At 42.3% G+C, this 288358-nt stretch overlaps 6 protein-coding genes and 2 long non-coding RNA genes across 18 annotated transcripts; 4 read left to right on the top strand and 4 right to left on the bottom strand.

Moving 5' to 3' along the window:
- Positions 1-49116: 49116 nt before the first annotated feature.
- Positions 49117-59887, top strand: LOC105490328 (general transcription factor IIIA). Its single transcript, XM_071081513.1, has 9 exons — positions 49117-49703; positions 51863-51963; positions 54524-54620; positions 55504-55592; positions 57712-57785; positions 58351-58431; positions 59011-59240; positions 59337-59396; positions 59632-59887. The coding sequence occupies exons 1-9, from the start codon at positions 49299-49301 to the stop codon at positions 59794-59796; spliced, it is 1302 nt and encodes a 433-aa protein (XP_070937614.1). The 5' UTR covers positions 49117-49298; the 3' UTR covers positions 59797-59887.
- Positions 59466-75423, bottom strand: LOC105490212 (mitochondrial translational initiation factor 3). 10 transcript variants are annotated; one of them, XM_071081514.1, is made up of 5 exons: positions 75194-75423; positions 68881-68948; positions 64120-64580; positions 61273-61454; positions 59466-60092 (listed from the first exon to the last, which is right to left on the bottom strand). In XM_071081514.1, the coding sequence occupies exons 3-5, from the start codon at positions 64577-64579 to the stop codon at positions 59874-59876; spliced, it is 861 nt and encodes a 286-aa protein (XP_070937615.1). In that variant the 5' UTR covers position 64580; positions 68881-68948; positions 75194-75423; the 3' UTR covers positions 59466-59873. The 10 variants fall into 10 exon arrangements, with proteins under 10 accessions (XP_070937615.1, XP_024651292.2, XP_024651293.2 ...); XM_024795524.2 differs by lacking the exon at positions 75194-75423 and adding an exon at positions 74976-75087; XM_024795525.2 differs by lacking the exon at positions 75194-75423 and adding an exon at positions 74601-74740.
- LOC139359146 (collagen alpha-2(I) chain-like) lies at positions 74768-78964 on the top strand. Its single transcript, XM_071081515.1, has 2 exons — positions 74768-74887; positions 75419-78964. The coding sequence occupies exons 1-2, from the start codon at positions 74786-74788 to the stop codon at positions 75665-75667; spliced, it is 351 nt and encodes a 116-aa protein (XP_070937616.1). The 5' UTR covers positions 74768-74785; the 3' UTR covers positions 75668-78964.
- Positions 78965-84484: 5520 nt separating this feature from the next.
- On the bottom strand, positions 84485-87882 carry LOC105490209 (uncharacterized). Its single transcript, XR_011614941.1, has 3 exons — positions 87358-87882; positions 86341-86550; positions 84485-85192 (listed from the first exon to the last, which is right to left on the bottom strand). It is a non-coding gene; the product is annotated as an uncharacterized lncRNA (long non-coding RNA).
- Positions 87883-88149: 267 nt separating this feature from the next.
- On the bottom strand, positions 88150-95023 carry LOC139359240 (uncharacterized). The gene is made up of 4 exons (XR_011615178.1): positions 94740-95023; positions 94134-94276; positions 88786-88853; positions 88150-88684 (listed from the first exon to the last, which is right to left on the bottom strand). It is a non-coding gene; the product is annotated as an uncharacterized lncRNA (long non-coding RNA).
- A 51346-nt stretch (positions 95024-146369) lies between these two features.
- LOC105490208 (ligand of numb-protein X 2) lies at positions 146370-222679 on the bottom strand. 2 transcript variants are annotated; one of them, XM_011755610.3, is made up of 10 exons: positions 222545-222679; positions 183758-184264; positions 170460-170707; positions 168758-168957; positions 163468-163836; positions 160901-161044; positions 156960-157137; positions 154007-154238; positions 150795-150953; positions 146370-148952 (listed from the first exon to the last, which is right to left on the bottom strand). In XM_011755610.3, exons 2-10 carry the CDS (start codon positions 184162-184164, stop codon positions 148817-148819), a joined length of 2073 nt encoding a protein of 690 aa, XP_011753912.2. In that variant the 5' UTR covers positions 184165-184264; positions 222545-222679; the 3' UTR covers positions 146370-148816. The 2 variants fall into 2 exon arrangements, with proteins under 2 accessions (XP_011753912.2, XP_011753913.2); XM_011755611.2 differs by lacking the exon at positions 222545-222679 and adding an exon at positions 192171-192321 and having other exon boundaries at positions 146377-148952.
- A 1347-nt stretch (positions 222680-224026) lies between these two features.
- LOC105490206 (DNA-directed RNA polymerases I and III subunit RPAC2) lies at positions 224027-225593 on the top strand. The gene is made up of 2 exons (XM_011755607.2): positions 224027-224159; positions 225019-225593. The coding sequence occupies exons 1-2, from the start codon at positions 224134-224136 to the stop codon at positions 225392-225394; spliced, it is 402 nt and encodes a 133-aa protein (XP_011753909.1). The 5' UTR covers positions 224027-224133; the 3' UTR covers positions 225395-225593.
- Positions 224028-269674, top strand: LOC105490207 (RNA polymerase I and III subunit D). Its single transcript, XM_011755608.2, has 3 exons — positions 224028-224159; positions 251051-251125; positions 267953-269674. The coding sequence occupies exons 1-3, from the start codon at positions 224134-224136 to the stop codon at positions 268218-268220; spliced, it is 369 nt and encodes a 122-aa protein (XP_011753910.1). The 5' UTR covers positions 224028-224133; the 3' UTR covers positions 268221-269674.
- Positions 269675-288358: the final 18684 nt, after the last annotated feature.

Genomic DNA, 288358 nt, shown 5'->3' with positions numbered 1-288358 from the left:
GCATTGCCTGCTGTGCAGACGAGCCGCATCTGTGGATTCCTCCTTAGTCGGACCAAGTTGCCATCTTTCCCTTGGCTCCGAAGGTGTCCCATGAGCTGCCACGCCTACTCTAGGAATGCCCAGCAAAGTCCTGACTTGGCAACGGGGACCAGAGAAGGAGACTTTGACACATCTCCGGTGACTCTTCTGGAAAGGAGTGGAAGATCTGCCGGTGAGCGATAGACATGTCACACCCCGGTTCCGAAACCCAGCCCCAGACATTCTGGTGCCAAGAAGTGTCACTTCCTGGCAAAGGTAAAGGGAGGGTCAGTTTCTCCCTGCTGTTCCTGATTCCATCAGCTCTTGTCCCACAGAGCAAACACGTGCCCAGCCTCTGCAGCGACAACCAGGTGTTCTCCTGGACTCACCCTGGCCCAGACCCGCTCGGTGGAGCTGGCATCTGCCGTGAGCCTCCCATTTTATTTGATGGTTTCCATTTAGTAGGTATTGGTAGATGCAGCCAGTCCTTTGAGGAATTATTATACTCATAAAGTGCAGAGAAAATGGTACAGCCCCACCTACTTCTCAGTTTTCTGAGGCTCAGGAATCAGCACTTTCTTTTCCTGATTTCGCTCTAGGCTTTCCTCACTCCCGCAATGAGCAGTAGGGGTCACCGTGTAACCACAGAGCGACTCCACGAGGCTCCAGAAATCTAACTCCACCTACCTCCAGCCTGGACCAGAACACCTGGATGAAACGGCTGTCTCACCACATCTTCACAAAGTCAGGGGACGCATTTAGCAGGATCTTTTCTGATTGAAATGATCAATGGCTATGGGTGGTTTCCTGGGTATTTAGAATTGGACAACGGCCCTGGCTGCCCCTCACAACCCCTACCACCTCTCCCCACCAGGGGGCTTCACTCTTTTCCGCTTGGATTCTCTTTACATCCTCCACCGGTCCCCCACTCCACTCACCCATCCCCCAGTAGATTCCCTCCACTCTCTCCATTTCCCTTCTTGTTTCCCAGCTGGCCTACGATCTAGCCATTAAGACTTCGGGGAGAAACATATGAAAATCAGCACAGCCAACCAACTCCACTGCCTTGAAACTGCTTCTGCGTCTGTCGGCCCGACTGCTTTCCACAGTGTGGCAAATCCCGGCGTTCAACAAATATTGTGGACCACCACTACACTAGAACCACCAAAGAAATATGATCAAGGCTGCAAGAAGCACTGCACTGAGGATCCACTGCTAATGAATTTGGAAAATTTAAAAGTCACAGGCTGGGCACGGTGGCTCAAGGCCGGGAATGGTGGCTCACGCCTATAGTCCCAGAACTTTGGGAGGCCAAGGCGGGTGGATCACGAGGTCAGGAGTTCGAGACCAGCCTGGCCAATATGGTGAAACCCTGTCTCTACTAAAAATACAAAAATTAGCTGAGGATGGTGGCACGTGCCTGTAATCCCAGCTACTCAGGAGGCTGAGCCGGGAGAATCGCTTGAACCTGGGAGATTGCAGTGAGCTGAGATCGAGTCACTGCACTCCAGCCTGGGCGACAGAGCATGATTCTGTCTCAAAAAACAAAACAAACAAACAAAAAACCCACGCACTGAAACCATTTTCTAGTGTCCAGTTCTGTAGTATTAGGTAGATTCCCGCTGTTGTGCAACCATCACCACCATCCATTTCCAGGACTCTGTTCACTCTGTGGAATGGAAACTCTGTAGCCATGAAACGACTCCCCATTCTTCAGTCCCTGGCAACCACCACTCTACTTTCCATCCCTATGAATGTAACTACTCTAAGTATTAAATGAGCCAAACTCATCAGCAGTCAATCTTCAATGCCCTGACTGCTTCATGCAGCTTTGATCATATTTCTTCAGTGACTCCAGCACAGTGGTGGTCCACGATATTTGTTGAATGCCAGGGATTTGCCACACTGTGCCAGGCAGTCAGGTTGACAGGTGCAGAAGCAGTTTCAATGCAGTGGAGTTGGTGGGCTGTGCTGATTTTGCTGTGTTTCTCCCCAAAGCCTTACTACCTTGTGCGAGTGGAATAATACACTTATTTGTCCTTTTCTGACTGGCTTGCGTCACTTAGCATACAGGTTCTTCATATTTTAGCACGTATCGGAATTTCCTTCCCTTTTCAGGCTGAATAATATTCCATTGTATGGATATTCCACATGTTTATTCATTCATCCACTGATGGACGCTTAAGTTGCTTTCACCTTTTCACTGTTGTGAATAATGCTGCTATACACATGGGTGCACAAACATCTATTCGAGTCTGTGCTTTCAGTTCTTTTGAGTGTATACCTCAAAGTGGAATTGCTGGATCACATGGTAATTTTAAGTTTAATTTTTTGAAGAATCATCATACCATTTTCCACAGTGGCTATACCATTTTACATTCACACCAGTAATGCACAAGTGTTCCAATTTTAACAGCTCCTCAGCAACACTGTTATTTTCTGTTTTTGGATAATAGATAGCCATTCTAATGGGCGAAGTAGTTCCTTCATTTTGTGATTTCATCCTTTTCGGTTTCCTCTTTGTATGTCAATGGTTTTGTAATATCATCTTCTATAGAATGTCAATTCAGTATTTCTTCTAGCACAATGGTTGGGATTTAGAAACACGTGACTTCACACAGACATATTTACCATGTATAGCACTACTATAGACTTCTGTCCTACAAACTCAGAAATCCTGATAAACACTTGATTCTCATAAAAAATAAAAATAGTCCAGGCACGGTGACTCACACCTGTAATCCCAGCACTTTGGGAGGCTTAGGTGGGAGGATCTCTTGAGCCCAGGAGTTTAAAACCAGCCTGGACAACATAGTGAGACCTTATTTCTACAAAAAAAAAAAAATTAAAAAATTACCTGGGCATGGTGGCACATGCCTATAGTCCCAGCTACTCAGCAGGCTGAGACAGGAGGATTACTGGAGCCAAGGAGGTCAAGGCTGCAATGAGCTGTGATCAAGACACTGCACTCCAGCCTGGGCAACAGAGTGAGACCATGTCTCAAAGTAAAAAAAATGATTAAATAAATCAAAATACGATGCATTCGATTTATAATCATTGCATTATTGAGTATATCCCTGAGGGAGAAACCTTCTGTTTAGGCCCAGCGTCATTAAGGACTGGCTTCTCCACTAAAAATTTTATGCCTGTGATTAGAAGAATGTTGTACCTTGTGCCTTGATGCTGGGAATAGTGTGCAGGGGGAGCAAGCACATTCTGGAACCCATTCTTATAGCAGAACAGCTGGCGACAACGGTACACAGAAGTGGCTGCAAACCACACAGATACGTCTCACTAACCCAAATTATGTGTATCCCTATTCAACTTTCTCTTAGCAAGATCCTAAAAATGCCTGTGCCCATTCCAATGCCACCCAATACTACGGGCAATGTATGTGTTTTTTTACTTATTGACCTGTGGCTGTTCTTTATATATTACAAATATAAGTCCTTTATCATTTTTATGTATTACAAATATAGTGTTGAACTGTGTGGCTTGCCTTTTCACTCTTTTTTTCTTTTGAGATGAAGTTTTGCTCTTGTTGCCCAGGCTGGAGTGCAGTGGCACAATCTCGGCTCACTGCAACCTCCGCCTCGCGGGTTCAAGTGATTCTTCCACCTCAGCCTCCCGAGTAGCTGGGATTACAGATGCCTGCTACCATGCTCAGCTAATTTTTTTGTATTTTTAGTAGAGACGGGATTTCACCATGTTGACCAGGCTGGTCTCAAACTCCTGACCTCAGGCAATCCACCCGCCTCGGCCTCCCAAAGTGCTGGGATTACAGGCGTGAGCCTCTGCACCTAGCCTGCCTTTTCACTCTCTTAATTGTGTTTTTGATGAACAAAATTTCTTAATGTTAATATAGTTCAACCTATCTATTTTTTTTATGGTGAGGGATTTCAGCGTCCTGTTTTCTAAGAAGAGTTTTCTCTACCTCAGGACCAGGAAGATATTTTCCTGTTTTCTTCTAGAAACTTTATACATTTACCTTTCATATTTAGATGACCAATCCATCTGCAACTGACTTTTTTGTATATGGTATGAGATGGGGTCAAAATTTATTTTAAAAAAAGAAATAGAGAGCCAATTGCCCTAATACCAGTTATGAAGACCATTATTTCCTCTGTCCTCTGAGCTTCAAGTTTTGGCAAAAATCCAGTTTTGTCAATGTGTGTGTGGATTTATTTCTGGACTCTTTGGGTTTTTGTTTGTTTTTGTTTTTGTTTTTTGTTTTTTGAGACAGAATCTGGCTGCACACCCAGGCTGGAATGCAGTGGTGTGACGGTGGCGCACAGCAGCCTTGACCTGTGCTCAAGTGAGTCTCCCATCTCAGCCTCCCAAGTAGCTAGGACTTACAGGCACATGCCACCACGCCTGCATTTTTTTTTTTTTTTTTTTTTTTTTTTTTTTTGTAGAGACAGGGTTTCGTCATGTTGCCCAGGCTGATCTTGAATTCCCAGGCTCAAATTATCTCCCTGCCTCAACCTCCCAAAGTGCTAGGATTACAGGCATGAGCCACTGTAACTGACCTGTTATTTTTCTATCTTTACATCAATACCTCTTGGTCTTAATTACTGTATGTTTATAATAAGTCTTGATTTCCAGTAATATAAAAACTTCAATTGCAATCTTCTTGATGAATGTCTTACCTATTCTTGGGCTTTTGTATTTCCATATATATTTTGGAAACAGGTTGTCAATTTCTTTAAAAAAAAAAAAAGCTGGCATTTTTATTTGGATTATATTGAATCTGTAGTTCAGTTTGGAAAATAAGTAATTTAACTTTTCTAAGTCCTACATTTCTCTTCTGAAAAAAAAAAAGAAAAAAATGCTCACTGAGCAATTTTTAAACTGGAAAAAATCACTGTAGAAATGCTGGATTTGTATTATAAAGCGAGAAGGAACACAGGCAAGGACTGGGGCAAAGTCAGCCTATGGTGGATTTCCAGAAGGTCGAAGTGACTCTGGAAACTGGTTGCTCTCCAGCGGCACTGGCCGAGGCTGCTGGAGTACGGGCTGTCAGGCTGCAGCTGGTTAAGAGTCAGGCTGGCTTCTAACTCACAGGCTCGGGTGCAGGAAGAAGAGGTCGTGGCTTTTTCCTGCACCGTTGTTCCCATCCCACCTCCAGGGGGCGCCACATTCCTTCTGATGATTGTGTGTTTGCCTTCCCGCAACTTTTTCTTTGTAGACTGCAAACTGCAGAGCAGTCACATTACCTTTATTTTTCAAATGTGTCCACTGTGTGTCAGGCCCAGCTCTGCATGGATTCACTTCCTCTCTTATTCTGTACAGAATGGCACACTTGGAGAGAGGACCAGACGTGCCAGTGGGGAAAGGGCATCAAGACAGTCCCTCGTGAACCCCCACTGCCTCTACGACCCCCCTTCTGTTCCCTGGAGCATGTCCTGAGCCGACCTAAGGCCATTTGTGTGTTTATGTGACCAGGGCATAAAGGGGACACAACCGTCTTTCTCTGGAGTCAGCCCATTTAGGAAATGCGAGGGTCTGACACATCCTCTCTCCACACTGCCGGCCTCAGCCTTCCAGTCCCAGTGGTTTCTTTCAGAGCTTTCACGGCAGTCCCCTGAACAAATACTTTTTTCCCAAGAGGCGTCCCCAGGCTGAAACAAGGGGAAGTAAATGTGACCCCACTGTACTGCCTCCCACAAGTCATTCTGCCTCCTTCATCCTGTCCTGGTCTTTGTCCTGTCCTGGTCTTCAGGGAGCCCCTGGGAGGGAAACCTGTGTCTGCAGTGGCCAGTGTCTAGCAGAGGTGGTGCCTCTATCCAAAGCCACGGCCCACTCTCCTGAGTGCTGAGTGAGCGCCAAACAAACCTTGGAGAACCTTCCTGTTTTCAGGTGCCCCAGGATCCCTGAGCACTGCTGCCCATCTAGCCTCCTGGAGGAAGCCCAGTCGGGGGCGGGTGGGGGAGGGGCAGTAGGGGAGTTAGCACCCTCTTGAGAAAAGCAGCAGCCAGGCAGCAAAGGAGAGAAGGATGCTGGATGTAGTCTGCTCAGCCCAGGTGCCTGGGGAGGGTCCTCAGTGTGTGCAGCGGAGTCTGGATGTCCCTGCAATGGGGCAGAGCCCCACACTGGGCAGGGCAGTGCTGGCTTGGTGAGGAGTCCTACCTGCCTCCACTGTTCCCTGAGTGCTGAGGGGCGTGTGGGCTTTGCCAGGATGGCTGAAGGAACAGAACAGGCCCTGTGGTGCACTTCTTTATCCCACTGGACCCGGCCCCTATGAGGCAGTGTGGCAGGTGAACCCCCTGAGGACACCCTCAGACCCCCTTCTCGTTTCTAGGGGCAGGAGACGTGCTGCAGCCTGACCCCAGGAACACTGGGATTCCTACCTGTCCTATCCCCCCTCCTGTCAGGGCAGCCAGCCCCAGCTGAGGGGAACCAGATGTGAGAGCCGGAAGCGCACCCTCACCCTCCCTTCCCAGCAGCTGGCTAGAAGGCCTCTCTTAAAAGGCCCGGGTACCTGGCCGTGGGGGGTGGGGAGGAAGGAAGGGAGTGGGAGAGAATTAGACAAAGGAAGCTCACCATAAAACCAGCAGCAGGTCTGTAATCACGAGAGCCCTTTGTTTAGAGCCGGTTTAAACAAGTTGTGATCCTTTGGAAGGGGAGGCCATAAACCGAGGGGGGAAATAAAAGTGTTTACAGCAAGGGAGACCCAGGTGCCGGGGGATTCGTTTGGCCAGGATCAATGTGGGAGCGGGGCCGGTGCGGCCTGGCCTGGCCTGGGCTTGGAGAATGGGCTTCCTCTTAGTACCGGACGGCTCCAACATCACAGACTCCAACCCGACGAGGGGCGGCCCTCCCCACCCACACCGGCGGTCGAGGGGCAATCTCACATTCCAACCTGGGGACATGGGGCAGGGAGCCCGGGTCTGCACCGTCAAGAGATGAATTGCCTGGGGCTGCAGAGCTTACAGTCAGCTTCTCTGCTTGTCTACAATTCCTTCAGAATAGACCTGAGGGAGTTACACTAATAAGAGGGTGTAATAAGAGGGTGTGAGGACAGTTGTTCCTCACAGACACACCTCTTAGTCCCCACTTATCAGGCTGCGAAAGCTAGGGTTACAGCTCGAGGGAGTAATCTGGTTATATCTGACATGTCCCCAGCCCTGAGCCCCCCACACCTACCACCATTTCTGTCCTCTGCTCTGTTTAGCAACGCTGAATACATAAACGTCACACAGTCAGTCATTCCGTAAGTTTAATGAGCACCTCTGGTAGGGCAGACAACCAGGACGGGGCGACAGAGGTACAGGACACAGACTCTGTCCTGAAAGTAGGGCAGTGTGGGGATGACTAGCAATAACATTCTCAGGACATGTCAGCTGGCATATACTCATGTTTTTAACATAATACTCATGTTTTAATGCTCCCCAAGAATATATGTGTCAGTGCAACGTGATACCTTTGGAGAATGGCAGTACCAAGTAAAGCTAACATGGTCCTTGGAAGAATATCGTGCTGATGTCCTCCCCACGTAATTTGTTGTTTGTGCTCATCAGGAAAGCCTGCCAGACTTTTCTGCAAAAATTCACACTAGGTCACACCCATACTAATAAGGAAAATGAATAGTCAGAGGCACAAGATGGATCAGGTCCCTCTTGCCCCTTAAGACATTTGTGTGGCTCTTTAGCTTGCAACATTTGTGGAAGTGGGGCAACTATGTGAGGGCCTCTTAAAGAGAAAAGTCCCCGTGAAAATGTCCCTTCTGACATTCATGTATTCAATTCTTGGATCAGCCTGGCCAGTTAAAGAGGTGAGCTTTGTTCTGTAATACTCAATATGTTTTCTTCATTAGAACAGTTCAAGGCCGGGCGCGGTGGCTCAAGCCTGTAATCCCAGTACTTTGGGAGGCCGAGGCGGGTGGATCACGAAGTCAGGAGATCGAGACCATCCTGGCTAACATGGTGAAACCCCGTCTCTACTAAAAATACAAAAAACTAGCCGGGCGTGGTGGCGGGCGCCTGTAGTCCCAGCTACTCAGGAGGCTGAGGCAGGAGAATGGCGTAAACCCGGGAGGCGGAGCTTGCAGTGAGCCGAGATCGCGCCACTGCACTCCAGCCTGGGTGACACAGCGAGACTCCGTCTCAAAAAAAAAAAAAAAAAAAAAAGAACAGTTCAGAAAATAAGCGGAGATGCCAGCAGTTTTATCTTTAAAATGACTTCATTTCTTATAAATTGATTTCAAATACATTCTAGTCTAAGCCTGGCCACTCTGGTGACCTCCCTAGGACCATTTCCTTATTTGTAAAATAAGCATATTTATAATCTCTGCATTCCTGCTTAGTTAACAACAAGAGCAACAACAACAAAACCCAGATAAGATTCTAAGTAGCAAAGTGGCCTGATCAGTTGCGCTGGTGGGAATCACATTCCTAATCACACAGTTAGGAAGCAGTTTGCGCCCTCCAGCATTTGGTAATATATATACCGTTTACTGGTGGGAGAGGCACTGGCCGCTCTGTCTCTTTCAGTGACTGATGCAAACTCTCTACTCTCCCAAAGCTCAGCTCCCTGGGGGAGAAGTCTGGAGACTGTGCACTGTGCACTGTGAGGTCCAAAAGGTGGCAGCAGACTTTATCTCTGATGGCTGGCATCTTGCTGCCTTTGCTGAACCGGTTCCTGTGGGCCTCCCCATTGCTCTAAGGCAGGAGTGTGTGTCCTTCAACTGTGGTGCTCAGCCACTGCACCAGGCGCCTCTCAGATGCATAGCTGCTGGAGGAGGACCAACCCTTGACACGGGGGTGCTGGAAAGGGAAGAGGGTGGTCCCTTTAAACGATACAGAAGCGGGGAAGGGAAGTGCTGGGTAGAGGAGGGCGTGGTCCCTGGCTAAGGCTCCACCCCATGGACCTGGGTGAGGACAGGCGTTTCTGTTACATTTCCCAAGACCACCCTGGCCGACCTGCCACGCCCTCATCCTGGGCCTATAAAAACCCGCGATGCCAGCAGGCAGACACACAAGCAGCTGGACGTGGAGAGAAACACATCGATGAAAGAAAACAAGCGGCTGGACATCGAGAGACATCAAGGGGAGCATGCTGGCAGAAGAGCACTGGACAGATGCCGGCAGGCCGCAGGCCCTTGACCGGCGGACGGAGGCGGAGTTTGGACTGGGCAGTCTGAGGAGAGCCTGGGCAGTCTGAGGAGAGCCTGGACCGCCAAGTGGCCCAACTCCATAAGGAAAACCATCTCCCTTCTGGCTCCTCCCTTTGACGAGAGCTACTTTTACTCAATAAAACCTTGCACTCATTCTCCAGGCTCACGTGTGATCCAGTTCTTCCAGTACACCAAGGCAGGAAACCCCGGGATACAGAAATACAGAAATATGGAAGGGCATCTAACTGAGCTAACACAAGCTGCCTGCAGACAGCTAAACTTTTACAAGAGCACCGTGTAACACATGCCCACGGAGGCGTTAGGAGCTGTCAACATTCACCCCTAGGCACTGCTGTGGGGTTGGAGCCTCACAACCTGCCCGTCTTCTAGAGGTTTGAGCAGCTGGGCACTGAAAAGGCGAGCCGCACCCTCCATCGCACGCTCTGCCAGGGGGACAGGGGAACTTTTCCGTTTCAGCATCAGGAGAGTCAGCTCAGCCAGCTCGGAAGATCCTGAGAGAAGCGAGTACACGGAGATCGTGCTCTTGCGTCCTGAAGGATCTGTTTGGTGAGAGGAGAAAACAGTGCAGAGAAAAGGCATGAACTTTCAAATCCGAGTCAGTTTTGAATCCCATCTCTGCAACTTAGTAATTGGACAATTTATTTAACATCTCTATACCTCAGTTTTCTCATCTGCAAAATGGGGATAATAAGTACCACCTCCCAGGATCTTGTTATGAGGATTACATGAGATGATGTCTATAAAACTTCCCGGCGTTATGAGTCCCTCCCTACCTCCCTCCCTTCCTCCCTTCCTCCCTTCTTCTCTCCCTTTCTTCCTTTTTCCCTCCTCCCTTTCTTCCTGTGAAACAAAATTTAGCATCACTCCCCACATATTCTGAAAAATGAAATATAACAAAAATACTAAACCCTATAGATGAGCCCTTCCTGTGTATGAAACATTTCAAATTCCTTCATCAAAAGGAATGCAGTTTCACTGTCCCTATACATGGAATAGTGTTGGGGTGGTACTTCCGGTTCATGCACTGGAACAGACAATGGAGGTATAAAAATGAATGGAATGATCGATCGTTAAGCACAATGCAAAGGAACACAGAAGCAGATAATTTCAAAGGCATGATGGATTTTGGGGGAAGACGGTGGAGTGCCCTGCCTGACTTGGAGTAGGAGCTGGGAGAATGGGGTTCTGGTGTTACTCTTCCGGAGAAAGTGATGTCTTTTGTAGAAAACAAATTTCTGAACTTTCAAGATATGTCAACTAAGTATCAACAAAATTGATTTAGAAATGATGAGTGGTGGATTCAATAGGAATAAGGATTTGCTCTGTATAAGGTCTCCTGACAAACAGCTCCTGGGTGTCTACTCGTGAAACTGCACAGTTGTGCAGATACAATGTATAAAAATGAATAAGAAATGACCCGGGCAGGGCGCGGTGGCTCACGCCTGTAATCCCAGCACTTTGGGAGGCCAAGGCAGGCGGATCACGAGGTCAGGAGATGGAGACCATCCTGGCGAACACTGTGAAACCCCATCTCTACTAAAAATACAACAAATTAGCCGGGCGTTGTGGCGGGCACCTGTAGTCCCAGCTACTCGGGAGGCTGAGGCAGGAGAATGGTGTGAACCCGGGAGGCGGAGCTTGCAGTGAGCCGAGATCGCGCCACCCCACCCCAGCCTGGGCAACTGAGTGAGACTCTGTCTCAAAAAAAAAAAAAAAAAAAAAGAAAGAAAGAAAGAAAGAAAGAAAGAAATGACCCGTTCTCCAAGGAGCTTGCATTCTAATAAGCAAGTAAAAAACACTATGATCAGCATAGCTGATTCTTTGCTAGAAGTGCATAAAAAGTATATTGAAACTGAGTGGCTTCTCATTTGTAAAGTTCTAGTTTTCAGCCACTACATTACTTTAGGGGCCACTCTTTGCAGGTCTGTGTTCCTTTCTTGGCCCTGCATGTAGGTGGTTGGAACCTCAGAATTTGCTCTTGGCTGGGCAGCAACAGCCTATCTCTTTGTAAAGCGTTTTGCAGTAACGCTTATCAGAGAAGTGAGGCACTCATCTTACAGAATTCGCTGGGGAGTGGGTCCAGGCCAGGCAGTGCTGGGGAGGACTTTAGATAGGGCAAAGGAGATGCAGGATCAGAGGCATCTGGTCAAGTTGGCCACCTCCCCCGACTTCTGCATGCTGATTTCTTTTCTTAAGCCTCCTCCCAGAGTCCCAGCCTGATGGTGCTTGAGAGGTGGGCTCCAGATGGAAAGAGGGAAAGGAAACCCAATATTTAGTGAGCATCTATTGCAAGCCAGGCACGATCCATTGAATGGTGACATGGGTTCTGGAGATGGGCACGGTCCCTCTTACAGTTTGGGGAGCTAGGGCTTGGAGAAACCTGTCCCAGGACCCAGTGAGCCTCGGAGCCAAGCCTGAGCTCCACCTGTGCACTCCACAGTCTTTGCACACCTGTGCTTCCTAAACCAGAACACTGCTACTCCTCACTATATGTGCTTAGTGGGGAGCTGGCAGATGAGCGCCAAATCTCAGTTACTTTCTCTTCATTACGGCACATGATATAAACTTCAGTTTTAAACTCTGTCAGATGTGAACATATCACGGAGTAGAACGCAACCTGTATGTGTGTGTTAAGGGTCAAGAGATCGAGGCCATCTGGGCCAACATGGTGAAACCCCATCTCAACTAAAAATGCAAAAATTAGCTGGGCGTGGTGGCGCTCGTCTGTAGTCCCAGTTACTCGGGAGGTTGAGGCAGGAGAATTGCTTGAACCCGGAAGGCGGAGGTTGCAGCGAATCGAGATCATGCCACTGTACTCCACCCTGGCGACAGAGTGAGACTCTGTCTCAAAAATAAAATAAAATAAAATAAAACAAAACATGATATTCAAAGACATTTGAAGTTTATTATCAGTCTGTACCCCGTTGTGCCCTTCCCTGCACCCAAAGTACCTGCATCATTCCATCTCCCTGGGAACTCTGAGTCAGAGCCCATTGATTCAGACTGCCTTGTATATCACAGGATATGCACACATCTGCCGTGATTCACATGGAAAGTGCTTTGATTGAGTGCTGAATGCTGTGATGAGCATGAGAATACAACAGGGATTCAGAGGGCCAGAGGTCTGGAGGGCTGGCAAAGCCAGGGGAGCACCTCTCAGGAGAGGCGGGTGTGGCTGGGTGCAGAGGAGGGGTGACATTCTGAGAACCCTGAATCCTGGAGGTGGTACTCTGGTGTGTAGTGTGTGGACGCCGGGAGGCTGGACAGTAAGGAGGACTGCTGGGGAGGAAATGAACTGCTAATGGCAAGATGGGGATCCATTTGTTAAAGGACATCAGTCTTGGGTTTGCTATGAGACTTTTGCTTGTGGGTTCGTGACACTTTGTGGTGCTGGAAGCAGGAGGTGGGCTGTCAGCACAGGAGAGACTGGAGGGAGGAGGCGGCTGGAAGTCTACAGACTTCTTTTTATTTATTTAATTATTCATTTTTGAGACAGGGTCTTGCTCTGTCACCCAGGCTGGAGTGCAGTGAAGTGATCACAGCTGATTGCAGCCTCGAAATCCTGGGTTCAAGCGATCGTCCCATCTCAGCCTCCTGAGTAGCTGGGACTACAGGTGCATGGCACTAAGCCCAGCTAATTTTTTTTGTATTTTTGGTAGAGACAGGGCCTTACTATGTTGCCCAGGCTGGTCTCAAACTCCAAGGCTCAAAGGATCCTCCTGCCTTGGCCTCCCCAAAGTGCTGAGATTACAGGCATAAGCCATCACGCCTGGCCTGCTTTTTCAATTTAGCCTAAATTCTGTGGCAGGCCATCTACTTGCTTCATTTTAGTCCCTAAGTCTCGTGCGATTGGTAACTGGCAGCACCACCAGTGTGCAAAGGGCTGAGGAGCTGGGGAGGAGGCGAGGGGTGAGGACTGCACCAGGTGCTAATGTCCACTTCCTGTGGCCTCTGACTGGCAGCTCCCCTCTGGCTCAGCTGTGTGTGGCCGTAGGAGGCTGCAGAGGGGTGGGCAGGCTGGGGCGCCCAGAGCCCACAGTCCGGTGCTCGAGTCTTTGAGACGCTACACAGCAACTTTTCTGAGTCTGATTTTCTGAAAACGTGTAATGTGCATGCTCCAGCTGCAGAAACATCAGCAACGACCCCCCTTCCCCCCCCCTTTTTTTTTTTTTTAAAGGGATAGAAAATAAAAGAAAAGGGATGTTCCCTTTCTGTGGGGTGGCTTGGAAATAGAGCTCAGAGCTATGGTCTCTTAAGATACATTAACAAACAGATGCTGGCGCATCTGAGCAGAAGAGTTCTGATTTCACTTTGGGTTCTCAGTGACACATTCTAAGGAGAAACAGACGCAGAGAGGAACAGGCAGAGGCACACAGCAGATGCTACACAGGCCTCGGGTTTGTGGAAAAGATGCCTGAACGCTGCTCTGTTGTGGGTACGTGCCCTGAGCCCTCCTCGCACAGACCAGGAGTCAGGGTGAGAGGCACAGGGAAGCAGGGAGAGAGAGAGAGGAGGGGAGCATGGGAAGCATGGGACAGGGAGAGGGAAGGTTTAGAGAGGGGGAAGGGAGAGTTGTAGGCGGGAATGGGTGGGATGCAGAGAGAGAAAGTGCAGCTAAAAACAAAAATTGTCCTCTTGCATCTCTTTATTCTCCAGGCAAGTTTGACCTACTTTGTCTCCTCTGTCATCTGCTTTGGTATCTAAATAAGGCTTCCCAGCCACTGAGTTCAGATTACTATCCAGTTATTTGAAGATCTGTTATCTCCTGACAGGGAGATGCTAACTGTCTTCCCATTCTTCACACCCTGCCACACCTCACAGCCCTTGGCCCTCTCCTTTGCTTAACATACACTCATCTGTGTGAGGGCCAGGGACTTGCTGGGTGGCCAGGGAGCCTGCTGTCTCCAACCCACAGAGGCCTATGGACCGTCCTGTTCCTGTTCCCAACCTCGTAGGCCCCAGCAATTACTACTGCCTGCCTTGCTGGAGTTATGGAGAGGCTGGATAGTCTTCAACAGAGAGCATAGTATAATGACCTCCATGGACCCATCCCCAACTCCAGTGCTCAGCTCATGGCCAAGTTTGTTTCCCCACCCCTACTCTTTTGAAATACATTTTATTGGCCGGGCGCGGTGGCTCAAGCCTGTAATCCCAGCACTTTGGGAGGCTGAGACGGGTGGATCACGAGGTCAGGAGATCGAGACCATCCTGGCTAACACGGTGAAACCCCGTCTCTACTAAAAAAATACAAAAAACTAGCCGGGCGAGGTGGCGGGCGCCTGTAGTCCCAGCTACTCGGGAGGCTGAGGCAGGAGAATGGCGTGAACCCGGGAGGCGGAGCTTGCAGTGAGCTGAGATCCGGCCACTGCACTCCAGCCTGGGCGACAGAGCGAGACTCCGTCTCAAAAAAAAAAAAAAAAAAAAAAAGAAATACATTTTATTCAAAATATATTTTATTATTAATTATATCCCATATAGCTCATCACTGATAAATATTTTGATAAGTATTTCTAAATGCTAAAACTCTAAAAAATATAACCACAGTATTATCTCATCTAAAACATTAACAATAACCCCTCAATATCATTCAGTTATCCAGTCAATGTTCACATTTCTTTAATTGTCTATTGCTTATTAATTATTTTAAAGTTTCCTTGTTTGAATTGGGATCCATGGAAGGTCTGTGCATTGGGATATGTCTCTTGACTATCTTTTATTCTGTGTAGATACCCGCCCCCCCCACCCCTCAGAAACTGAATTGTTTCCCCTGTAGACTGCCTATAGGATAAGATTTGCTGCTGAAATTCCTCTAGGGGTCTTTAATGGGTGCTCTGTTCCTTGTATTCCCAGAACTAGAGGCTTGGTCAGGTGTGTGTCTGCAAGATTGCTTCATGGGTGGTGTGTGTCCTTACTGGGAAGTACACAATGACTATTTGTCTCCCCTCGTGTAATGTTACTAGCTATTGTCGGGCATTGCCTAGGGCCATTCATTTATTTGGATTGCAAAATGATGATATTCTAATTCTTTCTTTTCTTTTCTTTTGAGACAAAATCTCACTCTGTCGCCCAGGCTGGAGTGCAGTGGTGCCATCTCCACTCACTGTAACCTTCAAGCAATTCTTGTGCCTCAGCCTCCCAAGTGGCTGGGATTACAGGCACCCACTACCAGGCCCGGCTAATTTTTGTATTTTCAGTAGAGACAGGGTTTCACTATGATGGCCAGACAGGTCTTGAACTCCTAACCTCAAGTGATCTGCCCATCTCAGCCTCCCACGGTGCTGGGATTACAAGCACGAGCCACCACATCCGGCCTTCTAATTCTAGCAATCCTTCTTTATCTATTAGCAATGCTGTATATTATAAAGCAAAGCTTCCCTCATCAACTCTTTGGTTACCCTGAGGTCCAGATCTTATAGAAAATAAAGGACAAATGCCTGATTTTTTCCCCTTGATTTACCAGTTCAAAAATAAAGATTTGATTCCTTAAAATCATCCAAAGGTACCAGATAAGCTGCTGTCATGTTGTGGTGGTGTTTATATTACTGTGAACTTGGGGACTTAAACATATTTGACCTGTTTCAATCCACTGTAATTTTCATCCTTATTAAAAATGTTTGGCCGGGCATGGTGACACACGCCTGTAATCCCAGCACTTTGGGAGGCCGAGGCGGGCAGATCATTTGAGATCAGGAGTTTGAGACCAGCCTGACCAACATGGTGAAACCCTGTCTCTAATAAAAATGCAAAAATTAGCCGGGTGTGGTGGCATGCGCCTGTAATCCAAGCTACTCAAGAGGCTGAGGCTGGAGAATCGCTTGAACCCAGGAGGCGGAGGTAGCAGTGAGCCGAGATAGCACCACTGCACTCCAGCCTGGGCGACAGAGCGAGACTCCATCTCAAAAAAAAATGTTTACATTGTCTTCTTTGGCCTTTTCAAGCTTGGCTCCAAGTCTTGTTTTTTTTTTTCTGTTTTTTGTTTTTGTTTTTTTGAGATGGAGTCTTGCTCTGTCACCAGGCTGGAGTGCAGTGGTGCAGTGGCACAATCTTGACTAACTGCAACCTCCACCTTCTGGGTTCAAGCAATTCTCCTGCCTCAGCCTCCCCAGTAGCTAATCTACTGTAGCGCCACCACGCCCTGGTAATTTTTGTATTTTTTTAGCAGAGATGAGGTTCCACCATGCTGTGTCAGGATGGCTTGGCTCCAAGTCTTTTGGTGCCACCGGAATAGCCTTGAGAGCTTGCTTGCTTTCTGGTGTGAGAAAATATGGTACTTTTTCTGCCCCAGACATGCAATGGGCTGTTTCTCCAAGGACTCCTGGTTGTGTTTCATGGGAAATGCTGTGTAGGGATCATGATCTGGGTACCGGGAGTGTTAATGATCCCCAGGGGGATCATGGTTTCTAGGCCTTTTCTGTGAACACATGTAGAAAATATGTGTACTTTATTAAAGATAGAACTCCCCATAAAGTATTATTTTGATACTTCAGCGTAAACCCAGTATTACAAGGACTGTACTTCATCAATCTTACACCCTATCTCCTTACAACCATAGAGAAAAGTTCTCAGAGACGCGAGCACAATTACTCATTTGATTTGCTCCACAAATACACAGACAACAGTCTCAGAACAACAATATCAATGTGCCCATCAGCAACATGACTGAAAACCAGGGAAGGCTCTGCTTGTAGCTCTTTTTGTCCTTAGGGTTAGATCGAGACCATCCTGGCCAACATGGTGAAACTCTTCTCTGCTAAAAATACAAAAATACTGAATTTAATTTTAAATACTAAAATTAGCCAGGCGTGGTGGGGTGCACCTGTAATCCTAGCTATTCAGGAGGCTGAGGCAGGAGAATTGCTTCAACCTGGGAGGCAGAGGTTGCAGTGAGCCGAGATGGTGCCACTGCACTCCAGCCTGGTGACAGAGTGAGACTCTGCCTCAAAAAAGAAAAAAAAAAAGATATTAAGAAAATGTAGATGCTTTAACTAATATATTTGTTATAAATCAAGACTAAGCACTTAGCTTAAGTAAAATAAATATTCAACAGGTAATCCATTGCAGTCTACCTGATTTCAGGACTTATTAAGTAGTCACAATTATCAAGAGTAGGTGGTATCGGTGGAGGGATAGACATCCAGATCAATGGAACAAAATAGAGAACCCAAAGATAGACTCATATGAATATGCACAACTAATTTTTGAAAAAGATGCAGTGGAGGAAGGAAGGATCCCCTTTTCAAAAAGAACCTAACCTGATCCTCACACCTTAATACAAAAATTAACTTTAAATGAGTGACATACAGAAATGTAAAATGTAGAACCGTGAAATTTTTAGAATGGCTAAAATTAAAAACAGTGACAAAATCAGACATGGTAGCTCATACCTGTAACCCCAGAACTGTGGGAGGCTGAGACGGGAAGATGACTTTAGTCTAGCGGTTTGCGACCAGCCTGGGCAACACAGCGAGACCCCATCTCTACAAAAAAAAGAAAAGTACAAAAATTAGCTGGCCATAGTGGCCGGTGCCTATAGTCCCGGCTACTCAGGAGGCTGAGATTGGAGAATTGCTTGAGTCCAGGAGTTTGAGGCTGCAGTAAGCTGTGATTTCACCACTGCGCTTCAGCCTGGGCAACAAGAGAGACTGTCTCAAAAAATAAATTAACGAACTAACTAACTAAATGAATGAATAAATGTGGCAGCACCAAATGCTGGCAAACATGCAGAGGAGCTGGATCACTTACACACTGCTGAGGGCATGTAAAACGATGCCACCAGTGTAGGAAACATTTTGGCAGTTTCTTTAAAAACTAAATATGCAATTACTGCATGATCCAGCAATTGCACTCCTGGACATTTATCCCAGAACAAGGAAGATTTATGTCCACAGAAAAACTGGTACACAAATGTTTATAGCAGCTTTGTTCTTAATAACAAAAATTTGCAACCAACATTGATGCCCTTCAGTGGGCGAATGTGTGAGGTTGTGGAACATCTAGACCATGGAATAACAGCAACAAAAAGGAATAGACAGTGAACACACACAACAACGTGCATGAGTCTTCTGGGAATTGTGCTGACTGAAAGAAACCAATCCTAGAAGGTTATATACTATCGGATTCCACTCACATTACGTTCTTGAAATTATAGAAATGGAGAACAGATTAGTGGTTGCTAGAACTTAAGTAGTGGTGGGGACTGGTGGGAAGTGGTATTAATAAAAAGGGCTGCTTTTGGTAAACAACTTAGCTTGCCTATTTGTCATTTTCCCGACTTCACTGGATTTCTACAGTTTATTCTTTGAACACGTGTGTCTTTGATCAAAGGCTAATTTAAGGCTTTGGTCTTAGAAGGCCTGATGAGCAGACTGAGGAAAATTCCTGTTGTCGTCCAAAGGTTCAGGTCAGCCATAATCGTCACAATTAAGGTCTAGAGCAATGAGCAATATGTACACGTGAACATTTTCATGTGTTTCTGTCTTTAATTAATTTTTTTTTAGAAATGAGGTCTTGGTATGTTTCTCAGGCTGATGTCTTTCTAATGCAAGAGTTCTGATTTTTTTGGTCTTCGGACCTCTTTACACGGCCAAAGAGCTTTTGTTTGTGTGGGTTATACATCTACTCCTATTTACCATGAACAGAGGAACGTAAAAATAATGATTTGAGACTGGCGTGGTGACTCACACCTGTAATCCCAGCACTTTCGGAGGCCGAGGCGGGTGGATCACTTGAGGTCAGGAGTTCGAGACCAGCCTGGGCAACATGGCGAAACCCCGTCTCTATTAAAAGTACAAAAATTAGCTGGGTGTGGTGGCGCACATCTGTAATCCCAGCTACTCAGGAGGCTGAGGCACAAGAATCGCTTGAACCCTGGAGGCCGAGGTTGCAGTGAGCCAAGATTGTGCCACTCCACTGCAGCCTGGGTGATAGTGAGAGAGAAAAATAAAACTGATTTGTTAATTCACTTAAAATAACAGTAGTAAATCCTTTACATGTCAACATACATATTCTTATCAAAAATAATTATAGTTTTCAAAACAAAACATTAAGTGGAAAGAGTAGCATTGCTTTTCATTTTTGCAAATCTCTTTAGTGTCTTGCTTTGTAGTTTGCAAATCCCTTTAACAGCTGGCTCTCACGTCTGTTTCCATTTGTTGTAATAGGCTGTTGAGTTGCAGGATATTAAGAACACCTAGCATCACTAGATACGCTGCTGGGAAAGGGAGAAGCCTGGGGACCTCTGAAAGTGTCTTGGGTCTCCCAGGGATCCTTGGACCACACTTTGAGAATGGCTGATCTAGCGGATTTCCTCAGGTTTGGTTTAATCTTCTTTCCTCTAGGTTGCAGTAGATATGCAAAGCTGGACTTTTTTATTCTAGTCTTTGGGCAATGCGGTCTTTTTAAAAAATTTGGGGAATAGTCAACTGAAAATGGGATAATGAGGGAACACAGCGTCTCCAGAAGGCTTTTCTTCGGAGGAGGCGGTGAAGTTTTTTTTTTTTCTTATAAACAAGACTCTGAAGACAAGGTCTGCCTGCGCTCAGGAGGCTCCAGCGTTTGGCGGGACTGAACAATGCTCTGAAACTAGCCCGGCCGCGGAGGACGCCCAGGTGATCCAGTCCTGGGAAAACGGGGAGTTTTAAGCAGCTGTGTAAAAGTAGCGTCTATCATGGCTTTCCTTTTAACGAGATTAGTCTTGCTTTTCCCCTCCTCTTTATTTCACTGTCTGCGGGCCACCTCTTGGCTCTCATGGTAATGTGATTAGCTGGCCTGTGGCCCACACCGAGACCACTGTCACAAAGATCTCTGCTTACTTGAGTGCACCTCACTCCTGAATGCAACATCTTGTGTTTATAGTCGCAGGGGGTATTGTTAACTCTGGGATTCAAATAGAATGGGATATTTACGACACCCTCCTACCTCCTCCACCACCATAAAAGTTGATTCAGGGAGACATTTAGGGAAGAAATAGACAGAAGACAGATGTGTTGCCTTCCCCAGATGCTGAGGAGCCTCAATTGTTCTGCTTATGTAATGACTTTTTATGGCTGCTTGCAAATGCCTCTTTTGACTTTTAAAAAGGTGCCAAAGTCAAATATAGGTAGTTACTGAGAACGTTTTAGTAATCTCACCGGACACTCCAGCTAGCTCAAAACCCTCCATCAGAGGATATATAATAAGCATACATCCCTTTCCCACTTCATGGATATAACTGTGGTTTCCTCCTGTTTATATTTAAGACTGTGTGTGTAGCTACAAAAAGCGATAGCATCTTACTTGGACAATGAACGTTTTTCCATAAATCCTTAATGGTTCAATAATTGTTTTAAAGGCAATTTATATAATTACAGCAAGAAGAAAATGAAATTAATGGAGATTGGGGACCTCTACTTATTTTCTTTTAATGCAAATCAATACATCCAGTTATCTCTGAAGGACAAATTTGATTTCAGTGATTTTGATAATTTAGGTTAAATTGAACAGGAAAATGTCCAGGACAGTGAGAGTTTTCCTGTCCACAGTGCTGTATTTTCATCGGCTTTTGGCCTCTCACTTTAGAGACGTTCTGCTCAAACACTCTCCCACTAGATGTGATCCCAGCACACGGGTCAGCATTGTGCACCTCAGCCTTGACTTGGGAGGGATGTGTAGGAGGGTACTGGGTGCTCCACAGACCTGCGTCCATCGTTACTTCTCTCCTTCAGAGCCTGCAGCTGAGAAGCAAAGCCATAACTGAGAGAAAAATGGCAAGACGGGGCAGAGTGCTGGAGAACACGCTTCCCAAGAACAGAGATCACTGTCCGCCTGTGAGCCCAGTGCAAATGTCTTCTCACCTTTGAACAGTAATGGTAAATGTTTAACAACTAGCTCTTTGGGGAGAAAAAGAATAAGCCCTGCTTTGTCGTGTTTGCCATTCCTGTGGTGTAAACGTTCCCCCGTGGCTGATTTCAAGCCACCACCGTGACGTTGCTGAACCTGGGGTTGGGAAGAGATGTGGGCACTGGTTCTCTGCATACACTTCTGCTTTTTTCTGCTTAAATCATGGGTTTGATGCCTACACGCTTGTTCTTTCAGGGAGACTGTAAGCATGGTGAAGGCAAAGGGAGTGTCCTCTAGTCCCTGCATCATTCACAGTGCCAGGCACAGTGCCCCAGAATACAAAGTCCCCCATAAATTGTCACTCAATTGCATCACTATACTACTTTTATCGTTGCAGTTGTTAGTATTGTTAGTTAATATTTATTGACTAAAATTTACTTTTGTTTATTTGTTGGTTTTTGAGGCAAGAGTCTCACTCTGTTGCCCAGACTGGAGTGCAGTGGTGCGATCTCTGCTCACCTCAACCTCTGCCTCCTGGGTTCAAGCGATTCTCATGCCTCAGCCACCTGAATAGCTGGGATTACAGGTGTGTGCCATCATGCCAGGGTCATTTTTTTTTTTTTTTTGTATTTTTAATAGAGACAGAGTTTCGCCATGTTGGCCAGGCTGGTGTTGAATTCCTGACCTCAAGTAATCCACCGACCTTGACCTAACAAAGCGTTGGGATTATAGGCTTGAGCCACTGTACCCAGGCTAAAATGTATTCTTATAAGAGCTTCACTTGTATTATTTCATTTGGTGATGACAACATAAGCATGTATTAGAGAGAATTAATATGTTGGTTGAAAGAATTGAAGAGTTGCTATCAGAGTTGTCCTCATTCGATGTCTGGAAACCAGGAAAGAATGTTTATTTATGTTCTCACCTCGTCTCCTTTTGCTCTTCCCTGCTTCCCAGAGCACTTCTTCCTCCCTGTTCTCTTTCCTCTTCCCACCCATTGCTTGTCCTCTGTTTTTAATTTTTGTGTATATACAAATATTTGCAAATAATTCTCAATCATTCGAGTGAAAACATTTTTCTTTATTCCACTTACAATGATCAACATCATCCCCTTGCAAAAACAAATCTTTTGTGTGTTTCCCTTATCAAGTAGTTAGGGGAATCCAAATATCTTCTCAAATCAAACCTTATAACCCTCCTGACGTTGCAGCCCCAGAACGCCAGACAAAGCGTGAGCCAGAAAGGGCAGATGACAGGACCATGTTTTTTTCAGGCCTTTGCCAACCTGTGAAGGTTCTCTGGACAGTGCTCTGAAGGGGACTCGAAGGTTCAGTGACCCAGGAGCCAAGAGACTTGAGTATCATTTCAGCTCAACTACAGAATTACGTAACTTTGGGCAAATCATTTCCCCCATATTCATTCAACATTGGAAAAACTTCCATGTCCTAATTTATGTATCAATCACTTGGGAATAACAACACATTTTCTTATAGGTCTTCTTCCTTTCGTCGAGTTCAAATATATGAGTTTGTGCTTTAAAAGCATGAGGTGCAGCATATGCCCACGTCCACAGAATGTGAGAGCCTCATATTAGATATTGTACACACATTGAGATGAAGTATTATTCTTTGCACTTTAGACAAGAAAGTGTAAAATATATGGCTGATATAGACATATAGGTATTTTACTATACTGATCCAAACTTGTAAAATACTTCTCATTAGCATCGAGAGTATTTATTAAATATCCAGTTTTCACTTTCGTGGTGTGCTGGGCCCAGCAGCAAAGGTGACAGTTTGTCTTTGAGTACAGTGAGGAGCCATGTGGCCAAAAGTGGAAACGCATTTGGCTGAACCTATGACTAATGTCCTAGGAGATGCTGTCAGTGCCAGCTCCTGTAGGTGACTACATTGCCCCACATTTCTGGATAGGGCAAATGTGACAGAAATGTCCAGTTTCTATTAAAGTTTTGTCCTGTGCTTTTGTCAATTTAGGCTGATGTTGCTATAACATCTAACTTTATCCTCAGATATTGAAATTTGGTCAATATATAGATGGGACTATTTAAACAAGATTTTTATTTCAACTACTTTAGTCACCTGCCCATATGTATTTTTGGCATACATCCAGATAATCATTTTCTACTTTGGGTTAAGCACTATTTAGTCAATAACTTGTTGAATGAATGATGTTCTAGATTCACAGCTAGTCTCCTCAAAATGCTGCTGTGAGAGCTGTCATTTTATTCAGGAAGGAGGTCTGGGAAGGGGTCACGTCTCATCCTCCTCATCCACTAGTCTCAGGACTTCCAGTTTTTAAGACAAATGTACTCATTGTGGCCCAACAGGAGACACCTGCCTAAGCTCGTAAAAGAGTCTCGTTCAAACAACCAGTTTTATATTCTTGGGCCATTGGAGAACTCTGCCCCCACCTGGGCTGGTGCAGGGATGAAGGACTGAAGCATATTCCAGATAAAGCATGTTCACATGTCTTGTCTTACTGGGCTTACAGCCTCTCCAGAAACAGGGGAGAAGTGACTGTCCTGTTAGGATACCCATAAAACACACATGGGTAGGGAGGTGCAGAGGAAGCAGACCCCAGAAAGCAGGATTCAGTGAGCCACTGGGAGGTGTAGGCAAATCGCAAAACCCATCAGTCCATTGCTTCCTGCCCCCTGGTCACTACCAAAATGAGTCAAGTTGAGAGCTAGGCTTACTGGAAACAAAGGAACATTTAAAACTCATCAAGGAAGCCCAGCCGGCAAGAAATGCAGAAGCAGCTCAAAAACCAAAATGCATTTCCTATTAAAAGACCTTTTCATTAAAGCAGTTGTGTCAAGGCGCCATCTGGGCACAAAGACACGAATCTATTTGGAAGTACACGAAGGCTATCAGTGTCCACGTTATTCAGACTGTAAGTGATAGTTCCATTCCTGCCAGTGCTGTCTGCATTCTTCCTAAAGCAAACTGGTGGATCTCAAAATGTTGCCGTTTTCCCTGACTTAAAGAAAGGAAGTTAGGCCTCTGCCCACTTTGTTCAGGCTTCTTAAGTCAAGAATTGTTTGTTTGTTTGTTGTTCAACTTATTAAATATTATTGAATAGATGGTGCTTATTTAAATATATTTTTTCTGTAGCGTTTTCCAAAGGGCAGATTTTAGCACTCAAAACTTCAAGATGGCTTCCAAATTTATAAGCATTTTTCTCACAAGGAGATCCCAGATGAGAGCTCCTCTGAGAAAAGAATAGTTTCAAAGTCTATATGAATTGGAACCTGGGACAGGTCAGAAACAGCCTTTAATGGAAGCAGGGCAAGGAAACAGGGCCCATCCACCTCCAGCATCCTCACTCATTCCAACAAAGCAAAAGATGGAGGGAATATTTTGGCTTATTTCTAAATGAATGGATCCTTTTTGAAAGAAATTCAGATCCATTGTCATTAAAAATCAGATAACATGGGCCAGGCACAGTGGCCCATGCCTGTAATCCCAGCATTTTGGGAAGCTGAGGCAGGTGGGTCACCTGAGGTCAGGAGTTTGAGACCAGCCTGGCCAATATGGTAAAACCCCGTCTCTACTAAAAATACAGAAATTACCCAGGTGTTGACAGGTGAAGATAGCTGGACTTCCTGGGTCAAGTGGGGACTTGGAGAACTTTTCTGTCTTACAAAAGGATTGTAAAATGCACCAATCAGCATTCTATAGCTAGGACTGTAAAACACACAAATCAGCGCTCTGTAGCTAGCTAGAGGTTTGTAAAATGCACCAATCAGTGCTCTGTAAAAACGCATCAATCGGTGCTCTTCAGCTAGCTAGAGGTTTGTAAAATAAACCAATCAACACTCTGTAAAATGAACCAATCAGCACTCTGTAAAATGGACCATTCAGCACTCTGTAAAATGGACCAATCAGCACGCTGTAAAATGGGCCAATGAGCAGGATGTGGGCAGGGACAAATAAGGGCATAAAAGCAGGCCAGCCACCTTCAGTCCGTGGCAGCAATCAGTTCTGGGCGTGTTGTTTCTTGTAGAAGCTTTGTTCTTTTGCGCTTCACAATAAATCTTGCTGCTGCTTACTCTTTGGGGCCCCGTCACTTTTAAGATCTGTAACACTTGTTGCGTCCATAGCTTCATTCTTGAAGTCAGCAATATCAGGAACCCACCAGAAGGAAGAAACTCCAACTCTGGACACAGTGTGGTGGTGGATACCTGTAATCCCAGCTATTTGGGAGGCTGAGGCAGGAGAATTGCTTGAGAATTGGTTGAACCCGGGAGGTGGAGATTGCAGTGAGCCAAGATCAAGCCATTGCTCTCCGGCCTGGATGACAGAGCAAGACCCCGTCTCAAAAACAAAAAACATGAAAAGAAAAAACTTTTAAAATTCACATTTGGCCAATAAAAGGACTAATACAGTTACTCACATGGAGGAAAAAAGCATTTTTAGTCATTGGATCGGTATTATAAAATGTGTGAATCATGTATACATGTCCTTGGAAATGTCCTTTGGTATTGCGATTCGAGTTTTATGATCTGCTTATAATTAAAGTTTCCAGTTAAGTTTTTAAGGGAGAGAAAATGAAACACTCCCAAAGCCAACAGCTTGTTTCTCAGGACATAACCCGTGGCAGAGTTTTATGACTGCACTAGGCTTTTAGTCACTGGCTAGCACTTCCTTCCTAATTCTCAAAATGCTTCCAGCACTTCCTCTTTATGGTGGGGCTGGGCTTCCGGCACCTCCAGAAGTGCAGACTTGCCCATCCCATCTTGGCTGTAGACAGACTGCTCGGCCCAGAGCGGGGCACTGGCAGTGGCTGTGACAAGGGGAGTAGGAATGGGAAACACAAGGAAAAAACAGACCTTCCTAAACCACTGCTGCACTCAATGTTGTGCCGAGGCTGGCTGGCATAGGCTGGCGAGCATCTTCACGAATCTGTTATATTTAATAACTTCCCAGTTATTAAATATAGCCACTATGGATAATTAAGTTTTATAAAGGTACGCTGAAATAAGGTGTATAAAAAACAAAGGTAAAAATGCTCAAAGCTCATTACTTCCTAATTTTTTTGCTTCATTGTATTACGGTTTACGTTCTTGAGATTACTTAGGCTACTGAAGGTGTATGGTAGGAATACTATAGAAAGGTGTATTACTGTGACTCTTTCCCCAACTCTGCGGTCAGTGATGCCCGTCAGTAGATTGAAATCGGCCATGGTGGGAATGTTTACCAGAACAAGGGCAAACACCACAAGCCAGGGCTTCATTGTTTAGTTGATTGCCAGAACTTAAGAAAGTGATGGAGAAAATGTTAATGATGCAGATTAAACTTACAACTGTGTAATGTGCATAGCCATTAAATTGCAAATTGCTTAAACATTGAAAATACTTTCTTCTAGCTTTTGAAAATACTATCTGATTTGACAAAACAGTCACATCATTGATAAAGGACTGAAATTTTGACATAGTCTTTGTTATTTCACAATTTTTTGTTGTTGTTGTTTGAGAAGAGATTTGCTCTTATTGCCCAGGCTGGAGTGCAATGGCATGATCTCGGCTCACTGCAACCTCAGCCTCCCAGGTTCAAAGAATTCTCCTGCCTTAGCCTCTCAAGTAGCTGAGATTATGGTTGCCCGCCACCACACCTGGCTTTTTTTTTTTTTTTTTTTTTTTGACTAGTCAAGTGCAGGAGTGAGGAGGAGGAAAGTGTAGAATAAAGAGTTGGATCTGTAACTAACTATGAACCATCAGTTGAGATAACTCACTACTTTCAGACCAGCCACTTTTGTCTTACTCTTAAACAAAATGACAACTAACATTTATGTTGGAACTACACTTGTTCATCAATTGCAACTACAGTTTGGCTATGGATACAAGATTCAACAAAAATCAACTGCAAGCATGTAGTGACAGTCGGTTATATGGGATTTATGATTAAGAGTATTATATATTTAATTGTATATTTATTTGTAAGTTGCACATCGCACATCTGTATCAACATTTATAATAAACATATATTAAACATGCACACACAGACACACTTTTTACCCCTGAAAGCTGGCTGCAAACACCTGTACTAGCACACCACTGCATACACTGGTGTAATGTAATTCCAGACTTCTGGGACTGGAGCCTGCCAAACTTTTTTGACAGCACCCTACTTTGACAAGCCAGAAACCTCATGGCCTACCTCCCTCATTCACTTTCCATATGGCATAGGAAAAGGGATCCCCACATACATCTCGCAGAGTCATAAACATTTTTTATTTAGAAATAGCAGCACGGGTGCTTCGTATTTGAACCCAGTGCGTTTATGTGTTCAAGTGTAGTTACCAGAACAGCATAGGCAGATGCTAGAATATACCATCGCACACTAACCAAACAACCCACAGCGAACTAAGTTGGCAATAAAGACACAAAACCAACTGTAAGTTGTAATTCAAAAGCAAGAAAAAGGCCGGGCGCAGTGGCTTATGCCTGTAATCCCAGCACTTTGGGAGGCCGAGACGGGCGGATCACGAGGTCAGGAGATGGAGACCATCCTGGCTAACACGGTGAAACCCTGTCTCTACTAAAAATACAAAAAAAAAAAAACTAGCCGGGCATGGTGGCGGGCGCCTGTAGTCCCAGCTACTTGGGAGGCTGAGGCAGGAGAATGGCGAGAACCCCGGAGGCGGAGCTTGCAGTGAGGCAAGATCGCGCCACTGCACTCCAGCCTGGGCAACTGAGCAAGACTCTGTCTCAAAAAACAAACAAACAAACAAACAAAAAAAAAAAAAACAAAACAAAAGCAAGAAAAGCAGCAATTGTAAAGCATGACAACCTCAAGACAGCACTAATAGCACAGTGTTCCTCTTCCAAACTCCAGGAATTCCAACTATGTTGCATGTGTGGGTCACAGAGCCTTAAGCCTTGCACAGCATCCAGACCTCTGGGAAGGAACTGAAGTTAAACCCTTGGTAAATGCTAGTTCTGTGCTAGTTTTAGTGTGTGAATAATAAACTGTACCGACTCCTAATGACTCACTCCTTAGGTCACAAATAATGAGGCTTTTATAAAAATGAAAGTAGTGTCTGGTACTGCCTGTCATTGACACAGTAGACATGCAAAAAGAACCTAAGTGGTTGTATCAGTCATCTGCCTAGCAGGAGGCAGGCTGGGCGTTGGGTTAGCAGTACTGGCTCTAGAGAATTCTACCGCATCCCTGATACCTTACACAGAACAGCTGTCTTCCTGGCTTGGGCTTCACTAAGGTCATTTCCAATCACCACCAACCTTGATTTCAACTTTGGAGTCAATGCAATCCTTGTGCTAAATGAGATCCTTGCTGGTAGTTACTGGCACTGTCTAGCATATTTGTGGAAGCATTAACTCCTTGAGATAGTCAGTTAGTTGCTGCTGGAGCTACTAAGCCCACGACAGAATTTCTGCAGTCAGCTCTAGGCAGGCCCACCTCCTGCCACACTACTCTCTAGGCACATGGAGGGGTTTCCCTCACCACCAGTTTACTCCTGGGGCCTAGCTCGGTCTCAGGCAGGGCAGCGCTCGGGAAGATAGCCACACATCACTGCACTCGAGGCTGCCTCTGGTCTGGAAATTGCGGGTCTGCTCCACTGTGTGCTGTAAAGAGCTTATCTTTCTGTTTATTTGTTTCTCCAGATCGAAACAGCATTGGCGGAGGGACAGAGCCAGCACCGGGACTGACCAGGAGCTGCTCCTCCTTCGCCTCCGTTTAGAGTTGATTTGGAGGTTAAAGATTACACTTTTTGAGAAAGGTAGTAAAACATTAATTATGGGTAAAGTTCTTTCTCTCTTGCGCCATAGATTAACTGGCTGATTCTGTTTGCTCTATAAAGTGAACCATATTTGCTAAGGGTAATTTGAAATCAGCAGTGCAAATGGCCCCCTGACTTCCTCCTGCTGTTGGGCACTGTGTTGGGGTGAGCGCTGCAGGGCTCATGGTCATCAGGTCCCCCCAGGGGGACAAATGCCGCATATCTTTTGAGAACCACTGGATTACTGAGGTGTTAGCAGTCCCATGGACTTCTCAGAGCCTGTCCCTCATCAGGAAATGTGCCATCTAAGGCATGCACATCAGTTCACAGTGATGCACAGTAAAACCAAAAGCCAGGGGTCTGATTAACTTGCATCATTGAAGGCTCTGATTTTATTCCCGTCCTGGATGACCTGGGAGCATGCTTCAGATTGTGCATCTAGGGCGTGATGGGTTTATTTGGTCGTCGCTGTCTTCCTCGGGTATAGAGCAGGGTCTGGCATGGAGCAGGCGTTCCGTATTTGCTGAGCGAACACATGGATCGTATGACCTGCTCTACACCTGTTGCTTGCTGCCTCCACGTCACTTACCGTCTCGCTGGGGTGATGTGGGTGTTACACGTGAGACCATGAGACAGCAGGAAAAGACTAGCAGATCCAGGAGCTAAAACATGGGCAAGGCCAGCAGGTCCCGGCAGGAAGTCTGCGGGCTCCGAGGCCCTTGTGGGCACAGCGCTGAGGTTGGGCAGGCGCCTCCGTGTCTGCTGGGCAAAGATCAGGTTGGCACTGGGGGTGGGAGGCTGGACAGGTGTGGAGAAGCAGGAAGCACATTCCAGGTTTCCCTAAGGAAATGGGAAAAACTAGTTGTTTTAAAAAAGGAACTGAATTTTTTTTTTTTTTTTTTTTTTTTTTGAGATGGAGTCTTGCTCTGTCACCAAGGCTGGAGTGCTGTGGTGTGATCTCGGCTCACTGCAACCTCCACTGCCTGGAAAAATTGAACTGAATTCTGTCTTAGCCAACTTCCAGAGCATGGCCAAAGTCATCTGTAGCACAGTGTCCCCATGGACTGGGTCTGGGGCTGTGACTTAGTGCCTGCAAACATTGGCACCAAGCTGAGGCTCTTATGGTTCCATTGTTTGTGGTCTTGAGACTTGGTCTTCATAAACACAGCTCAGCAGAGGCCTCGCTCTTGGGCAGGCCACTGCGAAGTTGCCCAAATCGGTGGAAGCGCCTGGTGAATCCTGACTACTCTCTAAGCAGAGTGAGAAGAAGCCTTAAAAGTCACATTTTTGAAGTGTCTCTTATGAGTGTTAATGACAGGGGCGTCTTGCTGAGCTTATGCAGGAGGCTGTTTGCTTATTTGAGGGCTGAAGTTTATATGCAGACTGGTGGTGCTTGTGTATCACCAGTCATAGCCAAAGCAACTTGAGGAGGCTTTTCACTGTTGTTCAGGCTGTTTATAACAGCTGTGTATCCGCAGGTGACACTACTGCTTGGAGCAGCAGAGGAGCCATGCTTGGGCAGCAGCTGCTTTGCAATCCATGCCCTGAAATTCTGTCCCCTGTGCTGGGTGGGGATGCTCTCTATGGTGCCATTGAACTCAGTGTGTGTTGTTGTGGTTTGCAATGTGCTAAATGGCTCAGATGCAATGATGGATGCTTCCAGGAGAAGCAACATGAGTCCTTGAATTATACAAATTGATATTCCACGGCCTCGCGAAATCATCTCTGCTGAATCAGGTTTCTCCCTGATGTGGAGGGTGTGGCTGCACAGTATTTGATAGCATGAGAGAGCAATCAGACTAATTTCTTATTATGTTCTAACAATATAAAAATCCAAACCACATAATTGAAGCAAATAATAAATCTTTCTGGACCACGATTACCCAACTTGACTGTTTACTTTAATCAAATCACAAAATAATGATCAAATTTGGATTTGATTATGTGCCTATAAAGATAACCAACAAGCAAATGTAAGTAACTGTCAGTCAAAGTCTTCTCAGACAATAGCTCGCATTACAACACGACAATTACATTTTTATCAGGTAGTTAAGTTAATTACCTGTGGTAAATGTGTTAGTGGGACGAGTATAGATTGCTGTAAACATTTGCTGACCACTTTAAAATGCTGCTGGACCATATGGGAGGATTCAAGGGTACAATAGCATGCAGATGTATTTACACCTGCTAATACCATATAAAATCCAATAGTGTTCATGGTGAAACCTGTGTGTCTTTTTTCCACCACAAGATGGCTCTGTGGTGGTTTCTTCTCAGAAACCACATGGGTGGCAGGACAAATTCATGGTTGTGAAATAGCACACACACTCTGGGCAATGGTGTTGTTGAAACTGGGCATTTGGTTTGAACCAGTAACTTCAACCTCCCTTCCTTGCTGAGAAAACCCTCTCCTTCCCACTCTGTCCCCCAACCACCTAGTGCCTTTGACTTTCCTCTATCGAAGGTTAAAACAACATCTGGGGTGGCTGCAGTGGTTCACACCTGTAATCCCAGCCCTCTGGGAGGCAAGTGGATCACCTGAGGTCGGGAGTTTGAGACCAGCCTGGTCAATGTGGCAAAATCCCGTCTCTACTAAAAATATAAAAATGAGCCAGGCGTGGTGGCACGCATCTGTAATCCCAGCTACTCAGGAGGCTGAGGCAGGAGAATCACTTGAATCCAGGAGGCAGCGGTTGCAGTGAGCCAAAATCACACCACTGCACTCCAGCCAGGCGGCAGAGTGAGACCCTATCTCTCAAACAAAATAAAATAAAACCAACAACAAAATACCCAGCATCTGGATCCTTCTGTGTTGGCAGGGACTTTGCCTATTTTGTTCATCACTGTCTTCCCAGTGCTTACAGCAGTGCCTGAAATTGTGTTTAGAAATTTGGGGTGTGCCGGTGGAGGCTGCAGCACCTGTGTGAGTCAGTGTCGATTCCAGGTTGTAGCTACCTCCATTTCAGGGTGCACTGCCCGAAATTCACTCCCTGCATGGAAGGGTGGTCAAGCTTTATATAATTTTAATACACAAATTATTTCCTTTGCCTGTTTATATTAAGATAATTCCCTTCCAAACTCCCCAACCCTGTGCAGTTCAAAACTTACTTCCAGTCGAGAATAAGTCAGCCTTATTCACATTTCTTCACCTACCATTCCCAGGCAGGACCAATTGCTGTCAGTTCTTTTCTCAGGAAGTCTGTGGACTTAGCTTCTTCAAAGTATTTTCTTTTTCTACCTAAAAAAGCCTAAAGCTTTCCACAATAGTTTTACCGCACTTGACTGTTTGCAGTGCTTAGCACGTGTTAACTTATTCAATTCTCTCCATGGCTTCTTGCCTCTGCTCAATCAGTTACCATCCAACTTTTGCTTTCCAGCATCCAAAAATGTTGTTGCTACAGTCTCTTGTCTCTGGTTCATTTGTCCTTCTGGGGTAATATGCTTTTTTGAGAAAGGACCTCACCATTACTTATTTGAGGGTTCAGAGGAAGCAGAAGTAAATGCTCATATTCAATCCAACATCTTTAATAAGGAGCCCAAAGTGAGCCCTTTGCATGTAGTATCATGGACTCATCACAATAATCCTGCACTGTTATTATCCTCATTTCCCAGATGAGGAAACTGAGGTATTGAAAAGTTTAATAACTTGCCAAGACCACACCGTCAGGAAGCGGGACAGAACTAGAATCCAATTCCAGGCAGTCTGACTCCAGCATTTATCATCTTTTCCCTAGAAGAGGGGAGGTGGTAGAAATAGAAAACTGACTGAAGGTCTGTTTAAGAAGTAGTTAGACCCCTAAGCACACTGCACACACATGTATGCATGCATACATACACACAGAGACACACACTGTACCGATTCTCTCCTATTTACCATGTTAGTGAGGGGTGATCTGCCCTAAACAGTATAAGATGGCTGAACACATGACACCCAGCACTGGGCTGATGAGATGACAACAGTTCATCAGTCACACACACTCACAGGCAGGGGAGGAGGACGCCACACACCGTGCAGGGCCACACAGCGGCTGCACTGAAATCAACCAGTAGGGGCTGTGGGAGGAGGCTTTGTAGTAATAGGAGCATGAGGTGCTCCCTGGTTTCCACAGGAGGATGTGATTGGTTTGTTTGAATAATTCCACAGACTGGCAAGAAGGTGAAGCCCGAAGCCCGTTAGGTGGAGGATCAGGTGGAGTGCCGCTGGTGTGGCTGAGAGGGGAACTGGCCCGGTGGGGGAGATTTGTTGCTTGGGGGAGCATATCTGACCAGAGCAGGGAAACTCATAGTCAGGCCTTTGGGGCCCTGTGAGGCCCTAAGACATCACGCAGCACAGGACATTTGAGGTCTTACAACATGCAACAACACACACACAAATGCACTCACTCCTCACTGGGGGCAATTTCCCCTTTCTCTTTCCAGAAGACGCCTGGAGATAGTTATACCCAATGAAGATGTAAAAGCACCGGGTCTCTGGATTGATGGGAATGGTACAGTTGAGGGTACAGAAACTAAGGAGAAGTTTATATAATGAACAGGGCAACCCCCACTCTCTTTCCCCACAACGAGCAGCCAGAAGAACGCAATGTGCGGGGACTTGAGGGCTGTGACCACCCCAAGAGGAAAGCCCTACAGACACCAGGGCTCCCAGTGAAATGGCCCAGCTCTTGGTCATCACTCATGAGTCCAGGGCTTCAATCAGTTTTTATTTAAATATGAGAAAGCAGCCAGGGATCTGTAGGGGAGGGAAAAAGGGCTTCCCTCCACCCTTCAGCTGGGCTACAAATAATTAAATGGACATAAGACAGATTATCAGGACAAAAACCATGGTTAATTATGTGCATATGCACAGCAGTCCCACAATATATGAGACTTGACGGAGGGCCAGACGACCGAAGCTTATATCCTATCCTGAGCTACAGAAAGAAATAGGGCCTTGGGGCTTCTAGCAGGAGATGGCAACAAGGTATGGGAGGAAGAGGGGTGGAAATGCATGGTGAACAAAGTTGTCTTGTGCAGAGAAAAGGTCTTTCAGGTAATAAAAGTTGTCTGGAGCATCCGTCTTTCTGATACAGGTACTTTTTTGTTTTCATTTTTAAAGGAAGTTATGACATTATAAGAGACAGAAGTTTTTGTTTGTTTGTTTATCTGAGACAGGTTCTTGCTCTGTCACTCAGGCTGGAGTGCTGTGACGTGATCATAGCTTACTGCAGCCTCAACCTCCTGGGCTCAAATGATCCTCCCACCTCAGCCTCCTGAGTAGTTGGGACTATAAGTGTGTACCACCACACCAGGCCTGATACAGATACTTCTACTAGATTTTCTTTCTAGATGTTACCTCCATTTACAAAAGGACAGCTTTTCAGAACTACTCCTGTGTCTGCAGTTTCTCAGAATAATCAGTTCAAAACGTGCCAAAGTAGTATATTTTGGGGGGGGGGTATCTTCTAATCCCCTATGTATTTTGGGGTGGTGTGTTCTGAGTTCCAGAAGATCACCAAATAGCTGAAGAATTATCTCATGTAAGACAGGGACCAATATGAAGAGAAGAATGCAAAGTGGAGGAAACAGATCATTTGGGAGTTTCAAATTTCAAAATCACTACTATTAATACCCTCAGATGAGAAGATAGCACATGCATGAAACAGGAACAGGATGCTATGAAAAAGTAACAAGCAGAGATTAAACTTAAAATTTTTTAATTTAAAACATAGCAGAAATTTTAAAACACAAAAATATGATAGAATATTATACAATATTTTAAAAACTTAATAAAAGGGTTAGAAAATAAAGCTGGAGAAATCTCCCAGAAAATAGAGCAAAAAAAAAAGAAAAAAGAAAAAAGAAAAAGAACATTTTCTAATGAAAAGATGAGAACACTAGAGGATTTTTTTTTTTTTTTTTTTTTTGAGACAGAGTCTCGCTCTGTTACCCAGGCTGGAGTGCAGTGGCCGGATCTCAGCTCACTGCAAGCTCCGCCTCCCGGGTTCACGCCATTCTCCTGCCTCAGCCTCCCGAGTAGCTGGGACTACAGGCGCCTGCCACCTCGCCCGGCTAAGTTTTTGTATTTTTAGTAGAGACGGGGTTTCACTGGAACACTAGAGGATTAGAGAGCATCATCCAAGAAGTAATTCAAGAATATATCCTAAAACTACAGATATAGATTTCTAGATCATGAGAACCCACTTTGTACTCAGCTCAATAGATGAAATAGACCACACCGAGACACATCATTGCACATCATTGTGAAATTTCAGAACACTAAGTAGAAGGAGAAGATCCTAAACATTTCTAGAGTGGTCGAGGCAAAACAAAGCCAGTAGAGGCGTATATAAATGATCAGGAGTCAAAATATATTTTGTTTTCAGACTTTCCAGCAGAATGCTGGAAGCTAGGTGGCAATGAAGCAATGCCTTCAAAATCCTGAGGAAAAGATATTTCAAACTTAGAATTCTATAGTCAGTCAAGCAATCAATGAATTATGAGGGTAAGCAGACAAAATACATTTTTATTTTTATTTATTTATTTATTTATTTAGTTTTGAGACAAGACCTCCATCACCAGGCTGGAGTGCAGTGGTGTGATCATGGCTCACTACAGCCTTGACCTCCCAGGCTCAGGCGATCCTCCCTCCTCAGCCTCCCAAGTAACTGGGACTACAGGTGGGTGCCACCACACCCAGGTAATTTTTTTTTTTTTTTTTTTTTGTAGAGAGGGGTTTTGCCATGTTGCCCAGGCTGGTCCCAAACTCCTGGGCTCAAGCAAACTGCCCACCTCGGCCTCCCAAAGTACAGAGATTATAGACATGAGCCACTGTGCCTTACCAAAAGATATTTTTAGATATACCAAGGTTTCCCAAATTTTCTTTCCTGTGTTGACTCCTCTCATCCCCAGGAAGCTACAGAGCATTCCATCAAGACAAAATAGTAAACCAGGAAAGACGAAGACCTGGGATCCGAGAAATAGGAGATGGGCAAAGGGAAGCCCATGGAAAATGAGGAGAGGGGATCCCAGGATGAGGGCTCTGTAGCAGGTTCTGGGAGCTCCCAGTCCACATGGGAATAGGTCAGAAGTGCTCCAGGAGAGGCCAGGCATGGTGGCTCATGCCTGTAATCCAAGCACTTTGAGAGGCTGAGACAGGCGGATCCCTTGAGGTCAGGAGTCTGAGAAGTGCTCCAGGAGAAATTTCTCCCAAAGCTAAAATTAGTCAAATATCTGATGCAACATTGAGCTGCGATTCAGATAAGTTGAATTCGTGATAAATTTATAAGACACAGAAGAACAGATAAACAAACAAAAAAATAATTTTAAACTCTGGGTAAAATAAAACGTCTTGCAAGAAAGAAAGAGAAAACACAGTTTACCACCTACATAGCACTGATGTAATCATATTAGTATAAATACTGAAGACTGGTCTAACTAAAATTATGGCATAATCCCAGCATATGATGTGTAATTGAGAGCATAGACTCTGAAACCATACTGTTTATATTCAAATCTGTATCCATCACCTGCTAGCTGTCTGACTGGGCCATTCACGTAATCACTCGGTGACCCAGTTTCCTTATCTGTAAAACGGGGATCATCACAGAACTTATTATCTAGGGCTTGGGGGAGTATTGAGTGAATTAACACATGTAAAATGCCTAGAACAATGCCTGGAATGTAGTAAGTTCTATATAACAGTAACCTAGTATTCTTTTGTTTTGTTTTTTTGTTTTTTTTTTTTTTTGAGATGGAGTCTCTCTCTGCTGCCCAGGCTGGAGTGCAATGGCGCGATCTCTGCTCACTGCAACCTCTGCCTCCTGGGTTCAAGCGATTCTCCTGCCTCAGCCTCCTGAGTAGCTGGGATTACAGGCGTGAGCCACCTGTAATTTTTGTATTTGTAGCACAGACGGGGTTTCACCATGTTGACCAGGATGGTATTGATCCTCTGACCTTACGATCCACCCGCCTCAGCCTCCCAAAGTGCTAGGATTACAGGCATGAGCCACTGAGCCTGGCCCCTAGTATTGTTTCATAATCATGTTAGGAAAATGGAGAGAAAGAGGTGAGCTGAGGGTAGGGGTGGGGATGGAGGGTGGGAACTTAATTGTCTGTCATATTCCATAGAGGAAAATCAATAGAAATGCCTAAAACTGAAAAATCAGGAAGCAGTACTATAGGAATGTTATTTAGAGATCTGAAGGAACATAGGGGAAAAAAAGCTAAAACAAATGTAGAATGAATGGTTGCTTCCGGAGAACAAGAAACTGAACGGAATCCAGGTGATGATGGCACATTGTTTTCACAATAAGCTTTATAAAATGATTTGACTCTGAGTTCCCCAGAAGCAGACCCAGAGATGGAGATTGGTGTGCAAGTGATTTATTAAGAAAGTGCTCCCAGGGGAAACTGGTAAGGGCAGGAGAAGCACATCCCAGACTGCACCAGACCCTGCTCCAGCTCCAGGCAAGGCTGCTGGGCTTTGTCACTCCCTCCAGCACCTCTGGAGGGCCAGGCACTGAGATGGAGAGGGCCAAGGGCACCAAGGGCCAGAGGTGGAGAGGCTCCTGCACCCCAGGGCACCCAGAAGGCTGGTGACATACCTCTGAGATGTAAGAGGATCTGAGAGGATTTGGGTGATGACCTCGAAATACCTACGAGTCCTAAAATATAGTTCAATATGCTGCAATCTGCATCTCCCAGCCAGACTTTTCCAGATTTGTACATCACATGGGACAGGCAATAAACCCAACTTGTTCAAGCTCAGGGGGTCCCAGAGATCTGTGCTGGTGGGTGCTAATGAGCAGCTTTCCAGGAAGATTTGCTTTGCATTTCCAGGTACCCAACACCTTGTGTGCCTTCAAGCTTGAAGGAGAGGAACGATTATGGGGTAGGGTTCTTTCTCAAACCCCAGATTCATTCCATGGAGACAGTCACTTACTTCTAGGTGGGCATTAATGTGATGAGTGGGCTACACTCTGGAGATTAATTCTTGCTGTTTATTACCACTCCTGTATAATTTATTCAAGTAAAAACAGTAGTGTTTCAGTAAAGTCTATTTTAGAACAATGATAATATTCAGAAAGTATTTTTTTTTTTACAAATACAGACAGCAACAAAAAACTCCTTGTTGCTCAAAATAACTTTGAAAGAGAAAAACTGGCCCTTTAATTTTCTCCAGAGGACTATAACCTAGATTTCTCCCAGTTTTACATGCTTTCATTTATTAAGCAAAATAAACTAAACAGAAGCTTAATTAAAAGGTTGTATGCGATATGAACAAAGCTCACAGGAAATCTCTCTTTACCAATCCTGCTATAAATGAGTGACCTCACACTCTAATGTTTTAAATACTTTTTACCACGAATGTGGCACTGGCCCCAGTTGTCTCAAGACAGCGAGGAGCCGGAAGGTTCTGTGGCACATGCCCTGAGCATCACCTTGGGGCTGGCACAGCATGCCACACGGAGATGCCCAAAAAACATCTGACAGACAGCCGGGCAAGGTGGCTCACGCCCATAATCCCACCACTTTGGGAGGCCGAGGTGGGCAGATCACCTGAGGTCAGGAGTTTGAGACCAGCCTGGCCAACATGGCAAAGCCCCATCTCTACTAAAAATACAAAAAATTAGCTGGGTGTGGTGGTGCGCGCCTGTAATCCCAGCTACTCGGGAGGCTGAGGCAGGAGAATCATTTGAACCTGGGAGGCAGACGTTGCAGTGAGCCAAGATAGTGTCATTGCACTCCAGCCTGAGCCACAGAGCGAGACTCCGTCTCAAAAACACAAAACAAAACTGAAAGAACCAACCTGAAGCCCTTATGTGTGGGTTTACTCCATTGTCACTGCCACCATAAGCAAATGTCTTTCTGTGGCAGTTGCTGAGGAAGGTGAAGTCACGGGTAAGAAAACCACCTGCTTACACGCAGGATTCCTTGTCACAAACGATCCCATGGGAGGACAGGCTCCCTTCCGGAGGATCCTGGCCACCCACCTTTGGGATGCTGGAGGAGGGTACTGAGCTGGAAACAGTCAACAGCTCCAGGACTTAAACTGTGACAAGGAAGACCAACTGAAGGATCTAATTTTTTTTTTTTTTTTTGAGATGGAATCTCACTCTGTCGCCCAGGCTGGAGTGCAGTGACACGATCTCGGCTCACTGCAACCTCCGCCTGCCAGGTTCAAGCAATTCTCCTGCCTCAGCCTCCCAAGTAACTGGGACTACAGGCATGTGTCACCATGCCCGGCTAATTTCTTTCTTTTTTTTTTTTTTTTTTTTGTATTTTTAGTAGAGACGGGGGTTTCACCATGCTGGTCAGGCTGGTCTCGAACTCCTGACCTTGTGATCCACCCGCCTTGGCCTCCCAAAGTGCTGGGATTATAGACATGAGCCACCACCCCCGGCAAGATCTAAAATTTCAAACCATGTTGCTGTCCCCATTCAATCTCAGCTGCCCTAAGTTACTTTCGAAAATTTTTTTTCTTCTGAGTGCCATGGCTCATGCCTGTAGTCCCAGCACTATGGGAGGCTGAGGTGGGAGGATCATTTGAACCCAGGAGTTTGAGGTCAGCCTGAGGAACATAATGTGACCCCATCTCCACAAAAATATTTAAAAGACAACCATGCAGCTGTAGTCCCAGCTACTGGGGAGGCTGAGGCAGGAAGATTGCTTGAATCTGGGAGTTCTAGGCTGCAGGGAGCCATGATCACTACTGTGCTAGAGCCTGTCTTGAAAGAGGGGAGAAGGGAGAGGAGAAAGGAGAGGAAAGGAAAGGAAGGGTGAAAGAAAGATCCTTTTCTACGCACCTCAGGAACAGGAATTCTGAACCTGGGCCCCGAAGTCCATGAAACTGCATGACATATGTTTTGCTTCTGTGTGTATATTCTGGGGAGGCAGCCGTGGGATGGTCCTCCAGTTGTAGTGATAGAGTGGTAAGGGTGTGTGAGGGTGTAAGGGTGTAAGGGTGACTAAGGAAGAGCTTTCGGTGTGCTGTATTTTTTTTCTACATTTGCTAAAGGAAACGCCCACATAATTCAGTGTCTTTAACCCTATCTCCATTGGGGAAGAGAATGACAAAAGGCCTGGAAAGGAGAAGAGCTGAATAGAAACGTATCATCCCAACCCGTTCCAGCTGCAAGCGGATGAGGGGCATGTTCCCTTTTTCGACTCTTTCCTCCCTCTGGACGGGGCGGGGCAGCGCAGTCAGGAGAATTAACAACTGTGCCTACATCTGCTCTAATCCCTATTTTTAGAAGAAGGAACATTTGAGGCCAGCTGTCTTCTCTTCTCCATGGGTAAGAGAGTATTTATAGAAGTCCTGTTGAGATTCTGGGGCAAGTTTGTATCATCACGTCAAGTAGAATAGTGGTTTTCCAGGATATATCCTGCAAGTTCTCAGACAGGACCCCAGATGTCCCAAGGAGAACAGAAACCCTTCCTCTTCTATCCCTTCTCAGTCCAGCCCTGCACCGCAAGAGAGATGGTTCCTATCTCTGAAGCTGGCCCCAGCGACAAGCAAGAAAGGACTGCACCCGCCTGTACTTTCCTCATCTCTTTTGTCTTACATTCCTGTTGAGGTCAACATAGAGGCTGGAATCTCCTCAACATGAACTTTTTTGAGCAAACATGAACAAACCCGTTAGTTTGAAAGTTCCAAGAGGGAGAGAATTTGCCTCAAGTTTTAAGTCTCCCCCTGCAGGGGCTGGAGGCCACCAGGCACCTGGTAGTCTGGGCTGAGAGCCTGGGCTTCCCCGTCCTCTTCAGGAGGTGAGGGGAGACGGATGGATTCTACCCCTAAAGTAAGCCAAGGAGCCATCCAGAAATGGGGTGAAGGCTCCCTAATGGTGACTGCTCACCTCTGCCAGGGGCATCTCTGGTAGCTCAGAGTAAAAAGCTATCAGAGGAAATTAGCGAACACAAGGATCTTGCATGTGCTGTGGATGGAACTGTGCACATTCAAGCACCTGACCCTGTGGGTAATCAGAGAGCAATTAGGCCTCGCTTACTAGATGGAATCTGGCCACCACAGACTGAAATGGATTTGAAGTGGATGGCAGTGATTAAGCCCAGGCCTGTGGCGGTACCCTGCAGGGTCAATTACAGCTGCAGGAAAACGTGATGCTCCAACCAAGTGAGAGGAGGGCTAATTAGAGAAGCCGGGCCGGAATCGCAGATGAGCCCATCATCGAGAAGGCAAGACGGTCCTGTGTCTAAACACCACCCGCTAGATGATTCCAGAGAAGCAAACATCCAAGGGAAGTGGTGGGGAGCATTCAAAAAGCTGACCCTGAGAGAGGGTGAGAAATCTGCTGATGAGTTCAGCTGGGAGCCAGGACAAAGGCACCGGTGACAGCCTGGGGGACCTGTCCTAACTGGGCGATTAGACAGTCAGTGGCTCCTTGAGGCTTCCTCAGAGACTGAGATATAGCAGGAAAGTAGTCTAGAAGTGAGAATCTTTCTTGTTCAATCCAGAGGCAAAGTGGAGAGCACTTTTTAAATCCCTTGTCTTCCAGCTCACCTTGCCAACATAATGGTGCTCATCTACTCGTTCACTGTCTGTCTGGGCCAATATTTGAGAACCTATTGTCAGACACTATTGTCATATGGTGGCACTTTGTCACTGACACGTGTTCCAGCAGATCATAATGATAACAATGCGAAGAGCTAACATTTCCTGAGCAATTCCTCTCTGCTGTGTCTTTTGCTACGTGCTTTACATGTATTTTCTCGTTGAATCCTTACAAACTGGGAGGTAGGTACCATTATCATTGATTGATGAGGCAGACAGAGGTTAACTTGCCAAGACCTCATGGGATGCTTGTAACACCCCTGTGAGTGAGGCAGGCAGGGTCTCCTCCATTCTTTAGAAGAGGTCATGCAGGCTGGATAGAGTCGCCTGAAGTCAGACTCAAGTCATGAATGGCAATTAGGGTCCAATCTGAAGGTCTTTCTACCATGCCGTGTGGCCGGTAAGAGGAGAAACAGAGCATGTGGTCTGCTTCTTTAGTTAAAGGTGTGTTTCTGTGGTGACGTCCTGGTTCCTTGCCTGACCTGCATGGACAGTGGCTCTCACTAACCACCTTGGCTGTGCTGCGTCCATCTGGGAGGAGATAATGTTGGAGATAACAGGAAAATTGGCATACAAGGGACCACCCATTGAAGAATTTTCCAGGACAGTCCACATTTGAGACAGTTTGTGCAGTTATCATCATAACTACACTCATTCTTGTCACGCTGTGTACAGTAAGTCCTCACTTAATGTTGTCAATGGGTTTTTGAAAACCACGACTTCAAAGTGAAATGACGTCCGTTTGATCCTTGCAGAAGGCCATTTCTCTAATGTTGATGGCAAAAAGAAAATGTTTTCATTCAAAGTCATTTACTTTAAGAGTTGCAGTTTCCAAGAACCTACTGACATTATTTTATTTATTTATTTATTTAGAGACAGAATTTCGCTCTGTCGCCCAGGCTGGAGTGCAGTGGCACGATCTCGGCTCACTGCAACCTCCGCCTCCCGGGTTCAAGTGATTCTCCTGCCTCAGCCTCCTGAGTAGCTGGGATTACAGGTGCCCGCCACCACACCCAGCTAATTTTTGTATTTTTAGTAGAGATGGGGTTTCGCCATGTTGGCCAGACTGGTCTTGAACTCCTGACCTCAACTGATCTGCCCACCTCGGCCTCCCAAAGTGCTGGGATTACAGGCATGAGCCACCACGCCTGGCCCCTCTGACATTATTAAGTGAGGACTTACTGTATCTGATTTATGGTTAGGAAGACATTTTGTAAAATGGCTGGATTTTGTGTCAGAGCCCCACGCCCTGCCAGAACCCCCTTTGTTCAAATGCTCCCTCCTCCATGTGACTTCAGAGCCACCAGGCCTAGAGTCATTTTGTGGCATGAAAAGCCTGGACTCTGTGTATTAGTTATGCAGCATAACAAGTTACCCTAAAACGCAGTGGCTGAAACCAAATACACGTTTATTATCTCACAGTTTCTGTGGGCCCAGAATCAAGGTATGGCTTAAATGAATTCTCTTTCAGGGCCTCTCCCAGGATGCAGTGAAGAAATCAGCCAGGTTAGGGTCTCACCTGAAGGTTTGACTGCAGCAGAAGCCAATTCTAAGCTTGCAGGATTGCTGGCAGAATTCAGTTCCTTCTGGGCTCCTGACTGAGGGCCTCTGTTCCTAGTTGGCTGTTACTCAGAGGCCACCATCAATTATTTTCCTTGTAGACTTCTCCAACAGGGTAGCTGGTTAAAGCAAAATGTGGAAGCCAAGAAGGTCAAGGAGGCAAGGAGGAGAGTCTGCTAGCGAGATGCAAGTCTCAACCTTCTGTAATCTAATTGCCAAAAAACAAAAACAAAAAAAGACTACTATTTTTTGATTGCTTACTATGTGCTGGGCTCTGTGTTAAACACCTCGCATGAATTATCTCATATAATTCTCACGACCATGATGTGACATAAATATTATCTCCATTGTACAGAAAACCTGAACTCCAGAGGGATTAAATATCTGTCTCAAGGTCAAATAGTAAATGCCAGAGCCAGGATTCAGTCAAGTCTACCAACCTCCAAAGCCTATGCCTCCAACCACCACCATTGCTGAATTGCCATTTAACCTAAACACTCAAATTTCTTCTACCTGTCCCCTTCTTTTTGGTTCCATGGTCACACCCTGGAGTCCAGACCTCCTACTCTGGTGATGATAATGATGATACTGTCAGGAGAGTAGTGTGCCTTCCTACTCTACGACTCTCTCCTAATCCTATTCTACATCCTTATTTGCTTTAGTACCATATTTATCCTGTCAAGCCCTGACTCAAAAAGTTATCACTACCTCCCTCTTTCTTATCATAGAATCATAGAACGTTAGAGCTGGAAGTATCACATTTATCTTGCCAACCTCTAGCTCAAAAAAGTCTTACCATCTCCCTATTTCCTGTCAAAGAATCAGAATGTCAGAGCCGGAAGGGATCTTGGCTTTCTATTTGATGCAAATTCATTCATAAGTTGGATAGTGGCAAGCGGGGAGGCTAACATGGATTTCCACATGCTATGCCCATGATAAAATCACACTCACTCAGATGGTATAGAAAGAAGGCCCAGTCTTGGCAGACTAATGGGAGAACTGGGGAGATGTGGAACCATTTGGGGGAGAATGGCCCCTGAGCAGGACTCTTTCCACATGACTAGGGGATGGCTGGTTTGCTCTCTGGACACTCCTTTTCTGATGGAATCACAGCTGACTATGGGAACTAGAGGATCAGAGCCTCCCTTCGGTGTCACTGAAGATGGGGACATAAAATCAACAGTGACAGATCATTTCATAAATGCAAGGGTGAGAGAAGGGAAGGAGCCGTGGGTTCATTCAGCTGGGTGGATGGTGGCACTGCTCATGGAGACAGGGAAACCCTGAGGTCAGTGGGGAGAGCAGTTTTGAATATGCTGACGTTGAGATCTGTGAGTCGTAGATTGGGCCTGGAGGCAGTTAGATGAAACAAGAATGGCAAAAAATTGGCTGTTGAAACTGGATAATAGGTCCAAAGGGGTTCTTTGTACTACTCTATTTAAAATTTCTGTGATGATGATGAAAGTGTGAACAGGCAAATTAGAAGATCATGGACTAATCTTTTCAGTGAATTTGGCCATGAAGGGAAGGAGTGAGATCCAGCAATGACTGAGAGGCATAAAAGGGAGTTGTCTGATTAAGAGAAGAGAGAGTAATATAGTTTGAATATTTCTCCCCTCCAAATCTCAGGTTGAAATTTGACCCCCAAATTCAAATTCATAGGGATCAAATTGTTAAAGGTAGGGCCTCACGGGAAGTGTTTGGTTAGTGGGGGCAGATTCCTCATGAATGGCTTGGTGCCATCCCGAGGTAGGCTGTGAATTCAGAAGCAAGTTCAGAGTTCTTGCTCTGTTAGTTCATGCGAGAGCTGGTTTAAGAGAGCCTGGCATCTCCTCTTCTCTCTCTTGCTCCCTTCCTCTTACCATGTGATGTCAGCTCCCCTTCCCTCCCACTATGAGGCCATCAATAGAAGCAGATGCTGGCACCATGCTTCTTGTACAGCCCGCAGAACCATCAGTCAAATAAACCTTTTTTTTTTTTTTTTTTTTTTGTTAATAAACTACCCAGCCTCAGGTATTCCTTTATATCAAAAATAGGCTAAGACAAAGAGACCTGAGCATGTATATTGGCTGAGGGGAAGCACCAGCAAAGAGGGTGTATCAGCTAGCTATTGCCACAAAATTGCTGCATAACAAAACTACCCTAGAGCTATTGGCTTATGGTCATTTATGGTCACAGATCTGTGGATTGGCTGATGGGTCAGCTGATGGGAGGCCAGGCTCAGCTGGGATGGCTCGGCTTTGCCCCCTCACATCTCTCTTCTTCCTGAGACAGACTAATGCAGAAATGTGGTCCTTGTGGCAATGGCAGAGCACAGGGAGCAATACGTGAGGTCTCTTGAGGCCTAGGCTTGGAACCTGCACACTGTCAGTTCCAACTTACAGAACTGAAGCACGTCGTGTGGATGGACTCATAGACAATGGGTGAGAAAATATCTCCAGCCCCCTTTATGGGCAAAACAAAGCCACATGGTAAAGGGTGGCTAGTACATGACATTTACTCGCTTGGGCAGGCACACCATAGTTCTGTTTAAGTTCACCTTCGAGGTTGACCTTCATGACCCACAGTTTTATCACCTCCAGACCGAAGCTCTGGGCCTGGGGGAGAGCTTGAACCCCAGTCGGGCCAAAGGTTCTCTTTCAGGGGTCATTAGCCATGGGGAGTTAAGGGAATAGATTACATAAGGTCTGGGCTGTTTGGGTGGAGTCAAAGCCCTCGGAAAACTACACTCACAGAGGCAGAAACTCAGCCTTATGGATGAAGCTGATCTGCAGAGAAAAGAGTGGAGAGACAGGCAGAGGTGAGGAAAGGCCTGGGCCTGTGAGGACTTGAAACCTGGGAGGATAGGTGGGCAGGAGGGAGGAAAGAGAAGGTCAGGGGAGGGACAGCTGAGCAACACACACGTATGTGCACACAGGACATGAATGCAGCAGTCTAAGAGATGCCTGGAGAGCAAAGGGGGAGCGAGACTAAGGAGAACAGCAGATTCCAATGATGACAGACTGAGACCCAAGCGTTTGCAGACAACTCTCCCACCCTGAGGCCTTTCTGCAGTTGGTCCCATGAGATCCCCTTGTATCCTTAGAATAACTCCCTTTTCATTAGATTAGTTTGAATGGAATTATGTTCCCTGCACACACAAGATTACTTGCTGAAGACATTCATGTACAATCTTTAAGGCTTCGCACAATGAGTTCATAGTTGTTCATTCGACTAACAAATAATAAGGTTATCCCTTCATGTATGCATGTCATCTTGCTATTGAGGACTTGAAAAGAGTATCTTCCAGTCCCTAGCCTTATAGAGGTTAAACCAAGATCAGGGAAATAAGAAATTATGTGCCTGAATAGTTAAAAATAACCCAACACATTTGAGGATTACTATAGAAAGAAAGGGCCACAAAAGTTCAAAGGAAGAGAAGGCAGGTGAGGGTTGTAGTCACCAGGGGAAGCTTATCTAGAGGAGGCAGAACTTGATCTGGGCCTGGAATTGAGCCTCAGGTAGGAAGGGGCCTGGAGGAGGCCTGCACCCTGGGCTTCTGTGTCCCACCTGAGCACTGTTACCTGGTTTGTAGGAATAATTGCAAGCAGGAATAAAAATGCTTTGCAAGTATTAGTCTTGTAAATTTAAACCTATAACGAAACTACCCTAGAGCTATTGGCTCAGGTGTTTTAGGGAGATGACACGGCAGCTATATTATGCAAGAGAGACTAAAGGTAGGAGAGTGTAAAGGCAGGAAAATCTGTTGACAGGCTGTTACAGGTGGACCCACGGCATAGACACTCTCTCATAATGCAGACTCCACCCAAGCAGCCCAGACCTTACGTAATCTATTCCCTTAACTCCCCATGGCTAATGACTCCTGAAAGAGAACCTTCAGCCCAATTGGGGTTCAAGCTCTTCCCCAGGCCCAAATAGCTTCGGGCAAAGAAAAGCCTAGCTTTCTATCCAAGGAAAATGGATAGGACAGGTGCAGGAGCCAGCTAGGGAAGTGCAGATGAGAGAGCAGGTGATACTGTCAGTGGTTTCCAACCCTGAATCAGAGACTCATTTCACTGGTATGGTGGCATCAGCATTTTCAAAAGCTTCCAGGTGGCTAACGTGCAGCCAGGGTTGAGAACCACTGTTGTAAGTTTTCATGACTGGAGACAGAATTATGCCACCATTGACAGAGAGAAAAAGGGCAAAAAGAGGTGTGGCAGATAAAGGCAATGAGATTGACTTACAAAGAATATTGAGTTTAAGGTGACTGCCTGACATTCAAGTAAAACAAAGAAAAAAGAAAAAAACAAAAACCACAAACCCCAGTTGTCATCTAGAAATGTGGGATATTAGAAAAATTAGAAAACCACATTGGGGGCCAGGCACGGTGGCTCACGCCTGTAATTCCAACCCTTTGGGAGGCCAAGGTGGATGGATCCCTTGAGGTCAGGAGTTCAAGACCAGCTTGGCCAACATGGTAAAACCCCGTCTCTACTAAAAATACAAAAATTATCCAGGTGTGGTGGTGTGCTCCTGTAGTCCCAGTTACTCAGGAGGCTGAGGCAGGAGAATCATTTGAGCCCGGGAGGCAGAGCTTGCAGTGAGCTGAGATTGCCGAAATTCCACCACTGCACTTCAACCTGGACAACAGAGCAAGACTTTATCTAAAAAGAAAAAAAAAAAGAAAGAAAAAGAAAAAAAAGAAAAACACATTGGGAAGTAAACTGCAGAGAGAAAGGAGGTGGAGCTGTGGATCACACGGTGAGAAAGAACAAAGAAAAAAGACCAACAGTTGTTGAGTATACAGAATGACCCGGATCCTATTAGCTGCTTTACGTGGAGAGTTGTTGGAAGAGCTGTAGGTTGGTGGTAAATGTGTCTAGCACAGGGGATGGCACCTAAGAAATACAACTATTGGTTAATAGAATCTCATTTAATTTTTAAAATGGCTCTAACTGGTGGGTATTAACAGTCTCAGTCTAGAGATAAGAAAAGAAACTCAAAGAGCCCTTATCCAAAATCCTACAGTTACTAAATTTAGAGTTGGAATTCAATGTCAGGGATTGACGCTGAAAGCCAGAGCTCGCCTGCTATATAATACGTCAGCGCACAGGGCTAAGAATCAAGCTAAAAAGGTGGAAGAACGATTGTCCAAGGAGGCAGGACAAGTCAGGAAGGCAGGGGGAAGCCATGAGTGTGGCCATGCTGCATGGAGTCAGTGGCCAAGAAAGGCCAAAATAAAGGAGGATCTCAGAGATTTACCATGCACCCTGGCCCTGGGCATGAGGCATGGGGAGGAGAAAACCAGAACTCGCGCAAGGGAAACCATTTTTGACTTCCGGAGTTGTAGGAGGGATGGGTGTAGAATTCTCTCATCCATGGAAGGGGGCTGGAGTGGCAAATAAAGAAAGGAACAGGTGGACCGACGACATAGACACTCTCTCACAGCCCCGTTATCTTGAGACGGAGGACGAGATAGGCGTTATCACCTTTCCCACTTTCAAGATGAGGAGACCGAGGCAAAGGAGTGTTCGTGAACTGGAATACTCAGTTCATAAGCGCTGATGTTAAGCCCCGGCTTGTTTCCAGAACTGCGCTGCTGTGCTGGGACCTGTTCATCAGATTCCGACAAGGGCTTAATGATTTGGAATGCAGGATGTGAAAAATACGCATCTGGCGATCATCCCACAAATCATCCTGCCAGTTATCTGTACCCAAGGACATTTTTTAGGCACGTGGTCCTCATAAACTAAGATACTTATATTCATTCAGGCGTCTCAAAAGGGCTTCTCAGGTTTTAATATGCACTGAGTCACCTGGAGATTTGTTTCAAGTAGGTCATCAAGACTCCAGGGCAGTGTTCCCAAATTTTTCCTTTTTTTTCCAACCACCTGGTCAGTTTGCGGGGGGTGGGGAAGGGTAGGATGGGGAGACATCTGTATTTATTCTTTTAGAGGTCCGGGTCTCACTCTGGGCTCAAGCGATTCGCCCTCGTAGCTGGGACTACAGGTGCGCACCACTGTGCCAGGACAGTGGTTCCCAAACTTTTCTGCGAATTGAAATCACCTGGGAAGTTTCCAAAAAATACTAACACCTGTTTCCCACCCACATAAATTGTGATTTAATTGGTCCAAGTATGCTCTAGGCTTCGGAATTTTGTAAAGCTCTCCACGTGCATCTGAGCTTAGGAACCTCTGAGCTGGGGCTTGCAGCAGAAGCACGTAGAGCATGCAAGGAAACGAATCCACAAAGAGGACACATTAGCAATGTGGCAACAGGCTAACAAATTATGTAAGGCTAGTGCTTTCCAGAGTGTACTGGAGGACGGGAAACAAGTCCCATTTAAGCAGTGCCTCGGGATTTGAGTTGCCAGTGAAACGCAATAGCCTTTTGCAAAGGACGCAGAAGCCCCGCCTCTTATCCAGGGCGGGCGGGGCGCGTGGCGCGGGCGGCGGCGGCGCTTTCTGGCGCATGCGCAATCTCCTGGCGCATGCGCAGCCGTGGCGCCGGCGCGGGGCGGGGCCTGGTGCCCCCCTCCCCGACCCCGCGCTCCCGGAAGTGTGCCGGCGTCGCGCGAAGGTTCAGCCTGGAGCAGTGGGCCGGGCGCGCCGGTTCCCGGCACGTGTCTCGGCACATGGCAGCGCGCCTGGCCCGGGGCGTGGAGGCGCCAGCGCCCTGGATCCGCCGGCCGTGGTCGCGGAGTCGGTGTCGTCCCTGACCATCGCTGAAGCGTTCATCGCAGCCGGCGAAAGCTCAGCTCCGACCCCGCCGTGCCCCGCGCTTCCCAGGAGGTTCATCTGCTCCTTCCCCGACTGCAGCGCCAATTACAGCAAGGCCTGGAAGCTTGACGCGCACCTGTGCAAGCACACGGGGGAGGTGAGGGGGGCGAGGCGGCCAACCCTGAACCTAGGGATGGCGGTGGCTCGCCAGTGGGCTCTGCCCAGCGGCCTGGGAAGGGCGCGTGGCCCCCCGGCAGCCACTGCAGTCATGGCCAGGGCCTCAGGCCCCGCTGTGCCGGGCGTTCAGCTTTGACATCCTGGACTTGGGGAAGGAGCTGAGGAAGTAGACAAGAAGTTCTAGGACCTTCGTTCTGCGACCTTGGCTTGGGGCTAAGCAATCATTTCCCCTTCTTTGATCGTGAGTCTCGGCCAGCCAAGTGCCTCTGGTAATCTGCAAATAAGTGCGAGGTTTGAGGGGGCCCACCACTACTAGACACCTGCCAAATACTGGCCCCTGGAGTTGGTACAGAAGATGGGTTACGTGTACCGGGGGTCGTGAAAGCAGCATGTGCTCATTTCTTCATAACTCCACACTGGAGAGAGCAGTGAGCAATACAGGCAAACCCAGGGTTTCTGCTACCATGGGCCTTCGTTCCTGGGTCGAGCCGACCAGAGCATAGGTGGGAATGACTTGCAGTGTTGTGGTCAGGAAAGGCCTCTCTGTGTGAGCCGAATAAGAAGGATCTAGCTATGCAGACATTTGAGTTGGGCAGAGAGAACGCAAAGGGAGCCTGTGGCCCTCGGGGTGGGAGGCAGGTGGGTGTATTTAGGTGCGGAGATCACGATATGAGTTCTGAGAAGTAGGTCTAGTAGGAGTTTGGATTTTATTTTGAGGGCAGGAGAATGTCAGATACCATGATATGACGTGGCAGCCCATGTCACACACAGGTGAGGAAAACGAGGGTCATGGAGGTCAAGGAATCTGCCCATCTTCCCAGTTTTTGGCAGAGCTGGGCTTCACACTGCCTCAGCTTAAGGCTCTTAATTTTAAACCACTGGGCTGCAGTCCATACCTTTGACCCTTGCACCTCCTCTAATTTATGGGCCACCTCCTCCAGGTGTCCTCATGGGCCTCATTCCTTATCCTCTCCAGCACTGGAAGGTGGACGGCTTCCTACTTGAGACCTTCTCTGGTTCTTTTCCTCTTCCTCGTGTGCCCTTTTCATTGGATCCTCTTCTGCCCTCTGCATTTCCACCCCACCCACTCCCTCTTGCAGTCTTATGTAGCCACTGGCATCACTCATAACATCCTTTATGCTTTGCTCCTCTGCCGTTCTTCTTGCCCGTTCTAGTCTCTAAATTCTGGGCTCTGTATTACCAGTAGATCCAAATAAGAGCTTGCCTTTCCTTTTAGACCTGTGTGCTGTATTTTGGATACTGGCACTACCAGTTTCCTTAATACAGGTTGAAAAACTTGGAGTCATCTTTGTTGTCCCAAATCTCTCATGTAGATTAATTTGACAAATGTTTATTGAGCCTACTCCACGCCTGCCACTGCAAGGTTCTGTGGCTCTGCCCCTGGCGATACAGCTCACTGTGTACCTGTTTGCTCGCTTTGCTCCTAGTACTCTTATGGAGGCCTGGGTGCCTCCCTCCTGGACACCTTGGTGGTACGCTTTTCATAGTTAGATGCACCAAACTGGTTATTTGGGCGTGTGTTTGGCTTTTACTGTAGATTCAAAATGAGTCACCCCCTCCCAACCCCTGAATCACAACAGGTGGTTGCATTTAGGGTGTTGAGCTGTTTGCTTCGCCCTGGCACCTGTGAGCTTTTTCAGGTGTGACACACTTTCCTATAGCTGTGCTTGGCATTCTCTTAGCACAGACACTGGGCTTGGCTGGGATGAGACAGGCCTCCCTCATTCCTCTGCCCTAGGCTTGCTTTTTACATGTTAAATCATGCGGCGGTGGGCATCTGTGCAGACAAGCCATGCTAAGAGCCAGGGCATCTTTAAGATGCCCTGTGAAAGCCTGCTGCCAGGTTGGGAGCAGGTTAAAAATGCTATGCCTGCTTATTTTAAATGCTGTTCATAGAACAAAAATCTGTGTAGTGACTTTGTGAGAAGTTGTGGCGTTTATGTTGTGTAACTTCGTGCAGGAACGCTGTGTCTTGCAGCAGGTGCACAGCTCTTATGAGTAGAAACCACCTCTGCATAGGAAACCTATGGCCTTAACACTAGGCAGTTTAAGCTTTTAAATAATACCAGAGTTACTTACTAGTGCAGGAGTGACATGCTTTTTCTTTTTTCCTGCTAGAGACCATTTGTTTGTGACTACGAAGGGTGTGGCAAGGCCTTCATCAGGGATTACCATCTGAGCCGCCACATTCTGACTCACACTGGAGAAAAGCCGTTTGTGTAAGTAGAGACCTGGTTTTAGGCTTTGAAGTGGGCTGTGTTGGGCACTGGTAAGAAGACTGATTGTTAACTCATGAGATCAGGAATGTGAAGCCTGGCAGGGTGCGGTGGCTTATGCGTGTAATCCCAGCACTTTGGGAGGTGGAGATAGGCAGATCACTTGAACCCAGGAGTTTGAGACAAACCTGGGCAACATGGCGAAACCCCATATCTACGAAAGTACAAAAATTAGTCAGGGGTGGTTTGTGGCCTGTAATCTTAGCAGCTAAAATGCTCATGAGTGAGGACAAGTTAAAGTGTATCAACACAATGGGATACCCTACAGCCAGGAAAATGAATGCAGATGCTCTCTGCAAAGCCATGAGAAAATCACCAGGGCACTTTAATTGAAAACCCAACGTGCAGAAGAGTGCTCCGTAGCCTACCTTTATGTGTGTAAAAAAGCTAGGGGGTGGAGGGAGGGGTGAGCAGTGGGTGTTGGGTAGGCAGGAAGCAACTATATTTGTATTTGTTCTTATTTGTAAAGAAGTCTTAAAAGTTACATAACAAAACTAAAAATGTCATCTGTTTTGGCAGCAGTGGGGGGTCCTGGCCAAGTAGGGGGTGGATATGGTAGGAAATGCCATGCAACCAGGAACTACTGGACAGTGACTCTTCCAGCTTGTGCTCTAGCCCAGACCGTGCCCCTCTTTAGCTGTAGATCCCCGTTTCCCACTGCTCGGGACAGCGCTACTTGGCTGTCTGTGTCTTCTTAAATTCCATGTGGTAGGCTGGGTGTGGTGGCGCAAGCCTGTAATCCCATCACTTTGAGAGGCTGAGGAGGGAGGATTGCTTTGAGGCCAAGAGTTCAGGCTAGGCAAGATGGTCAGGTCAATCTCTATTAAAAAAATAAAAAATTCCATGTGGCCCATATTTGTCACAGTCAAACTGAACTCACTTTTCTCTTTGATCTTCTCTCATGGTCTTGTCTGGAGAGGTGGCCTCGCTGTCTGTCCAGTGACCCATAGCAAAGATAAGGCAGCTCCCTGGACTCTCCATTCTTTCTCCCATCCCTTGCAACAGGTGGGTTGCCAGGTCGTGTAACTGACCTGTCAGATCCAGCAGCCACCGTCTTATCTCGGTCCCTTCCTTTGTCTGTAGGCCAGCCCTCTCCCCCAGTGCCCTCCCGCGCGCTTCCCTTAAAGCTGTGCAGTGCTTTCAAGCACGGCCTACATATGAAGTCCAGGTTCCAAGTGTGTCCTACAGTGACCTGTGTGATTTGGCCCTTTTCTGCTTCTCTTGCCCCATTTGCTTGACTTGCAGGCATGAAGTTGTGGTCCAGCTCTGCTAACTAACCAGCCCTCTCTCCAAGTGTGCCGGGGTCTCTCACGCCCATTTGGTTCCTGTCAGGACTCTTCCCCGCCTGTCCTCCTGCCCCACACTCGGTTGGGTTAGATGCCTGTGTCAGGTTTAGAGTGAAGAATGGCAAGAAACCCAGCATAAGAGACGCTTAAACAAGATGGGCTTTTTGTCTTGTGTGACTGAAATGCAGAAATACAGAGGCAGGAGCTCTGGAGCCCCTTCTAACTGGTCTCTGCTATCTTCATCTTGGGTTTCAACCTCACTGTGCTGTTAGGGCCCAGCTGTTGCATAAGCATGCCGCGGGCAGGAAGGAGGAAAGGAGGAAAGGACGTAAGAGGCACGCCCCCCCCCCTTATTTAGAGAGGTGGGCTGGACTTAGCCATGAGCCGCCCTAATTGCAGGGGAGGCCGGAGAGCGCGCTTACTGTTGGCTGCCTGCCCAGCTAACACTCAGCATTCTGTCCCTGCAGTTAGTGGGGGCTTCTAGGGTCTCTCCCATTTGTGGGCCTCTGCGCTGTGCCTCCCATGGTCACTGCTGGCTTGTCTCTGCTTGGCCGTAGGAATGGGACAGTGCCTGCCCTAGGGTTATCAGTGAGTGATGGCTAAGATTGATGCTGGGGAGGGAGTCCTGCTTCATCCCTCAAGCTTTACAAAGGCTCATCACAAGAGGCACAAATTTTCTTTTGGGGAAAAAAAAAAAAAAAAGGCTTTGCAGGGACTTAGATCATTCGAAGCCAAGATGCCAAGATAAGAACTAGAATGGCTTGATAAGCCAGGGAACGTAATGGTTCTGGTTCTGCTCTAAGTATCTGTTTCACCTCTAATGATAAGCCAAGACAAGTTTTATTGAGGCCTTTCTGGAAATGCAGTTTATAATGACATCTCAAGCACCATTAAGGTTGTCAGATTCTAACCTGAGAATAATTTATCTTAAGCATGATTTAGGCCTGGTGTAGGCTTTTGCCCAGTGTGTATAAAAGATGACTGATGTAGTGTGTATGATTTCAGAAGCCTAATGTGAAGAAGCCTCTTGTTACATGATAGTCATCAGGGTGAAAGGTCTATGTGGTATGGCTTAACACTCTGGAATTTGCTAAGACTATTTTATAGTATTACTGTTCTTTGGAATAATTCGCTTTTATAAAGCAGGAGGATATGTGTGTCTTAAAACTTCTTTTCCCTTGGTTTATTAATATTTTGGTTTATACAACTTCTTACAGTTGTGCAGCTAATGGCTGTGGTCAAAAATTCAACACAAAATCAAACTTGAAGAAACATTTTGAACGCAAACATGAAAATCAACAAAAACAATACATAGTAAGTATGATTTTATATGCTTAAATTTATTTATTTATTTATTTATTTTTTTTTTTTTTTTGAGACGGAGTCTCGCTGTGTCTCCCAGGCTGGAGCGCAGTGGCGCGATCTCGGCTCACTGCAAGCTCCGCCTCCCGGGTTCACGCCATTCTCCCGCCTCAGCCTCCCAAGTAGCTGGACTACAGGCGCCCGCCACCACGCCCGGCTAGTTTTTTGTATTTTTAGTAGAGATGGGGTTTCACCATGTTAGCCAGGATGGTCTCGATCTCCTGACCTCGTGATCCACCCACCTCAGCCTCCCAAAGTGCTGGGATTACAGGCTTGAGCCACCGTGCCCGGCCTTAAATTTATTTTTACACTTACTGCCTGTGTTGCTGACATTTTCAGCCAGGTGCGGTGGCTCAAGCCTATAATCATAGCTTGAGGCCAGGAAATTGAGACCAGCCTGGGAAACATAGTGAAATGCTGTCTCTGAAAAAAAACAAAAACAGAAAACAAAACAAAAAATTTTGGGGTAAGAGAGAGATACCCTGTCTCTAAAAAATAAAAGTGAAAAACACAGTTTTCGTCAACCAAATTTTGTGTCAAATGTCTGAATTTACTTAATGCCATCATAATGATAAAGGCTTTATTTTGGAAGCAAACATTGTACAAATTAAAGTGTATTGGGAGACTAGTCCAATGGAAACATTTTTCCTTTTTCAAATGTCATATGGTTCTTCAAATCTTTTTGAGATAAAGCAGAATTTTACAGTAACAAAAAGGGTGAAAGTAACAATTATATAATCTCCAAAATAGTTTTATCTTGAGGATTCTGTTATGAACTGTTGATTTTTTTGACTTTCCATAAGACTAACGAGCCTTTACAATTTAAAATTAACAGTGCAGTTTTGAAGACTGTAGGAAGGCCTTTAAGAAACATCAGCAGCTGAAAATCCATCAGTGCCAGCATACCAGTGAACCTCTGTTCAAGTAGGTACTTCACGTGGCTGAAAATCCCTTGGATTCTAGGTGTGAATAAGATTGGAAATGCAAGGGTAGTGTTGAGCATTGTTTCATGTTTTTTGGCTATTTATATATCTTTTGAGAAATGTCTGTTCATATCCTTTGCCCACTTTTTGATGGATTATTTGTTTCTCTTGCTGATTTGAGTTCTCTGTAGATTCTGGATATACGTTCTTACTGGATGCATAATGTGCCAATATTTTCTCCCACTCTGTGGTTGTCTGTTTACTCTGCTGATTATTTCTTTTGCAGTGCAGAAGCTTTTGAGTTTAATTAGGTCCCATTTATTTCTATTTTTGTTGCATTTGCTGTCAGGGTGTTAGTAAGAATTCTTTGCCTGGGCTGATGTCCAGAGGAGTTTTTTCCAATGTTTTTTCTTGAATTATATTTATGGTTTCAGGTCATAAATTTAATTTGAGCTGATTTTTGTATAAGGTGAGAGATAGGGACCCAGTTTTTCCAGCACCATTTATTGAATAGGGAGTCCTTTCCCCAGTTTGTTTTTATATGCTTTGTTCAAGATCAGCTGGCTGTAAGCATTTGGCTTTATTTCTGGGTTTTCTATTTTGTTCCATTGGTCTAAGTGCCTATTTTTATACCAGTACCACCCTGTTTTGGCAACTGTAGCCTCATAGTATAATCTGAAGTCTAGTCAAAGGAAAAGAAGTCACTATATGAAAAAGATACATGCACACATGTTTATAGCAGCACAGTTCACAACTGCAAACACATGGAGCCAATTTAAGTGCCCACTGACCAATGAGTAAAGAAAATGTGGCGTATATACACCATGGAATACTACACAGCCATAAAAGGGAACGAAATGATGTCTTTTGCAGCAGCTTGGATGGAGCTGGAGGCCATTATTCTCAGTGAAGTCGCTCAGGAATGGAAAACCAAATACCATAGTTTTCACCAAGTGGGTGCTAAGCTATGAGCCCAAAAAGACATAGAGTGATTTAATGCACTTTGGGGATTTGGAGTGGGGAGTTCGGGGAGGGGGTGAAGGATGAAAGACTACATGCTGGGTACAGTGTATGCTGCTTGAGGGACTGGTGCACTAAAATCTCAGCACCACTATAGGGTTTATCCATGTAATGAAAAAACACCTGTAACCTGAAAAGCCATTGACATTTAAAGCAACAGTGGGACAAATCTTCTGAAAGCTTCCTAATCAACATTTTTCTGTTAATATGTACTGCATATGTACATTTACATATTGGGAGCATTTTAAAGGTTTACTTTGCTCTAAAAGAAATATTTAGTGTGTTTGAAAATAATTTTTGAGATTATTCTAGCTGTGGTTAAGCTTAAAGGCTGCGAAATTACTTAACTATTCAAATAGAGCCTGTGCAACTATATGAAATGTCATTATGGAGACATTCATTATGCTTTTCCTGTAGAACAAAACAAGTAATTGGGTTTATCTGCAGTTAGAGAGGGTTTTTTGAGGAACATGAGGGTGGCTGGACAAGTTGGGTAGACCTGCAAAAGGGCCAGCGGCTCTCTGCATGGCTCTGGCCATCTGGCACTTTCCCTCAGCTTGCACAGGCTGCCTTGTGCCTTGGAGTTGCTGCAGTGACCCTGCTTCTCCTTGCTTGTGGGTCTGCTGCTGCTTTGCTGCTGATAGCTTTAGCACAGAGGGGGCACGTGCTTTTTATTGCTCACCAGAGGCAGATGCATCTACCGCTGTGCTCTCTTGCACACCCCCTGTGCACCATCATTAGGAAAGCTAGTCACAAGTGATTCAGAATGGCTTAGGGGTTTACCTAAGCCAAGTCAGATAACCTCTCAAAGTATCTTTTTGTAGCCATGAAAGCAGAGTGTATTTTCGGAGGTATAAAGATGAAAACTGTTTAATTGGGTTAAAAAAAGTAACGTGACTTTTTTCTCCAACAGTTTGTTTTGCCCTAAAGCTGGTCAAGTAACTTGAATCTCACTTGTGATGAGGTCTACATTTTAACATGGGTTTGGTTATGGGAAGAGGAGAGACTTCGGTGGGTGAAACAGGACAAAGCGCCATTGACCCTGAGTGGAGTTCTCTGTGAAAATGGATTGGCTAATACCTCATGTGTTGCCAATGCAGGTGTACCCAGGAAGGATGTGGGAAACACTTTGCATCACCCAGCAAGCTGAAACGACACGCCAAGACCCACGAGGGTGTGTACGGACAGCCTGGGTGTGCTCCTCTGAGGGGGATGCCAAATCCTGGGTGCCTTTGAATCTGTTCCGTGATCACGCTGACAAGAAGGGAACTCTGTGGGCAGGGGACACCATCCTGCTTATTTGGGTCTTACATTCTTGTCCAAAGAGGCACTGTATGTGTCTGTTTTTCCACTACCATGTCATTGCTGTTCACATGTAATGTGGTGTTTGTTCACAAGTGCCTGGGTGCACATTACACTGACGAATGTGCGGATGAGAGGGAAAGGCATCCTTCCTGTGAAGTCTGCCTATTCCATGATCATGCTGAGAAGACGGGAACTCTGTGAAGTTTGCTTCACAGGAAGGTGAAATCCTTAGAGGGAGGCACCTTGCTGTGCCACTGTTCAGTTTTACTATAACGTAAATCTTTTTTAGTTTTTATTCCCACCTCAGGAGGCTGAGTTGAATACTATTAGGAGGGGAATAGAAAATTATATAGGCACCTAAGTTTTCTTTGTAGTTATGGTCAGTGTTTACACTGAATATTCATGACAGACAATGCACCAATTTTTTTACATAGGCTATATATGTCAAAAAGGATGTTCCTTTGTGGCAAAAACATGGACAGAACTTCTGAAACATGTGAGAGAAACCCATAAAGGTAAGGCAGGCATGAATGGCAGGCATGGTGTAAATGTTTGTCCCCACAGAACTCGTTTTATGCTTTTCAAGAGTGAAATGCTGTGCGCTTTAAAGTAAAAGGGTTTCTATATGATATTTTGTGAAGTGCTGGGTATGATGTTGGAAAGGGGAGCAGAGCTGTGCTAGGTCTCTGAGCCATCCCCTCCATGCACAATTAGCATGCTGAAGGCGGTGGCAGGTGTGTAGTGAAGAATTTCGGGAGGCACTGCTGTTCTGTGGGACAGCCTGGTAAATAGTACCCAGCATACTGGGGGACAAGGAAGGACACCGTTTGGTCTGCTTCATGTTCTATACCTCCCCGCAGTCACCTTCCTGAGAGCCCTGCCTTTTGGCAAGTGAGCAATGACTTTGTGGCATTTAAGAACTTCAGAGAGTTGAGACAAACTTCCTAGGTGATAAGAACAGGGGTTCCTTGGGAATTTCTGATTTGTATTTGCAAATCAGATTGTATTTGCAGGCACTGAATGTTACTTATGTATTAATTTTTTCTAAATGGTGGTATCTGGGGAAATTGAAATTTGTCTGTCTGTCCCACCAGAGGAAATACTATGTGAAGTATGCCAGAAAACATTTAAACGCAAAGATTACCTTAAGCAACACATGAAAACTCATGCCCCAGAGAGGGAGGTATGTCGCTGTCCAAGAGAAGGCTGTGGAAGAACCTACACAACTGTATTTAATCTCCAAAGCCATATCCTCTCCTTCCACGAGGAAAGGCGCCCTTTTGTGTGTGAACACGCCGGCTGTGGCAAAACATTTGCAATGAAAGTAAGCACTCACCCTCACAGTCGCGGTCCTGTAGTCTATGCGTTCACAACACAGTTTTCATATTAATATTTCATTAATAACTTTCTTTCATTTTAGCAAAGTCTCACTAGGCATGCTGTTGTACATGATCCTGACAAGAAGAAAATGAAGCTCAAAGTAAGTTGAAACTACTTAGGCAGCTTATTTTTCAAACAGAAATTGTTTAAAGCCAGAAGGAGTCTGGAATTCTTTTCAGCTGCTTTATTGTGTGAGTCTGCACGACTGCTGAAGACTTGACTTCCTCATAAAGCAGTGTTGTATACTATACCTGCTGGTACATATGACTGTCGTAAAATTAACTCAGATAATTTTGATTTTGAATTCTAATCGTGTGTCTTCCTTATTCCCAAAGGTAAAAAAATCTCGTGAAAAACGGAGTTTGGCCTCTCGTCTCAGTGGATATATCCCTCCCAAAAGGAAACAAGGGCAAGGCTTATCTTTGTGTCAAAACGGAGAGTCACCCAAGTGTGTGGAAGACAAGGTGCTCTCGACGGTTGCAGTACTTACCCTCAGCTAAGAACTGCACTGCTTTGTTTCAAGGACGGTAGACGAAGGAGCTTACTTTCTCTCAGAGCATGCTTTTCTTTATTAAAATTACTGATGCAGAACATTTGATTCCTTATCATTTCCTTGGTCTTGGTTCAAAGTGTCTCTTTTCTGGGTCTTTTGAGTTTCTCCATATGCCTTTTCTTCATTTTTGCTTAAAGGACGAAGAACACACATTAAAGCTTTTCCTCCTTGAACAGCTTGTGGCCTAGATAAGAATGTAGCCATTCCAGGCATAGTCTGGAGTATTTGATGAAATATCTCCTCCTAAAAAAGGGAAACAGCCAGAGATTAATTTAAAATCAGAGGCTTTGGTGCCTTCTAGTGTTCTGCTCGAACATTCACAAAACCCGGCACCCTTGATTAGCTAATGAGTTCATATAGATCTGGTTAGGCTGACTGAAATCTGTACAATAACACCATGTAACTAAACTGACATGCTGAATGCTTCCTAATTTTAAATCTCCACTTTGTCATGGCACTAAGAGGCTCCGTTTGGCTCAGATTACCCTCTCCCCAAACAGAAAGCACTGGGTTTGGGCACTGGCAAAATACCTCCTCATCCCCAAGATGTCAGCTGAGCAGTTCTCAGCACGCTCTACTGCCCCTAACAGAGTCACTCTCAGTGGCTGAAACAAATGGATACCTGGACTCAAAGTCTGAATCAGCTGGGTTGGGACCTATGCTAAGTGACTCTACTGTGGAGCTGGATTACTAAGGATGCCCTTAGGGATGCTAAAGTTATCTAACTTAAAAAAAAAAAGCAAAACAGGTATTCCATACACTTCCGGGATTGGAAACTACGCACTTTCTAGAAGACAGTCTACATAATTAATACCCTTCATAAGTGCAAAGAGGAAACAAAAGATCAATCTGTAAAGTTTCTAATTGTCCTGTTTAAGGGTTATTCTACAATATATAAAACAATAGTACATTGCTTTTAAAGTATGAAACGTTTTCATATGGCTAAATGTAATGGAAGCTATATCTACAGTATGCTTAGTTTTGAAAAGCAAACTAGAAAGCTGTTAACATCACTGGGTGGAAGAATTACCAGTCACTTTGTCTTTATATTTCAGATTTTCTACATTTTTTTTTTTTTTGAGACTGAGTCTCGCTCTGTCGCCCAGGCTGGAGTGCAGTGGGGCGATCTCAGCTCACTGCAAGCTCCGCCTCCCTGGTTCACACCATTCTCCCGCCTCAGCCTCCAGAGTAGCTGGGACTACAGGCGCCTGCCACCACGCCCGGCTAATTTTTTTTGTATTTTGAATACAGACGGGGTTTCACCATGTTAGCCAGGATGGTCTTGATCTGACCTCGTGATTCACCCGCCTCGGCCTCCCAAAGTGCTGGGACTACAGGCGTGAGCACCGCGCCCGGCCTACAATTGTATTTTTAGATCAGAAGACCAAAAGCACAAGCAATGGCTTGTACCTTCTTTACTTACCATTTTATTTTCTGACACGTCTACATTTTTTCCTTTCTTTATAGTAATCCGGACTTGGCGTTCTTTCTTAATCCACTGTTGAATCTGTTTAGTCTTTGTGTCCAAATCATGTTGTCCAATATTTGAAGAAAAAGTCAGTTCCTTTGTCAGGGTTGGTCCTGGTTTGAAACAGGGTGCAAGGACTACTGACTAGTCCACCGTGAACCCTGAACTTCCCAACATGCCCATCATAAAATCTTAGGTTGCCACCTGACAGTCTTCTCGTCTGGCTTTCAGTTTCACACACCAGTACATGTCTTTTCAAATGGGGGAGATAAACATAAAGGTACCAATTTTTTACCTGCCCTGGAAGGGTACTTAAAATCTGAAATGCTTCCATTTATTGTTAACCATCATTTGTTGAAAGAACACCAAAAGATAGTCGTTTAAAGGATTAAGTTTGGCTTTATGGTACACTTAATATCCTCATCTTTCAGCTGTGGGTTGGCATCTGGGAGTGCTCTACCCACTCCTTTTGAGATGCTCTCCTTGCTACTAAGGGGTCAGCCAGACTGTTGGACAGGTAAGGGTCCCTACGTCCTGTGTTCATGCCCTCTGTCTCCAGAAATCCTGCCTACTGGAAAATTACAGAGAAGGAACAGGCTACTCAATAAAGGTGTTGGGACAATTGAGAAGTTTATAGATGACAAAAGGTTAGGTCACCTCAGATGTACTAATGTTCTATAGGTGAAAAATACAACTTTAAAACAAATAGAAGAAAAGATAAAATGGTTTGTGATCTCAGGATAGGGAAGGAATTCATTAGGAAAAAAAAGGTAAAAAGTGAAAAATCTAACTGGGATAAAGTTTTTTTTGTCGTACACAACAGAGAACCCTGTAAATCAGGAAGAAAAACCATCTACATAGAAAAATGAATACAAACAGGCATTCACAGACGAGAAAAAATAGTGAAATACACATTAATTTCTCACCATTAAAATGACAAAAACTAGAGTCTGACAGAATGAGGGAGGAGGTAGAGAAATTGCATACACTGCTGCTGACAGCAGTTTGATGCATTTGGGTTCACAGACCCTAGAGTATGCAACAGTGTTCATCATAAAGATTGGGGGCCAGATGTGCTGGCTCACGCCTGTAATCCCAGCACTTCGGGAGGCTAAGGTGGGCAGATCGTTAGAGCTCAGGAGTTCAAGACCTGAGCAACATAGCAAGACCCCATCTCTACAAAAAATAAAAAAGCCAGGGATGGTGGTGTGTGCCTGTGGTCCCAGCTGCGTGGGAGGTGGAGGTGGAAGGATTGCTGGATCCCAGGAGATGGAGGCTGCAGTGAGCCAAAATCACACCACTGCACTCCAGTTTGGGTAACAGAGCAAGATCCTGTTTTTTTTTTTTTTAACACAGGGTCTCACTCTGTCACCCAGGCTGAAGTGCAGTGGTGTGATCATGGTTCTTCACTGCAGCCTTCGCCTCCCGGGCTCAAGTGATCCTCCCACCTCAGCCGCCCGAGTAGCTGGGATCACAGGTTTGCACCACCACACCTGGCTAATTTTTAAATTTTTTGTAGAGATAGGGTTTTACTATATTGCCCAGGCTGGTATTGAACTCCTGAGCTCAAGCTATCCACCTGCCTTGGCCTCCCAAAGTGCTGGGATTACAGGCCTGAGCCAACATGCCCAGGGACTTTTTTTTTTTTTTTTTTTAAAGTGACATAGTTTGATGTCCTTATTCTCCCTAGTTGGTCTCTTCTGAATTTTTTTTTGTTTTCCAGTCAACGTCCTTGTTAAATGTGGTGTTACAAAACTGAGCTGCAGATAACGTGATTTTCTGAAGGCACACAACCTCACGACGCAGTCCTGGGAGCAGTCATCTGACACCTGTCCCCGTGCGCCATCCACTGAACTTTCATAATGATTAGCACTTTTTAGGAACTATGAAAAACATCTTTGCTTAATATCCAATTCATGACTTCTGTGAGGCTTAAATGGCAAGTGCCTTGTGAAGTGACTGGTTGTATATATAAAAGAGTGTTGCTACTGATACTGTAACAAAACGCTTTGGCATGGGAGATGCTCTGTGAATCACTTCAGAGTTTAAAAGGTACTTCCAGGCTGGGCGCGGTGGCTCACACCTGTAATTCCAGCACTTTGGGAGGCTGAGGCGGGTGGATCACTTGAGGCCAGGAGTTCAAGACCAGCCTGGCCAACATGGTGAAACCCCCGTCTCTCTTAAAAATACAAAAATTAGCCGGGCGTGGTGGCGGGCACCTGTAATCCCAGCCACTGGGGACGCTGAGGCAGGAGAATTGCTTGAGCCTGGGAGGCGGAGGTTGCAGTGAGCACACATCGCACCACTGAACTCCAGCCTGGGCGGGAGGCAGAGACTCCGTCTCAAAAAAAATAAAAAGGTGCTTCCAGATAATTAACCAAACACCTCCACTTTAGAGATGAAGAAGGGGAAGAAAACTAAGTGACTGGCCTGGCAGAGGGCAGAGGGCAGAGGGCAGAGGACAGGAAACTTGAACATACCCCTCCCAATCTCATTCCGTTTCACCCATCAGCTACTCAGCTTGCCGCGGCACTGGGAGGCGGCCACAGGTCTGTCTGCCTGCTTTCTCCTACATTTTACACAGGTTTAAAGGGAAGAGACAATGGGCAGGGTATTATGGAATAATGGGAACAGAAGTAAGTGCAGGAAGGAGGAAAGACAGACACTAGGAATGGTGGTGGAATCGTGAATTTTCCAGTTTCTCATTTCCCTATTGTCACAGGCACCTTGACAAATGCTAGAATTTAAACTGCTGATTTGTAGCCCTTAAAGGATTCAGGGAGCCAACAGCAAAATACCTACCAGTTTTGGGGCTAGCCTTCTTCATCTCCCTCAGCCTCTGCCGCTCCTGGAGGATCTGCATTCCTGTCATGAGCTGGTACTCTGCAGGCTCTGTGCTGGCGTTCCTTTGAACCAGTCGCAGGTCTCGCTCATCCATAAGTCTAATCACATCTGCTCGGTGCATGTTTCCCATATCATTGCCCTTCTCATCAAATAAGTGAATAATTCGCTGACTAATTTTTCTTCCAATGTTACCAAAAGCTGTTTGACTCTTTTTTTTCTTTTTTCCTTCATTCTGGGTGTCTTCAACGGTACTAAAGGCTTCTGCATGAATTAGGAAGGAGAGTCTCGGGGCAGAAGCAACAGGGAACGACTGTGCTGGTGCTGTCTTTTGCACGATGTGTTTACCAAAACATCTGACGCAACTATTTTCAGACTTTACAGTTTGTAGTGTTAATCTCTTTAGAAAAAGAGCAGCCATCCTAAGAACGTAGTAAGAAGAGTTCATTAAAATTCAATCACTTATTCCCTCGGTCTGACATTGTGGTACACGGCAGGGCATGTGTGAGGCTGTGGAGGCTGTCATTTCAAGTGTGAAGGAAACTGCTGTTCTCTAGACTTTCAGATCCACACACAGGAAGTCTACACTGATAAAGTGGACTAGCAGGTGACTCTGGCCAGACTAACTCACTCATGGTGGTACTGTCCCCAAGACAAGTGGTGATTAGAATAAACCGGATTTGCAGAGCACTTTCACTTTTTTTTTTCTTTTCCTGTACCCATGATCTCATTTGACTACTTAAGTTGGCCCCTGAACAACTTGGGAGTTAGGGAAACAGACTCCCAGTGCAGTTGAAAATCTGTGTATAACTCTGACTCCTCAAAAACTTAAAATAGCCTGCTGCTGACTGAAAGCCTTACGAATAACATAAGCAGTTGATGAACACATATTTTGTATGCCATGCGTATTATATGCTGTATTCTTACAACAGAGCAAGCTAGAGAAAAGAAATGTCATTAAAATCATGAAGAGAAATATATTTACTATTCATAAAGTGAACATGGATCACCATAAAGGTCTTCATCCTCACTGTCTTCACATCGAGCAGGCTGAGGAGGAGGAACAAGGGGAGGGGTTGGTCTTGCTCTCTCAGAGGTGGCAGAGGCAGAGGAAAATCCACATATATGTGGACCCCATGCAGTTCAAACGTGTGTTGTTCCAGGGTCAATTGTATTTCTCATGCATCTTGTAGTGCCAACTCCAAAAGCAAATATCATCTTAGGGATTTATTTATGAGGATGCAGTACATAATATGCTTGGTGATTCATAAACACCAATTGATAAACTTTTAATATAATGAACTGTTAACAATTTTTCAATACATCTGATGGTACATAGCAGATAGGAACACGTTATGGGAAAGGGACCTCTCCAGGAAGGAAGCCAGCCCACTGCAAGAATAACTGAGACTGTTGGAAAACACTGTGACATAAATCAAAGTGCTGACTGACCGCATAAACTATAAAGATCATTCTCAAGGTAAGGCAGGTATTATTACCAAACGTTAACAGAGGCATGTATGGTGACAGCGCCTTTACTTCATTTCTATGAGACTGAATTTGAAGCACTTACAAATCGCACATTGATTTTTTAATTGCTTTTCTGTCCTTCCATTCGTGCATTTGGTAAATCTTAGAAGTACAGGCTGAAAGAGTGCCGAGAGGACCCATTAATCTCATCTAGGGCATGCTAGGAATCATTAGAGAATCACAAACTCCGAGAGGTGTGACTTGTCAAGATGAAAGAGGAAACAGAAGGTGTCTCAGGGTGCTTCTCAAAGAATGGTCCCAGAATCTCCTGGGGTGTTTAAAACTGGAGGTTCCCTCTGGTCCCTAGCTTTGAGCCCACCGGGCTGTCCAACCCACTGATCTCTCACCCCTCGTGTTCAAGAGTGATATGCAAAAAATATGGCAAATTAAACAGAAAGTGATGGACATGCATATTCTCAACACCCTCCTTACCTGGTATGGTAACACCCAACACTAATTTACAGCTCTGGTGCCAAGCTCTTCTCTGAGTTCCACACCTGTAGGGTTAACTGCCTACCCAACCTCTCCACTTAGATATGTAATAGTCATTGAGGATTAACGAGTCCAAAGTTCAATGCTTGCTCCTCCCTCAGTCTTCCCTGTCTCATGTAATGGCAACACATTCTTCTGGTTGCTCAGGCCAAAAATACCAACGTTATCCTTGACTCTTTATTTTCTCTCAGCAACCCATCTGCAAAACCTACCGTTCAACCAGTATAACCACTTCTCACCTCCTCCACTGCTATCATCCCACTCCCAAACCGCTGCTCGACTGCAACACAGTAAAACTGTATCACAGTGACAGCTTCCTGACTGGTCTTCCTGCCTCTGCCCTCACGCGCTAGAGTTTATTACTGCCAGGGCACATAGAGCAATCCTTAAAAATGCGTAGGTCGGATCACGTTCCTCCTCTGCCCACAACCCTCCCCTGGCTAGTATCTCTCCAAGTAAAAGCCAAGCCCTCTACCATGCCCACTGGTCTGTGCCGACTGTGCTTCTTCTGGCTCACTCTGTTCCAGCCTCCTTGCTGTTCCTTGTAAACAGTGAACACACCCATCCTCTGAGTCCTGGCACCCAGAAATTATCTCCCTGCAATACTCTTCCCTCAGACAGCCTCATGGTTCATTTACCTCGTCTCTGCTCAAATGCTCTCAGCAAGTCCTTCCCTGACCCCTCCATAAAAGAGCAAACCCCAACACTCTCAAACCTATTCTCTTGCCTTTTAAAAACTTTACTGCATTTATCACTGCTGGACACATTATATATTTATTTGCATATACGTTCATCATCTTTCCTCACTGGAATGAAAGCTTCATGAGAATATGGACTTTGTCCATTTTGTTCACTGCTACGTTCCCCGGCACTACAGCCCAGACCCTGGCTCAGCGTGTACATGTCGAACGAATGCATGGGCCAAAGGAAACAGCCAAGGAGCTACGGCGGGGCTGCTGGCATTTAACCTCCAAGCCTTCGGATGCATCACTCCCCGCCAATGCACACGAATGCCTGCAAGCTACACCCTTCACATTTCTAGCTGGCATTTCAGACACCCGTCAGCATTCGTGAGGATCTGTGGCCAGATGCTCCATCCACAGTGCATGACACGCATTGATTTATGGTTATTACCCAGCTGGCGGCTCCAGCTGTAGATGTGGTCAAGGCTCTAAGGTGGGAGCAAAGTGATTTTAAATCACTGACATACGGTTTCTTTTGTGAATGGAAGAAGCTTCCAAATCAAAAAAGAAAAATCTGAAGAGATCAGACAAGAATTTTTTTTCACTTATCATCAGAAAACCAGCAACAGCATCCAGTCCCAAATGTCACCAGTATTCTGCTAGGGGACGCTTAAGTTCCTGCTCACAAGCCTGCTCTATAAACTTTATGTCTAAAATCAGTGTTGTTTCTTTCCAAAGTCTGTATCAGCAAGAAGGATGTAGAAGTTACCACATGTAAAATCATGTTACTAAATAGATATATATAAATTTAAATAATCTTGATGTACACAGTAGATGAAACAGTCCACTGCAATGAAGCTTTAATACTAACTCAATATTGGCTATCTTTTTCCCTTAGTAATTATGAATAAAAGCTAAAGTGCCTTGTTTAATAAATTATCAACATATTAAAATTAAAAAAAATTTCAAAATGTAGGATTTTTTTCAAACAAGCAAACAAAATAACTAGATATAGGAAAAGATGGAAAAAAATAAAAATGTTGAAGACAAAAGCAATTCTTTCCCCTATTTTTCCTAATTGCCAGTATTTCTCAAATTTTTATAAGTATTATTTTTATACTTGAAAATAAACTTTATTTATTTACAAAACAAAGACTATTTCAGAAAAATGATGTAGGTTTTTTTTAAAAAAGCTTTAAAAACACTTTCCAAGAAGGAAACGAAGGAAAGGGAAAGAGCAGAAAAACACTGGAAGTATATAACTTTTAAAGTCCTTTGCCATTATTGAAATTTAAGTTTAAATTTTTAAGAAGCTTCCATTTTTTTTGATGTCTACAGCAAACAATGCAATTCATTGCGATTAAGCTTTAATACTAACTCAGTACTTGCTTTAAATCAGCAAAATTGAAAATATACGTTTCTTCAAAATAGGCCCTTATAGATAAAAATATAAATACAAAGTTAAAACAACCTGTAATATTACATTTAAATTGCAGCTATCAACATAAATTCATAATTTAAAAACTTTTTATTAGGGAACCTTTCAACCTCATACAGAAAGAACTGGATAATAAACAGCACCTGCGTTTCGTCTTTACCCCTCAACTATCTCCCCGCAGCCATCTAGGAAGACTTTCAAAGTAAATCCTACTTTTTCAGGAAATAGTATGTATCTCTAAGAGGTACTCCTTAATCTTTTTAATACTCACAATAACATTATCCCAATTAAAAAATGTTCCTTTATGTCGTCAAATATTTAGCTTTCAGATTTCCATGATGGTATTATTATTTTGTTTGTTTACATGTCATTTACAGTTTGGCAGCATGAAGAGACTCCCACTGGTCAATTTTGGTGTAATTTAAACAGTAGGGCATAATTACTGTCATTCATGTCAATACACTGAATATGCAAAAATCTATGAAAATGATAATTTGCCACAACTGCATGGGACTATTATCTTGATTCTTTACTTTGAAAATTGGTAATTAAGTAAAAAGAACTAAGCATTTATCCTACCTTTTTAGGAAGAACTGTAATCACCCCCGATTGATGAGAAACAGCTCTTCTGTAGAGAAGAATGATAGCTAATAAACACAAAAGAAAAGCAAAAGTAATGAGAAAATCATGCCATGCACGATGTCTCACACCTGTAATTCCAGCACTTTGGGAGGCCAAGGCAAGAGGATCACTTAAGGCCAGGAGTTTGAGACCAGCCTGGGCCACATAGCAAGACCCAGTCTCTACAAAAAATTAGCCGGATGTGTTGACACGCAGCTGTACTCCCAGCTACTGCTGAGGCTGAGGAAGGAGGTTCACTTGAGCCCAGGAGGTTGAGGCTGCAGTGAGCTCTGATCACACCACTGCACTCCAGTCTGGACAACAGAGCAAGACCCTGTTTCCAAAAAAAAAAAGAAAATCACCATTTTTCCAACCCCAGTGAAACCACGGATTCAGGGAGGGATGGATGCAAGAGAGCTGATGCCGAAGGGTCACCACAGATGACTTTCAGACTGAGAGGGAAAAGCACACTCTGCTGAGGAGACAGCTGTCTGTCATCCCAAGCAAACGTCAGACTCAGCATCTCCAACAGTGGGACAACCTGCCATCCTTGCCACATCTCCGGATGGGAAGCTACTGAAGTGCATGGCGCCTTCTATGAAGCAGCTTTGAAAAAAGGTTTGACTTGAACTTGATGCAGGGTCTAGCTTCCAGTTTCCAGGGGATACAAGGGCCAGACTCAGAGGAACAACAGAAGATGCCACAAGGAAACAATCTGACAAATCCAGATGGAACAAGACACCTGGTTAGTGTCTAAAAAAGCCAATGTTATTGGGAATGAAAAGGGAAGGGAAAGCTATTCTTGAGTGGAAAAAAAAATCAAGGAGACATAATTATGCTGAAAAGACATGTTGGGGATGAGGGGAAAATCTGAATAGAGACTAGGTATTAGATACTATTAGAGACGTATTGTTAATTTTCTTTGAGACAGGTTCTCACTCTGTCACCCAGACTGGAGTGCAGTGGGGCAATCTTGGCTCACTACAACCTCTGCCTCCCAGGTTCAAGCGATTCTCCTGCCTCAGCTTCCCAAGTAGCCGGGAGTACAGGTGTGCACCACTACTGCCCAGCCAATTTTTGCATTTTTAGTAGAGATGGGGTTTTACCATGTTGGCCAGGCTGGTCTCGATCTCCTGACCTCAAATGATCCACCTGCCTTGGCCTCCCAAAGTGTTGGGATTACAGGCGTGAGCCAGGGCACCCAGCCTGTTAATTTTCTTAGGTGTGAAAATGGAATTCTTAAGAAACAAATGCTGAAGTATTGAGGAGAGTGTCATGACATCTATCACTTGCTTTGAAACCATTCAGCAGAAAAGATAAACAATGCACTTATGGCAGCATTTGCTGAATCTAGGTTATGGTTATATGGGTGTTCAATAATTAATACATTTTTAAAGAACAAATCAATAGCCTAGAGGGAGGAACGGTTCACTAGTAATACCAATGTAACTATTCCAGTCTGTGTAAGTTCTAAATTTCACTGTAATTTAATACATTGGCATTCTGGCTTTGTACATAATTTTAAAAAATATTCCCTTTATTCGTTTCAAGCCTATATCTAAGTGACCCATAAATAAGGAACTTTATAAACTTAAAATTCTGATTTTTTGGTAATGCATACTGCCTTTATTTCTTCATTTAGTTTTCCCTAAACTCAAGTGTAAAAGCCTTATCATAAAATGGTGATGGGGCAGGATGGGAGGAAGGCTGGCATAAAAAAAAGTACACATTAGGTACAATGTACACAATTCGGGTGACGGTGCACTAAAGTCTCAGAATTCACCACTATATAATTCGTCCATGTAATGAAAAGCCATTTGCAGTCCAAAAGCTACTGAAATAAAAATTTTAGAAGAATAAAATAAATGGTGATGGTTTCAGTTTGAGGCAGAACTGGTACAATTTTTTGCTAGTGAACGGTTAAAAGTCAACTGGTCTACAATGGGGCGGTGTTTCTCAGAAACCAGGGCCTGTCCGCATCACCTGGGGATGCTTTTCAAAACACAGATGTTTCCTCTTCCCTATCCTGTTCAGAACTACTGGGTTAGGCCAAAAAAAAAAAAAAAAAGAAAAAAAAAAAGATGAACTAGGAGTAAGAAAACACTATAACTGGGGTCAAGGGTAGTTTGAGCTAGGATGCCTGAGACTGCCCCTAACCTTTCAAGGTTGATGAAAAATAGGAAGCCACGTTCTCTGATGAAAATCTCTGATGCGGCCGGGCGCGGTGGCTCAAGCCTGTAATCCCAGCACTTTGGGAGGCCGAGGCGGGTGGATCACGAGGTCAGCAAATCGAGACTATCCTGGCTAACATGGTGAAACCCCGTCTCTGCTAAAAATACAAAAAACTAGCCGGGCGTGGTGGTGGGCGCCTGTAGTCTCAGCTACTTGGGAGGCTGAGGCGGGAGAATGGCGGGAACCCGGGCGGCGGAGCTTGCAGTGAGCCGAGATCACGCCACTCACTCCAGCCTGGGAGACACAGCGAGACTCCGTCTCAAAAAAAAAAAAAAAAAAAAAAAGAAAATCTCTGATGCCTCTGTGACGTAAACAACACTAGGCTGAACAGGCCAGGAGACTAACTCAAAATAGAAACAAACGCTTACATTCTCATGATAATCCTGGTGCATCTGCTGCACTCACTCCCACAACTACACTCTCCGAGACATACACAATATTCTAAAAGTCAATTATCTTAATGTCAATTACTTATAATACATAACTTTATAGTATGATATCCATTTTTAATTCGATTACTCAGACTTTATCTGAGTTTTGACAAGTGCATACACCTTTGTAACCAAAACTCCTATCGACAAAACATCACCATCATCCCAGAAAGTTCCCTCTTGCCATTTCCATGTCGATCTCCATCCCCAAGAGGCAACTATTGTTCTGATCTTTTCCCATCACAGTCTGTCCTAAGACTTCATATAAACGGAATCAAACAGTATCTACTCTTTGTTGTAAGGCATCTCAGCATGTTTTGAGATTAATTCACGTTGTACGGATCATTACTTTGTTCCTTCTTATTTCTAAGAAGTGTCCTCCAAGTATATGAATATATCGCAGTTTTAAAATCTAGTTTTCTGTTAATGAACACCTAGGCTGTTCCCTTTGTTTTTTTTTTTTTTTTTTTTTTTTTGGCCCTTACGAATAGCTGCTGTGAACATTCTTGTACCAGAAAAAAAAAAAAAAAAGACAATTATTACTGCTCCAAAGGACAGCTGTATTCCCTGTATTATTTTGCATTCCACTGGAAGTACTGATAAAATATTTGCAAGGAAACTTCCTGGAACATGATTTAAATATGTGGTTTAGGAGATATGAGGGGTGTGTGGGTGGGCATTTTTTTTTTTTTTTTTTTTTTTTTGAGAGGGAGTCTCGCGCTGTCGCCCGGGCTGGAGTGTAGTGGCCGGATCTCAGCTCACTGCAAGCTCCGCCTCCCGGGTTTACGCCATTCTCCGCCTCAGCCTCCCGAGTAGCTGGGACTACAGGCGCCCGCCACCTCGCCCGGCTATTTTTTTTTTTGTATTTTTTAGTAGAGACGGGGTTTCACTGCGTTAGCCAGGATGGTCTCGATCTCCTGAACTCGTGATCCGCCCGTCTCGGCCTCCCAAAGTGCTGGGATTACAGGCTTGAGCCACCGCGCCCGGCCAAGGGTGGGCATTCTTGTCCAATAAAAAATTAAATCACTTGCATACATTTGAAATCATGTGGACTGAAGAGACGAAAATAACTTCTATTATTTGTTCACTCACTGCTTTTCTCATATAGCTGATATTCACAAGCTCATGCTGTTATCTGTTCTTTCCTGGGAGACTGGATCAAAGTTCCATAGACTCTAGCAGACTAAATATTTGTGAAATTAATTTTGCCAATTCTCACGACCCTAAGAACTCTTTTACACCTTCCAAAGAAGTTTCATAAAGTCCTTGTTTCTGCCTGCAAACTGTTTCGGTTGTCCCATTCTAGCCTGAGCAGTGCAGCCTTAATCCCAGAGGACCAGCACTACCTTACTGGGCCTTCATGCTGCCCTCCCTTGGCTCTGGTTTTGCTCTTCCATAGGAAACACAAAGTGTACTCTCCATAATGAGGCTGAGCTGTTAACGTGCTAGAACTCCCACTCAGAACACTGGAAAAAGCCAACATATATCTTTGGCCAATTATTTAACCATATTTCTTTAGCTATTAAGTTGAAATAATAACCGTATGTTTTTAAAAAGCTTTTAAACCCAGAGCTAAAGACTCAGTATTAAAAACTGGACTTATGGCCGGGCGCAGTGGCTCACACCTGTAATCCCAGCACTTTGGGGAGGCTGAGGAGGGCAGATCACTTGAGGTCAAGGGTTCAAGACCAGCCTGGCCAACATGGTGAAACCCCTCTACTAAAAATACAAAAAAACTAGCCAGGCCTGGTGGCACGAGTCTGTAATCCCAGCTATTTGGGTGACTGAGGCAGGAGAATCACTTGAACCCGGGAAGCAGAGGTTGCAGTGAGCTGAGATCGTGCCACTGCACTCCAGCTTAGGCATGCAGCCTAGGCAACAGGGTGAGACTCTCTCTCAAAAAAAAAAAAAAAAAAAAAAGGAACTTATTCTCCTATGTTAACCCTATGTTAGTCTTCTTCCAGAACTCTAGTGATGGGGTCACCACCCATCCACAACCTCCAGTCACCTCCAAGACACCTTTGACGCCTCCACTTTCCTTCACTTTCAGTCAACCCAACACCAAGCTCATCGACTTCATTTCCTAAATCCCGCTCGAATCCATCCAGTTTTCTCCGTATCCACTGTCACCACCGTCAGTTTAAAACATCGACCACCTAGTTTGGATTCCTGCCAGTCTCCCAACTCGGCTTGAGCCCTGGCAACCAGTTCCCACTGCACTGCGGTCACTACACCCGTCAGGACCCTCCTCATCTTAAATAAAACTGCCCCGAGATTAAGGATCTACACCTTCACCAGGCCAAAAAGCCTTTCCCACCTGTCCAGTTTCTCCTTCATGCCTAGGCCACACTGGCCATTCGGCTTTTGAAATACAGTACTCTTGTCCTTGGTTTAGGAAAAGCCAGATTAATGCCTAGCGCATTCTTCTGATTACCTCCCAAACTAAGCCAGGTCTCCCAACCCTCCCGCAATTTACTGAGCCTAACACTGAATGCTTCTACAGTCCAGTTTATCTTTCCTTTAAAACATTCATTACAATTACAGTTTCGTGATGATCTTAGTACTACTGCTCTCCATCACTAGACCGTAAACTCTACGAAGCAAGAAACAAAATCGACTTATTCATTACTGTGTTGTGCCTGGCACAATAAATAGTAGTCGATTTTCCAGATTTTTCTCTCCTCCCTCTACTTTTCTTAGACTTAGGCCTTTCACAACACGTACTTGAAACTGAGACTTCTCAGTAAGAGAACTTGGTTTACTTCGTTCAAGTCTTAAGCCACGGAGCCTACTAAATGATAAATGAGAAAATAAATCCCAGTCACTTAGCGACCTTCCCCCATAAGGTCTCCTCCCGCAGCAGCAGGCAGCAAGGAACAACGCATTTCTTCAGGCTTCCCTGCGCAGGCGCCCTTCGCCTGGCTTGTTCTGCCCCGGAGGTGCCAGGCAGTAAGGGGCAGGAGCACTTCCGGGAGCCCCTGATCCGGTCGTGGGTAACACGGCGGCCACGCCCACCTGGAGAAGGCCACCGGCGGCGCGTCCGGGTTAGAAACGGGACGTAGGGACGTACTGCGTGCGTGCGTGCGCACAAAAGTGAGCGCGCATGGCGGGGCAGAACTAGGTAAGCTCAGTAGGGCCGGGGCCGGCGCCGACTCTAGGTCTAGCATCCTTGGAAAGTTCGTGCAGCGGCCTCCCTGAAAATGGCATTACAGCCCGGCAGAAAACCCCCCGACTCTGCGGCAGGACCTGCGGGGCCTCTCCGCCCTCGGTACCGGCAGGACGGGGTGACCGTGACCTTCCAGGTGCCTCCTCTACAGGGGCGCCCCCTAAGATCACGTCCTCCCGGTGCTGGTCCGCACACCGCTCCGCACGCCTCATATTTAGCATTACCTGTGCCGGGGCAAGCGACTGTTACACTCTGGCGGGCGCACGTACAGCGGCTCCGCGGCGAGTCCCCTTCGCTCTCCGTAGTGGGCGGGGCTTCATCCCGCGTCCTTTAAAGGAGAGGTGATGGGTGGAGCCACGGTTTTCTACAGTTGGGATGCCGTTCCGCCGACAGAAAATGCGGAGGGCGCGGAGGAAGTGTTTGAGGGGAAATTGCTGCTCACCTGGCTCCTGCGGCTCCGCAGGTGCGGTGAATCTAATGTCACATTTCTGCAGCAATCGGAGCAGCCCTTCCTCCAGTTATATTACATTCACACCAATCTCGGTCTCCCACTAGGGCTTTATAAATAGCTTTTATAAACGTCTTTTTAATGTAACACTGAATAAAGTGTTTTATAAGCTGCTTTTATAAGGATTGTGAGTGAAAGGGCGCTATCTCCGATTTGCAGGTGAGCAGACAGCTTCGGAGTGCGAACGGCTCCCCTTGGGTCCCCGGTGGAGCGCGGCTCCCGGAGGCAAAACGAAGCCAGCTGGGGCCGGGGCGTCAGAGCCTCCGCGTTGTAGTTGGGAGAGGTTCGAACGGGGCCTCAGCTGGCGAAGGGGAAAACGGATCCGGACCCGGACCCGGACCCGTGGAGCCCGCTCGAAAGCCGGGTGCTGGGGGTGTGGGCCGCCCTTCCCCCCTCCGTCTTCAATAAGAAATTCCTCAAGGGCAGACTGCGAATCCACAGTCGTGAAGCCGCCTAATCTGGCGTCATACCTGGAATGTTTGGATTCCTGCTATGAAGAGAAATTAACATTTATTGACTACTTGTCCACTGGAAGGCGTTGTCTTATTTCTCATTAACTCCTTGAATCAGCATTACCTCTTTTATTACAGATGACAAAACGATTTCAGCTTTAGTTCTTTGAGAGCAAAGACGAAATCTCCATTTCCTCCTCAGCTGCTGGTAGCTCGACGCTCACTGTTAAGATAGGGAGGTGATGAAACAACTCTTGTGTGAGACCGAAAGTCCAGGTGTGCATCTTGGCTGTTTCCAAGTTAATCAAGAAGAATTAAGGATTCATTTCATTGTATCAAAATTACTTCTCAATGCCAAGATATTTTGCGTGATGTAGATTCGGGGACAGAGTAGCACAATACCTGGGGAGAGTTAGGTGCTCAGCAATTATAATTGTCCACACTTAGGAGTGCTTTTACCTATGTGCCAGAAACTGTTCTACGCACTGAACATATCTCAAGTTATCTAATCTTAAGGACAGCCTTATGAGCCAATTAGTATTATTACCCATTTTACAGATGAGGGCACTGAGACAAATTTGCCCAAGGTCACACAACTAGTAGCAGAATCAAGGAAAAAAAAAAAAAAAGCCGAAAAACCCAAAGCCCAGGCAAACTAAATGTTCCTTGCATCGCTAGACTGAAGTAGTGAAACAGTAAAGTTACGAGTCCATGAAAACATTAAAGATGTGAAGTATGTACAAGTAACTGAAACATTTAATGCCCAAACTAAAGACTTAAAATTTGCTAAGGTAATAGTACAGATAGATTGACACCAAGTAATCGCTGGTAACTGAAGCTACCGCCCAGCATCCATTTGCAGTCCCTCTTTGAAGGCAGCTGTGTCCAGAGCAGGTGGTTTAGGAAGCTTTCTAGACTTACATTGTCAGCTGTCTCCACACCTAGAAGATGGAGCTTTAGTGTTTAGGAGACATGCAGAAATGGGATGACCATTACAGACATGCTCACAGATGGACAGAAGCCTTTTTTTTCGTCTTTTCCCTTGAACTCTCCTTTGACCTCCAGCCGAAATGGAGCTTGGCAGCTTTTTTTTTTTTTTTTTTGAGACGGAGTGTCGCTCTGTCGCCCAGGCTGGAGTGCAGTGGCGCAATCTCGGCTCACTGCAACCTCCGCCTCCCGGGTTCACGCCATTCTCCTGCCTCAGCCTCCCAAGTAGCTGGGATTACAGGCGCGTGCCACTGGGTCCGGCTAATTTTTGTATTTTTAGTAGAGACGGGGTTTCACCATGTTGGCCAGGCCGATCTCGAACTCCTGACCTCAGGTGATCCACCCCACTCGGCCTCCCAAAGTGATAGGATTACGAGTGTGAGCCACCACGCCAGGCCACTTGGCAGCTTTTAAGGGGTCATTGAGAGCCTTGAACTCTGCTTCGTGGGGACAGACTTTGAAGATCCTTGAATAAAGATGACTTTGGTTTGGGGAAGTGATATTACTATGCCACAGATCTTTTGTAAACTGCTCCATTATGTACATAGAAGAGGACTCTGAGAAATGTGTAGCGCTTTCCCAATTATGTTATCGTTTCTACACATAATTTAACCCCCTCAAAAATGAAACTCAGTAAGACTCAAATCACAGTGACTCTAAAAATGCCTGTGTTTTCTACCACATGGTAATTTCTACGTTAATTTCCATAGCATGCCCGTGAACTTTCTCTTGCAATTAATATATTGGTGATTTGCTCTGATGAAGGAATAATGGAAATATCCTGTCCCTCTCTTTGCCTGTTAGCTTTCCAAGTCCTCCCACTTTTCCCCAACGCCGAGGGGACCTTCCAAAATAGGATTATATGTGAGATTTACTTGCTTAGCCCAAAGTCATTGAGGTACAACATATCTGATCCACAAAATAATCAGTATGTGGGTGATTTCTTTAAAAAGTTTTGAACACTGGGCTGCATCTTTATAGTGCCACAATGACTGTAACAATTCATTTAAAAATCTAATACTAATAAAAATCCTGTGTTTTTTTTTTTTGAGATGAGGTCTCACTCTGCTGCCGACGCTGGAGTGCAGTGGCACTGTGTTGGCTCACTGCAACCTCCATCTCCTGGGTTCAAGCAATTCTCCTGCCTCAGCCTCCCAAGTAGCTGGGATTACAGGCACCCACCACCACACCTGGTTAGTTTTTATATTTTTAGTAGAGATGGGGTTTCACCATATTGGCCAGGCTGGTCTGGAACTCCTGACCTCAGGTGATCCACCCACCTTGGCCCCCCAAAGTGCTGGGATTACAGGTGTGAGCCACCCTGCCCAGCCAAAATTCTGGGTTTATTTTGAAGATACGAAGCATCTTCAAACTTTAACGCCCATGTGGGTTCAGATATTCAGCATATTCTTCAACAAATAATTGTTCATAGATTATATACTCCTCCCTCCCCAGATTATAAACTCTCACCTGGGCAGTTTTGCTAAAACTGGGGGAATTTAAGTCTATTATGTGTGAGATCCTATGTAGTGCCAAGTAAATGTAGCTGAGAGCAGTTATCTTAAACGGCAGCAACTCTGTCATTACAAGGCCAGTTTAATAGCCAAGAGGGCCCATGCTCTCCTTAGCTGATGTTTACAGACTTGTCAAAAGATAGAAACAAGGCAGACAAGAGGCTTTGGCTGAGTATTAGATAACTCGTTGAAAACTTCCTGAAGATACTCTCAGTCCAATATTGTGTGTCTATTATTGTCTGTTAGAAACTATTAAAGCCGAAAGCATTCTTAGGGAATCTCTACCATTTTCCTCAGGCGACTATAATTAATCCATTTCAAACATGTAAACATCTCTATATTTAAAACAAGACAAAACAAAACAAAATGAAAAAACTCGAGGCTAGGAGATTTAGCTTCTCATTTCAATGTTTTATAAGACGGGAGTCTTTTCCTTTACATAACCTAAATCCATCATGTTGCTACTTAGTCTGGTTCTGCAGTAGAGCTGGAGAACATCTGGTGACCACATCTGTGTTATAACCCTTTATGTGCTCTCAGACTACTAGATTCAAAATAAATTTCCTTACTGTGAGATTTCCCGTAACATTAGACTCCGGATTAATCATTTCTCTTGTCAGAATATGATGGCCTCAGTTATTAAAAGGTGGTGGTTGTGAATCAGCAAAATAAATTTGTCTAAAATTAATGACATTGTAATAAATTTTTAAAAAGCTTTCATATTTGCCAAATAAAAGTATTTGTATATGGAAGATCCACTTATCTTCTGTGAAGAGTCTCTTGTGCAACCGCAGAAGCAGAAAATAGGTTCAAAAGTTTCATTTGGAACACAACAGAGACATGTCTTTCCATTTCAGAGGTATTGAGTTTTGGGGTGATTCAGTTAACTTTCATCGTTTTGAAACAATGAAAATAATTTCTATTACCATCATAGGACATCATGCAGAACAACAGAGAGCTAGCGTGAAATGTACCATGCTGACTACTGTGTAGATAAAGCAAAACAGGACGAAATGATTAGTTAGCATTTTACATTTAGAATGCAACCCAGCCGGGCACAGTGTCTCATGCTTGTAATCCCAGCATTTTGGGAGGCTGAGGCGAGCAGATCATGAGGTCAGGAGTTCGAGACCAGTGTGGCCAACATGACGAAACCCCATCTCTACTAAAAGTACAAAAAAAAAATTTAGCTGGGCATGGTGGTGCGCACCTGTAGTCCCAGCTACTCGGGCAGAGGCAGGAGAATCCCTTGAACCAGGGAGGTGGAGGTTACAGTGAGCCAAAATTGCACCATTGCACTCCAGCCTGGATGATAGAGGGAGACTCCATCTCAAAAAAAAAAAAAAAAAAAAAGGATGCAACCCTATACTATTTTTAAACATTTACGTGAAACGTTGCAGTTACAAGGCTATTTAAGGAGGGGAGGACTGACAGCAAATAGAATGTTTGTGATAAAATAAATATGTGCTGTTTCCCATCTTTGAGGCAAATGGAATTAAAGGCAAATTATTCCATTTTGGAAAGTTCCTCAAATGTGGCGTTTCAGATGTTTACTGTATAGGGAAGTAGACTTTCCACTGTACATTGGAATCATTGTTTTGCTGCTTTTTCACCTTGCAAGTTGCTAGGTTCTGCTGCAAAGATTTTTAAAGCCTGCTTTGTTAGCAGCCTAGGACACATCCCTGACCTTACCAAAGTGAAAGTGAAAGCTCTTAGTTTTTCTTCTTCTTCTTCTTCTTTTTTTTTTTTTTTTTGCAACAGTAAATCTACTAATTTTACAGTCAGTTGAACAGCAATAGATTAATTTGTGTAAAGTCTGCATTCACAAAGAAAATCTAAACTTCAGTGGCTTGAATGCCTGAAACTGCAGTGTGATATTTGAAGGGTAGACACTCTTACAACTTGCCAAGAAGGATACAGGCAGTTCACTGTCACCTGCTTCTCGGCACAGGTGCTGACCCCTCGGTCGACTCGGGGCCTCCTGATGGGGTAGCAGGAAGGCTGGGCCTTTGTGTGGTACAGAGAACGCTTTTCCAATGACTGGGCTAGTTCTCTCCAGCAGACACAGGAAACAGAAGAAAGAAGAGGTTAAGGGCCGCCAAGAGGGTCAGAATGGGTTAAATTTAGTTAACATCAGAGGTTATAGCTTTTAACAAGAGCTACAAGAAAACTTATTCGAAGATGCAATTTGTTTCTTCTTTGTCCACTGTTATTTTTTCCACACTATTGATAGTGACAGCTTAACAAAGTTTTTATATGCTAAAGGTTTTCATCCCTTAGAGAATAAAGAACTGTGTTCCTAAAAAGAGATGCAGGTGGAAAACTTTATAAAGCTTCCATGATTTCCAAATTGGGAGCTTTGAAATAGGCTCCCTGCTTGGCTAAGTCAAAAATAATCTGTGAAAAAAAAATCCCTATTGGAAATGGAGGAATGCTCCAGTAGTCAGATGCAGAGCTCCTACTTCTAGAAGATTCTTTGTGTGAATTTTTCTCTCAGCCGTCCTAGTAGACTTTTCCCAGTTATTCAAAATTATCAAAGCGGCCTTCTCTGAAGGTGCATTTCTTCAAATTTAGGACATAATACTGGGCAGGACTAGTTGTTTATTGCATTTCTATGTAAGCAAAGAAAAATGGCCATAGATTTCTGTGTATGTCCTTTATGCTCGCTCTTAAAACTCTGTTACTCTGCATTTTCTGTTCAACAACTGAACTGTTAGGGAAATTGAGCTTTCAAAAGAGAGTCATGTAAATTCTAGCTCTTCAACTGGAAATGTATGATTACCTAGGACTGATATTCAGTGTCCGACATCATACTAAGGCCTTATGTGTTTTTCAGCTGCATTTCTCTGATAAATACGAGGCCTTGTTTTTGAATGAGTTTAATCATTCATTTAGTTGAGATTATCAAATGCCGAACTTGGGTTTTCACAGCCATGTTTCTACCTGATGGTCAGCAAGGAAAACGTAATCTACACATCTGAGTGCTGAACTATAATCCACATTTGACAACATGTTTGTTTCAGGTATGGTGAGGACTCATTTAAGTGTTATTTGGGAAATAAGATGTTTTATATAAGGGAATCTTCCAGATACCCTAAGCTTACCTCTCCAATGAATACAAACTTCTATATTTTTACCTTTATGAATGAAAGTATTTTATATAATGTATTACAGACATTCTTGCTTTCTGAAGTATGGTGTGATATTTTTTAAGAACTAGGAGTATCAGGTTGGGCATGATGGCTCATGCCTGTACTCCTAGCACTTTGAGAGGCTGAGGTAGGCAGATCATTTGAGGTCAGAAGTTCGAGACCAGCCTGACCATCTCTACTAAAAATACCAGATTCCCCTTGACTCTGTCTCAAAAAATAAAATCCAGTCTAGCCACATCTTTCATTTTCTGTATATAATAGGCAGATTTGATGACTGACTTGGACAAATGTTTTGGTATTAACACTCACAGTCAAAACCAGATACCATAAAATGGATTTATTTTAGTAATTAAAACTGCAACTTCAAATTATTACTAGGACAGCTTGTAACTGAATAATGTGGCCTAATGAAAAAAAAGTGTGCCATACATGATGATGCATCACTTAAAGGTTATAATCTATAATCACTGGCAATTCATCACGCCTCCTTTCACACTCAACCATCATGTCATCACACACTGGTGTGTGTCATTTGTGTTAATAGTTTACATCATTGAAGTTGCCACTGATTTTACTTTTGTTTTTTGCAAATTAGAATGGATTTGAAGTTATTCTGTCTATAGTTGGCCTCTCGTTCACTTCTTTTTTTCCTTTTTATTTTTTTAGAGACAGGGCTTTGCTCTGTTGCCCAGGCTGGAGTGCAGTGGCGCAATCATAGCTCACTGCAGCTTTGACTTCCTGGGCTCAAGCAATCTTCCTGCCTCAGCCTCCCGATAGGTGGAACTACAGGTGCATGCCACTACGTCCTGCTAATTTTTTAATTTTTTTTGTAGAGAAGAGGTCTCACCAGAAGGCTGGTCTCAAACTCCTGGGCTCAAGCCATCCTTCCACCTCACCCTCCCAAAGCACTGAGATTATAGAAGTGCGCCACTTTGCCTGGCCCACTTGCTTCTTGAATGGGTGAGAGAACTGCTGAGTGACAGTTGGCATCACAGGAGCTGTATCTTACCCCCAACCTGGTTAGGCGAGACCTTTGATTGCTTCCTGGACACCTGGAGCGTGGCAGGAGGGCCCACACATGAGCTTTGCCATGTGTGTGAGCGTGTGCGTGTGCGTGTGCGTGTACGTGTGTGTGTGTGTGTCTGCTCCTACGGGGTAAGAACCGCTTTCACAGGCAAAGGCATTAAGTATGGACAAAAAAACAAAACTGGGGCTGAGAAACATTAGCACTGTTATGTAACAAACTCAAAGACAAAACACAGGGCAGTGGAGAATTCTAAACGTGGAGAGGTCTGCGGAGCCACATGGCAGCCTGCTGGACCTGGAGCCACGCTTTGGCTGGCTCATCTGCTGTGTGTTTTCCCTAGCGAGTCCATATCTCAGGGGATTGAGGGTGCTCAGATTTTATACTTTGGCCTTAGCAATTAGAAAAACAGTTACAGCAGGATCCTCACGACATTTATGTTCAAAGATGTCATAACTTTATTTTGCTTACTGCTGATATATTACAGAAAATGAAAATGAAAACATAGCTAATATTGCATTAGATTGTGTATCAATCCATTTTGGTGAGAGAGATTTTATAAATTCAGTCTGTGTGCAAATGGAATTTGTTTTATTCATTAACACACACAATACAACTTACTATCTCACAAGAATACAGATTTCTGTTTTTTACTGACAGTTGTCTAAAATATTCTCATGAGAGGGGCTGGACTAGCGCTAACACTTTCTATACAAATTACTCCTAAGCAAAGTGTTGGAGTGTCTGAAGTGCTCTGTAGAAGCTGGGTCTGGAAATTTGTCCTAGAATCCTCTAGAATTTCTTTTCTTCCATTCAACTCTTTAGTAAACGTCCTGTTTCTCTAGTTTAGGGTGGGGGGTGCACATGCTACTACTGAATAATTCTCACTTGTCCATAAGATACTGTACTAAATGGGAATTAGGCTTCTGAGGAAAGAAGCGAAATGATTTGGTGACTTTTGTCCCTAATTCTATGACAAATGACCCATGGCTTTCCTGAGGGGACAGCACACGCAGCCGTAGGAAAGCTACAGATCAGAAATCTGTGCAGGAGAGGAACTGCCAACGGAAAGGACTCGTCAGCTGGCACCAACAGTTAGCATAAAGGCCCTGGAACAGGGGACACCCCGGTTCCATCAACCCGGGGAAGCAGCTGTCTGAGCCCAGCAGCCTGTGGTTGGAGCCACACACCGCCCAGAACCGCGTGGTGCTCTGGGTGGTAGCATTGTATACTCTGTGCCACATTTGCTGGCTGGCTGATTTTCAGCTTCAGCGCTTTCTTGGAAGTGATACTGTCACTTAGCCACATACCTCCCGTGACCCAGCAACGTGTACACATTGGAGGGAAGTGAGCGGCAGCAGATTACGGTGCTCAGCTAGCGGGAACTGCCTGGCCTTGCCCCACCTGCATAGCTCCCCCATGTCCGCTCCCCCGGGGGCCTTTGGCCTTGTCCTGCCTCTAAGACAAGGGCTAGGTCAGCCCACTCCTTGTCAGGGGCACTAGCTCTCTGGTCTTTCTGATGGAGGAATTCTGCCTTGTTTGTGGGAAGAGAATTCTGGATCAGAAAACTGGGCTTCAACACCCAGGGGTCCCGCTCTAAATTAAGGCCTCCTCCGGATCCCACTTGGCCTCAGCCTAAAAGCAAAACGGCTTCAGGGCGTATATTAATAAATAGCAGGGGCCGGGCGCGGTGGCTCACGCCTGTAATCCCAGCACTTTTGAACGCCGAGGCGGGCGGATCACGACGTCAGGATCAAGACCATCCTGGCTGACACGGTGAAACCCCGTCTCTACTAAACAAAATACAAAAAATCAGCCGGGCAAGGTGGTCGGCGCCTGTAGTCCCAGCTACCTGGGAATGTGAGGCAGGAGAATGGCGTGAACCCGGGAGGCGGAGCTTGCAGTGAGCCGAGATTGCACCACCGCACTCCAGCCTGGGCGACAGAGCGAGACTCTGTCTCAAAAAAGTAAATAAATAAATAAATAAATAAATATTACACATCCATGCACACGCAATGCATACAGTATGTACCATGTGTGCCAGTCACTCTTGCAAGCACTTTACATATACTGACTCATTTAGTTCTCATTAAAAGGTCTGTAATTTAGTAGTATTGTTCTTGTTATGTATCCTTTCATTGGTAAGGAAACTGAGGCCAGAAAGATTAAGTAACTTGTCCAAGGTCACCCAACTAAGAGGTGGCAGAGCTGGGATCAGGATTTAGGGAATCTGTCTCCAGAGTTTATGCTCTTAGCTACTGCTCTATAAACGGTAGCTAAAATAATAGTGTCCTATGTTATCTAAGTAATAATAATATGTTCTTATTCAACTGAATATATACCTAGATATTTCTTAAAGTGAGTATAATCCCAGAACTTCCTTGACATCTCAAAAATACTGCTAGAAAGGTGATCCTGGAAATCACCTACTATGAAGGAATATTTACACTGGTGTTTCCTTTATTCTCAAAATTGTGTCTAGTGTGGAGGAAAGAACTTCACAGTGGGAGTCAGAGGACCTGGATTTATTTTCCAACTCCGTATTTCACCTGCCGTGGGTCCTTGAGCAAGTAATTTTGATGGTCTGGTCCCCTGCTTTTTCATCCATAAAATGAGATAATAATGTCACGGAATTGCAACGGTCAAAAAGATAAACTCTTTTGGAAACTATAAAGGCATACACACATGTAAGAGAGTATTAATCTCTTGATCCCAGATCTCTCTAAAATACTTAATCTGAGGGTTTTTGACTTCTATGTGTACACTGAAGAGTCCAGGCCGCAAAGAGTTTCCACCCAGCCTTCCTGAAAAGAGAAATAATAATGAACCTCGCAACGCCTATCACTGTAGTTTGTTGTATAAAATTATATTTAAGCAGACTATGTAATAAATGGTATAAAATTCTCAATCTAGAAAGCAGATTTAATCATGTTCAACCAAAGCTTTCATTATTAGGATAATGCCCAGCCCACACACTTTGGGAGGCTGAGATAGGAGGATCGTTTGAGCACAGGAGGTGGAGGCTGCAGTGAGCTATGATGGTGCCACTGCACTTCAGCCCGGGTGACAGCAAGACCCTGTCTCAAAAAAATAAAAAGGGAAAAAGGGCTCTGTGACTTTTATGATTAGGATAATGAAAGCTTTGGTTGAACATGATTGATCTAGGGTGACGGCTAAAGATCTCTGCGGAGTATCAGTGGTAATCCACAACTGAAACTGATGGTCCAGCTCTGATCACTGCTGTCCGGAGTCTGTTGAGTATCAGTGGTAATCCACAACTGAAACTGATGGTCCAGCTCTGATCACTGCTGTCCAGAGTCTGCGGAGTATCAGTAGTAATCCACAACTGAAACTGATGGTCCAGCTCTGATCACTGCTGTCCAGAGTCTGAAGCACATGAGGAGGAAAATGAAGTACGCAACATTCCTTGTAGAATATTGCTTCAAGAAAGCTCAAGTTTTGGCAGTATGCCCTAGGTGGCACCTACTTGCACTGCCAAGTGGCTGCCATTTCTGCTGCTCTTCCCTAGGAAAACAGACAAACTCAAACAACAGGATGTGCATATGGCGTTCTTAGAGGGGTGGACACTAAGCAGCTCTCCCAGGCCTGAGGGTCCTCCCGGCCTGCCTCCCGTCGGCATGTTTCCTGAACAGCAGCTCCCTGACAACATGGGAAAGAGCTTGGGCTTTGCTATCAGGGAAAACTGGACTTGGGACATTCACTGGCTGTTACCTTGGGCAGGTTATCAAATGTTTCACACTTGTCTGTAAAATGAAGATAGTGATTTTAACATATAGCTAGGGTGTCTCCTAAATGTTAGATACCATGTTATTATCATTATTGCTTTATGATACAATATTACATGAAGTGCTGTCGGGGGGACAGGTTCAGGGTTTCTATAAACTGGTGATGTTGGAACTGCTACAAAAGAACCATGAACCTTGAGTCTGACCTGTAAGAAAGCCTTCAGCAGGACCACAGCGGAGGCCAGAATGGACGAGGCTGAGAGGAAGGTGAAGTTTATGTTTGATGGCCCCTGAAATTGCCTCCCTACAAAGGGCTGTGTTTCCTCTCTCACAATTTAATGTCTTCTCACCCATAACTCGCCCCTATCTTCTCTTCTGTCTGCATTCTACACCCAGGAAAAATTTCAGGTCAGCACCTGGGGAGATAGTTTTTGACAGGTTAATCATTTGGAACTCTTCCAATTACATTCTGAAGACATTGCCAACTTCCTAAATGTAGGCCTGATGCCATGGTCCTCTGCTGAGGGTCATGTTCCTTCCAGAAGGTCTCAGCTGAGAGCCACAGCGTGGCAGTGCTGCCAGAGACCTTATCTGGTGATAGTTGAGCTTTCTGGCACTGTTCTTTTGTGTTGAGTGGGGAAGTGGAGAGGAAGCTGATGAGGAGGAGGGTGGAGATGGGCTGGGTGATTCAAATTGTGCTCCCAGAAGCACAGAGCCTCATTTGAAATATTGATTCCTCTGTGGAGGTCACAGCCCAGCCTTTGTTGTGCTTTCAGAGGGGCTATTTATACATTTTGGTCTTTGTTTCGAGTCGCCTCTTATACTGGTGACACTCCAGCTTTGCCGAAGTCGTGTTTAAAAAAGAAAGTAGTAATTATTGATTGCACACTCAAATGTGGGGATCAGAATGAATGCAGACAAAGGCTTGCAGAGAAGTATTCTACTCCCACTGCTTCAAGGGGAATCTGGACTCCTAAAGCAAGGTTCTTGAAATAAATAAGGGCTTCCATGCCCCTGAAATCCAGTAAGTCTATCTTGGGTTTTCAGGTCCATCTTCTGACTTTTGCACTGTGATGGTTTCATCTCCCCTCCTTCAGGTGGAATGAGACCAGGGTGAGGGTGAGGTGGGAGGGGAGCAGAGCTATGTAGACTGAAAGGTTTGATCTTAAAGGTAATCTGTCCTTCTCACACTCCTGAATTCTCTGCCTCCCTCCCATTCTTACCTTGGCAGTTTATTTACCAGAAGGCTGGAAGCATGTTAGAGCCTGGAGATGTCATGCCAGAGACTCAGGATGTGCCCAAGTGCTTTCAGCCTGCAGCTGAACGAGCAGTGCCAAGCAAGCCCAGCCTAAGACGCAGCAGAAGAACCAACCTTCCAAGCTGAGCCCTGATCAATCTTTGTAAACATAAGAATTAATGGAACGGTGGTCGCTTTTTAAAAAAATAGAGACGAGGTTTCACGATGTTACTAGGGCTAGCCTCAAGCCATCTTCCTGCCTTGGCCTCCCAAAGTACTGAGATGACAAGTGCGAGCCACCTTGACCAGTCAGTGGTTGCTTTAAGCTATAAAGTTAGATTGTTATGTAATAATAGATAACCAAAACATAACCCACTAGACTACTGTTAAGAAGATGAAACTATTACTCTTTTGGAAAGCAAAAAGGTAGTACTTACCACAATCTAGAAAGGTATTTATATCCTTGGAAGCAGAAATCGTGCCTACTCTAATATTATCCTAAAATTCAACAAGCAAAAAACCGCATGTATGAAAAGTGTTCGGTGTAGTACTATTTTTAAAAAACTTACAAATAGTATAATGGAGCAAAAATTAATTACAGGTTTACTAAATTATGATACATCCACACATGGGAATGTTAACATACTTTTTAAAATAAATCCCTCTTGTGCAACTAACTTGAAACCAGTGATTTAAAAAAAAAACATTTTAAATATTTATTTTTACTTCGAGAATACAGTTACATTTACTTTCCTGTCTTTCAATTTAGAATCAAACTTTTCTTCCAGAGTAAGACTGCTGCCCGGACTTCCACATTATCTTGTGCATAATCACATCTATACATTACCATGGTATAAGAAATTAAAGACATTTGGGGACCTATATGAATGCAGAATCACCTAGATTCCCCTCCCCCCAGGCTTTTATAGTTATCTCACTATATCCATTTCAGTAGCCTTAATTTTCAGTGACTCATTGTTATTGAAATTTACAACTTAGTCTTTATAGTTTTTTTTGCACTCACATTTTAATGGTTTATGTAATATTTAATTAAATTTAGCAATTATAAAGTCAAATATGATGGCAAGAACAGGCATGGGGACAAACACAACAGACTTTTGGTTAGAAGACAGTCCAACAGGTGAAAGCAGAAGTGTGAGGGTGTGCAACAGAGCACAGCCTCCCGTCCTCCAGTGTCCCTGACTGGGGCCATCAGAGAGAATGTTCAGCAGAGGCCGTGGAGATTGGCAAGTACCATGAGTGGCTGGTTCAGTAGAAGGCAGTAAAAAGGCCTTCTTCTCTAAACGTGAACACTGTGTAATATAGAAGCGTTATGTTATAATGTTAAGTGAAGAAATACAAAATGCAAGAATGTGATGGCAAAAAGTAGTAAAAAAAAAAAAGAGTAACTTACTGAAATGTCTGGGGTTCTGTTTAGGGCCTGCTGCTGGCTGCACAGAAAGCCAATGACTGAGACGATTACTGCCAAAAAAAGAAGGCTTTAATTGGGTGCTGTAGGCAAGGAGACAGGAGGGAGATGGGAGATCAGTCTCAAATCCATCTCCCAGACCTACTAAAATTAGGAGTTTATGTAGCAGGGAAGAAATGTAACAATGTGTTAGAAAACAGGAACTAAGGAGGGGCCTAGCTCTCATTGTTTGGATGCAGTGATCTGCTGAGGCTGAGATCTTTGATACTTTTTGAGAAGCCTGGGGGTTCTTTCCTGAGGAAGGAACTAAGATAAAGCAAATGTAAATTTCAAGCTTTAAAGACCCACCCTGTCACACAGGCTGGAGTGCAGTGGCAGGATCTTGGCTCAATGCAGCCTCCGGCCCCGGGGCTCAAGCTATCCTCTCACCTCAGCCTCCTGAGTAGCTGCGACCACAGGTACACATCACTACACCCAGCTAATTTTTTTTTTTTTTTGTATTTTTAGTAGGGGTGGGGTCTTGCCATGTGGCCCAGGGTGGTCTCAAACTCTCGAACTCAAGAAATTCTCCCACCTCGGCCTCCCAAAGTGCTGGGATTACAGGTGTGAGCCACTGCACCCAGCCAGAAAGGTCCATTTCTATGTTTATCCAAAAGAACTGTCTCTGGGACGATTGGGTCGGTTTCATAACCATGTAGACAAAGACCGTGATGGTTTATCTCAGGAACCTAGTTCCAAAAACTGACAAAGAAAGGGCTGTTTCCTATGGCAATGCAAATACATGCTCAAACCTCAAGTATACCAGTTGTCTATGATAGATTCATTATATGGTTTAGGGCAGGGCTAAGAAAGAACTGTGTCCACCAATCCTATTAAAAACTTATGAAAATAACTTATAAAGGTTGTGGAAAGTACTTACTTAGTGAATCTTAATTTTGTGAAAAATCAGTGATGTGGGATTTATTTATATAATTATGTCTGTAATCCCAGGGATGAGCTAAGTGAGTTTTATCCAGTTTTCTTTGTAAAATGGTAATGGTTTAGTAGCCCCTAAACAAAATCCACATCTTTCTGGCATTTAATCACTTGAAGTATTAATCACATAGATTATTCTTGTGATGCATTTGTACCTTTTTTGATAATTTTTGCACTTTTTGGTAGAGAAATTTAGTAGAGTTTAATTTATATTTACGATTAGAATAAGGGGTCATGTTGAAATTTACAGTCAAACTCTCTGGAGATATCAATTCATATAGATTGCAATATCAATTTCTTTAATGTTTGGATAAATTATGACCATTAAACTAAAAATGTAAATAAAATTCATTCACTATTCAGTTACTGAGCACCCACTATGTTTCAAATCCTGTTTTGGCAGCTGGGATTAGAAGAATGTTACCGGTCCTGCCTTCAAGAGTTAAACTAATTTGTACCAACCTTGAGTGCTGAGGCAAGTCTGAGTTCAGCTCGCCACCCCTTTCATTTTATGGATAAGGAAACTGAAGCGTAAAGAGAATGAGCAACTGTCCCAGTGTCAGGCCAGCTTGGATCTGCCAATTTCATTTTCGTTTCTGGCTTACATCCGTAACGAAAACTAGTTAACAAAATAGCATGGGGTTGATTTCCTACTATGTGACATTCTGGAAAAGGCAAACCTATGGAGGTAATAAAAGGATCAGTGGTTGCCTAGGGTTAGGGAGAAGGGAGGGATGAATAGGCAGAGCACAGGGAATTTTTACTGCAGTAATACTGTTCTGTAGGACACTCTAATGGTAGATACATATGTAATGTATTTGTCAGAACCCATAACGTGCAACACCAAGAGTGAACCCATGGTGCCGTGGCGGGCTGAAGGGCTCCTCAAGCACTGCCAGAGTGGACGCCGAGGCCGGAGGCCGAGGAGGCGCTGAGAGTGAGGGCTGCTAGCACATTGTCACCTCTCAGTGGTATATGCCTGTGGACCAGATATTTAGAAGACTGAGGTGGGAGGATCACTTCAGTCCAGGAGGTCAAGGCTGTAGTGTAAGCTGTGATTGCACCACTGCACTTCAGCCTAGGTGACAGAACAAACCTGTCTCGAACAAGCAAAATAAAATGAGCAAAGGTTGCAGAAAAGAAGACAGGACAGTTGGCTTTAGAAGGAAGCCGGTCCTACTCTGGAGTCACACAGATCTGAATTCAGCCCAGTAGCCACCCCTCCCGCTAACCAGGGACTGAGAGGGGTCTGTCTGGATACAGATTGTTCATCGCCCTCAGTGTGATGGAAGCACTGCAGGAGAACTGGAAAAGGGGGCCAGGAATCTTGTCTTCCAGTTTCTTCTCCTGGGAGGGGTAACAACAACAAAAAAAGACCAGAAAAGGATGGGATTCTGTTTTTTGTTTTTTTAAAATAGTTGAATGGGTGACCTTTAAAGATGCTTAGAAGGTAGAACTTCCTCCAAAAGAGCTTTATTTTAGCCTTGAAAACACATCCATTTCCTTAAATCCTTTGAGTTTTTTTTTTTTTTTTTTTTTTTTTTTTTTTTTTTTTGAGACAGGGTCTCACTGTGTCATCCAGGTTGGAGTGCAGTGGTGTAGTCATGGCTCACTGCAGCCTTGATCTCCTGGGCTCAAGTGATCCTCCCACCTCAGCCTCCTGAGTAGCTGGGACCACAGGGTGTGCCACCATGACTGGCTAATTTTTTGCTTTTTGGAGAAATGAGGGTCTCCCTATGTTGTTCAGGCTGGTCTCTAACTGCTGGTCTCAAGTGATCCTCCCACCTCGGCCTCCCAAAGTGCTGGGATTACAGGTGTGAGCCATTGCCTCCTTTCTCTTTTTCATTGAGAATACCCGGTATGCTAGTACTAATGTGGAGATCCCATCGTCTCTGCAGCATGGCCAAGGCAGCTCCAGGGCCTCCCCTCTGCCTGGATTGCTTGGGCCTCATCCAAGAGAGTCTCAAGAAAGAGCCATCTCCCCCATAAGGACTCTGGGTCCATGGGCACCCCCTATAAGCTCATGAGAACTGCAGACTCTCAGGCTCTGCAATCCCCAAACTACAAAGTCAGAATCTGTGTTAAAGGGTGAGCAGCTCTGCTGAGGACTCATCTGGGAGGCTGGCCCAGGCCTGTGCACTGCTCGTTGGGAGCAAAGCATGTCATCAAACCAAAGTGGGTCCATTTGCCTGTGTGCAACAGAAAGCCAAACACTGAGTCACTGGGTTTTGGCTGTGAGAAAGGTTTAGTGTGAGTTGACTGACAAGGAGACAGGGGGATATGCTCAAATCTGTCTCCCTGAGCTGGGTGCTGGGTTGGGTTTTTATAAGCACAAGGTAATGAGGTGTGATCTGATTGGATCTTGCAATGAGGTGATGCCAGGAGGCATGATCTGACTGGATCCTGCCATGGAATGTTTGCATCTTAACTCAATCCCAGCTCCTTAAGCACTTAGGTCCGCCAGTGGTTACATGCTTGGTTCATCTGAGCATGCTGAGATTATGTGATCTTCAACCTGGGTGCCCGCGGCAACTGAAAAACTCACAGGTTTGTTAAATAAAAGTTGAACCAGATTGGTTTGATGGGTTACCAGCAGAGGCCTTTGGGGGTTGGCTGGAGTAGCACCCCTCTGTGGTGTGCACCTGGAGCACCAATCCACATAGGCCCCAATGACGAGATAGCATTAACCACCAGCTGTCCCGGTAGCAACCCAGCCCTTGTGGATGGCCACATCATGGATGGGGAAGTCCCAGGTTTTAACCTGGGCTTCTTTATTGGAAACAACATGCTGCTTCTCAAATGGCTTTGTGGGCACAGAACCCAAGAGCTGAAACAATTCTTTCCCAAAAGAAGACACTGAGATTATTGGGTGGGAAGGAAGTTTTGGGCTTACTGAAGAAGTCTTGTCTGTATAAAATTACGACTACTTGTGACATCTGCTCTTCAGATTGTTTCCTGTGCTCTGTTTGTCAACTTGGAGCACCATAATGCACTTTGATTTATGGCTGCTGTCCTTAAAACCCACTTGAAAATAAGAACTCCCTCTTAACCTGTGCACAGAACTAGAACCCTGCCCCAATAACAGCTAATATTAATTTTTATTTAGTGCTTGCCAGTCATCTCACAGCTAGGGGAGATGGAAGTAGATTTAGCCAATATGCCTTAATGCTACCATTTATGTGTGTCTGGCACTGTGCTGGGTGGTTTCCGTTTTATTTCTCATCCTGAAGATAGCCCTGAAAGATATTGTTTATCTTGATTTTTCAGATGAGGAATCAGGGCTCAGAGATGTTAAATAGCTTGCCTGATGTCACAAAGCTAACGTGTGATTGGCTCAGATTTCTAAACCTGCCTCTGTCTGACCCCTGATGCTGTGTCCTTCCCACTGCCCCACACTGACCTTCCAGCAAAGGTAGCATCCGTATGGAGGCAAGAATTGGGCTGCAATTTGCAGGAAGTGCAGATATGTCGGGGACAGACTCAGGGTATCAGAGCTGGAAAGAACGATTCAACTGAGGGTTTTCCAACTTCACGGTCCATGGACAACCATCTGGCTTGCATGGATAGTGTATGATCCCCTAGATTTGGGAGTGTCTTGTGACCCCTTAGATCTGGGGGGTAGTGTGTGTCCCCCTGGATTTAGGGGTAGTGCATGACCTTCTGGATTTTTGTACAGATGAAGAAATAGGCCCAGATAGGTGACACGGCTTGCCAATGGCCAGAACCAGTTGGTGAAGGACTCAGACTCTCTGACTGTCTTCTTTCCTGAACCAAATACATCATTATCTCTTCCAGAGTATGGACAACTGGCTGTGACTGCTCACTTTTCTTCCAAATCTGGGATTTAAGGCCTGAGTTTTTCATGACCATGGCATTTGATACACAGATGTGTGGCTTCTGAAACAGAGGCCTCAGCTTTCCTGCTGCTTCATCTACTTCTGAGATAACAGACAGCCTTATGGGCACAGCGGCTCACACCTGTAATCCCAGCACTTTGGGAGGCCAAGGTGGGCGGATCACTTGAGGTCAGGAGTTCGGGACTAGCCTGGCCAACACGGTGAAACCCCGTCTCTACTAAAAAAAAAAAAAAAAAAAAAAAAAAAACAACTAAAATCGGTTGAGTGTGGTGGTGTGCGCCTATAATCCCAGCTACTGCACTCCCGCCTGGGCCACAGAGTAAGACTGTCTCAAAAAAAGAGATAGCCTTATGGTTTCATTAGAATGGGGAAGGGCAGCAGGGCTGAAGGGAATTACCAAGACTTGACACACACTTGCTTATGAATCAGAACATTACACTTCTATAAGACCAAGTCTCATACATGCATTTTTAAGCTGGTACGGTATTTGCTTCCACTTACCTACTGCCTCACGGTCGGGGACCAGCCTCAGATACTCCCTAGCAAAAACATCCCGGGAGAGCGTGGCCACCATGACACACCTCAGGCCTTCGTTAGGGACACAGAGGATGAAGGGGGTGCTGCCTGGGAAGGGCCTCCTCCTCCTGGAACATAGACCCAAGAAGGTCTAGTGTAGCTCTGGAAGTCGAATCTCCCACACGCCCACGTCTGGGTACCCACCCACGACCGGCATCACTTAGTCACTTTTATATTTAAATCGCCAGAAGCCTGAAAACTGTGGAAGGGACTTGTCCCAGGTGATTCACTGGGGATCCTAGCCACAGTCTTTTACTTTCATCCTCAAAGGCCTACGATGACAAACATAGCCAGGCTCAGCGCCAGCCCACCTGACAGGTAAAGACAGCCAACAGCATGCCGTGGAAGCTCAGATGCGCTAGTTTACAGAGCTCCAACCCTCTGCTGGGTTTGTGCAGGAGCCCATGGTTGAAGGAGGCAGCCTCCATTGGAACAAACACCAATCAGACATTGTGGAAAACAGAGAACATCCCCTGAGGAATTTTTCGGTGGGATTCCTACCTAAGGAGATGAATACGGTACGTCTCTCACCTGCACTCCTGAAAGCATCATATCTGGTTCTGTTCCTCATGATCTAACCTTCCTTCTAATCTGTTCTCCACCTGGCAGCTAGGATGTTCTTTGTTTATAAAAATTGGTTAAAATACACATAACATAAAATTTACCATTTTAACCATTTTTAAGCTGAAGTTTAGCGGCATTAAGAACATTCACATTGTTGTGCAACCAGCACCATGATCCATCTCCAGAACTCCCTTCATCTTCTCAACTAGAAACTCTGTGCTCATTAAACGACCACTCCCCATTCCTGCCTTCCCCAGCCCCCAGCAACTACCATTCTATTTTCTGTCTCTGGGAACCTGACTGCTCCGGTACCTCACATTAAGTGGAATCTTGCAGTGTTTGTCCCTTTGTGACTGGCATAGCATGATGTTCTCAGAGTTCATTCAGTCATAGCATGTGACAGGATTTCCTTTGTTTTTAAGGCTAAATCATATTCCACATTTTGCGTATCTGTTCATCCATTGATGGACACTGGTTTTAGAATGTTCTTTGCAAAAACCCTTGTCTGATTGTATGACTGCAGGTAGCATGAGGCCCAAATCTTTAAAAAGCCATCAGGCTGTGCCCCCTTTGCAGGATCATCAGCCTCCCTCTGTCCCAGGCTCCCAGTGTTCTCTCATTCCTCTGGGGCCTGGGCCTGGGAATCTGCTCCCACAGCTCTTCACCTGGTTAACTGCCCATGCCAGTCCAATCCAAACTCAGGGCCCCATCCAAGTCAGGGGCACAACCTCCTCTCTCAGGACCCCTCGTGCTTCCTCCCAGCACAGCTCAGACCCGTCATTACACATCTGGTTCTGTGGGGGACCCCTGTTCTGCCAGTGGACTCCAAACCCAATGTTTAGTTCACCCCTGGCAGTCCTGAATGCCTGGCAGCCAGGCGGTGCTCCACAGACGTGGATGTGATGAAAGAATAAATGTGGGGAGGAGCATGGAGCTGGAGCCTGTCTAAATTGATTGATTGACTGATTGATTGATTGATTGATTGACAGAGTCTTGCTCTCTCACCCAGGCTGGAGTGCAGTGGTGTAATCTTGGCTCATTGCAACCTCCAACTCCTGGGTTCAAGCAATTCTCCTGCCTCAGCCTCCCAAGTAGCTGGGACTACAGGCATGCACCACCATGCCCGGCTAATTTTTTAATTTTTAGTAGAGATGGGGTTTTGCCATGCTGGCCAGGCTGGTCTCGAACTCCTGACCTCAGGTGATCTGCCCACTTTGGCCTCCTGAAGTGCTGGGATTACAAGCGTGAGTCACCACGCCTGGCCATTGCTTTAAAGCACTAGCACAGCACCCAGCACAGAGTAGACGCTCAGCAACATCGCTGCCCTACTTTTCTGTTACCCTAAATCCAGTCTGAAGGGAGATACAGGTGAGAACACCCGTATCTCCCTGATTTGTATTGGCTCCCATAAGTACCCTGAATTGTATTGGCTCATACGTAAGGTGGCATTTCCCTTGGAGAGAACAATGGTGGAAAGGGTCTGGGGCCTTGGGTACCTTATAAGGTCCAGAAATCCTCCTGGCAAGACCTGAACACCCTACCTCAGCTCCGTCAGCATTACCACCACCTGACCTTGTCCTGAGCCTTACGCCCTGGTGTTAGCTGGGGATGCAGGAGCGCAGGCTTGGGGGCGGGGGTGAAATTCTCCCTAGAACTGGACAACTTGAATGACACCCAGCAGGAGAAAGCCTCAATATGATTGTGTAAGATCACAGTGGTTCAGGAATCCCTTTTTTCCTACACTGTCCTGAGCACGCTGAGCTCAGAACCACGAACATCTGCACACATGGGCAGCTGGCCCTGTCACCGGCCTCCAGGGGCAGTGCCCCGGCTATTATTAGTCATTACTAGAGCAAACATTAGTACAAGTACACACACAATTGCAGAATCATTGCTCTGATTGGAAACACTGGTATGGAGCCTTGCAAGCATTCACTGGGTGAGAGAGAAACTGTGAACTTGTTTGTCTAGGGTCAGACACTTCTTTCAGATCCAGGGCTGACAAAGGAAGGCCCATTATGTGAGGCACCTCCCCCAGGACTTCCTCTTCAAATATCAGCTGGGTCAGGTTCCTTCTATGCAAATCATTTGCGCATTTATCCTGCTTTTCATTAACATAATATCTCCTGAGCCATCACCCTAGCCTCTCTCCTTTAAACATTTCACAGTCAAACAGAGCTCAGCAGAAAGAGGGGTGATACCAGTGTCTTTGTTAAGGCGGTAGTCTTTATTTGTGTCTCCTCTGCCTGCTATATATTACTGTATGCCAGAGCCACATCCAGAATGCTTTTTCAGTGAAGAACAAAATAAAGCTGAGATGAACTACTCCTGGATTCAGAAGCTCCCAAATCTCACGGGAGATGTGAATTCTACCTGTCTGCACACAGTACACGATACTATGCTTGTTATCTACGAGACGGGCCAGATACTAGGTAGAAACTAAGAATAAATTGTGCAGGGGATGTGCTTTTTGCAAAAGACACTTATTACTGAGGACATATCTCCTCTTGATGGAGAATTTATTCTGTGCAGGAGGGGACTGAAGTGGGGGTTTCTACACCACGCTCTCTTCTGGGAGAGCATGCTTCATTGCTTTGCCAGGTAGGGTCAGGTGGATGGAGCGGGCACCCCCACAGTCCTATTCTGCTACTGACCACTTCTTCCCAATGGCACTTTTTTACAGTTTCTCACTTGATTTGTGCACACAAACATACAAGGATGCTCTTTTGGGGTCTCTATATGGTGATGTCAGTGTGTTTCCAATTCATTCTTCCTTTGTACCAGTGCTTAGTAGGGAAACATAGGAGAGAACTCACTCGATATTGTTAAGCTGAATTAATTTCATGTTTTGGGGTGGGAGGTAGGGACTTTCTGACTTCAAAGAGCCTTTGATTCTTATGTGATACAACAGGGTACAGAACCATATTAACACAAAATCTTAGATATGAATACAACCAATCCTGACACACACACACACACACACACACACACACACACACATGCTTGTGCATATATGCAATTTAAAAAAAGACTTCGGACTGGGCGCGGTGGCTCACGCCTGTAATCCCAGCACTTTGGGAGGCTGAGGAGGGCGGATCACGAGGTCAGGAGTTTGAGACCAGCCTGGCCAACAAGGTGAAACCCCATCTCTACTAAAAATACAAAAAATTAGCTGGGTGCAGTGGCATGCACCTGTAGTCCCAGCTACTTGGGAGGCTGAGGCAGGAGATCACTTGAACCCAGGAAGTGGTGGTTGCAGTGAGCCAGGATCGTGCCATTGCACTCCAGCCTGGGTGACAGCGTGAAACTCCGTATCAAAAAATAAAATAAAATAAAATAAAAAAAGACTTCATGCTGATACATCATAATGTTAAGCGAGCTTCTTCTGAGTGGCTGGGATTATCATTGGTTTTTAGCTTTTTTATTTTTTCTTTCAAAATGTCTATAGAAGCCTTTATTACTCTTATAATCAAAAAGGGTTACAAGAGTAATCTTTTATTTTGTTTCTTCCATAAAATAAAATCTTTTTTTCTCCTCTATAAAAATACCCTGGAAACTGATTCTTAAGTAGTCATCAGACAAATTTTTCAGAGGAATTAATTAACAGCTAGCTTAGAGCAAGGCATTGGAGAAATAGAACATGACATTAATATTCCAGGTTGAGGGAAAGATAGAATGGTGACAGGGAAGAGGAGAGGAGCATGGTCATGCAGGATAATCTTACCAGTGCCATGGCTTTCTTACTGATACTTATCTGGGACACACACATACACACAGCCTCTTCTTCTAACACCTCCTAGGTCTGACACTCAGCCCTGAGCAGCCCTCAATCCAAGCAGTTGGAATACCTCCATGACCAGGCTTTAAGGCCACAATCAAACTAATATTGTCTTAGTCCATTTTGTGCTGCTATATCAGAATATCTAACACTGGGTAATTTATAAAGAACATAAACTTGTTTCTCACAGCTCTGGAGGCTGAGTAGTTCAAGATCAAGACACTGTCATCTGGCAAGGGCCTTCTTGCTGAGTCCTCACATGGCGAAAGATGGAAGGGCAAAAAAGAACCCACCTTCTGTCGTCAAGCCCTTTTAAAACAGTATTAATCTATCCGAAAGAAGAGACCCCTTGTGACCCAAATACCTCCCAAAACTGTTGCATAGGGATTAAGTTTCCAACATATGGATTTTGAGGGACACATTCAGATCATAGCAGATATTAGCAGTCAAGGTCCAACCAGGAAAATAAAAATATCTCCAAATATTTAAAATGAGGAAAATAAATTTAGGAATTGGCTTCCTAAGTGAAGGAAGAGCTAAGAGGCCAACCAGGACCATGAAGCCACTGAGAGATTAGTACCAGCAGGAAGCCACTCCATACACTTGGACTGAGCGTTTCTGGTGAATCTAAGGCTAAAGAAACCACAGGGGTGGCGAGGAATGTCCTGACTTCTCCCTTCCTTCCTCTTGTCTTGTACCAGCACCTCCTACACCAAACTCGGCTGGCAGTAGCTGCCCCTGAAGCCCACTGTGATACCAAGCAGGGCAGAGGAGGGAGGAGTAGTAGGTCTGAGGGCAGGGAAGTCACAGACTGGACACCACCTATCACTGGGCTAAAGAGCCTGTGGGCTGCCAGCTTATCCCTTTCCCTCCCACCCTACCCCCCTGCCTGTTAGCAGGATGCACTTGAATCATGCCAGGTAATTTGTTGTTGTTGTTGTTGTTTTCTGAGATGGAGTCTCGCTCTGTCACCCAGGCTGGAGTGCAGTGGCTCGATCTTGGCTCACTGCAAGCTCCGCCTCCTGGGTTCACGCCATTCTCCTGCCTCAGCCTCCTGAGTAGCTGGGACTACAGGCGCCTGCCACCACGTCCGGCTAATTTTTTGTATTTTTAGTAGAGACGGGGTTTCACTGTGTTGGCCAGGATGGTCTGGATCTCCTGACCTTGTGATCCACCCACCTTGGCCTCCCAAAGTGCTGGGACTACAGACGTGAGCCACCGCGCCCGGCCCATGCCAGGTAATTTTTTCCTAGTCTAATATCACCTGCCAGATTACAAAGATGAAAATGTTACATTAGTTAAAAACGACTTTGTAGTCATTTTCATAAATGAGGGAACTGAAGTTTCAGAATGGCAGTCCCTCTCAGCCCTTGCTTGCTTCCAAGTTCCACCAAACTGAGAACAACTTCAGGGGCCAGAGAGGATCAGCTTTACAACTGAAGCTCATATGAAAACTGGGCTGCCCCTGGCAAGGTAGGAGCTTTCTTCTCCCTTTCCCAAAGTCACCAACTGAAAGTCCTGATTGCCAGCAGGTCGAGAAGCAGGAAGGGGAAGTCCTGTAACTCAAGAGGGGCATCCCCAAGGGCAAACAGGAGAGGAGAGCTGGGGCTGGTGTTGCTTTTTTGGCACAGTGGTCTTACCTCCGCCACTGTGGTCCAATAGACGGAGGGTCTCACCAGTTAGATTACTACTGCTCCCTTGTAGGGGAGTGCTATGCTTTGAATGTCCATCCCATCCAAAACTCATGTTGAAATTTAATCCCCAAAGGGGCAGTATTGAGAGGTGGGGCCTTCACAGGATGACTGGATCATGACAGGGCTCTACCCTCATGAATGGATTAAACTATTGATGGACTAGTGAATTAATGGGCTATCATGATAATAGGACTGGCTGCTTTATAGGAAGTGGAAGAGAGATCTAAACTAGCATGTGAGCTTGCTCAGCCCCTGACATGTGATGCCCTGCACTGCCTGGGGACTCTGCAGAGATTCCCCACCAGCAGGAAGGCCCTCATCAGATGCAGCCCCTCGACCTTGACCTTCTAAACCTTCATGAGTGTAAAAAAGAAATTTCTTTTCTTTATAAATTACCCAGCTTCAGGTGTTCTGTTATAAGCAACAGAAAACAGATTAGGACGAGGAGTGAAAAAGGAGGTGAGGCATCTGAAGCTCCTTCTCTAAGATTTCTCTGAGTGGTACAAATGTACATAGAAGATCCTATTTTATGAGCCAAGGCAGGAATTAAAGAAATGAAACAGGAGGGAAGCCTCCTCCCACCCACACCTCCACCCTCAACTGTGAAGATAACTTGGGGCATTTGGGGACTGCCTCAGCATTGAAATTTTAGTCATGATAGAAAAAAAGGCTACCTGGAGCAAATTGAGTAGGACAAAATAAACCTACCCATACCTGACAACTGAGAGATAATCTGTTTATCTCTCATAAACCTCATTTAGCCTCATGTTTACATTTATTCCCAGTTCCTCAGATGGTTCTATTTTTGATAGGTAAGTGTAATACAAATGGATCATACATATGTATAGTTTTAAATTCTGCTTTTAAAAATTAACATTATGTTATATAGCATGTATCAGTAAGTATTCTTCTGAAACATTATATTAGTAGGTTTATAGCAAGTCTCCTGCTGTGTGGGCCAGTTCCTAACAGGTCACGGACCGGTACAGGGATCCCTGCTCTAGAACAGTTGTATAATGTACACTTTCATCAGTCGTGCCCAATAACCATTTCATTGTAACTGCAGCAATACAGCATATTTTAATTTAAAAAAATTAGTGGCCGGGCGCGGTGGCTCATGCCTGTAATCCCAGCACTTTGGGAGGCCGAGGTGGGTGGATCACGAAGTCAGGAGATCAAGACCATCCTGGCTAACACGGTGAAATCCCGTCTCTACTAAAAATACAAAAAAATGAGCCGGGTGTGTTGGCGGGCGCCTGTAGTCCCAGCTACTCGGGAGGCTGAGGCAGGAGAATTGCAGGAACCCGGGAGGCAGAGCTTGCAGTGAGCTGAGATTCAGCCACTGCACCCCAGCCTGGGCAACAGAGCGAGACTCCGTCTCAAAACAAAACAAAACAAATTAGCCAATTTGTTAAAAAGAAGAGTATTTAGGGGTAGCACTTCATTAATGTTGAAGTCGAACATTTTTTCTATATGCTTATTTTTGTCCATTATGATTCAATTTATTTGAAACTGTAGAACATATATGGAATTGGGGGAGATAGTTTTTGTTTTTACTATTTATATAACTTTATAAGTTGCTTTGTAAGTCTTTTACTCATTTTTCTAAGGCAGACTTAATATTTTTCTTGTTGATCTTCATAAACTTTTCACATGTTAAAGATATTAATTCCTTACCCTATTTCGTTCAAATATTTTCCCAGTTTTTCATTTGCCTTTCAATAGTGCCCTTTGACATATTCAGAATGATTCAATTTGGTCTTAAAATTTATTTGTGCTTAGATAAGTTCTTATGCATCTAAAAATCAGATATGCATATTTGCTGGGTTTTGTTTGTTTATATTTTACTCTATATTCCATGTGAAATTTTAACCTATATTATGAGATAGGAATTTAACTTTATTTCCCCTAATAAGTCATAATCTGTACAACACTGAAACAGTCCTGAACTCAAATCCTGGCCCAGAGATGAATTCTTTTTTTTTTTTTTTTTGGAGACAGAGTCTTGCTCTGTCTCCCAGGCTGGAGTGCAGTGGCGTGATCTTGACTCACTGTAAGCTCTGCCTCCCGGGTTCCGGCCATTCTCCTGCCTCAGCCTCCCAAGTAGCTGGGACTACAGGCACCCGCCACCACGCCCTGCTACTTTTTTGTATTTTTAGTAGAGACGGGGTTTCACCATGTTAGCCAGCATGGTCTCGATCTCTTGACTTTGTGATCCACCCGCCTCAGCCTCCCAAAGTGCTGGGATTACAGGCGTGAGCCATTGTGCCCGGCCAAGATGAATTCTTGTTTGACCTTGGACAAGTTACTTAATCTCTTTAAACATTGCTTTTATCATCTGTAAAATGGAGATAATAACAGCTACTTTGTAGAGTTATAATGATTAAATAATATAATAAATGCAAAATTCCTAATAAGGATCCTGTTGAATAACTGTGAAGAGCCTGAGATTTTACTCTACTTGCCAGCTGACAAGTTAGCCTGCCAGTTTCACAGATGTTGGCAGAAGACACGAGACTCCTGGATCAGAAACAAAGGACTTTATTATTATTTAATGCACAGCAGGCAGCAAGAGTATCACCATATGTGCATCAGTTTTCCTTGACTGAAGTCCCATGGTGGTGAAAGGATCAGTACAGATAATTACCTAAACATGCAGTGGGTTGCATTATAGGAGAGGAACTCTGAGTTTAGCTTATCCAAATTTTCTAAAGCATTCAGTAAGCATGCCTGCCCTTTGTTCTGTGGGAGCACCTCTTTCTTTTTTTTTTTTTTTTTTTTTTTTTTTTTTTTTTTTTGAGACGGAGTCTCGCTCTGTCGCCCAGGCTGGAGTGCAGTGGCGCGATCTCGGCTCACTGCAAGCTCCGCCTCCCGGGTTCACGCCATTCTCCTGCCTCAGCCTCCCGAGTAGCTGGGACTACAGGCGCCCACAACCGCGCCCGGCTAATTTTTTGTATTTTTAGTAGAGACGGGGTTTCACCGTGGTCTCGATCTCCTGACCTTGTGATCCGCCCGCCTCGGCCTCCCAAAGTGCTGGGATTACAGGCGTGAGCCACCGCGCCCGGCCTGGGAGCACCTCTTTCTATTTTCCAAGGATGTTTGCTAAATGAAGAGCCATAAAAAGATAATCTAAAACAAAGGAGGGTTAGTCCCCCACAAGACTTGCAGAAAAGTGAAAGACCCAAGGAGAATTGTCTCCCAACACCTGCATGTAGACAATGTTCAATTAATGGAACCGTGTTTGTTATTATCTACTAAATTACTGTATACATTTGTCTCTGGGCTTTCTATTCTCTTTTATTTTATCAGCACTATGTTTATGTAATCTTATGTTCCATGAGAAAAATCTATGTTAATTAAAAAAATTACTTTTATATAAAAGCTGAACAGATGACGAATTTAAATAACGTCGTATATAGCAAAGTTAAACAACTTTGCTATATATGGTTTTGGTTATGGTAGAAAAATTGGTTCACATGGAAGTCATCCCCCACTTCCTTTTGTGCTCTGAATACATAACAATGATAGACAAAACATCTTTAGCAACATGTGAAAGACATAACTCTTAAAAACAAGATAAACATGTCTGGGAACCAGAGTCAGGATAGAAACGTGAAGGCATTATTACATAAAACCACAAGTCTACTGGGCTCCAGATCCAGAAGCAGGCAAAATTGGCCACAGGGCTGCCACATTACACTACCATAGAGGCAGCATTCACATTGCTGGGTTTTTTAAAAATATATTTCTATTTTTCTCTTTAGAAAAAACAGGAGAGATGCATTGTTATCTATGTGAATAACCTCTCCTGGAGCACAGCTCCACTGGAGGGAGGGATCTGGAACCTGTTTCACTCATAAAGCAGCCTAGAAAACAGTGTGACAAAGTTGAGAACGCTACTGATCTGGACTCTTGGTATGGAGCTGCATGTCTGCTGGAGTGAACATTGGTCATTTGTGGCTGCTTAATGTTTTGAGCACTGCCATGGTTTGAATGATGCCTCTGAAACTCATATTGAAATGTAATTGCCACTGTCACGCTATTAAGAGGTGATTAGTCATGCAGGCTGTGCTCTCATGAATGGAGCAACGGTATTGCCACGGGAGTGGGTTTGTTACTGCGAGAGTTGGGCCCCCTTTCCCTCTCAGTCTCGCTTGCTCTGGCCTGTTGCCATGTGATGCCTTCCACGTTATGATGCAGCAAGAAGACCCTTGCCAGATGTGGCCCCCTGGTTTTCACCTTCCCAGCCTGCATAGCCATGAGCCAAAGAAATATTTTTTCATTGTAAATTACCCAGTCTGTATTCTGTTATACCTGCAGAAAAACAGACCAAGACAACCACGTTGCCCTGATTGTGGTAATTCTCCGTATTGAGTCTTGCCTTCCTATAGCAGAAACCAGAAAATGTGCATTCCAGGAATTCCCTGAAACTAGGCTCCAGGCATGGGACCTTGTCTCTGCTAATCAGGTGTATTCCCATGAGACGTGGACTTGAGTAAGCAAGGTGTTAGGGACTGATTGTGTTCCCCTAAAAATCTATGTTGAAGCCCTAGTAAAGATAAAGCCTTTAAGTAAGCAATTAAGGTTAAACAAGAACATAAGGATGGGGGCCTAATTCAGTAGGACGAATGTCCTTACAGGAAGAGGAAGAAGCACGAGGGATGTGGACACACAGAGGAAAGGCCATGTGAGGACACGGCAAGAACGCACTGTCTGCAAGCCAAGGAGAGAGGCCTGCTGCTGTGATCTGAACACTTCCCCCCAGATTCATACATTGAAACTTCATGGCTAGTGTGACAGTATTAAGAAATGGGGCCTTTTGGAGGTGATTAAGACATGAGGGCAAAGTTCTCATGGATTGGACTAGGGCTGTTGAGGGAATGGGTTCGCCCTATTCTGTTCTTCTGCTGTGTGAGGACACAGGGTTCATCCCCTCCGGAGGAGACCGGGCAGAGAGACCAGGCCCTCACCAGAAAACTGAACCTATTGGTGCCTTGATCTAGGCCATCCAGCCTGCAGAACTGTGATAAATAAATTTCTGGGTTGTTGTTGTTGTTTGTTTTTTGAGATGGAGTCTTGCTCTTGTTGCCAGGCTAGAGTGCAATGGCACAATCTCAGCTCACGGCAACCTCCAGCTCCCAAGTTCAAGCGATTTTCCTGCCTCAGCTTCCTGAGTAGCTGGGATTATAGGCATGCGACAACATGCCTGGCTAATTTTGTATTTTTAGTAGAGATGGGGTTTCACCATGCTGGTCAGGCTGGTCTCGAACTCCTGACCTCAGGTGATCCACCCACCTTAGCCTCCCAAAGTGGTGGGATTACAGGCATGAGCCTCCACGCCCGGCCTAAATCTCTGTGTTTTAAGCCACACAGTCTGTGCCACATGCTGACAGAGGCATCTATTTATTTGGGGGACAGCAATGGTGCAGAGTTGGGACCTGGTTCTGGATATCATCAGTGAACAAGAAGCAGTGGTGCTTTTGCTAAAATAGACCCTGTGACGTCGCTGGGCCTCATCCCTGGTTGTGTAGCTCCAGAGCCTGGATTTCCAGCCCTGCCAGAGACCCTTGCGTTACCTAACATCCTATCGGAAGTTCCTTTTCTGCTTAAACACCGCTGTTATTTGCACCTAACACCCCCAATTGATACAGTAATTTTCTGTAGAAGACAGTATTGCAGAAAACCTGACTGCAGTGTCTTAAATATAAGGAAAGTTTGTGTCATGCTCCAGGCATCCTTGACTTGGGCTGGCCAGGCGGGTACAAGGGGTTTGATGAGGGACTCAGGCTCCTTTCTTACCTGCTCTGCTGTCCTCCCTGTGGGACTTCTGTCCTTACGGCCATAAGTTGCCTGTTGCATCTTCTGTATCGGGCGTCAGCAGACTTTGAAGGGGCCAAATGATGATGAACGCTGTGCCCTCACGTGGTGAAGAACAGAAAAGGGCAAACCCATTCCCAAGCCCTTGTTTAAGAGCCCTACTCCAATCCGTGAAGTGTGGGCCGTAGGTCTTTGCTACAGCTACTCACCTCTGCCATTGCAGCATGAAATAGTCACACACATGTTATATAAATGGGCATAGCTGCATTCCAAAACACTATTTATGAAACTAGGCAGCAGGTGGAACTGGGCCTGTGGGCCACAGTTTGCGGATCCCTGTTCTATATCCAGGAGGAGGAGGAAGCAAGGGCTGGAGGCAGCACCTTCAGCTTAAAGCTTAATGGCCAGAGCTGTGTCACATGACTACCCCTAGCTGCAAAGACAGTTGGATGTCTGAGCATCTATTAACATTTACAGCCTTTGGAGCAGGGCCCCCTAAACATTTTCATGCCATGAGATGCGTAGAAAATAGGGGTACATGTTTGGTGTTACTTACTGCCAACTGGCTTCAGGGCAATGGCTGGCCCAAGTCCTACCTGGCTGCCGCAAAGGTGGAAGGGAGCAATTTATCGGTCACACCTGTAACCCATTTGCAGACACTGATTGGAAAGCTCCACCCTGGAGTCAAACAGGCAAGGAAGAAGGTTGTAGGACAGAACAAGCTCCTTTACATGTGTACAGACTCAGGGACTGTATCTTTAATATTCTTATGGCATGAAAACTCCCAGCCACCATGGAAAACCTGGTTTTCATTAAATACATATTCTAAACTTTGATTGCAAAATGCTTCATAAATAGAGCATTCTTAAAATGTTTTTTTTTAACATGGTGTGACACTCTTATTCTGGTACTTCCCAGGAAGTGGGAGTTGACACTTCAAATTGTAGTTTCTCCACCAAAAATAAGGGCTTCTTTTTGCATCCTGTGAGTAATTGTGACAGGGTGACAAGACACCCTAGCACTGGCCAAAACCACAAAGCTCCGTATTTTTGGATTAGTGTGGATATTTAAAAAATGTTTCCAATCCCTCACAAAGCTTTCTCTCTGCCCAGGCCCAGCTCTGGCTTTCCCTGGGCCCTCGAGTTCCCCCGTCCTTTTGTGCTCGAGCCCATGCTCTATTTCTACTTTGCTTTACTTCTTGTGACTGAGACACATACGGTGTGATGGAACAGTGGTCTCTAGACTGCCTTTGCCATAACTCCAGGTATATTCCCTGAAACACGTTTAACCATTCTCTCTACCTGGCCCGTAGGTACTTTGGCTGCAAATAATAGAATACTTTGCTAGTGGCCCTTAAGCAGGAGAATATGTATTGTTTACTTAACAAAAAGTTGGGAGGTGGGCATCCCGAGGGTGGGTTTGGCAACTCCACAATGTTACTGAGACCCCGACTCTTTTCTGCCACCCTCCATAGGTCAGGTGTCTTTTTTCTTCATGGACACAAGCATTGACTTCTCCTGACAACACCCATGAAGGAAAGGGATGTTTGTCAAAACCTTTCTCTCCCTGCACCTCTCTTAGAGAAGGAGCCCCCAACATATTTCTCCATATGCCTCACTGCCAGAATTGGGCCACAGCCCAGCCTTAGATTAAAGGATGTCAACAAGAAGAGGGGACTGGCCAATCCCAAATCAACCTACACCGCTGAGACCAATCATGGATCAACCTGCATGGCTGAGACCAATCACAAATCAACCCACATGGCTGAGACCAATCACAAATCAACCCACATGGCTGAGACCAATCACAAATCAACCTGCATGGCTGAGCCCAATCACAAATCAACCTGCATGACTGAGACCAATTACAAGTCAACCTGCATGGCTGAGACCAATTACAAGTCAACCTGCATGGCTGAGGCCAATTACAAATCAACCTGCATGACTGAGACCAATTACAAGTCAATCTGCATGGCTGAGACCAATTACAAGTCAACCTGCATGGCTGAGGCCAGTCACAAAACAGCCTGTATGGCTGAGACCAATCACAAATCAACCTGCATGGCTGAGACCAATTACAAGTCAACCTGCATGGCTGAGGCCAATCACAAGTCAACCCACATGGCTGAGGCCAATCACAAGTCAACCCACATGGCTGAGACCAATCACAAGTCAACCTGCATGGCTGAGACCAATCACAAGTCAACCCACATGGCTGAGACCAATTACAAGTCAACCCGCATGGCTGAGCATACTACCGACCAGACAAAAGGGGATTCCAAGAGCAAGAGAAAGGAAGGATGGTTATTGGGTAGAAAAACCAACAGCACCTGCCATTGTCCCCTCAGCTCTGAGTCCGTTTCCTTGGTGCTTGTTCCTTAGAGTGGCAGAGGTCCTGTCTTCTGTGTCTTCATGATCCCCTCTTAGAATCCACTAGAGTGGCCTGTCCAAAAGGAGATTTAAAAATATGTGTTCTCATGGAGTACTACTCAGCAACTAAAAGGACAAATCACTGGCACGTGAAACAACATGGATGAATGTCACCAATGATATCATGCTGAGTGAACACGGCCAGCATAGTACTTTTTTTGTAGCATACTGCAAAGAGTATATACTGTATGATTGCCTTTATATGGCGATAAATAGAACAGGCAAAAATAATCCAAGGTGGAAAAAAAATCACAACCTCTGAGGGGTGCGGAGATTACCTGGGAAAGGAGCCAAGAAAGCTTTCTGGGAGAAGGGCAATGTTCTGTTTTGTGTAATGTGTGGATTACAAGGGTGTGTCTATGTGTCAAAATCATACTGCTAAGCTGTCAGTGCATTTGAGTGTATGCACCTTTTACAATAATAGTGGAGTGCGGGAAGTGGAGAATGAGGGAGCTACAGAGATGAAACAAGAATGACAGAATGTTGCTAATTGTTGGAGCTGGTGGATGAGAACTTGGAACATGGGGTTCATTCTGTTTATTTTGTATGTTCATTCTGTTTATTTTGTATGTTTGAGATTTTCTACAACTAAAAACTGTTCAAAAAGAATTTCTCCCTTCTCTTTCATGCCACACTGGGTTTTCAGTTTGCATCTCCTCTCTCCAAGGCTCTTCTCAGAGAAAGACCTGGAAAAGCAGCCTTCTGCTGCCTTCTGGCATCACGGGACCAGAACTTAGTATTGTAACCGTGAGCTTCTCCATCATCGGACAGGGGGCCCAAGAGCAGGCTCCACAGTGTGCAATCCGACTCGAGATGGCCACTGTCCCTGTGTGCCTGTCCTCCAGCCCAACAGCCTGCTCAGAGTGGGTGCTCACCAAATGTTTGGTGACTGAATAAATGAATTATGAATTAACAGAAGAATGAAACGAATAAATGATTGTTGCAATAACCTATAAAAAAACTTAAAAAAAAAGTATATCATAGGCAGGACCCAATTTATATAAATGGATCATGCTCCAAAGATTCATTTGTCACTTGTTTGGATTTCTTGAATTTCTTCTTAGTGGTAAAGTTTCCAGATCAGCCACTAAATATGGTGACCTACTTCGAGTGAAAACGTGTAACATCGTTTCAAAGGAAAAAAATGCATTCTGAGATGTACCTCCAGAAAACCAGTCTCCAGTTGAAAGCTACGCATCGCCCTGCAGCCCGGCCTGCAGCTCTACTTTCTTGCCTTATGCAACCTGGCTGACTGTAGGATGGAATTAAGCAGTCTGTATTTACTGAGAGGCAGTTACTCAAAGCAAGGTGGACCATACAGCCTCCTGGAGCCTGTCCTGTCCCATGTTCTGTCTCATTTCCCATCCCTGAGGGCAGCTTCAGAATTGCTACCTGGGAAAGCGCTCAGGGGCCTTGTCGAGAAGCTGTGTTGGTTTTTATTTAGATCACAGATGTATTTGGAGTTGCTTAGCGGGGGTGGCAGAGGCCCCCTAAGGCACCCCTGGGCACTGTCACTCCTCATACATTGCAGTTGTTATTGCTTTTACAAATATAAATCTTCCACCCGTTAATGGCCTGCCTGGTTAAGGCAAGCTTCGCACTGTTTTCCACGCCATTAACCCCATCACCCGGGCAGCACTCCATAGCTGTTGTGGAATGGTGATGTCTGGGAGTGAGGCAGCTGAGTGTGGTGCACGCATGGGGTCTGCAGGTGCTTCCAGACCCCCGGCAGAACATCACCAGCCACTGCAGGCTGGGACTGGATTGGACCCCTTTGCAGGTGGCTATGGAGGTATCTCCCATGGGTATTGAAATAACACTGTCTAGTAAACAGAAGAATGTTTACCCCATGCTATGTGCTAGTGTTTTGATGTACATGATCTCCTTTTACCTTCACAAACTACTTAGTGAGAATTAGTAGCCCCATTTAACAGACAAGGAAACAGAGGCTTGGAGTGTGGTTCTGCTTGGAGATAAGAAAGTGTATAACCTCACTAAGATATCTAATCCTCAGGGCCAAAGCCCTCAGCACATTGAGGACACTGAATCACTCCTGTCCCCAAGCTCAGTTACTATTATGTTGCAGTTACTTCTTGGATGTCAAAAAAATTTCATCCTACAGTCAGCCAGGCTGTATAAGGCAAGAAAGTGGAGCTGCAGGCCAGGCTGCAGGGTGACGTGTAGCCCCCTTACCATACACTCAAGGACACCCAGTGTGTTGGTGTCATATTGCCATCGTCACAAATGAACACCAACCAAGTGGCTGGAAACAACATATATGTCTTCTCTTACGTTCTGGAAGCCAGAAGTTCAAGCTCGGTTTCGCTCAGTGAACATCCAGCTGTCAGCCAACTGGTATTTCCTGGAGGCTCTCGGGGGATTCCATTTCCTTGCTTATTCCAACTTCTAGAAGCTGCTGAATTCCTTGGCTGATCCCCCTGCCTTACACCCTTCTACCCCTTGCTTCCCTTGCCCCCTCTCTTACTTCTGTAGTCTAATCTCCTCTGCTTCCCTCTCAAGAGGACCCTTGTGATGATGGGGGCGCACGTGGATAACGCAGGATCTGTACTCAGTCCCATCTGCAAAGTCCATTTTGCTGTATGAGGCAACATTTGAAGTTCTGGGGATTAGGCCAGGGGCATCCTATGGGGGCCCTCACTCAGCCGACCACCTTCAGCACCACCACAAGGATCTGATGTGGGCAGGCCTAGGAGCACGGCCAAAATGCCAGGAAGAGAATGCGCTTGGAAATGGAAATATCGACATTTCACTTGTTTAAGGATAGAAGAGAAAAATCATCCCACTGCAACTTGAATGAACTGACCATTTCTATTTTTCCTGTTTCCCTTCCTGTTCTTGGCTAAATGCAGAGGTAATTTTATCTAATTGCAATGATAGGATTAATACAATTTTCTGTTATGCTTTTTTCACTTAATATCACTTTTTTTTTTTTTTTTTAATGGAGTCTCAGTCTGTCACCCAGGTTGGAGCGCAGTGGTGCAATCTTGGCCCGCTGTAACCTCCACCTCCTGGGTTCAAATGATTCTCCTGCCTTAGCCTCCTGAGTATCTGGGATTACAGGCGCGTGCCACCACACCCAGCTAATATTTTTTTTTCCGTATTTTTAGTAGAGATGGGGTTTCACCATGTTGGCCAGGCCTGGTCTCGAACTCCTGACCTCTGGTGATCTGCCCGTCTCAGTCTCCCAAAGCGCTGGGATTACGGGTGTGAGGCACTGTGCCCGGCCCACATATATTTTAAACTAGTCATAATTGCAACTCAGAACTCATGTTAAATTTTTCTTCAATGTAAAAGAGGGTGATGTAAGAGGCTTCCTTTAAGCACCAAAGACCCACTAAGGTTAACAGATGTGCACAAGGCTGTGCCTGTGTTTCCTGGGCCAGGTCTGTGCCACAATTCTTCCCCCAACACAGGCCCTGCTCCCCACTCCCCTGATGGCTCAATCCCAGAACAGTTTAAGATGCTTTCAGTTGAAAGTCTTACAAATCTCTCTAACCCTTTTATATCTATTGGGTCCCTCTTGTTTTCTGCTGGAGGAAAAGGCCATGCAGGAACCACATTGATGGCGGAGAAGAGAAAATAAATGTGTAAGGGGACACGCTACATAGACACTGGCCTGGGTCTCATTCCAAATGTATTTCCTAACACATCGACGCCCAGCAGCTGAGTTATCAGAAGACTCTGGTGATGGCTAGATGTTTAGGCCTTTCCTAGACTGGAAATATTTCTTGCTGAAATAGCAGCTGCGTATGCCTCCCACGGAGAAAGAAAAGACGACCAGCAAGAAAAGTCGTCTGAAAGTTGATTCAATTCCTGCATCCAAAGGTTATTCTGACTCTGCTGTTTCTCTTTTTAAATCCTACAAAGGTAAGGCTGGAGCAAATTTTACCATAATAGAAAAAAAAACCAAAAAAAACCCACCCAACCCTTGGGCCTGTGTTTTCAGTAATTAGCTCAATGTGCTAATGAGAGTCTTCAGGGAGAACAGCATTAATTAATGGGTGAATTTCACTTTAATAAATGTATAGGCAATTTTCTAAATGCAGATGGCAGAGTCCGCCCTGATGGCTCTACCTAGAGCCACTCAACGTGGTAAGTGTCGGAGGAAAGTGGTTAATTTGTAAAATGTTTCATGATCCTGATTAGAAGAGAAATAATGCTTGTGTTTGCTTTCCAATGTATTATTCATCTCTTCTCAGCCCAAGAACTCCACATCCTTCCCTACCTCCCCGTGTCCTGAGGCTCTTTGTTGCTCCTATTGTCCCGAAATGGGAAGACCTCTCCCTCTGGAGGACTGGGGGCTCTCTCTCTCTACCAGTTTCTAATCCGGAGGGAAGCTGAGTGCCTTCGACTTTCTCTCTGAGTAGACAGAAAGGTACAGAATGTTGCCCAAGCAAGATCAATGACACCATTTAAAAGAAAGTGCCTTCTAAGCTAGGAAATGTAATGCCCCAAAGTCATCATTTCTTTAGGAAATAATTTGCTGATAGTTGGTTACAGACTTTTATTTTTATTTATTTATTTTGAGACGGAGTCTCGCTCTGTCCCCAGGCTGGGGTGCGGTGGTGCCATCTCGGCTCACTGCAAGCTCCACCTCCCGGGTTCACGCCATTCTCCTACCTCAGCCTCCCGAGTAGCTGGGACTACAGGTGCCTGCCACCACGCCCGGCTCATTTTTTTGTATTTTTAGTAGAGACGGGGTTTCACCGTGTTAGCCAGGATGGTTTCAATCTCCTGACCTTGTGATCCGCCCGCCTCGGCCTCCCAAAGTGCTGGGATTACAGGCGTGAGCCACCGTGCCCGGCCTGGTTACAGACTTTTAAAAACACCAGTCATGATAGGGAGCTAAGAGAAGTTCTGTTGTTTTAACCAACCCTCTGGGTCAGTGTTATCTTCCTCCTTCACAGTCAGGCGAACAAGGGACGGGGTGAGAAGCTGGGCTGCGATTTGAAAACATATTTCCAGGCTTTCCAGATGGGCTCATCTCGATGTTTGGAGAATTAAATTGGAAAGTACACCACAATTGTTGCTATTGCTTTGGGAAGAAGAGATAAAGGACAAGATCATCGATTTGTACCTGGTGCAAAGAGATTTATTGAGCACTTGCTTGTGCAAACCTATTGAGGGGGAGTTATGTGACAACAAAATCAAACTGCTCTGGATCAACAAACTTTAGCAATTCCATCAAGTCCAGGTTCATTACAACCATTATCTTGACAATAAAATCTCAATCTAACTAATGTATTAGCTGGACTCAAAATAATTGAAAAATCCAGTTAAATGGAAATGCCCTGGCCTGTCACTCAATGTTTTAAGAATCAAAATGGAAACGCGCTCCACATTTGTTGCTATTGCCTAAGAGACACAAAGATGAAGGTCAAGATGACCTGTTTGTGCCTGGGGCAAACTCCATCCTCATTGGGTGTCGGCCGCACTCACCACGGACTCTGTCACCATCACGTACCTTATAAATCTGCATTGATATCAGAATATGACTCAGAGGAATTGCACAATTCTCAAAGCAGATCCCACCCACCTCATCTTCCTATAACATCTTTTCGGGGGAGGCAAATCATCACATTCCAGGGACACTTTTTTATACATAAGGTGGAATTTCCCCCCTCAGCCCATGATGACTCAAAAACCAAGTTAATGGGGTGTGATATTCTGATAGATTCTAAATGCAGCACAGAAATCCAGTATAACCACAGAATTTACATAGTCTTAAAATCACAATTTTTGTTTTTCTTTTTAAGAACCGGAATGAAATTTGGGATTATCAAGTATTCATCTCCCAGATGAGAAAACCCAGGCATGGACGAGTTGGGATATTTGCTCCGAGCCAGGTGGCTACAACAGACTGATGTCCAGACCCAGCTCCTAACCTGCAGGGGCCCCATGACCCAAGAGGGAAGGGAGATTCGCCCGCTTGCGTTTTTCTTGCCAGTCTGCTGGTGTGCACGCTTCTGGGACCCGGGCATGAATGCCCTGACACCATTACCCTAGGCTTGGCTGGATTCTAGTCTTTGGAGTCAACAGGCTGCTAAATTCAGATAAGTGGAGCAGAGCTAGCAAAATGAAGAACCAGCATTGCCACGTCGGGACGCACCACAGCTTCACCAGATGCAATCCCTGTGTCTGCTGGGGACTCCTTCCTAATTCACCGGTCCTGGGAAGGCAGGAAACAGCAAACCATGTCTCATTTCATAATAAAGCTGAGAAGAGAAATATGTGCCGGTCTCCACTCCATGACATTGGTTACTGGGAGTTGGATAATTTTTGAAAAAGTGTTTAGAAAATTATTGGCCAGGTGCGGTGGCTCACGCCTGTAATCCCAACACTTTGGGAGACCAAGGCGGGCAGATCATCTGAGGTCAGGAGTTTGAGAGGAGCCTGGCCATGGTTCATGGCCATGAGGCCATGAACATGGTGAAACCATGTTGTATTTTTAGTCTCTACTTAAAAAAAAAATACAAAAATTAGCTGGGCATGATGGCGGGTGCCTGTAATCCCAGCTACTTGGGAGGCTGAGGCAGGGGAATCGCTTGAACCCAGGAGGCAGAGGTTGCAGTGAGCCGAGATCGTGCCATTGCACTCCAGCCTGGGTGACAAGAGTGAGACTCCGTCTCAAAAAAAAAAAAAACAAAAACAAAAAAAAAAAACAAAAGGAAGAAGAAGAAAAAAGAAAATTCTTGCTATGAGTTAGAAGAAACAGTGTGCGAATGGCCAGGAGCATGTTGACGCCTTCTCACTCCAGCCATACCCAGTTCAGGGGCTCTGGCTGGAACCAGGAGTGGCCTCTGCTTTGCTGTTATGAGAAAGTAAGGACCATTGGTGGTCAGTGTCATGGGGTCTATTTTGAAAAGTCCCTGGGACACATGAGCATTAAGAGGGAGACTATTTACAGGTCTACTCCTGGACCATGTTCAAAACTCCCAGGAGAATGCACAAACCCTGCCCACGACTCCATTATTGTGCCCAGTTGGTGATTTTCACCCTTCAGCAATTCGTCCATTTACTCCATAAGCCTTTAACTGGCCACCTTTTCTGTGCCAGGTACTTGGGCTGGGGATAAAATGATGAAGAAAGTGAATGCAATTTCTGTCCTCAAGGAGCATTCAATCCAGGGGTGGAGAGCAAGAAAAATCATCTCCACAGTGAATGGATTAGGTGACAAGTGTTCCCTTTGCCTTGCCTAGCCAATCTAGCCAATATGCCCACGTGGGCACTAACAGGATGGGTCAGCTTAGTTGAGACCAGGAGTGAAATCCATCTAGGCTGGAGGCTTAGACAGCAGAGATTCAGAGGGTGACTTCTGGAGTAAGACCGCTCTGGTCACTGTTGTGTCCCTGTCGCTGTCCAGTTTTGTGAGCAGGAGACTTGGGCAGGTAACTGAGCATGTCCTGGTCTGTCTTTGCGGTTGTGGAATGGAGGGTAATGTCTCCTTTGTAGGACTGCTGTGAGCCTCCAATGAACTGATGCTCTTGCACAGAGCCTGGCACATGAGGAGTGTTGGCTGTTAGCGCACCAAGAGTTCACGGCCAGAAATGCAGTTTGTTGAAAGCAAGATTAACGATAACACTAATCTAAGCAGCACAGAGGGCCTGGGGTGTGTCACGGGAATATATTCATAGTAGCAGAGTTTGGCCGGGCATGATGGCTCACACCTGTTATCCCAGCACTTTGGGAGGCCGAGGCGGGTGGATCACCTGAGGTCAGGAGTTTGAGACCAGCCTGGGCATCATGGTGAAACCCCGTCTCTACTAAAAATACAAAAAGTAGCTGGGTCCCTGTAGTCCCAGCTACTTGGGAGGTTGAGGCAGGAGAATTGCTTGAATCCGGGAGGTGGAGGTTGCAGTGAGCTGAGATCGCACCACTGCACTGCACTCGGGGTGACACAGCAAGACTCCAACTCAAAAAAAAAAAAAAAAAAATAGCAGAGTTCAAAAATGAGGCTGGTGTCAGGCAGGAAGGTGACACCGGACTGACCAGCAGGCAGTTTGCGAGAGTTGTCCTCAGAGCTGGAAGGCGACGTGGCCAACAGCCTGCTGTGAACAGATGTGGCCCTTGACCCCCAGGCTGACCCGAAGGCTCTGCTTTGCATTTCCTGAGGCATCGAGATAGGGGTTGCAGCAGAATAGGGAGGCCAGGAGTGTGAAGGGGAGACAGACTTATGTTTAATGCTGTTTTAGGTTTTAAAATCAGAAGGTTAAACTGAAACTTTCCCTCTTGCTCACCTTTAGGAAGAACAAGCTCAATTGAGGTCACATGCACCGTGATCCACCTGTTTTTCAGCCCAACTATTCAGAGGAAGGCAGGACCAAATGTTGTTCTCTGTCTTGATTTTCACTAGAAGCATAAGAAGTGAGGATGCCTGTCCTGTGCGTGTGTGTAGGAGAGTTTAAGTTCATAGTAAAACTGCAATTGGAGCCCATTAGGGAGAGATTGGGCTGCTGACACACATGGGAAACAGTGCATTAGCCTATTTCCTTCCCGTAAAGACCTGTAAAAGCCAGTGTGATTTTTGCAGAATGAGACTCTTGCAGCCAGTAATCGGTTCGGGCAGCACCAGAAGCCCTGAAATCAACCAGACTGGGTCAAAGAGGCTCTGTGCTGGCTGTGGAATGGGAACTAATTTATCTTAACAGTCACAATGATCAGATGGGGTCATCATCACCTTACTGCTTCTTGAGAGCTCTGCTGTCGCCTGAACTCCTTCCACACTCTGGGTTTTTTGGTGATCTAATGTGTGTACTTGAGTTTTGTATCCCTTGAGAATACAAATGGTATCTCGTCTCAGCTGGAGAAGTGGAGAGAGGGGAGGGACTGGCCAAGGGGCAGTTTGTGAATGCTGTCCTCAGAGGTGGAAGGCGATGTGGCTTTGGGAGCGCCGTGTGCCACACTGAGGGCCTCACGCATGCCCAGCCATTTACCAGCTGAGTGTACCCAGCTCCTGGCCATGCAGCAGCCTGATGCAGTTTCCCGCTTACTTTATGAAATGAGGATCTCAAAAGAGTGTAATCGTGTGACTATTTATTCCTTATAAATCATTCACTGGCTTGTCTGGGACAGTTCTTTCCCATCGATATCTGAATTAGAGAAACCCGACAGCTGCTGTAAACAGTCTCTGAGTAATTTGATCTTAAAACAATAACCCAGAAGCAATCAAAGGCACAGCTCTGTTGGGGAGACAGTGCCTTCCCATGAACAACTCAGAAATCACTGACGTAAGTGATGGAAGAAGAATTTCCAGATTCAGACCAACAAGGAATTCTTAACACCTTTGGATGGCACCACTCCAAGCCCAGAACCGCTGCTCAGGCGTCACTCCCATCACGGCATCCCCCGGGGGACCAGGGCACACAGTCCGGCACTATCTAGCTTGTGATCATCCCGCTCATTCAAGAAGGTTCTATGCAGAGCTTTCCCTCTGGGTGATTTATGGTTTATTATCCTGTTTGGAGCTCCTTTAAATTAAGACAATCCATGCCAGTGTGGCGCTCTCATTGTTGCCCCTGGTCTGTTTACTCCCAGCTCTCTTTAGGGAGGAAAAGGCTGGAAACTGCATCCTAATGGCCCAATTAGTCCTAATGCTGCGTAGTGTTGACTGTTTAGTCACTACCATATTGTGTACAGAACTAATTGTGGTGAAAGCAAATGAATGGTCAGGAAACAAACAGGCTACTAGAAAATAATTACTTGGAGTGTTTCTCTTTAGTACCTGTGCAGCAGATTTCATTATAGTCAACAGCCTCTAAGCTGCTCGAAATAGTGGTATTTGTCATTTTCATAGAAACTTGATAATGACATTAATTTATCTTAATGGCCTGTTCTATTGTTATAAATAGTAAAATTAGCTTAAATTGTCTTGCTTTTGCTGGTTTTGGATGGCAGAAGAGGGCCCCACAGCAGCCGACGAGTAGATAATTTGGTGTGCTTGACAAATTTCCAATAATTTGTTATGTGGAACATGAGTAATGCTAGTACCATTAATGTTCATTTTCCTCTAAATTCATTACTGCCCTTTTCCCTTTTATCTTTTTTAATGTCTGGGCCATTTTTCTATATTTCAAGTGGAGCCACAGAGCCTATTCATATTCAGCCGGCTATTAACATTCTGCACATAGCGAACATCCTGTAGAAAAACAACTCTTTATGAAATGATGAGCCTGGTTGCTCTATCTGAGAGAAAAGCAGGCAAAATGGGGCTTACTGGTATCAGGGATTGGGTATAATTAAGTCAAATGTAATTTTAAAGAAATTTAAATGTTTTCATTTTATGGCAAAGGTAAAACACACTCCAGGGAGAATCAAAGAAGGTGTAAATGCATTAATAACATTCATTCCTCCCTTTCATATTACTCCTATTTCAACTTCACATGGCATTTTATCAAAGGTTATTATTCAGCGTTCTCTATAAATTTGATTCTAATTAATCCCTAAGAAATATGGTGACTAATTTCATTTCTGTAAGCAGATATATTGACATAATATCTGGAACAAATATGAGGACTCTTTCTTACTAGAAAAACCCCCAGAATTTAGTATGTTTACTTTCAGTTCCACATCTTTGTCTTTCATTCATTATGGTTGGGAGAGGCCGCATCATCGGTTGATTCAGTCTTTCTGCAGTTTCTAAGCATCTCCTCTACTTTCTTTCGTGTTGTCCTATGAAGGCTACCAAACAATAAAGAGGCTGACTACAGCTTTATGTCAATTAAATAATGTATGTAAAACATATAAATTACGAACAAGAAAACAATGTGTGCAATATGTATCCTGTACAAAGGAATGGACATTGAGACCCAAATTCAGTTTCTTTCTACAATTTGGGTAGAATGATGTTGAAAGCTCAGGGCTTATCTACATTAATTCTTAGACTGGCACAATCCACCCCACTTTCACTCCAGGTTAAAATGCCCATCTAGGGTATAAAGAAAACACAAGCATATGTGGGGAGAAATAGGCATCTTAAGAGAAAAGAGGCCGGGCGCAGTGGGTCACGCCTGTAATCCCAGCGCTTTGGGAGGCCGAGGCGGGTGGATCATGAGGTCAGGAGATGGAGACCGTCCTGGCTAATATGGTGAAACCCAGTCTCTACTAAAAATACAAAAAATTAGCCGGGCATGGTGGCAGGCACCTGTAGTCCCAGCTACTCGGGAGGCTGAGGCAGGAGAATGGCATGAACCCGGGAGGCGGAGCTTGCAGTGAGTGGAAATCACACCATTGCATTCCAGCCTGGGCGACAGAGCAAGACTCCATCTCAAAGAAAAAAAAAGAAAAAAGAAAAAAGAAAGGTTGACTTTCTTAGGATGCCTTGCTCTCTGAAAAAGGAAGAGTCTCCTTTCTGGAATTGTGCAAAATTCTTCCCGGTATTGTCTGGTCCTATTGGGGAATGCCAAGGAGGAAAGATTAGCTATTTCTATTTCTATTTCTATTTTTTTACTTTTCTTTTAAGAGATGAGGTCTTGCTATGTTGCCCAGGCTGGTCTCAAACTCCTGGCCTCAAGTGATCCTCCTGCCTCGGCCTCCCAAAGTGCTGGGATTTCAGGTGTGAGCCACCGCACCCCACTGCTGATTTTTTTTTAAGTAGACCTTAGACATTTCCATCAACCTAAAAGTCCCTGGATGACGACTTTCACACTGAAACAGCAAATCAGCGTTTAAAGAACTTTTCTTTTCATGAGACAAAATTATTCTTCTTTTTCCACTAATACAAACAGATTTTAAAAGCAGCCTATTCAATAAAATCACCCAAATGTACTCCTGAGTGTGTACCCAGGCTCTTCAAACCTCAGGGAGGGATGAAGGATAATGTACTAATAATGTAATGTATCAGCGGGGCAATTCATAAAATATTTATCCTAAAGCAGAAAATGTGTCTGTCTGCCTTGTTCATTTATAAAATAATAGTTTAGGGGAATTAGGTACCAGCTAGATCCGTTAGTCAATGTAGTTGGCTTCACCCAGAGTCCATTAGACTAGGTTATGTATCTGCTAAGGAAGACGCAGCCTGTCAGTGGTGCATAATGGATCATGAAAGATAAATGGAATTAGGCAATTGAATAATTAGAGTGGTGCCTCCCAGAGTGGCTCTAAGTAAAGGGTTGCAGGGATTTCCATTAGAAACCTCCATTTCCATGGTTAGAAATCCATCTGGAAAAATTTGGCTGGGGCTGAAAGTTAGTACCAGGTGGGGAACTGAAGGGAAGGAATCTCCCCAGAGGCACTGTGGTCCTCAAAGGCCAAGGCTGGGTGATTTAGGAGTCATGATGCTGGAGAGACTCAAGCCCCACCCCGTTCCTCACCTAAATAAGCCTCCCAGGCACGAAAGCACCAGATTTGATGGAAGTGAACATTTCCCAGCTTGGGGGAAGGGTGTTATGTCTGCTCTGCTCCTCTGTCCTCAGGCCTGGAGCACACAGTGATGCCTTAGGGAAAGGCTGTGCTGTGAATGGTGTGCCCTGGGACAGTGCAGTGTACAATCTACACGACTGTGCGCAGCCACCCTTCAAAGGCCACATCCTCAACACCTAGCAGAGTGCCTGGCACACAGGAGCTGCTCAACAATATCCGATTAATAAACACACAAATTACTATGACCTTTACAGAATTCAATGAAAAGCAAGAGGAGACAAATTGCAAACGAAGGTATTCCCAGGCTTGGCAGACAAAGTTAGAAGAACAGCGGCAGCTCTGTGCGGATGCCTTATGAGAAGAGAATATAAGTCTCTGGACCATTTTTAAAGACCCCAGAATAAATTTCTCCACTCACCGGTTTTACTCAGCAGCTACAATGTACCAGGCTGTTCTAAGTGCTGGGAATACAAAGATGAAAACACAAGGATCCTGCCTTTGTGTGTATGGGAGAGACACCAAGCTGGAGTAGAGGACAGTGCCCAGGGCAGGGGAGCGCTAGGCAAGAGCCTCCTCAGTCTTCCTGGAGAGCCCCCAGGGCTCTAAGCACACTCGTTTGAAGTAAAACCTGCGCCGACATTCAACTGCCTGTGTTAGTGACTTTGGTGACACTTGTTCTCAGGCTGGGTGGTGGGTTCATGGTATTCATTTTATTATTATTGCTCATGTTATCATATGCATTATTTTGTATATATTGTTACATAAGTTTTTTTAATTTAAAGATAGTTTTTATAAAAACAAGCAATGGGCAAAGAGGATTTTTTTAAAAAAACACTTTAGTGTTTATAGAGGAAAATAGAATCTTTTGAAGTCTTCAACAGACAACAGGCCAAGTGGGCGTGCCTCATGTCTGTAAAATCCCAGCATTTTGGGAGGCCAGGCAAGAGGATCACTTGAGTCCAGGAGTTTGAGACCAGCCTGGGCAACATAGCAAGACACTGAACTCTATAAAAAATAAAAATATAAAATATAAAAAGAAACAATGGAAGCATCTGTATGTCTTTCAGCTGAACTGTGTGCCACGAATCAGACTGCTGGTCTTAGTCAATTTATCTAGAGGGCCTGGTGGGATTAATGTGAAAATGCCATTCAGCCACTCAACAAGCCTTCCCTAAGAAAGGTGCATGCTGGGCCCGTCGGTGCTCTGGAGGAAGCCAAGATGGGTGGATATGGCTCTGCCTGCTGGAGCTTCTTAGGCCATAGAGGACATTGTTATACTAAGGAAATATTCAAGGGAGACAAAAATGATCTCTTTGGGATGCAATCATGTCTTATACCCTTTGCTTACTAGCATTCAGGGACTTCCTCTTAGCCCTGGAATCAGACTCAACTGCGACGCGGGACTTTTTTTATCTGGCCCTGACACCCTTACAGCCCTCAGTGCCTTGAGTCTCTCGCCCTTGGTTCTCCATATGACACTCATACTGAAGTTCTTTGGGCCCCTGGAACATCCATGAGCTCTCTCCCCACTGGGCTTTCGCACACTCGGTTCCCTCAGTCTGGAATGTCACACCATCTGCCCTACACGTGGCCGAGCCCCACTGACCTATTCTGTCATTTTTTCAAAGAAGGATTCCATGAACCCTGGACCAAAATAAGTCCCCTGGCTGCACACATCTACAGCGCCCCCACCCCTGTCAGCTCCAGGGTTACTGTGTCAGACTCTATGGTAACCCCAGCAGCGCCGGGAGCATAGCAGAGGCAGAGTCAATTTTTGCTGGATTTAATTGTATGTATGTCTTGTCTTGTTTTGTTTTTTGAGACGGAGTCTCGCCCTGTCGCCCAGGCTGGAGTGCAGTGGCCGGATCTCAGCTCACTGCAAGCTCCGCCTCCCGGGTTCACGCCATTCTCCTGCCTCAGTCTCCCGAGTAGCTGGGACTACAGGCACCCACCATCATGCACGGCTAATTTTTCGTATTTTTTAGTAGAAACGGGTTTCAACATGTTAGCCAGGATGGTCTCGATCTCCTGATCCGCCCGCCTCGGCCTCCCAAAGTGCTGGGATTACAGGCATGAGTCACCGCGTCCGGCCAATTGTATGTATGTCTTAAGAGTTCTGTGCAAACTATAGAAGAGGAAGAGGTAACTTGTATTTGGAGGGAAGAGGTGGGCTTGAGGAGGAACTGGCAGGAGGCTGGGTCTATGAGGTGCATCAGCCGTCAATCATTGGGGTCCTTTTCCTGTATTTGAGGTTGTCCTCAAGCTGTTGGCTGTGTCTCCCTGTGGTTGCAGCAGCAGTGCTGGGTAGAAATGATCTCTTCCTCCACCTAGCCCCAGCTTATTCCTTCCCGTGAGGCTGGAGCCTGTGCTCTGTCCTTTCCTGGGTCCAGCATGGGTCATTCCGAAAGCTGCCTTCCAGTCTGGAAGAAGCTCTGCATCAACTCAAATGGGCTGTTCACCACCACGTGTTCAAACTGCAGTGCTCTGTCGACTCCAGCTCCAGGGTTAGAGCTTCGTTTGCTATCCCAGGCAGGACTGCCAGATCCACAATGCTGAGCCCCAGGGGATGAAAGCCAGATGGTACAGAAATCTGTGTGGCCAGTGAAGAAAGTGGGCCTGTGTGTGTGGAAAATGAACAAACTCAAGTTAGCTCAGAATCTGCAGAACTTAGAGGAAGCTCAGCTGTGGCAGTGCCTTGGTCATAGGTTGAGACTGAGATGGAGATGAAGAGGCAGGGCCTGCTCGTGGGATCAACACTTGGTCCCCTTCCTTGAGGCCCTGGGGGAGGTCAGACAGCCCCATCCTGGCACCCACAGACCACCTCTGCTGAATGGGCCTCCCCGTCAACATCCCTAGACCCCCTACCTGTGTCCTTGAGAGCACAACCTTCTTCCCCAAGTGTGTTAGTTTTATTTTTGCAATCTCCTTGAATGTTATACAAAATTAGTTTACACACAAAGAAAAACAAACAAAAAAATTTTTTTAAATGATGCAGTTTCAAGAAGTGTGGGATGGCTAGAAACCCCAGGAGATGTCTCCAGGAAGACCCTGGGGTCTCCAAATGGGCCATCTGCACCCTTGACAGAACCAGGCACACAGAGGGGGAGGCTGGGCTTGGGAGGAAGGTGGCGGATGCTTTGGGTCAGTCAGAGGAGCTGGCGATCTGTGGGAGCTCAGCACGGAACTGCTGCTCTGGCTACAGGCCAGGCGAGTGGGAAGCAACAGAAACACACCCAGCTTCTTTCCTGAGTGCCACTGACAGAGGAGGGAGAATGCCTCGTGCCAGGCAGTGGGAAGGCAGGGCTGTGACTGCCAGGAGAGCCCATCAACCCTCATATCAACGAGGCCCCAAGGCTTCCAGCCAGAGCATCCCAAACCCGACTTCTTAGATGTATTTTCAGTTTTGAAACCTGACGTTAGAAAAGGGATTGAAAATGGAATAGGACGTTTGATGACATTAAAAATGTAAACGTTCATTAAAGTATAATGCACATAAATAAAAGTGCACAGATCATAAAGTGCATCACAAAGTGAATACAGCCATGCAGCCACCACCTGGGCCAAGAAACAAAATCTCTGCAGACCCCCAGAAGCCTGATCTCTCATCCCCCTCCTTCCAGTATCTAATCTTTAAAGTTTTAGAAAATGTCTACTGTAAACAATAATAATAAAAGGAGAAAAACAGTTCCTACACATGGGCCACCTGTCCATTCATGCACCCAGGTACCACCAAGACACACATTCTCTCAGCAGCCCCTCAGGTCTTTGAGACCATTTCATCCCAGATGCGGCGCCGTGCTTAAGAGGTATTACATCCGAGCATTGGAGAGTGCCAGAGCCGTGCGGTGCTCGGAGAGCCTCCTGTTCAACCCCCTCATTTTTCAAATGCAGAAACCATTATGGAGATTAGTATTAATTTGATGATGATGAGGCTTCTCATGCACCTGTTTCAAGACTTGCCCCCCACCACCGCCGCTGAAAGTAAATAAGCAAAGTCTATTGAGAGAAAACTCCAAGTTTGAATACACTTTCTTATTCACCACTCCTCTTTTCTTAATTCCTTGTTAGCTGCGGAGCTGGGGTCTGTTAAGGTGTCTTTCAGTCATTCTAAGCGGAGCAAGTCACAGAAAGGGTTGTGGCCTGATAACTGTCTGTGTTGTTGGGTTAAGAATCCCATGTGGGTCAGGGATTATCCGCTGGAAACTTCAGAATCTCCTTTCAGTGAGATCCTTGTAAATCCATCCTGCTCTGTGACTGACAGGGGTTAGAGAGGCATTTTTTCTTGTCGCCAGTACTCCATGCAAATGCTCACTGCTCTCTTGATTTTATAACTGGAGCTCCAAGCTCCTGTCTGGCTCAAGTTTCCAGGGATGATCCCCGAAGCAGGAGTCCATTCTCTGACTGCGGGTGGGCATCCTCACCCTGCACAGATGGGGGTGTCGTGTGGAAATCCTGGGTTCCCCCTCCTGAGTGCACTCCCTCTCTTGAAGCCTCATGCCAGAACCCCTGCACTCCTGAGTACCATCTGTTTGCCTTCTATTTTTATTCCTTTGGTTTTTGTCTTCCTAATTGTCCCAACCTGACTAGCTCAAGGATGCTAGAACTACGTTCTCACCATTGCCAGAAGAATAGACAAACAGAAGCCTGAGTTTCACCTAAAGATGGAGTGACAGTCTCTACTTGTATATTTGTCTCTCTTTCTAGAATGGGTTAGACAGAGCCCCATTTGCTCCTGTGCCCTTGGCTCCTCGTGGGCATGGGTCCTGACACTCATTCACTGGGGACTCCAAGCTCTATTAGCTTGGAGTTTGCCTGGTGCCATCATCTGACTCCTTGACAGGCTGCTGCAAGCTGCCTGGGTGCAAAGCAGTGTCCCTGCCTTCCACAGGATGCAGCTGTATCAGCACTGCAGAATTCTCTTCCACACAACATATGGGCAGAGAACAAGCACAGAGAACAATGAAAATAACTCCTTACATCTATTTGCACACTTCTTTCTAGTTTATAAAGTATGTTCACATTAGTTATCTCCTTTTAGTTTATGTTTCCTCTGTCACTTTGTCAGGTTGGAAAGGCTATTATTATCCCTTGGTACAGAGGAAGACACTGAGGTTCAGAGGTGAGATGCTTTGCCCAAAGCCCACAGCTAATAGGAGTGAACCCAGAATTGGATCAAGCTTTCTCTTGACTCCAGTTCCAAAGCTCTTCTTCCTTTCCCAGTGGGAAACTCAAATTCCCTTAGGTAAGATCAAGCTCTCCCTTGGTGTTTAAGCCCAAATGCTCCCCTTTCCTTCTCCTCCAAGACAGGAGAGCCTCCAGGCATTGCTGTGCCCTTGAAGGAAACTCAAAGGCAGCAAAGTTCAAAGAGATCCCAGAGATGAGTTGACTCCTGTGGTTCCCAGGTCACTTTTACAGATATACTTGAGCCTTGGTGTTGAAGAACACCTCAGGGGCTTTCCTTGGAAGGTATCTTGAACTTCTCACTATCTCAGGAAGCCTGGCTGAGTTGGTGCCTTGCAAAGGTCTCAAGCAGCGTTGAGCTGGTAGGAACCAGGTGCTACCAGCTCCCAAGAGTCAACCGTGCATGTCTCTTCCCAGCTCTGCATTCAGCAACACCACACTGGCAGCTTGAGTTGGCCATGGTGGGAATATTTACACCATGGGAAGCAGCAAACGTTACTCATCAATGCTTTCCTCTCCTGAGGTGGGGGTGGTTTACCAGCATAACACTGGCAAGTCAAGTTCAATCCATGAGTTATAAGTAAATTAGTGGAATGCCACTGTGGTGACCAACTGAATGGGGCTAGAAAGTTGCATCTTGTTTTTTGTTTGTTTGTTTTCCGAGGCGGAGTCTGGCTCTGTCACCAGGCTGGAGTGCAGTGGCACAATCTCTGCTCACTGCAACCTCTGCCTCCTGGGTTCAAGCGATTCTCCTGCCTCAGCCTCCGAGTAGCTGGGACTACAGGCGCACGCCACCACACCCAGCTAATTTTTGTGTTTTTAGTAGAGACAGGGTTTCACTATCTTGGCCAGGATGGTCTCAATATCTTGACCTTGTGATCCACCCACCTCGCCTCCCAAAGGCTGGGATTACAGGCGTGAGCCACCATGCCCAGCCTTGGTTTGTTTTTTAAAACAAGGTGTGGCCAAGGAAACGCTGTACATGAAGGGTGCACATAACATGGTTAGAAGGCAGCGTTCTGTGTGTATCTGTTTCAGCTGAGTAACAGAAGACATGCTGGCTCAGAAGTGGAGGATAATTTGCTGTCACAAGAGACTCTGTTCAGTTGTGTTGGCATAGACTGTGTGGCCACCCAGAGTCCAAGGCAAGGAAGAGAGGCACTGCCAGTGGTGAGACAGCAGAGTGGGCACACAGCAAACTCCCTAAGATAATCCAGCAATAGCCACTAAGTGCTTGGGGGTATCATTTGCTGACGTTGACCAGGAAGTCAAGCAGTTGCCCTCTGCCCACAGGAAATCCTGCGCAACTTGCCGTGGTTTGAATGTTTGTCCCCTCCAAGACTCATGTTGAAATCTAATTTTCATTGTAACAGTGTTGAGGGATAGGATCTTTAAGAGGTGACTAGGCTGGGAGGACTCTGACCTTATGAGTGGGATTAATGCCATTAGGAAAGGGCAAATTCAGCCCCTTCCCCTTTTGCCTCCTTGCCCTTCTGCCTTTACTCATCAGAGGACAAAGCATTCCTCCCCTCTGGAGGAGGCAGCATTCAAGGCGCCATCTGGAAATCAGAATTGCCTAACCCACTGGTACCTTGGTCTCAGACTTCCCAGTCTCCAGAGCCAATACATTTCTCTTTGTAAATTACCCATTCTGTGGTATTCTGTCATGGCAGCACAAATGGATCAAGACACACCTTCAACTCACAAAGCGCATCCCAATCACTGAGTCATGAGAACTTGTTCAACAGGTGTCCCTCACAGGTGGAAACTTAGGCTCAGAGCATAGCTGCAATGGTTTGTCCCCACCAAAACTCATGTTTAAATTTGATCCCCAATATGACAGTGTTAGGAGGTAGGGCCTTGTGGGAGGTGTCTGGGTCATGGGGGTGAACCCCTCATGAATGACTTTCTGTCATTCTGAAAGTAGTGAGTGAGTTTTGATCTCGTGAGACTGGGTTAGTTCTCACAGGAATGGATTTGTTGTCACAAGAGTGTGTTGTTATAAAACCAGGAGGCCCCTTGGTTTTTCCTCTTTGCATGTGTCATTTCTCCTTTGACCTTCTACCATGTTGTGACACAGCATGAAAGCCCTCACCAGATACTGAGCAGATGCTGGTGCCCTGCTTCTTGAACTTTTCAACCTGCAGAACCGTGAGCTAAATAAACCTCTTCTCTTTATAAATTACCCAGTCTCAGGTACTCTGTCATAGCAACAGAAAATGGACAAAGACAGGAAACAGGGCTATTCAGGGTCAAGTTTGGCTCCAAACACTGTCTTCTCAGTTCTCCCCCATGCTGGGTCCGTCTGGATGCCTTTCTCAGGGTTACCTTCTGAGCAGCAGCAATACTTACAAGGCTACCTCTCAGGGCAGAAGAGGGGACAGAGGCACCCGGATCATCTGGAAGTGGGTCATGAGGTGGCTGGGCTCCATGAGCACACACCAATGCTGGGAGGATGCCACATGTGCCAACCTGGGAAAGAGCTGATGATGCTCAGGCTCAGAGAGGTTAAGTGATGTGTCCAAACTCACACAGGTAGCTTGTGGCATGGCCAGGATTCAAACCCAAGGTAGCTGGCTCTGAAAATCCACTCTACAGGCTATAGGCAGGAGTGCTGGGAGGTGAGGCACCCAGCCTCACAGGAACCAGGAACCAGGGCTCCAGGCCTGAGAAGTGTCTTCCCTGAAGAAAGGGCATGCATTTGGTCTCCTCTTCTCCTTTTGTTTGTGGTCCTCTCAAATGAGATTTCCTTCTCCCTTGGCCTCACCACCCACTTTCGTACACACTGGCCTCCTGTGTGGTGGGTGAGCATGGGAAGGTGAAGCTAGCATTAGACCTAGAGGCAAGAGCCTGGATCCTGGTTCTGGTTCAGCCCAGCTCTGGGGAAGTCATTTAACTTATCTGAAGTCTGGTTTCCTCACCTGAAAACCAGGGGGTTGAGCAGGTGATCCCTTGCTGAGATGTCCTCACCTGCAGCGTTCCAGGACTCTGACACCTCCATGATCCACAACCCTCTCCTCTTCTCATACCCTCCACCTGCCTACCTCTGCCACCCTCATGGGGGTACAGTTGACCTGGCACAAGGTACTGTCACTATCAGCCAAAGCTGGCAAAGGAAGACAATGCCAGCCAGCTAGTGCCGAGACACCCCATTCTGAGGAATGTTGGCACAGTGAAGTGCTCTGTAGAATACATCTATTTTCTTGTTCCTAAAATGGTTCCCAGTAGCTGTGCCTTGGGCTGCCAGAAGTGCCCTGCAGGAGAGAACTCGGTCCTGTATGCTCTTCACTCTTGTTTTGCACGACTTTAAGCAGTAAGTGCCCCCTGACACGCCTTTTCTTGAATGTTCCCCACTAGAAACTCCCTGATATGGTTTGCATATTTGTCCCCTCCAAATCTCATGTTGGAATGTAATTCCCAGTGTTGGAGGTGGGGCCTGGTGGGAGGTGTTTGGATCATGGGGGTGGCTCATGAGGAGGCCTTCCTGAATGGCTTGGGCCATCCCCTTGGTGATACGTGAGCCCTTGTTCGAGTTCACACGATATCTGATCGTTTGAAAGTGTGTGGCAACTCCCGCCACTCTCCTACTCTGGTGCTTGCTGCTGCTTTTGCCCTGGGAAGTACTTGCTTTCCCTTTGCCTTCTGCCCTGATTGGAAGCTTCCTGAGGCCTCCCCGGAAGCCAGGCAGATGGCAGCATCATACTTCCTGTAAAGCCTGCAGAACCGTGAGCCAATTAAACCTCTTTTCTTTATAAATTACCCAGTCTTAGGTATTTCTTTATAGCAATGTGAGAACAGCCTAATAGGAGCCCCATGGATGTGATGGAAAGGCGTGGCCCTGACATCTTCCCCTTAGTCCTAAGGCACCAGCCAGAACCTTAGTGTTGGAGGCCACCTCCTCCAACCTCGCTCCCATGCAAGAAGAGTCTCTCCTGATGCCCACTTGGCTTTTCCATGGAGCCTTCTAGAGATGCTGGCCTCGTGCCAGAGTGCCTGGAATTGTTGGGACCGGTCTTGGCACTCTGACCCCCAATCTGCCTCCCCACAATGCTCAACACGAGCACCTGCTCAGCCCTTGGTAGTGATGCAGGAAGCATCAGCTCTCTTCTGCAGGACGGCCTGGAAGCTCATGAAGACAGCCGGTGTGTGCCCTGGGCCATGGCACGGTCAGCGTCTACAGTTTCCTGTTATAGCTCAGATGATGAGGTTTCCACAGCTCCCTTCTGGACACGATCCAGCTTCCCACGTCCACCTCTGGGAGTGCTCACAAGAGCTAGATGTGTTGTACTGAGAACAGAGGAGAGCAGGGGCCACCCTCCCTTCATGTAGATGCCGTGCTCCACTGGGTGATTGGAGCTGACGGCTGCACCGGCAACCAAGTTACACACCAGTTCATGCTGAATCTGTGGCTGTCCAGAATTTCCAACTTTTCCCCATTTTGTTCATATGCAATTAATCCTTTGAGCCTAAATGAGACACTTCACCTTTTAAAAGTTCATCCTTTCTGTTTCAGTATCATCTGACTTCAGTTTTTCGGCCTAGCTTTGTGACATTTTGAAGTAAAAAGTCATATAGGACAACCCCCAGGACAGAGTTCTAACCCAATTTTTACATCACACACACTCTTAGTTGACTCTGAAGTGCTGGAAATTAGGTATTATTTCTCAACCACATCTTAATAGCTCTGAATGTAATAACATCTATCCCACATCTCAGAAGTTTTTTAGAAAATCTTTTTCACCCCAGGTTTTCTAACGGGAAGGACCTGTTTGGCTGGCAGACCACACATTGGGCAAGTTACTTTTCCTTCATTTCTACCTCTATAAAATGAAAATGAGAATACTTACTTTGCAGGGTTGTTTTTTGTGAGCATTAGATGAAACAATTCGCTTCCATTTCCACGAGTAAGTTCCTTTTACACCTCCTTGGGGATGGTGGCCTGCATGCAAGCATACCCTGAACATTTCTTTCAGTTTACATTTGAGACACAACATATGTATTATAAAAATTCATGTTCACTGTGCAAAAATGATAAAATATGCTGAAGTCAACCAAAATCACCCTAGTAATCAGATGTGACCACTGTAAACACTTTGAAACATCCTTCCATTCCTTTTGAATGGATAATTGCACATATACTCACACGCACATAGTCTTTAACAACCATTTGTATAATGTGAACAGTTTGTATCCTGTTTTTGCCATTAACATATTCATAAGCATATTTCCATGCCAATAAGTGCATTTATAAAGTATTTAATTTTTTCATTGTAGTAAAATATGCGTAATGTATTTCATGCATAGCATAACACCATTTTAACCATTCTAAAGCACATAGCTGGATGGCATTAAGTGCATTCTCATTGTTGTGAAACCATCACCATCATCCGTCTCCAGAACTTTTGCATCTTCCCAAACTGAAACTCTGTGCCCATTAAACACTAACTCCCCACTCCCCACCCCTTTCTCCAGCCCCTGGCTGCCACCATTCTACTGTCTATGAATTTGACTACTCTGGGTGCCTCATATGAGTGGAATCATACAGTATTGTCCTTTGTGACTGACTTATTTCACTTAGTATAATGTCCTCGCAGTTCATCGATGTCACAGCATGTGTCAGAATTGCATTCCTTCTTAATACTGAATCATATTTATTGTATGCAGAGACCACATTTGGTTTACCCATTCACCCATCAGTGGAGACTTGGGTCATTTTCACCTTTTCGCTGTTGCGAATAATGCTGCTGTAAACATGGGTGTGCAAATATCTGTTGAAGTCCCTGCTTTCATGTGTTTGTCAGTATAGACTCAAAAGTGAAACTGCTGGATAATTGGACAATTCTATCTTCAATCTTTTGAGGAACAATAATACCGTTTTCCATGCTGGCTATACAATTTTACATTTCCTCCAGTAAGGCACAAGGGATCTGATTTCTCCACACTTGTTATTTTCTGTTGTTGCTGGTTTTTTGTTTTGTTTTGTTTTTGTTTTCGATGGAGTTTTGCTCTTGTTGCCCAGGCTGGAGTGCAGTGGCACAATCGGTGCTCACTGCAACCTCCGCATCCCAGGTTCAAGGGTCCTCATGCCTCAGCCTCCCGAGTAGCTGGGATTACAGGAGCGCCCCATCACGCCCGGCTAATTTTTGTGTTTTTGGTAGAGACAGGGTTTCACCATGTTGGCCAGGCTATTCTCGACCTCCTGACCTCAAGTGATTCACCTGCCTCGGCCTCCCAAAGTTCTGGGATTACAGGTGTGAGCCATGCACCTGGCCTGCTGTTTTGTTTTTAATGGTAGCCATCCTCATGGTGTGAAGTGGTATCTCATGGTTTTTAGTTGCATTTCCCTAATGATTAGTGATGTTGAGCATCTTATCATGTGCTTATTAGACATCTGTATATCCTCTTTGAAGAAATGTCTATTCAACCCCTTTGCCCATTTTTTTCATTGGGTTTTTGTTTGCTGTTGTTATTGTTGCATTATAGAGCTTCTTTGTATATGCTGGATATTAATCTCTTATCAGATATATGATTTGCAAATATTTCCTCCCATTATGTGAGTTTCCTTTGATATACAATTTGTTAATTTTAGTGAAATCCAATTCTGTTTGTCATTGTTGTTGCCTGTTCTTTCTGTCATATCCAATAAATCATTGCCAGAAAACTTTTTGCCTGGTTTCTTATAAGAGTTTTATAGTTGTTACATTTAGATTTTCGAGTTAACTTTTAAAAAAACTATGGTGTTAGGTAAGGGTCCAGCTTCATTCTTTATCATGTGGACATCCAGTTTTCCCAGCATTTGTTGAAAAGACTGTCTTTTCCCCCATTAATGGTCTTGGCCCCTTGTCATCTCACCATATATGCAAGGGTTTATTTCTGGGCCCCCTATTCTCTTCCGTTGGTCTATATGTCTGTCTTCATGTCAGTATCACAGTTTTGATGACTGTAGCTATGCAGCAAGTTTGAAATCAGGAAGAATGAGACCCTTAACTTTGTTCTGGGCCCCTTTAAATTCCATATGAATTTTAGGATGGATATTTCTATTTCTGCAGAAAACATGGTTGGGATTGTGATATTGTATTGAGCCTGTAGACCATTCTGGGTAGTATTAATCTTAACAAAATGAAGTCTTTCAATCTATGAACAGAAAATATCTTTCCATTTATTTATGCCTTTTTAAAGTTCTTTCAGCAATATTCTGTAGTTTTCAGTGTACATGTCTTCCACCTCTTTGATCAAGTTTATTCCTAAACATTGTATTCTTTATAATGCTGTTGTAAATGAAATTATTTTAACTTCCTTTTGGGATTGTTCATTGTTAGTGTTTAGAAATGCAACTAGTTTTTGTGTGTTGATTTTGTATCCTGCAACTTTGCTGAATTCAACATGATTTTAATTGCTTTTTAGGTTTTATTCTTATAAATTGAAATGGGGACCCCAGCCAGAGAATACTCTGGACCACACAATATTTTGTCCTCAACCTCCATATCCCAGTCTCCCTATAGTCCAAAGATTCCCTTACCCTGCACTGCCAGAGGGTTAAAGGGTCAGTTCCGGGCAGCTCCTTTGTCAGGATTGCTGGCCTCCAAAGCTCCACCTCGCTAACTCTGAGTTTCTTCATTGTCAAATAAGGAGGTCCGTCTCTATGTCTTCTTAGGTCTTCTGCAGCGCTGAATACCATGTGTTAGCTCACATACCTGAGTTCAGTTTTCATGAGCGTTCATGATGACTGAGGTATGGTTAATCATTTGTTAAATAGTCGGATTTTTATTCCAGAGAAACACCTACTATACAGAGCACATATGAAACAGGTTTGCATTGCATGAATTATTTTCCCATTTGAAACCCAGAATCTGACTCAAATGGCTTTCCAACCCATATTGTACTGAAGTATCCTGTTTGTTCCATTAACTATTCACAGAGTCAACTGGGGAACCGTTGTTATTAATTTCAATGGAAAGCTAAAATGCAGTTCATTTTCTGTAATTGCAGGCCCACGGTCTGAAGAGCCAGCAAAAGCTTTTAATCTGAGGCTTTTTTAGAGGAGTATGATCAGAATTACATTGAACATCTTTTGAAGGTGCATAATTATCAAAACCTCAATAACATTGACATTCAAAGAGCCCTACAGCATAGAAGCGAAACTCACATGCAGGGAGCGAGGCAAATTGCGGTCTGAGTTACCCAGCCAGAGAGAAACGGCCACGGGGAAGGGCGACAATGTTTGCACATCTTGCTTTGCTATTTTATTCCACCTATGAGGCTCTTCATGCCACATGGGAAGGGGACAGACGCACTCCCTTCATGTATGTAAGCTGTTTGTGGCCTCAGAGCTCCAACCCTTCTTGGTGCAGCCTCCCTGACCTCCTGCACCGGGAGCCACCGGCTGCAAACACCAAGGACCTGCAAGCGAGGGCAGCCAGTCCATCCAGCCAGCAGAGGGCGCTGGAACGCGGCCCAGTGAACCAGGGACGTCCCAGGCCAGGCGCTGACCACCGGTGGTGCCCGAGCTCCCAGGGTCGTGATGCCCGGCTGCTCCCGTCCGCAGAGAAAATTAAACGGACACTCCATGGCTACCTTCTTCCCGATGCTCATGAGTCTCACCTTTGGTCAGGGCTATCACCCTTTAGCCGCAGTTCTGTGAGAGAAGCACCTCCTTTTCCCCCATAGGAGGAAGGACAGCGGCAGAGGCGGCCAGGGGAGTGGCTTGTGCAGTGACAAGTGACTGCAAGGCCATCCCCACCACACTTCCCACAGGTGGCACCACATGTGCACTTCTACTCAAAACTGAAGCGGGGGGTGACAGCGCACTGCTCGGCATGGGGACAGAGACAAAAGAGGCGGGCACCGGGGACAGGGTGTCAGCCTGTATGTGCATGTATATGTGTGTGTGTATATACACATACACACATATAAACATATATGTGTGTATATACACATGCACACATATATACATATATACACACAGACATACATATATATACACATACACACATATATACATATATACACACAGACATACATATATACACATACACACATATATACATATATATACACATAGATATACACATATATACACATACACACATATATACACATACACACACAGACATACATATATACACACATACATACATACACATACATATATGTATATGTATAGTTTTAGTTAAAATCCAGATCGATGATGCTGGCATCATCACTTATCCAAATGTCAAAGTCACACGTTATGAGGTGGGTGAGATAGGCCATCCACCCTCACATACCCATTCATCTTCAGCATGTTGCCACTTATACAATAATTTGTGTGCACCGGATTTAAGGATTTCATTATTCAGTGTTAACTAAATTAAATTTGGAAAAAATGTATATGTAGCTTTTAAAATATCATTGCAAAGAATCTGTAGGTTGGCAACATTAGTAACGGAAGCACAAGTGAACTCAAAGGAAACAGCAGAGCTCTGGCATCTCTTACTCCTGGGAAGGCCCCTTTACCAGCCACTCGGCGGGAGAAGCAATGATGAGCGCAGCAGATCTGACAGTCTTAGGCCAACCAGCATTCGTTTTAGAAAAGCAAACAAATCTGTCATTTCAAGCAAAAGATGTTGCCACAATCAGTGAGAATGTCATTGTTCCTTTTTTGCCCCCTGGCGGTGGGGGGAAATAAAAGAAAGAAAACGGGAAATCCTTCCTAAAACCAAGTAAAAATAACCATGCATTGAGCATAGCTCTTACCATGAAGTGGCAGGAGACACATCAGAACCGTGGCAGATCACACACTCCTTCCAAGTGACAGGGATTGTCCAGGGAGCAGCTGAGTCAGCAGCAGGGCCTGTGCCACCCAGGCACTATTTCCTTCTTTCTTTTACTGCCACGCCATGTCAGATGGTGACAAGATCACGATGAACAAGAGGCAAAGGTCAGACCAGAAGTCAGAGTCAAAGGCAAGGTCAGAGTGCAGATTTCTGACTCCTTGACCAGTGCTCACAAAGGAATCAAGCCCGCATCCAGTGTGGGCCGTGGCATGGCCTTGGTATTAAACACAGGACAGAGCATAGCATGATGGACTCTAAACCCAGAAATCAGACTCCCCCGACAACTTCCAGCTCTGACACCCAACCTCTCTGTGCCTGTCCTCTCTGACTGTAGAACTGGGAAAGTTAATGGTACTTGCTTTGGAAGCTTATTGTGAGAAATGAATGGATAAACACATGTGGACGATGCTTGGTGCATACTCAACTTTTGACACATGTTAGCTGTTATAATATCATTTTACCACCGAAGTTGAAAGTTTTTTCAGGTTGAGATACTGCATTCCTGGAGTCCTTCAAATCTTTTACCAAATTCCAGTGTCAAGTTCTCAACTCCTACAGCCTCTGAATCCTGAAGGACACTTGAGAATTTCTGCCAAAATATGCACCTTCAGAGCCGAGAGCAGGAATTAAGGGACCAGTGAAGTTCTCCTGTTTAGACATTACAATGGAAAATTTGAAAGCAAATATCTCAGACAACAAGGATGGCTGAAATACAGTACAAACCGAGAATGCTAATCTTTTTCAAAGTCAAAAAGTAAATTGGGACACCGATTTAGCACAGCTTGCAACCTTGCAAAATTCCTGCTCCACAGAACTGTAAATCCTGGCCTCTCCAAAGGTCGCAGAGTGCACTGTATTTACATTTTATCCAAGCTTGCTGCTTTACAGTGTGGACTGACTTCCCAAAGGGCAGGGCTGTCTCACTCATTTCTGTGTGTGTTGAATGAATGTTGAACATGGCAGTCTACAGCTGTACCACCCTGGACGCGCTCAATCTTGTCTGAATGTTGAATGTGGCAGAGTGATCCTCGTGGCGAAAGAAAATGCAAGAAGAGGTGGGGAAGCAATTATTTCCTTGTTTTCAGGACGGGCAGTGTGATCAGGATACTAATGTGAAATGTAATGTTGCTCAGTCCTTTTGCAGTGGGCAGGGAAGGGTCACTGGGGTGCCGGTGACTGGTGTGTACTCTTCCACTTGCCAGTTATGTGCAAATGAGTAAGTCGTGAACTCTCAGTGTTTTTCATTTACCCAATGGGAACAGTCTATTTGAAACATACCTCACAAGTCTATTCTGAGGATCAAATGAAATGTTTGTAAAGAATGCAAAAGAGTGCAGAAGTGAAATGGGGTGGTGAGTGCGTGGGTGTTAGACACATGCGTGGTGTTGTTCGTCATTTGCCACTCGCACTTTCTGAACATGTACAGAAGGTAAAAGGATCATATCTGCCTAGAAATTAGGCCCACATAGGTAAAGGAAAATAAATGACATATTTCTTCTACAGGCTCACTCTGTCCGTTTCAAACCGCAGGGCCTGGCTAACGACAGCCTTTTCTCTCATTTCCAAACTTTTTCACTCATTTGTTTCTGCTGTTCTATTTCCATTATGAAAACCTTCAAACATTCCCTTAGTCCCATTTTCTTTCTTTGTTTCCTGGATGGTTTGAAAGCAGACCCCAGACATCGTGTCGTTTCATCCACAGGTACTCGCACATTTTGCCAAACTTTTTGTAACAGCAGCCGAGAAGAACTCTGTGGCCTTGGTGTCCAGTCCTTAGCCCTTTGCCATTGGATTTCCCAGCTCTACCCTGCCATGGAACCTGTCCTCTGAAAAGTCACCAAGGATGTAAACCCAGAGGCTGTTTCTCAATCCTCAGCCTTTCAATGTCTCTGCAGCTTCAGACACCGCTGAGTCAAAGTCAGCAGGCATCGCAGGAACACCACGTGCAGGTGCTGTCAGGTGTGAGGGTGGCTGAACACCCAGGCCCTGGAGGAGCTCTCAGGTGCTGAGGGGCACAGACAAGAGAAGTGGCAGCCAGCGTGTGCTTCCAGGAAAGTGCAAGAACAGTGAGGGGCAGTGGGGCTGCAGGTGCCAGGCAGCCGTGGTGCCGCTGGCAGTGGGCTGGGCTTAGAAAGATAAGCGGGGTTTGATGGCTGAGGTCAGATTAGAGAATCGGCAGGACAAGGCATTCCTGGAGGAGCGGCACAGTGTGAGCAGGAGCCGGCTCGTTGGTAAGCTCAGGGCGACGCCTGGGGAATGTGAATCACTTGTGTGATTAAGGCACAGGAGAGAACTTGCTGACTGTCATATTCACGAAAACACACACCACGTTGAGAGTAAACAAAAGTTTAAGTTCAGAGGAACCTCTAAGAGTAGATGTTTTCCCCTTTGCAAGTCTAAAGGGAGCTGTTTTAACAATTCATTTGTAGTGTGATTATTGGTCATTTCCAGGGATGAGTAATTCTAGCCAGAATCTCTCTGTGTCTATAATATCTGCTTACAACAATCAAGCAAGGTAGGTGTTAACCTCGGGCTGCCTGGCTCTACCCACTGTGCCACACCACTGGCCTCCCTCTCGGTCTGGATCACGTGTGCACCAACATACTTCGTGTTTCCCTGTTACAGGACAGAGAGAAAAAGGAGTGGAGGTCAGCCAGCAGGCTGTGCCCCCAGAGCCCATCACACCGACACAGCCTTCCGCGAATGGTCACTATTGAGACAAAAACATCCCGGAGTCATGAAGCTTTCCACACATACACACACGTCAAAACCCAACATGCCACCGAGAACCTGTGGATGCAGCCTCCGTTACGTCTCCTCAGACAGGCCTTCCCCGCACACGTCTCTTATGTGGTTCATTTCCATCCCGTGTTCTCCATTTACCTAGCTTTGTTTCCTCATTGCGTTTATCAGCGTCTCAAGTCATGTTATTTCTTGATTATGTCCCTGCGTATCTCTGTGTAAGCACAGAGATAGCAATTACTTCGTCTTAAAAACTGACGAATTCCGAGCCTCTAGAGCCGTGCCTGGCACACAGTAGAGGACACTGGCCAAGTCAAATGAAAAGATGAATCAGTAAGTGTTTTGTGTCTTGAGCCTGCCTAATATTCATTTAAATATGAAAAGTAACAAATCAAGAGACATCCCACCTGCCTGGCCTCCTTGTTTCTACACTTTAGCCGGGAAGAGGGACAGAGACAGAGTATTACTAAAAAGGAATCACTTACAGTTAGACATGCCCAATGGTGGTGACGCCTGGAAGGCAGCAGGGAGGTCCCTGTCACGGGAAGCCTTCGAGCAGGAGCTAGATGACCATATCAGAGCGGGGAATCTGTATACCAGAAAAATGGACAAAGAGCTTCCCTTTCTAAGGTTCCATGACTTGGGATCGGCAGGGGAAAAAAGTATCTCTCATGTGGGGACCTGGATGACAAGGACATCATATCCTTTGGAATGACTTACATATGAGAGGTGACAAGGACTGCTTTTCCTTAAACATGTACTAATTATCCACGGAGGGAGTTTTGCTGCTGTGAGCACCCCCCACCCTCCACAGGTGCCCATCTATCTCAGCACAGGCGAGGACTCCAGGAGCAGGAGTTCAGCCCACAGCCACCAAGAGACCAGGCAAGGATCCCAGGCTCCAGCTCTTTAGGACCGAGCCACGCAGAAAGGAACAGGCACAGAGAGGGGTGAATCTACAAAGGGCTCTGGGGTATCCCTTCCCTGGCGGGAGAGGCTAGCAGTCAGGAGAATGGGACTAAACACATCCCATAAGCTAAGACATTCTTGGGTCATTTCTAGAGGTGAGTGAAAGGAGACCTTTCAGTGAAACCTAGGTAAAGAAAAACTTCATTTTTTTGAGACAGGGTCTCACTCTGTTGCCCAGGCTGGAGCGCTGTGGCTCAATCACTGATCATTGCAGCCTCCACCTCTTGGGCTCAATGATCCTCCGACCTCAGCCTCCCGAGTAGCTGGGACTACAGGTGCACACCACCACGCCTGGCAATTTTTAAATTTTTTGCAGAGATGGGGTCTCCCTCTGTTGCCTTGGCTGGTCTTGAACTCCTGGGCACAAGTGATCCTCCCACTTCAGCCTCCCAAAGTGCTAAGATTAGTGTGAGTCACCTCGCCCTATCTCAAAAAAAACTTATTTTTAATAGCTGCCGCCACCCTACAACTTTGACATTGGACAAGTAGTTGTTGCTTCTCATCTGTTAGAGTCTGGGCAATAGATGTCTCTAACTTAACCGTTCTTGGTCAGCTTTCAGACAATCTAAAGGAGGCAGTTCTTGTTGAATTCACCCTTAAACTGAAAACTTTTCAAGAAACAAGGCAAATACTGACCCAAGTTTATGAAACAGCCCATCTTGAAAGTGTTATTTGCAGGTGAGTGAGTGAGTAGAGCTCAAATGGAAATCTCTAAGTGCTTCTCACTCAGCCAGGGAGCCAAGCCACCTTCTCCTGGTGGGAGGCGCACTCTCTGCCACCTGCGGGGACGGTGTGAGTCCTCCAAGTGCTAGTCTTTTTTTTTTTTTTTTGAGGCGGAGTCTTGCTCTGTCACCCAGACTAGAGTGCAGTGGTGTGATCTCGGCTCACTGCAAGCTCCGCCTCCCAAGTTCACGCCATTCTCCTGCCTCAGCCTCCTGAGTAGCTGGGACTACAGGTGCCTGCCACCACGCCCATTTAATTTTTTGTATTTTTGTTGTTTTTAGTAGAGACGGGGTTTCACCGTGTTAGCCAGGATGGTCTCTATCTCCTGATCTTGTGATCCTCCCGCCTTGGCCTCCCAAAGTGCTGAGATTACAGGCATGAGCCACTGCGCCAGGCCTAGTCTTTTATTCTTATAGGTGATTAAAGTTTTAGCATTTCTTACTTAGGCAGTTTATAGCTATTAGGCACTGCGCTTACATGTACAACTTCACGTCTAAAGAGCTTTTGTGTTGCCATAGAAATTAATTAGTAGTATATTTACACCATAAAACGGCAAAAGAGCTTTCTAATAAGGACGTTAGGGAGCTGAAATCTTTCCCTTAGCAAGGAGACAAGACAGACTTAAGAGAGAAAGCTCAACTCATGAATTCCTAGCCTGTGACCAGGGCAGCAGTTGACCATGTTGGTGTGTAATCTATATGGTTTTGTTGATCACCCAAGGTGGACAAATGAAAGAAAATCTGCATTGTAAAAGATGAAATTAGGTGCTGTGAAGAAGTGACCCAGAGCCTCTCACTATGTGTTGTGCGTAGTAGGTGCTGGATAAACTGTTTAAATGATTCCATGGAAAAGCAACATAGCCATCACTCGAATGAGCCTGGGTATTCTACAGTGCTTAAGGAAACTTGGAAACGGTATACTTTAGCATGCACCTGAAACATCGCACTGTCCATTGTTTAATGTTGATTACAGATACTTATTGCTTATATAAAGTACCAAGTTAATCTCAACTCTCTTTAAGCTTTCAAATTCCAAATTAGTTAAGTCTGGATTAACATGTAACATGGGTGTCAGGCATGATGAAATGGGTGAAGTGCCCACAGAAGCTGAAATTCAGGTTAACTTCAGATTTAATTTTAACCATCCATGGATCTGATTACAGCTTCAAACATGCGAGGAATCATAAAGCAGCAGCCCATTTTCATTTATGAAAGAATGGATATCAAGTTCTGAAGGTACAGCAACAGAATGAACAGATCTCAGGGTCTTCTACTGAGAAAAGAGCCACAGCTAGGATGGAGAGGGGGGATTCAGCTGTTTGAGAACCAGTCACCGTGCACAGTATCTTGAGAAAACGAAACCCTCTGAATCTGCCTTCCAAAACTTCCTCTGGATTTACAATGCAAGTTGCATTTGCTCTGGAAAAGTTGGTGATAATGATCTTTGCTGAACTGCCCTTCCCCCAGCCCCTCCCAGAAAATGGCACATTGCTTAAGTGATTTCCAGATTGCTTGGAAATGGGCAATATAATGGTGAAAATGTTGTTGCGTCCCAAGCTTTTATAAAGTCTTTCCTTATATCTGGATTGCAACTTCGACTTTCAGATCGTATGGGTCAGCGTGCTGCCATTAATCCCACTCCGGCCTTCAGTTGCCCACGTGTCCTTTGTGGGATGTTACTGGTATGTTAGGAACTATCATAAACTGTGCTTCAATCGGCCTTTCAGTATTTTACATAGCTCTGAAATGAAATCTAACCAAACCCTAACAGTATATAACAATTACAATACTACTAACTGGAGAGGAGAATGAGGAGCAGCTACAACGCTGGCCACTAAGTCAGACCTCAGGGTGGTTGGAGGCACGTGGTCTCAGGTCCTTGTATTGTGCAGAGGGGATAGAGCTATTGTTCAAGTTGAAACTTTATGTTAAATACGCAGGAAGAAAAATTCAAGGGTAACTGCAAAGTGAACAGAAACAGAGCTATAATTCAGTAGAAGAAAACAAAGCACAGAGAGGCAGAGCAAATTAATATAGGATGGAAAGAAACCACATAATAATAATCACAACATAAATGGACAACCACCCTTGGCAAAATAACAAATTCCAAAAGTAACAGAAAAGAATCTGCTTATATGCTTATATTCATACACTTGTCCACATTGCAATAATGAACTTCGGTTTATCACATGATTACAGTTGAAATGAGGTCACAAATTGGGAGAAGATATTTATGCCTCACATCATCCACTAAGTATTAATATCCAGAATAAAGAATGTCTATACATCAAAACGAGAAACACAAATAGCCCTTTAGAAAATGGTCAAACAGGTTATTCACCACAGAAAGGACCTGAAAGACAAGTAAACATGTGAGAAGCTCCCGACTTCACCAGTAAACGGGGAGATGTGAACTGAAGTCACAGTGGGATACCATTTTCACCCTCTTCGGTTTGAGAACACCAAACGTGGGCAAGAATGTAGATCAACAAAACTTACCCAGTTCCTAGTGGCAATGTAACATTAGTGCAACCACTTGGGAAATGAATTACCTCGTAAAGATGCACCTACTCTAAAACCCAGGAATGCAATTCCTAGAGCAGTGGTTTTCAACTATGGCTGCATGTAACCCCCCCGATCAGGGAACACATAAAACCAAACCAAATTGATGTCCAAGCCCTAGCCCAGACCAACTAAAACAGCAAAGCTCCCCAAAAGATTCCTGTGTGCAGCCAGGATTAAATGAGAATCACTGCCCTGCAGAAACTCTCCACATGCACATGAAGACTTGGTTTTGGTGCTCCCACCAGCACTGTTAATGATGAAGAGAAAAAAAGAACCTAAATGTCAAATAACTAAAATATGGATAGAAAATTGTCATAATCATTGACTAGCAGTAAAAACTTGAGCTACATAAACATGCATGAATCTTGCAGCAAAAGTAGTCGCAGACCACCACAAATACACACCATTTACATATTTAAAACCATACACACAATACTATATTTGAATGATGCATAAATATGTAGTATAACCATGAACAACAGTGGGAAGACCAGAGGGTAGACACAAATGGAGAAGGGCGTCGAATGGCAGTGGCCCTGCTTATATTTAAGCTGGGTGGTGGGTACACAAGTGTTCACTGTATTATTTCTGACTTTTGTGTCAGAAAAACTGTTATGAATTAAAAATAGCTAAAGAATGCAAAATGGAGACAACTCTTTTGGGAAACTTCACTACGAATAGCAGAGTCAGGAGAGAGTTATTTATTATTAGAGACAGGGTCTTGCTCTGTTGTCCAGGCTGGAGTGCAGTGGCGCAACTGCAGCTCACTACAGCCTTGACTTCCCAGGTTCAAGCGCTCCTCTCACCTTAGCCTCCCAAAGTGCTGGGATTACAGGCATGAGCCACTGTGCCTGGCTGAGTTTGTTTAAAATGTGAAATATGCCCCTGATATTTTTTCTTTTTTTGAGATGGAGCTTTCACTCTTGTCACCCAGGCTGGAGTGCAGTAGTGCAATCTTGGCTCACTGCAACCTCCACCTCTCGGGTTCATGCGATTCTTGTGCCTCAGCCTCCCGAGTAGCTGGGCTTACAGGCACCCACCGGCACACTCGGTTAATTTTTGTATTTTTAGTAGAGATGAAGTTTCACCATGTTGGACGGGCTGGTCTCAAACTCCTGACCTCAAGTCATCCGCCTGCCTTGGGCTCCCAAAGTGGCTGGGATTACAGGCATGAGCCATCGCGCCTGGACTATTGCCCCGATACTCTTAACCAAAGATTTCCACCTGCCTTCTACCCACAAGGTGCTCCCTAAGCAGCACCAGAGGCCTCAATTTTCCTGACCAGCTCAAAGATAAACGGAGAGAATAACTCCCACTGCTCAGGCATGGGCTGCTCACACTATCGTAGAGAAACCGGGTAAATAGTGCAGAGGCCGGGTGGTCGAGGCCAAGTTCAGCAGCCATAAATCACACAGACAGGAGGTATCCTTGATATGAGGACAACAGCATTTTACCTTGGGGATATTGCTCCAAAAACCCATTTGCCAGTCTGATAATAAGAAAAAACAGCAAATTCCAATAGAGAGCAACTTGCAATATACCTGACCAGCATCAGCATTCTCAGAACGCTCATGAGCAAGGAGTCTGAGAAAATGGCACAGCCAAGAGAAGAAGACACGATGACTAAACGTACTGTAGACTCCCGGAACAGAAAAAGAAATTAAGCCTTGATTCTAACTTGGCAGTATCTTGAGCTCTTCAGAAGCGACAGAATCTCTGACATTTATTGTCTAGTTTTAAAACACTGTCACAGATGGGGTAATCAAGCATCTACTTGGCAAGTTTTCTTCTTCCTAGCATATAGCCATGACCATAAATGTGTAACTTAATGAAATCTTTAAAAGGAGCCAGAAAAAGCTTGGCCAGAGACATTGGTAAAGATTTCTTAAAAGAGGGGTGTCACTTGAGCCAAGTCAGCCCCTGCAGATGCAGAGGGCAGGGGATGTATGTGGGCTGGGGTGGTTTATATAGGAAGAAAGGGTGGAAATAAGGCCACAGGGGAAAGCGGGGCGCCAAACCACGGAAAGCCTTTTGTGCTGTACCAAGTCTTTTGATTTATCCTGCAGACAACATGGAATAAATGAAGATTTTTTTTTTTTTTTTGAGACAGTCTTGCTCTGTCACCCAGGCTGGAGCGCAGTGGTGCCATCTCAGCTCACTGCAAGCTCCACCTTCTGGGTTCACACCATTCTCCTGCCTCAGCCTCCTGAGTAGCTGGGACTACAGGCACCTGCCACCACGCCCGGCTAATTGCTTGTATTTTTACTAGAGACAGGGTTTCACCGTGTTAGCCAGGATGGTCTTTATCTCCTGACCTCATGATCCACCCACCTCGGCCTCCCAAAGTGCTGGGATCACAGGCGTGAGCCACTGTGCCCGGCCAAATGAAGATTTTTAAACAGGGCAAGGATATGATTAGAATTGGGGTTTAGAAAAGTTACTCTGAAGGCTTAAGAGTTTGGATTGAAAGATGAAGAGACAGGACGTAGGCAAATGCTTGCGAAAGCACAGATTTCAGTTTTGGAGGTGCTGAGATCTAGGTGTCTGTCTCAGGCTATGGACTGTGGGAGCTGTAGACTTAGGCGTCAGTGGTACTCAAAGTTGCAAGGTTAAAGATGGTACTTAAAACTCTAATTAGGTAGCAAGAGATCAAGGCCAGAAGAAATGCATACACAAAGGCCTACAGAAATTCACCATTAAGAGGGAAAGTGGGGAGTGGAGTTAAGAGTGAGACAGATGGAGTGTCACTTAAGCCCTCACTCCAGATATGGGAACAATGTGAACCAGCAGAGAAGAAAAAGCTTTACAGTTGGAGGAAACACCGTAAGTGTGTGCTGGAGGCAGGAACTGGGGCGGGGCGGTGGCGTGATGTGTGTGTGTGTTCTGAGGAGGCTGCTGGAGCAAGGACCACGGAGCCATCTGGAAAATCCAATTAGGAGTCTGACCGCAGAGGCCTCAGTGTGAACTTAACTTGCTAGAAAACTAGGAGACAACTTTGTTTCTTTCAGTCAAAAAAAATTTTTCCCCTTGTAACCATATTAGAAAAGAAAAAGGCCAGGCATGGTGGTTCACCTCTGTAATCCCAGTGCCTTGGGAGGCTGAGGCGGGCGGATCACCTGAGGCCAGCAGTTCGAGACCAGCCTGGCCCACATGGCGAAACCGTCTCTACTAAAAATACAAAAATTAGCCAGACCTAGTGGTGGGCACCTGTAGTTTCAGCTACTCGGGAGGCTGAGGTAGGAGAATTGCTCGAACCAGGGAGGCAGAGGTTGCAGTGAGCCAAGATTGTGCCACTGCACTCCAGCCTGGGCGACAGACTGAGACTCTGTCCAAAAAAAAAAAAAAAAAAAAAAGGAAAAAGGAAAAAGGAAAAGAAACTGTGGGGTGAGAATAAGGTGGGTTTGTGATTCTGACTCGGTATATTATAAGGACAGCGGAGCCAGCAACAAAAATACAGATCACAGACTAAGTTAACAGCTGCTGTTCAAGAAAAGAGACAACGTCACTATTACAGAAAGGATGACTTTTATTTCCATCCTGAATGATTCACACCGTTATTTAAACATCTGAAAAATCCTGAAATAATTTAAACTGAAGGCACAGAACAAACCAAAGTATTTAACTGTCAGAACTAAAAATGAGAAAATCCAAATAGTTCTGTAGTAACAATAAATTATGAACAAGTTTCCATCACCAAATATCACTCTGACCAAAAATGACTGTCTTTTGTCATAAAAGCTACAGCTTAAGCTGATTCCAAGATTTCTATGATAAAAATGAGAGTGAAAAAATTTCTTCTTTCAAAAGATGCATTATGCCACCAGGTTCAATGTAAGTATTTTGTATATAACAAAGTAGCAGTCAAGATATTTGTTGATGGATGGCTACTCCCCAAGGAATGACACATTCTTACAAACTTTAAAAAAATAGCAAAGTTGGTTACAAAATTCTATTTGGGGAGCAGGGAAAAAACTTGTTCCATGTCAATTAGAATATCAAAGCATTTCAATATCAAATTGCTTCCAAAGCCAATCATCACACAACAGTAATATACTGTACGGGCCATTCCACCTTATCTTGTTGTATGTTGATCGTACAGTGTAGTTAAGGGGTCGAACAAGTCAGTAGCAATGACTGCTGCTGTATCTCCTTTATTCCAAATAGATATGTTTTTTAAAAATCATTATAAAACGAACTGAAATAATCTGTGACATGCTACAGATACAATAAACCCCAGCAATGCAATTGCTAAGTTTGAAAATAAAGTGGTCATGCTTCATAATATATTGTACTGTAGTATTCTGAAATACATTCTCTGATTATCAATACCATTTATTACAGAGGTCACTTGTAAATTAGCTCAGATTCTGAACTAGGTTTCTAAATGAAACTTTTTTCAAGTATGTATAATATTAATAAGGTAAAGATATTTTTATCTTATTCACTTATTTATGTGTTCTTCAGAGGATAAGTGTGTTGAATAAAGGACAAAAAATGGGCTAGTCATAATTTTCAAAAACATTTCAAAAAATATGAAATAGTCTAGTGACCGAGAGCTGACTGAAAGATACATCTAAAACCTACATTTCCAATAAAACAGAACTTTGCTGTCTCCTACTTGAAACAACTAAGCTCGTAAGAAATAATGGGAAAAATAATTGTTTCTAAAATACACAAGAAATACTCCTACCCGAATAAAACAAAAAGGTCTCCCTTTCTCCTACTTAGCTGTGATATATATGTATTTAATAATATGGTTTTATCTTTATCATTTTGTTTAATTGCATAAATCACAAAAACATTTCTAGCCAAGATTACTGCTAAGAATAACACAACTCTAGAAATAATTTTTTTTTAGCAAAAACTACTTCAAAATTTCCCTACATAGCAAAAGATTCCTTTGGAAATAGATTTTTAATGCTTTTGGGCTGTTCAAGTAAGTGCAGCTTTACCATCTCTAACATTAAGTTATAATTATCATCCAAATTCCTTTGTAACTGGATAACATTATCTTTTATTCTCTACTATTCTAATAATAGTGTATTATTTAAGAAATCTCTTTAGTGTTGTCAGACTTATTTCTTCATCTTCTATAAGTATTGAGAGATAACAGTAGAAATAAACAAGAAAATCACTTTATAAACAGTATGAAGTTTTGAAATGTTGGCACCAATAAAAAATGGGGAACGGCCGGGTGCGGTGGCTCATGCCTGTAATCCCAGCACTTTGGGAGGCTGAGGCGGGCGGATCATAAGGTCAGGAGATCAAGACCATCCTGGCTAACACAGTGAAACCCCGTCTCTACTAAAAGTACAAAAAATTAGCTGGGCGTAGTGACGCACGCCTGTAGTACCAGCGACACAGGAGGCTGAGGCGGGAGAATGGCATGAACCCAGGAGGTGGAGGTTTCAGTGAGCTGAGATCACACCACTGTACTCCAGCCTGGGCGACAGAGCGAGACTCCGTCTCAAAAAAAAAAAAAAGGGGAACAGTTATCATCAAAATTTAAAGTATACTCATTCATGGTATCGGTTATGACACTGGCAGTACATGCTGTTGTTACTGGCTTCGCTGACGTCAGGTCTGAGGGATATGGGACTCATTCTATGATTCAGTTGCTGAAAACAGAGACCCACCAGAAGGTCTTTACTCCAGCCGGGGCACAGTTTGCTCTAAGCTTTGCTCATTACCTTAGGTAACATTTTAACAACTAAGTTTGAATTCTGAAAATATAAACTCACAAAGGTTAGTGGAAGACTGTTTCCAAGCTAAAAGAAATGTAACTAACTTAGGAAACCATTTAAATAAACATAAATGGACAATCTTGGTGGGTTTTGGCCCTGTGTATGCCAGCGGTGTCAGCAGCTCCTAAACCACAAACACAATGAAACCAAAGGTTTTCTTTCAAAAACCTAAAAAAGGAAGATGCGAGATTTGAAACCAATTTCCAAAATCTATACAAGGCTGCCAGGCCAACAAATAACGGTCAGAGTGACTTTGTTCCTCTGCTCCTTCAGCATGGGAACTAGTGCAGAGTGGCTCATGCCCACGGTCGACAGCCCGTTTACAGCCACGATCATGTCGCCACACCTGGACAAAGAGAGACAGATACAGAATGTTACTATTTTCATGGTATTAAAAATATCCCAATTGAGATTTATTTAGCATGAAAAATGCGGCTTCACTTACCACTTAACTGTCAATGATTAGGGTGTATAATCTACTTTGTCTGGGACAGCTGTTAAGCCTGTGCTGGCTTTCCCTTGCCAATCAAGGAAACCCCTGGGCCAACGACTCCATAACCAGTCGGTGAATGTCAAGGACAAGCAGAGTAATTTTCACACTAATTTAAGCAAAATATAGAGTAAATATGCTCTCTCTTTAAAAAAATACCAAGTCATGCATTTGAAGGGGGTTGCTTATTATTTTGACTGCTATGTCTCTATTCATTCTTAGAGCTCATACATCTGATGGTTGAAGTTGGAAATAAGACCCATACTTCCTCTTCTTTCAGCTGTTGACACTCACTGTACTCTAAGCAGAATTATCATGGATGATGAATTGGAGGACCTTTCCAGCCTTATAATTACCATAATTATCCTTATGGTTTTTGGTCTTCTATTTATACCATAAATATGCTATTTTACTGTTGACTACTTCAATTTCTTTTTGGAAGTAGGAAGAATACAAATTATAATTAACAGAGGCCCAGACTGGTTAATCACTTAGCTAAGTGATTAATTCATTTTTCCCTACGCTTTCCTCCTAAAATTATTTTCTTTTCATCTTTATCAATATAGGCTGACCTGGAGCATACCACTCCCAATCACCTTTCCACACATTATTTAGATGTCACTTACTCCTTGCAAACAGTGTACATTTTCCATCTGTATAGCATTCTATATAGAATGCCAACATTTACTTTTTAAGAAATGGCTCTTCCTTCATAAACCAGCTATTAAGAATTTACAATCAACCACCTCCTCTCTGCTGGTGATGATCTCTTGCCATGACACCTTCTCTTTTCTTCTCCCAGTGCCCAAGCTTTGATAAGACGCTGTACACTGAGCAAGGACTTTTGCTCAGTGGTAGAGGCTGGCAGAGGGGTTAAAGTCCAGGGATCTATAGCCAGATAGTCCTGGGTCTGAATGCCAGCCAACCACTTTCAGCTATTTCATTGTGGGCAAGTTTCTTAACCTTTCCAAGCCTCAGTTATCTTGTTTGTTTTAAAACAGGAATAAAGAGACTTACCTCATAGGATTGTTAAGATTACATAATGCATGCACAGCACTTAGCACTGCGCCAGGCATCCTGTAAGCTATTGTACATTCATTCATCAAATATTTATGGAGATCTTACTTTATGCAAGGTATTGTTATGACTGCTAGGGATATAACAATAAATGCAACAAGATCCCTCCCTTATGGAGCTTGCATAAACGATCTCAGGTAGAGAGGAGTGCTGTGGAGAAAAATAAAGCAGAGTCATCTAATGACAGGACTGGACCTGAGTAGGCTGTGTGGGAAACTTACTCAGTGCTCAGTGTCACATCACAACATGATGAATGAAATATGTCCGATGAAATAACTCAGGTTCAGTTTCTGTCATCAGATTAATGAAACATAGCTATAAGTGACAAGATAGTAAAGGTAACACTTCAGTCTCGATCGGGATTGGCAAATTTTTTTTCTGTAAGGGGTCAGATGGTAAATATTTTAGGCTTCAAGACCCACACAGTCTCTGTCACGACGACATCAACTCTGCTGGTGTAGTGTGGGAGCCAGAGAGCACATAAACCAGCAAGTGTAGCTGCACTGCAATGAAACTGTATTTTCAAAAACAGGCTGGATTTGGTGCTGACCCCTGACCCCGGTCTAGATCATGTCCGGTGTCATCAACATGAATCACATCATTAATTAGAACAAGACTCACTTTAATCTTCCATCATAATAAGCAGGAGTTCCCAAGACAATAGTTTTAATGAAAAAAGGCTGATTGGTGTGGTTCTCTTCGTATCCACCAACGATACTAAAGCCCCAACTTCCCAAGTAGCTTCTCCGTAAAACTATATCGTGGCAGCTATGAAGTGTACTATAAACAAACACAAAAATAAAGAAAACATTAACATGGAGGCTTTTATAGCCGCTTATTTTTGTTATAACCCCACACCATGTTATATTTACCACTCTTGGAAAAAAGAAAAAGGGCTATTAATAGATTATTTTGACAATCCATTTTGTAGCATAGACACAGTCCTAGGTAGACTTGAATTTCTCCAACTTTTTTCAGTCTTCCCAAGTGAACACACACACACACACACACACACACACACACACACACAAGTAGAGAACTTGGTTACAAATTACACCTCAGTAACCTGTACAAAAAGGTTATGTACCTATATCTGCTCACTGCATTGTCAACAAAGTCCCCAATTCTACTAATCACTTTCATCTACAAGAGGACTTACAACGTGGGACAAAAAAGGTCTGGTACTGCCAAGCCCAGCACGCGAATGAAAGAAGAAAAAGACTAGGAGCGCAGCTTCCAAAAAGAAGGCAGAAAATTCCTTCTCTTTTCTGAAGGTCCTGCAGCTTTTAGTCTACATGAGGAGTTGTTATTTTCTCCTTTACTTAGGATGTTTTCATTTTAAGGGAGACTCTTACTTGCCAAAATAGAGAAATCAATCTGGAAAACACTAACAAAAAATCTTTTTCTTTTTTTTTTTCTGTCATAGACAAGCTGGGTTCAGTGTCATGTGCCTGTAGTCCCAGCTACTGGGAGGCTGAGACAGGAAGATGGCTTGAGCCCAGGATGGCTCCAAGATGGAGCCATCAAACCAAGATGGTTGAGGCTGCAGTGAGCTATGATCATGCCAGCTTGGGTGACAGAGCAAGACCTCATCTTTTAAAAAAGAAGAAAATATACACACAGCTATACACACACATGCATATATAAATGTATCACAGACACTGAGAAACTACAGTTAGAATGCTACTGCCAGATTGGAGGATGTGTCCAGAGAGGGAGGAAAAAAAATATACTTATGTTTCCATAGCTCTATGGATTTGGGAAGAAACAGTGAGTAAAATCTTAAAAACAAAACAAACAAAAAAAACCACACCTAAAGGCTACAGAAAAAAAAAATCTCTTTATAATAAATAAGTATCTTTCATCTTTAGGTGGAACCGGATCTAAATGCATGGAAGGCAAGGTTTCCTGTTTTTAATCCGTAATAAAATAATAAATATATACAATACAAATAAAATAGTTTTAAAGATCCTGTTTTATTATTTCTTAATAAAGCCAATTCTATAAAGCAATGTTTACCATGCCAGACCTTCTCATCTTATCTAGTTTCTTAGCTCACTGATAAGAAAGGCTTCTGGCCGGGCCGGGCGCGGTGGCTCACGCCTGTAATCCCAGCACTTTGGGAGGCCGAGGCGGGCGGATCACAAGGTCAGGAGATCGAGACCACGGTGAAACTCCGTCTCTACTAAAAATACAAAAAATTAGCCGGGTGCGGTTGTGGGCGCCTGTAGTCCCAGCTACTCGGGAGGCTGAGGCAGGAGAATGGCGTGAACCCAGGAGGCGGAGCTTGCAGTGAGCCGAGATCGCGCCACTGCACTCCAGCCTGGGCGACAGAGCGAGACTCCGTCTCAAAAAAAAAAAAAAAAAAGAAAGGCTTCTGGGATGGAACAAGGTCCCATGCACTGGCCTGGATTTAAAGGGACAGTGTTGGTTATTTTCCTAATGCTGCCATCTTCTGACACAAATAGCTTTCTTGTATACACCAAGAAATTGCAGTGGAAGAAACCTCCCTTTTCAAGAAAAGCAGAGTAGAGCTGCTACACTATCTGGTGTGAAACTTGCATATAGGGGCCACCTGTACCCACCGAGGAGGACACATGGCTGTTGAATATAGCTTTGCATTCAACAGAAACCTCCACACATACATTGAATAGTAGCCTTTTATTGACAGGTATTCTTTCAACACCGGTGGGCTCAAAAATAGATTTTACTATACTGTTATTTCTCATCTAAAATCTTTGCTATTATGCCTGGCACACCAGAAAATGCTCTGAACAAAGAGGTCAATGTGCCAATCCCCAAACTAGACTGGGGTAACAGATAAGGAAAATTAAAAGAAGCACTAGGGACCAAGTTTCTCCAGGACGCTGCTGCTCTCTGCCTGCTCCATCATTAGAGGTACACACGAGTTCTGAGGTCTGCAACGTGCTGCCCGGCCACTGCATGAGTGGACCACTTCTCACCCACTATGCACAAAGAGCCTTGAAGCGCTATCTAAATGCTAGTTGTTATGAATGTATCTGAGTCAGGTGGCTCAGAAAATAGCAAATTCTTATTGTTTAATTTTATTTTAAAGAATCAATAATTTTCATACTTGGTCAAGAGTCGAAATGCTTCATAGCTTTAGTATTCTTACGTGCAGTAAGAATCTAAATGGATTAGGAAACAACAACAAATAATGATAGGAACACACATTCTTCCTATCTCAAATGTCAAACAACAAAAACTGCGGAAAGGAATGCACCCTGGGATGCCACTGGAGCTTCTACGTGCTTCTGTGACCCCAGCACTGACCAACCACAGCATATCTTGGCTGGTCACACTGATAAAAAAACAAAAGTGAAACAGCCATTCTTGAACACTAATGGTTTGGCTTAATAGACTCTTGCATCCAATAAAAATTGAGTTTAAATACTGCCTTTTTTAGGGAGAGTAAAAAAAATTAAAAAGGTATTAAGAAAGGCTTCTGGGATGGGGGAAGGCCCCAAGATTGGCCTGGTTTTTCTGATGAAAAATGCATGAAGTCTCAGCACATAGCAGAATGAGTGCTGGTAAATGACAGCTTTTCTAAGCAAGAGGCTGGGTTATCCAATCTCATGGCTAGCCCACTGAGGAGCCTTAACAGGAATAGACACAACTGCTTTCTTTGTGTACCTTTTAAAATGTAATATCCTAAGAAAAATTATCCTTTTCTTTTGTAGTTTGATTTGATGTTGCTACTTTTATTGAATTAAAGTTTTTTTTAATTCCAACGGGTAAATTTATCATGCTACACACTGATAAGGGTTGCAAGTATGATTATGATTTCCATAAAACAAGAAAGCGCTCAGTACCTTGGAAGCCCAAGCCACATGACCCATGATGGGGACCAACTGGCATCATACTCATTTTCGCTGAAAGTACTTGGCTGCTCCTCCGTGTTCTGAGTCGCCTCCTCGACAATCTGGACCTCAAGTGCTTTAAGGGCAACAGCAGGGGATGCGGCACTGGCTTTCAGCATTGCAACTGCCTCACTGTGACTTAAATTGGTCAAATCAATGCCGTTGATATTCAGCAACACATCACCTATTCAGATGAAGAAACAAGAAAAATGGGCTGAGCCACTGAGTATTCACCTACAGTTCTTTTTGTTTATAAACTAAGCAACAAAAGTTTGTTCCCACAACTCTGATGAGATAAGGTATAATAATAAATGGCATTTATTATTTCTTTGTAATTTTTATAATGAGAAGAAACCCAATACACAGAAAAACATTTCATAATTTTAAAATAATGTCATAATACATGGGAAAAAGTGTGGCCTGAGGCACCTTGACATGACTGGAAGTTCGAATCATCAGTTTGAGTTTAGTTGTGTACAGGCCCTGGGCAGGTTCATTTCTCTTAGAGTTTCAGAGATTTCTACAATTCTGTTCAATCAAAAATCATTTGATCCTTTGCCCTTAGAAATAAATGTTTAATGTATTCCGCTTTATATTTACACAGTTCTATACATAAGGACAGCCCTGTATAGTTCATTCAGGGCAAATATCAGAATATGTACAGAGAAGCTATCCCTGGGCCCACACAAAGAAATGAAACTTGTGGTTTGAATGTCTTCCCTGTTTGAGGAAGAAAAGAACTGTTGCTCTGCTAAGTAATATAATAAAAAACGGCAATGAGGATTATATCAAAGGTTAGGAAAGATTAGTTTTGTAGGAAGCAGACATTTGTGCTACAAAGTCTACAGAAATTTCTCTCTTCCAATTTATCATCAGCTTTTCAGATTATTAAAGCAAATCATTAAAAGAACAAAAAGGAAATAAAATTACCCAATACTACAACTGGACAAATAACCTTTATTTAATAGCAGCTTGAGAAAATAATTCACATACTATTCAATTCGCCCATTTAAATAATATAATTTTAAGGTCTTAGTATATTCACAGTTGTGCAAGCATCACTACAGTAATTTTGAGAACATTTTAATCACTCCCTCTATACCCATCATTCCCCTTCCCCAACCCTAAGCAACTACTAATTTACTTTCTGTCTCTACAGATTTGCCTCTTCTGAACATTTCATATAAAGGGACTCATATATGGTCTTTTATATCTAGCTTCTTTTACTTGAATAATATTTTCAGGGTTCACCCATGTAATTTGTGCCAGTACTTCAGTCCTTTTCATGGCCAAATCATATTTTGTTGTATGGGCAGACCACATTCCATTGATCCATTCATCAGCTGATGGACATTCGAGTTTCCACTTTTTGGCTACTGTGAATAATGCTGCTATGAACACTGGTATACAGGTTTTCATATGAACAGCTGTTTTCATGTCTCTAGAAGTGGAATTGTTGGTCATATGGTTAACTATATGACGAATCAGTTTAACTCTTTGAGGAGCTACCAAACTGTTTTCCAAAAACAGTTGTACCACTTTATATTCCCACCAGCAATTAATGAGGGTTTCCATTGCTCCACATCCTTGCCAGTGTTTATTATTCGTTGTCTTTTTTATTATTGTCATCCTACTGGTTGTGAAGTAGTATCTCACTGTGGTTTTGATTTGCGTTTGAGACAGGGTCTCACTCTGATGCCAGGCTGGAGTACAGTGGCATGATCTCATCCCACTGTAGCCTTGACCTCTGGAGCTCAGGTGATCTTCCCACCTCAACTCCTGAGTAAACTGGGATTACTACAGGTTCACACCACCACAGCTGGCTAATTTTTGTATTTTTTGTAGAGACAAGGTTGTGCCATATTGCCCAGACTGTTCTCAAACTCTTGGGCTCAAGCGATCCACCTGCCTTGGCCTCCCAAAGTCGTGGGATTACAGGTGTGAGCCACCACACCCAGCCTGAGCATCTTTTCATGGGAATACTGGCCATTTATTTATCTTCTTGGAGAAATGTCTATTCAGATTCTTTCCTCATTTTTATGTTGTGTTTTCTGTCTTTTTAAGTAGAGTTGTAAGAATATATATTCTAGACACAAGCCATTTGTCATATATATAATTTGCAAATGTTTTTCCCATTCTGTGGGTTATTTTTTCATTTGCTTGGTTGTAGTCTTTGCAGCACTAAAGTTTGCAGTTTTAAAGTCCAGTCTGTCAAACTACTGCCTAATCCAAGGTCATGAGGATTTACATTTGTGTTTTCTTCTAAGAGTTTCAGCTCTTATATTTAGATCTTGAATCCATTATGATTTAATTTGTGTTTATGGTGTGAGGTAGGGGTTCAACTTCATTCCTGGAAAAATAAGTTTTCAGAGTCACTTTTCTTACCTTATATACAAACTAAGTCAATGGAGACTGCTATTTTTACCATGGTAATAGAGGCTAGCTGCAACCCCTATCTATACAAATTATATAGCATTGATAGGGAATATGAAATGGCAAATGCATTTATCCCCAAAATTAATTTTGTCTTCTGCTTCACCTCCTCTCTGAGTCCTCTTCTACAGACACTTTATTAAAAGAAACATTTATTTTTCAGTGAGATGGCCCTTTGGAGTATCTAAGTCTGTTTTAATGCTAGAGGATCTTTTCCTAAGATAAAATAATCTAACAGTCTGAGTAACTGTTAGCAAATTCTGGTACTGTCGTCAAGGTTCAGCAACTTTCCTTTATATAAGGCATTTTTCTAATCTCATAGAATGACTTTATGCTTCCATAAGCAAGGGACAGTTTAAAGGATTTTAAAAAGTCATGTTTAATAGATACTTTGTAGATACTCTTTATTTTTTTAAATGTGCATTTAATTCAGAAATAAGATGTGGTAACATTTTTAAAGATCCCATCTTACCTCTCTTTATTCTGCCATCTCGTGCAAGGCAGCCATGGGGCGGCACACTGGTCACAAAGATGGGCAGCTCACCACTCTTACTTCCCCTGCCCCCAGCAACGGTCATGCCAAGGGACTCATGTGGTTCCTTCTTTACAGTAATGTGTTTTTCTTGGCATGTAACACACTGAGTAAGATCCTAAAACACACAAGAAAAAAATCATTGGATAATGAATAAAATATAGTTGAAGTGAAGTTATTACTTCAAACTAAGGTAATAACATACATGGCATTTATACAGTAATTATTTTTTATTCCTTAATTGCAAATGAAAGTAATATACAGTTCTTAATAAGTCTACTGTGGATCAATGTCAAATTTTGGACTATGTTATTTTCATATGACTGTTTATGTACCTGAAAAAACTCAGGACTGCTGAAATCTGGCAGTCAAAGTAAAATAAGCACCTCATTTGTATAATTTGTTTGAGCTTCATCTTTGATCAGCTGCACTAAAGTAAATGATGCTTTTGAGTTTTAAGATTCTGAAGACAAATCAATTAATTTTACTTCCATCTTTCTCCCATTTCTTTGAAAGACAAGTTGACAGAGTAGCACGAAAGTATAGATTTTGGCAACTGCCAGAAAAAGGCCATCGACCTATCTCCTGATTCTCACTGACTAGGACTATGAGTGCTCAAATCATGAAGAAGTTGCAAATCTACCTCCAAAATCTTCATGAAAAGCTAAAGGGATACAAAATGACTGAATTTTTGAAAAAGTTAATGACAGGGAAATAAATTCCCAACAAATTAATATTCTTCCATTTTTACTGACATTTGTTACTACTGTTTATTATTGAGATGCTCCTGGAAGAAAAAGAATTTAAAACATCACTTTTCTTTTGAATTAGAACTCAGTAAAAAATAAGATGTACATACGCAATATTAAAATAATAATTAACATTTGGGCTTAGCCTGTGAAAAGCTAATGCCTTTACATGCATTATTTCCTTTAAACTTCACAAAAGTCCTGAAATTATATATTATTATTGACCCCATTTGACAAAAGATGAAACAAACTTAGGGAGGTCATGTAACTTGTCCTGAATCATGTTAATATAGGCAACCGTCCTGGGATTAAAAACTTACGTGTGTTAAAAGTATGTACGATATATATTAATATAAATAGTATTTTGTATATGTCTATATAGTGTGATAGACTACATGTACATATTGTATATATGCACCCACACAAGAACTATCCCATTAAGTGTACAGTGCAAGATAATGTCTCAGAAGGTTTTAACACTTATTAACTGTTAAGAGAATGTTGTAATTAACACCGTTAATATAAAAAATAAAAAATACAAATTATATTTACAGAATTATAACATTTCCTTAAGTCACATTAGTTTAGAGAACTGACATGTATTTAACTGTTAATAACGGCGTTTATCAAATCTCTAAATCAGGGCCTGGAATTCTAGGCCTATCTACCCTTCTCCAGATGTGAAATTATACTCTTGAAATTTTACCAAAGGAGCTATCTGTAACAGCAGCACAGTATTCCCAGAAAATGTTATGATCAAGGAGAAAATTTGTAAACATTTTAAGGCAGTCTCCTATCCAAAGGTATGACATTTTTGTCAGCAGCCTTCAAAATTAGACAAACACAACTTTATTCTGAAGACAACTCAGGTAAACTCAACCTTGAGTATATTTATTTAAGCAGGTTCAGTTCTTACATATTTAAGCAGTTAAGTGTGGGTGTTTTATTACTCTAAGTGTCTGAAATGTATGCAATTTTTACCCAGGAACCAAACCAAACTTCAAAGATTATACTCAGTATGCTTCAAGGAACTTCCTAAAACTACATGAATGTTTATCAAAACAGCTACTGGGAAGCTTTGTAGTAGACTAACATATATACTATATTTTTTTCAGAATGATTATAATTGTCTGAAAAGATTGTTCTGGTGAATTTGCATGTTTTCTCCCTAGGAGACTTTTACTATGCTGTATCAGGATTTGACATAACAAGCAGAGCATGTTAGTAGTAAATAGCTAAATAAACACATTCCATTTCAAGTGGTTTTTCTAACCAGCCAGGTTTGCAGAGTGCCTAGAACAGATTAAGTTCAGCATCACTATTTAGAACATCGTCATATAAAATTAAAGAGAATCAGAATTAGCATAGTTATAACAGAAAAATACATGTGCCCAAAACAAACTGAATTAAGGACAGTTTGCTATATGAATACTGGAATTATTAATTACAGTTTTTCAAACTCTCTTAAAACTGTAATATTGTTATATATACCCATATCTCAAATTATAAAATTCAATAACATAAAAGATTCAATTACCAACTTGTACCTTATATTATAGTTTTATATGTACACAAAACTTATAAAACAAGGACTAGGTATATGAAACAATGCCTATTCAAAAATTCCTATTTAAAACAATTACACCATTTCCACAGTCATTATTTAAAGGCAAATTACAGGTTTCCTTCATACATTTTGAGTTTTGCTCAGAAATGAGAATGAAGTCTGTGATTATAATTTCTTTTAAGTATTAACTAAACCAAAGACCAGTGACAAGTCTGTATAGAACTTAAGCTCAGAAAACCATATAAACCTGGCCGGACGCGGTGGCTCAAGCCTGTAATCCCAGCACTTTGGGAGGCCGAGACGGGTAGATCACAAGGTCAGGAGATCGAGACCATCCTGGCTAACATGGTGAAACCCGTCTCTACTAAAAAATACAAAAAACTAGCCGGGCGTGGTGGCGGGCGCCTGTAGTCCCAGCTACTCGGAGGCTGAGCCAGGAGAATGGCGTAAACCCGGGAGGCAGAGCTTGCAGTGAGGTGAGATCCGGCCACTGCCCTCCAGCCTGGGCGACAGAGCGAGACTCCGTCTCAAAAAAAAAAAAAAAAAAAAAAAAAAAAAGAAAACCATATAAACCTGATGGGCCAAAAATACTGTCTTTAAGCTATGCTTTCTTAGGGTACCAGAGACGGACTCCAAAGCTAATTACTCACTCAAATGTTGTACTTTCAGGTGACAATAAAAAAGTTTTTGCTTAGTAAAGCAATTTAATTTTACTTAAGGAGAATTACTCTGGTAGCTCACATTTAGCTTTTATTTTCACATAATTGGGTAAGCATCATTCGCATCATTGTTTTAAAATTCCTGGCCCACTGGAAGTTAAGAGTTCAAATGAAGGATCAAATGAAGTAAATTATACCAAGAATGCTAAAGTACCATCCTTTTAGATTTCTGGACTGAAAGTGAGGTAGCATCAAAATTCTCAGCTGAGGTAGAATACATTATAAAACCAGGGAAATACTGATTCTGAAGAAACAGTAACAAAGCTTAACATATGGGAATTTTAAAAGATTTAGGGTAATATTCCTCTAAGCTTTAACATAAAAAGAAATATGCTATATATGTACCTATCAAATATGTAAATATGCTATATATGTACCTATCAAAATTCATGATTCATATGTTTAATCTTCACGTATCTAATTCTGGTTCTGTAGGCAACAGGCTCAATTACCAAGTATACATTTATCAATCTTGTCTTCATTATGTCTTTTCAATAACTAACTCTTACATTTAAATAAGCAACCCAAGATAAATTCCACTTTCAAGTAGGATTAAACAAGTAGAAGATTTCATGCTTCTCGTTTATCACCTGGCAAAGGAAACTTCCCCTCCAAGCAACTATCTCTAGTTCTAAGGAACAACGCAGTCACTCTCCAAGGTAGCAAAACATATACATTTCACATTCCAAACACCTATATTTTTCAACAGAATAACAACCCTCATTTGAATCTTTTTTAAAAAAACTACTTTATTGAGGTATGACTGACACACAAAAAACCTTCAATGAAATCTTGCCAGCTTGTAACGATGATCCTTTGATGGTGGCATAAAAAAAAAATCCTCACCTTATGTGAGCTTGGTCTGCTGTAATACGGTGGTGGTGTGTGGTGCTGGCTGCTGCTGCTATGATTTCCTGCTTCTCTAATGGTGTTACCAGCCTGGGGCTTCCCTGGTCTAGCAATTGTTAAATTCACTCTCTCCCCACTGGCCTGGAGAAAACACAAATACATTACCACAAGTGACTAATGATGTTTGTAATTTTAAAGATTACACACAGTATAACTTTCAATGCACTTCTCAATCACGGTACCAGGGGATCATCTGGGCAGTGACTGCAAGCACCTGGTGGCAAGAGGAATGAGTTCGTTTCATTAGCTAATATCTTAAAACTGCTGCAGTTGAAGCACATACACACAAAATTCTTGGGCATGCCCTCTGCAACCCCACCTCCAAAATGACCAAGGCAAAGTGGTCACACTGCCTGGGTTCTTATCTCCCCATGACTGGTAACTTTTCTTGTAATACTTCTTTGCATCTTCAAGGTTGGCCTTGATATTGCAAGACAGAGCAAAGGAAAGAAAATAAAAGGAAGAACTGCTTCGAAACTTGATTAAAGTCCATTGTGACTTCTGAAATAAATTTCCATGGTGGCTACTTCCAAAATAATAATGAAATTCTGCACAGCTTTGTTTCTGCCTCTATAGGTCTGAGTCAAAAACAGGACATCAGCATCAATATTCTTGAAAAGAATGACTACAGAAATCCTGCATAACAAGACTTTGTATGTATGTGTGTGTATATATATAGCATATGTGTGTGAATGTGACACACACATCTCAAGTGTTAAATTATTTTAGAGGTTCATGACTATCGTTTTAAATTTAGAGGCTTGTTAGCTATCATATTTTGAACATATGTTTACATTGGTTACATTTTTACAAGTTATTTAATGCTTCCTTTTAAAGTAAAAGTCTAATTTATTTGATGCTGACTCTTCGTCATGACCACAATGCCATTTTACTGTAATTCCTACAGGAAAATATGATAGCCTGCTTTAAAGAAATTGTGGTACAAAGTGGAGACCTCTCCCGTGATTCTAGTCAATAATGTTAAAAAATCACTTTATTTTCAATTCTTACATTAGAAAATAAGTGAGAAACAAGTTTAATGCCTTACTAAAATCATTTACTATTGGTCTCCTTTTAAGACATGGAGTATATGTTATTTTTTAAAATCCAAAAACAATAAGGCTTTTACTTATTTTCAAAAGGAAACAAATTGAGCAACTTCAGTTTTCCATTATTTGGGGAAAATTATAGCACAAAATACGATGAAACTATAACATCCAAATATAAAATATGATCATGGACAATTTAAAATATATTTTCTACCTGTGTATCTGTATTTTTTTCACATTTTGGTTAGAAATTTAGTTAGAATCATCCAAATAAATGAACTAGATTAGATAATTTAAACGTTGCCTGAAATACATATAGTCTATCTATTATTTTCTGTCTTATTGATCCGGCCTCTCACTTGACTCTTTCACTCAAACAAATGCTACAACTCTATTAGCTTTCTTCTTCCTCCTCGTCCTTTCTCCCCTCCCTCCCACCAATCTCCGCTCTTTCAAGATGAGCTGGGTTTTAGTGGTGCAGCTGCTGGCTGATATCCACAGACATAGGTCCTAATGTTGCCTTTAATCTGAGGAAATTTTAAGGCATCCAATTTCTTTAAACCTCAAGTCTATGAAATTACACCAATATCAGAATCTCCTCTCAATACAATAAAGAGGGTTGAGACCAGGGTTTTCTTATAGTCTTAAATTTTCCTTGTTATTTCCGTGTTGTAAACACATTTTGCAATGACTATCGGCCTAGCCTACTTCCTGATGCTCAAGGACAGAATTCCTGGTTTCCTTTACAGTGTTTTGTTTTGCTGACTTTAAGGGAAACATCTCTTTGTTGCATCCTTATCACTGGAGAAGTCGCTCACACCATTAAATGCTATGGCGTGTTGCAGAACGTGTAGATCTTGCCTGGAGGACTTTCCAACTTCCCTGTCTTCATGCTTTTGTGAAAAACATGTTCGTCCTCTAATAATGACTATCTTTACTTACGTCACAAAGATGCTATGAGGACAAATTTTATCATGTATTTTAAACACCGTGAATTCCTTAAAAACAACAACAAAGCACTACCGAGATAAGAGTTACTCTTCCCCTATTTATGTAGATCCTGACAGGGAGTTAAGAGACCAGGTAAGTCAGATCCTTGGTAATCACAGCTCTTTTAAGCCTCCCTTTCCTCACTTCTAAAAGGTGGACACTACCATCTGCTACATCTGGCTTAATAATAGAACCCAGGACCCAAATGAGAAATGAGTATGAAACAGTAGAGCCTACGCTCTGTAAATAATCATCCCCAAAGTTCACAGGGATACAGTTTTTAGAAAAGACTATCTCCAATGAAGCTATACTAGTGTGGATTTTAAAGAATTCAGGTAGCCATACCTGATTTTCTAATGAAATATAAAATGTCCCCGGAATTCTGATGTTATTGGCCAATGAAAACAAATACTGCTATACGATCATTTCAGCCAAGCCTTTGGAATGAAGGCCCAGAGGGTTTACCTGAATAATCTGGGCAGCAAGCTCCGGAGTTCCATGCTTCAGGTCGTGCCCATTGATGGCCAGCACTCGGTCATTGCTGCAGAGCCTGCCGTCCTGCGCAGCCAACCCCCCTTCCAGCAGGTCAAGAATAAAAACCCCTGGCTCATCTGTCCTTCGCACCAATTTAATGCCAAGCTGTTCACCAGAGTCCCGTTTGTGAAGAACCACTTGGAAAATCTCTTCTCGCGGAGAGTTACTATCAGAATGGTTGTGTGCTCGGTTGCCAAAGCGCCTCTCTCGAAGCACAGTAAGATGCAGTGTGTTGCACGGCTGGGAAAGGACAGCTCTGGCATAGTTATGGGACACGTTGCTGATATTGTAGTTGTTGACCTAGAAAAAAAGAATTGTGACCAAACTGTGACAACCTTTCATTTTTCCAATTTGTAGGAACGTTTATGTAACATTTCCAAGGGACACTAAGTATTGTGAGAGTGCTAAGTATGGTGAGAATGCTATACAATCATTATTTACAAAGAAAAGCACATTAAAGACATTTAAAAATAGAGTTTCTAATATTAACTTACAATGATTAGCATCAAGGAGACAAGAGTAGCTAGGATCACGGGCTTTAATGACAGTCTTGAATTAGAGTCCTAGGTACTATCATTTAGTAACTGATAACCTTAGGCAAATTATAGAACTTGTCTAGATGAGTCTTCTCATCTGTAAAATGTGTTTTACTTCATGTGATCAGTATGAGAATGAACAGATCAACATGCGGCAAGTGCTAATGAAATAAATACTAATTCTAGTGGAACACAAATTTAAGTTTTACTAGATTACAAATTTGCTTTTACCAAATTAAATACACTTAAGCTAGAGAAAATAAATTGTTATTTTAAGGAAAGTAGCACATTCCAGGTATACAACCTTATTTTAGATAAGTGACTTTTACTTGAAAGAAAACCAGGTTAATTGTAATTTCACTCTAATTCCTCAGCACACAAGTATTAGGCTGGTGCAAAAGTCATTACAGCTTTTACCATTAAAAGTAAAATAGAATGTATATCTAATGCATTATTCAATAGTCATATAACATTTATGTATCCACCTTTATAACCTTGAAAAAAGTATAGTGACTGATCCTTGGATATGTAACAGCACTTAGAAAATACACCTAACTTCAATTATTTCTTTAGTTACAAGAGATGAGCATGATTCTTAGCATTTATCACAATTAGAGTTCTTCTCTGAATAGATCTGAGATGAAACCAACATCCTCTGACCATCTGTTATATGACAGGCTCTGAGTTAGGTGCTTATGATCACCTAAAATTCTTAAATCTTTTTCACACAAATCCACATTAGGCAAGACTCCCCTCTTCCTATTTACTTAGGATTGATAGTTGTAAATACTACTATTTTGAATTTTGTTGATTTTGACCTATTAACATCTTTCAGAATTCAATCACCAAATGCACAGATGTTACACACAAACTTGCTTTCTCCCAAGTCTGCAACATCTATGAATTTGGTAGTCATCCAAGTCCTTGGTAAAAGTATTGAATAATACAAGGTCAAATGGAACTTCTGAAGTTCTATTATATTTAGAAAGCAGCTTCTAAAAATCCAGGCAGACATAGATACATTAGTTAAACCACCATTTCCAGCTATTTAGCTAAAAAGCTACCCTACCTGTAGGTTCACATTTTTCTATCTTACATTCAGACATATCACACATATCACAAATGACTTTACAAAATGTCTGACTAAAATCCAGCCATGTGTAAATATGCAGCCTCATCACATCTTTGTGAAACAGGCTGGGGAATATTCTACAACTGGAAAAATATTTTTCCTCCAGGAATGCATGGTTGCCGGTGAAATTCAGATAAAGCAAATAAAATATTGTTTCTAGATTTCGTAAAAATAACATCAACCCAGCAAACTATCTCATTTTTGAGCTAAATGTGTTTTTTTAATCGATACAATCAACAGCTGTAATTATTTTCCTTCAGAACTGAAAATGCCCACATTACTGATGACTTCATTAAACTGAAAATACTTATTCTTAATAATGTTCTAAGTTATATTACTTTTATTAATAATAATGATATTGAGGTAATTTATAATAGCAGTATTTTTTTTCTTCAAAACTGCTCAAAGAGGCTGCACATGAAACTCTAAGAGTAGCAAAAGGCTCTGAGGGCATATGGTTCTTCTTTTCAAAGAGGCTATTTAATAATGTTTGTGTATATAAATAAATATATATAAATATGGGAAAACCACCAAAGCCATACACACTGCTTATGTATATGGTCTGCAAAAATGAAAATGCAAGCTAGCTCTCTAGTCTGCAAATGAACCATCTTACTGCCTCTTCAAAATTTTCAAACTGGCTCACTGTGTTATATTTATTCAGCTTATACAAAGTTGGAGGTAACCAAAGAGGCCTCCTTCCAAGTGTTTACTTTTGAATAACCTTAACTAGTCCACATGTGGGAAAGGGGAGTGGCTTTATGTATTGGCTCCAACACACCAGTTAAAAGCCAATCAGAAGTCAGGGCCTATAACAGGAGAGACTCTTTGTGAATGCATTAATCAGGTTATGTGCTCAGACCTTTCTTATCAATTTGAATCATTAAACTAGATGTAAGATTGCCATTAGTGGAGTTATTAGTATACAGGTTACCGTAAACAGTAATAATGCAGTGGAATTTCTACAATGTAGACTTTATAACTCCGAATTAATTCCCAAAAACATGGTTGATAATTTCAGATAATTATAATCTTTTGAGGTCTAAAGATTCAGTTGTGTTAATGAACCATTCTCTAAAATAGAAACGAGCCCACTGATGAAATGTATTAGTAAAAAAACTTAAACGAATCTCAGTTATATTCAAAGAAATATAAATAAAAACATTTGTTTTTACTTTGAAAATTAAAAAAGAGAATGAAAAATGTATAAATATGGTAACAATACTGGGCTAGTAGCAAAACACAAAAATAAGTGTACATTTACATTTCAGCTAAAAAGGCCAGAAGAGGGAGAGTCAAAGAGCACTCAGTGGGCTGCAGAAAAGGACTATCTGCCTTTCCTGGTCCTGATCGCCAAAGTGTCAAGACGTCTGGGAGGACGAATCTGGGAAATGAGTTATAAGAGTCCCTCTCTGCAAAATCAAGTCAGGAGCTAGGACATAAATAATACAAGGGGTCCTACAAGTTGTGCCAGCCTGTGCAGCTAGAGTACTAATATCACAAAATGCAGCTAGGATAACTAAATAGCTAGCTATGACTGGATCAGGAATCTGATTTTATATAAGCTGGATTAGTTATATTCCTGTATTCCTCTATTATGTCTAAGTATTTGGTAAAAAAAAAAAAAAAAAAAAAAAAAAACACTGAAAGTTCAGTCTGTCTCAGCCATGCTAGGGGTAACGAAGGAAGGGTTTTGGGCTTGATATTAATTATTTTCAGGAATAATACACCATGAAAAGCAGCATACAAGTGGGAGTGGAAACCAAACCCAAGAATCCCTAGTAGGGTCAGTCCTGGCTGCCTTTGTAGCCTCCCCCAGACCCAAGTCTAGAGATTTCTTTTCAAGAACTAAAAATCCTAACCAAGTTTTCATTCTAATAAAGGAGATGGCTATTCCCAACAGCATGTTCTATTCAAATTCACTCTTTTATTGACTCAGTAAGTATTTTCTGAGCACTTATTACAAGCTATGAGAAATCTGTATCATAATCTGTACCTTAGGGTGGTTGCAATTACCTTAGATCATGCCTACATACATAAAATGTTCAAACAATTCACTGTAACTGAGCACGTGCCAAGTGATGAAGAGAAAAGTGATGAATGTCAATAATAACTAAGGTAGGAGGAATCAGTGTGGGGGAGAATGACTGAACAAAAAGCTTTAAGGATGAAGGTGAACAAACTGGCGCATGAGATGAAGACAGGCTGCAATGTGGGAATAAGGTGTTTGCAGGAAAGGAAGAAGACTGCTATGTCTGGCTCTTCCACTGGACTGTATGTTCCATGAGGACAGGTCAGTATTTTGCTCTGAAATGTACCACCAGCAACTAGTACAGTGCCTAGAACGCTGTGAGAAATGAATGAGCTGGTGTGCCTGAAATGAAGAGTTGAGATTAAGAAGACGGGTTGTAGAAGAGACCACGGAGGACCCTGACTATTAATCAGTCTGGACTTGACCTTCTAGTTGAATCTTTGCAAGGCAAGCAGGGTTACTGATGTATTCACCTGGCAGTGATTGTTTCAAATTTAAGGGAGAAGAGTTGGGAGGCAGAAGTATATGATAGGGTATTCTACTAAATTAGATATGAAGTAGAGAAGTCCTAGACTCAAGAAGTGGCAGCAAAATGGAAGTAGCGGGTAGATATCAACAGGTCATGGTGAAGGACTGAACCACAAACCCAAGGAGAGAGAGGAATCCCTGTGCTTAGGTTGACAGGAGACATTTTTTCTTGTTCATGAATATTTCTTCTCTCTCCTAGAAGTTATCCATTTTTAAGCTTCAATTATTATCACCTTTGTATGATGAAAATAGTCCAGGCCAGTATTAACATCAACTCTGATGTCGTAGAACTCTTACCATCCTCCTCCCCTCATCTCAACTTGCCCTCTAATAAAATATCTTGTCCCACGCTAGTTATTTTTGGAGAATACCTGTTTCTTCTTAAAGATCATCTTCTGAAAGGGCAACCAGTAAGGGGAGCGAAGGAGATTACTGAAAATGCAGAGTTATAATGTTTGCTGAGGAGAGTGCATTAGGGAGTTGATAGGAGATGACTGTAAGATTTCTGAATTCTATCTTATAATCTGTAGTATAAATTATGAGTGCTGCACAGTTCCTTCTTTTCTAGATTTTAGTAACCTGTAAAGGATAAATCCAACAATGAAGGTAATGAGTGGGAAAACTGGGTGTAAAATAAAACCAATGAGATGATAATTTCAACACGGATGAAGGTGACCCTTGAACAGCCGTTCAAGAAGTCCAAGCAGGGAGAGGCTAGCCAGCCCAAGGAACAGTCCAGCTAGTTCAGCGAGCCTGAGATCATGTGCCAAGCCACATCGCATGCAGGACTGAAAATTAAGATAGGAAGAAAAAAATGCTCTGTGTATATGGGAAAACAACACAAATTACAGATAAATTCTGATGTTTTGCATATAGAAACAGTAAAACTAACCTATATATAATTTAGGTTCCACAACACCACAATTTTCTAAGGTTTAAGTGTTAAGAATAGAACAAAAAGGCACAAGTTAACAGAATAATTAAAACTGATACCTGAAGAATCTGGTCTCCAGCAAGAAGTCTCCCGTCTCTGGCAATGACCCCATCCCGATAGACCTCCTGGATGACAATGTTAATCAGTGGTGTTTCGTTGCCACCCACAATGCTGATTCCTAACTGAATGTAAGGATTGGACCGATGAATTTCAATCGTAGTGATTTCTCCTTCTGGTAAACTAAGTGGCTGTTGTGTGGCTGCCAAGTTAAAAATGAGACAGACAAAAACAGATGTTTAAAAAAAAAAACCCAACAATTTATATTCTGATTATCTTCAGGTAAATATGTCACATTAATACATGATTAACAGCTAAGCAGTATCATGGGATAAGAAACAAAATGACAAAATATCTGTTGTTAAGATTATCTAAAAATTTTCTCTACTGAAAGTGATCGGTAAATAATAAATAGCTACTATATATCAGATCACTAGGGACAACACAGTGATTTGATTAAGAAATATGAAAAGAAAGTCATCCAGTCCTCACTGATGAGTGAAAGTTTGGACCACGAAACAACTGTACATAATGCAAGGCAGTACAAAGGAAACACTAGCTCTGTGGCGTAGAAACAGCACAGGTGTTGAGAGAGTAGCCACATCAAGCGCCTAAGAAGCGGTGGGTCTTGAACGGATACGTAGGAAATGAAGAAGGCGCATAGTTGCAGCAGGAAAAATTCAAATTTTTAGTAGAGCTTGGAAAAAGAAAATCATTTTTAAAAGGAAATATCAAGGGCCCACTACCATGATATGCCCAAGACCCATGACTACAGGCCTTCTGTTAATTTCCTAGTGGGTTATAGAGCAGTGGCTGGTACCAGAGGTGTATAATGGTGAGAAGCATGGTCTTGGAGTCAAATACAAACCCAGTCATTTACTGGTTGTATAAACTTGACCAATTCATCTCTCAAGCCTCAGTTTTCTTGTTAAAAAAAAAAAAAAACAAAACCCAAACTTAAAATGTTACAAGCATCTAAATAGCTAATACATATAAAATGTTTCGCACAGCACCTGACACAGAAAAGCATCTGTGTTGTTCTTGATGTTGACTTATGACAAGCAGCAAACAAGTTTCTGAACACAGACACACAGACGGTAATAACCATGTGAATGACTAGGGAGTTCACAGACTGCAACAGAAAAGGGATGGGTTAGAATCATCTGCCTCTGGGGTAAGATTTGTGATTTGTTTCTAAAATGCAAACTGTTAGAATCGTACAATGAAAAGGGTGAATGACGTATATAAATTATATCTCAATAAAGTTTCTTTTTTTTTCTTCCTGTTTTATTTTTAAAATTTTTCTTGGCCGGGCGCGGTGGCTCAAGCCTGTAATCCCAGCACTTTGGGAGGCCGAGACGGGCGGATCACGAGGTCAGGAGATCGAGACCATCCTGGCTAACACGGTGAAACCCCGTCTCTACTAAAAAATACAAAAAACTAGCCGGGCGAGGTGGCAGCGCCTGTAGTCCCAGCTACTCGGGAGGCTGAGGCAGGAGAATGGCGTAAACTTGGGCGGCGGAGCTTGCAGTGAGCTGAGATCCGGCCACTGCACTCCAGCTTGGGCGACAGAGCGAGACTCCGTCTCAAAAAAAAAAAAAAAAAAAATTTTTTTTCTTTAAAGAAGAAAAAAGCACACGTTGGGCAAGCGGTGGGAAGAGAGGAAACAGAGATGAAATACACAAGGAGTTGCCGCACACGTACTGTCAGCTCCGGCGCTCTCCTCAAAGGCAGGGTTGTCGAGGCCAGGCTCCTCACTCCACGCGGGAAGAGACGCTGACGCCAAGTGTCGCTCCACAGGCCCTGCGCCTGTCCCCACACAGTCTGTTTCTGGAGATGAGGTACCTGCAGGATCTAGTAGAGTGGGCCCATTTTCATTCTCAATCTCTGCCTGAGTTCTACTAGTTTTCCTTTTCTCCAGGGCAACTCTCCGATGAGAAGCTCCAGGACATCTAGAAAAAGAATATCAGATGGTTTCCAGATGATTTTGAAAACAAACAAACAAACAAACAAACAAACAAACAAAACAGGGAGGGAGACTAATAGCTCGTACCACAACAAAACAGTGGCCACAGCTTCTACACAAACAGAACCAGAGGCTCGAAGTACCTACAGGCAGTACATAGTCCTGATCCTAATCTCCACTCACACTAAGTTCTTACTGCTCCATAGAGCAGATAATCAAGAACAGAAGGTATTAGCATGAACAATGGTTTGGTATGTATCTCAAAGAATACGTCAGTAAAAAATTGTATGCAGGTATATACTTGTCACCAGAAAGCACCCTCATAGTCATCTCGGTACTGCAAGAATTATTCTGCAATTCTGATTATATAACCCCTTTCCAGGTTAAATGGTTTAACCACAGCAGTGAAATCAGCAGTCTTCTCCCACAAGTGGTTGCATCCTGACTTAGACCTTGATTGTGCCACCATGCTTCTACACTCTTCACAGACACAAGACACGCTCATTAATTAGTCGGTAGTGAGACTTCTGAAGCTTTACAACTTACAGGAAGGCACAGGAAAGACCCATATAATTTATTTTATGATAGACATGGAAAGAAAAATATGTCTCCTAGTTTGTGAAATTAGAATTTCAATAGAATTATTGATATGCTACATAAACTGAAGAATATATTCCAAGTACTTGGGAAACTTACATAAACACCCAGAAATCACAACTGTTAACCTCTTTGTTTCTGCTTATTTAAGCAAACAAAAGGAGCAGATGGACACTTAATTTTTAAACTTACAATCAAGGAAATATTTAAATAAAGGCTCTATATAACAAATATTAAAAATGATGTCAAGGGGCCAGTGTCTTTCTATTGGACACCTTGATTGGACAGTGCCTAATACCGCCTAGTTTGAAGGAGGGGAGGAGGACAAGAAGATTAGTGAAGGAAAGTTGGACACATGTAGAGTCGAGGCCTACCACGACTACAGATGCCACCTGCTTTGGCTGTAAATAGCTGCAGTAACACTTGGTAGGATGGGTGATCACAGACCTTACGCAGAGGGTTGCAGACCTTCACTCAACAACATTTTTAAAAATCCAAAATTTCTAACACAATAAAGTACAGAATTAAATTCAGTTAAAACTAAAAGCTATTGCTTAACTCTAAAAGTAATACATTTTCACTTCTGAACTAAAGATTTCTTTTAAATCCCAGATTTCAAGTTATTGAAAGGGATTCACTATGAAATGTCTTTATTCACCTTTCTCTCATTTCTTGTTTGTTCTATGCCTTGTTAAGAAGTGGGACAAATGGTTTGCTCCTTGTGTTGCTGTATAGCACTCCAGGGAATGCTCTTGCAAGGGCCTGACAAGTATTTTTGAAAATTAGATTATGAAAAAAATTACTTTTGTCAAGTAAGCAAGCAGGTTTAATTCGAAATATATTTTTAAAATATTTTATTCAAAGAAAAGTTGAGGCAAAAGTTGGACCATAAAAATAATATGGCTGAAAAGACAGATAAAGATTTAATTTACAAAATCACATCATCCACAGATATCTACACAAGACTAGCTTGTCTTCAATGGAAAAAATGAACCAGGAACAGGAACTGAAGAGGAAATACAAACAGATTACGTAGACCTGGGAATCAGTCTAGGTAACAACTCTACACCTTCGCGAACGAAATAATTATAAGGCCTATCTTATAGTTATTAAACACAAAAATAACTTTTAAAAGGAAAAGCTAAAGTTGTTAGAGAAAGTAACAGGTATACTTACATTCCCAGTGAGACAGCAAACTGCTAACAGGAACTAAAGAAAAATATTAAAAATGATATCATGTAAAAATACGGAAAAATTGTGTCACTCAGCATTAGAAGAGGAAGGCTATAGATAGCACCTTTGGGAAAACCCATATTTAAATGAGATGGACCGGCTGAGTAGATAAGATTGAACAACTAGAGAGAAGGAGATTATGAGACAAAGAGTGGAAACTTAACCAGGGAGATAAGTGTGTCAACAATAACAAAAAGTGACCAATAGTGCAAATGGCCACAGAAATGGCAAATAAAATAAGGACCAAAAAGTGTTGGTTGACTTGGCAATTAGAAGATAACCTTGGAAAGAACACTTTCACTGATAAGGGCAAAAGCCCAGATTATACGACATACATTTCTTTTAACATAATATATGCATTCTACAAAAAACTGCAACAGGGCTTAAAGGAAAAAAAGAGTTGGGATAGACACTCCAAACCTATGTATCGGGGAATGGGAAATGGCTGCTAATGGGTATTGGGTTTCTTTTAGGCATGCTGAAAATGTTCTAAAAATTGGATTGTGATGATGGTCACATAATTCTGTGAATACACTAAATAGCACTGAATTGCACACTTTAGATAAAATGAATTTATTTAAAGTGGGCAATTTATAATGAATTTATAAAATAGGTGAATTTTATGATATGTGAAATACATCTCAACACAGCTACATTAAAAAAAAAAAAACTATTAGGGAATGAGTAGATCAGAGCAGGCTTGGACAGAAAAAAGCTCATGACTACAGACAACTCAGAGCCATCATCCCTCAAGCTGCAAGTACTTGGAACTGAAAGAGAAACGAAAACCTCAACATTTGTGGCGTGCCTAATTTGTGCCAATCACTTATGTAACAACCTTTATATACATTATTTCATTAAATCCTCACAATTACTCTGTTATCCTCATTTAACAAATGGGAAACTTGAGACTGAACCAACTAAGCCAACCTCACACAGCTATTAAACTGCAGAGCCATAATCCAAACTCAGATCTGATTTCAAAGGCTTCTAGCTTCTGTTCTTTCCAGTGTATCATACTAAATTCATTCATATGGTATTCTTTTTCTAGGCCTTGGGAAAATATAAATTGAATTTCTGCCAAAAACTTGTACCTAGAAACACAATCACAGAACGTTGGGGCTAGAAGGGTCTTAGTGATCACCAAAAAACAGAAATCACAAAAACAAAAACCTATCCATCTTTGGAAATGGAGCATTTAAGAACACAAACTGAAATTGCATTGGGGGAGGTGACTTGGTTTATTCAGGCAGGTGACTCAGTGTAGCAGGAGACTAGTACAGAGGATATCAAAAATAAATAAAAACAACAGAACAGCATGCGACATCTAATTAGACTGAGGTGGGCACATGCTGAGAGCATACAGAGGGAAGCGGGGCTCTGAGACACTGGGCTGCTGAGGCAGTGCGACCTGCCATGGGCTGAGGGCTGCACCTCCTGAGGGAGGGATCTGGACATGTAGGTGTGGTTTTTAATTTTCTTAAAATAAAATCAAAATGCTCTTGCAGCAGCCAAGGCCCAAATAGGGATTTTTCCTTTCCTGCTGAAGGTTATTCTTCTATTCCCACTATTCTGGCTCTCCTCATAAAGGAAAAATTACATATGGACTAATTTGATGTATGCTACAGTGACATCATTCCCTGAAAACAACTGCATATGAGCTAGTTCACGCTAGGAAACACATGGTGTAACAACACACTCTATTATTGTCAGTAGTATTAGCATTAGTAGTGGCGGGGGTGGTAGTGCAGCAGGAACAAAATAAAACAATGCATACTAACCACTGTACAATGCCAGGTATTTAATGACGCTGAAAGAATGTGAGCACCTCAGAATCAAGAAAAAATGATAAAAATAGCTAGGGAATAAACAAAAATTCAAGTCACGTCAGTGAAAATGGTGAACTAAGAATAAGAATATGTGAAAAGTCTCTCCTCCATAAAAGCAGTAAGGACACTGGAAGAAATGGTCAGAAGCAACCATTTCTGAACTCTGGAAATTAGCCAAAGAATTACAGCAGTCAGGAGAACATTTGTGCAAGAAAAATGGCTGACTCTCAGTAAAAAAAAGAGAGCTTTGTGGCATTTGAGTTTACCCTATTCCCATCCTCACCTCCCCAGAATATTGGAAAAGCAACAGCCCACATCACAGTGGAAATCAGGAGGCTGGCTGACACTGGAAGAGCCTTCAAAGACTGGAGAGCCTTCAAAGCCCCATTCCCAGATATCTGTTATTAACTGACCTGTCTATGCTTCCCCTATTGTGTACTTGTCTTTTATCTTCTATTTTTTTTTTCCCCTATACTTGCTTCCTGCATGACTGTGTGTCTGTCTTGACTTGACTTGACTCAGAGCTCACCCAGGGCAAACTTCCTTTTCACTGGGGGCATTTGTTTAGCATTTGTTTAAAAAAAAAAAAAATCAGAGGTAATTGCTGAAGATTGTGCTTGCCTGAAGACAAATAAAAGGCTAACCAGAATGTTTAAAAGGAAGAGTCAGGGAATGAAACATCCACAGAGGTTCAGCTATGTTCAGGACTGTGTGTGTAGGCTAAGGTGGAGCTGTCAGTGGCCTGAGTGTTGAGGGTGTTGCGTGTCCCACCATGCACACAGAACCCCTATGAAAGATGGGGAGATTTTTTTTTTTTAAATCTCAGGCATTTAAAGAATTATTGGTCCAATCATTAGCCGTCCAGTACACAAAATGGGCAGCGATTTTACAGAATTAGTTCATAAGAGTCACGTAGCAAACAAACAAACAAACAACAACAAGTTCTTAGGAAGAAGAAGAATCTAGTTATCTGAGTTGCCACATTATATTATTTAAAATGTTCACTGTTCAATACAAAATTAAGAAACACGCAAAGAAACAAGTACAGCCCATTCACAGGAAAAAAAAAAAACAAAAAAAAACAGCCAACAGAAACTGTCCCTAAGGAAGCCCAGGCATTAGCTTTATCAGACTGTAACTTACATCAGCTGTTTTAGATATGTTCAAAGAAGTAAAGGAAACCATACCTAAAGAACTAAAGAAAAATATGAGAATGATGCCTTATCAAAAAGAAAATATCAATAAAGAAACATTAAGTCATAATAAAGAACCAAATAGAAATTCTGGAGTTAAAAAGTTTAATGAAAAAGAATGCATGGCTGGGTGCTTTAATCCCAGCACTTTGGGAGGCCAAGGCGGGTGGATCACTTGGGGTTAGGAGTTCAAGACCAGTCTGACTAATGTGATGAAACCCTATCTCTACTAAAAATACAAAATTAGCCAGGTGTGGTGGCACACGCCTGTAATCTCAGCTACTTGGGAGGCTGAGGTAGGATAATCGCTTGAACACGGGAGGCAGAAGTGGCAGTGAGCTGAGATTGCACCATTGCACTCCGGCCTGTGTGACAAGAGCAAAATTCTGTCAAAAAAAAAAAAAAAAAAAAAAAAGGCCGGGCACGGTGGCTCAAGCCTGTAATCCCAGCACTTTGGGAGGCCGAGACTGGTGGATCATGAGGTCAGGAGATCGAGACCACCCTGGCTAACATGGTGAAACCCCGTCTCTACTAAAAAATACAAAAAACTAGCTGGGCGAGGTGGCGGGCGCCTGTAGTCCCAGCTACACGGGAGGCTGAGGCAGGAGAATGGTGTAAACCCGGGAGGCGGAGCTTGCAGTGAGCTGAGATCTGGCCACTGCACTCCGGCCCAGGCGACAGGGCGAGACTCCATCTCAAAAAAAAAAAAAAAAAAAAAAAAAACCAACCAAACCTCCCCCACCCCCCCAAAAAAAGAAAAAAGAATTCACTAGAAGTTCAACAGCAGAAATGAATCAGAAGAAAGAACTGGCAAACTTGCAGATAGGTTAATTGAGATTATCCAGTTTGAGGAACAGGAAAGAAGAAAAAAAAAAAACAGAACCTCATGGTCTTGTGGGACACTATTAAGAGAATAAACATATACATAATGAGAGTTCCAAAAGGAGAGAGAGCGAAAGGAGCAGAAAGAATATTTGAAGAAATAACGGCCAAAATCTTCCCAAATTTGATGAAAAACATTTATCTACACATCCAAGAAGCTTAATAAACTCCAAGTAGGAAAACTAGAAGATATACACACTTTGACACCTCCTAATAAAACTGTTGAAAGTCAAAGATAAGGAATCTCGAAAACAGTAAGAGAGGAACAGCTCATCACAAGGAAAAGATCCTCAATAGTATCTGCTGATTTCTCTTCAGAAACCATGGAGACTAGAAGGCAGTGGGATGACAGACTCAAAGTTCTCAGGGAAGGGGAGACAGAGAGGGAGAGGAAACTCTCAACCAAGAAGTCTCTATCCAGCAGACTTCAAAAATAAAAGAGAAATTAAGACATTCCTAGGTAAAAACAAAATGTTTGTTGGTAGCATGCTTAACCTGCAAGAAACACTAAAAGAAGTCCATCAGCTGATGTGAAAGGACACTAAACAGTAACTCGAGTTCATGTGAAAAATGAAGAGCGTCGGCCGGGCGCGGTGGCTCAAGCCTGTAATCCCAGCACTTTGGGAGGCCGAGACGGGCGGATCACGAGGTCAGGAGATCGAGACCATCCTGGCGAACATGGTGAAACCCCGTCTCTACTAAAAAATACAAAAAACTAGCCGGGCGAGGTGGCGGGCGCCTGTAGTCCCAGCTACTGGGGAGGCTGAGGCAGGAGAATGGCGGGAACCCGGGAGGCGGAGCTTGCAGTGAGCTGAGATCCGGCCACTGCACTCCAGCCTGGGCGGCAGAGCGAGACTCCGTCTCAAAAAAAAAAAAAAAAAAAAAATGAAGAGCGTCAGTACGGTATTATTCTATTTGGTTTATAATTCTTTTACTCCTATCTGATTTAAAAGAAAAACATATAAAGCAATAATTCTGTGTTGATGGGCATATAATGTGTTAAGATATAACTTGTGTAACAATAATAGCACACAGGAGGGGAGAGAGTATGAAAGTTTTTGTATACTACTTGTGATGGTTAATTTTATGAGTCAACTGAGTGGGCCATGGGGTATCCAGATTAAACATTGTTTCTGGGTGTGTCTGTGAGGCTGGTTCTAGCTGAGAATAGCATGTGAATCAGTGGACTCGGAAAAGTGTAAGGTAGATTGCCCTCCCCAATGTGGTTGCATCATTCAATCCTTTGAGTGCCTGAAGAAAACAGAAGGTGGAGGAAGGAGAAATTCCTTCCTTATTTTCCTGCCTTCCTGCTTGAGTTGTGACATCTCATCTCCTGCCCTCAGACTGGGATCACTGGCTCTCCTGGTTCTAGACCTTCTGACTGAGAAGGTCTGAATCATGCTACTGACTTCCCTGGGTTGCCAGCTTGCAGACAGCAGAATGTGTAATTTTTCAGACTCCATAATCACGTCAGCCAATTTCTCATATATTGGTTCTGTTTCCTTAGAGATCCCTAATTCATTAGTGAAAATGAAGCTGGTATTCATTTGAACTAGACTGTTACAAACTAGGATGTTAACTGTAAGCCCCAGCATAACCACTAAGAAAATAATTTTAATTAAAAGAAATGATAGGGGAATTAAAATAGCATATTAAAAATATTTAACACAAATGGAAGAAATGGAGGAAAAAAGAAATAAGACATATAGAAACAAACAGCAAAATGGCAAGTGTAAAGTCTACCTTATCAGTAATTACATTAAATTACATGAATTAAGCATCCCAATAAAAAGTCAGTGACTAGCAGAATGGGCTATAAGAAACATAATCCAACTGTCTACAATAGACACACTTCAGATTCCAAGACATAAATAAACCAAAAGACAGAAAAACGTAACAAGATACGACAATTATAAACAGAAACGTACCAAACAACGGCCCCAAAATACATAAGTAAAAAATGACAAAACAGAGAAACAGACAAATCAACAATAAAGCTTTTGATACTTGACTTTCAATACTAGTAGAACAACTAGACATGGAACCAGAAAATAGACACTTTAACACTATAAACCAGTTAGACCCAATAGAGATATGAAGCACTCCATCCATTAACAGCAGAATACACATTATTCCCAAGTACACACAGGACATTTTCCAAGACAGACCATGTGCTAGGCCATTTTTAAAAAGGCATCAAGGCTGGGCATGGTGGCTCACACCTGTAATCCTAGCTCTTTGGGAGGCCTAGGTGGAGGATCACGTGAGCTCAGGAGTTTGAGACAAGACTGGTGTAATATGGCAGGACCCCATCTCTACTAAAAATACAAAAAAAAAAAAAAAAAAAAAAATTAGTTGGGTGTGGTGGAGTGTGCCTGTAGTCCCAGCTACTCAGGAGGCTGAGGCGCAAGAGTCACTTGAACCCAGGAAGTGTAGGTTGCAGTGAGCCAAGATTGCACGGCTTCACTCTAGCCTGGGTGACAGAGTGAGATGATGTCTCAAAACAAAACAAAAAAAGGGCCTCAATAAAATTTAAAGGATTGAACAATACACATTATGATTTCCCATTGCAATTAATTCAAAATGGATCAAAAACTGAATTATAAGAGAGAAAACTAGAAAACTCTTAGAAGAAAACATACAGGTAAATTTTTGTGACCTTGAATTGGGCAATGTTTTCTTAGATATGACACCAAAAGCATAAGCAAACAACAATGAACTTCATAAAAATTAGTTATTTGTTCTTTAAAGGATGTAGGAAAGTGCAAAGACAACTGACAGAATGGGAGAAAATATATGTAAATCATATATCTGATAAAGGCCTAGTATCCAGAACACACAGAAAATTCTTACAACTTAGCAAAAAAGACAAATAATCCAATGTAAAAATGAACGAATGATGTTGAGCATGTCATGTGCTTATTGGCCATTTGAATATCTTTGCAGAAACATCTATTCAAATCCTTTGCCCATTTAAAATTGGATTTATCTTTTCATTTCTAAGAGTTCTTTATATATTCTGGATACCAGACCCTTACCATATACATGACTTGTAAATACATATTATCTGCTTTTTCACACTATACATGAAAAAACAATACCGATAAGAATGTGCTAAACACAAACTTCCCTCCAAGTTAAACTGTGAATTTAAAAGTGCAATCATGCCTCAGCCTACCCTGATCCCTTTTTTTTCTATTTTCCTAGACCACCATCTAAAGCAGGAGTGTCCAATCTTTTGGCTTCCCTGGAAGAATTGTCTTGGTCCACACATAAAATACATTAACACTAAAGATAGCTGATGAGCTTAAAAAAGAAAAAAATAAAAAATCCCAAAAGCCTTCCTGGGCTGCATGTGGCATGGGTTGAACAAACTTGAACTTAAGGTTTCATAACCATCTCATGAACAAGAAAAGGTCTCAGCAAGGAAAGAAGGTTCTTTAAAGGTTTTCTATTGTAAACTTTTTATAATGGCATTAAATTGTAATTTTTAAGAGGAAAAGAAAAGTAATTCTGAACCTTGCCATAAACTAGGGCACAAACACACAATTTAGAAACAACAACAACAATTAGCACTTACAATTACCAGAGCCTTAAATGTTAAATTGTTAAGGGTGGGTTGGAGATGAGTGGTAGAGGGTAGGAGGAATGCTATATAGCTGATGTTGCTTGGCAGAATTTCAAAGAAACGATTAAAATGTTACATATTTAGTACAACATGTGGAATATTTTTCAAAGGCTTTATTTCTGTTCAGATTTCACTCATGTAATCAGTTAAAAATAGTAATTTTATTTAAAAATATTCATCTTTCATAAATATTTTATCCGTAGGAGAAAAATGTTTGCTCTTCTTAAATCAAAACACATTTGTTAAGAACAGAATTTCATTCAAATAGGAAGGTGAACTTAAATGTGAAATTATCAAATTTATGCAAACTACTGCTAATGTTCTATTTCTACCAATAATTAAGAGATTCCTGTAAACCCTAAAAGCTCAAGAGCAAAGGCACATGACAGCCATGCAACTTTTATACAATGACTCATTGTTGCTGATGCTAAAATTCTACGAATTTCAATGAAACTTACAGACTTAAGAATTTCTAACAAGTGAGATTTGTATACCGAGAAGCCACAAATAGTCATAGTAATCATATTCTGCGCCTCATAACATCATTCTTTTTGCCAGTTTATGTTGGTTTTAGAGTATGGCTGCAAATTTTTTTGACTTCCCATCACAAGGTGAAACCTACGTCCTCTTTCCTTAGATATGGGTGGGTTCACGACTGCTTCCAACAGAGAAGGGATGCCAGGCAACTTCAAGGCTAGATCATATGAGGCCATGCAGCCTACTAGACACTGAACCACTATGTAAGAATTTTAAATACCCTGAGGCTGCCATGCTGGAAGGGCTACCTGTAGCCTCTCCAGCTGACAAGTCTCACACACCGAGTCGTTCCCATCAAGGTGCCAGAAATGTGAATGAAGAAACCATCTTGGAAGTAGACTCTCCAGTTACAACTGTTGCAGTCCCTGGCTTTTGGCTCTTTCCCAGCTGTGGCACACACAGAGAGAGCAGAGACAAGCCATCCCTGTTGCATCCTGTCTGCATCCTGACTCACATAATCAACAAATGCTTGTTGTTTTATGTTAGTACGTCTGGGGTGGTTAGTTTCTCAGCAATGAATAACTGCAACATAGATCAACAATTTAATTGGACTAACATGAGATGACTGTCAACTTTGGGCAAATAAACTGAAAGACTAAAGACATGGTTCTGTTTCTAAAGAAATCTACAACCCAGCATTAGATTCTAACTTGCAGAGACTACCCAACACCTAGAAAAGCATCTGGCACACGGCAGATTATCAATATTTGCTGAATAAACAAATGAACTACATTATTTAGGGTTGCATGTTGTATAATATACATTTCTACCTTAATTTCAATATTCTTATTCAAGAGAATAGAGAAAGGTCAGGCTGTTCATCACTATCTGTTCAAATGGCATATAAAAATCATATTACATTTTATAATTTTTTTACATTTATATACTCAATAATCACTCTTAGCTGTCTGTATCAGGCAAACCACCACCTTTTCCAATCATCCATCTTTTCATTGTATCTTTCATATTACAGGCCTAAGATACTTTGGAAATGATAAAATTGGTAACTTCGATATTAAAAGCACACCTGGAAAATGAAACCTTCAACTGGAATAACTGCTTAGCCTTTACCAACATGTAAATGAAAGGGCAGTCGGCAATTCCCAAGGTTTTTAACATTCGCGTTACAAATGGTTTGATAAGAAACACTAGCAATACTTCCATTGCAAATGAAATTCTTGAATGCATGTTAATTAAAGGAATATTCCTAAAAATCTGTGAAACTGTTATCTTTCAGCTCTCAAAGTCGTAAGTAACTGAACTGACACTTCATTCAGTTCCTCTAACGTCTCATAACTGATGTTTATAAAAGTTAGAAAAGAAGCCTATACCCTGAAAAGAACAGTTCTACTGAAAGCAGCAGCCTGAAATATTCTTCAGCCGTAACTAGTCCTGACTCAGACTAGTATATTCAAAAGACCAGTATCAGTTTCCAGGAGGCCTCTGCCATCATGTTCAGATTCTATGCTTGCTGGTTACAGAAGATATAAAAAAATGTAACGCTACATTATTACACGCATTTTCTTTCTTTTTTTTTTTTTTTTGAGACGGAGTCTCGCTCTGTCTCCCGAGCTGGAGTGAGTGGCTGGATCTCAGCTCACTGCAAGCTCCGCCTCCCGGGTTCACGCCATTCTCCTGCCTCAGCCTCCCGAGTAGCTGGGACTACAGGAGCCCGCCACCTCGCCCGGCTAGATTTTTGTATTTTTTAGTAGAGACGGGGTTTCACCATGTTCGCCAGGATGGTCTCGATCTGACCTCGTGATCCGCCCGTCTCGGCCTCCCAAAGTGCTGGGATTACAGGCTTGAGCCACCGCGCCCGGCCATTACACGCATTTTCAAAAGTCTGTCTATCCTACTCTATGTTACCTCCTAGTTCTAGACAGCAAATTTAGATTTAAGCACTCTATAAATCTAAATGTTTCTAACATTTTAATAACATCTCGGTTTTTTCCATTGTTTCTCATGTCTTAATTAAATATGATGTTTAGAAATAAATAACAATTTGTTGATACAGAATGAATGTATTTCATGTGCACATGAATGAAACCTTTTATTAGAATAGTAAACAAGAACGGTAAAGCTTGAGTCTAACTACAGCATTAGCTAACTCTAAATTTTTATGACTCAGTCTCCTTATTCATAAAATGAGGGGGATTAGATAATCTCCTTCAAGTCTATGATTTTATGTGTGAGTGTAATAGCAAGCCATTCTATATCAGACTTACACTCTTACATCTAAGTCTAGTATGATGGTATGCATTGTTTTTCACAGTACTCAAGATTACTGCAGATTTATACTGTACACCTGGCTTAACTTGAAATTTAGAAATCAGTATTTATTTCTGCCATTTTATGTGATTCTACACAAATGACTTATACTGTAACTCTTCCTAAGTTAAAGATCAAATCATAATCACCAAAATCAAACCATAAAACTCACCAAACAGCTAAATAAATTACTTAACCTTTTAAAAAGCTTTTATTAGAACAGAAATCCCCACTAAATATTTAGTTTTCCAACTCCTAGTTCTTGTTCAGTCTAGTCCCTGAACCCAGAATCTTCACAAGATCTTAGCAAATAAAATCATGTATTTATTTCCATATTGCAAAATTATTTTTATTGCTTGCATAATATCCCACTGAGTTATATGCATAGTATTTCTTAACCCTTCCCCACTTTTAAATAATAGATTCCAATTTACCAAACTATGCACAATGTTGCACTGAACATATTTACATACAATTTTTCCTTCTTTTAGATTATTTCCTTAGGATAATATGCTAGATAAAAGATATACAGTTATACAGTTTTTAAAAACGAACTGCCAAATTGCCTTATAAAAAGAATCTATCATAATATCCTGTCATCCATTTGAATATATTGGTTTCATATTACAGCAGCAAAAATATTAACAGGTATAAAATAGCACTTCCTCACTGTAGTTTTTGTATTCATGTTTTTGATAAATAATGTTAAATACTGTTCCATACAACTTATTTATTGTATCTCTTCTGTACTTGATTTGCCCATTTACTTACTAGTGCTTTGGTTTGTTTTGTTTTAAACAAGTTTTTATGTTCATTTCAACCATCTTTTTATACAATCTGGAGTTACTTCTTTCATATTTTTTGCTTACCTGTTTTTGAGATGTGCCTCCAGATCACAGCGTTGCATTACATCTTTGCACACTGAAGAAAATGGACATAAAACTAACAATTTGTCTAGGAGTTTATGAACTAGAATACTAGACTTCTTGCACAACTTAAAATGAAGTCTTTTCCGGTCCAATGGACAGAAATCTTTCTCTTGTAAAAAGTTTCTGAGGCACTTGTAGCAGAATGTATGTCCACAGGGTGTGTCTAGTGGCTGCAGCAGAGGCTGAAGGCAAATATGGCAGACTAGGTCATCATCCACTTCATTCTGGTAGTTGTATAAGTGGTTTTCTCTTGTCCAGTGCTGCTGGCCACATTCAAAACACAGGGGGTTTAGAGAAGAGGAGGAGGTCTGTTCCACAGACGACATCTCATCACTTGTTGTTTCCATTTTGAATCAATTCTGCATCCTCATGTGTTAGACTTCCACTTCAAGCTTGGTTTCCTTTAACAGACAGTGATGTATCTGACTAACGTCAAGGTGTGTTTTTCTAGATAAGCAAAACAAACACATTAAAAAAGGTAATTTATATCAATCAAGGTAGGTTAAAAGTATCAACATAATATTACTGGTTAGCTTTTTCTAGTAAAAAATTAAGGTTCAATCAGGTAATAAATGAGTCACAAGGTGGTCTTGAACTCCTGGACTCAAGCAATCAGCCCTCCCAAAGTGCTAGGATTACTGGTGTGAGCCACTGTGCCTGGACCCCACTGTCAAGTTCTTGATAAAAAAAACAACTTTTGATGAAAGGTAAAGACACCATATATTATATAGTGTGATATAAGAAACAATCGATTCATTTTACTGACTGAAATCCCCAAATATGTCACTGTTCAATGGTAGTTTTAAAGCCAATTAATAGTGCTAATAGTAATGCTGTTTGAGGTATATAATACATTTGCATGTCATCCTAGACATGCTTCTTTGCTTCTGATTGAGTTTATGCATTTACAGTACAATATCAAAGATTGTGTCTTTGAAATGTAGTTTCAAGGATAACGCAGAATCAACGAACACAGGAACAGAAAACCAAACACCACATTTTCTCACTCGTAAGTGGGAGCTGAACAACGAGAACACATGGACACAGGGAGGGGAACATCACACACTGGGGCCTGTCAGGGGATGGAGGGCTAGGGGAGGGATAGCATTAGAAGTAATACCTAATGTAGATGACGGGTTGATGGGTGCAGCAAACCACCATGGCATGTGTCACACCTATGTAACAAACCTGCATGTTCTGCACATGTATCCTAGAACTTAAGAGTATAATAATAATAAATGACCTTTGCTCAGCACTATGGGAAAAAATGAATTTCAAAATATGTATGATTTGAATACTCTCTCCCTATGTAACAGATTATAGAAAGATACATCTGCATAGCATATATAAATAACAGTGCAAATGTTGAAAAGTACAATACTATTTTATTCCACTAAAAGAAAAAAACCTGCCAAAATTCAATTAAAGAAAAAAGATATGTTATACATTTCAATTTCACCTCATAGTATTCTGTACTTCGATCTGGACTCGCTTACTCAAGCAGGTGTGTGTGTGTGTGTGTGTGTGTGTGTGTGTGTGTGTGTGTGTGTGTGTGTGTGTGTGTGTGTGTGTGTGTGTGTGTGTGTGTTGCGCGCGCACGCCCTCTCCACTATAACTTTTTTTTTAAGTTTGATCTGTTGCCCAGGCTGGAGTGCAGTGGCACCATCTTGGCTCACTGCAACCTCTGTCTCCCAGGTTCAAGCTATTCTCCTGCCTCAGCCTCCTGAGCAGCTGGGATTACAGGTGCCTGCCACCACACCTGGCTAATTTTTGTATTATTAGTAAAGATGGGGTTTCACCATATTGGCCAGGCAGGTCTCAAACTCCTTACCTCAGGGGATCCACCCGAGTTGGCCTCCCAAAGTGCTGGGATGACAGGTGTAAGCCACCGCACCCGGCCCTCCAATATAATTCTTACAACAGCCTCCTCCAGGGCAGTGCGAGCCTAGCCAGGAATGCTCCCCTCATCTAATGGTTTCCATCTTCCTGCTGCTGAAGGATCAGGGATTAAATATTCAACTCCAAAGGCAGCAGCTCTGTATTTCTTCTTCTGTAAATATTTACATAAGAAGAGCCTCTAGAATGTACCAAACATTGAACATCGAGAGAGAAGAGGTAGGGAGAGGACACTTAAAACCCATTATTAAAATTCAATTTAGTAAGTACTCTAAGAAAGTTATGTACAGGGTGTTATGTGAATATGGAGAGACATGAAAAGAATTGGCATCTAACTCTGGCTTCGTGGCCGGAAATAATTTCAAAAGGGAAAAAAACCATGGGACTGCTGAGTTGTGACAGGAAGTATCAGCCAGAGAGAAAAAATGGACAAGGGCATCTTGGGTGAAAAAAAGCATCAGCTAAGTTGCAGGGGCTTGAGGGTACACAGCACATTCAGGGAATATGAAGCAGGTAAAACTGTGTGGCAAAGAAAGCATACTTAGGGGAGGGGAATTCTAGAACTTAGCGTGCCTGCCACAAGAACCTTAAGAGTAGGATACCATGTCGAGGCCACTAGCATTTCTATTTCAATAACAAAATTCTCCAGTCACATATATGTATTTCCTTATTTATTTAAAGTATTCATTGGAAAAACAACGTTAAAGTAGGCCAGGTGCAGAGGCTCACAGCTGTAATGCTAGCACTTTGGGAGGTTTAGGTGGGAGGACTGCCTGAGTCAGGAGTTCGAGACTAGCCTGGGCAATATGTAGGACCCTGTCTCTACAGAAAAAAAAAAAAAAAAATAGTTAGGCATGGTGGCATGTGCCTGCAGTCCCAGCTACTTAGGAGGCTGAGGTGGGAAGATCCCTTGAGCCCAGGAGTTTGAGACCAGCCTGGCAACATGGTGAGACCCTGTCTCTACAAAAAGTAAGAAAATTAGCCAGGCATGGTGGCGCATGCCTGTAGTCTCAGTTACTCGGGAGGCTGAGGCAGGAGGATTGCTTGAGCCCAGGACTTTGAGGCTGCAGTGAGCCAAGATTGCACCACTGCACTCCAGCCTGGGCAACATAGTGAGATCCTGTCTCTAAATAAACAAAAATTTTAAAAGAAAAACAACATTAATGTTTTAACAGATTTAACAACTGCCATAAATTAGGAGGTGGTGGCATACGATTCAGGCGGGACAGGTGGCCTCAGATAAATTGTGTTTTTAAGAACTAATAAAATAATACTAGCAAGGGTGGGCACAGTGGCTCACGCCTGTAATCTCAGCACTTTAGGAGGCTGAGGCGGGTAGATCACTTGAGGTCAGGAGTTCCGGACCAGCCTGGCCAACATGGTGAAACCCCATTGCTACTAAAAATATAAAAATCAGCTGGCCGTGGTGGTGGGTGGCTGTAGTCCCAACTACTTAGGAGGCTGACGCAGGAGAATTGCTTGAGCCTAGGAGGTGGCGGAGGTTGTAGTGAACAGAGATCATGCCACTGCACTCCAGTCTTGTAACAGAGCGAGACTTGGTCTCAGGAAAAAAAAAAAAAAAAAAGAAAAGGGCCGGGCGTGGTGGCTCACGCCTGTAATCCCAGCACTTTGGGAGGCCAAGGCGGGTGGATCATGAGGTCAAGAGATCGAGACCATTCTGGCTAACACAGTGAAACCCTGTCTCTACTAAAAATACAAAAAATATCAGCCGGGCATGGTGGCAGGCGCCTGTAGTCCCAGCTACTTGGGAGGCTGAGCAGGAGAATGGCGTGAACCCAGGAGGCGGAGCTTGCAGTGAGCCGAGATTGCACCACTGGACTCCAGCCTGGGCGACAGAACGAGACTCCGTCAAAAAAATAAAATAAAATAAAATAAAAATAAAAAAATAAAAATAAAAGTAATACTAGCAGCCTGTAAACTCCTATCAATACCAACATCAATAAACCAAATATTTCTCGCATTTTTATAATTCATGCTCTTCTCCCTTTGAGCATCATACCTTTTAATATGCCAGTGCTAAGTGCATGAGATTAAGGAGAGAAACATCACGTATCTCAGCCAGACAGTCGGGTTCAAGCTAGGTATTTTAATACGGAATTTCTGCAGATTCTTGTTTCCTACCCAATTAACAGGAACTACCAATTAGCAAGAATATTCACTTATTTTTTGCTCCTCTTTGTGATAGTGTTTATTCTAATTTTTCTTTTCCTCAAGAAAAATACAATTCTAGCCTCCCACATGATGACTAAGAAAGTATTTAAGACGATTATATTTTAGCTACTTTCTAAATCTCTTCAGTTCTTTATTTTCATTTTATCAAAACACTTTTCATGAGGAAAATTAACATGCTCCCATTTAGTAACAGTGGTCTATCTCAAAGAGTCATATATACAACTTATTCTTTATGTTGACTTACATATGTATATAAGTATATATAAGTATATATGTGTATATATAAGTATACATGCATACATGTATATAAGCACATATATGTATATACGTATATATAAGCACATACGTATATATAAGCACATATATGTATATACATGTATATATAAGCATATATATGTATATACGTGTAAGTATATACACACATATATGTATATGTAAGCACATATGTATATATGCATATGTAAGTACACATACACATATGTAAGTATATACACACGTATATATAAATATATACATACACATATATGTAAACACATATATGTATTTATGTGTAAGTATATACATACATGTATGTATATAAACACATGTATCTATATATAAGTATATAAACTTACATATATTATGTAAGTATATATATTATGTAAGTATATACTTATATGTAATTATATATATAAGGCAATACATATATAAAACATCTATAAGTTCAGATATATATACACGTGTATATATATATACACATATATACTGCTGTATCTGGCAAATCATAGGTGCAATGTGTTATCTATTATTAAAAATAGAGAATCAAATGTTCAGACAGATTTTATTATTTGTGCAAAGTCATATAGCATATAGTTACTTAGCAAGAAAGAAGGAAGATAAACCCAGTTCCTTCTGGCTTAAAAAAAACACAATAGGAAAGATATTCCATGAAAGCTTTAGAGTATGAGTTTTGTAAGGAGAAAGGCATCCTGACCTCACTTCTCTAAGTCCCAGTTCCACCCCTCTTCTCCCAGCTCAGGCAGATCTTTCTCTTTCTGCTCTGTGTGCAAGTTGGCTGTACTGCCTTACACTACTCTCACACTGGGGTCCCTCACTGAACTATCAGCTCTAAGAGTGAGCCTCCCACAGGGGAGGAGCTCAATAAATGTTGAACGACCAACTGGGTGACAATAATGCTTTCTCTTAGCAAGTTTAGGTAACAAAACTACATCTATGTATACAGGAGGATATGCCCATGTTCATATATGCTTGAGTTCAGATATTATATATCTGTGAACAGTGTGAAATACTAAAGTACAAGTTAAATGTCTCAAACATTTCCTAAAATATAAAGTGTAGCATAATGTGCATCTTTTCTAACTGTATAATCTGTTTAACAGTATTGCTGGAATAGTAAAGAGAAGGAAGCTGTTAGCTTGGGTGGGATTATTACAACACATTTAAAATAATATCTTGAAAAATAGCCAGTGCAATAGGAAGAGAGTTTACTACCTAATTCCAGTTAAGATTGACATGCTTGATCTTCCTGGTTTAAGGGATAAGAATATCCACAAAGACTCGCAGAAAGAACTATGGTTTTCCACCATCAGTTTGCATACTCCAAAACTATGTATTATTCAGTTCATTTCTCTTGATGTTACTCCTGACTCAGATTTAAAGGGTCTTCACTGGCCCTAACCTAAGAGATCCAGCCCAGGGAAAAACATGATGAGCTAAGAGTTACCACCAAAGGTTAGACAGGAAACAGATGTGGTTCCCTTAACTCATCGGTACCAGGGGTCTAAGAATACCCTCCCTCTCAAGCCCTCCTGGCCCATTTTCCTCATTCCTCAGCTTCAGCTCAAATTCTGCCTCCTGCTGCTCTTGAGTGCTCCCCCTTCCCTTCTGTTCCTGTTGCCCTTTACACATATTTTCCCTTCAGCAATTCCTACAGTGCATGTTTGCTCATCTGCCTCCCCTCCTCTTTGAGGGTAAAAATAGTCTTTTTAATCTTTTGTATTCCCAATTCTTAGGACATACTAGGCATTTAAAAAAGATTGTTCTCAGGATCATACACGATCTTGAAATGCAAAAGAGTCCTGATATGTATAACTATATTGATATATGAGGAAATAATGTGCATTTGTGGCACTTCAAAGGAATCAACATATGAACCCAGCCCATTAATTTACAAATGCACAAAGAATAAGGTAATACTCCCTTTAATCTTCAAAGGGGTAAGGGAAAAAAGTTTCCTTACTTGGTATCGACACAAGAAAATTCTCTCATTGTATATGTCACATATCAGCTTTGATAGCTGCTTTTGTATAAAGCAGTGCTGTCAAACTTGTTTGACTTCAGAATCCTTTTATCCACTCTGGACAAGTTTGGCAGTTTCCTTAAAAAACTACACAACTACCATATAATCCAGCAACTGTACCTTTAAACATTTATCCCAGAGAGGTGAAAACTTACATTCACACAAAAACTTGTGAACGAATGTTTCTAGCAATTTTTATTTGTAATAGCCAGAAACTACAAAACGACTCAGATGTACCTCCACTGATGAATGGGTAAACAAACTGTGGCACATCTATACCATAGAATTTTACTCAGCAAGAAAAAGGAATGAACTATTAATACAAACAACAACCTCTGTGAATCTCCAGAAAATTATGAGCGAGAAAAGCCAGTGCTAAAAAGCTGCATACTGTATTGTTCCATGTACACAACATTCTTGAAATGACAAAATTATAGAAATGGATGAGTGGTTGCCAAAGATCAAGAAGGGTTGGGGCAAATAATAGGGCAACACAAGGAGCTATGTGACAATGGAAATTGTATCAATGCCAATATCCTGGTTGTGATACTGTACTATAGTTCTGCAAAATGCTACTATTGGGGGAAACTGGATAAAGGGTACATGGGATCTCTCTGTATTATTTCTTCTTACAACTGTAAGTGAATCTACAATTATCTCAAAATAAAAAGTTTAATTAAAAAATTACTGAAGTTCCCAAATAGCTTTTATCAGTCTGTATTTATTACATTAGTAATAAAAATTCAAATATCCACGTTAATAAAAAAACCCAGTAGGTTAACATTTTTATGGAAAACAACTTTTTTCAAAATAAAAAACATAGTGAGAAGAAATATATTATTTTACATTTTTGTAAATCTGGAGTCTCATATATGTTTCTGTTTTTAATCTGTCATGAACTCACATGTGAGGTCTGGAAAATTCTACTAGACATTTGTGCAAAAAAGAGTGAGAAAGGCATTGTGAAAATAGTTTTGACCTTGTGGATTCAATGAATGAAACGGAGGTAAATGACTGATACAGAGCATCGAAGAGTTCTAAAACCCTTCTTTCACAAGAAGTACCGGTCAATAACCAAGAATCTTTTTGGAAAAGCAAAAACTGAAAATGCAAAAATGCTTGATTGAGCCTTGCTATAGGAGTCTGTCTTTCCTGGAATAAAGTTATTTCCCCAGAGCCTTTTCCTACTGGAAGAAGTGTATCTGGATATTTAGCTGCATAGAAATATTTACCATATCATATGGGAGCTTCACATAAATTTTATTCTATAAACTACTGGCTATAACTATAATCTATTGGCTTTGCTTAAACAGTAACTAATCACATACACACACAGAGGGAGTTTGAATTTAGCTCTAAAACATGATTCTGTATCTGTTTATATATAACAAAACACTTACTGGTATATTTACCTTTTAGTCTCAGTATTTGCTCATTTTTTTTTTTTGATAAGTTTAATCTTTTAAATACTCTATATAAGGGAGGTCAAATTGTGGCTAATAGAAAATTTAAAATTTTAAATGCCCTTCACCTTTTGTTCTCCTAATTTTGAAATTCTCCTAAGCCATGATGAAAAAGGTTTTTTTAGTGCAAAAGGATGAAGGCAAAAACCAAACTGGGTTACCTGCCTAATTCCTACACTGAGACAGTTATACTAAAGTTATACTTTCAAAGTTACACTAAATCGTGTTACCTTAATTTGGAAACAGAATTACAGAAAATTATTTCAAAAAGGACATATATTAAATATCACACTAAACCTTTCCAATAACATCTAGATGAACCTCTGCTAATGAGAAAAGACCGCTGTGGAAAGAACTTTACTCCAAAAAGAAAGACTTCTCCAGCACCTCCAACACGTGGGCTTTCTTCAACAGCAACACTCTTTACCAGCCAGCTGAGCTGGGGCAATTTCTATCTTTTTTTTTTTTTTTTTTTTTTTTTAAATGTGAGATGGAGTCTTACTCTGTGGCCCAGGCTGGAGTCCAGTGGTGCGATCTTGGCTCACTGCAAGCTCTGCCTCCCGGGTTCACGCCATTCTCCTGCCTCAGCTTCCTGAGTAGCTGGGACTACAGGCGCCCGCCACAACGCCCGGCTAATTTTTTCTGTATTTTTAGTAGAGACAAGGTTTCACCGTGTTAGCCAGGATGGTTTCCATCTCCTGACCTCGTGACCCGCCCTCCTCGGCCTCCCAAAGTGCTGAGATTATAGGTGTGAGCCACCGCGCCTGGCCGAGTTGAGATAATTTGTAATTATTCGATAATGCCCCAAATTCACAAGTGTCACATAATACATAAAAGTCGAAGGATGACAGGTATGAGAGGAGCCACAGTGTTCACTGGACAGACAAAAATCCCTGCCCTTGTGAAGTTAACATGTGGGTGGGATGGGGGAGAGGGTGAAGTGTGGAGGATAGACAATATACAAGAAGAAATGAAATGCAGTATTTTAGATGCTGAAAAGTTTTACAGAGCAAAAGAAAGCAAGGTAGGGAAGTCAAGGGACAGCTATTTTCAACAGCATGATCAAGGAAGAACTCACTCAGAAGGTGGCATTTGAATTTAAAACCAAAAAGAAGTGTAACTAGGAAGCCATGCAGGTATCTGGTGTAAAAATGTTTGTTACAGGCAAATGAAACGATAGGTACAATGGCCCTGAGGCGAGAATGTCCCTGGTGTGTTCAATGAACAGTAAGGCGGCGAGCACAGATAAAATGAAGAAAGCTCAGAGAAGACAAGACATCAGAATGGTAACTGGGCTTACTAAATCTTGTAGGGCCTTAAAAACTTTGGTTTTTACTCTGAGTCAGATTTTAACAGATCATTGGCTGCTATGCTGAAAATAATCTGAAGGGGTCAAAGGCAGGAGCAATTAAAAGCCTACTGAAATATTCTGAGCCACAGATGGTGGTAGATGATGAACATAGTCGAGATAGTGAGAAATTACTCAATTTTGGATATATTCTGAAGGTAGAACCAATATGGTTTGCTGATTAATAAAATGTGTTCATGGGCTGATGGAAGGGGGAGAAGTCAAGGGTGACACCAAGATTTTTTTTATTATTATTATTATACTTTAAGTTCCAGGGTACATGTGTACAATGTGCAGGTTTGTTATATATGTATACTTGTGCCATGTTGGTGTGCTGCACCCATTAACTCATCATTTACATTATGTGTATCTCCTAATGCTACCCCTCCCCTGTCCCCCAACCCCACAACAGGCCCTGGTGTGTGATGTTCCCCTTCCTGTGTCCAAGTGTTCTCATTTTTCAATTCCCACTTATGAGTGAAAACATGAGGTGTTTGGTTTTCTGTTCTTGTGATAGTTTGCTGAGAATGCTGACACCAAGATTTTTGATCTGAGCAACTGAAAAGATGGGGTTAGCATAACTGAAATGCACAAGTTTGTAAGAGAGCAGGTTCAACGGGTATGCTTAAGTCGGAATATGTAAAATTTGGACTGCCTGTTAGATTTCTAAGAGACACTGAATAGACAGTTGCACACACAAGTCCAGTACAAAGACGAGGACTGGGAAGATGATATAAATTAGGAGACGCTGGTGTAAAGAGGGTATGAAAAGTCATCAGATTGAAGAAGATCCCTAAAAGAGTGTGGATGAGTGTAAGCAGCAAAGAGAAGGGCTGATTCAGGACTCTGCCTTGGCACCTTTCTAGGGGATGAAGAGGACCAGGCAGAGAGGAGTGGTCATTGTGATTGGAAGAAAATTAGGAGAGTATTGTACAGAGAAAGAGATACAGTGTTCCAAGGAGGAAGAAATAATCAACTGTGTCAAATCCCGTAAGCAAGTAAAATAAGATTAGGACTCAGAATTAAGCACTGGATTTAGAAGCATGAATTCACTGGTGACCTTAATAGTTTTGGTGGAGACACTGGAATGAGTTCAAGTGAGAATTGGAAGGGAGGAGTTAAGAGTATAGACAATTCTTTTGAGAAAATATGCTATATGAAAAGGGGAAATCTTGTATTTTGGTAGGAAGTGAGACAATCAGAGGTGACAGCATTCCACCCCATTAACAAAACATTTTTCACCCCCATGTTTACAGGTTTATGATTTGCATCTATCTACATCCTTAATTCCTTTCTTCTTTTGTCATATCTCTCCCTCTCCTTTCCAAAAGCTAGTTTCTCCTCCAAAGCTGGGCTCATCCCTTTGGAAGCCTTTGTCATTTATCTCATCTTCCTTCAATCTCTAACTTTCTCCCCATCGTGTACAAAAACATTCATGTCTTATCAACTTTAAAAATAAAAACACACCATTCTTCTACAATGGTTACCCTTTCCCTGACCTCCATTTCACTTCCAATAGTTTTGAAAAATATCATGCTGCAGTTGTCAACTCCTTACCTAAAAGGGCTTCTACCTCCATCAGCCACTGAGACTGGTTTCACTGTGGTTATGAATGTCTAACTGCTAAACCTAATGGCTCATCTCAGACCCGCACACTACTTTATCTCTCTTCAGTATCACTGACATCTCTCTACTTGAAACTCTCTGCTGTCTGAAACTTTTTTTTTTTTTGAGATGACGTTTCACTCTTGTTGCCCAGGCTGGAATGCAATGGTGCAATCTTGGCTCACCGTAACCTCTGCCTCCTGGGTTCAAACGATTCTCTTGTCTCAGCCTCCTGAGTAGCTGGGATTACAGGCGCCTGCCACCACGCCTGTTTTTTTTTTTTTTTTTTTTTTTTAAGTAGGAACAAGGTTTCGCCTTGTTGGTCAGGCTGGTTTCAAACTCCTGACCTCAAGTGATCTGCCCACCTCCACCTTCCAAAGTGCTGGGATTACACGCCCAGCCTGCTGGCTGAAATTATACCATTCTTGTTCTGGTTCTCATCCTATCTATCACTCTTTTGTAACAGCTGTCCAATTATTTCCTTTAGACAAACCCCAAAAAAGTCAAATTGTTGGGCCAAAGTGAAAAGAAGTCTTCTGATTTACATTACAAAACTGCCCTCCAAAATGGTGAACAAAATTTGAATTCCCACTAGCAATGTATAAATATGCTAACTTTTTCAAAATTGTTCGAAGCCTAATTTTCTTTTAATATTTATAAATTTTATAGTTGAAAATATTTCATTGTTATTTTAATTTGTATCTTTTTTAGTCCAGCTAAATTAAACATATGATTATTATCCTTAGTTATCTTGTGAAGTGTCTGTTTATAACCTTAGCCCCAGTTTTTTCTTATTGAATTGTACTGTTTTTATCAATTGATTTGAACTCAATATATTAAGACAGCAACCCTTTATCACATTATCACAATCACCTCTCCCAAGCCTCCTGTTTGCCTTTTAGTTGTCTACCAGCATAAAGACGCTGTCAGTTTTCATGTAATTGAATCCACCCATTTTCCCCTTTGAGAGTTCTTCCACCACTCTTATCCTCTTCTTCATAATGATGAGATAAAGATTTGCCGCTATTTTCTTCATTTGTATAGTTCATTCGTATAATAAAAAAAATTTTATTATCACTTTATTCTGGTTAGTATGCAGTATGAGAATAGATCTAACTTTATTTTTCTCCCAGTTGTTAAAGTATATCTGCCTCACACTTGTGTTCAAAAACTGGGTCTTTATTTCCCTCTAAATGATCTGCTTCCTCACGGCACGTCTATATTCCCAGTGTCCCACAACTAAAACCAAAGTATCCCCCGTTTCTCTTTCTCACTCCCTGCCTCATTTTCCATACCTAGGCACCAAGTTCCCCTTGATTCCACCTCCAGAACGTGGCCTCCCCTTTCTTCCATTCCCACCACCACTCTCAGTTATTTGTTGCATCTACTCTTTTAGCAAACTCAAAAGGTTTTCCAGTCTTTTTTCTGCCCTACCTTCCGTCACACTAGTATCCAAAAAGCAATGATACTATTTTCCCTGCCTAAATACTCTTCTGGAGTCCCCAACTGCTTCTACAAAATTAAAGCCAAATTCTTCAACCTTGCAATCAACCTTCCCAGATCCGACTCTAGTTTCACTTTCTGACACAATTCTACACGTTTGTGCTTTGGCCACACCAAATTATTTACAACTTCCTGACCACAGCATCCTCTTCCCTGCCTGGAATGTCCTTTCCCACCTTGGAACCCAGGGCGTTTCCTGCAGAACCCCCACCCATTTACTGGCCAGCTCAGGCAAACACTCTGCTGTGAAGCTCTTCCCAATCCACCCAACACAAGCTCTCACTATGTCCCTTCCGCCGACACTTACCAGTTACCATGTACCTCACTGCAGTGGTTTGCAATCACTTGTTTGCATGTGTCTTCCCTACAGACTGAACGGCTGTTAAAAGACAGAAACCAAGTCTTAGTTATTCATCTCTATACCCCCATGCCTGACATGAGTATGTGGTTAATAATAAACCTGAGGAAAGGGAATATGAATGAACAAATGAGTCCTCAACTTTTACCTGCCTTACCAATCCTACCAATTTTGTCTTTAGAATTCTTATTCCCACTACCTCTGCTCTAATTCAGGTTCCTGTTGCTTCCCAATTATCTTCTAATTGCCTCTAGTTTCACTTCCTCATCACAAAAGGTGATCTCTTAACAAATAACTAAGATTCTATCATATCTGTCTCTATGTCCACCCGTAAACCCGGAAACCCTGTGTTCTAGCCAGCTGTCACTTCAAACCATTCATTTAAACCATTCAAGTCTCTCTGTTTCCAATGTTTGTTAGTCTGTCTCTCATACCTGGATAGTATCTTCCACTTTTTAGTTTCTCTGCCACCTCCCCTAATGGTATCTGCCACTTGCTACTTCATCCTCTTTTCTCCCTGCCCCCCAACAACATACTTAGAGTTGTTGCTGCTAATCTGCTGTAGGCTGAGTATTCAGATACTCAAACTTATTAGGAACCATATGCTAAGAGGAAGCCAACACTGAGGCTCAGAAAAGGAACAAGTAGGTGGCCTCAGTGCAGGGTATTAAACACAAGTATCTATGGTGCTCAACCATCTTTTGCATGTACAGCTGACCTTTGAATAACACAGGCTTGAACTGCATGGGTTCACACATATGTGGATTTTTTTCAATGAATTTATTAGAAAATTATTTGGAGATTCGTGACAATTTGAAAAAACTCACAGACGAACAATATAGCCTAGAGATATTGAAAAAATTAAGAAAAAGGTATGTCAAGAAATGCATAAAATATATGCACATTTTGTCATTTACTACCATAAGACATACACAAATTATAAAAAGTTAAAAATCCATCAAAATGTATACACACAAAACTGTACATGGCACCATTCACAGTTGAGTGAGATGTAAACAAATATACAGTATTAAATTATAATTGTTTACAGATTCGTTATTTATCATTATGAACTTTGTTTTTAACAAAGCCAAATCACCGTTATTTCTAAAACAAATTATAACAGAAAAGATGGTGAACAGGAAAGGATCCCATGGAGGTGTATGTTAAACATACACATATGGCCAACCCTAGACCAATTCCATTTCACAAATTTTATTTTCTTAACTTTTTATCTCTTTTTCTTCATTCTTCCCTTCGTCTGTTTCAATATTACGTTCTTTACTCTTACCCACGTTTTCCAAACAAAATCTTTCACAAAATCTGTAAGAAAATCTCAATCAAGTGATCTGCATATGATTTATGAAAATATACCTTTGTCTAAGGACATTTGTACACAACAAGACAAAGTTAAACATAAAAGGAATGACTCTTTAAGACATTGCCAAGGAAATATAATTGAATAGAGCTAACTTAACAAAGAGGCTTTCTCAGTTTACCCCCAATGTCATAACATACAGTTAGGTGTCTCTATGTAAACTTTAACCCACCTGCTTAAGTGTCTAATAGAAAGTGCTTCTCTGAAGGTTGCCTTTCACTAAGTAGGCATTTTCCCCTCAAAAAAACAAAAACAAAAAAAAACAAAAAAAAAAAACAAGGCTTAGGTTAGCCTCCCTGTTTTCTCTAGTCTCAATCATAAACTTCTTTATCATTAGATTACTACTAGAGAGAAAAACCTCTAACGCCTATGCTTATCAGAAATCAATCTGTCCTTTTGTGGATGGCCAACTTCATTGAAATCTATCTTCCTAATTTCACAATAAAAATGGCACTCAAACAGGCCAATACTTTGAGAAACACAGTAGTTTATAAGTCCCGCTATGACATATAGGAGAGGCAGACATCCAATGTAAGAATATCTGGGTCAAGTGGAATAAAAGCAGCAAAGTGTTATGCAAGTATGGGGAAAAGAGTAATTTCTATTGCAATAATTTGGAAAAGTTTCTTGGGAGAAGTACACTGGCTCAGAAACAACAGGAGGACTCTCAATGGGCAGTTATGGGGAACAAGGAACAACAGCTTTAAAAATTGGTATTTCAGGAATAGCTGATGCACTCTATGTGGGTATATGCGTGCAAGGCGGTGGACGGACAGAAAAGAGGGTCTGAGGACTGGACTAGGTACAGAGAGAATGCGAGGGTTCCTGAGTTAAGAAATGATGTGACGGCCGGGTGCGGTGACTCAAGCCTGTAATCCCAGCACTTTGGGAGGCCGAGACGGGCGGATCACGAGGTCAGGAGATCGAGACCATCCTGGCTAACACGGTGAAACCCCGTCTCTACTAAAAATACAAAAAATTAGCCGGGCGAGGTGGCGGGCGCCTGTAGTCCCAACTACTCGGGAGGCTGAGGCAGGAGAATGGCGTGAACCCGGGAGGCGGAGCTTGCAGTGAGCTGAGATCCGGCCATTGCACTCCAGCCTGGGCAGCAGAGCGAGACTCCGTCTCAAAAAAAAAAAAAAAAAAAAAGAAATGATTTGACTAGATCCATGTGTCTGGGTAGGCAACTCTGGCAGCAGAGTTATGGCAATAATGAAGGGGGGTAAAACAGAAAGTTACTGCAATGACCAAGATGACTGGTAATGAGAGCCTGAACTAAGGTAATCACTATGAACAGTCAAGGAGGAATGGTTTTGAGCAACATTTTAGTATATAAGTTTTAAAAGAGAGAAAGAAGCAAGAGGGTAAGAAAAGGTGTTAGCATACCATAACCAGCATAGGCATATCAAAGAAAAGAGAATTATAAGGGAACTTTCTTCATATTTCCCATCAAAATATACCTATATTCCCTACAATTCAAAAGTAGTTTCTCATAAATATAAGAATTTCCCGGTATCTCCAAAAGCCAAAATTTAATAATCCATTTACTATTTTACTCTATAAACTGTACTGTTGAGAAATAAAATGTCTTTCAATTTATAACAAATGCCCATCATCAGCAGGAGCTGCAGCCTCAGGCCCTAACCTTCTGCTTTGAAAAACTGGGGCACTGTGCTAAACAATCTACAAAGCTTCTTCCAGCTCATTCCAGCACATCACTTAGGGGCAGGAGCGGGTAAGGGTCTCAGCACTGTTTAAAAAAAAAAAAGACATGATCAACACCTACAGCCCACATCTGGCTGAAACATCAAAGTCCAATTACCTAAAGAAAAACAGTGCAGCTAGAAAAAGGTTGAGACCTAGGCCACTAAAATTAGAAGTGAAAAAACAAGAACACAGGACAAGGACAGAATATTAGGATTTTTATTAAACAAAAGGGGATGAGACCGAAGTCACAAAATCATACACAGTCTAAATTAAACAGGGATTAACTCACGGGGTCAATTTTGACATATAAAGGGAATAGATTTGGAGATGGAATTATAATAGCTAACATTTATTTAGAACTTACTTGATACCAGGCACAGTATCAACTGAGATGGAGAATTAACAGATTTAATCCTCAAGATAACCCTGAGTTGGATACTATTCTCACATTCCTCCCCACTTTTCAGATGAGGAAACTGAGAGTAAGGCCCAAGACCTAAAGGTAGTAAGGGATGGAAACATGATTCAAATCAGGCAGTCTGATTCCAGAGCTATAATTTTAAAGCATATACTGTACCTAGTACTTAAAGTATAGTAAATATGAGCAGGCCACACAGACTGAAATATATACATACCTATACATACACAGTACATACATACACATACATGTACATATACACATACATATGTTTACATAAACAAGTGTATGACAGATCCAAGGGAAAGTTACGCTCTATTGTTAACTTTCCAGAAGAAAACATATATTGCTATCTACATGGGGGCCAAAATGCTAGATGGACCTCATTTCTTAGTTGCACAAAAAATTTGCCACAATTTTGTATTTTCATTTTTAATTTTTACTGTTATAAAATGGAGGCTTCAAAATTGACACTACTTTTTATATCCATAAAATTCAAATAATTATATGCTTCTGTGTTCAGATATCAAAATCAATTTGAATGAACATACAACTGAATAGCATCTCAAATTCTGAGTTGCCCATCAGTCTCTCTCAAAGCTGCTTGGAAAACATTCACTTATATTTGTCATGGGACACAAAATTTGTACAGTGCTTTGAATGCAACCTTTGTATATAAAAGGGTCTATACAGAAATGTTTTAACCAAGCTTGAAGCTTTTCTCCTAGGGCTTTAAGATACAGAAATCAAAAGGTGCCTTTGTTTACTCATTGGGACAACACTGTCTTCTAAGGTGACTGACCACCACTTTGTAAATTAGTGCCTCAAGATCTGGAATCCTACTTGGTTTTTCTTGCCAACGGCTCTAGGTGATCTGAATAATTTGGGATATAACTGCCTTTATCTTTATCTACTAGCATCCTCATTGCAATCTGAACTTATGATTCTAGCAAAAGAAATTCACTTATGTTACAGAAAATATACGTATGTTCTAACCAGGTAAAGGTCAATTAGCGATCCATATTTACAAAGCTGTAATTAGGAAGTAAGTTAGGGATAGACAATGTAAAGTAAAAAACAAGCAACAACAAAGGTATTTTGTAAGAACAGAAGAGCACCTGTACTTTGGCAACTCTTTTACTTTCCTCCAGATTATTTTAATGGAAGGGAAGAATTTCAAAGGCACCCCAAAAAGGCAAATATTCAGCAACTTTCTCTCACATCAAACTTTTACACTTTGGATCTCAAACTTAAGAAACATACATCTAAATATTTAAACTTGTGGGTCTTAGCTAACAATGGCAGCAAATATCACGCAGAGAGTATTACGCCAATCCTGAACATCTTTTGGTTGCTGTTTCCATGGAAACAGCCTAGATGAAGAAAACCTAAGAGTAAAGAATAATACATTTTTAAAAACCACTTTATCTTGTTTTCCCCTCTCAGTTAACCAGCATGGCACATAACAGGCACATCAGCTATGTACCAGAAAATTCATGACTCATTCAACAAATATGCGTTGGTTATCTGCTGCATGCCAGGCACTGCATCGGAGGATAGGGTTACTTTGGAGAGCTCACAGAGCTTAGTCTACTACAAAGACATTTCCCAGCCAATGACACAAAATGATCCCATTCTTTGGTCATATTAGGTTTCTGAAATCCAGTGTACATTTTATACTCACATCACATTTCAGTTGGGACTAGCCACATTTCAAACCCAATGTCAACAAAAGGCTAGTGTCTTGTTTTGGACAACATGGGTACAGATATTCCAATGGGGATGAAAAGCATGCATATCAGGAGTTAAGTCGTTTCCTCAAAGAATATAAAATCTAACCACTATACAAGCAAAACATATATGGTACAGAAACATATCTGTAGAATTAGTAAGTAAAGACATCAGTAGGAAGCATTAATATATAAGATACTGGGTGAGCAACTGTGTGTAGAATTCTTTCAGCTGCAAATGATGGAAAACCCGACTGAAAGTGGCTTAAGTAAAAAATAAGATAGGTGTGACTGCCTCGGGGCTCTCTGCCAACCCTGCTTCCTCTAGATTGGGTTCATTCTCAGGCTTCATGTGGCAGCTAGTTCCCAGCAGTTTTAGGGGCACAGTGCTAGACCCCATGTTCTGCTTCCACAATATTGCCAACAAATGCCCCAGAATTACATCTTCCTATTTCTAATGGCTGGCTTGGTCATCGGCTATGCTGAACCAATCACGGTAGCCAGGGACATGTGATGCTTTAATGGGCCAGACCTGGGTCACTTCTGCAACAAGGCCTCAAGTCACCTCCCCAGAATCACACAGACTAAATAAAGTGGCTTAACACTGATAAGCCTGATGTATGGCTTATCTTCCTTTAAGCATATTACTTGACTGCTTCAGTTGATACTCAAACAATCTGGAAGAGTCTTATAAAGTCCATTTCCAGTGATTGATTCCTTCACAGCTCAATTTATTCACTATTACTACATGCTGGACACTATACTAATTGCTTTACAAGCAGTATTTCATTTAATCTTTCCAACAAACCCTATGAAGTAGTTAACATCACCATTACCAGTTTATAGATGAGAAAAATGGGGATCCAACGGATTAAAAACAACTAGGCTATCAGTGATTGGAATGGGATTCAAACTCTGGTTCATCTAATTCCAAAGTCCACATTCAGCAGTACCTGAAATTAAGAAAGTCTTACTGTTCCCTCCCTCTTCCCCGTCATTAAAGAAAAAACAAGAAAGGCATTATATAAGCAACATGTGATGCAATTCCACAGAAGCCACATGATTTATATCACTCTGTCTGCAGACATTGCTGAGTAAACTGACGACAGCCCCAAAGAAAGACAACCGCATTAATAAACTAGAATGATACTTCTCTACATTCTAACTCCTCAAATAAGGCTATGATTTGGTGTAATTGACAGTATAGTTAAGTTCTCAAAAATTCTCAGCCACAAGCTCATAAATATCATTGAAGCAAAGAGGAACAAAATAAAGTCTGTAAAATAATATATCATGCAAGGACAATGAAAAGTTCTATTATTAACATTTTCCCAAAATATTTAAAGAATTTTTATTTTTAGAGACAGGGTCTCAGTTCTGTAATGTAGGGTGGAGTGTAGTGCTATAATCACAGCTCACTGTAGTCTTGAACTCCTGGGCTCAAGCGATCCTCCCACCTCAGCTTCCCGAGTAGCTAGGATTATAGGCGTGTTGAACCATTGCACCTGACCTTCCCAACAATTTACTATGAACATTTTCAAACACACTGAAAAGTTCAACATTTTCAGGGTAAACACTTATATTTTACAAGTCTACCATTAAGATTTAACTATATGTGCTTTGTCACATATCTCCTCATCTTTCCCTGTTTTGTCACTTCATGATCTTCAAAGTAAATGCAGAAGTCAGCACACTTCTAAATATGACAGAATGCATATCAACTGAAGTTCCCTATTTGTTTACATTTGGCTTTTGAGGTAGAATTTAAACACACAAAAAAAGTGTGCAAAACTTTTTTTTTTTTTTTAAAGACTGCAATTCGCCATGTTGCCCAGGACTCAAGCAATCATCCTACCTCAGCCTCCCAAGTAGCTGGGACTATAGGCATGTACCACCACACCAAGTAAAATGTGCAAATCTTAAGTCTATATTAATTAAGCTTTTGATAAATACATACAACTACGGAACCCAAATCCCTATTAAGAGAATAGAATAATCACTCCAGGTTTTTTTATGCCCTTCCCAGCCAATCTCAACCCCCATTATCTCTAGAGCCAACCCCTGGTCTGATGTTCTTTCCATCATAGATTAGTTTTGACTATTCTAGAGTATCACCTAAATGGGAACATAGAGTATGTACTCTTTTGCATACAGCTTCTCTTACTCAGCATGTTTTTGAGATTTACCTACGCTGTGGTATATATCAGTAGTCTGTTTCTTTCCATTGCTTGGCAGTATCTCACTGTACCGTGTCCCTTACTGAAGGACAACTGTGCTGTTTCCAGTTCCTGGTGATTATCAACAAGAACTTCTATGAACATACGTTTTCATTTCTCTTGGGTAAATACCTTAGAAGGGTTGAGTCCCAGGGAAAGTAGATCCTTAGTTTTGTAAGTAACCACCATACCTTTTCCAAAGTGGTTGTACCATTTGACTTCCCTAACAAGAATGTATAAGCTTTGGTTGCTCCATATCCTTTGTCAACATTTGATGCTGTCTTTTTAATTTCAGCCATTGTGTTATGTGTGATCAATTAATATTTTAATTACTTTTGAGTTGAATCTATTTGTAAGATACAGCACAAAAATAATTGAGGTACATAAGATATAAGGCAATATTAACAGAAATTATAATATAAATTTTATATATAACTTTAAACTTTTTTCTACTTTCAAGAAGTCACATGATTTAAACTACACTTTCATTCAGTGTCTCATGAAATCATTACGCTGTCAAATGTTAGCACTGTTGCTTAGAAACTGGTATCAAAACACTAACTTTTCTTTCTGTTTATCTTTTACTGCTTAATAACACCAACAATTTATGGCTCACTTAACCTACAATTTAGATCAATAATATAAATTGAAAGATATTTGTTAAAAAAGAACGCTGTCAATGTCTTCCTTTAAAATCTAATTCCCATTTGCTAGACTAAAAGATTTAGTCACCTTTTCTAACATAATTCCATCTTGGAACTATGCCCTTTAATTAAGTTCTGGGGGACCAAGAATATCATCTGATGCCACTCCTTAAAATAAAAACAAAAACACACCTTGGTACAATTGCACATTCTGAATTAGCTTGTAAAAGCAGCACAACTGTCCTAGAAACAGGCAAATCACTCTTGGATATGTTATATTTTTCAATACAGTATGCTTAAGTAATCGATACCATTATAGAACTCAGTAGGTGACAGTCCAAATCAGTAAACAGATATCTACTGATGACAAAGAAATAGTAACAACAGCCACCTAGGGAAGTCACTAGCGGTGCCTGAAAAGATAAACAGTTTCATGGTCAGATCCCATTTTTTATGCAGTCTCTTACCTGTCAAGGGGCAGACAATCCGTACACAGTTATTGTTGACTTTTCTTCTACACAAATGTCAACAACGGGGCACAACATTTTAAGAAACGCTTTCTGACTACCTTAATGTCATTGCACCTTACAATGACAAACTTCAAATTGGTGGAAAAAAAATGACTATTATGTATTCTACCAAAAAGGAGACGTCCAACTGCCATTTTAACACATACCTATCTTATTCATACCACTCTGCAATGCACCAATTTGTTCTGCTGTTTTTCCGAAACGTTTTCCTTCCTTAAAAAAGGCCGGGCGCGGTGGTTCACACCTGTAATCCCAGCACTTTGGGAGGCCGAGGCCGGCGGATCACGAGGTCAGGAGATCGAGACCATCCTGCCTAACACGGTGAAACCCCGTCTGTACTAAAAATACAAAAAATTAACTGGGCGTGGTGGCGGGCGCCTGTAGTCCCAGCTACTCGGGAGGCTGAGGCAGGAGAATGGCGTGAACCCCAAAGGCAGAGCTTGCAGTGAGCCGAGATCGCGCCACTGCAGTCCAGCCTCGGTGACAAAGCGAGACTCCGTCTCAAAAAAAAAAAAAAAAAAATATGTTAAAAAAAAAAAAATTCACAGTATAAAATGAACCATACTTTTTCCATGCTATACTATGGCACCCTCTCAGATGAGGAGAGCAAGCATGGCCAACAGATCCACACACTGGGCAGAGTCAGCAGTGCACTCCGTGCAAATGGCTCCTCAGCTATCGAGCACCCTATGGGTGATCAAAGAAACAGAGGGCAAAGAATAAGAATAAGGAGGGATTTAGTGGAAGTCCTTTGACACTCCAAAGAGCATCACGATTCACTGTAGATCAGACGCATGCCCAACAAGTAGAAATAGGAGCAAGAGCAAACTATGGAGATATATGGTAGAAGAGATTACACACTTTTTTCTTCCTCTTATCTGTTTTTCCAGATTTTCTATGAATATCTATTACCAAATGTTCTACCATTTAATTATTTTATAATATAAAAAGTAAAAAATTCTACTATTCCACAAATTAAACTTAAAAAAGAAAGAAATCAATCTACGGCTCAAAGAGTTGAAACAAAGATGTTAGTCTTTTTTTGTTGCAACCCCTTTTCTTATGCTTGCTCCTAAACTGCCATGTCCTATGGAATTGCATTATTATTAAGTTATTTCTACTTGATTTTTTTTCTTGCCCTGTCTTTTGGTGCTCACCTACTGATTTAATGGGGGAAAAACAGACCTTTTCTGAAGAAAACGACAAACAAAATGAATACACAGAACCACGTAGGTAAGTATCTCACTAGATAAGGATTACAAGAAGGGTTTGATAAAATCAGAGTTCTTGCTGATAGCCCATTACAGAAGTCAGGGTAATTATATGCTTTTTCCGGGTCCAGTCTCTACAACAAAGAACCAATTACTCTTTAACCCCCTTACCCTTCCAAACATTTCACCAGATAAGCTTGAAGACCACTAACCAAAATTAAACACTGAAGAAGTTGAAGCAGTATATAAAGAATGTAACTACTCCTTTCTCTAGGTTTAATAGAGAGATGAATGGCAGACAGGCTAACAGACGGACGGGTGGACACAGATAGATAATGCAAGCAACAAACAGGCTTTTCCCTTTCAGCCTTTAAAACTGAAACCAGGGTTTCTATAAAATCATTCAACTGCATTGAAACAAAACAATTCCACTGAGTTTCCATCGAAAAATCATCTCATTATGAGTCCAAGAACATGACTGTGGCCATTTACTCTTGGAACCTATGTCTTCATTGGCCAGTTATGTGGCATAAACTAAAACGATCTTTAAAGTCCTCAGCATGAAGAAAGAAAACAATTATGATTCCATCAAAACTTTAACTTTTCATATAACCCTAGTACAGTAAAGAGTAAGACAGCTTTTAGATCAAAGGTTTCCAATCACAGGTAACCATATTATCTTGTCCAAATTGTATATTACCTCTGAAACTTTCTGAGCTCCAGTCCTTAAATGCAAAATATCGACCTTACAGGGTTACTATGACAATTAACTGCTGAATGAAACTTAAAGTTCCTAGCTCAGAGATAAGCCACAGAGCAGTCACGCAAATGGCAGTTACTACAATGATTAATATTGGCAGTTGCACAATTCTGTCCACTTATATTTCACAGAAAGAAAAGCAATGTAACACTGAAAATATTAAAACTTTCTAGGGCGATACTCATAAATTACTGAAAACAATTTACCTTTTTTCCCCTCTAGATCTAACATCATATTCTAATTGAACTCAAGGAAAAGACCACCTTTCCCACACCCCCTTTTAAGAAGAACAAAATGGATGCACCTGACAATCCTCAAAATGAAAGCTATTCTAAGAGTGTCCACTACAAATATTAAAATTGTAAAGGGACGATCTGCAGACTTGATGAAAAAATGCACAAAGACATTTGCAATTAGCAAACAGATATGTTAAACAAATAATTTTAAATTAAGCACAACTTGTACTACAAAATTCCCCAATAATCAAGCTTTTTAGCAGAATTAGTGTACCAATTATGTTTTATTCCATGGTTGTGCTATATTTGCTAGATCAAAGCCACCTAGTAAATGTCCTATTTTAAGTTATCATGAAGATGCCCAGAATAATTTTTATTGTGTTCAGCATTGCCTTGAAAAAGGATTAAGCAACAGAGTCATGATTTATAGCGGGGGGGGGGGGGGGAGGAAAGCTCAAAACAAAGGCTCAAATAATCATTTTGTCCATAATCATATCCAACAGAGAAAACCTCTGTTTTCCTTCAGGTTACGTTAATTAAGGTGGGATCAGCAAACAAAAGGTGATCAAGTTAAATTTCAAAAAAAAATTAGCAAAGTAAAACAAATTTTGCACTATTTTAAATCAAGGTACAGAACAGTATGAGTTTTAAAATAGCTATGTATTAATATATACATACACACATGAGTTTATATACATAAAACATGCCTGGAAGGATATACAAAAAAACTAATAGCAGTCAACTCTAGGTGAACCAGGTAGTTGGGGTGAAGAGCTCAGCTCAGGCTTGTTTTTCATGAAGTATCTATCTGAACACATACACTTTCATGTGTATGGAAGTATATTTATGGCAGGAGCAAGGGAGCATGCACAAAAAGAAATAAAGTAGCAATTAGAAAGCAGTCAAGACTGGTTCTTATATACATGATTAAAAAGCAAAGTACAGAAACAAGATCTTTACATCAAAAATAAGAACAATTTTATGGAGCACTAAAAATGAAGTTGCATGCCCAAGACAATGCTTTTTCTTTACTGCTTCATTTCTGTTTAAAAAGTAAATAAGTAAAACATAAACCTAAATATTAAGTATACTTATCTGCAAAGTTACTTCCTATCATAAAAATGGGAGAAATGTAAGTTATTGCTACATTTAAGAATCTTTTTGCAAGACACATTGTTTACACATATTCAATTCAAGCTTACTGAAATGTCCAGTGTTGTAACACATTTCTAAGAATCAGTTTAACATTCAGCTGTAATCACACCAGCACAGAAACAGACAAATTTGTGTTTTCTTGTATTTACTTCCTCTACTGCTAAAGGAAATCTACTATGGCATTCCTAGTTTCTAAAAACGCACCCCAACGTCAACTGATGAGTCATGGGTCACACTTCAAGTTCTTATGTACCAAAGAAAGCAGGGCACTAAAGTCTTACACATAAATTTTAAAGACTGTCTAATAAGCTCGGTTACAAACCAAGAGTTCTTTATAAGGTAACATAGATGACAGTTTTTAAAGCAGGCGTGAAAAACTTCAAAATAAAACTGCAAATTCCACAAAGATTGACAGAATGATTTACTCTTTTTCAGATTCCTAAAAACTGGTAGTGTTTTGTTTTTCTTAATTCAGAACATACAAACAAAGTACTTTTGAAATACTGACAGGTACAAACTCAAGTTTGTAAAAACTCAACAAACTCCCAGCTTTCTGAAAGTCCAAATTATCTGAGAAATAATTTTCTATATGCCTTGTTTTGACTCTTAGTTATTTCCAGTTTTCACTATTTAACCATTTCACTGACTGGGAAACCTCCAGGAGAGGGTACAAAAGGGCAGGAAGCAAAGATGACACTGTTTGATTCCTTTGGGCATTATTAGTTCAATTTCCCTGGTGAAGAGACAAATAGCTAAAAGGAAACCTGGAGACCAGCTGTAGATTCTAGTAACCAGCATAACAGACCATTGAGATCTAATCACATCATCTGATTTTCCTCCTAGCATTCGTCATTATCCTTTCTATTAATTGCTTAACTATTTACTGTTGTTTCTCTTCCTGCCCCACAGCACATAAACTCCATGAGAATAGAGATCCCACCTGTCTTGCTCATTGCTATAGTCTCACCATGTAGAACTGTGCCAGGCACATAACAGGCATTCGATAAACACCCAGTGGGAAAGGAAGACATATATGTATTCAGTTATCTTAGGACCTGCAGTCATGAAAAGGCTAAAATTTGTGTTTACTTGAAATTACTCTTTACTCATAACTTCTAATAAATTTTTATTCTGCCTTGTCACAAGACTCTAAGCTTTTATCATCTAAATACATTATCAAAATAGAGTAATTGTACTGAAATTATAATCTAACTAGACTAGATTTCTGAGAACAAGAACTTCTATAATTCACTTTTCTATCCCAAACATCTAGAATGGTAGACAACACAGAATAGGCATTCAAATATTTGTTGAAAAAAGTATTTTAAAAGAATTATAACTGGTGGAATTCGTAATGTTTATTCTCTATGCATAGTTTATGATTTCCTGCATTTTCTACATTAAGCATGTATTAATTTAAAAAATATACAGTGTGATTTTAAAAAACAAAATCACATGTATCCCTTATATCTTCATGTAGTTCATAATGTATGCAATAAGGTAAATCAAACAGATGTGCTGCTTAATCCCCAAGAGTAACCAAACAGAAAAACATTCTTTAAAATTGAGATATTGCTAATTTTTAAATTAAATTTAAAATATTACTTTTAAGAATATTAAGCTTTACTGTCCAGAAAGATATCCTTCCATAAATCCTAGTGTAATAAGATTGAGTACTCTTATTAAACATCAGTCAACTGATGTTTGAGTTTTTTTTTTTTTGGTTGGGGGACAAAGTCTTGCTCTGTCACCCAGGCTGGAGTGCAGTGGTAAAATCTTGGCTTACTGCAACCTCTGCCTCCCAGGTTCAAGCGATTCTCCTGCCTCAGCCTCCAGACTTGCTGGCACTACAGATGTGTACCACCACGCCCAGCTAATTTTTGTACTGGAGTTTTGCCATTTTGATCAGGCTGGTCTTGAACTCCTGGCCTCATGTAATCCACCTGCCTCAGCCTCCCAAAGTTCTGGGATTACAGGCATGAGCCACTGCGGCTGGCCTGTTTTTTATTAACAGAACCATTTTCTTTTCAAAAGGTTCAAATAACCAACAGAGTGATTTTTATTTTTTACTTTTTTTAAGAGACAGAGTCTCACTCTGTCGCCCAGGCTGGAGTAGAATGGCACGATCTTGGCTCACTGCAATCTCTGCCTCCCGGATTTAAGCAGTTCTCCTGCCTCAGCTTCCCAAGTAGCTGGAACTACAGGCATGCATCACCATGCCCAACTAATTTTTGTATTTTCTAGTAGAGACAGAGTTTCATTATATGTTGGCCAGGCTGGTCTCAAGCTCCTGACCTCAGGTGATCTGCCCGCCTTGGCCTCCCAAAGTGCAGGGATTACAGGCATGAGCCACCACGCCTGGCCCAGAGTGATTCTTTTTGAAGACAAAGAATGTTATATTATAAACAAACAACTTAAGAACTACATAATGGTTTGCTTTCCTCCAGCACCAACTTTCAGGTGAACCCAAACTGTAGAAAGAGAAAATATAGTCACTATCACATTTAGAAAGACTAAAATCATGCAGAGCAACTGTGTTACAGGTAATATTTTTATAGGAAAAAAAAGTTAATACAACATAAATTAGTTGAAAGTTGACTGATGTTTAATAAGAGTACTCAAGATTTTACCATCCTTCTACACTCTGCAAAATGGATTCATTAAGTTTTTAATCCTTTCAAAAAATAGGTACTATACCATTGAAAAAAATCCAGACTCTCAAAATAAATCCTGAATGGTTTCTTAATGTTATTATACTCCATTAAACATAGAAGAGAAATTCAAATGTGCTAACAAATGTACTACATATACTTGGAAAAAGAATAGGTCAGTGTCCCAAAATAGAATTATGTCTATTTTTAGCAAAATCTGAAACTAGTCTATTGAAGTATCAATTAATACATCTCATCTACAATAAAAGCACAAAGCCTAAAATTGAGAAATTCATGAGATTAATAAATATTTCAGGTGGGAACTAATTGCTAGAGACGCTTTTGAAATCTATTAAATAGCCTTCACAGAGCGGTCTTAAAAGGTCATGCACAGCTACTACTGATCAAATGCTTGACATATTTAGTAGCAGAGGCACAGGACACAACAACATGCACCGCGATACCTGGTCTCTCCCCACCAATTTTTTGTTTTGTTTTGTTTGAGACGGAGTCTTGCTCTGTCTCCCCGGCTGGAGTGCAGTGGCGCGATCTCCACTCACTGCAAGCTCCGCCTCCCGGGTTCACGCCATTCTCCTGCCTCAGCCTCCCTAGAAGCTGGGACTACAGGCGCCAGCCACCACGCCCGGCTAATTTTTTTTGTATTTTCAGTAGAGACGGGGTTTCACCGTGTTCGCCTGGATGGTCTGGATCTCCTGACCTCGTGATCCGCCCGCCTCGGCCTCCCAAAGTGCTGGGATTACAGGCGTGAGCCACCGCGCCCGGCCCTCCCCACCAATTTTATATTTCAGCTTCAGCTAAACCCAGACTACCGACTGTTTCCAAATTGGTATCTTGCAACTATAAGAAATAAAAACAACAGAGAAATTCACACTAGAATATACGATGAAGCTGAGAACTGTATTCTAGCCCAATAACTGACATAAATCCCCAATTTAAAATTATTCCATATATTTCAGACCTTTCCCTCTCTTTGCTATAAGCAGGGTCTCAGCAATACATACAGAATATTTTGTTTGGAACCTTATCTCACACCATATACAAAATTACCTCCAAATGGACTAAAAACCTATATATAAAACTTGAAACTATAAAACTCCTAGAAGAAAACATATGGGAAAAGCTTCATGACACTGGATTTGGCAAGGATTTCTTGGATACGACACTAAAAGCACAGGCAAAAATAGACAAATGGGACTACATTAAAATTAAAAACTTTTGCACATCAAAGGACACATCAACAGAATGAAAAGGAGAAAATATTTGCAAATCATATCCGATAAGGGGTTAATATCCAGAATATGTGAGGAACTCCTACATCTCAACAACAGTAAGAATAAAAAAATGGGTCAAGAACGTGAACTGACATTTCTCCAAAAATGATACAGAAATGGCCAACGAGCACATAAGAAGTTCAACATCACTAATCCCAGAAAAACGCAAATCAAAACCACGAGATACCACCTCATACCCATTAATATGGCTACTATTAGAAAAGCGCAAGTGTTGGTGAGAACATCGAGCATGTACAGAAACTGGAATCCTTTTGCACTGATGGTGAGATTGTAAAACAGTGCAACCGCAATGAAATGAAAAACAGTAGGAGGTTCCTCAAAAAGTTCGACTACCATATAATCTAATAATCCCACTTCTGGGTATACATCCAAAAGATTTCAAAGCAGGGTCTCAAAGAGACATCTGTCCACTCATGCTTATGGCAGCACTATGCCCAAGGAAATTCTGTCACATGCTACAACATGGATGAACCCTGAGATCATCATCCTGCATGAAATAAGCAAGTCACACACAAAAAGACATATACTGTATGATTTCATTTACATGTGGTATCTAAAGTACTCAAATTCTAGAAAGTGGAAGAGTGGTTACCAGGGGCTGGGGAGAGGAGGAAATGGGAAGTTGTTTAATGGGTACAGAGCTTCAGTTTCATAAGATGAAAAAGTTTTGGAGATCTGTTGCACTGTAATGTGAATATATTTAACAGTGTACACTTAAAAATAGTTAAGATAGTAAATTTTATGTGTTTGCCACAATAAAGAGAAAAAGCTGAAGCAACGTAAAATATTATTCTGTTAAATATTCATTATTTTGGTAGAATTTCTTTTACTTCAACCACTGAAAATTCAGCATCCAAACTGAGATATACTGTTAAGTGCAAACCATTTCACCAGATTTCAGTACTTAATATGGGAAAACAGAATGTCAAATCACATTAATAATTTTATATTGATGACATAATATATTTTGAACATACTGCTTTAAAATATTGAATTTAAAAAATGTTACGCTTTAAGAACAATAATTAGAGGGGAATGTGGGGTCAATGGGACTGTGTTTGTTTTATAAGGTTAAAGATTGGGGCATATTTGTAGGTTGGTGTAAAAAAGAAAGCAGGGAGAAAGAGATTAAACATAGAAAAGAAGGGAGCTAACTGATGAAGCCACACCTGAAGGAGACTTGAAGAGATAACAAGCACATGTAGAAAAACAGATCTGAGACTTAAGTAGGTAACATTTGGAAAGGGAGAGACAGAAAAATTCTAGAGAAATCACAGATCATCTCATTTCCTCCATGAAATAAAACAGATTATCTGCAGACTATATAGAAGAGGTGGAGTTGGATAAAAGGGTTTGTAATGATGAGATTTCGGAATAAATCATGAGCGATGAAGAACAAAACCCTCATTGGGGTTAACAAGACCCATATGATCAGGCCATGGCCTACCTCCCTGGCCTCAGCCCCTGCCACGGTCCCAGCTCGCTCTCATCCACCTCCTCCCCCTCCCTCAAAGTGCCATCCATCGCTGACTGCCTCCTCTGAGGGTTTACCTGTGTAATACCCACTCAGCCAGATATCTGTTTAAGGACAACTTCCTCGGGAAGTTTTCAGTGATACCCCACTCGGCAGAGACTACGGCAGTTCCCCTTCTCATAACCCAGACAACACCCTGTGCCAGCACCATCCAACAGAAAGATCACGTGAGCCACATGTGTCATTTCAGATGTGCCAGTAGCTACGTTTAAAAAATAAAAAGAAACAAGTGAATGAATTACTATTTTGAGACAGGGCCTCTCTCTTGTTGCCCAGGCTGGAGTACAGTGGCACAATCACAGCTCACTGCAGCCACAACCTCCTGGGCTCAGGTGATCCTCCCACCTTAGCCTCCCCAGTAGCTGGGGTCACAGGCACATGCTACCACACCTGGCTAATTTTTTGTAGAGACAGGTTTCGCCATGTTGCCCAGGCTAGGCTCAAAATCCTAGGCTTGAGTGATTCTGTTGCCTTGGCCTCCCAAAGTGAGTCACCATGCCTGGTCGAATTATTTTTAGTATTTTATTTAACCCAATATATCCAGAATATTATCTTGAATTGCCTCTAGATTGTAAACTCCATGAGGATACCACAGCTTTCTTAGCTCAGTGTCAGAGCACTCAGTAGGGACTAAACATTTACAAATTGACTGAGGGGTATGGGGGCAGGGGGTTGAGGGGCATTTCCCTGCATTGAGGACCAGCCATTTAATGGGTGATACCAAAGCAATGTGGAGACAGAAGCAGAGTTAATCTGAACAGGGGCGTTATCTGGCAGGTACAGCACAAAAGACAAGTTCAAGGGAGGCAAAGGTGCCAGTGGGAAGCATATTCCAGGTGTTTAACCATGGGCTTCCTAACTGGATAGAGACGCTCTGCAAGGCCAAAAGGTGTCCCTGCAGCAGGGAGGGGAGGGTAAGGTGGAACAGAAGGACTGGCACACTGTTGCTGTGAGGGGGAGGGGGCACTCTAATAGAAAGTGTGGGTATTGAGAGAGCTGGAAAGACAGGAGAAGAGACTGAGGTCCAACTACAGGATATGTAAGTTTAAGCTTTCTAACATGGAAAGTTTAGGGAAATGACAAGGTGCCAAATGAATGTTAAGATACATTGGAAGCAGGCTGGGCGTGGTGGCTCATGCCTGTAATCCCAGCACTCTGGGAGGCTGAGATGGGCAAATCACCTGAGGTAAAGAGTTCGACACCAGGCCAACATGATGAAACACCATCTCTACTAAAAATACAAAAATTATCCGGGTGTGGTGGCAGGTTCTTGTAATCCCAGCTACTCAGGAGGCTGAGGCAGGAGAATCGCTTGAACCTGGGAGGTGGAGGTTGCCGTGAGCCGAGATTGCGCCACTGCACTCCAGCCTGGGTGATAGAGCGAGACTCTGTCTCAAAAACAAAAAACAAAAAACAAAAAACAAAAAAACAGTGGAAGCAAAGGTCACTCGGCTACAAATGATTAACTCCTCGAATGAAAATGTCTTTTAAGAATTTAAATTCTACAAGGGCAGAGACAATCTTTTATGTGCCATCCAAGCTCAGCACTTCTTAGGTACTTGTTAAATACAACTAAACTGAAAGTCAAAGTTCAAATGTTAAAAATCACATAGAAGTAAAACTGCCTTTGCAAAAATTATATCAGTGAAAAAACTATAGCAGTGGGGAGATCTTAGCCAATTCTCCTCTTGCCTTTAGCTTTCAAGCTGCCCTTAATTATTCCTGGGCTAAAACCAAGCTAATTTTGGGAGACATTTCGTTTATAGTTTAAATGGTAACAGCCCGTCCCCAAAATTCAACCGCCTTTGTAAAGCTAATGAGGGACCACCAAACTAGGCAACTGAGGAACCTGAATTCAGCTAAGGTGTAGACATAAACAACTGCCAGCCACTATTCCAGAGGTCACAGGATATGCAACATTCCCAATTACTCCTGCAGATAACGTCACTACTGGAGAACCTAAGATTGGCCTTTTGAGATATCTGTTCAGGTTTTTTGGTTGGACCCACTGACCACTCCGGTGGCCTCACCCAGAAGCCACTCAGAGCATAAGAGGACCATTTCCCACACCGCTATGATTGTGCCCCCAACCAATCAGCAGCAAGCACCCACTGACTAGCCACTCCCACCCCTTCCCCTAGACTACCTTTGAAAACAGCCCCCAAATGCTCAGGTAGGCTGATTTGGGTAATAATAAAATTCCAGTCTTCTGTTTAGCAAGATCTATGTGTGCAAAAACTCTTTATTGCAATGCCCCCACCTTGATAAATTGGCTCTATCCAGGCAGTAGGCAGGAAGAACCCACTGGGCAGCTACAGAAGAAAAAGCCACAATACTGAAATAAGATTTAAGTAAAGGTCTCCAATTTATGTGTTCAGTAATTATTTATTGGTCTAAATGATAAGGGTTCTCACAAACAATTAAGTCTTTAAGATTAACAGCCGAAATCCCAATAGGGAAGGGGGTGGCAGGTATAAATATTTTCCAGACTTACCTTACTTTTTATCTATAAAACAAACTAATAGCCAAACAGAGCCTTGGAAACTGAGAGGAAATAAAAACACACTCAAAAGTGTTTTTTATGTTCTCTTATTCAACACAATAGTCATCAATACAAAATACTTCTATGTCCAAATGTGGGTTTTCCCCCACACCTGATACACAAAGCAGTGGACACCAGTGGGGTGTCCTCTAATTCAATTCAGTTCTGACACTATCTACCTGGAGATAGCCTCAGATCTCAAAGCTGAGGGCTCAGTCTCCAAGACTGCTCCCCTCTCCACCAGACACCAGTCGCAAGTGCAGGCCTCAGGAAATTCTGACTGGCCTCAATTTGGGGTTCCCATAACCCCTCTTTGGGTTTAATTGACTTGCTAGAGCAGTTCACAGAACTCAAGGATACACTTACTTAGGTTACCAGTTTATTACAAAAGATATTACGAAGGATACAGATGAGATACCCAGGGCAAGGTATGGGAAGGGGTGCGGAGCATCCATGCCCTCCCGGGGCGTGTTACCCTCCGGGAACCTCCGCGTGATCAGCTATCCAGAAGTTCTCTGAACCCTGTCCTCTTGGGCCTTTTATGAAGACTTCATAACATAGGTATGGCTGGTGAAAATCATTGGTCATTGGTGATCAGCTTCCCCTTCAGCTCCTCTGCCCTCCCTGGAGGTTGGTGGTGGGGCTGACAGTCCTAACCCTCTACTCCAGTCTTTCCAGTGACCAGGGCCCATCTTGAAGCTACCTAGGGGCTGCCAGCCATTTAGTCAACTCATCAGCATACAAAGACACTTAGCACTTTGCAGATTCCAAGGAATTTGAGAGTTGTATGCCAGAAAACAGGGATAAAGACCAAACATATATTTCACAACATCACAGAAGCTTTACTATAGCCAAACACATCTTATTTTACATAAGATATAGGCCCTCGAAACTTGGCTATCAACACTTTTTACACTGGCCCCTATTACATACTTTAGAGCAATCTGTTATTTAAAATAATTCTAAGATTACTTTTCAAGAAAAAAAAAAGTAAACCCTCATTTGTTTTACATATGAAGGTGGTATGCTTTTAAAGTGGACACACAATAATTGTTTTATAGAATGTTACTTGTCTATTGCCTATTTTCTATTCCTCATTTCTCCTGCTCAGTCTATTTTTTTAAGAAAAAATAATTTTTCCCTGCATAATTTCTCCACTGAGGGAAAGTGACTGTCAAATTTATCATTCCTCAATCTCCAGGCTGGAAAGATTAAATATATAAGCTATGCTTGCATCCTATCCTTCACAACACTTCTGTTCCTATCTTTCCAGCTATCTTCATCAAGACTTCAGAGGCTCTGCCCTGGTGTTTTACAAATAACCAAGAGAGGACAAATTTATGACGTGGCTATTGTCAGTTTACTTCTGAACACAGCTGTATCTCTATAAAATAGTTTAATCATAAGCCATCAATGTTACAGTTCCTGTATCTTCCTATAAGAACATGAAACACTTCAAACTTCCTCACTGGATCAATTCTCTTTCGCTTTTCCTCTGACCAATGACTGTTTCAAAGATTTGGAGAAGTCTGTGAGCCAAGCCAGATCAAAGCCAATTTGTATCCAATTTGTTCATGAACACATGCTGTCAACAAAAAGAGTCACACTCTGTAACATATTTGAAGAGATTTATTCTGAGCCAAATATGAGTGACCATGGCCCGTGACACAGATCTCAGGAGGTCCTAAGAACACGTGCCCCAGGTGGTGGGGGTGCAGCTTGGTTTTACACATTTTAGGGAGGCAGGAGATGTCAATCAAAAAATTTTAAGAAATACATTGGTTTGGTCCAGAAAGGTGGGACAATTGCAGGGCGTGGGGATGGGATGGGGGGAGTTGGGGGGAGTGGCATTCCAAGCTATAGGTAAATTTAAATTATTTTCTGGTTGACAATTGGTTGAGTTTGTCTAAAGCCCTGAAATCAACAGAAAGGAATGTCTGGGTTAAGACAAAGGATTGTGGAGACCCAAGTTCTTACTTTCAGAGGAAGCCTTCAGGTAGTAGGCTTCAATAGGCTGTAGTAAAATATTTCTTACCGGACTTAAAGTCTATGTTAATGTTAACATCAGAAAGGCATAACAAGTCATGTCCGACCCCCACTTCCCAATCATGGCCTGAAACTGTCTCTCAGGTTAAATTTTAAAAGACCCCTGGCTGAGGAGGAAGTCCATTCAGATGGCTGGGGAGAAGGGGGAGCTTAGAATTTTATTTTTGGTTTACAATACATTAATATTTGCTTAAGTACTTAGGGATTCTGCAGTTAGCAAAATAGATAGGATCCCAGCTCTAGGAAGCATACATTCTAAAGGATAGAACCTAAAACACCTGCTTTTTTAAAAGCATACCAACTAGAGGACAATTTATTATTGTAACGTCATGAGCACTTGCTTGTTAAAAAATTTCTTTTTTTTTTTTTTTGAGACAGAGTCTAGCTCTGTCACCCAGGCTGGAACACAGTGGCACGATCTCGGCTTACTGCAACCTCCACCTCCTGGGTTCAAGCGATTTCTCCCGCCTCAGCCTCCTGACTAGCTGGAATTACAGGCACCTGCCACCACGCCCAGCTAATTTTTGTATTTTTAGTAGAGACGGGGTTTCACTGTATTGGCCAGGCTGGTCTCGAACTCCTGACCTCGTGATCCGCCCACCTCGGCCTCCCAAAGTGCTAAAATTACAAGCATGAGCCACTGCAGCTGGTCAAAAAATTCTTCTTAATAATTTCTCAGAAGGCTAATACACAAAATAGCCACCTTTACTGAATCCAACCAAACAAAATAACTTATTAACCACAGATTTTCCTACTGCTTTGTATTTTCTGAGGAAAAGAAACACATGCCAGGAAAGCTAAAAGGGATGTGTTTTGTAAAACTCTCAGGCCCTCCAACAGGCTCAATTTAGGTAGGCCTGCCCCAGTCTTCAAATTCTACATGCACAATACATATATATAACTTTTTCAACCAACACTGCTTCCTAAACAGAGGAGAACCTATGAAATGAGACCTGTGGTTCTTTTTTAAAAACCTAGAAGCATTTGGATAGAGGAAGGTGGGCCTGTGAACTATGGCCCTGTAAGCAGGAGGGGAAGTTAAATAGTTCTTCATAATACAATTTAAAGATATTTGAATTTTGGGGTGGCAGTCAGAAAGGAAAGAAAGAAGAGGGGGAGAAGGCCGAAGAGCCAACCAGATTACGAGAGCCTGGAGTCCTTCTTTCTTTGATGGTGGCCAAAATGTATTTTAAGGACAGAAATGCCTAATATTCAATGTCAACACTTCTGACATTGCTCCACTGTGAACCCCTTCACCCTCCCCTTCCTCTAAATCTCCTATAAAGCTTACCACACCCATAAAGGCTTTCTGTGAACTCTTTTTTTTTTCTTTTCTATTCTTTCCTACCTCCTGTGAGACACAACTATCCAACAACTGCATCATGGATCTCTCAACCATCCATTTAGCACCTCCTTAGATTGGTCCAAAACTGAACTTATCTCCCCTTCCACACCTCTACCATCAATTGTTTTTAACTGCTTCTTCTCATATCCGCCAACATTCCACTAGCTCATTAACGTCATCATCTATGCACTTGGAATGTGCTAGGTACCCTGCCAAAGGCATTACATGTGTAATTTCTCAAACCCTACTGAATAGGTATGACAATCATTTCCCAAATATTAGGAAATCAAAGTTCTGTCAGGATAGTAATTCTAAGGGTAAGTAATAGAATTAGAATTTGACCCGTTTTAATTCCACAGCCAGCTTACCCAGTACATGTCAATCAATGCCTGAAATCAAACAACCCAGGATTCATCCTTCCCCTCCTTAAGCCTATCTAGTCACTTACCTGGTCCAGCCTCCTAGTCATACGCGTTAAATGCCATGTCGTTTCTCCTTCCACTGCCAGCACACTAGCATTTACTAAGTCCTTACTATGTGGCAATCACTATTCTAAGTAATATACATGTTTTTTCAAGTTCTATCCCCCAAACTCTGAGATGAAAAACCTAAGGAACAAAGAGGTTTCAGTGTATGACAGAGCCTGATTCCACCCCAGGTAATCTGAATAGAGAATCCCTGAGCACTTAACCCCTCCATTATAACAGCCTCCAACTTAGTCTCAATACCGCCCATCTGGAAGCCCACCATCCTCCAGATGCTGCAGATACCTTTCTGGAATGCGAATGTTATCATGACATTCTCCTGCTTAAAATTAGCAGCTCAGTATCACTGACTGGATAAAGTCCAAATTTCTTAATCTGGTATACAAAATCCTTCATTTTTCTGTTCAAGTCAATTCAGTAAATATTTTAGTGACCAATGTAAGCAAGAAAAGGTGCCAAGTGCTCTGAAATGAATACTATACATGTCCCTGACTACTACTTCCACCTTGGACACTGGGTCCTTTGGCCAGACAAGCCCATATGCAAAGCTCATAATACAACAGCCCAAAGATACATGCATTTATTTTTAAGTGGCCTGCGTGCTCCGTGCCTACAATGTACGATATCCCAAATCAATCTGAAGGCTAGGTGCCTACGTAACACCTATTCTTACAGGTCTCCAGGCAGAAATGCTCGCTCCCTAAGTTCAAATTACTTCAGGGTAACTAGCGGCATAAAAGCATGGATCAGTTTCCAAATGAGAAAACTTCTGGGCAAGAACTAACCCCTGCCATCAATGGCTGGCATGCAGTAGGTACTTTATCAGTGGCTAAATGAATAAATAATGAAAAAATGTCAAAGCTGATGAGAAGACGAGAGAAACAAGATATATGGAGAATGTAACACACAAGTGGGCCGAATTAAAAGTAATGTTATTCTACTTTGGTTCTCATTTGGCCTACTTTTACCCCATGGGAAAACTCACATGTGGGACTTGGACAAGCTTAAAAAGCCAAAACTTTGTTATTCATGGCTCAACAAAGCTTTGACAAGCCAAAAAGGATACCAGATTCCCGCTTCCTTCTTTACCTGCCAAAGTCCATTTTCTAAAGAGGTGTGGGGGTGGGAATCAAATCTAGCAAAGTAAATAAAATTGATCTACTGAGATCCAACTTCATCAGTGCTGCATCGAAGTACATGCAAAAGAAATATCAAAATCTGTCCTGGGAAGAAGGCCAATTTACAAGTAAGTACTATTGCCGCAAGAATGTGAAATTCTTAAAGGCAGTTCCAATAAGCTGGAGCTCACAAGTGTTCCTCCTCCTGCACCGCCACCGCTCTTCACTCAACTTTGTTTCTGATTTCTGTGATTTTAAAAAGGATAATAAATACAGCAAAGTCCAGGCATAAGTGTACTTTAGCTCCTGGCACAAACGAACGTCTGGATTCATAAACTCAACGTAAACTGAAATACTAGAAGAAACACTACGTGAGTCAAAAGTCCTTGTTTAAAACGTGGCATAAAGCTTTGAAAAGCGAGTGATGTATTTCCTGAACGATGCTTTGTGTGCAACTGGTTCCAAATCAAGATTCGCATTTTTAAATTACCCACTGGAATATGTCAAATCTATCTCCCACCCTCTCCAGCCTAAAGAGAAAGGTGAGAATTCACAGGCAACAGGCTAGGGCGGAGGGAACGATCTCTCCCTATCCCTTTGCAGAGGAACAAAATCCGACAAAGGCAGCTAGTGCCACTCGCATTGCCGACACCACACACACACACACAGGAAATTTAAACACTCACCCCACCTCTCCCTTCCCTTAAGAAGCAAACGACGCCAAGATCTGCACCGCGGTGGCCGGAACCAGCAAATGCTAACAGCCGGAGGCCGCCCGCCTCCAGGGCTCCTACAGGCGGCGGGCACCGGGCGCCGACTCTCCCTCCCCGACCAGCCCCACACCGGAGTCCACGCCAGCCCCGCAGCCCGGGCGAGCGAAGACAGCCGCGGACGACCAAAGCTCCGGGGCGAGCAGCGGCGCCGCTCCGGCCGCCTCCCGGGGCGCGGCGTTCCTCCACACCCAGCCGACGCCCGCACCTGAGGCGGCTGCCCGCAGCCGGGGAGAAGGCGCGCAGCGAGGCGGGCAGGGCAAAGTTACTCACTGGGAAAGCGCGGCTGCCCGAGCCGCGCACGGCCACCAGCTCCCGCTCTCCGCGGCCCGCTGAGGGAGCGGAGAGCCTGCCCGGCTCCGCTCCGCCGAGAATTGCCGCCGCCGCCACCGCGGATTTCCTGGCAAGAAGCAAACTCCGGCCAAGACTTCACTTCTCAACCGCCCCTGCTGCCTTCCCGGGGGCCAGCGCTAAGGCCGAGCGGCCCAACCCGCAGCCGGGCCAATCGGAGGTAGCACAGGGCGGGAGGTGGGCGGACCAGAGGGCGGCTCCACCTATCCGAGAGCTCGGGAGGCGGGCCAGAATTGGCCCGTCACTCCTGGGTTAGAGTGAGACCACTCCGCCCTCGCCGCCCGCCTCCCCCACCCGCCCCGGGCTGTCCCCGCCGCCCGCCTGATTCCCCTGCGGAAGCCCTGGGGGCTAGGTGCCTGTGCGCATCCGGGGCCGCTGCCAGGAGTGGCACTGCTCGGGAAGGAGTGAACATCCAGAGGAATCGCGGGGCGGGGTGGGGGGAGGCTAGGAGAACAGGTGGCGCAGGGAAGCAGAAACGTAGTTGCGCAGGACAGCTGGACAGCTGGAGTGGGGCATGGTCGGGGCCGGCGGCTAGGGGAGAAGGGCCTATTCGAGAGGAAGCGCACCTGAGGGAGCGCGGCCGGGGCCGGGACAGGGAGCTGGGCGGAGAGCGAGTCTGGGTGGCGAAGGTTGCCGAGGCGGGGGCTGGGCACCTGGGAACAAAGGTGAGGGCGGGTTCCGCAGGTGAAGAGGTTTGAAGAGCCACAGCGGGTAAAGGGAAAGGAAGTCCACAGCCGGAGAGGACGCGCTCTGGGGGATAGAAGGAATCCTAGGACGGAAAGGATGAGGTGGGAAACAGTTTTTTCCCAAACTCTCACTACCCCAAAAGAGAAAGACATTTCTTTCTTGCCCTTTATTTGACCCAGTTGAGAATGCAACTGCAAGGTCCCCGGTGAGACAAATACCGCCTTCAACCCTCGTATTCTGTCGTGACTCATCTTGCACGTGACCTCCTCCCTCTTCAAGGTGTGTTGACCGACTAGAGCCTAAGCCTGTAGTCCCACAGAAGGCCCAGGAGGCCGGGGTCCCAGGAAGGGCCATCCTGGGTCAACACCGCCCCAGTGGGGGAGTCGGGCCTCTTTCGCCCTTGCCACTGGGAAGGGAAGTGATTTGGGGGCGGCAGGTAAAGCCCCGCTCCTTCACCATCACCTGGGGAAAGGTACCAAGGTTGAGCTGGCGCGCCCGCAGGCCTGTCTGGGCCTCGGGGTAAAGCGGCGCTGGCCCCACCCCCTGCCCCTCCCGCCGTGAGTGGCCTCGCCTGGTCGCCCAGGTGAGCCGCCGGGCCGCGAGCCACCGCCCACCCCGCGTCGGGGCGGGGCCTGGGGGCGGAGCCTGATGCCCCGCCCCGCGGCTGGGCCCTGCCGCGCCGCTGCGGCTCCTCCTCCCTCCTTCCGTCCTCCGCGCCTTCCGTCGGTCTGTCCTTCCTTCCTGCTTCGTCTCCACGCCTCGCGCTATGGGACAGAACCCCCGATCCGCCAGCACCACCTGAGGATCCGGAAACCGCCCCAGCGATGGAAGAGGACCAGGAGCTGGAGAGGTAACGGCCGAGGAGGAGGCGGGTGGAGCGGGCCGCGCCCAAGGGGAGCGGGTGGCCGAGGGGCACGCTGCCCGGCCTGGCAGTCGGGGCCTGACTCGGGGCGCAGAGAAGAATCATGGAGAGAGAGGTGGGGAGGAGACATGAATGTTTCAATTGAGAGACTGAGAGGTGCGCTAGCTATTAAGGAGGGAAGACAAGTTGGGAGACCAGAGTTAAGTATCCGAACTGCCCATCCCCGTTAGAACAGCAGCGTGTAAAATCACGCCCCGGGCCTCTGCTCCCTGAGGACGGTACTGGTGCCTCTGTTCCTGTAACTACGGCTCACGTTCCTTCTATGTACAGTCTGCTCCTAAAGCCACTCATCTGTGCACTGAGCTCTTTTTCTTCCTCCCGCTTGACTCCTGGACCTTCCATTCTCCTAGTTTCCTTCTCTTGCAAAATGGAAGCCGTAGTTGGGCCTGCATATTGATCATCTGTATCCTCTATTTTTATACTAGAGCAATCGGGATTTTTATGCCTTTCAACCCCCTTTTCATCCTCTAGCAGGACCAATCCTATTCTAATCCTATCCCTTGCTTGTGACTCTACCAAAGAATATTTTTGCAAACACTTAAGTTTGTGTTTTTCTAAAACTCCCTTTGTGGCCAGTGTGGATGGTCAAACGGAGCAGGGAAAAACTAGAGGCAATAAATTATTTATTGATAGAGTTTGTGGAGGCAGGAAAATGAGAGGCGAATAATTCTATGTAGCTGGAGTAGATTAATAATAATGCGTTGCAATGTGATATAGTAAATGAAAAAAGGCTAGTTACAAAACAATATTCAGTATGATCTCATTTTTATAAAAAATATGTGTGTAGAAAAATATCTGGATTGAAGACCTCAATGGCTGAAGGCGAGAGGAAGACAGCCCTGGAAATGGTCCAGGCAGCTGGAACAGATAGACACTGTGTGACATTTGTATTGCACGAGGAAGACCATACCCTAGGAAATTCTCTACGTTACATGATCATGAAGAACCCGGAAGTGGAATTTTGTGGTTACACTACGACCCATCCTTCAGAGAGCAAAATTAATTTACGCATTCAGACTCGAGGTACCCTTCCAGCTGTTGAGCCATTTCAGAGAGGCCTGAATGAGCTCATGAGTGTCTGCCAACATGTGCTTGACAAGTTTGAGGCCAGCATAAAGGACTATAAGGATCAAAAAGCAAGCAGAAATGAATCCACATTCTAGTCCCTTATGCAGTATACAAGGAGAACTGTCCTCTAGGATATTCTCTTCCTGATGGTGCAGAACGCAGAATTAGAAGTTTGTGGTTACAGCATACTCTGTCCTTCAGAAAGGCGTGATTCTCGCTGTTGACCCCTCGCAGCTGTTGGAACCTCTGCAAAAACCTCTGTATTCTTCTAATAAATTCCCTCTTTTATTTAAACTAGTTTGACTGGTTTCTGTTCCATGCAACCAAATGGTCCTTGAGGATGACTTTTTTTTTCTTTTAATTAAGCCAGCATTGAAAATGAGGAAACTGAGCATATCAGAGACCTAGATAAGAAGTGTGATCATGGGAATTAAAAGGAGTGTGTATCCATGTCTGTAGTTGGGGTGGTGGGAGTAAGGGAAGAGACAAAAACCATTACCCCAGTTAGACTGTTGTTAGTTTAAAAAAAGAAGGAAAGAAAATTGGGGTGGGGACTTGACTTCTTGCTAAACTTTTTGGCCTTTAAAGAATTGCATCATTTGCTGTGGTTGGTAGACTGGGCAAGGGTGGGAATAATTTGAAAGAAGTGTGAGAATTCTGGTTTTACATGAGAGTTTTAAGGAGTAAGGCTCCATCTTTGAGGCATTTACAGGAAATATACCAGTTTACTGCTTGAATTTCGGGATATTGATACTTAGTCATGATCTAAGTAAGGTAAGATGTTTTGATTATGTTACAGAAGGAGAAAATTGGGATGACTAGATAACATTTTCAGTCCTTAGATAGGTATAGCCTAGGGTAACGTAGAAGAAGCCCTATTTGAGAGAAGGTAAAGCCAAGGAGAAGGAAAATTCCAAGGAAATGACTGTTTTGGAAAACACATATCCCATCCACCAGTGCTCTGTGCTTTGGGGCCTTGTTTATGCTATCCCCTCTTCCTGGGCCAGTCTTACTCCTGCCATACTAAGTGAAAGCTTATGTGTCAGGCCCCCCAGCCTAGTTTGGGTACTTCTTTGTGCTTTCATTACGCCCTGTGTTTCCTGGCCTTGGTATTTACTATGCTGTTGGTAGTGTTTATTTACCCATTATACCAACTTGCAGGTCAACTTGATTCTGGTACCTGGAACACCTGACAGGTAGTAGACACTTAGTAAATACTCTATGAATTCATGTAAGTAGTTATGGCCTGCAGCTTTTCAGTCACTCAAACCTGACCTCTTATACTAGCCTGCTGTAGAGCCTACATTTCCTATACTCAGTCAACTTCTTTAAAGATATTTCCATATTTTTGAGCACTAGTATGTTCCAGGCCTTGGGGATAGATATATAGGGATAGTGGATGAGACAGAATAAGTCCTGTTCTCATAAAGCATGTGTTATAATAAGAGCCCCTTTAAAACAACAACAACAACAACAACAAAAAACATTGTAAGGCTCGCCATAGGACTCACACCTGGGAAGCCAAGGTGGGAGGATCACTTGAGCCCAGGAGACAAGCCTGGGCAACATAGGGAGTCCCTGTCTCTACAAAAAAATTAAAAAGCTATCCCGGCATGGTGACACATGCCTGTAGTCCCAGCTACTTGGGAGGCTGAGGCAAGAGGGTATCTTGAACCCAGGAGGTTGAGGCTGCAATGTGCCATGACCACACCACTGCATTCCATCCTGGGTGACAGAGTGAGACCCTGTCTCAAAAAATATATATAAAATTAAAAACTTGTAATTCTGTGAAAGCAGCAAATGTAGGGTCAAGATAGAAAACATGAGAAAGGAATCTGCTTTAGGCATGGAAGTTAGGAAAGGTGTTCTAGAGATTACAGGAAGGGAGAGAGCTGGCTGTGCAAAGAGAGAAAATGCATTCTGGGGGTATAGCATGTGCAAAGGTCCTGAAGCAGAAAACTGGTGGCGTGAGGAACTGAAGATATTGAAAGAAGATTTGTATGTTTTTGTAGCACAGTAGACAAGGAGAAGGGCCGGTCCCTCTGGAGTCCATGGGAGGAAGAGACGGGGTAGTAGAGATTTTGGATTTTAAGCACAGTGGGAATGGCATCTTCATTACTTTGATTACAGTGTTGGGGGAGATGAATTATAGGGAGGCTGGAGTAGTAGCAGAGAGAGACACTATAAAGAGTTGAAGTGGCCTAGAAGGGTAGAAGCTAATGATGGAGAAGAGAAGGTAGGTTTGAGGTATATTTTAGAATTGAATTGGCACAGAATTGGTACACCTCAGGAATTGAATGTGGAAGATGAAGAATCAAAGATGACTACTGCCTAGCTTTAGGGCCAATTACTGAAATTGAAAAGCTTAAAATGGAAAATAGATTGGGAGGTGGAAAAGATAATAGGAATCAAAAGTTTCATCTTTGAACATTGTAAGCAGTGGCTATGTGAGTTGGAGATCGTGGAAGAGATCTAAGCTGGAGACAAATTTTGTGAGTCCTTGCCATTAAGATGACATAAATTGATTTAAAAAAAAAAAAAAAAAGAGGGTGACAAAGAAGTGGGCCCAGAACCAAGCCCTAGGCAACTTCAGTATTTAAAGTTTGGGTCAAAGAAAAGTTTTAAAGATAAGAGTATTTATAAGTTTGGGTCAGTGTGATGGTAGGAAAGTGCAAAAGTAGGGTGTGGAAGCCAAGGGTTTCAAATAGGGAATAGAAAAATGTCACCTGCAGTTAACATGGAGGTCACTAGGCAGTAGCAGCATTAATTTACTGCCTAAGAGGAGTAAACATTACCACTCATACAGAGGAATGGCTTAGTTTGGTTTTCCAATAAAAGAAGCACATGAAGACATTGGAAGAGGTGAGTTTAGGTGGGAGCAGGGATGTTACAGGGCAAGGATACAGAATATTCTCTTATGGTGATAGTAAGAAGTTCTGGAAAGTCAATGTTTAAGGGCATTAGCCTTTGAAGATAAAAGGAAGCTTAAAAAGGATGTGGAAAAGGATTAAAAACTTTTTTCCTCTCCCAAAACTTTGCCTGTGGGAATAGTAAACAGAATTACTTACATGGAGTTTAATTCCTCTGAACCAAGGCCTGTCAGGAGATGAAAACAAAGTTTAATTAGTGGACAGCAAGGTACAGACTGATGATAGCAGATGAAGTACAGTGGGAAGCACACCCAGAGGCGACCGCTCACCACATCACGACTTCATTGCACCTAAAAGGATTTAGACTGATCATGTAGCATTCTGTCTTGAATCTCTTTAGGGTGGCCATAAACTCACAGGTTCATAAAAAACACCTGCAGAAGGCAGTTGGGTGAAGGGAAGAAACTGAGAACAGGGTAGGCAGGTTAACCAAGAGTCTTGTATATGTGAAAGGATTCTGCATAAAGTCTGTAGGGACCTGAGGGAAAGCTGAGTTGGTCCAAAAAGGACCAGGGAGACGAATGTGAATCATACTCATACGTACTGTGAAAAGTTAATCCGCATCTGATTTGCACTCCAATAACATTTTATTCTAAATAAACTCATGCCAGTGATTCAAGATCAGAAGTTCTCTTCAGCTGTAAAGTACTATGACTTTTAAAAAGCTGATTATTAAATAATATTATATACTAAAAGCTTTTAATATATAGTAATTCTGAGTACTTGCTGGCACTTTCTATTTTCAAAGTACTTTACAAGCTAATTATTTATAAATTGCATATAGCTGTAACATCTAAGTACTCTAATTAGTTGGCATAATGCACAGGTTCACACAGAATCTCTAGAGATGGAAAGGTGTCTACATACGAAGTGGTCTTGCATCTCAAGAGACAGGAAAGCATATCAAGTTCCATGGCCTACCGCCCACCAGCCGCCTTTTAGTTGCCCTTCAACATATTATTCAGATTTTAGATGGTCTCCAGATCACTAGACAAAAGTCATCTTTTTGGTTAGCGTTATTTAGAGTCATTCTTTGTAACAACCTTTAAACTGGGATCTTGGAAGTTTACGCATCTGCTTTCAAGTACTTACTAAGACCCCCAAACCCAGCCTTTTTTTGCTCGAATTCTTAATGTTGCTATTTTATTTTGCTGCTTTATAAACTATCCTGGTACAGTTACTGTGTGTCTGTTTTTTTTGTTTATTTTTTCCTCATGATGAAATTCTTCTCAAACTTGGATTATTAGATCTCTAATTATTTAACTATACAGTAAGTATGTACCTAATAGTAGCACAGTCCTGAGAAATGGTGGAAATAAGAGACTATGAATCTGTCCTGAAAATCCTTCTGTGGTTTTGGAGAAGGCAGACAAGAGCTGTACACATGAAAAAGAAAACCAGTTGTACTGACAATGAAGTTCCCGAATGTGCAGTGTAGAGTATTACGTGATGAATTCAGAATGGGATGGGTGAAAGGCACTACTGAAACTTCAATTCTTTCGTGAGCACCCATTCTGTCAGCCAGTGAAGATGGCAAAAGAATTGGCGGCTTATAAAATACTAATAACAGGAATAAATGGTTTCCTTTTTCTCAGTGTAAGAGAGCTGTTAAAGATTCTTGAGCGAGAACTGCCATAAAGTTTTAGTTTTTTGTTTTTTGTCCCATGCCCGTGTGCAGAATGGGTAAGTGGAAGGAAACTGGAAGAAGCAGTGAGCTGGGGACATTTGTAATAGTTCAGGTATCATGTAAGGAAGGCATACTTGTAGGATAGGAGATAAAAGGATGGATACAAAAAAAAATGCTTAAACAAAAAAAGTAACTTAGAGACAGATTCTATAGAGGAGTAATAGAAGAGTTGTAGATGACCCCAAAGGCCCCATATCCAGGTTCATTTACCCCTTTGTTTATCCTACCATTCCCTCACAACCAAAAACCGGTAAGGCAGGATTTATCATTTCTTTTTTTTTTTTTTTTTTTTTTTGAGATGGAGTCTCGCTGTGTCTCCCAGGCTGGAGTGCAGTGGCCTGATCTCGGCTCACTGCAAGCTCCGCCTCCCGGGTTCACGCCATTCTCCCGCCTCAGCCTCCCAAGTAGCTGAGACTACAGGCGCCCGCCACCACGCCCGGCTAGTTTTTTTGTATTTTTAGTAGAGACGGGGTTTCACCATGTTAGCCAGGATAGTCTCGATCTCCTGACCTCGTGATCCACCCGCCTCGGCCTCCCAAAGTGCTGGGATTACAGGCTTGAGCCACCGCGCCCGGCCAGGATTTATCATTTCTTCTCTCTAACTTGTCCTTACTAATAGGAGTTAGTGGGTGCAACCACCCTTACCTCCTTCCCAAACCCATATCAGAAGAATTCATGTCTTTTACAAGGATATGAATCCAGGGCTACCAATATGAAAATTGAGAGTTGAGGGGAGGAGATCAGCGCAGTGAACAGCTTGGCTCTTGCAGTCTGCACTCACCAAGTTGCTTGCTTTACAGGGAATGTTTTCATTAATTCGTTCCATAAATATTGAGCATACTACATGGAGGCACAGTTTAGGGGCCAAGGATACGGCAGTGAACAAGTTGACCCACATGCAGTTTTTTTTTTTTTCTAATGGCAGAGTTGGACAATAAAGAAACATGCAAACAAATTTAATTTCAGGTAGTAAAATAATGATGACAAGGAGAAGACACTGAGATTAAGTAGTTAAGGAAGGCCTTTCTGGGGAGGTGACATTTGAGCAGAGAAATACAGGAAGAGAGAGACCAAGGATAAAAGAGAATGAGCCCAGAATTTTTTTAAAAACCTGAGCTTAGATTATTTAGCAATGAAAGCAAAATTATGAACCTTTCTAGAGGAATAAATTGTGTATTTCAGCCTTGTATGTGTTTATAACTTTTATTAGTGCCTAAATTTATATCATCTGTCTTTAATCTGTATATGTATTTACCTAACAATTACAGTAAAGAATATGGAACTACTCTGTGGGAAGGAGGATATGTAGGACATTGGAGGTGTTTTTGGTTGGCTGATATATGTATGTATATTGCAGGGCTTATTTTAATTGAAAAAAAATTTTTTTTTAAGAAAAGTACACTTTTTTTTTCTTTTTTTGAGACAATTGCACTGTTAACCAGACTGGAATGCAGTGGTGCAATCTCAACTCGCTGCAGCCTTGACCTCCCACGCTCAAGCAGTCCTCCTACCTCAGCCTCCTGAGTAGCTGAGACTACAGGCATGTGCCACCATGCCTCACTAATTTTATTTTATTTTTTTGTGGAGATAGTCTCACTGTGTTGCCCAGGCTGGTCTCAAACTCCTAGACTCAAGTGATCCTCCCACCTCAGCCTCCCAAAGTGCTAGGATTATAGGCGTGAGCCACTGTGCCCAGCCAAAATAGACCTTCTTTAGGAATAGAAGTTAATGTGTGTGGAATCCTGAATATCTTTTCAGTAAGCATAGGCATAGCAAACTGAGGCAGTATAACATTGGAATTAAGAGCTGTTGGACTCACAATGCCTGGGTTTTGATCCTGGCTCTAGACGTTAGCCATGAGACCTTGGACATACTGTTTAATATCTTTGTGCCTGAGTTTCTTCTTCTGTAAATCGGGATAAGAAGAATACCATATAGGGATGTTACAACTGTTACTTTAGATAATATTCAAAGTGCTCGGGAATGTTAGCTATTAGTGTTATTATTGTAATATCATTGATGTTGAGCAAGCTGGGTTGGTTTATAGTCCTTCAAAGTGAAAACTTGGAAACAAAAAACCGTAGTAGCCTGTGTTATTTTTTTCTTTTCTTCCGTCTGTAATACGATTTGAGGACCCTTGTATGGAAGGTTATCAGTCTGTTAAAGCCATAGCTTTTAAGAGAAATACTTTAAAATAGCATTCTCATTAATAGGATATTTTAAAAAATCACAGACGAATTGTGTTTCTCCTCTTTGAAAAAAAGAAATTAAGATTCTGATGGAACATTCATAATCTTCCTTAAGCCTTAAGATAAAGGTTAAGCAGAAAGAAAAGCAAGTTCTATAGCAGATGGATACCTGGCTTGGTGCCAGGTATCTGGACTATTGGTAGGAAGCCAGGGCTCAATCTAGGTCAGTTGGTTGTAAAAACTGCATTACAAAGACTATATTTATTTATTTTTTGAGACGGAGTCTCACTCTGTTGGCCAGGCTGGAGTGCAGTGGTGCGATCTCAGCTCACTGCAACCTCCGCCTCCCGGGTTCAAGAGATTCTCCTGCCTCAGCCTCCCGAGTAGCTGGGACTACAGGCACCCGCCACCACGCCCAGCCAATTTTTGTATTTTTAAGTAGAGACGGGGTTTCACCATATTGGACAGGCTGGTCTCAAACTCCTGACCTCGTGATCTGCCTGCCTCGGCCTCCCAAAGTGCTGGGATAGCCACCGCTCCCAGCCTGACTTTTTTAATCTAGTACTGTTTCTCTGTGTATTCCCTGTTCATTACGCAAGGCACTTAGCATATCGCAAAAAGAAAAGCTACCTTGGTGCTTTTCTGAGTTTTACATTCCTGACTTAAGTCAAACCTCAAAAAAATTATGAATAATGCCCCCACCAGTTCTGTTAAAAAGGACTCCAAGAGAAAATCCAACAGCCTGGAGCATCTAATCACGCAGAGACTGAACTAGTTGGCTTAAACAACAGCTTGGGGTTACAATTTTTGTTGTTTTTTTTTTCATGGGTGGGAGAGACTTTCTTTTTCTCTGCCGACCTCTTTCAAGGCAGTGTTGTCTAGAGGCGAAGGGCAGGGACTCTGAAGTCAGAGGGCCTGTTGGCTCCACACTTCCTATCTTATGAATGTGGGCAAGTGACTTAACCTTTCTGAGCCTCAGTTTCCTTACCTATAAAATTAGGCTAATAATGACACCTACTTCATAGGGCTATTGTGACAAATAAATGAAGTAAAGCACTTAGCACAATTTCTAGCACACTTAAATACTCAAACATTAGCTATTGCTATTGATATATATGGTTGTTGTTTAAGCCAGTTAGTGGGAGTTAAACTAATGATCTTCACAGTACAGACTGTGTCGTGTTATCCATAGGAGCCCTCCTGGCTGGCTTGCATGAGCTGCCTGCCTCCCCCACCTGCCCCACCCTGCTCTCTTCCCAAAGCATCACCTGTGACTCTGCCACACTGGCCTTCTCACTTCTTTTATCCATATAAGCCTAACATTGCCATCTCAGGGCCTTGGCACTTGCCCTTTACTTCCCGAACCTCTCTTCCCCTAAATCTTCACATGGCCTGTCTGTTTCCAAAGTCGTTTGCTCAGAGAGACCATCCTTGACTGGGCATTAGTCCATTGCTGCATAACAGATTATCCCAAAACTTAGTGGCTGAAAGCAACAAATACGTCTCAGTTTCTGTGGGTCAAGAATCTGGGTGGAGCTTAGCTGGGTAATTTTGACTCAGGGTCTCTGACAAGGCTGTAGTCAAGATGTCATCCAGGCTGCAGTCTTGAGGATTGCGTGGGAGAGGATTTACCCACAAGCTCACTCATGCTTCATGCCATGGCAGCTGGCTTCCTGCCAGAGCCAGGAAGACAGAGTTAGAGAGAACCCAAGACAGAAGCCAGTCTTTTTATGCCCTGCTCTCAGAAGTGGCATCCCATTGCCTCTGCTCTATTCTGTTGGTTAGACAGGAGTCGGTAAGTCCAGCCCACACTTAAGAGGAGGGGAGTACATGAGGGTCTGAATACTAGGAGGTGGGGATCCTTGGCACCATCTTAGCGGCTGCTTACCCATCCACCTTCTCTAAAGTGGCAGGCACATCCACATACAAACCTCCATCACTCTCTATTCCCATACCTTGCTATATTCCTTCATAGTACTCATTGTCAACTGACGTTATATTATATATTTATATATTTATTGTCTAATTCCACTTGAAAAATGTCTCCTTGGTGACAAGGGCTTTGTCCTTGTTTGCTTCTGAACCCCGAGGACTTAAAACTGGGCACACAGTAGGCTTTCATTGGTGTTTATTCAGAAAGTGAGTGAATATATGCATGATTACATAGCAGTGTCAGAGTATGAGTGCCACAACAGGAAGAAGGACTGATGATTTATAATGACATTTTTTTGTACACTTATTAGCTGACACTTGCAACTCAGAAAGCCACCACAGTAACAAGCTTCAAGAAGACAAAAAATTCTTGAGTGAGACAAGGAACCATGCCTATCCTATGGCTTCAGTGGGAGGAGGAGCTGAGGGGGAGGCATGGGTAAGCATCATAGAGAGCCTTGATAAAGATGGTTATGCTTTATATTGTTTCATTTTTGTCTTCTCTGTGTCCTCAAGAGCCTCTAACATTACTGTCTTCACCACCTTGATCCCATGCTTCATCCGTTATCTTGCCTCTCTATTGGTCTAAAAAGGTAGAGTATCTCCCACTTGAAGTTGATTGATGGACATTTTTACTTTGCAACAGCAGTATGGGAGAGTGATATGGATTTTCCTTGGGATCTTGTCCCCACAGAACTCTAGTAGAGAAAAAGTTTTAGGATTGTTGTTTTGAGTACCGTGAAGTGGAATTTAAAGGATTTGATTCCAAGGTATGCTGTCTTTTCAATTCCAAATAGTACACTCATTTCCTAACCAGCTGTCTCGTAAATCTATGCCATTTACTACAAATAGCATTGCTTTGGAAAAATAACAGAAGGCGTGCGTTTGTTTTTCCAGCAGCTATTTAAGGTCCATTTGTCTTCCAGGTACCAGGAGTGCAAAGACGAATCTCATTTCATGCCTGCCTTCACAGAGTTTGCAATCTGACTAGACCAAAGAGCTGTGTAGTATTGAATTCCTGAAGGATAGGTGTCATTTCTTCTAACTCTTTTACCTCATTAGAATTGCAGCACCCCTCCCGCCCCCCAGCACTCCTACCTTGTAGTATTTTTTCTATAGCACTTACCTTCCAATATATGAGATATATAATTTACCTATTTATTGTATTCTTTACATATTGCCTTTCCCTCTACTCCTCAAACACACACACTGTAACATAAGCTGCGTGAGAGCAGAGATTTTTGTTTGAATGTTCACTGATGTATCCACAACCCCTGGAACCATGCCTGGCTCACAGCAGGTGTTCAAAAAATGTTTATGAAATGATTGACTCTGTATTGTTTTTTCATTAAATACCCCAAGAGCTGAACTTGAATTTGAAAAGGGAAATAACTATTCTATAAGCTTCGAATTGAGAACGACAAATTTGTGGTTGTGTGTCTTCAACTCCATAGTCTGTCACACGTAGATGACAAAAGACTGGGCCTGTCCAGGAGGAGTCAGATCTAGAGGTTCATTTAGGCAAAGGGTGACCAGAGCAGGCAAAGATTGAGTGCCAGAGGAGTAGCCTATGCAGTAGGAACCAAGCAGATCTGATAGATATTGCCAGGTAGATGACTCCAGGGGGGTCACCTGAGCTAAGAATTGGGCATGTTATTATACACTCGTAAGAAGGCAGAGCTTTGTATCTGCAAGGCCAAATTTGGCTGCAATGCATCTCACATTAAGTGAGAACTGACCCCTCCAAGGCTGACAATATTGGTTTTGTGAGCACCTGTTCTACCCATATACCTACTGCGTGGTTTCAGATTTGGGGAATTCCCAGACCGATAATATTTCAAAAAAATCTAATGGGGTGAAAGGATGTGGGACTGCTTAAGTTTTATTTTGCCCTTACTTTGTGAAATGGACTTTCCCTCACTTCGGTGAAAAATTACCGGAAATCCCAGTCTTTATTTAGGTGACCTGAAGCACTTGGAGGCCAAAACAAAGACTTAAAGCATTCAATAATTTGATGTCTGTTGTGCCATTTTTATCTTGTTAGCTCCACAATAAATTGAACAGAGTCTTGGCCTTTTCCCTTGGGTCCCCGTGAGCATTTGTGTACAACTGTTAATAAGTTACATGGGATCTAAGAATAAATTTTCATTGGAATTCCGATTTCAAGTGAAGGATCACCCAACATTGCGATCCCTCATCTAACATTATTTCAGATCCTGAGTTGCTTCTTTGCTCTGCATACTTAAACATAAGTCCTGGTGCTTAGAATACTTAACAAGGGGTTTTTGTTGCTGTTGTTTCCAAAAGTGATTAATATAAAATTGGTAATGTAAAATTAATATAAGCTTCATTTATCACTTCATTCCCTGAAGATGAGGCGTAAAAGAGTACCATTATCATGTTCTTGTCAAAGTAAATGAGTTGGATTTATATTATTTATCAGACCTTGTAATTGAAGCCTTCTAGATTTGATACTACAGTTTTATTTCTGCTTTTTGTTTATTGGATTGTTTACATGGGGAAGATTGCAGTTTGTCCTTAAATGGATGGAAAATATTAGGGATTCTAGGGGCTTATGATTAGAAACTTACGATTCGTGTGTTTATATGGCAGAGATTGCACTTTGTCCTTAAATGGTTGGAAAACATAAAGGATTCTAGGAGTTTATGATTAGGAACTGTTGTGCTGAAAATGCCTGTCTTTAGAAGTGTTAGCTTACAGGTGTGTCACTGTCTTCTGCCCAGACTTGTAGCAAGCAAGCAGAGGATTCCCTTCCTATTTGCTTGTTCTAATAAGTTGGTCCCCATTGGAGAGCAATGAAAGATCAGAACAAGCCAGAACATGAGGAGGCCAACTAGGCTTATTCCTGGCCAAAAGCAGACAGTCTAACAGACGCGTAACTGTGACTGTAAAGTAAGAAGACTGATTTGCCTCACCAGGTAGGAAAACCAGTTTAATCCTCCTTCAAGGCAGATAGTGTCTTTTCCCCTTTATAGAAAACAACCGAGACCTGGGGAAGTTAGGTAACCAGCCTAAGGTTATATGACTAGTAATTAGATAGGAACCCAGGATGGCCTGACTCCACAGACTCTGCTTTATTTTGACACATAGTCTCACTCTGTCACCCAGGCTGGAGTGCAGTGGGGTGACCTTGGCTCACTGCAGCCTTGACCTCCTGGGCTCAAGCAATCCTCCTACCTCAGCCTCCTGAGTAGCTAGGACCATAGGTTCAAGCCACCAAGCCTGGCTAATTTTTGTATTTTTTGTAGAGATGGGGTTTTGCCATGTTGCCAAGCCTGGTCTTGAACTCCTGAGCTCAAGCTATCCACCCGCCTTGGCCTCTCAAAGTGCTGGGATTAGTCATGAGCCACCACTCCTGACCAACTCAGCTTTTAATGGGCATGACGTCATCGATGTTACCTGCCTTGGACTCACATGAAGCTAACAGCTTTGCCAGAGCATATGCTCCAAGGAGTTCAGTTTAAGAGACAAAATTGTTGGCCTAGCTGAAACATGTTGGAAATGGAACTGTTCTCTGTAAATTTTAAACGTGAAAAGAATCAAATGAATGAGAGAGTAACTTGTTAAGAACCCAAATAAAGGTTTACTGATAATACTTGGTTTGTGAAAATACCATTTTTCATATTATTAAACCTTATTAGCATTATCTTTAAATATGTTCATTTTAACTTTTTCATCTAAATTGTGCCAAAGCAGCACTTGATCATCCTCAAAATATAGAAACTGTTATTCACGGATTGAATGAAATAAGGGTATGTGTTTTTTGACAGAACTCTGGATATGAAGTTAGAAAGCTCTGGGGTGGAGTCAGCTGTGTCCCTTACTGGTTGACCTCAGACAAGGCAGTCTCCCTGAGCGTTAGTTGCTTAACCAATAAAAGGGAAACAGAAACTTTAAGGGTTCGTCTCAGCCTCGGTGAGGTAATATATATTATTCTGTAAATTGCTGTGCACATGATATTTTAGTTAACATACATAACTATGAATAGTATATCTATGATTACTATTGAAATTATAACTGTAAAGTGATAATTTTAAAAAATTCTTAAAATAACAGATTTGTTCAGTGCTTTATAGTTACAAAGTAACTATAAATTATATTAAATATATATTTTATATATATTTTTATATATATATAAATTATATTTAATCCCCTTAAGAATATTGAAAGGTTAGTAGAAATATCTTCATTTTAATCACATAGCTCTGTGACCTTGAATATCACAGGATCACAGAGCTAGTAGGTGCAGAACTGGGACTCATTTTCTCACTGCTGTATTGTGGCTGCTTTCTTATTCTCTTAAGGTTACTTGATGGTGTCCTAGATTTAAAATTATAAAGGAAGAACTGCATAATCAGTCTTCTAAAAGCATTGAGAGGTGTTTTAGGGATTATATAAAGATAGAACAGTTACTGAGTAAGTCTATTCAGTCTGGATTTTTCAGGTAAGAAATTCTGCTCTGAAGCTTGTGTGTTGCAGATCACAATAATCATAGACACATCACATAGCTTGGGATAGTGTTAGTGTTGGTACTTACAGTGTTGTCCTCTAAAGGTAATGATCCTGGGCTAAAATATTATAATTATAATCTGTCTCATCATTTCTCCCCAGGGTGGCCATACATGCCATCTAGGCTTTGAGAGGAAAAAAATAAATATAGGTAATTTTGAGTTAAATTTTCAAAAACCAGGTATTATTTAGTGTTAGGCAAGTTGTTAACTTCTCTAAACCATAATTTCCTTGGCTTTATATGACAAAGTTAAACCAGATGGCCTCTAACATTTGAGAAACTTTTCCCTTATATTTTTTAATAATATAGATTGTATTTAATGGATCTTTACCTGAACATTTTGGTTCAGGCGATTAAAATGAAAATTATAGCAAAAAGATCCTTGAAACTTTTCTAAAAACACTGGGCATATAGGAATTAATATAGTATATGTCCCAGTTTCTATCAAGCAAACAGTAAGAGAGAACTGTAAATTTAGGGGTCTAATATTTCAAATGAGATGTGAAAGTATGGTCCCAAGCATTTGTACTGAAAATGCAGTGCCCCTTTTTTGGTAAGCGTAAGAGTGTATTAGACTTTGGGAGGAAGCCAAATTATGCTGTTTGGATATCAGCATGATCTGTCTCTCAGAATTTTCCCCTGCAGTCTCAATTGGGTACCTATTCTATTTTTAACTTAGTTCTAAACTCTTTGTTAGCATTGCTCCATCCAATTAAACTGCAGCTGCTGTTCCATTCCCTAAGGATTGTTTATGTTTCAGTGGATGAGATGGTCCTAATATATATGGCTACTTAAAGTACAGTTTTAATTCAGGGACAAGAAAATATTGTGTTTTAAGTTTTTGATATTTTGTAAAACAATGCATAAACAAACATTGGCTCTAGAATATGCTTTCACATTTCCCTTGTTGGTTATATCATCACATATGATTTATAAGTCTCTGAATGATAAAGTGTGGTTTGTTGGGTTTTGGTTGTCTTGCAGCTGGTTTCTGATGCCAAAATCATCGATTATATTACTCTCTGTGGTTCTTTTGGCAGCTGATGTGTTGTTGGTATGATAAGTGGTATGATATAAAGGTAAAGTTTGGATTAATCGTAATGGAATTTTCCATGCCTTGGGTTTTTCTCCTATAGAGATTAGTCTCCGTGAGCTGCTTCCTTCCTTTCAGTTAATCTCTGCAGCCTTTCTAGTGGTTCCTCCTGTGCTGTTGAATTCAGCATCTGTAAGAATGTGTTTGCATTGTACCAGAGCTCTACAACTTTGGCCAGCTAAGAAGGAAGCATCTCTGGGATCTTTGAATGTCACTATAAAACCTTATTTGCACAGTTGTGCAGTTTTGGCCGACTTGTTCAGTGGACCATCTAAATTCATCACTTTGAACTTTTGTAAACATTTTCCTTAAAGGGATGCTGCTCTCAAAGTTAGGTTTATGTATATGTTTAACCGCTTAACTCTATTAATTACTCCTTTATATAAATATAGAGTTTTCCCCAAAAACACATGTATATATGTTAACTAAGTTTTTTAAATTGTGAAATGGGATTTAAAATTACCTTGTCCTACTTAATTTCATTGCTGTATAAATTGGCACCAGAAAAACAACTTGAAACTTGACAGTGCAGGGTTTAAAGAGTTAAGAATTTACTGGTGGATTTTAATACATTAAAAACTTTTTTTTTAGAGATAGGATCTTGCTATGTTGCCCAGGCTGGCCTCAAACTTTTGAGATCAAGTGATCCTCCCACATCAGCCTCCTGAGTAGCTGGGACTACAAGCATGTGCCACCACACTGGCATACATTTTTTTTGTGTAGTATATTTTTGTAGTTAATTATTGATGTAGAAAATACTGTCTATGTATATATGTACTATTTTTTCAAAATCTCTCCCTGCCAGTGTGTGGAGGAAACTACCATATCCCTCAAAGCCATGTTTGATGCCTAGAGTGTGAAAGACAGAAAATGCCTGGTGATCAAGATGAGGCCTGGTCTGGCAGGCAGTCCCCCACGGCAGGCGGGAGGCACGATCGCTCTAGAGTGGGCTACACCCTCTATTTCACTGGCTCTTCATCACCTCTTGCCTCTAAGGCAGGACTCTGCCTTGCACTTAGCGGCCGCAGGGCTGTCACTGAACCTGTGATGTTGTCTGTGGAGAGCAGGCTTTCTCTTCTTCCCATCTCATTGTGTATTGCTGGATTTCTAAGAATTAGAAGTATACATATGTTTTCTTCCTGGGGTTAAAAATGACTTTATTCAGATGACGACAGGTAAATTATTTTATCTTGAAGTAGCATTTTCAAGAGACGAATTTCTAAGTGTTTTTAAATGAAAACACTTTAAAGAGCATGAAGTGATGAGATGCCAAAATCCTACACATTCTAGAACTTTCTTTTATTTTATTTTTTTCTATTCCTTGCTCTTAGCTCTGAGTATAATTTATAATCATTTGATGAATCAGAGACTGAAATCTACAAGGGGTAGACAGCTTGTTTTCTAGCAGATTACTACAGCCTTGACACGCTGAAGAAAATAGCTTCAGCAGGCTGACCAGACTTTCTGCTGAATAGGCCATCCTCAGGGCTGAGATCCAAGAACTCTGAGGTATTGTTTAGGACAGTCTACAGAGAACTGCAGATGATTTGTATCAAATAAAGCTCTTTTAGGATTAAGAGAGTGATTTACAGACCACGCTTTTGGTGAGGTGGTTTTTCTGGTATGTGGTGTGTTTATCAAAGAACAGTACACCTACCAAACTTCTCCCTCATTTAAAAAAAAAACTGTAGAGGCAAACTTTAGAGGCTTGTATTGTAATGTTTTTTGTACAACTTCTGTGATATTTTTCCTGTCTACGTTTTGAACAGCTGTTTGGTGACAGTCTGAATTTTATTTTTTATTTCTGCTTTTTGGTCTTCTGCCATTTTTCCTATCCTTTACTAAATTCAAGCAGCTGCCATATTAGCTTTTCTTTGCTGGATATTGGCTCCCTTCCACACCCATCTTTCTAGACTTTAAATCCCTTTTTCTTTTGCAGTTTTGTTTTCATCAGTTTTGCTCTCGAGAGCATCTGTTATCTTAAAGAGGTAACAAAATACATTTTACTGAGTAAAAGAACTCAAGAATTATTTGACCTTATATTCTCTGTGTGGATTTTTCCCCCAACTAGTATTTCAGAAGAGCGTAGACTGTAATATTTTTAAACCTAACATTTGACCTATCAACAGATCTGCTCTTCCTGTTATTGTATTGTCCATGGGCTTTTCTATTCAGAGTTTACTATTTCCTAATTCACCCTATCACCACCACCCCACAAAGTTATTTTCAGTAAGAGATGCTTTTCTTCATAGCGCATATAAAAATTTACCATGGCACATTTACTCAGGTTTTATAATATGAATTGAAAAAGAATCACTGTATTTTCTGTATCAGGATTTAAGAATAAATATTTGTAAAAATACTTGCTGCTTTGAAAATGAAGTCAGTAGACCCTATAGTGAAGTAGGTGTCTTATGAACTGAGAAATAAGTTTTCCCTAGGAACTAAATGTTAAGAATTAACCCACATTTTAACCAAAGAAGTGATCTCTCTGTAATAGTAATCCACTCTCAGTGGCCATTTATAAATGGGTAGTTGCAGATTTGAGAATGTTGATGTCCAGGTGAGGGGACTTGAGTTTTGTCTTTGCCAGAGCCGTTCTTGTCATGATAAGCACCATTAAATATTGCTGCTCTACTTGCCCCTCTCACTAGACTGAGCTTCTTGAGGACTAGGATCATGCTTTGTAATAGAGCTGTGGTGTAAGGGTTAAGATCCTGGGGCCTAGAGTCAGATTGCCTGGGTTCACATCCCAGGCCCTATCATTTATTGGCTATTGCGGCCTTTGGTAAGTTTCTTGACTTTTCCTTATTTTCTTCTTATTTCCTTACCTGTGAAATGGGAGCTACATAAGTTGTGAGGATTAGCGGTAAGGTAAATGGTACATAAGTACTGTTACCATTACAATTTTTCATCATGTCCCAGTGGTGCATGTTAAATGCATATTAGAACTGTATTCAAAGGAGAATTGCGTGGACCCTGGATGAGGAGAGCAGCCCTATGTATCACAAATGCATAGATGCCTCTGTCAGTGGAGATCCAGTGCTCAGTGCAATTCATAACCCAGGAAACACCCTCCTCATGTTTTGACCTGCATCCTTGAATGAAAGGAAACTGTGTTTAAATATGTGAAGATTGTACCAATGTTGACTTTCCAGTGGACACTACTTTACAGTATGGAAAGGTTTTGAGCTGCAGAAAAGTTAAAAAGAGAAAAGACATTAACTTGTCAAATCCTTCATCTTGGCATGAATGCAGTAGATCCTTCACTAAGAAAATATTGTTTCCCACTAGTGCTAAGCTTCCATTTTCTTGCTTGTCATAGTATTTCATTTCATGGTTCTGAAGATACTCATGATTTAATACAGTACTTGAAACAGTTGCACTTGGAAACTGAGTAACATTTTGCAATCTTAGATCATATTACTCTTATGTTTGTATATGTGTAGGTCTATGTGGAACATACAAGAAATTTGACACTGATTCATAGATCATTTGATTATTTTACATTTTGTTTTTTAATACTTTTAGACTATTATGGTTTATAGAACATATAACCTTCCCTCAGTATCCCTGGGGGATTGCTTCCAGGACCCCCATGGATACCAAAACCCACAGATGCTCAAGTCTCTGATATAAAATGGCACAATATTTGCATATAACCTACATGCCTCTTCCTCTGTACTTTAAATCATCTCTAGATTGCCGGTAACCTAAGTAATCTATTATTACTAATATTACATTGTACTAGGTATAATCTTGTATTACCTAGTACAATGTAAATTCTACGTAAATAGCTCTTATTCCGTATTGTTTTTTATTTGTGTTATTTTCATTATATATATATATATATTTTTTTGCTTCTTTAAAAAAAACTTTCAATCCATGTTTGGTTGAATCCACAGATACAGAGGGCCGACTGTATACTCTTATGCTTACAAAAAATGGGGCACTGCATTTTCAATACAAATGCCTGGGACCATACTTTCATATCTCATGTGAAACACCGAATTCCTAAATTCACAATTCTATCTTAGCGTTTGCGTGACAGCAATTGGGCCATATGCTAAACTTTCTGTATTAATTCCTATACATCCAGTGTTTCTATATAAGCCCCAAGTCAAAGTATTTACAAGGCTCTTTTTCCTATAATTTGCAAGGAATGAAACCGCTTTTAATTTATATGAAAATCTTGATTATGACAATATAATTAGGGACTTTATTAAGATCAGTGCAAGAAAATAAGCTTCATGGAATATATACGGAATATTTCTGCCTTTCCACATTAATCCAAATATTACCGACTCATTAACAGAATAATCAGTGTATGCAATAAGTTAATTCTGTTGTTTGATACTTAGCTGACTCAGCCATTTCAAAAAATGGGCCTATAAGAAAGGAGCAGTTGCATCTATTGACGTGGAGCAAACAGGGAGATTGGGAAAGGCTTGGTGGAGAGGGTAATGTCAGACCTGAGTGTCTGGTGTAAAGGTTGTGAGTGGAGAGTGATTTGGACAGAGGGCATAACCCGGGCATAACCCCATGCATGTAACAGCAAATGTAGTGTTGCAGTTGGTGGGAGTGTCTAAGCCATGTTAGGCCTCTGGACTGTCAGAGCCAAGGCCCTAGATGTGGTGATCCCACAGGGCATCTGTGTGGCAAAGCCTTGCAGAGACAGGCTAGTAGCCCTCCTGTGACGTCTCACCCTCTTTGTATTGGCGCCCTCCACTCCAACATTAGGCACTGTCATCTCAGAACACAATTAGGATCTCCACTAAGAAATGGAGTTCGGAAGATGTTAACATGTGTGAGTGAAGTGGGATTTTGCCCACTTATAATATAATGAAGCAAAAGAATAATATTGGAAGCTAAACAAAGCCATTTATCACTGATCAATAACTCCCTAAAGGGAAGAGTGTTTTCTAGATCTGAAACTTCGCTGAGATTTTCAGGCAGCCCTAAAGGATCAAAGTCCTCAATCCTGACAGGAAAGATTCTAGCTGTGCCTCATTCTGTGTCCTTCGTCAGTGTCTGTGGTTTCCCAGTCTGCCCTAATGTTTGATGACACTAAGGATACGTGTTGCTGTTGTGCCCCTGTTCGTTTGGCCACTATAGGGGATTGCTCCCTCAAGAGCCTGTAGCTATTCATTTTTTTCATTACATTTATTTGCCCAGTGACATACTATCTTTTTCTCTTTTATCTTCTTTTCACCTCCTTTGTCTTTCCTCTTCTTCCATCTCACCCATCATCATCTATTCTGTCTACAGATGGAGTATTTTTATTTTTAAATCCTTGCATTTGTATCATGTCCCACACATACCCAGAACCCATTTATTCCCCAGATCTTAACTTAGTACCTACCATGTGCCAGGTATTGAGAAAACTAGGTTGAAAAAGACAAGTTCTGAGACCTTTAGGAGTGTAGTCAAGTAAAACATAGCTATCATAGTTCTTCTGCTTATAAAATACAGAACACTTGGATCCAAATCAAATATTTCATTTTATCCTCATAACAACCCTGTGAGGTAATTATTATCATTGTTGCAAAAAGCAATCTGCAGTATTTTTGTCTTATTTTTCCACCATTGCTTAAAATACCACTTTCTTCTATCTTTAGTTCATGTGGGCATGAAATCAACAAAGGATCTCATTAATCTTCCTTTCAAACTCACGTTCCTCCATCACTTTCCAGTCTTTTGCCAGCATAAGTTCTTCTTAAAAATTCAGCACCTTTTCTCATGACTTTCTGTTTGTTATTTTAGAAATGAATATTGGAACTCCCTCCTCACATTCTCCTAGATAATCCAATATTTGTTTTTAAAGTACATATATGGCTCTTTATTTTATATGTAGTCCCTAATAGCCTCTTCAGAGAAGAGCCTTGCTCACCGTATAAATTACAGTACCTTGTATTTAGCAAGTGTGTAATGTAGATTAGCCAAATTTAACAAAATGTACAGATTAATTTATTGTGCCTCTAGTTTGTCTGAAAAATTCTTTTCCTTTCCCAAATGACCTCAGTGTTCCTATTGAGTTTTACCTTGTGTTTAAAAACGCTTTTCACAATTTGAATTTTTTTCACCTTTCTTTAGAGCTGATACATGACCTCAGACAATTTAATGTTTTACTGAAATTAAATAAGGATATTTCTAAATTTTTGCTTGTGTCTGTAGTCAAAATACTAAGTCATAAAGAACCAAACTTTGTCCTGTGGTTTCTACAGATCCCTATGACTACTAAACCACTAGTTACTACTGGCAGGATGAACCCATAAGCAGTTGTTTGCAGATGTTCAGAGTGATCTGATCATCTGTCCATATTTTTTTTATCAATGATCTGACATCAAAGCTTTACCAAAGATGAAGTAGATAGTTCCATTTTTCTCTCTAAGCTTTATTACTCCATTATGGGAAGAAATTTAGATTGCCATCATAAGGTTTCTTTTACATGTATGTGGATGACTCCACAAGTATAAACATGTTTGCCTTCAGCACTGATAACGTGTTGGGCCTTTTAGATGACATCCCAGTCAACAGCAGCAAATGATGCTGTGCTCATTTCTGCCAATTTTCTAAGAAGTCTGTATTCTTGTCACCAAGTCGTGCTTGTTTGAACACACTCAGGAAGAGAGAAGTCCTGTTAAACAATGTATTGCCTTTTTTGAACCTGTTTTTCTGTCCATCATGTGACAGATACTGTACTGTATAGTTAGCTGATCGAAGGTGACTTTTTAAAGACTGAGAGAGACACAAATGAGGAAAGCTTCTAACGTTCAGCCCTGTGTTCCTAGCTTTCCTTCACCATCGCAGGAAGAGGCCTGTAGCTCCCTCTGACTGACTCCATCATTTTTGAGCAGTTATTTGAGATTTAGCTTCTCTGATTTTATTCCTTTAAAATTCCCGTTTTCCTACTTTATTGTTTAATTTTCCTCTCAATTTCTGGTGCTTTATTTCAGTTGCCTTCAATTTCTTGCTACCCCTTCTGTATACTGGAACAGTTAACCCTCAGTTGATTAAAGTGATTAAAAAGAAACAGACCCAGATAACTCAAAACTAATTTGTTTGACTTTGGATTTTAAGATGATTTTGTACCAGATTTGCATTCCCACTTGGGTTTTATTTAAGCTGCTATTATGATCAGTTGACATTCCTTAAGCATGTACCAGCTGGCTAATGGAGTGAACAGGCAGGCCTGAGGAAGCTGTGCTAGGATGGAAAATTGGCTGGAGATAATACACACATGGATCATTGAAAATTGATTGTGGTTTGTTCCTGTGCCCAGAAAACCGTCTGCTTAATGACTCAGCTCTCTTGGGTCTCCATGGAACTTAGTATTCTAATATAATTAATTGGTTTTACAAAGAAACCTTCAAGATATTGAAAAGAACCAAGTATAAAAACTAGCATACCAAGAACTAAGTTTATGTCTGAATAATTTTTTAATGGTTCAAGTTCTGTATATACTTAGTACTTATATGTTCTCCTATTTGCTTTTCCTGTATTTTAATTACAGTTTACACTTCTTTCATCACCTCATTAAAAACTGTCTTGTTTCATGCACGTTGATGTTTCATAATCTTTGATAATTTAAGTATTTTGCCTTTGTGATAATGTAGAATAGAAACTGGATTTATAATTTCCTTACCCAGTAATTCATTAATGGGGTTTCTCGAGGAAACAACAGAGGCTATAGTAATGGGGTAATTGCTGACTTTTTCCCCTTAATTTTGAAGGTAGTGATACTGTTTTAAGGTTGGGATACTTGATTGCTAGAAATTGTTGTTTTTTTCTTTGAAAGTAAAGCTCTGTAGAGGGAGCTTATGCAGGAGAATTTTGGGTGGGAAGTAGCGAATGCTCAACATTCTTAGGGCAAAATAGTGATCAGTCCTCCTTCATTCCTTCCGCCTCTCCAGTATCAGCCTATTCCCCAGTTCTCTTTGAATAAATGCAGTAGTGGCACTCTGTTAGAACTTTTTTTCCCCATTTATTTTAATTTTTGCCTTTTAATGATAAACGATTTCTCCAGGATTTGCTGTGCAGATATTTGTGGAGGAGATAGTCTAATAGAAGGATCAGATGATACCTAGCCTTAAAAACAGAGGTTGGGTTTTGTTTGCTTTGTTCCTCTTCCCCATTGCCCTTCTCCCTGATCGTTAGCAGTGTTACTTTGGGCAAGTTAGTCGATGTCTCTGAATATCACTTTCCACATCTGCAAACTGGTGGTAATAACTATGTTGTCATGGTTATATAGTATAGTACTTGGTATACTTAAAGCTCTATATCAACATGAGTTGTTGTTAAACCAATTGCAGATACCTAACTTGGGTAGATCCAAACCATGGGAATGGGTCACTCTGCACCACTTTGGCTGTGGACAGCAGCTAAGCCCCCTTTACCAATGGGAACAAGGTAGACCAGCTGACTGAGTGCCCTTCCCCCCAGTCACTACTCCTCTTTTATGGTCTTTCATCCTTGGTGAATTTGTTTTACCGCAGGCAGTCTTTCTCATACACATACCTTCTTTTCTCTTTGATTGTACTCGTAAACCAGAAGGCATCCTTAAGCATGCCAGGTAAAATTAATAACAGTGCTACAGACAATTTTAAGTAGAATTGAAACTAAAGAAGAGTCACTGTCAAACTTCAAGCTCTTGAAAGCACCTAGAATATGCCTTCAGGGTCTCTGCAAGAATCTTTACTGAGTACCTTCTGCAGATGTATAGCATTTCAGCTGGATTCTGACTCAAATAAGCTTCTGTAGTCTGGTCCAGAAAGCTAGGCAAACATTTTAACATAGTTTTTATGGGAAAACACATTCTAGTTTATTTGTAACTGATACATATTTTGTTCATAGTTGGGGAACTGCCCCAAAAAGTTTTTTTCCCAATTATTATTATTATTATTATTTTTTTTTTGAGACGGAGTCTCGCTCTGTCGCCCAGGCTGGAGTGCAGTGGCCGGATCTCAGCTCACTGCAAGCTCCGCCTCCCGGGTTCACGCCATTCTCCGGCCTCAGCCTCCCGAGTAGCTGGGACTACAGGCGCCCGCCACCTCGCCCAGCTAGTTTTTTGTATTCTTAATAGAGACGGGGTTTCACCGTGTTAGCCAGGATGGTTTCGATCTCCTGACCTCGTGATCCGCCCGTCTCGGCCTCCCAAAGTGCTGGGATTACAGGCTTGAGCCACCGCGCCCGGCCCCCAATTATTTTTAACCATTTCTTTTGACAGAAGGAGAGCACATAGGTGGATCTAGGTATGATTTATCTGTTTTTATTTTAAAACTACCACACTAATTTATGGGAAAGGAAGAGGCATATTTGGAATATTTATACCTTTTAAGTTTTTTACTTAAATCTATAAGGGTGAAAAAGGATCTCGGTTTGGAATTAGGATAAATTTTGATTGAACTACTGTAAGAGACAAAGTCCCCAGATCATTTCAGCAGGCCATATCATTATTCTAAAGAGCTGGAAGAAGCAGCATATGTGGTCATCAAATGAACTTACTTGTTCGTGATTCCATAAGACTGGGCTGCGAAACTTGTGATTGAGGGAGTCAGCATGTTGTTAGATAGGCAAGCGCTTCAGTTCTTCATTGATCCATAGCAGTGGGCCTTCCCAAGAAGGATCAGAAAATGTCAGGCTGCTGAGTTAACTGAAAAGACATTAAAGATCTCAATCAGAGTTTATTTAAAAATGAGTTATACAAAAATAAGCAGATGTATTTTTGAAGATGAAGAGGTGGTGAAATAGTTTGAAAGCATAGTGTTAAGAATATGGAAGTAAATAAAGAGAAACAGATGAAAAAAAGTTGAAATTGTTTTCTTTGGTGGGTAGGGCAGGATAATGTAGAAGACTATTGTATTTTAAATCTTTTAAATAATATTTGTCTTTTTAAACGATGTGCATGCTTTACTTTGATAAAAATCAACATGAAATAAAACGTTCTTGTAAACAGAATGTTAATATTTGAAGATTATATAAATAGTGTATGGTAGTATTATAATAGTGTCATTATAACATTTTAATATAGACTCTATATAATTATCCAGCTTCAAAAATTCATGATTAGATTTATAGTTCTGTTTTTGGACTATATTTGTTTTGGACTATATTTGTTTACACCTCTCTTTTTCTTAACTTTGTTATTGATACATCATATTCAAGTCAGGGATGATCATCTTCCTATGTTGCTACCCGTAGCACCTTGCACAGTATTTTACACATAGTAAAGTCTCAGAATATAGTTGATAAATATGTTTTCTGTTTTTTTAACCTCTTCAAAAATTACACAAATAATACATGTTCATTGTAGAAAAAATAGAAAATGCAGCAATGCAAACAGAAAAAAAAAATCACCTTACAACTCATCTTACTGTTTTGATAACATCCCTCCAGATTTTTTTTATTATTATTATTTTTATTTTTTTTAGAGACCAGGTCTTGCCGTGTTGCCCAGGCTGGTCTCAAACTCCTGGCCTCAGGTGATCCTCTCACCTCAGTCTCCCAAAGTACTGGGATTACAGGCATGAGCCACCATACCCAGCCCTCTCCAAATGTTTTTCTATGTAATATATATGTAAACAATTTTGAAATTAAGATTATTCTACACATATTCTTTTGTACCAGCTTTATATACTGAATGTCTGTCCTGTGCCAAAAATTCATTTGTCTTCATTTTTAAAGACTGCCTAATCTTCCGCGTATGTGGATATGTCATGATTTATTTAACCAATCCTTTATCAGTAAATATTTAAGTTTTCTGTTTTTTTTCTTTGTTAGCAAATAGTTTGAATATGCTTGTACATATAGTTTTACATACTTATTTGAATATTTTCATAGGACAAAGTAAAATTTTTAGGTCAACTGGTATATACTATTCTTAAGGTTCTTTATTATATTGCTGGATTGTCCTCCAGAAATGTAATATCAGCTTCAGTCCCCATTAGTAGAGAAGAAGTTATCCATTTTTCTACCCCCCTCACTAATGGGCAGAAACATTTATCCTTGTTGAGTTCACTGGTATTTTTTTTGAATAACAGTGAATTTGAAAAAATATAGATACATACATATTTGGATGTTCATGTCTTTTGGTTATTCAAATTAATAAGAAAAGAGAATTCTTATATTAAGGGTATGTGATTTAACTGTCTCATACCAAAAAATATTTTTCCCAGTTTGTAATTTTTTCTCTTCATTGTTGCTTCTCTTTATATTAATAGTTTCTTTTTAATTTATGTGTTCAAAATTGTCAACTGTTTAAAAAAAAATTTGCCCCAACAATCATGCTTCAAAGGTTAGTTCCTTTCCCAAGATCATGGACCTAGAATGAATTGATTTTCAGAACTTAGTGGGGTGACTACCTCTCAAATCTTTTCCTTTTTCTTATCAGGAAAGCAATAGAAGAACTGCTTAAGGAGGCAAAACGTGGGAAAACTAGAGCTGAAACAATGGGACCCATGGGTTGGTAAGTTCTTTGAGTAATCTGCCTTAAAACGTAAGAAAAAATTCTTAACTGGAGATATAAATATGTAAATCTTTAGCATATAGAGGAAATGGGAAACCTTGGAAGCAGAAGTCGCTCAGAGACAAGTGTAGAGTAAGGCACTGCTGAGAACCAAATGTTGAGAAACTCTAACAACATGAAGAAATGGGCAGCTGGCGCATATGGAGGATATACAGTATAGGTTCATTGTCCCTTTACTTCACAAGTCCCCAAGAGGTATTTAGATACTACTGTGCCCAAAGTCATCATCTGTGCAAGAGTAATATTATGTTGGTGTTTATTGTTTAAGAATTTCTAGTTTACTTATAGTCCTTAGTAAATTAAAATTTATTTTAGGAAATTAATTTTAACTGTAAACATTTTGATTATGTGACAATTCAGCCATGCAGAATTAAAGATTATCTTTGCAGATTATGTACGAAATAGAGCTGTTAAAACTTAATATGGACTGGGCACAATGGCTCATGCCTGTCATCCCAGCACTTTGAGAGGCCCAGGTGGGAGGATTGTTTGAGCCCAAGAGTTCGAGACTAGCCTGGGCAACATAGTGAGACTTCATCTCTACCAAAAAAAAAAAATCCTTCTAGGCACTACTTTAGGATGCCATTTGCATTTGATGAATATGCTGATTGTGGAATTTTTATCTACAGTTAAAAATGTACTGCAGTGGAATGAGGTGGGTCATTAAAAAGAGTAAAATGTAAAAATGTGATAAGAGTAGAAGCTAAACTTCTGAACTTAGCTTGTTATGTAAATTTGACGTTTAGAACCGTGCACATGGTTTACCTAAAATCCAAGACGAAAATTAAAATAGAGAGAAAAGATAATACCTAAAAATCAAGCAAAATAAAACATGGACCTGATAAACCATTGAGTGGATGACTTAGCTTCATGGAAAGAAACTATTTCAGGTGATCTGAAATTTGACTATATTTCTAAAAGATAAAAAATAACTACAAAGAAATTGTTTACAGTCACCATATTGTTAGTATTGGTATTGCTATTCTGAAAATTTTATGTATTAGGATAAAACAAGCAATACTTGCTGTATATAAATACCAAGATTTAACATGAAAATGTTAAAGAGCTACAAATATAAAATCAAAGAAGTAAATACCTACCTATAATCCTAAATTCGAATTGGAAACATCAGTATGAGGTTGTGCTAGATTTTCTCTTAAAAAAGAGAGGGAGAGAGAAAAGCTTTTTCTAGCTCTCTTCACAGAAAAGGCCTAGAAACAATGACCACCCACCCAGTAGCAGTGGGCACCCCTAGTGTCAAAATTGTTTTATGTAAATACCATTTCTCACTGAAAGGAGAGAGGAATCCTTAGAGTAAGAACTGATTACAGACCTGAAGTAGTGCCCAGAGTTAGCCAAACTGCAAAGTTAGAGGTCACAGTCCGCAAGACTATCCTTACTTTTTATACTAACTGCAAGTTCAGAGGGTTCCCCCGAACTACCACCCTTAGCTTCAATAATTCACTGGAAGAACTCACACAATTCACTGAAATCTGTTATACTCGTTCGTGGTTACAGTTTATTACAGGGAAAAGATACAAATTAAAATCAGCCAAAATAAGACACAAAGATCCGAGTCTGGGAGGAGTCCAAATGTTAAGCCACTGTTACCCTCTGCTCTGTGAAGAGGACATGCTACCCTCCCAACATCAGTGTGTGATAATAGGCATGGAATATTGCCAAGCAAGGAAGCTCACTTGAGCCTCAGCATTCAAAGTTTTTATTGAGGTTTCATTACATAGGTTTGAAGTCACAACATGCTACCCTCCCAGCATCAGTGTGTGATAATAAGCATGGAATATTGCCAAGCAAGGAAGCTCACTTGAGCCTCAGCATTCAAAGTTTTTATTGAGGTTTCATTACATATTTTGATTGATGGATGGATGGATGGATTACATGACTGATCTCAGTTTCCAGGTTGACTGATGCCACATAAACCAAAGCTCTCACCCTAAGTCACATGTTAGTCTTTCTGGCATGGCCAGCTCCCACTCTAAGACTCTTAGGTGTGGCCAACCCTACCCTAAACAAAGACATTTCTATCAGGTATGACATAGATTACTTTCTGGAAGCTAAGGCAAAGGCCAGTCCTCTCTTTGGGCCAGATCAAACTCTTCACTACATGGGCAGGAAATGTATAAGAGAAGCTGGAAAATCTTGTCATACCAGAAAGCAAAGAAACTGTCAAAGACCAATGTACTCATGGCAGAAAGACTCAGGACCCACTTGAAAGGTCTCCCACTAGTCAAAGATGAGATAATTTGATTTAAAAAAACAAATAAATGATTAAAACACCTAAAATATGTTAAAATCTATAAGGTCATAATGATAATCATAATGACAAACCTGGTAGTCCCTTTTATAGGATGCTAGGGAACCAAATCACTATTCACAAAACTGATAAATAGGAAGAAGTAAGCATTTACCCTGTTCCCTGTACAAATTATACTTCAAAGTCACCAACTGATGAAAGAAAACTTTACAGAACAATTATAACTAATGCATTAGAAGGATTATAGAATAATATTATCATCATTTGAATTTCAACACTTTCATCAACCCTTATACCACAGAAAGACGCAAGAAGAGCAAACCACCACTTCTGGGGCATCCTTGTCAAAAAATTGAACCTGAATCTGATCAAGTCTCTAGTTAGAACTACTAGTTTACAAGAAATACAGAGGGCAGAGGAACATGTTAAATGACACCATAAGGCTGCAATCACAAAAATTCAGAATGTGAGAAATGCTACAGGACAAAGAACCCAGTTTCTTTAACAAATGAATTGCAAGGAGAAAAGAAAGAGGAGCATCCTATCAATTAATAGATTTGAGGAACATCAAATAAAATGGGTACCTTGTTTGTATCTTTATCCAAACTAACTGTAAAAAGTTATGAAACAATTGAGAGTATTTGATATTAAGGAACTGATGTTGATTTTTTAGGTGTGATAGTATTGCTGTTATTTTAATTTTTAATTAAATTAAAATTTAATTTAATTTAATCTTTAAAATTAAAGGCTGAATTTTTATTCAGCTGAATAAAAATTTTATGACAGGCTGAATCTTTATCAGGCTGTCAGTGATCATTGGTCCAATCTAATACCTATTGGAAAGACTCAGCATAGAGCTAAAATCATGCAGTTTACAAGTAATTAAGAAAATATCAGTCATAGTTCTTGCTCTGTAAGGAGGGTTCAAGGGGATTGGTTGTTTCTAGCCAGATCTCCAGATAGACGTCATTTATCCTGACAACTTTAATGCCACTTACTGGGTTAGTAAAACTTTCTGATAGTAAAAGAACTAGTGTATCAATGCTAGTTCTGCTCTCTCTGGGGAAAGTTACCATGTGCACCAGCCTGTCTTGAGATTTGTATGGGCATTGAGGTACTCTGGAAATAACACCAGTTACATTCGCTGTTCCACAGAGTTACTGGGAACCCAGGCTCCTCCCAGTTTTCCAAATCTCCCAGTCATAGGGTGTGACTCTTTTCTATGTAGTCTAATATAGAAACAGACATTGAGTCCACATTTCAATTAGCAGAAAGGAAGAAGAGAAAGAAGGCACACCCGTTTCCTTTAAGAAAACTTGCCATGACCGGGCACTGTGGCTCACGCCTATATCCCAGCACTCTGGGAGGCCGAGGTGAGCAGATTACTTGAGGTCAGGAGTTTGAGACCAGCCTGGCCAACATGGTGAAATCACATGTCTACTAAAAATACAAAAATTAGCGGGATGTGCTGGCGCACATCTGTAATCCCAGCTACTCGGGAGGCTGAGGCAGGAGAATCACCTGAACCTGTGAGAGGGAGGTTGCAGTAAGCCGAGATCACGCCATTGCACTCCAGCCTGGGGGACACAGTGAGACTCCGTCTCAAAAAAAGAAAGAAAAGAAAACTTGCCAGAAGTTGCATTTACCATTTCTTTCTTTTCTTTTTTTTTTTTTTTGCCTTGAGACAGTGTCTTGATCTGTCGCCGGATCTCAGCTCACTGCAACCGTCTGCCTCCCGGGTTCAAGCAATTCTCTGCCTCAGCCTCCTGAGTAGCTGGGATTACAGGCACCCACCATCACGCCCAGCTAATGTTTATGTATTTTTTAGTAGAGACGGGGTTTCACCATCTTGGCCAGACTGGTCTTGAACTCCTGACCTAGTGATCGCCCACCTTGGCCTCCCAAAGTCCTGGGATTACAGGCATAAGCCACTACACCCGGCCTGTATGTACCATTTCTCCATGTACCCCATTGGCCAGAATTTATTCTGATGTCTACATCTAGCTGCAAGGACAGAAATGTCATCTTTTTTTCATAGGCAGTTGTGTGGCAGATAAGTATCTGGGGTTCTTTGACTACAGAAAAAAAGGAAGAGCAGATATTGAGGGACAACTAGCAGCTTCTTCCCAGGTATAGGAAAAAGCATGTTGAAAAGGGAGTAAATAAAGGATGCCAGGCAAAGTAAGATACTCCAGATTGTAAGAGGTGGATCCCGGGGAAAACTAGGATGTGAAACTTACACTTTCCCATGAGTCTGCATGACAAGAATTCCTGCTGGCATTGTTATTTCGTTATCTCAATTGTCTTGGAACGGTGGTTCTCAAACGTCTTAGGATACTTGAACTCTTACATTATTGAGAACCCCAAAGAGCTTTTGTTTATGTGAGTTATATATATCAATACCAATGTTTAAAATTAAAGCTGAGCAATTTTTAAGTATTTATTCATTGTTAAATAACAAATCTAATACATGTTAAGATAAATAGCATATGAAAAATAACTTTGCAAAACAAAATATATTGAGTACAATAATTTTGGAAACCTCCTTGATGTCTGGCTTATAGAAGACATCTGGGTTCTTATATCTGCTTCTGAATTCAATCTGTTGTAATATGTTATTTTGGCTGAATTATATGTAGAAAATACTACCTTACAAAGATACGTATTTTCAAAAGGAAGAAGTATTTCAATAACTTTTTCAGAAAATTGTAGCTATTCTTCTTTGGTACTACATCAGAACTTTGCAAGTAATTTCAACAAGTAGTAGTTTCTTAATATTCTTTTTAATAATGTGTACTTTTCTTATTCTTTTACAGTAAAAGCCCTTTACATAATATCTTTGTACCTTGGCTGGATCTTCTGCTTATTCTTGATTTTGTAACATCATCATTGGTCATCTGGAAAATACTGGTTCACTGAGTTATGAAGCTTCCAGATGTTGACACATGTCATTATAGAATATTTTTAAAATCACATTTGTAAATATCATCACTAATCTCATCAGATAAGTCTTTTTTAAGTGTCAAGGGAACCTGTCAAGTTCACAGTTTACCAAAATTCTAATTTTCTTTCATCTGGAAGCTCCAATTGCATATTGGCAATGAATACTGTGAATTGTTTTCCTTGAAGTAACAGGCTCACTCACGTCTGAATAGCCAGCTAGTTCACTTTGCCACTCAGTCACACAAGTACTATTCCTGGAGGCATCCATCATAATCTCAAGTAGCAGAAGTGCTTTGTATTTATGTCCTGTTTATACACATACATTATTAAAAAGACCCATGCTCAAGGGTCAACATTTAACAAAATTAATAATTTATGCTGCTTAATCAAGGACAGTCTCAAAACTGGCCATTTTTAATGCATGGTGGTGAAGAGTACAGTGACCACTGGTACAGTTTTTCATCACTGCCTTGATTCTTGCCACTGTTTTACTTGTTGCTTTTGCACCATCAGTGCAAATGTCAACCTTCTGGAGAAAAGCAAATTATATCAAAACTATGGAAATAGCTTTGACTTTGTAGATTGCCTCATGAGTCTGGAAGACTCTCAGGTTCACGCATCACACGTTGAGAACTGCTGCTTTAGATAGGTGCCAGCAAGCAAATACAGCTACACAAGGAAAATAAATAGGAGGAGAAAAAAGGAGACAAAGGGTCATTTGTTGCAGATAGGATGTCTACCCATAGTGGTTCAGCACAAGATAAACATTCAAAATCAATTCCTTGCTTATACAGTCAATAGCCCACTAGAAAACATACTGAGAAAAAAGGAAATTGTGTGATTATCTATGATTGTGTGATATATTTACATGTAATACACAAACATATAATTTTCGGCTGAACCATGTGAAAATTAATTGTAGGCATGTTGATTCTTCAGCCCTAAATTCTTCAGCATGCAGATCTCAAAGACATTCTCATACATAATCACATTGTAATTACCATATCAATGAAATTAATGTATAATTTCATATCATCATCTAACATCCCAAAAATGTCTTTTATAGTGGTTGCTTTTTGTTTGGGATGCAGATTCAGGATCCAGGCAAAAATGTTCCACATTCTGGATTTGCCTGATTATGTTTTCTTGATTAGATTCAGGTTAAACTTGTTTCACAGGAAGGACTATTACATAGGTGATGTTTTTATATGTCTTCATTACAACAGGTCAGGAGGACTTAATGTCAGGTTGCCCTTGATAAAGCTGGTGACTACCAGATCTCTCCATTATAAAGGTGCAGTTTTTCAGCTAAGATATTTTTGGGAGGAATGAGATGACAGTATTGCATGCCCAGATATAATAGTCTGTAAATGTATAGTAATTAGTATGAGATTAGTTTAAGACTAAAGACATTAGAGAGAAAATAGGGAATCAGAATAGAGACCGGGGAAGAGAGTAGGGAGGAAGGAAGAGAGCGGAGAAGTAAAGAAAACAAAAAAAGAACGGAGACCCACATATGTATATGAACTAACTGTGTGGAAAAAGGTCATTGTTCATACTGGTAGAGAAAGGGTGGATTATTTAGTAAGTGGTGCTAATACAATTGACTATTCATCTGTAATACTGAAAATTAAAAACTAAACATATAAAATATGAATCTTATAGAAGAAAATACAGGATAATATTTTTATAATATTGGCAAGGATAAGGTAGAAACCTCCTTTAGCCAGGCACAAAACCTAGAAGCTATGAATGAGACAACGGCAGGTTCAACAGTCTCATAATAATAGTGAACTTCTACATAGAAAAAGGCACCATATGAAAAGTTAACTTGTAAAAAAACAAGTGGTAGACTGGTTGAAATTATTTGCCATGTATAACAAAGGACTAATAATATTGAAAAAGCTTCTACAGATCAGTTTATAAAAAGAAAACCATATGTGTGTGTGTGTGTGTGTCTGTGTATGTGTATATATCAAAACTACAAATGGCCATAAGTAAACATATGAACAGACATTTATTGAGTACTTAGCAGAGCTAGGCACTATTTTGACACTCATGTATCTGTAAACAGAATGACAAAGATTCCTGCTGTCTTGGAATTTATAATCTAATGGGGGTGGGAGCGCGTGCATAGGTATTTATATTCCTCTTAAATAGCACTTAAATTTCACCCATTAGATTGGCAGAAATGAAAAAGGCAAGTAATCCAGTGGAGACAAAGGGATGTGGAAAGGGGCGCAGTGTTGTGCTTCGGGCAGTGGTGTGGTTTTCTCTGTGCAGGGCCCTGGGCAAAATGTTGAGTCACAGTTCTCTGTGCCCCTTTACCCAGGATCTCTGCTCCCGGTGATCCCTCTTTCATAGAACTTAATAAATGTGCACAGACCTAAGTACAGAATTATTGTAGCACATTTTGATAGTAAAAAAAATGGAAGCAGTCCAAATGTCCAAAGACAGGAAAATGCTTCAGTAAACTATGGTACATCCTACTGTTGAATATTTTATAGTCACTAAAAAGAATTGGTCAGCACTATACGAATCCTTGTGAGAAAATATCTACTATGTATGTGAAAAACCGAGTTTGGATCACTGTGTGTAATCCTTTATTGGCCAGGTCAGGGAAGGCCATGGGAACCCGTAACGCATAAAGGTCTGTGAGAAGTTAGGCCTGCTAACAGCGAGCACTAAGGGGAGCACGAGAAGCGAGGAATGCTATCCATTGTGATCCTCTACCAGGGACTCTGTTACAGTAATGTATAACAAATATGTGTTCTATTGATCACTTTTTAATAGTTTTTTTAATGAGAAAATAATCTGGAGAGGTTTTTTAAAATACAGATCTCCAGCCGGGCGTGGTGGCTCAGGCCAGTAATCTTAGCACTTTGGGAAGCCGAGGCAGGTGGATTGCCCGAGCTCAGGAGTTCAAGACCAGCCTGGGCAACACAGTGAAACCCCATCTCTACTAAAATACAAAAAATCAGCTGAGCGTGGTGGCATGTACCTGTGGTCCCAGCTACTCAGGAGGCTGAGGCAGAAGAATCGCTTGAACCCAGGAGGCAGAGGTTGCAGTGAGCCAAGATTGCACCACTGCACTCTAGCCTGGGCAACAGAGCAAGACTCCATCTCAAAAAAATAAAAATTAAAAATACAGATCTCCTTCCCTGCTTCACTCCAGAGCATTCTGATAGAGAAGTCTAAGATTGGTCCTACGGGTTTTTTGTTTGTTTTTGTTTTTGTGTTTTAAGCTTACCAGAAGATCTTACCGAGTTTGGGAAGCACTGCTCTGAACAGTTGAGCAAGTCAATCCCATAGAAGACTTCACTTCATTAAAAATAAAAAGTTTGCTTTTTTTATTTCTCTCTCTCTCTCTCTCGTAATGTTTACATTTTGACTCTTGATTTGTGTTGCTCTGGAAGCAGGAATCTCTGGGTACATGCTTATTCCAGGGGCAAATATTTTTTCCTAGCCAGAGTTCAGTCTAGCAGTTGAGCACACCCAAACAGATATGGGCTATGAAAGGAGGTCTGGACCCATGACAACCATGGCTTGCTTCTAGTCACTGGTGCTGGGACAAAGGGGACCTGCCCTCCATCTGCTCTTCCATTTATTTAAATAAGTGTATGTGAGAAACTTTTAACCACCAGTCATTAGTTCTCAGATTTATCTGCACATTTGAAATCACCTGGAAACCTTCAAACAATACTGATGCCTCTGCCCTACTATCAGTGATTATGAGCTTAGGGCGTGGCCTGGGCTTTGGAGTTTTAAAGAGATACCCAGCTGATTCTAAAGCTCACACAAATTTGAAAAACAGTTTACTAATCCCTTTTTTTAATTAAAAATAATGATACCAGCCTGCTCTGCAGAATCCAGAGCAATCCTACACCTCGGCCAGGGGCAGACAGCTCCTCTGTGCTGAAATAGCACTTAGGTAGCCTGGCCAGGTGTTTAGCCACAAGAGTCCCAAGACCCATCGCTGTGGAGTGGACCTTCTTGGATAGTTCTTAAAAGAGTAGCTATCTGTTGTTCACTAGTGGCCATGGCCTGTTTTTTTCTATCTAGAAGACCTTTTATTTGCTTTAAAATTTAAAATAGAACTAGAGTGAGTGGTATTATTTTTTCATTTCGGATATTCCTTAAGAAATAGATGGTTGAGCAGGTGCCAGAAAGAGATTGCTGAGCTAAAGAAAATGCAAGTGAGATGCCATTTTTATTTTATAAAGCAAGAGACCATTTGGTGCTATATTCTTCCTTGGATTTATTTCAGCAAAAGAATCTCTTTAGAAGCTGTTATTGACAGATGCTTTAGGAGAAGCTGAAATATTGGCTCATATGACTTCCTTTTAGTCAACATAAAGGAATTTATAAGCATAAATTTCAGAAATTTGTCCAGCTTCATTGTCTACAAAGCTGTTTTTATTCTGGTCACATTCACTTTAGCTTATCTACTGCCCAGTATAATTTCTGAGTCTAGTGCCTGTGGAACTTCAGCCTTATACTTGGAAAAACTTATATTTTGGCAAAATAAGTCCTAAAGATTGAATTGAGAGAAAATGATTCTTGAGTTCTCTTAACCCAATTGTTTTAAGGGGAATGACTTTTTTTTTTTAATGCTTTTCTGTTTGGATTGAGAGTCAATCTAGAGATATAGAAGGAAGTCACCCATCTTGTTCTTCCAGTTTATGTCATCAACTGTTGATTATTGGAAAGCAAATAATTTCTCCAGCCTTTATCCAGACATGTGTTTACTTATTTATATAAGTATTCACAGGGCACCAGTAGGTATGTTAAGAGGCCAATCATGGACAGCAGTAAAGAAGACTCACTCTCCTGGCCTTAAAGTTTTTAATCCACCAGTGGATACAGAAACAAGCAGGCGATCAGTGTGGCAGCCACGCTGACTGTGCTAGAACCAATGACGAGGGGAGCAAGGGCTCGCATCTCAGACAATTCATGGAGGAGGCTCTTGGCAATATTTTCAGGCCACAGAGACCCAAAGCCTTTATACATATAGAATATGAGACCCAAAGAGCTTTCCTAAAGCCCTGGCTAGCGAATCGCTGATGGGACTATAACTTGGCTTTCCTGTCTGTCACTTAACACTCCTTGCATGGCATCACTTCTCTCTGTGGATTATTGTCTGATAACATGCTGAAGTGCCAATGCTTACTGCCCCTGCTTCCCACATTCCTTTCATATCCAGTTATGAAAGTGAATGAGAGAGCCCTGAATGTGTTACTGTTAGAGCACATATCTATGTAAATGATTTGCGTTGCTGAAGGAGTTGGAGGCTGAGGATTATAGCCTTGCAAACTGTCTCAGTGTGCTACTATTCACATATCTGCTTCTGAACTTCGACTTCCCCTACCTTCTGCTCCTCTTGGTAGTCTCCAAAGACAGAGACACATAAACAGATAGCTTGGTATATATCTTTGCTACAGGGCTTAGCATAATGCTTTGCATATCTCTCATATATATATATACACACACACACACACGCGCACGCACACACACACATATACAGACAAACACATATGTCAATGATTTTTGATTACTTTTAGGTACAGTGTTGGAGACAGTCATTGAGCACCCACTGTGGCCTCAGGACTGTTGTACACATAGTAATTAAGGGTTAACAGTTGGCCGGGCGCGGTGGCTCAAGCCTGTAGTCCCAGCACTTTGGGAGGCCGAGACGGGCGGATCATGAGGTCAGGAGATCGAGACCATCCTGGCTAATACGGTGAAACCCCGTCTCTACTAAAAAATACAAAAAACTAGCCGGGCGAAGTGGCGGGTGCCTGTAGTCCCAGCTACTCAGGAGGCTGAGGCAGGAGAATGGCGTGAACCCGAGAGGAGGAGCTTGCAGTGAGCTGAGATCCGGCCACTGCACTCCAGCCTGGGTGACAGAGTGAGACTCCGTCTCAGAAAAAAAAAAAAAAAAAAAAAAAAAAGGGTTAACAGTTTACTAATAGGGATTATAACGCCATAAAAAGCGTTTTTCAGGTGGCCACATGCTGAGGCATTTGATTGCCAAATTATAAACTGTAGCACCAGGGGTGGTTATGGTAGTTGTGGCAGCATTAAACAACAAAACGAGTTGTAATCAACCACAGCATCAAGATAAAAAAATATTCCCCTTGTTTCATGGAGAGTTGGGAATGGAGTTAGGCCCCTGCTTCAGTCTTTCTAGAGGCATTATTCCAGACCTGCATCCATGAGAGTGCAAAGACATGTACAGAATGGAAGATATGCTATTTGCTAGTATGAGAATGGATTTGTCCATAGAATAAAAGAACAAATTGAAGTGCACTGCATGGAACCTTGCTTCCATGACTCCAAGGTGTCTATTCCCTAACCATAAAAATAATTCTTATTTCCCACTACCTGTTCGACTTCACACATCTCAAAGTCAGGTGTGTTAAAGGGACTCTCCACCTTTGTCCTTGGCCGTGTTGGTGACTCTCCTGGGCTCCTGAGTGGCCAGCTGTTCTTAGCAGACCTGTCACTGTGTGTGCATCTGCTGCTTCATGCCTGTCCTGGATGAGGAGCCTCAGCCACAGTGTGCTGACAAGCTTTTCACCTGTGGTTTCTTTCTTGACTGCTCTGTTAATTGGCCATCTGGTTAGACTGCAGAGAGTCTTTCTCTGCTCCACTCCTTCTGCCCTATTCCAGACTCCCTGGTTCCAGTCTGGCTCCACATCTTACTAGCTTGGGATAGGCGCTTTACCTTTTTTCTTTTCTTTCCTTTTGGATGATAGCTGTGGAGATGAAATGAGGCAACATTGGTAATGGAATAGCACAAGGTAATTGTGTCTTCAGTGTACCCTGTCGGCTGGTGATCCTGTGTCACTCTCAGATAGGTCCTATTCAGGAAATATTTTAGAAGCAAAAGGTAGCAGGGTCTAAATCTGTGGAAAGTTAGATACTACTACCTCTATCCTTCAGCAAGAGAGACAAAAAAGATGAAAAGCTTGTAATCCTAGCCCCAGTCAGTCTTCGTCTCTCCAGTGGCAGATTCTTGAAGCATGTGGAACCCTTCAGCATAGCTTCTGAGCCCACAGGTTTCAAAGTGAAGGAAATTGCTTTCCTTTTAAAATTTAACCCAGATAGAATGCCAGATCTCAAATCTGACAGTGTGTCATGGGTACTTTCCAAAGCAGATTTAACTGGTCTCATGATATTTAGGGTTTATATCCATTTGTGTTGTTAGCACCTTAAATCTGGCTCTTATCATGTGAGCTAGCATAACTTTCTGGAAACAAAAATAAACTAAATATAAAAATAACACCCAGGGTGAGAAAGTCACCCTCCAGGTCGGAGCTAAGACAGGAAAGCAGCTGCCCTGTCCTGTGGCCTCCTCCAGTGCTTCCCCCAGCACACCTTTGGGGCATAGACAGTAACAGACGGTGCAGACACAGCAGGCAGCCGTGGCCTGTGATCTTATGCTCAATTTCAGGGCTCAGATGGTTACCCTAAAGCTGATACAAGAAAAGCCAGGAATAGTGGAGTGTCTAATGCCAGTTTATCATGTCATCTCAAATACTGCGGGGGATCGGGGGAAGTGGGAAATGGCAGTAAGAAATAATTTCCTAATGTGATGAATGAGAAGAGAGAACTTTTCTAAAGAGTTAACGTACAGAGCATGAGCAGAGGATCCTAAAACTGGAAGCAACTCTAGAGATCACCTACCCACTTCAACCTTTAGTTTTGCATCTGAGGACAGAGGCCTAGAGGGTTTGTGGAACAGTTGGAAATACAAATGATAAGCTCAAAGGTAGTGTGTAGTAGCCTCTTGATCCATGTAGCAATGGAGAATTGAGATAGCCTGGAATCTGAAACTTCTACAAATACAAATCTAACCATTTTAGGTACCAAAACTTAAATTTTAACCCTTTTTTTGGATACTTATGTAAAATGTCTCATTAACTTTAATGATGGCTTACTTTTTTCTTAATCTTTTCTTTCATAGAGATTCTACTCTGTTCTTGATTAACTTATTATCACAGGTGATTTGATGCTTTGGGATACCTTGAGTTGCCATCTTGGAAAAATTCTGGATGTATTAACCTATTTGAGAGCTGTGTGTACTCTTTCTCATGAAGAGAGGGTAAAATAATATAGGTCAACCATCCTTTTTCTAAAACCTTTGTATCCAAATAAGCCTCTACTTTTAGATATTTTTACATTTTAGAAAGGTATTACAGCACAGATAGCATGTACTAGATCCCCCCCACCACTACCCTGTACTTGTTCAACATGGTATCATTTCTTCAGCAAAACATATGAATGTTTATATTAAACGGGATAAAGACTATATCAATAGCCCAAAGTCTGGTCTGATCAAGTTTGCTGCCAAACAAATTTTGGTGTCATAAAAATAACTTGGTTTTAATAGGTTTTTAAATTTTGGAATTAGGGATAAGAAATTGTGGACCTGTAGGTAACATTTGTTGCAGTTTGCTGTATGCCAGATACCATGCTAAATGCCATATGCATTATCTCATTAAATCCTCACAATAACTTTATAAGGTAGATATGTCTGTTATTCCCATTTTGCAGGTGGGGGAAATGAATGCAAAGAGTAGTTAAGTAACTTGCTTGTGATCACACAGCTAATTAAATAGTAGGCTGTGAACCAAAGCTGAAATTAACCAAGTGCTTTTATGTGTCATGCATTGTTCTGAGTACTTTACATGTTCTCATTCATTTGATCTGCATGCAACCCTTTAAGATAGTCGCCATTATTATTCCCACTTAACAGCTAAGAGGCAGCAGGGAGATTACATAGTATGCCCAAAGTCCAGTCTGTTAAGACAGTGTGATTTCAGAGCACGTGTGCCCAGCCACTGTCTCATATAGTGTGATTTCTTAGCAATGAAAACCGACTGTGAGATTCAGCAAAATTAATTTCTACCCTAAAGGCCAGAGAAGCTCCCCCGACTGATTCCCTCAGACCTTGGTTTTGATGTTGCTGTCCTTACACTTGGATCTATTCTATGCAGATTTTGGAATTTCTTTACACAAAATTATTTACTATATGTACCTTCACATCTGCTTGCAACTACTGTATTTCATTGCCCTGCCGTATTTATTAGTAGAGTGTGAATGAGCACTTGTCATCACTTCGAAAATATGTACTGGCATGCCTGGGAGATGTCTGACTTTCAAACCCCACCTCCACCCCACCCCAGTAAACCAGGATCTCCTCAAGCCACCTTGACTTTTCACCTAGAATAGAATCCCACACATAACCAACATTTAAAAACTGCATCTCTGATGTTAAAAGAGATGTAAATGCCAGTTTTCTTGTGGAATTAGTCTATAAAACCATCTCATTCTCTCGCTAACTCTTTGGGTCACTATGTTGAGTCGGTGGGTCATGCTAGCAGTTGGAAGATAGGTGCAGTCCCCTCTGCCTCTTGGCATCAACGCTGCAGTTAGTAGCAGGGCTTTGCTCACCTCGAGGAAGCATTTGGTTTTAAAGATGATCTGACATTGAAAACAGCAAAATAGAGTGGAGTTCACCAGTAGTTACCAAAGGTTTTGTTCCGAGATCCTGGATTACCATCACATCTGGGAAAAGTACCTTTCCTTGTTTAATGCAGAGAAGAACTGGCCAGTTTACCACCACCGAGATGGCCCACTTCAGTGAAAAGACCCCAGAATTCTTCTGTTGCTGGACATGTTTCACCAGCTACTCCTAGCCCTATATATCCAAGAGATATATGTAGTTCATTTGCCTATAAAAAAGGTTTTGCTCCTATACTAAGCACCAGACCACCATTGCCAAAGACGAGCCCTCTAAGCTTTTTACTTTCTGTGATGAAGGGTAGTGTTTCCTGTAGGCTGTCTGTGTTACGCTGTTTTGGAACATGCCAGTATTTAATACTGTTCTGAATCGTTGCTGAGTTTGCAACTGCAGTGGCTCAAGTGTCTTCACCAGAGCAACACCTGCATTCGGTAGGACCCTGTCAGACCCTGCAGGAGAACTTGGTTTGCCTCTCATCACATGCTGCCTTCCTGCACAGGAGTGTCCTAATGCCAGCGTGCCCTCAGGAGGTAGAAATGTCTTTACCTTGAGACTGCTAAGGCAGCATAATGCTAGTGTACCTTTTCTGGAAGCTCCGTGAAGCTCTATAGTTTATACCCCACAGTACTTGCAGAACGTTTTTCTTTATTATTGCCTTTCTTCTTTGCCCCTCATCTCATTCATTGTGGCTTCTGAACTCCAGAGCTGTCACCACCTCTGAATGTTCCCACTGTTTCTATTGCACTCCACTGTCCTTTTCTAAGTTTGGTTTTCTGTTTGTTCTAGTTCATTCCTTTGTTACTTTTCTGGCCTGACCATTAACCAGGCACAGCACGCTGGGAGTAACCATTGGTTTTTCTCAGATATTTTCTCTGTCCTTCTAGGCTCAAGAGCTACCTAATTGCAGCAGGAGGTATTTTCTTGTTTTTCTTCCTTCTACTTCCAGATTCAGTGCCATTGTGGTTTTCTGAGGTAGTCTGACCTCTGTGAGTGAGGCTATGCTAATGCCTGACTGCATATACTTCACCTATACAGTACTAGTCCACACCCTTCCTATGGTGGAATGTTGTTGGCTTGATTTTGAAGTATTGTTTGGGGTTCTCTGTAAATCAAAGTTTTATAGAAAGGTGGCTATTCTACATTCATTTTTGTTTAATACCAGCCACCCCGAATAACATTTTGGGAATCAGCATACTCCTAAATTAGCCCATCATATGGCAGACATCTCAGGGCTAAGAGAAATATGCAAGTTCTCATTTGTATAGGGTCATCTTTTTGAAAATGGAAGATTTATTAACACCTGAAAAAGAAATAGTTTATAAGTAAATCTAAGCACATTAATTAGCAATTTGATTGGTTGCAGCCTCTCCTAGGTGAACTTGAATCATGAAGGTACTTAAATATATCCTGCACAGAAATTCACCAGGGCGGGAGAGTAAAGTGCCCCTCCACAGAGCATAGCCTGGCATCCTGAAATAGAGGTGTAAGAACTTCTTTAAGTAAAGGATTATTGCATATTTATGGATTCTTTACACAATTTTTTTATTCTGTAGTAGATCATTTAGCTTCTGTATTTAAGATACAGCAGAATATACTTTTTAGTTTCCTTGGAAAAGGAACAGTTTTCACTGTCTGGTAATACAACACAAGACGCAATAAATTTAATCCAAAAGAGGTTATAGTCAAATAGGGCACTTACTAGTTCAAAAGAAAATGTTAAATGATTCTGTTAGTTCACAGTGTGGTCAATACCTGCACATACGAACTTCAGTAGGAAATTTAGTTCCAGGAGGGAAGAAAGGTTTAGTGTTCCGGGCAGTCGGTCTCAAGATTTCCAATCGTCTTGATATTTTTCCCCCCGGTACTCAGAGTTTACACTAGGTGGCATGCAAGGAAAGCTCACAAATTCAGAAACTCGATTCTGTGGGAGCAGGATTCTTTGGTACTAATGACGATGCTGGATCCAGCTTTGGAGTTAACCATTTGATTTGTGATACTTTTTCTTTTCTCCTCCCCACCCCAGGATGAAGTGTCCTCTTGCCAGTACCAATAAAAGATTTCTAATTAACACAATTAAAAACACATTGCCCTCTCATAAAGAGCAAGACCATGAACAAAAAGAGGGCGATAAGGAACCAGCGAAGAGCCAGGCCCAGAAAGAAGAAAACCCGAAGAAACACAGAAGCCATCCTTACAAGCACAGCTTCCGTGCTCGAGGTTCTGCCAGTTACTCCCCGCCGCGAAAGCGGAGCAGCCAGGACAAGTACGAAAAGCGGTCCAACCGGCGGTGAGGCTGGAACCAGGGCCAGCCAGCCCTGCGGGCCTCCGTGCTCCTTTGAGGGTGCGGTGTGCGGAGAAGGCATGAGCTGGCAGGGCAAACACCTGAGAGTGACTTTGACAGTAGGTCCTTTGTTGTTTCTCAAGAGGCTGCTGGCCAAGGGCAAAAAATGACCTAGCAACTCTTGAGGAAACAAGTACAAAGGAGGATGTCTTGGCAAGTTTAAGCTACTTCTGCAGTGTAGTAGACATGTGTATTGTTGTTTATCTTGTTTGGAAGTGTGTTTCAAAAAAACATGTCTAGAATTTAAAATTTTCAGAGATTGTTAAAACTAGTTCCAATTTTTTGTCATTTCTCAAAAAAATAAAATACTTATAAATCCTATATGTTACTTTTTGGGGGTATCAAATTTAAAATTTAGAAATCTTCAGTCCAGTGACCATATTTATGAAAAGCTGTAGCCCTCCAAGGTGTGGGAATTTATTGAGAAACTCTTCGATAGCTCTGCATTTGTTTTCCCTTAGGTGAACAATGTAGGAATCCTCAAAGTGGTTTTGAATTTAATGCTCCACTTCAGTTACCAAAAGTTTAAAAATGGGTTGTGTTGTTTCCTGTGCATTCTCAAACTCATTTATTAGATAGAAGAATTTTTCTATATTTAATTTTTTTAATATATAGGTCTTAAGTGGTGCTTTAAAAAGAACCCTCACAAGTTAAAAATTAACAGTTGTTTCAGTGCTAGATTTTACCAGCTAAAGACTTGTGATACCACTATATAGTATAATTGTTCCAGAAATCTTCATTTTAAATAGAAGTGTTTACAATGCCTTTTTTCCCCCAGTATTGGTTTTCAGTACCTGTTTTCACACAGTCACAAACCTTTCAAACCTGTATTCCTTCTTTATACTCAGGAAAATGTCACCAAGCACCCTCCTCCCCAGTCAACAAAAGGAAGAAGATGGAGATTCTGTCTCCCTGTTCACCCTCCCCAGTTTTCCAAAGTGTCTGAGCGGATGCCTGGCTGTCCCCAGATCATCACCATGCCACATCCCTGCTCCCCACTTCCTGGCAGCCAAGAAAAGCCCTTTCTACATGCTAGAAGGAAATACATCCAAAAAGGTAGCATTGGGGTGTTAGAAGCTAGAATAGAGCTCTCTGCCACCGAGCTGCTGTGTCACACCCTCAGCCTGCTAGGAAGTGACAAACCGAAAGCATTCTTGATCCACCCCTTCTCCTACCCCGGATCCCAGGGACTCATCCTGTGACTTTGTAACCACACTCATGCTTTTCAAACACAGAGGAGGAATTACTGCTTCATCTGACTTTATTCAAATCTAGTTATGTATTAGCCTAAATTATTTGTGCAAAATTTGAAATGCTTTTTTATTTAAATATTAGAAATAGCACAAAGTCATGGAGTTTTTAAAAATTGTTATAGTTAAGTAAAAATAAAGCTGAATTGTGTCATTTCTGTATGTATTCTGTATTTATTCTTTTTTTTTTTTTTTTTTTTTTTTTTTTTGAGACGAAGTCTCGCTGCTCTTACCCCCAGGCTGTAGTGCAATGGCAGTATCTCGGCCCACTGCAACCTCCGCCTCCTGGGTTCAAGCGATTCTCCTGCCTCAGCCTCCTGAGTAGCTGGGATTGCAGGTGTGCGCCAACATGTGCAGCTCATTTTTGTATTTTTAGTAGAGAGAGGGTTTTGCCATGTTGCCCAGGCTGGTCTCGAACTCCTGAGCTCAGGTGACCCGCCTGGCCTGCCAAAGTACTGGGATTACAGGCGTGGGCCACTGCACCCAGCCTTGCATTCTGTATTTATAACACACTGACAAGTTCATTATCCTTTAAAAGGGAATGACTGAAGTGAACACATTAAGGAAAGCTTTTTAGCCTAACTATACTTACCTTTCTTAAGTTGTGTTAAAGGACAAGTGGCCTACAAAACCATTTTCCCTTTTAAAAGCACTGTTCTATTTCAGAAAAGTTTATTGGAATCTTTAGGCTTCTATCAAGAGCAGCCATGATTTCCTGTCTAAAAATGTCAAGAGAAAATTATCCATTTTTATTCCCTATGTATACAGTAGATGTTAGGGGAGGGATTGGTCACGAGATACATGCACTAGCCACCTCCTGTCTCTGTGGTTAACATACTGGTGCTGCCAAGAGCTCCCATCCGCCTGTGTTACTATCTGATCTCCATTGTAACTATATTTAGAGATCACAAAGCCTGGCATAGAAGTTAGAGAAATTGAATCTTAGTCCTGCCTCTGCTTCTGGCTAGCTTCAGGCCTTATCTGGGTCACTTTTCTGGACTGCATTTTTTCATCTGCAAACTAAGATGTTTGGAATGATTCTTTAACTTTGAATAGGTAGAGAAAGAAGTGCAAATAGCCCTAAATTTTAGGAACTGCATTCCATGCTTCCACTAGAAACCGTTAAGACTTAAACACAAATGCAACTTGACAGAATTTTTTGTTTTACCTCATATTAGAAAACATAGTCTCTAAGAAATATAAGCAAAAAGCTATGGTTCCCAGCCATATCTGGTCACCTATTGGTAGCTAGTCTTTCTGAATCGCCCATGTATGAAGGGGGAGGGACTTAGAGTAGGTCTCTGAGTAGGCAGTTTATAGATTTTTGTTTGGAAACACATGTTATAAATCTCAGTGGGTTTTACTTTAGGGCTTAGCAGGCTAAGCACTAAAGGACGTTTCCTCAGAGCTGATTCTGGAAGATGGCTGTGGAGTTTTGAATTTCCCTGTGGATTTTTTTTTTTGCTGGGAGGTTGGTGGTGGGGGTGGGGGGCACATTGCTTCAGATCTATGCGGTAGCATTTATTCTTTCACTAATTATTCAAGTGACTTAGCATGGCACTTATTTTATGTATTTATTTATTTTTTGGGATGGAGTCTCACTCTACTGCCCAGGCTGGAGTACAATGGCATGATCTCGGCTCACTGCAACCTCTGCCTCCCAGGATCAAGCAACTCTCCTGCCTCAGCCTCCCGAGTAGCTGGGATTACAGGCACGTGCCACCACACCTGGCTAATTTTGTATTTTTAGTAGAGACAGGGTTTCACTATGTTGGCCAGGCTGGTCTTGAACTCCTGACCTCAGGTGATCTGCCTGCCTCGGCCTCCCAAAGTGCTGAGATTACAGGCATGAACCACAACACCCAGCCCATATTTTTACAATTAGTTACATATTCATCATTCCTAGAGGTCATGCCATCACCTTAGAGTCATAAAGAGTATCTGATGGATAAGCAGTGCCTATTTAATAGTCATTATGTGAGGTGGGTTCCTGATGCAATGAAACCTCATCACTTCCCTAAGGAGTGTTCTGTGTCCTGGGATCCAGTACAAGGGACTCCTCTCTCCAGAGGAGGTGACTCTTGGAAACCCATAAATATTCTTCCTATGAGGTGTTGGTAGGGTGTATTGGACCTGTGTGGACAGTAACAGTGATTGTCTGTCACCTGTGGCCAAGCACTGTTACATCTTTTACCTGTGTCCATGTAGTTATCCCACAACCCTGTGAAGAAGATGCTACTCACCTTCATTTTATCAATAAGGGAAACTGAGCATAGGTTAAAAAATTTGCCCAAAATCACAGAACTAGGACGTGGCAGAAATGCTAGCTGAAGCCAAAACTGAATCAAAAACCCATACTCTTTCCTCTACTTTATGCCAAACTTAATCCAAACTCAGCTTGCTCAAAACACATGACTGGAGGGTCGTCTCAAGGTATATGTGCTCCATGTCTTCCCAATATAAGAGCCTAGAGAACTTTTATAATCACTGCATTTTGCAGGCCAAAATCTACTCCCATAGATCGGAACATGGAAGCCCCAGCAAAGAACATTTGTACGGGGAACTGTTTCCCAAGGGCCAGTGTGGACAGCGATCTGAATCCAAGAGAAAAACTCTCACAACTCTTGTGAAATGGTTAAACGGCAGCTAATGGAATATAGCTATGGAAAACTAAAACCGCAGGTGAAGTCAGTATTTTAGGATCTTCCATGTTTGAATTTTTTTTTTTTCCTATCCATAAGAATAGTGAGATTTGGGAGTGAAGAAATCCTTGGAACAGGGCCTCTTTGATACGATAGAAAACATTCTATAATCCAAGGAATTTGAGAAACTATCTCTTGGAAAGGCATGTCAGCAGATCATAATTTGAGCCTCACCCGTGGCTCTTCTGAGTCTGATACTGAGAAGGCTAGTTTGCCAAGTGGAAGCTCTTGTTCTCAACATGGAAAAGACTACTAGCAAGCATGCCCTTTTACACACAGGAACACATAAAGAGGAAAGTGGATTAAACTGAAGGTAGAATTCAAAGGCAACTTATAAATAAATTTTTATTGGGTAACCCAGGTTATAAATCTCAATGAGCATTACCGTGAAAAGGCCCATAAAAACATGGATTTGGGAGCATTGTTAATAGTTGATGAGATGAAAGACGAACTCTATCTCCCATCCATATAGTCCTGTAATATTCACCTTTGGTATCAATAACTGATAAATACTCCCTATGTGAAACAAATACCAGATATAACACGTCGTATGAAATGCCTGAGGGAGATGTTTCTCCTCCACATAAATGTATAGCCTGTCCTCAGTGGTGGTCCCCTGTCCTTCCTAGATTGTTTTTTTTTTCTTATTAATTCCTCAGTGGTAGCTCCCTCAAGTTGAACTAGTATATACTGTCCAATTACAAACCCCTATCTACCCCAAATTACACTCATCAGTCTGCTAAATACTCCTTTCAAAGCTCAGTACCAATTTACAAAGAAAGCCCCACAAGACTTATTTTTAATCCCATATCCTGCATGAAGAACAGACCATTGGTGTACCCATTCATTCTCTCACTCAGTGAACACTTACAGAGTCAGGGGATTATGACAAGCACATGCTGGGCCCAGACCTGGACAATTTAACCCTGTTCCCAAAATCTAGGCCATGCTTGTGTCTTCCATATTTAAAGCTACAGAGTATTTTGTTCAGTACAATATTTGCTTCCTGAAATTTTTTCGCCCTGCCTGCAGTTATTCTGATCTTCCATACTGGTGAAGCAGTTGGTAGTTGTTCATCAGCACAAAAACAGCGCAGATTCCTTCATTTTCATTTTGTTAAAGAGTCAAAATTTTCATTTTGATGAATTCTAAAAACATGCATCTGATGAATCTTAAGAATATGTATGTGAATCTCTAAAATATTAACAGCAGACACAGCAGGCAATGTATAATATATAACCAGCTTGTGTAAAACTAGTAGAAATATACTAAGAGCACAATAAAAAATTGGTGAAGATGAAATGTTCATGGAAGAGAAAATACAACTGTCCAATAAGCATATGAAAAAATGTTCAAATCAACAGTAAACAAAAAAAGATGCAAATTAAAACAATTTTTTTACCTTTCAATTTAGCAAAGACTTTGAGGTCGTTTTTGTTTTTGCTGTTGTCATTTTAAGTAATTCTGCTGACAAAGGTGTGGTAATGCAGATACTCAAAAAATTTGTAAGAGGGTACAATGGCTCAGCACTTCCAGAAATATTTTAAATGTTCTCTTTTGTTGACAAAGTACTCCTTCTTCTAAGAGTTTCACAGTTTGGTTTTATGTTTGGCTTCAGTATTTATCTGTTGCAGGTTGAATTGTGTCTTCCTCAAATTTATATGCCAAAGCCCTAAACTCCAGTACCTCAGAATGGGCCTGTATTTGAAGATTGGGACTGTAAAGAAGTAACTAAGGTAAAAGACTGTTAGCATGGCCTTGATCCAATCTGACTGGTGTCCTTATTCAAAAAAAAAAAGAGAAGAAGGAGGCCAGGCGAGGTGGCTCATACCACAGCACTTTGGGAGGCCGAGGTGGGCAGATCACCCTAGGTCAGGAGTTTCATACCAGCCTGACCAACATGGAGAAACCCCGTTTCTACTAAAAATACAAAATTAGCCAGGCGTGGTGGCGCGTGCCTGTAATCCCAGCTGCTCAGGAGGCTGAGGCAGGAGAATTGCTTGAACCCAGGAGGCAGAGGTTGCTGTGAGCCAAGATTGTGCCTTTGCACTCCAGCCTGGGCATCAAGAGCAAAACTCTGCCTCAAAAAGAGAGAAAAAGAAAAAGATTTGGATACACAAAGAGACACCAGGGGCTCATGCATGCAGACGAAAGGCCACGTGAGGATGTAGGGAGAAAGCTTCCATCTGCAAGTCTAGGAGAGAGGCCTCAGGAGAAACCAACCCTGCAGACACCTTGATCTTGGACTTCCAGCCTCCAGAACTGTGAGAAAATAAATCTCTGTTGTTGAAGCCACTCAGGTTGTGATACTTTGCAATGGCAGCCTAAGCAGACAATATAGTATCCTTATCTAGATGTTCCTAAAACTTTCTTCTGATTTAATCACTGGGCTTTTTGTTCTTGTTTTAATTATTCTGCTTTAGAACTATATGAACAAACATAGTAATAATTATATCAATGTAAAAATGAAAATAAATCACAAATATTATCTTTTCTTGCATGTTAACTATGTTCATTTCCCCATGTTCCCAACGCATTATGAGATTGGGATGCTCTTTTACAGGATGCAGTATGTGCTCTGAATTACTGACCAACAAACTGTTTTTTCTCCCAAAACCAGGACACGACTAGTCTGGAAACTAAGAGGAGGATGTGGCAAATCTCAAAATTAAAATTAATGATTTACTCTCAAAAGCATGTGCTCAGTCTCCCTAAATCTCTGAGCTCTGCAGATCTGTTTTAGGATCCAGTGGAGAAAGGGTACTACCAGGGATCGTGAAAGCAATGACACTGAATTGGAAGTTAAGACTGCCACATGGCAATCAACCCAAATGCCCATCAATCAACAAGTGGATTAAGAAACTGTGAGATACACACACACACACACACACACACACACACACACATATATGACGGAATACTACTCAGCCATAAAAAGGAGTGAATTAATGGCATTTGCAGTGACCTGGATGACATTGGAGACTATTATTTTAAGTGAAGTAATTCAGGAATGGAAAACCAAACATCGTATATTCTCACTCATAAGTGGGAGCTAAGTTATGAGGCTGCAAAGGCTTAAGAATGACACAACGGACTTTCGGAACTCAGGGGGAAAGGGTGGGAAAGGAGTGAGGGATAAAAGACTACAAACAGAGTACAGTGTATAGTGCTCGGGTGATGGATGCACCAAAAGCTAATACATCACTACTATAGAACTTACTCATGTAACCAAACACTTGGATTAGACTGGGATATTTTTGGAACTCTGTATGTCTCTCTGTGTATGTACAGTGTAGGGGTGGACTGAAATGACCTTCTCTACCCAGTACCTCTTCCTAGCCTTCATTTTGTAATGGAGGCTGCCCCAGCCATAGAGGTGGGTATGTGAACAAGGCTGGGCCAATCAGACAGACTACTCCACACCTGAAGCCAAAAGAGTTTATCCAAGGATGGGGATATGACCAAAGGAGGCTCAGATTAGGCCTATGGATTCTCTCAGGAGTTTGGAACCTGAACAGAAACATACAGAGAGAGAAGGCAGTTGGAGCTGAAGTCACTGGATGTGAGTGTCTAAAAGAAATGGTCCTTGTGTTCCTGCTGCTAAGCAACACAGAAATCCTGCTCTTGTCCTTTCCAAAGCTTGGTTGGGAAGCTTTTCACCAGCATCTTTCCAATAACTTCCCTTTGTGCTTAAATTTATTATGTAGATTTCTATTGCTTGTAGCCAAAGAACCTTCACTACTATAATCACTATGCAAGGATTAAAAGAAAAAAAAAGCTCCTAGATATTTTAAGAAAAATAGCAAGATACGGAATGGTATGTATAACATTACCATTTGTATAAGAAAATAAAATGGTACGTCTTTGTATAGATATGGTAATATGTCTGTATACAGACAGACACATACCATTCTTTGCATAGAATACCTCTGGACCAATACTTAAGAGACTGTAAACAGAGTGGGGAATGGAGAGTGGAAGGCAGACCTCCATTTTTGCTGTTTCCATTTGAATTTTGAACCATGGGCATTATTTTGAAAATAGTTATTTTAAATAAATGAATTAAGTATATTATGCTGCTCTCATTTGAATGTTTGACCCTCCAAGCCTCATGCTGAAGTTTGATCCCTAATGTTGGATGTGGGGCCTACTGGTTGGGTGTTTGGGTCATGGGGGCAGATTCTTCACGAATCAATTCATGCCATCCCTAGGAGGTGGGGGTGGTGAGTGAGTTCTCATTCTGTTAGTGCCCACGAGAGCTGGTTGTTAGAGCCTGGCACCTCCCACTCCTTGCTCCCTCTCCTACCCTGTGATCTCTGCACATGTGGCTCCTCTTCACCTTCTGCCATGAGTGGAAGCAGCTTGAAGCCTTCACCGGAAGCAAATGCTGGCACCATGCTTCTTGTACAGCCTGTAGAACTGTGAGCCAAATAAACCTCTTTTTAATTTAATTTTATTTTTTTAATTATTATACTTTAAGTTCTAGGGTACATGTGCACAACGTGCAGGTTTGTTACATAGGTACACATGTGCCATGTTGGTGTGCTGCACCCATTAACTCGTCATTAACTCGTCATTTATATTAGGTATATCTCCTAATGCTATCCCTCCCCCCGCCACAATAGGACCTGGTGTGTGATGTTCCCCTTCCTGTGTCCAAGTGATCTCATTGTTCAATTCCCACCTATGAGTGAGAACATGTGGTGTCTGGTTTTCTGTTCTTGCCATAGTTTGCTGAGAATGATGGTTTCCAGCTGCATCCATGTCCCTACAAAGGACACTAACTCATCGTTTTTTATGGCTGCATAGTATTCCATGGTGTATATGTGCCACATTTTCTCTTAATCCAGTCTGTCACTGATGGACATTTGGGTTGATTCTAAGTCTTTGCTATTGTGAATAGTGCTGCAATAAACATACGTGTGCATGTGTCTTTATAGCAGCATGATTTATAATCCCTTGGGTATATACCCAGTAATGGGATGGCTGGGTCAAACGGTATTTCTAGTTCTAGATCCTTGAGGAATCGCCACACTGTTTTCCACAATGGTTGAACTAGTTTACAGTCCCACCAACAGTGTAAAAGTGTTCCTATTTCTCCACATCCTCTCCAGCACCTGTTGTTTCCTGACTTTTTAATGATTGCCATTCTAACTGGTGTGAGATGGTATCTCATTGTGGTTTTGATTTGCATTTCTCTGATGGCGAGTGATGATGAACGTTTTTTTCATGTGTCTGTTGGCTGCATAAATGTCTTCTTTTGAGAAGTATCTGTTCATATCCTTTGCCCACTTTTTGATGGGGTTGTTTGCTAAACCTCTTTTTTAAATAAATTACTCAGGCATTCCTTTATAGCAACACACAATGGACTAAGATATATGCATTTTGATGGAAATGATGTATTGTTATGTGAAAAAGCAAGCTGCAGAATTTTAAGCAAAATATGACCCAATTTGTGTGTGATTTCTTAAATGTTTGTGTGTGCACTCACATGTGTGGGAGGCCATGGCCTAGTTGTATGTACATGGAATACCTCCTACTAGGCCTCACCTCCAACGTTGGGGATCACATTTCAACATGAGGTTTGGAGGGTCAAATATCCAAATGACAGCAGCATATACATCTACTTAATTCATTTATTTAAAATGAAACAACTTTATTTTTAAAATAATGTGCCCATGGTTCAAAACTATATGGATCAAACTGATGTCTTATGTACATACAACTATGTATATATAATACCTCGAACTATATGTATCAAACCGATAGCAGTGGCTGGTTCTGGGGTGAGAGGGGTGAGTATTATTATTATTATTATCATTATTATTATTCTTTTGAGACTGAGTCTAGCTCTGTTGCCCAGGCTGGAGTGCAATGGTGTGATCTCAGTTCACTGCAACCTCTGCCTCCCAGGTTCAAGTGATTCTCCTCCTCCTTCAGCCTCCCAAGTAGCTGGGATTACAGGCGCGAGCCGCCATGCCCGGCTGAGTTTTTTGTTTTAGTAGATACGGGGTTTCTTCACGTTGGCCAAGCTAGTCTTGAACTCTGACCTCAAGTGATCCACCCGCCTCGGCCTCCCAAAGTGCTGGGATTACAGGCATGAGCCACTGTGCCCAGCTGAGAGTATTATTAATACATTTCTTTTCTTTTTATGCATAATCTTAAAATATAGACGTATATAACTTTTGTAACAACAACAACAAAAATCTGTAAAGAAAAAAAAAAGAAAAAGGAATGTGTAGGGAGCAAACCCAGTGACTTATCCCCACCCTGTTCAGTTATTTTCCCTCACACATGCTCACAAGGGCTCAAAGTGGTGACATCACTCACATGTTTGTGGTGGTGCTTGGGCTAACAAACCTGTTGCACTGCCAGTCATATCAGAGTACAGCACATGCAATTATGTACAGTGAATAATACTCAATAATGATAACTAATAACTACGTTAGTGGTGCGTGTATTTACTATACTTTTTATTGTTATTTTAGAGTGTACTCTCTACTTATTTAAAGAAAAAAAAAAAGAATTATAGAACAGCCAGGCAGGTCCTTCAGGGAGTACTCCAGAACAAGGTGTTGGTATCATAGGAGATGACGGCTCCGTGCGTGTTATCACCCCTGCAGACTTTATAGTAGAACAAGATGTGGAGGTGAAAGACAGTGATGTGGATGACCTGCTCCCATATAGGCCTAGGCTTATATGTTGTGCTTGTGTCTTAGTTTTCAACAAGAAAGTTTAAAATATAAAAAAAAAAAATATATATATAGTTAAAAGCTTATAGAATATAGAATAAGGATATAAAGAGAATGTTTTTGTACAACTGTACAATGTGTTTATGTTTTAAGCTGTGTTATTAAAAAGTCAGAAAGTTTTTAAAAATTAAAAGTTTATAACACAAAAAGGTTACAGTAAGCTAAGGTTATTATTGAAGAAAGAAAAATCTTATTTAATAAATTTACTGTGGCCTGAGTGTAAAGTATTTCTGAAGTCTACAGTGGTATACAGTCGTGTGCTAAGCCCTCACATTCACTCACCACTCACTCACTGACTCACTCAGAGGAACTTCCAGTCCTACAAGCGCCATTCATGGTAAGTGTCCTATACAGGTATACAGTTTTTTATCCTTTAGTTGTAGTTTTCCCACTTTTTCCTATATTTAGATACACAAATGCTTGCCATTGTGTTACAATTGCCTACAGTATTCAGTGCAGTAATATGCTGTACAGGTTTGTAGCCTAGGAACAATAGGCTACACCACATAGTCTAGGTGTGTAGTAAGCTACACCATCTAGGTGTATGTAAGGGTACACTCCACGATGTACACACAGTGGTGAAATCATCTGGCCCTGGCATGGTGGCTCATGCCTATAATCCCAGCACTTCGGGAGGCCGAGGCAGGCGGATCACCTGAAGTCAAGAGTTCAAGACCAGCCTGATCAACATGGTGAAACCCCGTCTCTACTAAAAATACAAAATTATCTGGGCGTGGTGGCACATGCCTGTAATCTCAGCTACTTGGGAGGCTGAGGCAGGAGAATCACTTGAACTCTGGAGGTGGATTGCAGCATTGCACTCCAGCCTGGGCAACAAGAGTGAAACTCCATCTCAAAAAAAAAAAAAAAAAAAAAAAAAAAAGATCTAACAATGCAGTTCTCAGGACATATTCACATCATTAAGTGACACATGACTGTATTTGATAAAGTGCTCAACATTGTCAGTAATCAAGAAATTGCAAATTAAAACCAAAATGGGATAGCACACACCCAACAGAACAGCTGAAATTAAAGAGACTGACAACTCCAAATCTCAATGAGGAGCTAGGGCAACCAGAATTAATATATATTGTTGGTGGGAGTGTAAAATGGCAGAAACACTTTAGTAGCTTTTTTTCTTTTTTTTTTCTTTTGAGACAGAATCTCACTCTGTCACCTAGGCTGGAGTTCAATGGCACAATCTCAATTCACTGCAACCTCCACCTCCTGGGTTCAAGCGATTCTCCTGCCTCAGCCTCCCAAGTAGCTGGGATTACAGGCATGCGCCACCACACCCAGCTAATATTTGTATTTTTAGTAGAGACGGGATTTCACCATGTTGGCCAGGCTGGTCTTGAACTCCTGACCTCAAGTGATCGGCCCACCTCAGCCTCCCAAAGTGCTGGGATTATAGGCGTGAGCCATCTGGCCCAGGCTTATGTAGTTTCTTATAAAACTAAACATACATCTACCTTATGGCCCAGCAATTCCATTCCTAGGTATTTACCCAGGAGAAACAAAAGCATTTGGTCACAGTAAAACTTGTACAAAAGTGTTCCTAACATTCATAACTGATAATTGCTTCAAAGTGGAAAAAGCCCAGGAGTCCATCAATAGGAGGATGTGGCATGTACATAAAATTGTAGACCTGAAGAAGATGCCATTCAGATGCCCCTCGAGAAGAATGGGCTGCTCAGCTGCAGGGAGTGCAGTCAGCAGGTGGCCTCCAGCTCCCAGCTCCTCAATGTCAGTCTGAGCTGCAGAGAAAAACATGCCCTTCTGGGCGTGGCCTGCATCTGGTGACTGAGCAAGGTGGAGAGATAAAAGCATGACTGTTTCGTCTCCACGTGGGAAACTGGCAGGCAGGACTTCCTCCAAGTTCCCCACTGGGTTGGCAAGGCTCTGTCTGGCCTGCATGGCAGTTCAACTTCTTTCTCTTTCTCAACTTCAATCGTGCTTCTGCCTGCTTCCTTTCACAGGTGTTGATCCCTAGGTAGCTTCTTGCACCCTAAACTCTGTCTCATCATCTCTGTCTAGACAATCCAGTTTGCTGCTGCAGTTGTGTCTGGAAAGAGCAAGCAATCAAACGGGATTTTGCAGCTGAATCATTCACCGCCCAGCTAGCAATGTGGACACCTTGCACAGGTGGTGTTTCCATTGTTAAAACTTCCACTGGTGGTGAATCAGGAGAGTGGATTTCTGGAAAGGGATGCGCTGCAGAGGTGATGCGTCAGGTACTTGAGAATTCTGGAAGAAATAGTATATACAAGGATAAGGGGATTCTATGGCTATTGCCTGGTGCTAAAATGACTTGCGAAGCATGGAAAAAGCAGTGGAACCTGCTGAGTGAAACTGAAATGTCATTATCAAGCTGGTCTTTCATGAACTTTTACCTCTAGTCATAGCTGTATTAGGAAAGAACTCAAGTTCCAGGTATTCAGGGGTAGAGCCCCTCTTTGTCCGTAAAGTGCAGTGATAACCCTATTTCAACTTGTTAATTAGAAGCAATCACCCCACCAAACACAGCACCTCCACTTTATGCCAGTTGATTCACTAGCATCAAAAGCCACAATGGCCGTATGGTTGTCTCACTGGACCCATTGTTGAGTCCCCTCTAGAAGCCTGCCTTCTTTGTCAGGCCTCTAAAGAAGCAGGACCTACAACCCAGAATAGGTAGCAACATTTTACAAGTGAATTCTTATGTGTCATAGTGGTAGGTACCACTCTTATTTTCACCCCTTGATTCTTGGACCCATTATTTCTGCTTGTGCACCATAAGAAGAGAAACTGCACCATATATTGACTATTCTATAGAACAAAACCCTAATTTCACTTGTAACTCTCTGAGCTGTTATTATGAATGAGTCATCAAAAGGCCATTCTACCATTCTATAGACCAGTGACTTCTAGCTGATGGTGTTTATTGTAAGAATAGTGAATCCTTTGAGCATATTGAGTCACTTTTTTGCTGTAAAACAAATTTCTGCCAGATGCAACATTGTAAGGAATGACGTGATGATGAATAAGACACACAATATCCACGGATGGAGACGCTAGATGCATGGTGGACAGGAAAGATAAATCTATATTCAGGATGTCTACTTCAATGAAGATAAATTACTGCCCTCTCCATGATGTAAGGAGTCAAGTGCAATCAATCAGCCACTAGGAGATTGGCTGGTCCCTTCAGGACATGGTACTCAATGGGGGTTAGCAGGTTGGATACTCTGCAGTGGTAGTGGTAGATCAGCACAGTGGCAATATCCATGGATGCCTAAACTCCAGCCCTGTCACCATGGCCATATTGTACACAAACTCCTCAGATGTAGTTTACTGAGATCTACACAGTGAGTCAGGTTGTCCATTTGGTTAGTGAGATCCTCTTCTCCCATGGGTTCCCTCTGGTGAACATTCATGTAAGACGTCAATTTATCTCACTCTGTGCATTCTAAGAGGTTTAGCCATATATCTGTTGCACAAACTTCCTTATCTCTAATTCTCTGATCTTGTTTCTACCATGTCTCTGACCATCTGGCCAAATCATTGTCCAGTGACTATGAATCAGTATAGATATGCACCTCTGACTTCTTCTTCCATTTAAGTTAGACAACCAATGTCCTGCTAGATGTTCTACCCTCTGGGAAGATTCCTTTCCCCAGTGTCCTTCAGGGCTACCCATGAGTGGGGCTGTAATGCTATAGCCATCCCTATAACCAGCAGAAGGAAGTTGTAAATGAGAACAGAGGGATGAAGGAGATGAACAGGACATCAGGAAGTCTGAGCCACTTCTGAATCCTACCTGTCAGGTGGTGCCTGATCTTCTGGATCCTGCCTTCAGGGCCTGCTTGTGCCTGATCTCATATGAACACTTTGTTTGAAGGTGAAGTGCTGCTCCATATGCCCAAATGTATGATGTTTGGATGACATCATCATGGGCAGTTCATAATGAGCAGTTTGAGTCATATGGTCAGTTAATGTCCTATAATCAAGGGTTTAGTCCCCACTCAGACCCAATAGACATCTAGGAACTGTTTCTCAAGAGTAGATTAGCTATTTGCTCAGGAGAGTATAGCTTCTTTCAAACACTGTAACTGGAACTACAATTCTCCCATGAGTTTGCCCAGGGCTCAATAGATTATCTTCTACTTCAGACATATTGAGTATCACTAGATTTGCTAGATCATAAAGCCTGAGGATGATAGCCACATTGTGCACAACCCGGCTAAGAAGCATTCTCTTGCTCTTGATGCCACTCAGACCTGCTAGCTCTACATATTTCTTGGTAAATGGATAGAGAATCACACTCATATATGGCAGAGTAAGGCACTATGTAATTTGTTGTCCCAGTCCAAGCACTTTAAAACAAAAGAATTATTTAAAATATATCAAGACAACAGGCATAAACTTGAACTGTTCCAGGCAAATAAGTCTCTCTAGACATATATTGCCTTCAAGACTCAAAGAAACCCAGCAAGGATTTTGATTTTCTTTTAGTGGAAGAGGATGAAAACTGTTGTGTTACTCAGTCAATGAGCTATGTTCAGATTTTATTTTTTGAGATGGAATCTGGCTCTGTCGCCCAGGCTGGAGTGCAGTGGCCGGATCTCAGCTCACTGCAAGCTCCGCCTCCCAGGTTCACGCCATTCTCCTGCCTCAGCCTCCCGAGTAGCTGGGACTACAGGTGCCCGCCACCTCGCCCAGCTAGTTTTTTGTATTTTTTAGTAGAGACGGGGTTTCACCGTGTTAGCCAGGATGGTCTTGATCTCCTGACCTCGTGATCCACCCGTCTCGGCCTCCCAAAGTGCTGGGATTACAGGCTTGAGCCACCACGCCCGGCCTATGTTCAGGTTTTAATTATAGTCTTTCTGTTCTCTCTGTGGTTCAAGGGTTTCTCCTATAGGAAGACAAATGCAGTCTCAGTGTGAGAAGGGTAAAGGGATTACCCAGTGGCATCTATGACTGAGTAAAGACTACCTTGAAGTCTTGAAAAACTTCGTGAAGATACAGGAAAAATAACCTCAGGACTACTTGTATGAGCTGGAAAACCAGTCAGCTAATGTAAACTGTATGATACCTAAGTTCTTCTCTTGATTACAATTTAAGTTTATTTTTGCTTTAAGTCTTGCTTTCCTTCTACTCGCCTTGTCCACCTCCCAGAGGTTTCCCTTACACTGAGGATGAACAACTACAGCCTTTGGAAAGGTATAATTATAGATAAATGAATATATACATATAATGAATGGATTTATATACCCATAGAGAGAGGAGAATGATGAGGGAAAACAACTTTTATGGCAGATATTCTGAAAACTCTAAAAGAATATTGTCATTACCTTTCTTCGCAAGTGTAAATTTTTTCCGGTTTACTACTACTCCATCTGTTTTCAAAAATATACACCTGAATCACTTTTCAAATTTATACTATATGTTCATTTACATATTAGCTAGTTTATATGTAGAAAGGTAGGGTGAAGATCTTGGGTTGTACTTGCGTAAAAAAGAACCTGTGAAATTAATGTACTAAGAACTGAAGTGAACTTCTGCTTCTGGCTAAAGTGGTACACTCTGAGAAGACAGGACTTATCCTCCCACATGAAACAATGAAACAAACAAAAAGATGAAACATGTGAAAAATAGATCTCAAGATATGGGCAGCAGGCAACAAAGAATAATGATCCTTGAGTAGAAGAAAACAAATGAGGTGGACCCTATGATTGCCCTTGTGTGGACAAAGTTCCTAGGCTATGGTACTGGAAATGAATCCAGGTAGAGCCTCAGGGTTCTCCTGAGTTGAGAAGACAAAATTAGCTGGGTGTGGTGGCAGGTGCCTGTAGTCCTGGCTACTCAGGAGGCTGAGGCAGGAGAATGGCGTGAACTCGGGTGTGGAGCTTGCAGTGAGCCAAGATCGCGCAACTGCACTCCAGCGTGGCGGGTTTTTTTTCATATGCTTTCAAAAATCCAGATGAAAATGCAAAGGACCTAGAGCAGCAAAAAATCTTTGAAAAAAACATGTTAGAGGACTTATTCTACCTGCCTGCAAGGCTTATGATAACTTATGTAATTAGGAGAGTGTGATATTGGCATTGAGAAATACAGTTAGATCACTGGAACAGAATAAAGATTCCAGAAGTAGACCACACATATGTGCTCAATTGACTTTTGGCAAAAATGCAAAACCCATTTAGTGGGATATGGGCTTCATGCGTAACAGTATGGGGAGCTCTGCAGGGATGTTCCCCAGTAAAATGGTATCCTCTGAGCTTCCTGGATCTGTGGTTCAGGACCTACCATTACTTTTGGATAATTCTGTCATTATTGCTTCAGAGTTTTTTTGTTCCTTTTTTTCTTTCTTTTCCTTTTTGAATTTTTATTAGGCATATGTGACACCTTTTATAATTGTCCCACAGTTTGTTAATATTCTGCTCCATTTTTACACTTTTTCTTCTTTGTCTTTCAGTTTTGGAAATTTCTGTTTACTTTTTCAGGTTCCCTGGTTCTTTCATTGGCTGTGTCCAGTCAATTAATGGGCCCATCAAAGACATTCTTCGATTCTGTTATGAATTTTTTTTAATTGCTAGCATGTTTTTGATTCTTGCTTAAAGTTTTTATCTTTCTGTTTACATTATCCATCCACTTATGCATATTGCCTTCTTTTTCTATTAGCACCTAAGTGTATTAATCATAGTAGTTTTAAATTTCCAGCATTTCTGTCATACCTGAGTCTGGTTCTGATGCTTGCTCTGTCTCTTCAAACTGTGTTTTGTATATTTTAGTATGCCTTGTATTTTTGGTTAAAATCCAGACTTGATGTATTGGGTAAAAGGAACTGAGGCAAATAGGCCTTTAGAGTTATAACAATAGGTGTTATGTTTGTCTGGCTAGGAGTAAAATTGCGTTTGTGTTTGTTGTAGCTATAGGCATTGGATACTAAAATTTCCTTAGGTATCCCTATTTTTTGTCTCCTCTGTTTTCTTTGGTTTTCCCTAGAGATGTCTTCTTAAATAAGATCTGACATATGTATTCCTTTTAGTTGTGTTCTCATTATTACATAGGAGCTCTATTGATGTGGTAGTAAGAGGGGTGTGTGCATTGAGGGGAAGTATTCTATAGTCTTATGATTAGGTCTGTCTTTTTTTTTTTTTTTTTTTTTTTTTGAGACGGAGTCTTGCTCTGTCGCCGAGACTGGAGTGCAGTGGCCGGATCTCGGCTCACTGCAAGCTCCGCCTCCCGGGTTCACGCCATTCTCCTGCCTCAGCCTCCGGAGTAGCTGGGACTACAGGCACCCGCCACCTCGCCCGGCTATTTTTTTGTATTTTTTACTAGAGACGAGGTTTCACCGGGTTAGCCAGGATGGTCTCGATTTCCTGACCTCGTGATCCGCCCGTCTCGGCCTCCCAAAGTGCTGGGATTACAGGCTTGAGCCACCGCGCCCGGCCAGGTCTGTCTTTTAGTGAGCCTGGTCTCTGGGCTGTGACCTTCATAAGTCTATTGATGAGAGCAGTTCTATTTTGACTTGTTTTATCTTCCCACCCCCATCAGACAGGAAAACTAGAGGGTCTGGAGTTGGGCATTTTCTTTCCCCCACACAGAAAGCTAGAGCAGGGTGGAGGTGGGTATTCCCTTTCACCCAGGTTGGTAAGGCTCTGGTAAAATTCCAGTTGGTTAGGCTCTGGTAAAGTCAATTTCCTTTAAGGCAGGTCTTGTTAAGAACAGAATGCCCAGGGTATATTTCAAAATAGCTACTTTTTCTCCTTCCCCTCTGGAAGCATAGATTTTTCTCCTTCCCCTCTGGAAGCATAGATTTTTCTCAGATGTTCACTCTGAGAAACTGGGGAGGAATGTGGTGGTAAAACACTCAACAGTGTGTAGGTCCCCCTAAGACTGGGCCCACTGGTGTTTTTAAGTCTTAGACATATCTATAATGAAACTCCAGAGATACGTCAAATATAGTTTAAATGTAATTGTACTGTGATCCAGCAATCCCACTTCTGGGTGTATATCTAAAAGAATTCAAAGCAGAATCTCAAAGAGATATTTGCACATCCATGTTTTTTGCAGCATTATTCACAATAGCCAAGAGGTGGAAGTAACCCAAATGTCTGCTGACAGATGAATGGGTACAGAAGATGTGGTATATACATATGATGAAATATTATGAAGCCTTAAAAAAAGGAAATTTTGTCACATGGATAAACCTTGAGGACATTATGCTAAGTAAAATAAGCCAGTCACAAAAGGACAAATACTGTATGATTCCACTCATATGAAGTATCTAAAGTAGTCAAAACAGAAAGTAGAAGAAAGGTGCTTTCCACGGGCTAGGGGAGGTGAGAGAGGGAATTACTGTTTAGCATGTATAGAGTTTTAGTGTTGCAAGATGGAAAAGTTCTAGCAATCTGTTGCACAACAATGTGCATATGCTTAACACTACTATACTGTACATTTAAAAATTGTTAAGATGGTAAATTTTATGTTATATATTTTTACCACAATAAAGAAGGAAAATATGCTAAGATTTTAATGGAGGCTGTTTGGAATATTTGTCTTTCATTGAGGAAGAACTGACATCTTCATTTTGAGTCTTGATCTCCATGAATAATTGTATATCTCTACCTATTTAGGGTTTCTTTATTCTCTTTATATGTTTTATACTTTTCAGTGAAAGGGAGTTTTACATTTTTTTGTCAGATTTTCTGTTACTAGTTCATATTGTTGTCATGTTGTAAATGATAGCTTTTTAGATTCTACTTTCTGAATATTCATTTCTAGAATATAGAAATACAATTGATTTTTGTGTATTGATCTTATATTCCTACTATTTTGAGAAACTTGCTTGTTAGTTTAATAGGTTTTTTCATCGATTCCATAGGATTTTCCACATAGATGATCATGTTATCTACAAATAAAGACAGTTTTAATTATTTCTTTTCAATCTAGATGCCTTTTCTTTTTCTTGCCCCATTGCACTGACTACAATTTCAAGTATAATGTTGAACAGAAGGAGTGAGAATAGACATCATTTTCTTGTTTCTGAACTTAGGAGGAAAGTATGCAGTATTTCACCAGGAATAAGTTTTTGTAGGTGCCTCTTATCAGTTTGAGGAAGGTCCCTTCTATCCACAGTTTGCTGAGAGTTTTTAAAAATCTGGAATGGATACTAAATTTTGGCAAATGCTTTTTCTGCATTATTGAGATGGTTATGTGGCTTCTTAACATGATGAATTAAATAGATTGTTACATGTTAAACAAACCATGCAGTCCTGGAAGATGCCTCACTCAGTGTTGATATTTTATTCTTGTTATATATCAATCTTTGTTGGATTTGATTTACTAAAATTTTATTTAAAAATTTTGCATATATGTTCATGGAGGGTATTAGTCTGT

This window comes from Macaca nemestrina, chromosome 16 (assembly GCF_043159975.1).
Source record: "Macaca nemestrina isolate mMacNem1 chromosome 16, mMacNem.hap1, whole genome shotgun sequence".
Taxonomy (NCBI): Eukaryota; Metazoa; Chordata; class Mammalia; order Primates; family Cercopithecidae; genus Macaca; species Macaca nemestrina.
The sequence above is the reverse complement of the archived record's forward strand: the minus strand, read 5'-3'. Positions and strand labels throughout refer to the sequence as shown.

Coding starts and splice junctions, on each gene's coding strand:
- LOC105490208 (XM_011755610.3), bottom strand. CDS start 184,164: ATGGAAACAACAAGTGATGAGATGTCGTCTGTGGAACAGACCTCCTCC. Junction 161,045..163,467: donor TTGCTGCCCAGATTATTCAG/GTAAACCCTCTG, acceptor TGTTTTCTCCAG/GCCAGTGGGGAGAGAGTGAA. Junction 154,239..156,959: donor AGATGGCAGAATAAAGAGAG/GTAAGATGGGAT, acceptor TCATCTGAATAG/GTGATGTGTTGCTGAATATC.
- LOC139359146 (XM_071081515.1), top strand. CDS start 74,786: ATGGCATTACAGCCCGGCAGAAAACCCCCCGACTCTGCGGCAGGACCT. Junction 74,888..75,418: donor GGGTGACCGTGACCTTCCAG/GTGCCTCCTCTA, acceptor TCCGATTTGCAG/GTGAGCAGACAGCTTCGGAG.
- LOC105490206 (XM_011755607.2), top strand. CDS start 224,134: ATGGAAGAGGACCAGGAGCTGGAGAG. Junction 224,160..225,018: donor GAGGACCAGGAGCTGGAGAG/GTAACGGCCGAG, acceptor ATATGTGTGTAG/AAAAATATCTGGATTGAAGA.
- LOC105490328 (XM_071081513.1), top strand. CDS start 49,299: ATGCGCAATCTCCTGGCGCATGCGCAGCCGTGGCGCCGGCGCGGGGCG. Junction 49,704..51,862: donor TGTGCAAGCACACGGGGGAG/GTGAGGGGGGCG, acceptor TTTTCCTGCTAG/AGACCATTTGTTTGTGACTA. Junction 59,397..59,631: donor AGAAGAAAATGAAGCTCAAA/GTAAGTTGAAAC, acceptor TTATTCCCAAAG/GTAAAAAAATCTCGTGAAAA.
- LOC105490207 (XM_011755608.2), top strand. CDS start 224,134: ATGGAAGAGGACCAGGAGCTGGAGAG. Junction 224,160..251,050: donor GAGGACCAGGAGCTGGAGAG/GTAACGGCCGAG, acceptor TTTTCTTATCAG/GAAAGCAATAGAAGAACTGC. Junction 251,126..267,952: donor ACAATGGGACCCATGGGTTG/GTAAGTTCTTTG, acceptor TCCCCACCCCAG/GATGAAGTGTCCTCTTGCCA.
- LOC105490212 (XM_071081514.1), bottom strand. CDS start 64,579: ATGGCTGCTCTTTTTCTAAAGAGATTAACACTACAAACTGTAAAGTCT. Junction 61,455..64,119: donor GAAGGCTAGCCCCAAAACTG/GTAGGTATTTTG, acceptor ACTAGTCAGTAG/TCCTTGCACCCTGTTTCAAA. Junction 60,093..61,272: donor ACGTGTCAGAAAATAAAATG/GTAAGTAAAGAA, acceptor TCCCTTTTTTAG/GAGGAGATATTTCATCAAAT.